This window comes from Gymnogyps californianus, chromosome 16 (genome assembly GCF_018139145.2).
Source record: "Gymnogyps californianus isolate 813 chromosome 16, ASM1813914v2, whole genome shotgun sequence".
NCBI lineage: Eukaryota > Metazoa > Chordata > Aves > Accipitriformes > Cathartidae > Gymnogyps > Gymnogyps californianus.
The window spans coordinates 4544875-4813307 of NC_059486.1; the positions used below are offsets into that span (position 1 = coordinate 4544875).

The 268433-nt window shown below is 44.5% G+C and overlaps 12 protein-coding genes across 22 annotated transcripts; 8 read left to right on the forward strand and 4 right to left on the reverse strand.

The window, feature by feature from the left end:
* Positions 1 to 743: 743 nt before the first annotated feature.
* CABP1 (calcium binding protein 1) lies at positions 744 to 27807 on the forward strand. 3 transcript variants are annotated; one of them, XM_050906743.1, is made up of 7 exons: positions 14071 to 14115; positions 18860 to 19036; positions 22701 to 22731; positions 23397 to 23540; positions 24821 to 24930; positions 25340 to 25487; positions 27285 to 27807. In XM_050906743.1, the coding sequence occupies exons 1-7, from the start codon at positions 14071 to 14073 to the stop codon at positions 27308 to 27310; spliced, it is 681 nt and encodes a 226-aa protein (XP_050762700.1). In that variant the 3' UTR covers positions 27311 to 27807. The 3 variants fall into 3 exon arrangements, with proteins under 3 accessions (XP_050762699.1, XP_050762700.1, XP_050762701.1); XM_050906742.1 differs by lacking the exons at positions 14071 to 14115; positions 18860 to 19036 and adding an exon at positions 744 to 1346; XM_050906744.1 differs by lacking the exon at positions 18860 to 19036.
* A 5891-nt stretch (positions 27808 to 33698) lies between these two features.
* Positions 33699 to 40793, forward strand: MLEC (malectin). The gene is made up of 5 exons (XM_050906672.1): positions 33699 to 33900; positions 37341 to 37519; positions 38897 to 39073; positions 39233 to 39290; positions 40493 to 40793. Exons 1-5 carry the CDS (start codon positions 33699 to 33701, stop codon positions 40720 to 40722), a joined length of 846 nt encoding a protein of 281 aa, XP_050762629.1. The 3' UTR covers positions 40723 to 40793.
* A 7548-nt stretch (positions 40794 to 48341) lies between these two features.
* UNC119B (unc-119 lipid binding chaperone B) lies at positions 48342 to 55587 on the forward strand. The gene is made up of 5 exons (XM_050906729.1): positions 48342 to 48549; positions 49192 to 49305; positions 49822 to 49933; positions 50172 to 50344; positions 51240 to 55587. Exons 1-5 carry the CDS (start codon positions 48342 to 48344, stop codon positions 51350 to 51352), a joined length of 720 nt encoding a protein of 239 aa, XP_050762686.1. The 3' UTR covers positions 51353 to 55587.
* Positions 55588 to 55739: 152 nt separating this feature from the next.
* ACADS (acyl-CoA dehydrogenase short chain) lies at positions 55740 to 64165 on the forward strand. Its single transcript, XM_050906784.1, has 10 exons — positions 55740 to 55785; positions 56160 to 56323; positions 58015 to 58164; positions 58365 to 58476; positions 58877 to 59028; positions 59297 to 59467; positions 60755 to 60892; positions 61172 to 61267; positions 61612 to 61668; positions 62314 to 64165. Exons 1-10 carry the CDS (start codon positions 55740 to 55742, stop codon positions 62464 to 62466), a joined length of 1239 nt encoding a protein of 412 aa, XP_050762741.1. The 3' UTR covers positions 62467 to 64165.
* Positions 64166 to 69369: 5204 nt separating this feature from the next.
* SPPL3 (signal peptide peptidase like 3) lies at positions 69370 to 129926 on the reverse strand. The gene is made up of 11 exons (XM_050906920.1): positions 129716 to 129926; positions 93626 to 93703; positions 87346 to 87434; positions 84230 to 84349; positions 80770 to 80848; positions 79878 to 79990; positions 74569 to 74675; positions 73803 to 73966; positions 72305 to 72504; positions 71129 to 71238; positions 69370 to 70399 (listed from the first exon to the last, which is right to left on the reverse strand). The coding sequence occupies exons 1-11, from the start codon at positions 129736 to 129738 to the stop codon at positions 70328 to 70330; spliced, it is 1155 nt and encodes a 384-aa protein (XP_050762877.1). The 5' UTR covers positions 129739 to 129926; the 3' UTR covers positions 69370 to 70327.
* Positions 129927 to 139356: 9430 nt separating this feature from the next.
* HNF1A (HNF1 homeobox A) lies at positions 139357 to 154574 on the forward strand. Of its 3 annotated transcripts, XM_050906686.1 has the most exons (10): positions 139357 to 139691; positions 146721 to 146920; positions 147818 to 148004; positions 148324 to 148562; positions 149378 to 149535; positions 151346 to 151547; positions 152825 to 153016; positions 153295 to 153416; positions 153714 to 153855; positions 154447 to 154574. In XM_050906686.1, exons 1-10 carry the CDS (start codon positions 139357 to 139359, stop codon positions 154572 to 154574), a joined length of 1905 nt encoding a protein of 634 aa, XP_050762643.1. The 3 variants fall into 3 exon arrangements, with proteins under 3 accessions (XP_050762643.1, XP_050762644.1, XP_050762645.1); XM_050906687.1 differs by lacking the exon at positions 152825 to 153016; XM_050906688.1 differs by lacking the exons at positions 153295 to 153416; positions 153714 to 153855 and having other exon boundaries at positions 147764 to 148004; positions 151346 to 151487.
* A 1919-nt stretch (positions 154575 to 156493) lies between these two features.
* C16H12orf43 (chromosome 16 C12orf43 homolog) lies at positions 156494 to 161076 on the reverse strand. Its single transcript, XM_050906689.1, has 7 exons — positions 160941 to 161076; positions 160390 to 160435; positions 159451 to 159549; positions 158698 to 158771; positions 158282 to 158372; positions 157520 to 157888; positions 156494 to 156793 (listed from the first exon to the last, which is right to left on the reverse strand). Exons 1-6 carry the CDS (start codon positions 161074 to 161076, stop codon positions 157543 to 157545), a joined length of 792 nt encoding a protein of 263 aa, XP_050762646.1. The 3' UTR covers positions 156494 to 156793; positions 157520 to 157542.
* Positions 161077 to 165179: 4103 nt separating this feature from the next.
* Positions 165180 to 180288, forward strand: RNF185 (ring finger protein 185). Of its 2 annotated transcripts, none has more exons than XM_050906939.1 (7): positions 165180 to 165229; positions 170820 to 171051; positions 172660 to 172678; positions 173336 to 173448; positions 173991 to 174045; positions 176046 to 176163; positions 177721 to 180288. In XM_050906939.1, exons 2-7 carry the CDS (start codon positions 170870 to 170872, stop codon positions 177816 to 177818), a joined length of 585 nt encoding a protein of 194 aa, XP_050762896.1. In that variant the 5' UTR covers positions 165180 to 165229; positions 170820 to 170869; the 3' UTR covers positions 177819 to 180288. The 2 variants fall into 2 exon arrangements, with proteins under 2 accessions (XP_050762896.1, XP_050762897.1); XM_050906940.1 differs by lacking the exon at positions 165180 to 165229 and adding an exon at positions 165623 to 165699.
* A 636-nt stretch (positions 180289 to 180924) lies between these two features.
* On the forward strand, positions 180925 to 213796 carry LIMK2 (LIM domain kinase 2). 2 transcript variants are annotated; one of them, XM_050906824.1, is made up of 16 exons: positions 180925 to 180940; positions 183624 to 183723; positions 197654 to 197789; positions 199074 to 199183; positions 199433 to 199621; positions 200081 to 200186; positions 201564 to 201760; positions 202478 to 202664; positions 205128 to 205214; positions 205944 to 206075; positions 206347 to 206403; positions 206580 to 206645; positions 207491 to 207665; positions 209073 to 209128; positions 211056 to 211213; positions 211797 to 213796. In XM_050906824.1, exons 1-16 carry the CDS (start codon positions 180925 to 180927, stop codon positions 211951 to 211953), a joined length of 1929 nt encoding a protein of 642 aa, XP_050762781.1. In that variant the 3' UTR covers positions 211954 to 213796. The 2 variants fall into 2 exon arrangements, with proteins under 2 accessions (XP_050762781.1, XP_050762782.1); XM_050906825.1 differs by lacking the exons at positions 180925 to 180940; positions 183624 to 183723 and adding an exon at positions 192507 to 192559.
* Positions 213797 to 214637: 841 nt separating this feature from the next.
* Positions 214638 to 221414, reverse strand: PIK3IP1 (phosphoinositide-3-kinase interacting protein 1). 3 transcript variants are annotated; one of them, XM_050906544.1, is made up of 6 exons: positions 221271 to 221414; positions 221007 to 221123; positions 220760 to 220876; positions 218545 to 218730; positions 218332 to 218410; positions 214638 to 216264 (listed from the first exon to the last, which is right to left on the reverse strand). In XM_050906544.1, exons 1-6 carry the CDS (start codon positions 221356 to 221358, stop codon positions 216057 to 216059), a joined length of 795 nt encoding a protein of 264 aa, XP_050762501.1. In that variant the 5' UTR covers positions 221359 to 221414; the 3' UTR covers positions 214638 to 216056. The 3 variants fall into 3 exon arrangements, with proteins under 3 accessions (XP_050762501.1, XP_050762499.1, XP_050762502.1); XM_050906542.1 differs by having other exon boundaries at positions 220760 to 220879; XM_050906545.1 differs by lacking the exon at positions 221007 to 221123 and having other exon boundaries at positions 220760 to 220879.
* A 13088-nt stretch (positions 221415 to 234502) lies between these two features.
* On the reverse strand, positions 234503 to 252599 carry PATZ1 (POZ/BTB and AT hook containing zinc finger 1). Of its 3 annotated transcripts, XM_050906616.1 has the most exons (6): positions 251308 to 252599; positions 248837 to 248900; positions 245547 to 245618; positions 242990 to 243161; positions 237079 to 237216; positions 234503 to 235166 (listed from the first exon to the last, which is right to left on the reverse strand). In XM_050906616.1, the coding sequence occupies exons 1-6, from the start codon at positions 252597 to 252599 to the stop codon at positions 234748 to 234750; spliced, it is 2157 nt and encodes a 718-aa protein (XP_050762573.1). In that variant the 3' UTR covers positions 234503 to 234747. The 3 variants fall into 3 exon arrangements, with proteins under 3 accessions (XP_050762573.1, XP_050762574.1, XP_050762575.1); XM_050906617.1 differs by lacking the exon at positions 245547 to 245618; XM_050906618.1 differs by lacking the exons at positions 237079 to 237216; positions 245547 to 245618.
* Positions 252600 to 262464: 9865 nt separating this feature from the next.
* Positions 262465 to 267949, forward strand: DRG1 (developmentally regulated GTP binding protein 1). The gene is made up of 9 exons (XM_050906551.1): positions 262465 to 262546; positions 262779 to 262902; positions 263560 to 263735; positions 264153 to 264222; positions 264792 to 264961; positions 265722 to 265852; positions 266059 to 266226; positions 267230 to 267352; positions 267837 to 267949. The coding sequence occupies exons 1-9, from the start codon at positions 262505 to 262507 to the stop codon at positions 267934 to 267936; spliced, it is 1104 nt and encodes a 367-aa protein (XP_050762508.1). The 5' UTR covers positions 262465 to 262504; the 3' UTR covers positions 267937 to 267949.
* Positions 267950 to 268433: the final 484 nt, after the last annotated feature.

Below are 268433 nucleotides of genomic sequence, written 5' to 3' on the forward strand. Positions count from 1 at the left end.
CAGTATCCACCGTGGTCCCGTTTCGGTAGGCTGAGCACCCAGGTAGAGTGCTCAGGTGGGCCCCGGCCCCCCCCAGCGTGCTGGCTCCCGGTGCCGGAGCAGAGGCACCTTCCGAGGGGCACGCGTGGAGGCAGGTGGGTCACCCCGCGGGGCAGGGGTGCTCGCCTTCCCGGCTCTGCCCTCGGAGGCACTAAGCTCCTTCCCTGGGAGATGCAGGAGCCTCGGGGGTCAGGCCTTCCCCCTCCCGCCGCCCCCCGGGACGCCGCCCCCGCCCTCCCCGTCCCCGTCCGCGCCGCCGCCGGGGGCGATGCTCCCGCGGCTCCGGCCCGCCGCCGCGCCGGGGGGCTGCGGCCCTGCGGTCCCCCTCCCCGCCGGGCCCGGGGCCGCCGGGCCCTGCCTGCCCGCCCGCCGCGCTGCGGGAGCGCCGCCCGCCGCCGCCCGCACCCCCTCGGCGGCGCCGCTTCGCCTGCCGGCGCGCCCCGGCCTGAGCCGGCCCCCGGCGGGGGGAGGCCCCGGCTCACCTGGAGAGGAGGCGGCGGCGCGGGGGGGAGCCCCGGCGGGGGACGGTGCCCGCCAGCCCCCGCCGGAGCGCCCCTTCCGCGGCCTTTGTCTGCGCTGTCACATGGGCCGCGGTGCGGGATTTAAGCGGGTCTCCGCAGGACATGCCGTGAGCGGCGCGCCGCAGCCCTGCCCGCAGCGGCAGCGCTCCGCCTGGCCGGGGATGCGGCTCTAGCGGCCCCGCGATGAGCGGCTCCTCCATGGCGAAGAGCGAGTCCCGCACTTCGCTGCTGAAGGCGGCGGGGAGCCGGAGGGCGGCGGGCGCCCAGTCCCAGCCCCGCGGCAGCCGCGCCCGGGACGGCAGAGGACAAGGCGGGCAGGCGGGGAGGGAGCAGAGCCAGGAGCCGCTCCCCGGGGAGCCCAGTGCCCGCAGGCCGCTCTGCCACCCGGGCGCCCGGGAGGACGGAGCGAGGGGCGCGGGGAAGCTGTCACATGGACGGGGGGAGAGCCAGCCGGAGCCGGCGGAAGGTGGTCCAAGGAGAGGCAGCGGCAAGGAACCGGTGCGGACATTCAGGCACCACCACCACCTCCCGCCGCACGCCAGCCACGGTCACCCCCAGGACCAGCATCAGCTCTCAGACAGGGATGGGGAGGAGGCAGAGGAGGACTTTTTCTTCAGTCACAGGCAGAGGTCCAGCAGAGAGTCCCTAAAGCTCTCGGAAGGCGCTTCACCTCTGTCCAAATCCAGCAGCAAGTACTCCACCAAGTCCAGCGGCAGCGATCGGTCGGTGGAAGCGGACCCCCTCTTCCACCAGCTGCACCCCATGCTCAGCTCGGTCTTTGGCCAGGTAAGGGGCAAAGCGCCTCTCGCCCCCTCCCTCCCTCCCTGCCTGCCCTCCGCGCCCCCTCCTCCTGCCCGCTCACGGACCTTCGGCTCCTCGTTCCGGAGCCCCCCGCGCCTCCGGGCGCAGCCCGCAGCTGTAAATGCACTGCTTCCTGGCCGCCCCTGCCGAACTTCTCCCGGCGATGCGGCACCGCCGGGGCGCTGCGGGGCCGGCACCGAGGAGGGCTCCGCGCCGGGGAGGGGGCGCGGGTCGGAGCCGCCCGCAGACCCCGGCCGCCCGCCCGCCGCGCCGGGCGCTGCGGAGGGCGCTCTCGGTTGTGCTGGCGGGGGAAGTGCCGGTGCTTTCCCTGTCGCCGGGGGAAGTTGTGGCTCTGCCTGCTGAGGGTGAGAGTCAGAGAAGCGGATTTTTAAAATGTATTTACTTATTAGATTCCATCTCTCTGGCTCCCCGCCTTGCTTTGCTGTATTTGTTTACATCTCCTTATGGTACATTTCTGTACAATCAGCATATGAATCATTTCTGATGGCAGAAGCTGTCAGGAGAAGGTAGTGGGGAGGAAGACAAAAAAAATCCTGACCCAATTCCGAAGCCTTCCCAGTCACTATGTTAGGATGGAACAGATGCTTTCGGTGTTTGCAAGCTCTTTTGGTACAAAGCTGTCGCTTTTAGCTGCTTCTGGTAGTGAAATTACCCAACAGGGCTACCCTCTAAAAATGAAAAGGCAGAGGGAGACTGGCTCGAAATTGTCTTTTAGAGCCATTTAGGGATGTTACTGGGAGATGTAATCTCCAGGAAGATTAATGTAACTGCAATCTCCCAGAAGCACAATTATAGGTATAAGCCAGTAGCCTGGGCAGCTAAGTTCCAGCCCTGGAAGTGATCGATTAAACCAGAATTATGATTTGTGGGGTTTGTTATCGTTGGGTCTTTTTTTTTTTTTTTAAAGCAGGTTTGGGAGGCTTTGCAGGGTGCCCATTCAAATTAAGATTATGGAGAGAATGAGAAGAATTTTTGTAATTGGGCGGAAGGAGGTGATGTACCCGTAGCTGTTTAATCTGGAGTCAGGAAGTGTTGTCTACTTCTGTTCATCTTGACTTCTCCAGAGAAAAATCAAAGCACATCTGTTCTCAACAATTTTGCATCCTCACTGACAGTCTGCTATTTATGAATGTTACGGTTGTGTTTAACTCAGAATGAGTATTACCCTCCCTGTGCCAATGGTGTACCAGAAGTCTAGATTAAAATTTCGTAGTAGCAATAAGGAAGGGCCTGGTGAGTGGCTTGGTGCTCGACCAGGTTACAAAAAGCAATACTTCAGCATGAGGCTTTGAAATCCATGGTCTCAGCTCTGACTTGTGCTGTACCTGTAGTTCTGAGGAAAGTGAAGACGTATCTGAGAACAGATTTTAAGTCTATGGAGCTATATGTCCCCAAAGTGTCAGAAATACAAACAGATCCATGCCAGGGCATGGACTCACAGAAACCTCTCTGGTTTTGAACTCAGTCCTTACCTGAACAGCATCTTTATTTTACCTGCTCTGCTACTTGCATTCCAGTGTCATAAGACACTTCTGAAAGCCATAAACTTAGCAAAATTTAATTGCGGTGTTGAACAATGCCCCTTACAGAAAAGAGACAGGTACAATTCTAGTTTTCATCTTTTCACTGGATATGTTGCACCAGTGCTTATAAACAAACACCAACATCTTTCTTTTAGAGCATAATATTATTTATTCCCATTTATCTCTGTATTCATGCCTCACTTGCTTTGTTTAAATTAACTATGAGAGAACGACCATCTAGTGGAGATTTTAGGATGGGCTTTTAGGAGTGGGCTGTAGTAGGGCTGTACAGGGGATTTGCGGATACAAGAAGGGGAACTATAATGTAGGATACACAAAGAGCTGATTACAGGAAGAGATATGTGAAGATTTTTTGCAGTGATATCAAAATCCTGGGATGAATAAAGGCCCAAGGATAAGAACTGTGGAAATTCTGTCATGGGACGGAATGATGGAAATTTTGTTTCTGTGAGTGAAGAAACAAATGCTAAGCATTGTGTAAAAATGTGAGTGATGTTTTGAGAGAGGCAAGGACTTAAACCAGCAGAAGCCCAGGTTGCAGCCTGGGCTGAGGCAGGGTCATAGGTGCGGAAGTGTCCAGGATTGCAGTATAAGGCTGCAGATGCTGTAACACCGGTCTGCTCCACATTGTAATTAGAAAAGATCAACAGCTCAGCAGACAATTTATTTAATACAAGAACTTCTCTCCAGCCCACACAGCCCACTGTGAAACAGTTAAAACAGTAATTTTGCAGTACATAGAAGGAGAGGAGCACAGTGATGCGTATCTGCAGCAGCAGAGCACTGTGGTCCAGCAGCACCAGTATATATTGTCCCAGCTCTACAGATGTGGAACATCATCACCCTGTTGTTCCATGGTGGTGCAGTGATGTGGTCGCAGATGCAGACACTACAGTGGTACAATCAGATACGCAGAAAAGATTGCAGGGATGACTTCACGGAGGATGTCATTATTGCAGTAACAGCAAAAAGGAGCAGCCCAGGACTACAGGGTTGTGTCTGAGGGAGACAGATTTGTAGCTGTGCAGAAAAAAAGACGGAGTGAAGGCAGAAGTGCTGTGTTTATATAACCAGCACAGCAATATAGTGCACTGTGGGTGTATACTCCAGGAGAATGCTAAGATACTGCCAGGATACAGGATGCAGTGATATTTTATTAATTAGGCTTATGCTATATTGGTGCAGTGATGTTCTAATATAATAAAGCAATAATACTCTTTTAGAGCATCTTACCATTTTGTAATTGAGTGGCACATGAATTAACAAATGTAGGGTAGTGTAATGATGTATTAGTATAAGCCAGGATGTCATCTTAGTCTAATGACATGTTTGCACACTGGATTGGCGAGGCAGCTGCAGAAGAGCACTCTGCTGTGGAGTTTATACCGGGTTTGCATGCAGTGCCACAGAGCACCGAGTGCCTGGAGAACACAGCACTGACAACGTGGTGGTGTGGTAATGCAATCCTGTGGCAGAACAGAGATGTGATACTGGTGCCATGCGGTAGGAGTTTGGCAGTGCATGGGTGTGATAATTGTGTAGTGTTGTAGCCTGACAGAAGAGTTTAGCAGTCTAATGATGTAGTAATACAATATTCCAGATGGGAGCTATTCTATACAGCAGTGATTACTTCTGGTGAGATATTAGCAAAGGGCTGTGCTGATCTGACAGCACCATCCCATTGTACCAGAAGGCAGCGAGTGAGGTGTTACCACCATGCCAGAGTTTTGGAAGCACAGCTGTGAGTTAGCACGAGGGCAACGCCACAGACTTACCTGGTGACAGAAGTGCAGTGTGAATATGGACTGGTTATACGATGCATGTGATAGTGGGACAGCAGTGTTTTAAAGTGGCCCTGCAGCGGCGGTAGCTCAGTGCAGTGTGAGAGCAGTGCAGTGACTCATGGGTGTAGTTGGCAAGGGATACATGTGCGATAATGCAGAACAGTGGGAAAGTGGTGAGAAAAGGGAGTGTGGGGAGGTTGTTTCATATAATTTTGGCCTGGTAGCAGGATAATGTTGGAGTAGCCAAGTGGTAAAGGAGTGTCATGGAGCAAAAAGGAGCATGCTGTCACCCCTGCAGAGCAGAATAGCATGACGGTCCTATAGTGCCTATAGCATGGCTACAGGACACAGTTTAGCAACAGTGCGGTATCGAGCAGTTGCACATCCATAATGGCAGAGGAGCAGTGATCCCTCGGCAGCAGGGATGGTGGTGAGGTGGCAGCCTGGCAGCAAGACACAGTTTATTAATGTGACAACAGTAGCAACAGCAGCACAGAGACTGGGACAGCAGTGCGGTAGCAGCAGGGACCGCGATGGAACAGTTTTGTGGCAGCAGGATTCCCGGGGCAGCAGTGATGCGGCAACAGCACCTATGGTGCAGCGGCAGCTTGGCACCGGGCTCAAGGCACAGCGCTGTATGGGTACTGCGGCACAGAAACCCACCGGTTCTTGTCGCTTCATTCCTCCTCTACCACAGCGTTGGCCTAGCTGGCACCTTTAAGAACAGCTTTTTCCGGGCCTTTGCTATGCAATATTAACTTGCAAGCGATCCTGCCGTGTGAGACCTGACCGTTTTCAGAGCCGTTTAGCTTTCACACCCTGCCTGACTGTTAAATTTTTCAGTGAAGTGATTCCCCAACAGTTTTCTGTCAATTGCCTCGGGTAGCATGGGGATCAGAGGGGTCAAACAATGCTGTAGGGAATCATTAAATATTTACAGGCTTCTGCTGTTAGCACTGTGGCCAAAGGGGCTTTTGTATTTCTATTTGTACAGGGAGTTAAAAGCCTCTCCTATCTGCACTGTCTCCCATTCCTGCTTTAATGTCAGCGTCCACGTTACCATTAAAATAGGGAAGGAATCTTTCTGCATTTCCTGTATCATTTTCCTTTTCTTGTCCTGCTCCATCTTCCTTTACTCATGGGCTTTAGTTCTTCTTAACAGGTCTCAATGGACCTTACAGCAAACTGGGATGACAGAAGTGGCCCTGTTTTGGGGCAGGATTTGTCCCCAGGCTGCCTGCGTGGGAAGCAGGTGTCAAGAACATTCTCCTCTAAACCAGCTGGGAGCGGGTAGGGAAAAAGTGCCTTGTCCAGCCTCTCACCTTTCTGGTCTGCTTATCTGCAGGATGACCTTGTTCCCTCCAATGGCTTCAGCTTCAGCTCATTCTAACGGGAGTTTTGCCCAAAAGCAGTCGCTGCATCAGGACCATGCTTGGAGCTCCGCCAGCGGAGAGCCGGGGAGCCCCGGCCAGCCCAGCCGAGGGAGAGTGGTTAATGGCTCAGTAATGGAAGTTTTCCTCTGGCCCCGTGTATTAGCGAGGGAGGCTGCAGCGCGTTGGGCCGCACTGGAGCGGTGACGCCAGCGATAGAAACTTTCGCGTGTCACGCTGTGGGATGGCAAAGGTGAAGGTGCAAGGTCTGGGGTTGCAGGTGCTTGTGTGCTGTGTTGTACCGTGCTGTAAGGGAGGTGAAGCAGTGGCATGTCAGGGCTCGTGGCAAACTGAGGACAGTCTCTGACAGCTACTCATTTACAATGGTAAATCAGCACAGTAATTTGGGGTGAACAGACTTCTTCTGGCTCAAAATGACCAACCACCGTAGTGTTGCTGATCCCATTGCGCAGTCTTAGCTCGCTGGTACGCAGCCTGGGTGCACAGGGTAGGAGGCAAAAACAACCCACAAGAAACACCGTATCCTCCCCCGACTTTTCCTCCTCTTTTTACGGCACCTCTGAAGGCTTGTTCCGGCCCCAGAAGGGTCCTCGAAGGGCGCGGGGAGGGAAGGGTGTCTCCGGGGCCGCAGGGGACGCTCCTGCAGCCGGCGGTACGCCCCGAGCTGCTGCCGTGCCCGGCCGGGTGCTGGGGCGGCCGGCCCCGCCGGGGCTCCCCGGGAACACGGCTGCGGGCGGCCGTCCACACGCCTTCTGTCCGCCGCGGGGCGCGGGGGACCCTCCCGCGGGGCTCCCCGGGACAGCGGGGCAGCAGCGGCTCCGCCTGGAGCCCCGGCCCCGGGCCCGGTTCGCCGCGCTCGGCGGCCCCAGGGCGCCCCCTGCTGCGGGCGGCGCTGCGCGGCCCGGCCGGCTCCTGCCCCGGGTCCCCTTCCGCGGCCGGCGGGCCCGCCTCGGCACAGACCCGGCGCGCCCTGGGCCCGCTCGTGCCGCCGAGACTTGGCCTCTGGCCGGTCCCCGGGCCGCCTGGTGAGTGTGTCAGACCCCGGGAGAGCCCCGTGGTTCCCGTGATGTAGGCGAGAGCCGGTTCAGGCGTCCCGCTGATCGCCAGGCTCGTATTCACAGGGGTCTGTGTATCTGTGTGGAGCTCATACGGCCTCTGTCCTTCCATCCCTGCATGTGTTGCCACAGCCCATGTCCATGCATGTGGCCTGGACATAAAGAGCCTTCGTATACATGTCTGTATACACGCAGCCTGTACACGTGCAGCCTCTGCTAAATCTTCTGTGTGGCTATGCAACCACCTCTGTACATGCATATGCATTCCTGTGCTTAGAACGATTGGTGTATGCGTACATCCCTGCCTGCTGACACCCGCCATACCTTCCAAGGTACGTCTCGTGTTTTCTATATGTAACGGACACAGACACAGAAGAACATTGTTCCACTTGAGCACATCCACTCAGCTCCCCCCTTGCTCAGCTTGGAGAAAAATTTATCATGTTTGTTGCTTGTAAAGAGCTTGAGGGATGTGAGCCAGACGTACAGAATCACTGAGGGGCAATGGATAAGCTTCCTGCCTGCAGTGGGTCTGCCAGCAAACATTAATCTTTGTCAGTGGTTTACTTTTTAAACAAATCTGTTTTAAAAGGGTATAGAAAGACATCAAAATAAAACCAAGCTAAAAGAACATTCATTAAATATTCCGTTCATGAAATATACAGCAGCATGATCTAATGCACTGAAATACACAAACCTTCTGGTTAGATTCAGCTTATCTTTTGAGAGAATAAAATCTTTCAATAATAAATTAATCGTCATAAATAAATTAGTCCACTGTGCATTCCATCAACCTATACCACCTTGATTTTTGTTTCATGCAATGCTGGGTTTGAACAAAGTGTCAGGGAAAAGTTTAGCTTTAGATGTAGTGGCTGGGCTGCAGGTTTGTCAGCTGAATTAGCTGTGGTTCTTGTAGCATCACAGCTTCAGTAACTGTTTTTCCCTGATGAGTCCATGAGTGGTATTGATTTCCAATAACAAGCAGCTATATGGTGTGCATCCAGTAAAAGATGCCTAGCTAACTTTGGGCTCCCTTTCAATAATCCTCTGACATTCCTGTGACCTTAGAGAGCAACAGCAGTGCCCATGAACTTGAGTAATCCTCCAATTTCAATCAAGTGCCCCACTTAGAAATAAAGACAAACAGCTGTCGTAGCTTGTATGGTCATATTTAGGTTTTTAGTAGCTTTCTGCACCAGCATAAGACCATGAACTCAATACTATCTATGAATGAAGTCACTAGCAATGTTCTAATATTTCTTCCACCCATTCCTCCCCTAGAGTACTTTGCACCTTGCAACCATCTTTGGAAAGAATATACAGCATTGCTTCATCCCACACAGATGAAATACATTCTCTGCTCTTGGAAGGAAACAGGCAACTGTGTAACATTGTGAGGCATCATGTCACAACAGTTGAAGGCAGGAAGTAAAAAACTGCTAGCAACCCCACTGTGTTCTGCTGAAATAACACAAAAAGGGTTTAGGTAGTTTGTGACCAGCTGGGTTGAGATATAGCCAGAGATCTCATACTGGGATATGCAGTTTGATTCTTCTAAAGGTGCTGTCAGATCCTTACTCAAAAGAGAAGTGAGGCAGACCTTGGTTTTATGGTGGCGTATCTCATGTAATGCTGCAGGGTTGGTTTGGAGTATTTGGTTAGTATTGGTTCCCAGGCCTCTGCTCATCTAATAATCAGCAATGCTTTCTGTAGTACCTCAGTGTGCCAGCCAAATACTGACCCCCTGTCCCTTTTAGTTTGAAAGAGGTGAGGGAGCCAAGGCAGAATTAGCTGCTTTTGCAGTAGTCCCCGATGGACAGAGAGTGATTCACAATTCTCATACTCCAGAGCAAAGAAAAGGGACCATGTAAGGTTTGTTTTAAATAATCTTTGTATTGCGTATACACAGCAAATTGTCACAGCAGCTTCTGAGCTGTCAAGCTTGTACTTGTCTTTTTGTAGCCCATTGATGATCTCGAAAGCAGAAAATATCCACAACATATTGTGCTCTGGCCAACACAACTCCTGCGCAGGGACTTGGAAGTTGGGCTAGTGCAAAACACATGGACCAGATCTGCATGGAAGGTGTCAGAAGATGGCACGTTCCCATGTCTTTTCATCTAACGCAGAATAAAGCTAGCTAATTACAGTCAAAGCTGTTCTAAACAGAAGTTGACAGTCCAGGCTTTGCTACCTTGAGAGGGATGGAAAATATCCTTGGTCTTTTTAATAACCTTTCTGTTGTTTGTGATTGAATATGATCCAATTGCTCTAATGGAGGAGAATATTATGCACAGCATGAGTCAGCAACACTTTCTTCCTGGAACAGCTGACAGCAAAGTAAGTTCCCAAACTCTCTGCAGAAATATTCCTCCCCCTAGATGAGGATCTGGACTGCATCCACCAATACCTGCTGGTGCCTCCCCTTGAGATGGACCTGTACTTGTCTGACTGGAATGTGGAACCATCCAAAGTTCATTCGAGGTTAGAAGACACAACTCAATGTACAGCAAAAGCACGTGGGAGCCTGACGCAGAAGAAGAGAGGGAAGCCAGTCGCAGAAGTTCGGAGTGCCTGTGCATGTTCCAGCCATCGGGAGCTTTGAAATGAGGCCCTCAACAGCACTGGCAATGGGAGGATGTTAACAATTCCAAATGCTTAGGCTCATCTGAGGTCATCCAGTAAACAAGACTGGGTTGTTTCTTGTAAAATACAGTTCTCCAGCCACCAGCTAAAGGGTGGTTGGGAGCAGATTTGAAAGCTACTAATCAATATGTGCACTCTCCGCTCTGTGATAGGAAAAAATAAGACCAAAAAATCTTGCCCCATTAGGATGAATTAAATAAAGTGGCATATTTTGAAATACTAAATCTTTGAAGCATGCAATGGGCTCTTGAAAAGATGCTACGAATGAGTTTTCCCTGCTTTACTATATACTCCCTTCAGAGACTAAGCCCCCTGCCTGCTGACATTGCCCTGTTGCAATGTTCGTGTTGTGTTGAGAACAACCATCTGATACAATGTTCCAGCAAGTGCAAGACCGTGCACTGAAACGGGCCTGGTATCTGAACAGTCTCCCCATACAAATCCATGCTTCCACTGGAAATTTTTGCCAAGCAAAGCTACAGTCTGATAAGCAATCCCAAGTTTTGGATTGACTTTTGTTCCTTCTGTTGTGGCTGTTGGATATTTGCTGCCACTAGATAAAGTTTCTGGCAGCTACCAAATGATTAGCTATGGTGGGATCCAACATTTTCCTATGAAATGAGCATTTCTGCTAAAGGTGCCAGCCCGAAGCACGGCACTGCTGCTTTTTAAAGAATCCAGACATATTAAACCACCTAAATCACTCCCTGTCCAATGCCAAGTCACCCAGCCTCCTCCCTGCTCTGTGCTTAGGTCAGTCAATGTGCCAAATACTTCTTTCCTGTGAGCTGAGACCTCGCTCTGTGCCAAACCACATCCGCTGAGGTCTCTGCTCTCCACCTTGGACCTCAGGGGAGAGGAAGGGATGCAGGCGCATAGGCAAGACTCACATTTCACAAAGTTCCTACCAATTTTTAGAAAGTTTACAACAGAGCCCCAGACCTTAAAAGAACAGTGTGATTGCCACAAAGAACAGTGTGGGAAAACCAGTATACATGCATGTGCAGCCCTCCCACACGCATACTGACTACCCCAGATATAGGCATACCCACAGATCAGCACCTACACACAAATGTTTTTGACACACTTATTCTCAGCATCCTGTTCTCTTACAGCAGCCTCAGTTGGAGGAAGGGAGAAAATATATTCCTTCTAACCTAATCTTCTAATGACCTTTCTGCCAACTCCACTTTCCTGCCTGTCTCTAAGGCAAGAACAAGATCCCGATGTAGAGAGGGATTTTCCTCCTCAGAGGTCAGCAGGGTCTGTCTGCTAGATTGCGATGTGCTGCCCAATTGTTCTTAAGAGATTCAGGTAAATAACGAGATAAGAAAATTGTTTATGATCACGGCTCTTGGGCCCCTTGCAGCTCTGCCAGAGTTCTTGCAGAGTCGAAGGACTGTGACTGTGCTGCAAACCTGGTGCAAGTGGGCTCCCATCGCCTCTTCCCTTCCTGGATTGTGAACTCCCTGCCAAGCCTGGCAGCAGGTCTCAGCCCTCTCACTCTGCCCTGCACGTTTCCTACAGCTGCCTGCAACTGCAGGGAAGAAAAGCAGGAGAGCAGGCAAAAGCGGCAACGTGCCATGATGGGTGGCTCCGAATGAGCTGGTACAAGCTAATATTTAGAGGGTGACCATCTCAACTTTTGTTGAGAGGCTTTTAGAGCTCGCTAAGACATGCTCAATGGCTGTCTTCCAAAGCTGTCCCGTGGCAGTCTGGGGGCTGTGATGGATTCTCCTGGCAGGAGACGCCTGACTCCCTTGCTCCGTTCCCTCTCTCCGGGAGGATGCGGGAGACGGGCACTTCTCAATTGCAGGGCGTTCCTGGCTGCCATGCTGCCTGTCAGGGGGAGATTCATTAGCAGCAGGGAGGCGATTCTCTCTCCTCTCTGCTCTGGAATTGAAGTCGTTTGTCTCAGGAAGGAGCCCAGGCACCTCGATCACTGTGTGGCAGCTTCTGCTCAAGGGAGACAAGCACTTCGTCAATAAACAAGGAGCCTGGGGAATGGCTCCAGCTGACAGAGGACATTATTAACAACCAGCACTTTGGCTGAGGGTAGATCAGCCTCCCATTAGCTGCTTTAAGAGGGGAAAGAGAAATAGAGCTGAAGATGGTGGCCTTGAGAGGAGCTGGGAGTTTCGGCATCCCCCTGCAAAGTCCCCCGCTGCAAGGCCCAGGGTTAGCACAGCCCCCAAGGAGTGACTGTATATTTCCCCAGCGTCAGGGGTCTTCAAACTGTGGTAGCAGGAGACAGGCCCAGCTCAGGAACAGTTTCACTTCCCAGCGCACCATGGGTGAGCTCTGCTATGGAGGTCTTCCAGACCAGAGTTTCCCCATCCCCTCTGTCCCTCTCTCAGTCTACCCTGGGTACAAGAGGTGACTTCCAGTATCTGCTGCTGCAGCTTCTTGCTTTGGAGGGCCTGTGGACCTTTGTGCAGCTCCTTCCCAAGCCATGCAGTGAAGAAGGCATTGAGGGGATCTGAGAGGAGGCTGTTCCACTGCCTTCACTCTTGGGAAGTATTTAGTACAAGGAAGAGTAAGAAACGCCATCGTGCATGGCTGTGCACTTCTAGCTGCAACTGGAACTGGAGAAGCTGTTGACTCTTGTCACGGTTGGACTCCTAAACTCATCTCCTCAGGTGGAAGAAGCCTCTAAGCTCTAAAGCAACTGTTGATTCACCTTATAATCATACTTAATTTGCCACAGCACCATCAGGATGGAAGCAGAGAAATCCCTGCTTTGTTGTGACATTGATAGTTCATCCTTCTCGGTCCTACAGCCCTAGAGCTACCAGGAGAGTGAGTCCTTGGCTCCTGCACAAAAAAGCTTGTGGTGCAAGTACTCAGCCCATGGGTTAGGTCTTTGTAGAGCCTTTTGTTTGGAACCATACTTGCAAAGAAAGTTGTGAAATCTTTCAGCTGAATACCTGAGTGTCCAGCCAGCCTGCTGCATAGACAGGGTGTAGGATCAGTGTCATCTTGGTCTTCACAGTTCTTGAAGGAGGTAGCTCTCCATGCCATGGCTTCTTATCACTGTGGAGCTGCAGCTGTGGTGGCTTCATAGCTAAGGGTGCATTCACTATCCTGTTCAGATCCTGTTGCCTGGGTGTGATGGTGAATTTTTTATGCAGTTTAGATCTCTTTTCAGACTGAATGCTCTTATGCTCAGCTTGAGATCAGAGGAAAATGTAGTGGGGACTCATCCCTTTTCTTTCAGAGATGATTCTGTTACCACAACAGACCTAAAGTCCAGAGCTCAGAGCTGGCTCTAGGTTTAGGACCCTCCTATTATTCCAGGACTCGGGTGCTTGAAAATGGAATGGATGGATCTAATGTCCAAATTCTTTGCTTCACATTATCTAGCCTGGGGCTGTTCAAATTTAGATTCAGGTGTGAGGCCATCTTTGGCAGTCTTGTGCAGGTAAACCGCTAGTTGATTTCTACTTGCAGAAAGCTGGAAAAACTTTGCTGCAAGACTGGCTCAAGGTCTCTCCCTTGTGGTTAAAAATTACTATCCTGGGTCTGAGAGTGTTGTAGGGTCCCTGGACTGCTGTCTCCAGGCTTGCTTCCACTGTGGCAGGAAAAGAATGAGGGACTTCTAGGTCTGCTGGTATTTATAAACTGAAACAGGTCCCACCCAGATAAATGGTCCATTTTTGCCCCGAAACGAGCTCTGGACTCTGCTGCAAGCCCCTAAGTGGATTGCCTTCTGGCCAGCCTAGCTCTCTGGTGATTGAAAAGCCAAGAGCAGTCAGAAGGGGGGTGGGTAGGGATGCGATGTTCAGAGACTGTGTGGACCCAAACTAGCTGGATTCACTGAACTCATCACTGAAATCACTTCTTGCGGTGCCTCTCTGTTTTAATTCTCCCTGAATCAGCCCTCTCCCATGAGTGAAACAATCTTGCCTGCAGATTGAGGGGGGTGGGAGGGATTTGAACATTAATCTGATGTAGATTATACATCCGCCTCCCTCTCTCCCCCCTTCTCACTCTCTCTCTCTCTCCCTCTCTTTCTGTCTGTTTCTCTCCCCTCCCTCTCCTTCCTGCTTCATCTCTTCAAGAAAGTGAACATAAAGTAAAAACACGGAGAGAGAGAGGCAGAGAGAGAAAAAGCTCCCTGAAGAGGGAAGCCTCAGCAGCCAGTAGCTGTTTGGATTTGCCTGGCGCTGCCTTTCTTGCTTTGCTCCCAAGGAATACCTTTAATGGGATCAGTTGCTTCAGTTCCTTTATAACCAAGTCCACCGGAAAGGCAGACTCAACATATTATGGGCAACTGTGTGAAGTCTCCACTGAGAAACCTCTCAAAAAAGGTATGTTCCCTGAATCAAAGTGTGTTGTGCGTTTCCAGCCCTGCTTCTTGGGATGGGTGACGTCGTGGGCAGATGGGAATGGGAGGTGGGAGAAACACAGAGATGCGTATGAAGGGTTCAGCTCTCTTCACCAGACTTTTTTTTGTAAGAGCTGCTCATGCAAGTGCAGCCGTTAGAGCCCGGGATGCTGAGAGCCATAACGTGTGTAAATAAATGTGTGCATATGCATGCACATGAGTAGGCTTGTGTCCTGCTCCGTGTGTGTGTGTATAGCTGTCCTCTGGGTATGTGCAAGCTTGTGCTTGTCCATGTGCACAGTATGCTGGCACACATCTTCTGTATGGGCATCTTAATGTATGTGTATATGTGTGAGTTTGTGTGTGTGTGTGCACGTGCTTCAGTTGAGAGGTATCTGCATGATTCTAGTCATGTGTGTCGTTTCTGTAGGGACATACATTGATGTACATGTGAATGGGTGTGTGTCTGTATGTATTCCTGTTGGTATGTAAGAATATGCACACCTAATGAGCCCATCTCAAGTATGTGTGTGTCTGTAGCTCTTTATGTCTCTATGCACACTTCCTGAGGTGCGTGAGCAGGCGTGCAGTGTTTGTTGTGAGTGTATGGGGGGGAATTTTTGTGCGTCACACACGTATCCCTGCTTGCATGGCGCTCTGTGTGTGTGTATACCTGCTAGTGGATATCCTCACAGAAGTCTGTATGTAGACATGCGTGTGTTTCTATGTATATCCATCCTTGCATATACACAGATCTAGTTTTGTTGGTATGTGTTTGGGTACAGTAGACTGTTTTTCTCTGTGATCTGTTTGTCCATGCTTCTGTTTGTGAGTGGATACACTGGGCCCTGGCTGTGTGTTTGTGCATCATGTCGCACGTCAGCACGGCCCATGTGTCTACATGCTTGGGCCCAGCTGGACTTCATCTGCGAGCTGCCATGTGTATCTGTTAGGCTTCAACCCGCGGTCTGCTCTGTGCTGAGGTTTTACAGTGATCCCAGGGCGAATTAGATTCAGGAACGACTCTGCTGTTAGGGACTAGATTGAAATGGGAATGAAGTGCCCCAGAAATATTTCTTGTTTGACTGAGGAAGGTCTTGCAGCACTGTGTACCTGTCAGCCGCACGGTTCTCGCTTAGCATTGCTGCAAATCTAATAACTCAGCAAAAAGCTATGCAATTCATTCCTTGTAAATTAAAAAGTTACACTAAGCATCTGAAGTTTTGCAATGAGGGGCTAGCTCTGTGGAGACCTTGCTGACAGTGAAATGCCACTGCCATCAGCGTGCTCCACCCAGGAGACCTTGCCACCCAGAAAAGCTCCTCTGGGAGGGAGCTGTTGGGGAGAGGACCTCCCTAGCAGGGAGTTTCTTCTGGCCGGAGATCTGCCTCTTCTGTGTAGAAACACAGTTTGCTTGTTATCTCGGCTGCTGTAAACAAAGCCAGTAATGGCGCAGTGCTGCGGCGGGCGAGCTGGGATACACAAGGAGGGAATTCATCACCAGGCAGTTAGGCAGTGCTGAGACCAGTCCCTAGGTCAGGGTGACCTTCAGGGAGAGGCAGAAGTAGTTGAAGTTCACCCAGATGTTGTACATACGAAAAACGAACTTGGTTGCTTGTAGGTCGCCTCCAACTTGCAATGAAAGGAGTTGGCTGCAGCTGTGCTCAACATGATCAAGGCAATTGCAATTAAAGTCTGACGTGTGGCCAGGCTGCTTGAATCAAAATGGATTCAAGAACTTATAAGCTCTCTGTCATCAATCTTCTAGGTAATTTATGCTTTCATTCCTAAAGGCTGCTTCAAATAATGCACTTTGTGCCTCGTTAGAAGGCCTGGGATGGCAGGACTAAAGAGAAAAAAGTTGCAAAGCTGAATTAGAGAATTTCTCAGACATCGCTCCAGCTAGCCATGAATTAAGGCCTAGAGCACTCATCCTGACAGGTCCTGGGGCTCTGCCGTTCTTTTGATCATGACACACATGACTATAGTGGAGACTTTGCAGATCAGTCCTAACATTGCACAGCTTCACTTGGATGTTTTATGATCCCAGTCTTTTTTCTCAGATTTTACCTTGGGCAAACTCATTTTGCTGAAATGGTAAAGAGGAGGGACTGTAGACAACGTGTGTGAAAGCTGCTCTTGGGTGACAGACTGGTCTCTTGAATACATGATTTCAGCCCGAAATTTGGGAGTCACTCCCAGGCACCGGCTGGCTTGGTCTGGGACTGGCTGACACGGGGGTACCTTGCCTGTTCAGGTGGCAATGCTCAGGGTTTGTTTCCACAATGTCTGCTGTTGGCAGCTTCACTTTCCCACTGTCGCAGTGTCCCCCCAGTGATCCCAGCAGCCAGCCGGGCTGCCTTTCCCTCTGAGAGGCACTGCAGTCGGGATGAAGAGGCCCTTCCGGGCTTGCTGCTCTGCAAAGTCCTTCTGACATGCAGGCAGGAAGATGAAGTGAATCCTGTTGCCCTTCTGCTGTGCAGAAAGGAAAAGCTTTGGCATCCAGGTCCCTCACTCTGCCACCCTTCACCATCACTACGGCCATCTCTAAATCAGCCTGGTCTCTTCCCTCTCCACAATCTGCTGGTCTGACACAGCCAAGGGCTGGACTCAGCCAGGAAGGGTAGTGGTCCTTTGCTTGGGGAAGGGACAGGGAAAGCCTGAGCTCCCCAGTCCTGTCCTTGCATTTTCCTTGTCGTGCATGCTGCTGTTTCCCCTGATGTTGCTTTGCCCCATACCCATATCACAGCTCCCTTCCCGGCTCTGCTGGGATGTAGGAGGAACATGGTGGAGGGAACTTTTGGGGATACTTGTGGGAGAAACCTGGGGGGCTGCTGGCAGAGGGAACATCGAATGCCATAAATCCTGCCTGCAGTGGCAGAGCGGGGCAGGGAGCCCCTGTTGGGGTCTCGCTAAGCCGTGCACCTTGTTGTCCTGGCACTGCAGTGGGTTGTCTGGTCAGGATCCTTGGTGGCTCTTGGCAACTGTTTCGTCAAACTGGCAATCTCTATCCGCACAGGAAAATAATGGGATGACCATTCTGTGGTACTGCTCTGTGGCTTGGTAATAAACTCTATTGACTGGAAGGGTCAGCAAACAAGGATTAGGGGCTGTGGGGCCTTCGATCTTTCACGTGGCTTCACTGGAATTAAACACAGAACTGATGTGGGCTATTTTAAGTGATTCAAATTATTTAGTATATTAAACTGAAAAATGTGCCAGGGAATAAAGCTGATAATTTTGAAAATACATTGCACTGATATCATGAAGCTGTGCAGTTCAACGCAGATGCCTTGACATTTCGCTGAGCTAGTAATACGCCGTTTGTGGACGGATGCTCATCTTTCAGGTGTTTAAGGACAAGTGTCTTTCAGGTTTTTAAGGACAAGTGTCCTATGTGTCAGATTTAATCAGAGACAGATTCCTTCCTCATCCATGACTGCAATGAAAATGCTTTTTTGCTTCATCATTTTTTTTTCTCCATGGCTTGCTTTTTGAGTTGTTTTTATTTTGATGCTTGATATTCACATGACATTATACATGAGCAGATTGGTGTAAGGCTGCGTACAGAAAGGCGAACTACAAACCATGTGTGCAATATAATAGCACATGGCAGACACAGCAAGTAGATACAATAGACTCGGACAAGTGTGAATGGGGCGTGTGTGCGTATTTGGTCTTTTAGCCTGAAAAAGCACCTCAGGCTTTAAGGAAAGGGTTAATAGAGACAATGACAATTGACAGAGCTTCTCTGATCACCCCTGGGAACACTGGCTGTAAAAGTAGAATCATTCCTGAAGAGGAATCTGATGTATGATTAATGTTTATTCTATAAAACCAAGGGTCCTGTGGGTTGTGCTGGCTTTTTATAGCTGCATGGGAATATCAGGATAAGAGTTTTCTTGCAGAGCCAGGGAAATGCATTTCTATAAAAGGAAAGCAGTGCCTCCTTATAAAATCCAGTGCTGGATTCTGTTCTGGAGCCCTAGCTTAGCAGGACCTGTGCACTTAGGAAAGTGTGCAAATGCAAACAGATAAAAATGTGCCCATGCCTGATCTCTACTTTGGGACTGTCAGTGATTAGAAGAGGCCAGTGCAGCAACTGCCTGAGACCCTGAGGATGTAACTAATTAGAAGTGGCACGGGAAGTGTGAGCCTGCAGTTGGCAGAGCCACCTGATGCTCTAAACGGCCTTCTAATAATATTATAAAGTGTGTGATGCTGTGTTGCTGAAGTGTAACATGGAGCCTAGCACAGTGCCTTTGTGCAGGCTCTGCCTGGTGTCCTGGGGATGCCCTGGCTGACAGGGCTCTGCCAGCAGCTTCGCCCTGGGCACAGGCTGGCACACGTACTGTTAGGTTCGGGCGTGCTTGTGCTTTGCAGCTCATTCAAGGGATCGTTAACTCTGGAGCTGATAGTGGGAGCGTGGCCCTTTGGGCTGTGTCTGGGTAGATGTGAGCAGTGCTGAGAGTTTGATGTCGTTTCAAAGCAAAATTCTCCTGGTTGGTTGTACTTCTATCAGCTTTTGAAAGTGAACTCCTGGACTTACTGCTTCTGTACAAATCCTACTAGATCAGCGGGGGGGATGCAGTGTGGACCAGGTGAAGGAAATTTAGCAATAATGTCTCTGTGAGGCGGTTCAGTAAAACTTCAGAGCAACGGCTGGGCGAGACGGGGAGGTAACATCCTCTGTTGTGTTGTTTGCTTGCTGCTGGTTGGCTGGGAAGATCCGCCATGAGGAGAAGACGTGCTATAAGGCTGTCCAGACGAGCGAAGAGGGGCCGTCGGCTTGCGAGTACCAGGGTCCACTCATGGTGCTGGCCCAGAACTGCGCCGTCATGCACAACCTGCTGGGGCCAGCATGCATCTTCCTGAGGAAGGGCTTCGCAGAAAACAGGCAGCCTGTACGTAAGTTACACCCAGCCGGGCGAGACATGCACAAAGCCACGTGGATGCGAGCCGGGGATGTGGAGCTGCCTGCATGCTCCGTCTGCGTGGAGCTCTCTAACCCCCAGCCCTGGGTCTTGAGCATCCCGGCTCCAGCTCCAAGTGCAAATACAATCACAGGCAAATGTCTAAGCTGAAGGATGTGCAGAGATATCCCCATGCCTAAACACCAAGAAAGGAGGATTCTAAAAATGCAGCTGTGGAAGATAGATCCAAGCCTACACTCAAGTAGGCATAATCATATGGACTCAGGAGAAGGACTTAGGACTTCAGGACTTACATAATCATATGGACTCAGGAGGAGTCCAGAGTTCAAAGCTGTTATTCCAGCAAGACATCCACATCTCATTCCCAGAGGCTCAGATTAGCATTTAAGGCCTAAAAAGCCACTTAATCGGGACATCCGTATTGGGGACAAGCTGTCCCACAGAGATGCCCGTATTTGATACTGTTCCTATCAGCTCACAGTGAGCACACTAGTACCAGCAGAAATAAGCATGCATCTGCCTCCTCACAGATACCCAAACACAATCTCTTACACATCATCATACCCAGCCTGACACTGCAGCAATCCCAGCCAAATAAAGCAAAGAACATCAGTCTGTCCTTATATTTGCAAATAGTGCCAGACTACCAAATGCTATTACCCGTACACACACAGAGATAAATAGCAAAAACACATCTATCCATTCAGTCACAGCTATTTGTAACTATGTGTTCATATGCATCTAATGTATGCATTTATATACAAATAATAAAAATACGTGTTTGTATGTAAATTCAAATGTATACACCTGGACATGTTAAATATACATAAATATGCACCCCAGTAGTGTATCTTTACACGTAGTAAAACATATTTTTGCGCGTAAACATTCAGTTCCTACAATAACATGAATTTAAAGACATACACAAACATATGATTAACATGCTTTTTATGGATATGTGTGAGTGAATATGTGCATTGTCAGATATTCACCCAGTGCATTCCATATTCTTGTGGTGATACAAAGCTCACCCCAATTACCTGAGAGTCAGAGCTTTCTTGCCTCTGTAAGAAATCTCTTACTCGTGCGTTGATATGGTTATCTACAGCTGTAGGAGACACCTAGATCTTTATTTCTGAAACCTCTTCTTCAACCAACAACCCAAAAATTTGTCATTATTGATGAAAGGGCTTTTGTTCTTCCTAACCTTCAGCCACTAAGTGATCACATATTCCTTGTGCCAGTTCACTAAAACACAAAACAATAATTCTCACACAAGCACACTTGCTGGCATGCACAGAGCTACCTGTCATAGGAGATAGGTCCAGCTCCCTAGTGGAAGGCTCACAGCTGGACAAGTATCCATCCTGCTTAGGCCGTGGAAACTCACAGTACCCTAAGAAGTCTCCAAAATAGGATTAGTGATGTCTCTAACTACCCTAATGTAGAATAAATGCATCTGATAAACAGCTTTACTTTTACTGACTCTCTAGACCAACAGGATTTATTGTGCATAGAACAGAAATAAATGAGGGTAAGACCATTACGTATAATGGACTCTCTGAGGGTCCCTCTGCTCCTATCTAGGATCTAAACTCTGAAGAGTTTTATTCCTCTTTCCGTATGTTCTCCAAAAGCTTTAGAGTGATTCAGCCCATTTCTTCCCAAGCAATTTTCCTCCTTTATCATTTTAGGGGATCTTCTTTCAAATTTAAAACAGAAAACCTCTTCATGACGTTAGTTATCACTTGAGTCAGATTTTTGGAGGGACGTAAACCCTCCCCCTCCTTTTGCATTCGCAGTCTGTGGCTCTCTGATGGTAGAATCTGCATGTGCAAAGATATGCTCAGAGCCCTGCAAACGCAAATGCCTTGGTGTGCAAAATTAGAGCCGGTGCTGAAGCCCCCATTTTTGACATGTGTCAGTCATGTTGGTTGCAATGTGGTCTTCAGTGAGCGAGGTGGAGGATGGTCTTGTGACGACTGCACTAGAGGAAGGCCTGGGTCCTACCCCAGCCACTCTCACAAGACAGCACTTACTGCGGGTGAGCCACAGCACCCTTTGCCCCGCGGCAGTGGTAATCATACCCCCGCATCTGCTGCCGTGCTGAGCCGGCTGTCGGCACACAGCAGTATCTCCGGGGGTTAATGTTTGCGAACTCTGGAATGAGGTGCACAAGGTGTTGGTACTGATCACGGGTGGTTTTCATCTGCTATTTTATCTAAGGCAGGAGGGCAATAACGCCTCCTGCATCTGGTCTAAGGAGTTTGAATTGTTTTATTACTTGGTGTTGAAAGCAGAACAAATGGGATGACATGTTTGAAAATACCAGGTCTGTGAAGGATGAAACGGCAGAGCCAGCACACTCTGACAGTTCCATCCAGCACAGAGATGCCTCTGGGAAGGTTATGAGTGGCAAGCTGGTCATTTCTCTGGCACAGCCCACTTTTGCACAGACGTAAACCAGTGTGTGTCCTAGTTTGCTATGCACTCTGAGCAGCTGCCATTAGAGTTTCCAGAGGAGCCTGTGGTTAAATAGCAAAGGATCATCCTTCTCAAACTGATCAAGGGCACCATCTCCAGGGACACGTGGTGAGGCTGGAGGACACCTGGAAGGCAAGGAGAAACTCCCCATGGTTGGGGGGAAAAGCCAAGAGTGAGACGACAGAGGAGATCGCATTTCTGTGTTTCCATATTCTCAGATGTTTTGGATTTGCCTGGGAGCCATGAGAGGAATTAGAAAGGGCATTTAAACCAGAAAGCAGTGCATTTCCATGCTCATCTCTTCTTCCTGGTGCAGTGTTGGAATTTTCCTATACTCTTTTATATCCTCTCCCTTCTTCCAAGAAATTCAAATTGGATGTTTGAAGTTGCAGTGTTTCCTGAACATGGTGAATCCTTGTCCTGTTTTGTTTGTAGATGACCTTGATGATGTATATGTTGTGTGTCTGCCTCATGCCTGGTTTCGAAATGCTTGTATATGGAGTTGAGGCTGGGGGAAAGGGGGAAGTTCCTACCTTTTTGTGGGGACTGACTGTAGGAGGTGGTACTGGGACGTTGGCTGTAAGAGAGCTCATGGCTGTCGCTGTCCTGCCAGAAGGACAGGCATCAAGCAGTGATCCAAGCAGATGATGGTATAGACCTGCTGGTTACAGTGACTGCTTCCAGCTGTTTTGATCTGGCTGTGTCAGCGGGAGCTGCGGTAGGAGATACAATCAGAGCTCTAGAGGAGATCATAACTGCTGCAGGGACAGTCTCTGCTCCAGGACTTGGTGCTGGGGAATGATGTAGGAGCTTCATGAAGGTGCTCATAGTACCATCAGGTGGGGAAGCCACACATATTGCTGTGCTGGCCCAGGTCTCTTCTATTTTGGTGGAACACCCGTCATCCCCCTGTCCAGCAGATGAGAGGGAGAGGGGCTTCCACAGAAAAGTGTGCAGGCTAACACCCCTCCCGTTGGGGAGGAGAGCTGGGAAGGCTTGCTAGGTAGATGGTATTAAACATGTCATCACCTTCTTGTTTCTTCTCTCACTTTCTGGCTTGTCCCAGAACTGTTTGCACCAACAAGTGCTATTCTGAAACTATGTTTGTGGCAAGCAAATGTCTTTAACATAGTATGTTCTCTTTTTGCAGGATAGAGAACTGCGTCCAGAAGAAATTGAAGGTAAAATTTGTCGTTCCTTCTGTGTCACCTTTCTCCCTGCCCAGTGAAAACCTACTGGCTGGCCCTTCCAGGTTGGCCCCCGTGGGGTAAAATAATTTGGGGCAAATCAAGAGAGATGGTTACTGGAATAATTCCTGGAAACCCCAGCAAAAGAAATAATATGTAAAACTGCAAGAGTGCTGACTATGAAGGAATTTGCATCCATTCCAGCTTCTTCAGGGTGGGAGGATAAGTAAGGGGATATTGGCTGTCCACCCCAGCTCCCACAGAAAGTGTTGTAGAGCATGGTACAATAGTATGGCTCCAGGGAAGCTGGTTTACCTGCTAATCCCCACAGTGAGGGCTATATAATACAGTGCAGGGGTAAAAGTTGGGAAAACTTATTAGTTTCAGTTTCTTTAGGGAGTGCAGTTTAGCAATGATCAGTTTGTGACACCTGTAGTCCAAGCAAGCTTTCCTGTAAGGAATGAGTCAGCAGTGCTGCTGATAGAAGAGCTTAACATTGCTCCAGTCATTGCCTCTTTGCAGGGAGATCTGCTGGGAAAATACGGAGTATATTAGGGAGTCTGGCCTCATAAAGTGCTGCTGATTCTGGGGAGGTTTCTTGGAAAAGGTATTTCAAGCTCTCACTGACAATATTGTTCTTTTTGGATCCACTCCTACAGAATTAAGAGAAGCCTTTAAGGAGTTTGATAAAGACAAGGATGGGTTTATTAACTGCAGGGACCTGGGGAACTGCATGCGAACCATGGGCTACATGCCTACTGAGATGGAGCTAATAGAGCTCTCCCAGCAGATCAACATGAACCGTGAGTAATATCCACCTAGCTGTACCTCCCTGTTGCTGCTGTGCCCTGCATCATTGCCTCGGGCTCTCTCAGTCTCCTGCTGTCTCTTTTCCTTTGGATTTCCCCCCCTCTTCTTTTGGTTCTCATTTTCACTCCCTATCATCTCTCCTGTTTGTTTGTGGTCCCTAGAAGTTGATGCCTTTGTTTCTTGCTTATCAAAGGGACTGCGTGGACTGTGCTGTATGGGAACAGTGAGTGGAAGGGTTGTCCTTCATGCTTATTCTGTCAGGCATAAAACTGCCCTTGATGTGGGCAGTTAGACATTGGTGCACAGGTTGTGGGTGTTGTCATATTGAAGCTGTTGTCAGATGGTGTCAGACTAAAGAAAGAGCCTGGGAAGATGGAGATGCTTTGGTCGGATGGGTGATGGATAGGCTGTTCACTCTGTGGTGGTTGTTTGTGGATCTGCTGTGTGCCTGGGGATGGGCTGTGAGCGAGCTGTGCTGGCAGTGTCAGATGGGGGCATCTGCTGGAGTCATGGAAAAATGTGACAAACACGTCCAGTTCACTGTAACTGTGTTTGTGCCCCTTGTCTTTCACCATCATTTTTTGTCACCTCTTGTCTGTGGCAGTGCAGGGTATTACCCTCAGCCAGGTGGGAAAAAGGATATATAGTGCACGTTATTTCTGACACATGATGATGTAAGAAGGACAAGTTACTCGGTCAAGGGAAGGAAAACAGTTGTGACATACGCAACCAGTCACACAGAAAAGCAGCTGATAACCCTGGCACACAAGTGCTTAGGAATTTGAGAGTGTTACTGCCAGCTTTCAGATAGGGGACAAACAAGAAAAAGGACTAATACGATGAATAAACAGTTGGACATACATTAGCCACTGCTAATGGAGCAAGACTCCACCACTGCTGCAGGATACTGCCCAGGCCATGCAGGAACATCATGCTGTGCCCTTGCCGTACCCTTTGGCACAGGCGCAGCAGAGGGGTGCTGTAAGCACTAGAATGATCAAGCTTTTAATACCTAGTACGTGATGCCATAAGTATGTGACAGTCTGTGGTAGCCTAGGATGGAATAGCTTGGGCTCATTCCTCCTAGCCCACAATCCAGAAAACACAAAGACAGTGTAAAACTACCTCTGCTTTTCCTTCCACTGTCCTGCACCTTCTGTGCTTTGCTTCCTGGAGAACCAAGCCCTCTCTGGGGCACACAGAAGTGCAAAGTGAGTGCTGGGCTTGGCTAACGTATGGAGTTCTTACACACGATCTTTCGTCTTGTCCCAAGTGGGTGGCCATGTGGATTTTGAAGATTTTGTTGAGCTGATGGGACCAAAGCTGCTAGCAGAAACTGCAGACATGATTGGTGTAAAAGAGCTCCGCGATGCCTTCAGAGAGGTGAGTGCTCCCTACTGCATGCCCCCCAGAGAGGTGAGCAGCAGGAGACAGGAAAGAGAGAAGACGCACTGGGGAAGAGAAGAGGAGGAGGAGAGAGCAGCACAGTGGAAGACAGAGAAAGAGCCAAGCCAGGCATGAAACAAGGGAGGAGCAGAGAAAGTCACTAAGATAAGGGAGCCCTTGAGGCAAGGAAGAGGAAAGCTGGTGCAGACACAGCAGTTACGAGGGGTTTCTGAGGAGAAAAGACAGACTGGATCGAAAAGGCACCCAAAGGAGTAAAAGGAGGGACACAAAAGGAATACAGGAAAAACAGGGCACTCAGGAGCAGGACAATACAAAATCCAACCCAGAGCAAGATCCATTTCCATTAACTGTATTTCCCCTGCTGGTATTTTTCATGTACTTGCAGTTTGACACCAATGGTGATGGGGAGATCAGCACCAGTGAGCTGCGAGAAGCCATGAAGAAGCTTCTAGGGCAGCAGGTGGGCCATCGGGATATTGAAGAGATCATCCGGGACGTGGATCTGAATGGAGATGGGCGTGTTGATTTTGAAGGTGAGAAGGGATCAACGCTCCCTGTCCGTCTGCTCTGATGTGAGTCAGAGTTTCAGCTCAGAGGCAGAAGTGGAAGGAAAGATTCACATGCTCAGGGCCCAGGTATCTGAAGTATGGAGAAAAAATCAAACAATGTTTTTTTTTCCTAGTCAGCTGAGGAAAATGGAGGATATTGGCCCACACAGGAAATTCCTCAGCTGAAGTGTTCATTTGTGTATCATCTCTTGCTGCATCTCAGTTTCAATTGGGTCTCCATAATTCTAGCATGGTAAGAGATATGCCCTGTCACAGAGAAGCAGATTCTGGTGCACACATGCTGTGCCAGCCTTCTTTTTATGGGGCATTTTCCTTTCTGTTAAATCTATTGCAAGAGCTGTGAGGAGGCTGGATTGGTTTGGAGAATGCATTGCACCTTCCATTTCCTCTGGCTCACCTTGTTCTCTGGGTTTATAGAGAATTTGTTTCTGTGCCTTTATTGCAGAAGATGGTCACATGCCAGATGTGCTCACTAGGACTGCAGATATCTGATCTAGAGGTGTCATGTTAAATCCTAGAGATAATTCATTTCTTCTCCCACTTTTCGTGCCAGAAGGACTTGGAAAAATAAGAGTGGTTAGGCTACTATCCTAGCCATTAGCCATGGCAGGAGCAATATTAACAGATCTCAGGGTTTCTGGCAAGGGAAGCAGTTGATATCGGACAGCTAAGCAGATATAAGAGCTGGAAGGTGTGAGAGCATGGCAGGCTGCTTGTTTTCCTAGTGCATATCCAGACGTCCCTTTGCAGTAAGGGTGAAGCACAGGAACTACAGAATTAAAATAAAATTGACGTCATTTTTTTTGGCTGAGAGGCATTCCTGGATCTCCTACATGACAAGGAGTCTCAGTCCTCAGGATTACTGAAGCTTCTGAGGGCTTTGAAAATGCTAAAAAACTAGAAGTGTCTCCCTAGAAAGTATCTGGTAGCTGCAGTTGTTCTAATGCACTGGCTGATTACATGACAGTAGCTCTCCTTGTTTCCCACAGCTAAATTATGTTAGACAGCTAAAATACATGAAATGCTATCCCAGTATCATTTTCTCTGTGAGTTACTGCTTTAGTTGTCAAAGGACAGCTCCATCAATGGAAAAGGAGAAGTCAAGGGGGTAATTTCCACTGCCCTCCTCATTGCAGAGTTATTAGTTCCTCGGCAATTCAAGTGCAGAATGAAGACACATTTATATTTGATGTCATTTACACTCAATTTGAACAATTGTAATTGACTTCACAAGCTGCAGGGTGGTGAAGAAATAGATCCAGGGTATCCTTACAGTTAACCTGTATCTTTAAAAACAAGAAGTCCATCAAAGTAAACCTTTCTCTACAAAAATGCTGGTACCTACCAAAACACTAGTGCTTTCCCACACTGGTGTCTCTGTGAAGTGGCAAGCTTACTAAGAAATCATACTGTGTTCCCAAGACTATAAATCAAGGTTCCCTGAAGTTACAGTAAAGGGAGACAACACTTGCTGTAGTGTCTCACAAGGAGTTGCTTGTGCAAACAAGACTGTACACTGGCTGGGAAGGAGTCCGAGGCAATGAATTGACCTGCTAGTGGGATCATATCACCGTATTTAATGCAAGGATTAAAGCCCATTTTGTGTGAGCTCTCCAGGGCCAGTCATGGAGCGGCAAAGACCTGCTGGCAGTTTGTGGGCTTGGTTTCACCCTGTCTGCATGCTGTCTCCAGGGAATGAGAGCTGGGTTGGGGACCATGGATGCCTTCTGCTTCAGGGCTGTCTTTTCTTGTTGGTTGCAGAGTTTGTTCGCATGATGTCCCGTTGAAGATTATTCTCAGCTAAAGAAGAATCAGCACCTTAGAGAGGGCAGAAGAGGACCTAGATGGAGCATCTAGCCCCGATGTTCCCACATGAAGGTTTATCGGCTGGCTGCAATTGGGACATTGCAAGATGACCTGCTGCTCCTCCCTCATGGTGGTCCCCATGCCCCTCCACCCTTTCACACTGTGAAAGACTTGCAACTTCCTACAACTGGAACCATTCTTTGGAGATGATTGCAGGAAACTGCAGAGCCAGGACTTGCCATGATGCTTTCATGGGATATTTGCAACTTTAGACTCCTCCTCCCCAGCTTTATTCTCCCACCAGCGGCTGCAAAGCAAGAGCAGGAGAAATCCTCCTGGCTTGGTGGATGAGAGCAAAGCCATTGGGACTGGTGGCAGCCTCAGGGCGTGCTCTGCACTTCTTGGTTTTCCTTGGTGAACCGTGTCTGTGTTTGCTGTCTGTGTGTGTGTGTCTATCTGTGTGGAGTTATTTATGCTTCCCCGGCACATATTCGCATCTCCTGTGGTTATGTTTACCAAGAGTAAATTCAAATACATGTCTTGCAGGGGAAAGTGATAAATATGCACGCTGAAATGATGTGGAGCCTGGATGTCCCTGTGAGAGGTGGTGGCTGGGCTGGGGGAGAAGGGCTTCGGCAGATGCACACCCCGGCGTCTGCACTGGGGTCCGGAGGCGAGTCCTTGCCGCAGGAAGGGGAGTCACTGCTGGCCACTAAGCCTGTGGCAGGGCTCTGCCCTCCCTCCTGCTGTCCCCATGCCCAAGGGGCCTGGAGGTGCCTCGCAGTGAGGGCAGTGTGCAGGGTCCTCACCCCTGCATCTCCCCCGCTTGTAAGGGGGCAGGTGAGAGCGCCTGCGGCGTTGCAGCAAGGAGCAATGGGAGAAAGGGCACAGAGGGGAGCTGGGTGGGAGGGGGATAGGCAGCAATAGCCAACCCGCCATTTTCAGACCATTTCAAACACAACTGCGAGCGTATGCACAGTGGGGGCTGTGCTGCGGGAGCTGGGCTGTAACACCGTTGATGCCGGGGATTGGCCGGGAGCTTCCTTGTGTGGCAGTGCCCTGCTCTCCAGCTTGTTCATACTCAAAAATGCTGCACATGTCTGCAGCGGTGACCACAACAGCAACCTCCAGGCCCTACCAGCTGCTTCCAGACACATCAGATGCTTATCCTCCTTCCCCTTTCCCCAAGATGCTCCCAATCTCCCACTCCCTTCTCCTACCCTGCCAGACCTACAGTTGTCCTCTTTCTCTATGCAGAGGGTCAGTCACAAGTTGCCAGGACTAATTTCTGCTTGGCTTCAAAGGGCATCATCATTGCTGTGTGTTTCTCAGTGTGACTGGGAGCTGTTTTCCCCTCAGTTGCCCCCTTACTCCAACTGGGAGGCTAAGGGTCAATATCCTCCTGCTTTCTCCATCTCAAACCTTTCACTTCTGAGGTTCCCTTTCAAATTCTCGGGGTCCACAAATCTGTGTCCCAGAGGAGGATTTTCTCTTCTGCTTTCCTGTTGCTGTGCCAACTAGCATAGCTGTAGCGATGGCTGATATCCCAGCAATGGAAAAGCTATGTTTCTCCTTATATTTGTGTGTGTGTGTGTGTGTGTACTCGTGTTTGCACAGGCGTGTGCACTGGGGAAGGTTTGTGTGTGCGCACATAAAAGCAAGGAGTGCAGATAGGTACCTGGGAGTGCAGCAGCAGCAGCAGAGTTTGTTTGCAAGTGGGTATATACAAAATATGTGGGTGTATCTATGGAGCTGGTCCAGTCTTAGAAATGTGGGTATGAGCCAAGAAATTGGAAAATGGGTATTTACAGATCTCCATATTTACTGGTACAGCAGCTGTATTGTGCTTAGGAGATGAGGGTGATAAACTGAACAGAGTCCAGAGTCCTGGTAAGGTACTTAGGATAATATTGGGGAGGGAGAGACCTGTGCAGGCTTGCGTCTGCCGTAAGGAGTGTTGATACACAAGTGTGCTTCACTTACAGTCGAGCCCATTGAGGAAGAAGCATGCTTGTATATGCAGAGCAAGAGGACAGCTGTGCTGCTTGCCTGTGTGCAGCAGAGTGACTGTGCCTGCCTGTGGGGACTGGTGACGACTCAGGGCACGTGCCTTGTGCCATAGCCAGCACGCATAAGCCCGACGGACAGTCAGTGGCAACAAGTGTGGTGGCTGCCTCTGCCTGCTCCTTCCTGGGTCCTGCACCGAGCAGATGCATCTTTTGCCCGCAGCAGCAGATGGCAGGACACGTTCTTAATTTATTTAAAACTGTAAACCCATTTCTGGAGGCTGCACTGATCCACAGCGCAGCATCACATTGGCTGGGGATGTTCTCTGCAAACTACTGCCGTTTTCACTTAGGCAGGTCCCTGTGTTTGTACCATGGCAGAGCTGTATTTGTCTTCCCAAAAAATGCAGGGACACTGGTGCTAGGGGAAGGGTGGCTGCAGGACACATTTGTGTCATTGCAGAGGCAGTCTTGGAGCCACAGGTACTTCCGAGGAAAGCTGGATCTCTGCCAAATCATCTGTAGCTCTTTTCTGCCAGGTCTCACCATGATACAGTCAACAGGTCAGACAGGGCAGGTCTCCAAAGCATTCATTTTTCTTCCTTCCAGCAGAAGCTCTTGCTGCAAGCCTGGTTTTACTTGCACAACAAACCTCAAATAATCTCAGGGAGTTTTACTATTTTCTTGTACAGACAGGGTCAGAGATTAAAGCTCCAATCTAAATAATCTAATTCCAGAGATAATCCTTTTGCTCTCATCTCCAATCCAGTACCAGGGAGGCTTCCAAGTAGTTCCACATGGCAGGGCAGAGCCGGTCCCCTCTGGGCACCTGAGCCCTGTGGCCCCGTGTGGTTCGGGAGCTGGCTCAGGCAGTGGGGCTGGCTCACGTTGACTTCTTAGATGTCTTGTTAGCCATGAGGTCTGCTTCTGACCCACACGTCTCCATTGCTCTTTTTGGACATCCCAAATCTCGATCCCTTTTTCCTGCAGGAAATGGCTAATAGCCAAAACACATGCCCCACACCGCTTGTGAATGATCAGGGCTGTAAGTAGACCAGGCAGGACCGATTCAAGACTGAGAGTCATTTTGGCACAGCTGCCAGGGGACAGGGAGAGATCAAGGGATTGAGAAGACAGCCCTGAGCCTTTCACTTGTAGGTTACTGGTGTAAATCCAGCCTGCATCAAGGGACTGATGGCTCAGTGGATTAGTAACAGGATACAGAGTCTTTGACATCTGGGGCACAAGCTGGCATCAAGTTGCTGGTGACCGCAAGTAATGATTCAGGGGTGGCAGTGTAGGACATCGCGGACGCAGGCTGTCACAGCACATCCACCATCCTCTGCCAGCAGCCGTGGCCAGACAGTGAGCCAGGGCGAGTGCTCCTCCTGCACCCAGAGGAGCACAGCCACTATCCCTCCTCACTCGCTACTGCTCAGTTAATCCCTCTTGCTTCATGATGGGCTGCTGATTCTTGGGAAATAATAGTCCAGGCAAGTTATTAGAAGATGCTCTGACTGGGGAGGCAGAGGAGGTATTGCAATGCTCAGTGCCTTGCCCTCTAAAAAGGCTGAGCCCTCGGACGGAGGGGAAGGAGAGGGGTTTTCCCCTCTGTTCAAGGAGGGAAACTCTTCCTTTTCAAGGAAACTCTTCTCTTTTCAAGGAAGAGTTGCTGATATTTCGCTGTGAGGTGTGCAGGAGCCCCGGGAGCCCTCGACAGGGACCCCAGGCTTGGCACAGCCACGAAAGCCTCTAGTGACACTCCCAAGGTGGGGGATGAGCTGGATTAGCTCCCAGCTGCCCTTGTACATGTCTGGAGCCAAAGAGGCCCCTTCAGCTGAGGGACCTGTCTTGGTCACACCTAAATGTCAGCTAGTAAATACCTTCATGTCTGAATTCCTGCTCATGGGCACATTTGGTCTGGGCTGAGCAGTTTGATGCTGGGTTTGTAATGAAGCCCCAGTGCACGGCCCCCGTGCCCACCGAGGCAGCAAAGGTCCTGCCATGAGCCTTATGCTCCCCAGCTCACCAAGAGGCACAACAGTGTTTCAGCCAGGCTCTGCCCAGCCAACACTTGGGCCCCCACTGCCATTTTGTGTGTGTGTGTGTGTGTGTGTGTGAGAGAGAGACACGCAAGGGGCTGTGTGTGGCCCCTCGGCGGGACCCTTGCTGCCCTGGTGGGTCTCAGGACTGGAAATATGAGGATTCGCACCCATGGACGTTGCTGTTTGTAACCTCAGCCCTGGCCATCTCCTCAGCCTGCTGATGATTCACACCATCCCTCTTCCCACTTTGCTTTTGCAGTGCACTTTTCCCACTGCACATGGCAGTAACCTGGCAACACACAGTGTTTACGTGCTTTGAAGTTGTGCTCCTGACCCAAGCGCATCGCAATTTAAGCTGAAAAATCTTGAGAGATTAGGGAGGATCGTCTGTAATCAGTACAAATGAGCTCTAACGAGGCCTCCCTCAGCCTTGCCAACTGGACAGCATTGTTCTGGCCACGGCTGCTTGCAGTCTTTGCTAACTGAACTTGGGGGACACCCAACAGGTCACAAACACAGCAGGGATACAGGAGATTAGTCTGGATTTGATCAGATGCTGCCAGGGCTGGGGTCTGTAACGCTGAGATGATTTGCCAGGAACCAGTGTGAGGTGGCTTAATCTGGAGAGGTGCTAAGTGTATGCGTTTTACAGTACTTTTCCGGATGCAGTTTCCTAAGCCACCTTGCAGTTTCAGGAACTCCTTCTTGGCAGCAGTGCTGGCGTGGGAGCACAGCAGTGCCATCTCTGCCCCAGCCCAGTTATACCACGAGCCCAAAAGCCGATGTGACAGCAGAGGAACATGCTCTGGGGCCCACTCCGACCTGGGCAGAGCAGGTTAGGGAGCAGAGGGTGGGTGGTTACCCCCCCCACCAAACTGAGTTCACTTCTCCAAGGCTGTGTCCTGTTAAGAGGCCTCATAAGTGCATTACAAACGCAACAAACCCGTTTAATTCTCAATCTGCAGTGCTAAGTATTTCTAAAAGCAAGCACTTTGTGGAAGATCAAATTAATAAAACGTCTTTGGGACTTAGGAGCAGCCGCTGCTAATGCAGTTGGCAACTGGAGCGCAGACGTGAGGCCTGGCTGGTGTCGGAAGCTTTGAGGAACACGAAGATCAGACAGAAGGGCAAACGTGGAGGCAAACATTAAGTTATTTGCTCCCCCACTGTGTAGTGAGTGAGTTTCATCCAATCTCCATCTGTGATGTCTCACTCCAGCCCTCCCAAGACCTCGCCAAGGTCCTCCAGAAAAAAACAGGATCTTACATTCTCCTGTAAAATGCAACACAGGGAGAAAAATTACTGGCAATGTAACAGTTAGCTTCGCCACCTTCCTCTTTTATTGGCCGTTTTACTTTTCAAGCAGATTATTGTGGTCCAAAGTGGTTGCACGCCACCCAGCTGTCTCACTCCTTACCAGGCGGGCCGATAGCTGCCTTTTCCCGTACTCTATGGCAGGGGCGAACGGGGGAACCAGCGTGTTTTGCTGAGGCAGAGAATCGGTATTGGGAGTTGCTGTTCAGAGGACAGCGGACACCAAACTACTGGGATGTAACGAGGAGCCGCCCCCGACGGCAGCGGAGCTCCCACTCCCCCAACTCCGCTCCCAGCCGCTCCCCCGAGCGCCGCGGCCGTGCCCGGGCCGGCTCGCACCGCCCCCCTCCCGCCCGCTGCCCGCGGGGCCCGGGCCGGTCCCGGGGCCGCTCCGGTCCGTCCTGCCGCAGCGCCGTCCGTTGCCTCGGCAACCCATCGGCCTCCCCGCTTCCCGCCGCCGTCCCACAGTGCTTTGCGTTCCGGCCGCGCTGGAGCTCCCTGATTGGAGGGGCGGAGGGGGCGGGGCTCTTCCCTCAGGCGTCCGGCGCTGAGGGGAGCTCGCCGGGCTGCGTCCCTGCTCCGGAGACGCCGGTGGGAACCCTCCTCTCTCCCCGCCGCTCGTTCCTGCGGGAGCCGGTTGTACCCTCGCTCCCCTCCCCGAGCGGGCGGTACCGCTCCTGGGCGCTCCCGGCTCGCAGGGACCGACTCCCCGCTCCGGGCCGGCCCGCTCCACTCCCGCCGGACACGCCTCCCGCCGCAGCGCGCCGCCGTCCCCTCGCCTCTCAACCAAGCCTGCTTGACCGCTCCCGCCGCCTATTGGCCCGGCGCTTTATGAATATGCAGATACAGGCCCGCGGCCGCCTAATGGCAGGCGGGCAGAGAATTAATATTCGCGTTGCGGCGCGTGGATTGGCCGGCGCGCGCTCCGCCCTGGCAGCGGGGTAGGCTGCCCCCTGGCGGCGGCAGGAAGGGGCGGGTGGCGGGCGCGGCGCCGGGAGCCCGAGATGGTGGGCGCCGGGGCGCGCGGGGCGCCGCCGGTGCTGCCGCCGCCCTTGCTGCTGCTGCCGCTGCTGCTGCTGCTGCGGGGCGCGGCGGGCGGCCTCGCCGACAGCGTCGTCTGGGCCGTCAATGCGGGCGGCGATGCCCATGTGGACGTGAACGGCATCCACTTCCGCAAGGACCCGCTCGAGGGCCGCGTGGGCCGAGGTGAGGGCGGGGGGGGACGCCGGTGCTGCGCGGGCGGCCTGCCGGGGGGGTGTCGGTGGGGCTGCCTTCAGGGCCCGCTCAGCTCCGCTCCGCCGGGGGCGGCGAGGCCCGCCGGGGGCGGCGGGGGTCCGGGACTCGCGTCCCCCCGGCGCCGTCCCGCCAGCCCCGCCGCGGAGGGTCGGTGGGTCTCCCCGTAGGGCTGCGGTGGCCCGGGCAGGCCCGCAGGCGGGGTCTCCTCTCCCTCAGCCGCCCGGGCCCGGCGTCGCGGAAGGGGGCGGCCGGGAGACAGCGAGGGCCCGCGGGGAGCGCCGGCCCAGCCCCCCGCACGGCACTTGTCACCCGCCGGCACCGCGGCCACCCCCGTCCTCCCGCTGGGCCCTGCTGGGGGCTGCACCCCCCTGTCCCCGCGGCGGAGCGGGCCCTGGACCCCGGTGGCGGCGGGATGAGCCCTGCGGTCTTCGGGCTGGTTTTCCCGGCCTCGGGCTGCGGGGTTGTGTAATGCCGGAGGGGAAGTCGCTCCTCGCGGGCTGGAGTGGAATTTCGGCTGGAAAGGCGACGGGAGCGGTCAGGCTGCCAAACCGGCCGCATGCAGCCGCCTGGCTCCTTTTTTTCCATTTTCCACTGAAAGACCCCAGTTTCCACAGCAAGATCTGCCAGTTTGAAGCCCAGCCTGCAGCGCTCTCGGTAAAGTGAGAACATGCTTTGCCTGCTCTGCGCAGCTGAATTGCTCGCGGTGCGGGGTGATGCCTGCCACCAGCAGCCTGGTCCCAGTTGGGAGGCATGCAGGCTGCTCGCTGGAGCCGCGGTGCTTGGGCCGGGCAGGAGGAAGGTGCAGCTGGCTGGTCTGCTCCACTGCTCCAGTCCTGGCAGGGTGTTCAAGAGCAGGGCAGGGACAGAAACAGAAGTAGAGGCAGATGGGATATGATCAGCTGCTCTAACTACTGAATCAGTAAAATCTTCTATCTACCATTAAGGACAGGATGGAGAACTAATATTGCACTTGGGTTACCTTTTCCTACTTCCCCTGAAACTGCTTTGGTTGTATGAATTTTGCGTGTTTCTGATAATTGGGGCACCAAAACTTAGTTGATTGACAAATGTATTGAAAAGTTAGCTGTGCTGAGCTGCTCCTGTTGTCAGTTACAGGTGAGTGGTGGAGTGCAGAGAAGATGAGCTATCTGTTGTCTTTTAAGTCTAACCTTTGCTGTTTCCATGTAGGATGGTAAGGATTGTCCTGTGCTATACAGCTAGGACTGCCATTGCTTACCCTGCATGAGTGCCATCCCAAATGGAGAGCCGTTTGGGCACAATGGATACAGAGGAGGTCACATTTAAATACTAATACGGTTTGTTAGGAGTTTTTCACCCCCGTGGAAGCTGCCACCCCAGACGCACAAGGTTCCCTGATTGCTGTAGGTCAGTTTCCCTTCACAGACCTCTCACATGTGTGACTTGAAGGAGAATGTCCTTGTGGACTTGAACAATTTATTTTTGAGTTGAGGAGAAAAGAGTCTTTTTCAAGCACACTGTGACATGCTCTTCCTCTGGGGAAAGCCTGTGGTGTCTCCTCTGAACAGCAGGCTCTTACAATAATCCTGCTTCAGCCAGCGGTGCCAGGCACAGCGGAGGAGACTTTACCCCTTTGAGCTCTCAGCTGCTTTTCCCTCAATGGCTTTTTATTGCACCATTGTTTCAGTTTACTCTGGGCTCCTCTCTGTTGATAGGCATGTAATGGCTACAGCAGAAATATGTGGCTGACTGGGAGGAAACGACCTAGGGATAGTGTTTCTGGGCTGTACTGCCTCTGGGCAAATTAAAACCTCTTTTTTTCAAGCCTCAGTTCAGATGCTGTGCCCTAAAGGACAAAATGTGCTGATGGCAATTACAGAATAGCTAGGTGCCAAACATAGTTGAGTTGCAGCTTAATGCGTACTGCCCGTCTCTCAGTGAGCTACCTCTCAGAGCACTCAGCGTGCTGTAAAATCAAGCTCGCTTCCACAGCTATGTCAACAGACCTCTGATATGCAGGTGACAGGTCTTCCTCTCCAGTTACCTTCTTGGATATTAAAGGACTTGCTTCCTATGCAGGCTTTCCTCTAATAGGAGCTGACTTCTTTGGAGTCATTGGTTTGCTATTACTGTAATGTGTAGCTGGCCAGAAGTGTATGTGTGGGAGGACAGGTTAAACTTTTCACCCTCTGTATTTCTGGTGATTAGAGTCTTCAGCCTTTTGTGCCTGGGTTCAAGTGGTAAAGAGAAGCAGAAGATTGCCTGAGTAGCTCTGTGTGAAACAGGAGACTAAGAACTGGCATTAATTTCCTCTTGCTCGTTTGCATTGGCTCCATCTTTGGCAACGTGTGCCGGGTTAGTAGTTCTTGCTTTGTCTTGGCCAATGTAGTGTCTGTTCCCATGGAAATGGGGGTGGAAGTGGCAAGTGTCAGCAGAGAACTTCGTCTGGACCAACTTCTGCCTGAAGTGCCAGTGGGCAGATGGTGTCCACAGTCTTCCCTCCTGCCCCTGCTTCGCTGGGGAATTACTTGATTCTGAGCTCTTGAGGCACGCATCAGTTTGTGTTTGTACAGTAACCCTGACACAATAAAATGTCGAGTTGGGTTAAGATATTTTGAGGGCTGCTCTAGAGGTGGTGAAATAATGACTGAGAAGAGGCAATTTTTAAGATTTCTGTTATTTTCTCAGGTGTTGACCTATTTGGGAATGTTGTTTGGGCCCTTCTCAGGGGGCTGTTCAGATGCCTGCAGACAGCACCCATTTCAGCTGGGTGGCTGTGAGAACAGCAGCTGATGAAGCTGCTGGTGCTCTTGAGACCCATGTGTATCTTTCTTGCTTCCTTCTTCCTGTCTTCAAGCTAGCAGGTATTGTGTGGCTGTGGCGAGAACAAAGGGTTTTGTAAGATGTCTAATGCTTTTCACCCTTCTGCCATTCCCCAGGTTTTCATTTGAGGAGGGTGAGTCTCTATAACCTGATGCCATCGACTGCTAAGTTCAAATCTGTTGAATGAACGTGTCGAGTCAGTCCTAGGCTGACTGTTTTGTTTTTGTACTCAGAGTTTGTAATTTGAAAATGTTGTAAAGATATTCTAGGTGTTTTTCCTCTTTGAAGCAGGAGTCAATGGCCAAGTCCTTTGGCTCTGTGCCCTGTTTGTGAAACAGACTCTTTCTGAAACTGAGTGAGTGAGTTTACTGTGTCTTAGGCTGCAGCAGGTCCAGCCCTGTTTTTCTGTGGGACCCGGCTTCTGGGGCTGTGGCTACCTCTGCTTCTGCTCCAGTAGTGCCTCCTGCTGGTCAGAGCAAGGAGGGGAGACAGGTCTGACGAGGGTGTAGCTGCTAATGCCACTTAGGGAGTAAAGCACTTCAAGAGTGTCTCTTCCATATGCCTCAGAAATTAACCCTGCCTCTCACTGTTTTGTGCTTGAAACCTAGCTTCTGACTACGGTATGAAGCTGCCCATCTTGCGGTCCAACACAGAAGATCAGATTCTGTACCAGACCGAGCGTTACAATGAGGAAACCTTTGGCTATGAAGTTCCCATCAAAGAGGAGGGTGACTATGTGCTGGTGTTGAAGTTTGCAGAGGTGTATTTTGCACAGTCTCAACAGAAGGTAACAACGGCTCCTTGCTTGTCTCTTTGATGTGAGTTCCTGGCTAAGACTGTGCGTGTCCAGGTTGCTTCTGCTGCTTTTCATGCTGGAGAAAGGAGTGAAGTAAGGCACTAATGGTTAACTTAGTTCCTAGAGCTCTCATGGTCTCTGAAACTTCGAGCTCTCTTCCACATTCCAGATACACAGTTGGCCTGGAAAATTGCATTACAAAGTATTCAAACAAACATGTGCAACTAAACATAACTAGCACTAGAGTTTTATGATCTGTTTAGGCTGTGCTGGCTTTGAGAAAAAGTTTTTTTGCCTTTTTCCTGAACACTTGTTCCTGACCTGATGGCATACTTGTGCTGAAGGAAGTATTGCACAGATTGAATCAGGGAGGTGATCTGGGTTAAATAACCTACTGAAAACAATTTTTACGATTGTAATAAGACTTGATGCTGATTCAAACTGATCCCAAAAGCACAGAGTTAAATTCAACCCTCTTTATTGCTCTTTAGAGAATAATCCTTGCCCACTTTTGAAATCCCTTGTGTACAGACATGGAAGCAGAAGCACAAAGAACTCAAAAACCTGTGATAAATTGGGAGAGAAGTGGTGTGTGTTTTAGTCTGGCTTTCCCCTGACTCCATCAGCTTCTTTAGAGCCTTGCTCCTTAAGCACTGTGCTGCCTTCCTGCCAGAGAAGTATTTCAGGGAACAGAACTGGTGGGGCTGGCTTACAGAATGGATGCAAAAAGCAGCCTCAGATTAAACTGAAGGGCTGAGGCATCTTTGGTTCCTCTTCCTTCATGTGGTTCTGCTGGGATTCCCCAGGTGCTGAGTGAAGCTTGAGTCATTACAGCCCTCAGGAGGACTTTCACTATGAATTCACAGATGTGGTTAGCAGTTCAACATTTTACCTCCTTCAAACCCTGTGTCCTTCACCAGCTTGTTTCCTCTTCTCTGCTCTGCTGCAGGCTGTTCGTTAGAAATGGTTTAACTCCCTAGGGTGTGGTGTGCCACAGCCACCCTGGGGTGGTAGGAGCAGGTCCTCAGCCAGTAGGTGGAAAGAAAGTTGTGAAAGAAAAGTATGAATAAACCAGAATAAAATTGTGCTGTCCTCAGTTCTGAACGGCAGACATAGGGGTTATTTTAAAAGGAGGAGGCAGATTTCAGGGTATTTGAAAGCAATGTTAATGCTTCAGTGTCTTTACCTGGCTGCTTTTGGGCTCTGAATCCGTCCCAAGGGAGGTGAGCATGTGTGGTGGGACAGTGCATGCTGCAATGCTTTCTGGTCCTGGGTGCATAACAAGCAGAGACCTTTCCTGTTCTGTTCCCCTTTCAACCATCATGTGCCTGAATCTGTTCTGACACTGTCATTTCTTCCACCCTGAAGGTATTTGATGTTCGCTTGAATGGCCATGTGGTGGTGAAGGACTTGGACATTTTTGACAGAGTTGGACACAGCACAGCTCACGATGAGATCATTCCCATGAGTATCAAAAAGGGGAAGCTGAGTGTCCAGGGGGAGGTTTCCACGTTCACGGGGAAACTCCACATTGAGTTTGTAAAGGTAATAAGCTTTTCTGGGCAGAGCCCTGATCTTCCTTTTCCCCTTCTTCCCCAGCCATGTGATGCAGCTGTGTGCTGGAGGAGGAGAGGTGATAGTAGGTGGCGAGAATATTTCTTGCCTCGAAGCTGCAGCACTGACTTCCTTCTTTACTTTCTCTAGGGCTACTATGACAATCCGAAAATCTGTGCCCTATACATCCTGCAAGGAACAGTGGAAGGTAAGCACAGTTTTTGAGCCAGAAGGCTCTTCCCCCTTGGAGAGCAGCCTGTTGCTTCTCAGACCATGAGATCATAGCTCTTGCAGACCTACCTCTGCCAAAACTGTTTCTCTCTCAGCAAGTTCCCACAGAGTGCAGTTGCAGAGTGAAATAGGTGTGTAGTGTCCTCCTACTCCTCCATGTGCACAAAGCTGTGTCATTTTTGAATAAGAAAAATCAGTTTGGTTCAGGAATTCCTGCACATGGGGTAGAGGAGAAGGGAAACACGTCTGGTCAGTCTTAGCTTATAGCTACAGATAAATTCCCTCTGGCCTTGGATGTCAGCAGCAGCCCTGCAGACAAGTAATTTACGGAGATCTTTTAGCTAGTAGTTAACTGTTTCTTACCTGGAGCTTTGTTTTGCCTTCTCAGCTCGAGGACAAGGCAGTGTTTTTTCCCAGATATCGGTTCCTCTGGATAGCAGTGGAGAGTGCTAGTAAAGTCCTTGCTCTTTGGTCACCCTCTTTGTAAGTCTGTGCTGGAGTTGGAGCCCCTCTAGCTCCTGAACAGGGGAGGTTTAGGACCCCTCTCTGACCAAAGCATCAGTTTTTTGGCAATTGGGGATTGCCAAGTGCTCCTGAAGGTCTGGTGCGTAACCTTGTGGCCAGGTGGCACCTTGCTGTGTGCAGGTCCAGACCTCAATTTCAGGCTCCAGACTCAGAGGACTGAATTTGAGTGGGGTTGGGCCATGCTGCTCTGATAGGTCTGGGGTTGGGGGGTGCAGTGATGTGAGGTAGGACCATTTGTGGAAAGGGTTGTTCCCCTTCCTGTTTGCACCTGTACCTTCTGGTCCCGCAGGCAGCAGGTGCTTGTTCTTGACTAGATCTCACTGAGCAGCTGCGGTGTCTGACTGTGTATGCTGTAAGTGTGCCTTTGTGCTGTAACTTCTCCTGCGTGACACGTAGATGGGGTGCAGGGAGGTAATTTTCTTTGCAGACTGGGTCTTTAGGTGCTATTGCATCACGGAGGAAAGAAATAGTGGTGTGAGCCTCTGTGAGGGAGGATGCTCCTGTTTCCTGGGGTGCTCTGGCCGTGGTGGTGATGTGGTGTCAGGTACCCTGTTGCCTGTGTTCATGCTGGATCGGGGAGAGGGGAAGGGAGGGACTCGGGTGACTTCCCAGGTTACATCCTGCCTCCTTGCAACCTTTTGTCTTGTCCAACAGATGTTCCAAAGCTGCAGCCACACCCAGGTCTGGAGAAAAAAGAGGAAGATGATGATGAAGATGAATATGATGATGGTTCCAGTGTTAAAAAACAGGCAAATAAGAACCGGGTTCAGTCAGGCCCACGCACACCAAACCCCTATGCCTCGGACAACAGCAGCCTCATGTTTCCTATATTGGTGGCCTTTGGTGTCTTCATTCCTACCCTCTTCTGCCTCTGCCGATTGTGAGAGCAAGCCCCACAGAGCATCAGCCAAGGGGCTGGGAGGGAAGGAGTTGGACCAAACACAGTTGCTTTCAATTTCTCCATATTGTTCATAATTTAAGGGAAAAAAAAAAAAATTATTCATTTGGAATGAATAGCAGGTCCAGGTAAGAGGGAGCTTACCTTCCCCCTGCCAGCAAGCAGCGAGGCCCTCGCCTTCCCCTTCGCACCATGTGCAGCCTCTGATCCTCCCTGGGGCATCCAAGAGTAAACTGAATCCTGGCTGTCTGTGTATTGGGCTGTTGAAAGCTGATGCTACCAGTCTTGGGCCACATCCCACACTGAGAAAGCCATGTGCTGCAAGATCTCTGCCTTTGCTGGGTGGAATACGGTTCCTTAAGCAGGGAAGCAGCTCTTAAAACCAGGCCTGGGTACATGTTTTGTCTGGGAGCATGGAAGTATTGTGGTGCCGTTGGGTGACCAACAACTATGGAGGACGGAGCTTGGCTCAGCATCTCCCTGAATGTGTGCAACACGATGTATGGTACTCGCCTGCGTAAAGATACTAAGACTCCAGCTAGCTGCTCAGCCTCTGTGGAGACGTTCCCCTCCTAGGACTGCAAGCTGCGCCAGGAGCAGAGGGATTTATCTGGCCTGATTTGCTGCACCAATTGGGAGAGACTTTCCTAGTTTGGCAATTGTAATGTTAGATCCATCGCAGAGGGATTCTGCTGTAGCCTGCGAGAGGCTGATGTTATTAGCGTCTGATCAGATGCACTTGTTTTCTGCATTGATTATGGCTTTTGTTTCCTTTAATATCCTTTTCTTTTCAAAGGTTTTGTTTTAAGCCCAGTTCCTTGTTTTGCCCTTTCTAGCAAGTGACCTCTCCTTTGGAAGAAGCTGAGAATCAGATGACCTAGAGAGGAGGTTCTGGACTTGTTCCTTGACCTTCCTAATGGTTAGCTCCCTGCCCCATAACTGTGAACAACCTGTGCCGTAGGACAGAGCGGAGCAACCTCGCAGATGCTCCCTGTGAGCTCTCGGTCCGTGTCATAGGGACCAGGCCTACCTGCAGCAGTGAGAAGTGCACTGGAGTTGGTTAGTGTCTTCAGTTAGCCCGGCCTTTTGCGTATCAAGGCACTGTAGTGAAGGGGCAGATGTCCAACATTTCAGTACTGTAGAGCAAGGTGGTTTGTTGCCCTCCAGAGCTCTGGAAGTGAGCAGAACACTGGAGACAAGGTCACCTGCTTCCCCCAGGAATATTTCTGCAAGAGGCTTCTGTTTCCACATGCAGAGCCTGTGCCTGCCTGACAGAGGCTGAGCAGAGCAAAAGCCCTCGCTGCGTCTGCTGATCCAGAGCTGCAGGCCCTGAGGAGCTGTCTCTGACATGTTGAGCGCTTCTGGCTGGCAGGAGGGAGATGTTTTGTGTGCCAGAGCAGGATCTGTCCCAGGCAGGGCTGGGTCCTTGTGGGTCAACTTCAATGCTGGTGAGCTCTGGGCTCACAGAACACTTTACCTCATGCTGTCTCTGTTGTTCTCAGAAGTGCTCTCTCTTTACCCGGAGCAGTGGTACTGAGTGACGTCCTCCTTGCTGCTGCTCCTCCCTGGGCCTGACTTTTCCTAGCGGTTGTTCTTGGGTTTGATCCCCTCCAGTGGCTCAGCCACTGAGCTGAGAAGGGTCAGCAGAATTCCCTAGTTTCCGGAAAGGAAACTGGAGGAGCAGCCTTTCTGCTCTGCTGGGCCCAAGCAGCTGAAGCCTTTTGCTTCCTCCTAACCCTCAAGCTGTGATATGAGCTGCCAGCTCACTAGCTCCAGAATGGGAGCTGGGGGAGGTGTCAAAGCACTGCTTTCTGCAGCAGTGCCGCTGAACCTTGCCTTTCTGATTGCATACATCACTGCTATAGGCCTGACCCTAATTCTCTGTCTGTGAGCTAAAAAGCAAACAGTAGGACCTTAATTACCTTCTCTCCAGTTGTACAAGTGGTAACAGCCAGTTTGGGAGAAGCAAGAGGGTCCCTGCCGCAGTTGAAGGAGAAGACAGGCTTTAGAGAGAGCAGATCTTAAGAACAAACCTTAGGATGAAAAGGCGGTAAGCTTGAAGTTGTCTGCTTCATCTTCTAGCTGCTGTTAAAATCCTAGTACTTATAAAACTCTTATAAAATATAAGCTCTGTTTTGTTTGGTGACAGTGCCTGCAGAGATTCTCCAGTGTTTTGGGGATTGCTCTAACTGGAGCACAGAGACATTTAGATCTCTATCAGTTTTGAGAAGCATGAACTGCACTGATTTGTTAAGCAAAGAACCTGGGCTTGAAAGCAAGCTTCTCTGTAAGGAGCTGTTCTCCTCCAGGCCTTTTAGGTTGAATTTTATTTGAGCATCCTTGAAGCAAGGAATCACTCAGCTTCTTGTGGCTCACCCAGTAGTCTCTGCACCTTGCCTAGCATGAGAAAAGAGGTGTGCATTTAGGTGCGCAAAAGTTGGAGACAGGTCTAGGACAGCTTATCCCTGCATCTCCTGGCAGCCAGGGGACCCATTTGGTGCCATCAGCCACCCTAAGGCAAAGCTGTGCAGAGTGTGATCTGTTGTGTTCCAGTTGCTCAGTTCAAATGAATTTGTCTTATTTGAATAAGAATAGGGAGGAGGAATAGGTCATCCTTCATGGCTTCAATTTAGTTGTTTTGGCTCTGTTTTTATGCGTCTTTGTCACTACAAAGCTGGTGTCTGGGTGGTTGCGGGGTTCCTGACCCTGTTATGGTGCTATAAGCAGTTTTCCTTGTTGGTCCATCCCCTCCTGACATGTTTGCGTCGGAAAGAGCCTTCAAACAAAGTGTGTGGGAACACGGGAGGATGGTAGGGGATAACCAGTCAGCACCTTGCTGGGAATGGCATACTCAGGCTGGCTCTCCTTGCCATCTCTGTCTGGCACCTGCAAGCCACACAGATGGGTATAATGAGGTACCTGGTCCTGACCAGGGAAAGAAAAAGTTTGGATTGGCTGTAGCTTTCCAGCACGGATGTTTGAGGGAATATCCAAGACGTTGTTTAACTGAGACCAGTTAGAGACAAGCCTGTTTGTGCTTTGTTGCCTCCAGCTAGCAGCAGGCAGATGAAGCGCGTGTCTCTGTGCAGCAGTGCAGGGAGCTAGGTCGTGGAGCTTGATTCGCGGAGCAGTTGTGTAGAGAGGGGCAGATAAGGCAATTTTAATAAAACTTCCACTTAATAAAGGGGAGACGACACCATCAATCATGTTTTGGGCCTGGATCCAGCCTCAGGGTAGTGGTTCCAAAGCCTATTTTAATTACCCCCTCGTCAGCCCCTCCTTTCGTACCTTTAAGCCAGCCCATTTTTCTCTTCTGTGTGTGTGACTAAAACAACAGCTCTGACCCTTTTGAGTATCCCAGGTGGCAGTGAGCAGAAAGCCAAATGAATTCCCTTCTCTTTTTGGTGCCTTTGTCTCAGGCTTTGAATAAAAGTCTATTTGAAGAAGCTTCTTTTTTTTTTTTAAAGGAGTTTCTGAGTGTTTTCTCTTTTTTTCCCCAAGGGACAGGCATTCCCTGCCCTTGTGATCAGCTGGGGACTGTCTCACTGTCCCTGGATGCCAGCTCTGGAGGTCACAGCCGAAGCAGAGAACTGTGAGCGAGTATCTTTGGTTCCAGCCCTTGAGATCAATGGAAGAAAAGCCTAGCAGGGGATAGAAGAACTGGAAGAGCTCCTTCAGGTCTGGTCTCCCCCAGAAATCTCCCAAAGGCAGGATGGAGAACTTCCAGACAGTCTGGTGCCTGCGTGTCTGTGCAGTTCAGAGCTGAGTCATGGCTAGGTCCTGGTAGTCGTATGGTGCTTACAGCTTCTGGGTGCAGAGTGTGTCTTGGAGGGTGCAGAGTGTGTCTTGGAGGGTCCTGCCCCCCAACTCACACACTGAGGGCTTGCCCCACACTGTTTGGGTCTGAACAGGGAGCAGAGACCCATGCTTTGTCCCTTGGCCTTCCGTTAAGTTGAAATGGGATTGCAACAGGCAGGGAAATGTCTTGATATGGGAAGTCTGGGCTGAACAGGCCTGTCTGATGGAAAACAGCAGGAGAAGGGAGAGGACCAGCAGAGCAGCTTCAGCCCTTGATCTGAGACAGATTCTGAGCAGCTGCAAAGTACCAAGTGTTTCAGGCTCTGTTTGGTGCTCAAATGTGGAAGAGATCTGTCTGCTTCTTGCACTTATGTGGCAGGGAGGGAAATATCCTTGCTGAGAATCCAAGGGAAATGGGAGCTGAGCCAGCACTGAGCTAATTTACCTACTGGCGCTTCTGCATCTCCACAACAAATGCCAAAGTCTAATACAATTCAAGGATGCTTTTTTTTTTAACGTCAGCCTGGTTCCACCAGTCTGTCTTCACCGGCTAGTCCCAAATAGGCTCAGACAAGTATTCTCAACGGCACAAACAACACCATGCTGGAGCTGTGAAGGCTCAGAAACGCGATTACACAAATAGGCCTCCTGTGGTGCACCCCTGCTTCGCGCGCTGCCCAGTGGGGTTGGGGCATGTGTTTCACCTTGGATCCGAATGGATTTGCCCCGGAAGTATAGTAGCAACCGCATTGAAATGGTGCTGGGCTGGATGGGAGAGGTGAAAGCAGGTCCATGTCTTCCGGGACTCTGGCTTGCTCAGAGTTTATTGCTGTATATTAAATACTATTTTTGGAGATTGGGGGGAAGATGTGGGAGGGGGAGGGATGTGGCAGCACTGTCCCCACTCTGATCAGTGGGACGCTACTGCAGGTTGTTGATAGGTTTTGATTTTTTTTCCCCAGAAAGTGCTTTATTTAAAAAAAAAAAAAAAAAAAGAAAAAAAATCAACAAAACAGAAGTTCTTTCCTCCCTCCTAGAAACAGTGCTGGCTGATTAGAAAATGTGAATAATCTTTTGCAAACATCAGAGGTCTCTGCTAAAGAGTTTGTGTGATGGAGATTTCGAAGCGAGGGGCAAAGTACAGCTTGAACCGGTTTAACTGGGGAGAGTGTGAATCTAGGAAACGCAGGATCTCTGCCCTGGAGTTGTTCCCAGTCACGTGTAGTGGGGATGTGCTTGCCTATGCTACCACGGCTGTTCTGTCACACTATAACAGTTCCTGAGCTAGGGTACTGGAGTTAAGCAGTGTCTGGAAACTTGCTGGCAAGTAGGGGCTTGAATTTTTCGTGGTTTCTACGGGGGCTTCGTGTGTTCAGGGCTTTCCCACTGGAGAAGGAGCCAGGTTGGTAAAGCAGCCCCAGAGGCTGTGAGAGCAGAGGCAGGATTTGTGCTTCGTGCCAGGAGGCAGTAGCCAGGACTGTGAGATGCTGGGCAGGTGACAGTGATGTTTGGGTCCCATCATTGCAGCAGCTTTTAGCGTTGGCAGGTGGTCCCACCGCTCCATAGTGCCTGGCTGTGTAGGCTGGGACATGTGGAAGTGACCCGTGCCATTGGCATTAAGGACACATCACAAACTACTTGAAGCTGCAGGTCTATAGTTGTCTGTAAAGGCTAAAGCAGTGTGGGGAGAGATCTCCATCTGTACTTGTCACCAGTACAAAGAGTTTTTAAGGAGGATTTTTTATTTTACTGTCCATTGCTTTGTGTTATAACAACTTGCAGTGACATTTTTTTAGTTTGTTTTGCAGCAAGCTTGGGCCCTGGGTGAAAAGCACAGATGTCTATTTCTGATTGCATTGGCTTTGCAGGGACTAGTTTGGGGGAAAAGACGGGTGTGGGGGTGGGTTATTTTATTTTTGGTACATGGTAGCGGTTTTATTTTTTAATTTCCCCAGGATGTTTGGTTGAGGGAATGTTCTAAAATCTACTGTCTGGCAGTTTTAACCAGCAGTGTGTTAAAGGAAAATAAACAAGATTATATTGTCACTTGGATGAGGTGGTCCCTCTTTTCTAGTGGTGGGGGCGGAGGAGCCCCCCTCTGCTTTATGGCTCATGGTGCGGGAGGCCGCGACGGACTGCACTGCGGAGGGGACTGCAGGCTGCTGCCGAGATGCAGTTTAACATCCCACCACTGCTGCAGCCCAGAACCTCTCCCTCCCACTGCCTGCCGCCCGTACAGCTTCAGTATTTTCTTGCCAGTTGTTTTGGGCGATTAAGTGCGAGTTGAATGGGACAACATCCTCTTAAAAGTGCTGATGTGGACCTTGTTGCTTCCTGCTCAGATCAGGAACACCAGAGATGTAATCTACCTTCTGGGGTTTTGCAAGCTGCCCCGATTTCAGCTTGAAACTGCGTCAGAGGCGGTCAGAAGGGGCTGTAGCTGGAGGAGAGAGAAAGCGGCACCTTCCTCCCCTAGGTGCCTGCCCCCGGGGGACAAGGGACCCTGGCCCCATGCAGAGCAGCCGCTCTTCCAGACAGCCTGAGTCTTTGGTCTGTCCTAGGGCGCAGGATAGAGGGACCAAACCCAATGCAGTGAGGATGCATTGTTTGAAATAGCTTTCGGTTGGCAGTAGCAGGCGTGTGCTGCTTACAAGCAGCAGCAAATGTCACTAACCACTGCTCTAAATCTGTTTCCGGTCATCTTGAGTGTGTTGAGTGTTGGCTGGAGTTTGAAAAGAGGACGCAGATGTTTCTTGTTCTTGCCCCAGTTCCCTGAAGGGCTGGAGGTGACGCTTAGTAGCTCTTAAGTGCCTACTGCAGGCTGGTGGGCAGCCCCTTTTTTGGGAAGAAACGCATCCTTTCCTCGCTGTGATGCTCCTGTGAGTCACTCTAGACGGGACTTCCCCAGTCCCTCCCGCCAGGCTCAGGACACTCATCTGAGGTCTGGTCTGCCACTGTCCCTCTGGTGTGTGCTCACAGGGGGCCCGGGGTGGGCACGACAGTGGCACGGCGGGGAGGCTGGCTGACCCAGGGAGAGCCTGGCAGGGCACAGGCGCTCCCTGGGCAACCCTCCTCGGGGCACACGGTCCTGTCAGTGTCCCTGCCCGGGCCTGGGTCCCAGCTCCCCGGGGGACAGCAGCTGGGGTGTCCCCAGGCCAGGGCAGCAGTGGGGTGTGTGCTCCATGGCATCCCCGTGCTGGCACCAGCGGCTGCTTCCTGAAAAGTGCTTGCCACCGTTCCCTAAAAAGAGCAGGGCTCTCTGGGGGACACCCACTCTCTGTAATTACCCGCTGCGCTGGGGGGTTCAGGCAGTGATTTAATTAACGGGAGACCCAGGTGCCCCCGCTGTGCGGCGAGGAGGTGATCTCCCGGCTTCCTGGGTGGCGCAGCAGGAGCGGGGCGCGGGCTGGCGGCTCACAGCGCTGCCGGCTCGGGGGGCGGCGGGAGGGGTGCTGCTGGGGTCGGGGCGTGGGGTCTGGTTTTGTTTGGGTTTTGTGTTTCTTTTCCTCAGGTAACTCCCAGCTTTTCCACCCGGCCTGTCCCGCTGCCATCCGCCCGCCGTGCACAGCCCCCGGAGGGAGGTGCTGCCGCCCCGGGCCGAGGGCGCCCGCGGGGTGGGTGCTCGGTGCCGGGGCTCTGCGGCCGCCGGGTCCCCCCCTGCGGGCACGCACGCGGCGGGCCCTGCTTAGCTTCGGGGGGCCCCTCCCGTTGCTAGGCAGCGCCCGCGCCCTCTGACCCGCCGCGGCTCCGCCCCTCGCTCCCATAGCTACCGAGGGAGGCGGCGGCCATCTTGGCGGCGGCGGGGCGATGAGCGGCTCGAAGGCGAGGGCGGCGGCGGCGGCGGCGGGGCCGGAGAAGAAGCCGCCGCCGGGCACCGGGGGGCCGCTCAGCCGCCTGCGGGGGCGGCGCGGCTCGGCCGACGCGGCGCCGCGGCCGCCGTGGACCGAGTCCGAGTTGCTGGCGTTGGAGACCGTCCGGCCCGAGCACGTCCTGGGGCTGTGCCGGGTGACGGAGAGTGAGTGCGGGCCGGGGGGCGCGGGCGCCGGGCCCGGGGAGGGGGCGCCTCGGGCCGGCAGCGCTCGGCCGGGGTCCGGCTGGCCCCGCGGGCCCGGGGGGACGCTCCCCCCCGCGCTGCTCCGTTAATTCCCCTTCGGCCGCGGCTGGGGGGGGGCTGTGCAGCCGGGGTCGCGGAGCCGGGCTGGTCCGTGCCGCTGGGGCGGAGGAGAGGGCGGCAGGAGCGTCGGAGCCGGATTGGTGCTGCCGGCCGGTGCGCCGGGCTTGGCAGCGGCTGAGGAGTGTGCGCGTTGGCCGGCGCTGGCTGCAGCAGCGCCGTGTGCTCCTGCCTTCAGCTTTGTTACAACTTCCAGAAAGTTTGGGGTTTGGGGGCGGTTTTGTTTTTTTTGTTTTGTTTTGTTTTTTCCTCTGGGTTGCTGATCTCTGCTTTCTGTCCCGATCCCTTCCCTTTCTTGCTGTGCTACCTGGCACCTAGTGTGCCTTTGTTTCTTCTAGCTTCAGTTTTGTCCTGCTTGCCTGAAGCTTCTGCAGAACAGCTTGCAGTGTGTATCTGAATGGGCTGGGGCTAGCAAAAAAAGAAATTCCTTTGGTAGTTGCTCAGAGATCTTTTGAAATGCTACTATATGTTTTCTTTCTCTTCTAGATTATTTATGCAAACCTGAGGACAACATTTACAACATTGACTTCACCAGGTTTAAGATCCGAGACCTTGAAACTGGAACAGTGCTGTTTGAAATTGCAAAGCCATCTGCTTCAGGTATGTCATGCTAACACTGCAGAGAGGCTAGAGAGGCTCGCCAAGCTGAGAAGTTGCAATGCAGGACCCATGCAAACCAAGCAGAAAGGTCCTTCGATATGTCCTGGTGACTAAATTCCTCTCCTTTAAGTATAGGACTGAGTTTACCTCTGCTAAGAAACTTGTCATAAAAATGTGAAGTGATTATCGTGAGATAGGGGAGTACTATCAACTGCAAATCTTCCCTTGTTGGCTGGTTATGGTACAGAGTTTCTTTCATGTGCTTTGGCAATTGCGAGGGGGGATATCCTGTGAGATTGAGGGTGGTTTGAGCTCCGGAGCCACCAAGGCTGCACCAACTGTCATAGCAGATCTTTTCTTTATTACTTGGTGCCAGTGTGAGTCTCAGACCACTTATTAAACACCTTTATGTTCAGTGCCTAAGTAAGAGCCAGCTTGTCCTGATACACCCGCTAGCCAGTATTACCTTATGTGTACGCTATTAGCAGAATAACTCTGAGCTGGTGTGTTTTGTAGAGCAAGATGAAGAGGATGAAGATGACAACAGTGAACTGGACGCTAGTGCAGGCCGCTTTGTTCGTTACCAGTTCACCCCAGCATTTCTCCGTCTTCGGACTGTTGGTGCAACGTGAGTATGAGTTCATAGAAAGAAGGGAGAATCAGATGTTTACAAAGTGTCACTTGACAGTTCATAACAAAACTGAGTCAAAGACTAGAGAGAACCTGTCTTACACTAGAAATATCAGTCTCTCTTTCTGGAATGATCTGTTGGATTCTTGTGTAGCCTTGGGTCCAAGGCTCTGTTCTTCCCAATAGGAAGAGAAGTATGTCGTCTTAGCTGTTTTTTTCCTACTTTTTGCATATAGAGTGGAATTCACAGTGGGAGAAAAGCCAGTGTCAAACTTTCGAATGATTGAGAGACATTACTTCCGAGATCGCTTGCTGAAGAACTTTGACTTTGATTTTGGCTTCTGCATCCCCAGTAGCAGGAATACATGTGAACACATTTATGAATTCCCTCAGCTCTCAGAAGACCTTAGTAAGTATCTCCTTTCCCACACTGAGTTGTGTTTTGTTTGTGTGCGTGCATATGCTCATTTTCTCCCTCTCTCTACTTGCGAAAGAAGTTGTGACTGGGATGGGGGGGACAGGAATAAATAGATAACAGGTTCCTGGTTTAAGCTGTGTGTAATCTTGACTGAATTACAGATTTGTGCTGCAAATTCTCCTCCCTTGAAAGCTGAAGACAACCTGTGTTATCAAGTCACAGGTTGCAAGAACTGATCAGAGTCACAGGGCTGACATGCCTGATACCTAACAGTGTAGCCCAGAAGATAACAAAACCCTGAAAAAGGGTTCTCTTGGTAGCCACGCATCTGTTTTCAGCATTTGCTTGTTAGGGCTTGAGCCTCCTGCTTTGGAACAGAATTGGCTCTTCTCTGAGAGGTGTGTTTTTGAGCCTACCAAGATCTCTGCAAGTATACGTTGCGCAGGGTATGTTTGACCTCGGGGTGGATAGAGCAGGAGCACGTGGGCCCTTCTGTGGCTGCCTAGGTGCAGGAGTTTGTACCCCGCCTGTGTACATGTGGGGAGTGCCACCGCTTTTTCGTTTGTGCATTGCTACCTCTCTGCTTACAGACGTGATTGCTGCTTTGCTCTAGTGGTGGCTCTGACAGTTTCTAAGGTCGTCTTGTGTGAGATTACTCGATTACCCCTTTGTTCGCTTTTGACAGCGCTTGTCCTGTGAATAGGAAGAATAGGAGGGGGTAGGCCAGAGCTTTTGAAGCGTGCTCAGCAGAGCAGTTTGCTTCTCTTACTTGGGTAGGGCAGAGCATCAGCCTGGTAAATCCAGCAGAGTCCTTTTTACTCTGACTTTGTGCTGTCCAGTGAAGTGTGGCAGGCTTTTGAATGTAATTGAGCTTTCTCTTTCACAGTCCGTCTGATGGTTGAAAATCCATACGAGACCCGCTCAGACAGCTTTTACTTTGTGGACAACAAGTTGATTATGCACAACAAGGCCGACTATGCGTACAATGGAGGACAGTAATCATTCTATGTCCACTGGATGCTGTGATGCTGTTAACCATTCCAGATGTCCAGGAGTGGACTGGAGTTGCTGTCTCGTGCAACAAGGCTTCTTGCCAAACCTTTTCTCCTTGCGTGAGGCTGAACACATGAAGCAAAGACGACAGCTCATGAAAGTAAAGGAAATCTCCCTGCAACACTTCTCTGTTCGACACTCAACGTATCCTGCCTCTCATTCTCTATTTCTGGTTACCTGCCGGTACCTTGGTTAGGTCATGGATCAGAGGCACTGTGAGAACATTCTTGCTGTTACAGTCTTTATATTAGGTTGCACCTTTAGTGCTTCTGATGTTTCACCTATTGGGTGACTACCCTCTTTCAAGAGGTCAGATTGTTTGGGTAAGCTATTTCTTAGCAGGAAAATTTTACCCCTTCAAGTAGCCAGTGATGCCTGAAGGGCAGATCTCTTCTTCAGTTGGATAGATCATCTCTTCAGTGCACAGTGGTTTAGTTTGTAACATGGCTGACATTGCTTTCTAGGGTGCATCCCAATATTCTCCAGTGGGAAAGATAAAATAAGGGACTAATTCAGCTTCTAAGCAGTGCAGGAATCTTCCTTCTGCCTCCAGGGGCCTGAGCTGCCCTTGAGAACGGTTTAATCTGTGTCTTGCCAGGGATTTCACTAGAGATATGAGATAGGGGGGAAAAAAGGGGCTTTATCCAGGTTGGTCATCGAGTCAGTCTGACAGCATTGCTATTTGAGCTCTTGTGAGCAAATTGTTGCATTTTGGAGCTCAGGGGTCAACCTTAGAGCTGAAGTTGATCTCACTATATTTACCATTTCTCCTGCTTGCCTTTGTGTAGGAATTTTGGCTCTTGCTACAGAATGTATTGCTTTTTAGATCGACAGCACACTGTCAGTCTAGCTGGGGTGGAGGGGAGGTGTCAGTCTAGTGGGGCTTAGAGGAAAAAGGGAGAATGTGGAAAATCACTTGAAAAATGTGTAGGAAGCAGAGCTTCCTAGGCTTCAAACTCTTTACACTTTTAAACCTGAATGATCTCAGAGGTGCGGGAAGGAGAGATGGTGGTGTTACCAGCTCATTTGCTTTGTTTCAGTTGAGGTATTAGTAGCTAAAAGCATCCTGGGTCAGATCACTCAGTGTTACAGAGTGGGATTCTTACAAAGTGAGAATTTACATGATTCTCTTTTTAATTGTTTGAGTTCCCATCACTGCTTTGCCTACTTAGCTGCTTATTTATGGTTTAGGAAGTTCTTCTGCCAAGGTAGTTACTGGCAGACCAGAGGGTGTATTTCACAGGTGCGTTTGGGACCTGGCGATAGGAAATAGCATCATGCAGTGGGAAGAGGAGACCCATGTCTTCCCAGCAGCCGTGCTGAGGCCCAACTCCTGACCATGCAACATCTCAGCTAACAAAACCCTTTTCTGCCTGTTTTACTGGCTCTCAAGACTGGCATTTTTCCTGTCCCCTCGCTGGGCTGGTCAGTTTTGTCTCTTGTACATGGGAGTTAGGTTGTGTCTAGACTAGAGACGTTAGCTAGTATTAGTTCCATTTGTTCCTTCAGACAGTTGAAACCTAACTCCTTGGTGGATACAGTTGGTTACCTGTTGTGTTAAGTAAGATTCAGCATAGTTTATGTTTTAGCAGGATTACATGGGGTGGGCATCACAGCCTGGAGCCTGTTAATGTGTAGACAGCAATAGGAAACCACTGCCTTTACCTTGCAGATTAATGATATTAACTTTGGTGTAGAAGATCAGCTGGCATTGAGGTAAGCAGTGAAAGTATGTGGGGTGGCAGCCATGAAAGAATCTCCAGCTCTTGGGAAGATACTTAATTATGATTAACCACAACAAATGACCTGTTCTGGGTGGAGCATTAATCATGAGCAACCACAACAAATGTCTTGGGAATGTGGAGGGGCAAGGTCTGCATAGTTGAAAGATGAAGAACAGTTCTGCTACCATCAGTCCCCTCCAGCATCTCCAAAGGCACTTAGGCAATCTTGTTTAGTTATTTCAGAGTTAGTTAAAGCTGCTTGTAAGGTGGAGCTTGAGATGCCTCTTGCAGTGATTGTCTTCAGAAGGCCTTGTGCCATGCTGGTGAGGTGGGAAACATTTGTTTTGCTGGAAGTTACTTGTGACAAGGCAGAACTGCCTGGAAGTGTGTTTTTCATCCTGAAGTGTTCTGAGATGCTCAGGATAGTGTCTGAAGAGCCTGCTAGTTATTCCCTGGGAAATTTTAGCATATTGAGCTGAATTTGTATGTAGTAGAAATCCAGGTGCTTTTAAATGTTACTTTTATCACATTTTCTGTATCACATTTTCACTCTTGCTTTTCTTATGAGTGTGATGATTCCCATCTGTTTTCTATGTCACTGCGTAAAGGTTCTTAAAAGGAAGATGAACTGTTGCCAGAGCGAGCAGCAGAAATTACTGTACGGGCAAATACCAACTTGCGTGAGCTGTTTGTACTAGTCACCGTGCAGCTTTGCATGGTCGGGGTATTTGTAGGGGTGTGGGTGCCATCTAGCCGCTGCTTTGCAGAATGCGACTGACAGTAGGAGAGCACTCTGCCAAATGTAAATGAGGCATTTGATGTTTATAGGAAAGTGGATTCCTGTCTTTAGTCATTACCTCTGCCGGTAGTGATGAGAAAAAAGCATTGAAGCAGTTGCTTTCCCATTGGTGAATGTATCAGCTGTTCAGCAATAAGAAAAGGAAAACTGGATGAAAATCGGAGGACTTGCAGGCAGCAGTAGCACCCCTCAGTTTCTAGCTGAATTTGTTTGCTTTGCCAGATTAGAAGGTCTTTGCCCAAAAAGCATGCTGCAGAAAAAAAGTCCCTACAAGAGGGCAACCCAGCACTGAAAAAAGTTGATTGTAATCCAAAAAGTCAGGGATTTCCAAACTCCTGTCCCCAGTTTGGCTGCTTCCCTAAGGTTCCTTGTCTCTTAGATGCTTTCTATGAAGTGTCTTCTCTTTGTGGCAGGGATGATGTTTTTGGTAAACATGGTTTAACAGAGCATCTTCCTTCTGGATTGTGTGCTCTGATGCTTTAATGATGGGTGAAAGCTACTCATGACAGTGAGCTAGGAAGAAACTCCAGTGGGATCTCATCCTTGTCAGGTGGATGCTCTGTCCTAGCCAGGTGCTTAAGACAAGGGAGATGCTTTCAGTGTTGGCTGAAGTTTGAGCAAGGGAAAAGGTATCTGTGCAGACAGCTTCTCTCAGGTCATGTGCTGAGTTGGAAAGAGAAAAGAGTTGGGATCATACTGTGTTCTGCTCCAACAAAAAAAAGGGACCAAACCCACAAACTCATGCTAAATCTTTCCAGTATTTGCCCTCTTAGCACCAGGACCTCTTTTTCACATTTTTGAGGTGAGTGCTTTGGATCCATGCAAGCAAGCTGTTTTCATGACTGACTGAGGAATACATACTGCACCTTGCGAAGGAAGGTTGTCTCCTCTCGTATGGACTGGGTACTGCTGTCCTTGTCCTCCATTTTTGGTAGGAAGTGTCTTCCTTTGTGTGTTTTCCTTAGGCTTTTCAATGTCTCTTGCTGCAGAGAAGCAGCAGCCTCCTCTCTGGTGCTTGAGGATGTTTATTCCACTTATCCAAGGGTTCAGGAAGAATGAAACAAGCCTTTAGAAGTCAGAAATGAATGAGGAAGGTGGTGGTGGTGAAGCAGTAAGGTCCAAACGTGGTAACTCTACTTCTCAGCTCTGTGTTTCATTACATCCTCTTCCGCTGTTTCCCAGTGTTTGTCTTCTGCCCTGCTGTCCTGTCACATCGAGCTACCGAGCCTTATGCTACCCCCGAGCGTGGCCCGGTATCACATGTAAACCTCAGACTCGAACACCACCATCTCCCTGTAGCTTTATGATGAGGACAAGGCTAAGGGACGGCTGCCTGGCGGAGTCACCACCTCTTCTTCTGCAGCAAAGGAAAAAACAAAACACCAGCAAACACCATCTCTGTCTGCCTGGATCTCAGTGCTGTTACAGGACATCTATTTGTATCTCTCACAGCGTGGCCTTTGGGCTGCTGGCACGACCTCCTCCGTGCTGTCCCCTTCGGGCACTCCTCCCGCAGCCCTTCCTGGGATGAGGCTGCGGTGTCGAGGCCGTGGCAGCCGTGCTGGCCGTGCCCCTTCAGTCCTGGGGTGCCCGGGTGATGATGTATTTGTATAAACGTTATTTTGTCACCAGCAATAGTAATAAAGAAACCTCCCATTTTCGCACAGGTGGTGCCCAGCCTTGGGGGCGGGGCCGGAGCGGAGGGGGGCGGGGCCGGAGGGGCTGCGCCGCGAGGGGGCGCTGCCCTCGCGGCTCGCGCGTGCGCTGTTTCCCCGCTCCTCGCGCTCCCCTGAGGCGACGGGAGGCGGGCATGGCGGCGTTGGCGTTCCTGGCCCGAGGTGGCGGGGCGCCCAGGGGTGAGGGCGCCGGGCTCGGCCTCGCTCCGCCGCGGCTGCTCGGGGGGCTGCGGGGCACGCCAGGGGCGTTGGAAGGGGACGCGGCCTGCGCGGAAGGCGGCCCCCCGGTGCCCTTCAGGGCCTGAGGAGGGTTCCCTCAGCTGCGGCGGGGCGGTGCCGTCCTTCAGCTGAGCCCCCGGCCCGCTGTGCCCCGGCTGCGGTCCCGGACCTCGCGGCCCCGGTGCCGGGGGAAAAGTGTCCCTGCGGGGAGGCCGCCAGCCGCGTTGCATGAGTCCTGCCTGGTGCCGGGCCCTCCTGGGTCGGTTTCAACCCCCTCCCCCGGGCGTGAAGGTAAACAGCGGCGCTTAATTCCTTTCCTTCCTCCTTCCTTTCAGCACTGGCCTTTGGGTGCCTCCGCCGACTGCACACGGTGTACCAGACAGCGGAGCTGCCAGAAACCCACCAGATGCTGCGTCAGACGTGCCGGGACTTCGCAGAAAAGGAGCTGATGCCTCTCGCAGCTCAGCTGGATAAGGAGCACCGCTTCCCGGCCGAGCAGGTGCGTGCTGCTCCCGCGGGGAGGTGGGCAGGAGGGACGCGGAGTGGCTTCCCTCTGCTGCTGGGGCAGGACCACCTGGGCCTGAAGCAAAATGTACATTAAGCTCTGGCTTAGTAGAAAATTGAAGTTTAGACCAACTTGTGGGAGAGTTCTTTGAGTGTGGAGGTTGTAATGCCCACAGGACATTTTGAGCTCTTGTGTTTTTCTGTGTCTGGCTTTAGTACCATTGAATTTTCAGTTCTCTTACTGACTTACCTGTGGGCTGTAATACAACTGACTTAGAAAATTAATGAAATACTTTTATAGACTGCACATAACCATAAAAATGGTTTATAGTGAGGAAGCGTAGATGACTTGAGTGCATTTCAGATGGTGAAAAGAAGTGATCAGGAGATACGAGATGCATGTTGGTCATCCTCTGGGCTGTGAAGAAATTGAGATTCCAGTCAAACCTGTGATTTCTATTGTGGAAAGCAGTACAGACATAGCAGTGCATTCTGTGCCGTGTTGAGCAGACTAACTCACCTGTTTCATTGCAATGAAATACTAAGCTCCAGAAAAATGTATACTGTTATGTTAGCCAAAAGGCTCCAAGCAAGCACAGTCAGAGGCATGCGAGTTTTGTCATATGCCCCTCTTTCTATTAAGGAGTAAGGAATATAGCCAGGAAAGTCATACTCACTCTAAGGAGGAAAATATTTTCCTCTTTACTTCACTGTTCTTATCTGAGAATTTTACATTTGATTTTTGAGTCTTTTCACTTGAATGTGTAGGGGAAAATTCAAAATGTAAACAGTGTTTATTAAGATAAAGCAACATAGAACTAGTTACTGTCTTTTGTTCATCCTCTGGATTTGATGTGAAGGACTAGTGTTTTGGATGCCCATACAGGAGGGAAAATATTTGTTTAAAAATTCCTCTTGGTTCCTCTTAAAGCAAGCAGAGGCTGGTAACATGCTTATTTCTGCAACACCGACATCTTAAATATAAAAACAGAGAAAAGGTTGTTTTTTCTCTTGTATGTTGCCAAATGTTAACAAGAGACCTAGAGTGAGACAGTTGGTGCTCTGAAGAGCTTACGGTTAAGAAGGCAGAGGTCCAGCTGAGGAACTTGGGGTGCAATAATTTGGAACGTAACCAGCAATTAAATTATTTGGGAAGCAAGACTTGGCTTTAATGGGAATGAAAAATCATCTGCTTGCAAACTGTTCTGTGGGTCATTCATTCTGTAAAATTCTTTCCTTGTGCAGTCCTAGGCTGAAGCTCAGCAGACTCAAAGGTAAAGTTCTAATGATTTTTATCAGCTAGATTTCCCATTGAGAGCTTCCTACTGACAGGGGACGTGCAAGGGGAAAAGGTCTGGTGGGAGGCCGAGGAAATGCTGGTGGGGTTGTATCTCCCTGTTTCACCTTCAAAAGGCTCCCTCCTTCCCGGTACTGAAGAGAGCTCTTTAAATAAGCAAGAGCCTCGTCTTAGGCAGCAGTGACTGTGTACAGCTCTTGTCGAAGTCATCGGGACCTGGGGACACCTAGCAGTTTGTACAGCCAGACTCCCATTTCACCAGGAGCTGTGCACATCTTTTCGTCTGTGTGTAGCCCTGCTATGACCTGTCTTTATCTCCATGTGTCTGCGTGTATTTGCTGGGACACTGGTGGTGCAGAGGATCTTACTTCTCCGTTCCCTACATGCAGGTGAAGAAGATGGGTGGCTTAGGGCTGCTGGCTATGGATGTGCCAGAGGAGTACAAAGGAGCAGGCCTCGACTACCTGGCCTATTCCATTGCCGTGGAGGAGATCAGCAGGGGCTGCGCGTCCACGGGTGTCATTATCAGCGTCAATAACGTAAGTGTCTCAGGTTGTGTGCGAGGGGCAGGTGTGGAACCGAGGCTGGCATTGGGGGGGTTATTGGTGAGGGGTGTATGGGAGAAACGGCATCTGTTCCTGTGGTGGGCTCTGGTGTGTTGGAGAGCACTTAGACATTAGGGAGTTACTGGATTGCTTGTACCTTCAGGAGGCACTAACTCAACTCTCAATTCTTAAAGTCTCTGTATTTAGGGCCAATACTCAAGTTTGGCTCTGAAGAACAGAAGCACAAGTGGATTGCTCCCTTCACCGGTGGAGAGAAAATCGGATGTTTTGCCCTTAGTGAACCAGGTGATGTGACTGTTACCGTTCCTGTTGCAAAGAATGGAGGGTAGCTTCTTTCCTTATTCAGGTTTAGGATGGACTTTAGGTCTGTGAAATTGTAGCAGTTTGTAGAAAGGTGGTTTATAGCAATTCTGTGTAAATGAAGTCTCAGTGTCCAAGGTATTAACTGCCATCCCCATGGTCCATGCTGAAAATTTTCATCCCCTCTGTGTGAGCAGAGCTCTGGAGAGGGACACGTCTTAGGCACATAGGCCTTTCCCCTTCCTGTTTGGGCCCTGTGGGAGGGACAGTGGTGACACGACTGCAGTTACAAGAGGTGCCATGAGAGGGGGTGCGGGCGGGGGGTGGGTTTGCGCCCTAGGCTGCCACTGATTGCCCGAGTTTTGTTTGCTGGTGCCTTGCTCAGGAAATGGCAGTGACGCGGGTGCGGCATCCACGGTGGCACGCCTGGATGGTGATGAGTGGGTTCTGAATGGCACCAAGGCCTGGATCACCAACGCCTGGGATGCCTCCGCCACCGTGGTGTTTGCTACTACGGATAAATCCCTGAAGCACAAGGTGCGTTCATTTGAGTCAGTCAGGAAAAAGGGGCGGGAGTAAAGGAGTTGTGCAGGAGAAGCACTTTGAAAAGGCTCCCGGGACTCTATTTAGAGCCATGCAGGCATTGAGCAGAGGGGCTGATGTGTGCTGGCTTTGTTCTGTCTCAGCTCTCCCCTCCCTTCTTCTGGTTACCTAGACATCTGGCTTCTATGAAAAATGTTTGGAGGAAGCCTGTTGACAGCCAGGTAAGTTGGCACCATTCCTAAGAGTTTGGGTCTTGTTGCAGGGCATTAGCGCGTTCCTGGTTCCCATGCCAACTGCTGGGCTGTCACTGGGGAAGAAAGAAGACAAGCTGGGAATCCGAGCCTCTTCCACTGCCAACCTGATATTTGAGGACTGTCGGATACCCAAGGCCAACCTACTGGGGCAGCTGGGAATGGGCTTCAAAATCGCCATGGTAAGAGATGGATCGGGGTGCAGCTGTGGTTGTGTAAAGCCGTAGTTTCCAAGCTTACCATTTTCAAAACCATTTCCAGACTTACGATCACTTTGGTGAGAACCGCTAGCATAAGCTGTTCTGTGTGACATTAAGCAGTTGACCCCTCTGGCCAATGTGGGAGAAATCATTCATAGAGCTTGATGAATCATTAATTTACCATAGATCCTTGACAGCACTTTTATTGTAGACTCAATGTGGTGGTTCTCAGATGAAGGAATGCTGATGCTGCTGAGGTGGTGTGTCAGCAGGGGTGGTGTATTTTAATTTTTCTCCTTTCCCAACTCTCTATTCCTCCAGTTTGTACCCATAGATAAAGGGAAAACATGGCATTTTCCCTAAATATGGTGGTGGAGGAAAGCTGTCCTGGAGGCCCAGGACAACTTCTGGATAGTCTCTAAAGGTGGATGAAATCTGAGTTATGGCATGTGTGTGACTTTTGAGGAGCCAGGCAGCTCCAGAACAGTGCATTCCCTGCAGTGACACACTACCCCTTGGAAGTGTTCATTGTTCTCTCTGTAGGGGCAAAACACCATTTGTTGGCCTGGCTTTTTGAAAAAGGCTGAGCTCCCTGGAGAACTGCCCATTCCATTATGTCCAAAACTAAAAGAACCTGCCAGTCACCAAACATTTTTTTTTTAAGACACTCAGCCCAGGGCTGAGAAGATGAAGCCTTTTCTCACTGTGCTGTAAATTCTTCCTGTGCATAGTGAGGCAGGGAAGCAGTTAAAAGCCTAATGGGCAGGTGTTTGAGGTAAGCCAGGTTATTGACTCAATTCACTAGTCATTTTGAAAAATGCTTGCTTCAGTGTGTGTACTAATGATGAGGGGAAAGAGGAAAACTGACCAGATTTCTTTTTTTTTTTTTTTTTTTCAGTTGAAGTAAAATGAGCTGCAGTGTGAGCCAGGGGTCTAGCTGAAGGGTTCTTTTCAGCCCCTTCCAGAGCAGATGATCCTCATTGTGCTGTTTCCCTTATTTTGCACCCCCCACCCTTTTTTTTTTCCCCCAGTAATAAGAAGCAATACCTCTCCTTTCTGCTTTCCTCCTTGTACCCCTGGCTTCTCTCTGCAGTGCCCATTACATTTTATAGCTCTCTATTCCTGCATAACTGGGAATATTCTGAATCAAGGAGGTCTCTGACAAGAGGATACTAAGGCTACAGCAGCTTCCCAGCAAGATCAGAAATGTGAGCGTACTATTTTTGATCAAGTATGACTTAACAAACATACATTTTGTGTCTTTCTCAGCAAACTCTGGATGCAGGAAGGATTGGTATTGCCTCACAGGCTCTTGGAATAGCACAGGCAGCTCTGGACTGTGCTGTGGATTATGCTGAAAAGAGAATGGCCTTTGGGTCACCCATCACAAAGCTACAGGCAGTGCAGGTACGAGCTAGGCGTATGGGGCAGTTCCAAACATTGCTGGTGCTGGTGGAAAGTTCATGTGGGCTCTCAGGCGTGGCTTCAGGCACGCAGTGCACTTTGCACTGTCTGGGCTAAACGGTAATAATTTCTGTTTTCAAACACCATTAAAAACAGTTGATTGTTGGGATGGAAGCGCTCCTTTTCTAGCAATACTGGCCGCAGGGGTGGGAGACTTCTGCTGTATGTTCTTGTGCGGGCAGAGGCCGCCACCTGGAACAAAGGCAGTGTTTGTCGTTGCAGTTTAAGCTAGCAGATATGGCTGTGGCGTTGGAGGGTGCGCGCTTGCTGACCTGGAGAGCCGCTATGCTGAAAGACAATGGGAAGCCCTTCACAAAGGTATTTCCAACCTTGCATTTTCTAGCAGTGACAGTGCGGGGCACAGGCTCAAGGCAAGAAAACTGCAGTACGTACAGCACTGCTGCATTCAGTGCTTGCCCAGCCAGCGCTGTTGGTGTTTAACCCACCAGCAGATATGTCAATCTCTGCTGTCAATCCTCAGGCAGCTGCTGAGCTGAGTCCTGGTTTTAGCCAAGGGGAGAAGGGTGGCTGCTGTCAGCTGGCATCAGTAATCAGGCCCGCCTCGCTGCACAGCTGGTCTGTGAGCGTTCCAGCTCCCTATGCAAGTGAGGTGTTCCTTTTTGTGATAGCTGCACCCTCAGTGATGTTTTCCTTCCCCAAAGGAAGCGGCGATGGCCAAACTGGCTGCATCAGAAGCTGCAACAGCCATTGCTCATCAGGTAACTACTTCAATTGATGTCTCTGATATACAGCATGCTGAAAGGGAGTTTGTGTTGTTGCACAAGTGCTTGGGGAAGGTGGGGTGGAATTTACTAGATGTTTGGGTTTTTTTAAACAAACCAACCCAGATGGCTGAAGCTGGTTAGCACAGCCATCTTCCTGGTTTGTGAGGGCTGCACAGGGATTCATGCTGGCCTGTGGCAGCTGTATTATTGAAGTCTTCTTGTGCCTACTGCTGTCCAGGGCAGTGTCAAAGTTTTGAGCAGGATCAGCGATGCGGGAGAGAGCATGGGTGCACCAGTCAGGACTACTAGTAAGTTTGCAACATAGTGAGCAAATGGAGCAGGACTTTTGGTGTCTGCATTTATTTTCCCCTGTCCTTAATAAAAGTGTCTGAGCTGAACATGGATCACTAACAAATACCTCTGAAGTGATTTGTTCTCTCTCTGGGACATCAGTATTGCTCGTACCCAGCTCAAATCCTGTTTACTCCTCTGATTGCAAATAGGCTGCAGTCATCCCCATGTGTTCCCCCCCCAGTTATGCTTGCAGTGGGTTTAGCTTCTTTTAAGCTAAGGGTTGTGTTCTGTAGAAAACAAATTCCTTGACCCTGCTTCCTTTCTAACCTGCTACCTTTGTTTCAGGCCATCCAGATCTTGGGCGGGATGGGCTACGTGACGGAGATGCCAGCAGAACGCCATTACCGTGACGCTCGTATCACTGAGATCTATGAGGGGACCAGTGAGATCCAAAGACTGGTGATAGCAGGTCAATTGCTGAAGGCCTACCGTAGCTGAAGCAGCCGACTAGAGCAAGACACTGCCCCAAAGTGCCTTGTAACGGTGCACAACAGTGATCGAGTCTTGGCCCTCTTGAACGAGGCTAATGATGGAAGTTTTCCTCACCAATGAGTAACTGACCCTCTTGTTAAAATGTGCTGATTCTTCTTTGGACAAAGTATGGTGCATGGAAGGCCGCATCGAGATCTGTAAGTGATGGCTGTGCGTGCAGGAGGGAGGAGGCAACCTGTCCTTGTAGGGGAGCATAGGTCTTTTCCTAAACTGGAGCGTTGTTTTGGTTTGGTAGCAGCAAAATGACTGCTGTTCAGTAAAGTCAGCAGCTCTCCTTGTGCGCTTCCCAGCCGCTGCCTGTTCTGCAAAAACTTGTCACTATGTGGTACTGGATAACCAGCGCCAAAGTTAGAGGCACTGAGAGACGTGACCCCTGTGCCAGGCTGCAGGTTACACTGCCTCTTCTGCTCAGACTGGAATGAATTCCAGGTGTGGGATGCAGCTATGTGTGAGCTCCTAACTGGATACAGGCTGTGCTGAGGTAGTCGTTGCAGCAGTGCACTTTTCCCCAGTTTCAGCAGGAGAGGAGCCAGACGGGAGGACACAGGTACTATATACACACCAAGGGCTCTTCGTACAGGCTGTGGTTGCTGTCTGTGTAGATATAAAAACACAGATCAGAAACCCCGCCTCGATCTTGGCCAGCAGCGCCCAGCAGCCTGCTCACTCAGCCACTTACAGATGTAGGTGTAAAAGCAAAGGACAGAAAAGCTGCAATCCCCGAGACTGATTTAAAAAAAAAAAACAAAACAAAACCACAAAAAAACTCTGCTCCCCAAGCTGCTTTTACTATACCAACAACTGCCCAACAGGAAAGAAAGTGCATGAAGTGGCAGTAGCAGCCTTTAATCTCTACATGTTTTGGGCAACAAGGAGGAAATGAACAGATGACACAGAAAACCTTACCAGGAAGCTTTAGCAGTAGCACATATCCTCAATGAGTTATCTTTGGCAAGAAATTAACTTTTAGAAGTTTCAACAGCCAAAAGAAAAGCTCTAAACTCAGGAAAAGATGGAGAGTATTAAGACTACAGCCTGTATGGTCCGCCTCCTTGTCCAAACGACGAGTACACTAGAGGTAAATGGTTATTTTCCTGTGGTGCCATTTATTTAGATTTGTGTGGAGACAAAACCAGCAGGATTCTATTACACCTGAGAGAGCAGAGAAGACCAATAAAACCTGATTTTAAAGGACCACCAGTCCCCACTTTTTTTTTATGCAAATGTGAATTCATTTAGAATATTTTCTTCCAGTCACAAGACACAGGAGCATAAACCACTAGGGCCTGCACTCACCAGTTAGCTAACACTCTGAGGTGCAGTGGGTGTTCGCTAGTGCAGACGTCCCAGCAATATAAATAATCCCTCTGCATGTCGCTAGAGAGCAACTGCACGTTGGGGCAAACTCTTCAAGTCTTGAACTTCTTGCTCTCACAAACCTAAGGATTAACAGAAACAGAGCCAGGCAGTGCATTCAACAGGGGTATTCCTACTGGAAGACCATTCTAATGACTCTGAATGTGTTGTAAATTATGGAGAGCTAGGCATGAGAGACACTTTCTAGCTTGATTTCAGCCCGTATCACGGCTTTGATGATTGCTGAAGGTTCATTTCTGTGATTGTGTGGGAGGAAGAAGTGATACTATTTTACACTTATTTCTCCTTGCAGCCACTCAGAACAGGAGCTGTAGGGCTGCTTGCTGCAAGGAGGTGCGGAGTTGAGGAGTTCAGGAATGCAGAGTTACTGTTCAGTGCTCATCTTCACTGACCTCGTGTGCTGAGGGCCAGCTGAATCCCTAGTGACCCAGAGCAGTCAGTCACACTTAGGCCATGCCTGCTGCACTGTTTGCCCTCTCTTCATCTAGCTGCTTTTCTTAGATCTGCTTTACCATACCGTCAGCACTTTCCGACTGCTCCTCTTCAACATCACGCCTCCTTCATTTACCAACTCTAAACGACTGCAGCTTCTCTTCTCCAGAGCAGAGAGAAATTGCCCCTGTACAAGCACCATGGCTGACCTAAGGGGGAGAATAGCAATGAACACCTCAGCTGACAGAGAACACACCTGAAGAACCTACAAACGAGATGTACCAAAGCCCTTGTGGACCTTCTGCAGAGAATATGGGGGGCAGCATCAAGTAATTGACTGCTCTTGGGGGAGCCCAGCTGCTGTGCCTGTGACCCAGAGCCTGCTTTTGGGAACGCCTGGATCATGCACCGCGTGCCTCCTTAACAAGCTTCTTGCTAGCTCTGACATCAGTACAACAGCTGACCTGGCTAACAACTGCATACTTGATGCTAACTTGCTGAGTGCTGCACCTCTGCCATACTCTGTATCAAGTTACACTGCACATAATCAAATTACAAAAAGGGTGGAGCTGGTCAAAATCACTGGTCTAGGTACTACAAAATGCCAGTCAGGTTCCTGAGCCTAGGAACATCTTAAGGTACTCTGTTAGAGTTCCCTTTTGTTATACCTAAAAACGTGCTTTAAGGGTGCAAAGGTTCTCAAACAAAAGCTTTCCAATACCGTCTCTGCTGCACAGGTCTTGAGAGGGATTTTCAACCTGTCACACAGCACTGTTCACAGCAGTGTTTTCAGGTAAACAGCACGGTTGTGCACAAAGCCTGCCCCAGAGCAAAGAGCTGGCTTTTCTCAGAGCAAGATACTAAGAAAGAGCTCACTCCTCACTGCTGCTAGCTGAGAGAATTCTGGCTGTAATGCATGTGCATCTGCTCCTCAGGGCTGTTACAGAAGAGAGCTGCTGAAAGTGCAAAACACAAACAAGTTTTGCAGCATTAAATAGGGAGCTCTTACCGAGCGCCACCCCCAGACAGCACTAACCTGGCTAGGCATGGGAAGGGCCAGGCTTTCCTTTGAGAAAAGGGTCTAGTTACAGGTGAAGCCAGAAGTTTTAATCAATTTACAAACTCCGCCAACATTGCAGAGTTAGGGCACTGAGATGGGAAAATCAGGTCGTACACAAATTAGAAAGAGGTGGGGAAGGAGGTAAGCCACAGCTACACTTTTCAAGGATATTGTGGTTTTTGCCCCACAGTGCTCTCAGCATACATGAAACTGATTACGAGGCAGACTACTGGTAATGAAGCAGGGGGAGCCCTAACTAGAATCCTTTCTTAGGAAACACAGTTACAGTAATGAGGAGTTACCCCCACCCCGTGTTAGATTTGATATATTTTATATCATATGTAAAGCTCACAGTCCCTTCATGTGAGTTCCCAACAGACTAAAGGACGGGACGAGCTCTTCTGGGCTGTCACAATTAAGTACACACAGGTGAGAAATGCTTAACTCTTCCTGGAGCACAGAGACCTGAGCCACATCCTTCTTGGCCCATCCCCCACCAAGAATGAGGAGCTGCCTGGCCTCTGGATCCCCTTCGGAAGCACCTACCTTCCTCGGAGCACAGCACATTCCTCACCTCTCAATTTCACAGAATTTAAAAAAAAAAAAAACAACCCCGAAGCGCCATTTCAGCCTTCCAAGTATAAGCAGTGTATAAAATGTTTTACAGGACTTAGCTGAAATTGCTGTAGTATTGCTTTCACATCAGAATAGTCTCCTCTACTAGTCTTTTCTGACAGTGTTATCTATAAGAAAAAATAGGACAAATTATTTTGATTTTAAATTAAAATTTTGCTTTGACTAAGTTGAGAGCCCTCACTATACACACAGAGCTGGCAACAGCAACACATTCAGGTTACGTTGGGGATCTTGGAAAGCACGAAAAATACCAAATTTGAAAGACATCCTGAAGTAAAAAAGCAAAGTACCTATAAGAATAACAGGAAGAAAAAATGGAATAGAGATAAGAAAACATGACAGTGTTGTAACTTCAATGAAAAATGCAGTTTACTACTGTTTAGCTAAAAATTAATTTAAAATTCCACTCACTGCTTGTATAAAAAGCAAAATACTTGGGAGCCTTCCCTCCACTTCCCCCTCCAAGGAGGTCAATGCTAAGCTGGGGAAGCCGCCCAGCCGTCAGTATGTATTTCCTAATTGCCTCAATGACTTCTTCTCCTTCTCCCACAGAACATACCATACTTCCACGCTCAAGGCAGGAAACATTCATCTCAGCAAAAGGCTTCTGAATGTCACACGATTGAAACTGCGGCGCTGGCCACCCTGGTGTGCTCCTGAGCCTCTGCAGGCAGCGCAGTACGGCCTTGCAGCCGGGCTGGGCACAGACTTGACAACTTCCCGGGTTGCTCCCAACAGGCCAATACAGACATAGAATGACCAGCTTGCATTTCTAGTACACTTTACCCATACTGGCTGGCCAGACAACCCCAGGTCATTTCTGAACTCATCACATTTGCAAGATTAAGCGTCACCTTAGGGAAGTTTCAAAATACAAACAGTAAAATTTCTAAGCTGACTATTCCCAAAGACACGGACAACTGACTCCCAGAACTGTTAACAGGTTTGTACATTACAATTCTGGTCCCAGTCCTGACAACTTTGCTATAAACACGCTCTAGTCTATCACTTTTTTGCCAGTATCCTTTTACCTTCCTACAAGGTGTCTTATGTTGGTCAAACAATTATTAAAATATTTTTTTCTGACAGCTTTTCAGAAAAAAGGGCAGGTGGTTTGGCAACCTCACTGCAGGACTTTGTGTCAAGTAGCTTATTAAGGAGTTCAACAAAACGTTAAACCAAGAAGGCATGAACAGCCGTACCAGACCCAACAGGGACAGGGAACCCTAGGCCATACGTGGCCTCCGGAAAGCCAAAGGACCCAAAGCAGCTTGTACAGTTTTATCCTCAAGCTGAGGAGACGCGTAGTCAGCCAGGCTGAAGAAACAAAGCCAAAAGGTGCATCTGCGCAGAGAGGGCCCAGCAGCTGAGTAGCAAGGTAGGAATCTGTTTCTAATCCCCCCGAATGCTGAGGTGGTTTTAGATGGGAGAGCTGTGGGACAAAGTTTTACAGCTTTAAATTACTCGAAAAACCCAGGAGAATGCTTTCGCCTCTGCAAGTGTAATAGCTTTGTATTTACAACAGTTATGCTTCAGTTAACCTCTGCAAAGCACTAAAATCCTTTTCCCACAGGTGGCAGCTGCTGTTCCACACTTTTCAGTCCAGTTTTTGCTCACCTGGCAGGTGCGAGCTTCCGCTGGGGAAGCCGGGCGGTCAGCTCAGTGCAGCAGGCGCTACCTGTGGGTTCAGAAACAAAGTGTTGCAGTTACAGCTCAGTCTCTTACCTTGGTGCAAGTCAGAAGGTCGCAGTGTGCAGGAGGGCAATACAGCTTAAAAAGGAAGGGCAAGATTTTTCTGGAAAGCTAAATTAATTCTCATTAAGCATTTGTCAATTAGCACTTCTAGAACTTTTTCCAGACTGCTTTTTAAATGTAGAAGATCATTCATAGGCCCGCTTTCCTGGCAGGGACTAAAACATGCCACTTGCAAAACAGAAAAAGACCTTTTATTTTAATTCCAAAGGCGGGAGGGAACTCCCGTGAAGCTGAAAGCACCCAAGATCTGCATTGCTATCAGGTGGGTGGAAGGGCTGGGAAGATCAAGCACTAGCAAACTGGATCTAAAGATGTTATTCCACTGCTTCGAACCTCTGGGGGAAAAAACACCAAAACAAGTGTCTTTTTTCTTTCTCTGAATATCCTCATCAGTATTTTATTCACCTTAAGTTTGAGGTGTGTAGCTGAAAACTGATGCCTTTCTTTTGTCCCAAGCTGACTGCAAGTCTGGGACGTAACACCTGCTCTGAACAGGAAAAGCAGACTTTTAATTAAAAACTATTTACTTCATTAAAAAGTGACAGTTACCTGACGATGAGCATTGCAGGCACATGCTAGAGGAAATGCTATCAACTAAGTGAAAGAGATGAACTAGGGGAAAAAAAAATTAATAAAATAGATACAGTCACAACATCCCCCGCCACACCCGCCCACCCACACTTGCTAAATCTGAGAGCCCCCCGCCCCCCCAAAGGGCTGTGCCGCTTCTTACTGTTTCTTCAGATGTTTCACCTGTCTCAGCGATCTCTTACAGCCAGCGCAGAGGCCATCGGCCCCTCTGCCTGCGAGCAGCAGCAGACTCGCCTGAGAACAGAGGAAGACATTAATTAATGACAGTACACACAGGTGGCTGGACAAAATTTTCTACAATATGCTCTTCTTGTAACATCTGACAGAGCAGAAAGGATCGGACTTTTCACCGAAGCTTCCTTACCTGTTGTAACGAAACTGTACCCCAAAGTAATGTCACTGTTCAGTCAGGTTCATTCTTAAACATTCCTGTTTTCCTTCCAGTCAACTAACAGTTATCAGCATCTATCAAACTAACAAGAGCTATGAGCTTTTGGGAGAGTTCCCCAAACCCAATTTGGCAAAGTATTTTAAAGGAAAAAAGTTCTAGTTACCTCAGAGAAGCCTTTCAGTCAATAAAATAACAGAACCGGAACTGCTGGTTTAAAAAAAAAAAAATAAAAAAATTCCACATTTTAACAGGCTACAGGTACAAAGCAGTGAACACACAAACTCCAACCAGTCACAACAGTAAAGGACAGTTTTCTTTTTCTTTTTTCCTTTTTTTTTTTTTTTTCTTTAAGGGGCAGGGGCATGGAAAAAATACAGCACACTAATGAAACAAAATGCAAAAAATACAAAAAAATAGAAAATAGAAAAAATGTATTTACAAGTGATACATTACTATGATCAGAAAGCACAAAGACAATTGCTGCTATAATACATGCACTGGGTCAAGAAGGAACTACTAAAAACCTGCAAGGGAGCTGTTTGTAAAAAAAAGAAAATGAAAAAAAAAAGAAAAAAAAGAAAAAGAAAAAAAGACACCCCCACCCCCTCCCCCCTCAAACGAACAGGGCTGGGTTTGAACTTTTTTCTTCCCTAGTTTGCTACATTGATCAAAATCAAATATCCCCTAAAGTCCATGAGTACAATCAGTACAAATACTACACTTGTTTTTTAAACTGCAGGTTCAGTTGTAGGAGGGGGGAAAAAAAACAGCAGCTCATTGTAGATCCATATACAAGAAAGCCATAGTAAACTGCTCTACATGCTAAAAATTACAGCAAGCCCCTGTCTGCTACATAGCATGATCTTAGCAGGTTTTCCTTTTTGTTTATTCATATATATATCTATATGTGTGTATATATATATGTATAAAAATCGTGCCCTTTTTCACTGCAACATGACATCTGGGTGGAAATATAACTTGTTACAACAAATTTTTATATGTATACTGCAAGAAGTCACTCAATGTCTGTGGATTTAATAAGTAACCTCACACCACAGGAAATATTTAATAAATCAAAAAAACCCAATATTGTGACAGAAGACCTTCTGTCTCAGTTCTTTTCAAAACCGAAGTCCAGCAGGAAACTGGTCCCAATGTCCACGAGGGGTTCTCTGAAGAAGCTTCAGTTTGCTTAACTTTTTTTCTTTTAGTGTTCACAAGTTTTTGAACGACTTCAAGCCGTTTTCAGTTTCAAGTCTGTCTCCTCCTCTCTCACAAAGGTAATAGTCTGGTGCTAATCCATCCGAGTGAGGAAAAGAGGAAGGTGGCTGCAGTTGCACAAAGGGTCCCCAATTCCACATCTGCAGGGAGATACGGAGTCACACGGAGCTCCAGGATCTTAGATTTTTTTCCTTTTCCTCCTTTTAATACAAAGTCCTTTCATCCAAGTCCCATAATTGGTACCTTCCCAAGTACCAGCCAGTCCAGCTTCAGGAGATGACAAAGCCACAAGTTAAAGTGAAAAGGACCAAGGCAGAAGTTCAGGTCACTTTCTATGTGTTCCATCATACTTCCAGGAAACGGGAGCTGCTGGACTTGGAGTGGAAAGGCTCAGACCACATGCGACGTAGATCGCCCTAGGCAGGAAAACAGCAGAAGGACCATGCCCTCAGAAACTTTAAAGTCCACTTAGAATTCAGATTTTAAAATGCATATATAATTGCAAGCATGTCTTAAAGCAAATCTATTCTTCACCTGTTTTGCAAATTACAATAAAGACAGTAAAAAATAAATCCTTTCCCTGTCAGGCCAGAACGTCTTATTTTGGTGGCAGATCTACCCAAAATGGGTTTCTGATGGGAAGGAAATACTAATGCAGGTGGAAAATTCTGCCCTTTCTTAGGCTCTGCTCTGCAGAGTGCTAGATACATGTTTCAGCAACAGCCCTGTAACAGGAAAGGCTACATTTTAAAATTTCAGTTCAGAACAGGTGACTGGAAAGAGGTAAACAAGGATCTGCCTCTCCAATCTCTGTTCAACCTTTGTGCATGCATTCCTTCATGACCAGCTGGGCGAGGACAAACTTATTTAATTAAAACAGCATTTAATACTTCAGAATTTAGTTAGTTTATAATTACTGGTACTTTATGTACATAAATTATCTTCTATTTCATGAACTCATCTCTCAGTTACTCAGTCCTGCAAAACGAAGATTCACTCCGACAGCAGTGGTACCTTAGTTCTGGGCCAGGGCTGTTAAGGACACGCGTCATCCTCATGGGAACTGCTGCCCAGGGCAAGAACACTGAACCCGCTTCCAGCTGACCCCCAGAGCTTCCTGCTGCAAATATATAATCCTGTCTTACCTTTAAATAGGCCATGGTGAGGAGCGGCAATAAAGTAAATGGTACCAAATAGAGTAGGGCAGGCTGGGCTGCCCGGTGAATACGAGAAGCTACTGTTGCAGTTAATAGACCTGTAAAAGAAAAAAGCGACTGTAAATATCTTTAGGTTGCATATGGATGTTCTCATCATTTCATCCACACGTGGCTCCCTTCCCCACCATTTTAAGAGACAGGCTGTGGAAACGTTACTTATCTGTGCTTCGCTTTCCCTGAATACAAATGAAACAGACAAAACCGTGAAAAATTATTCTATTTTAATATTAGGCTGTGTTGAGCCACTTGCTCCAGTTCTGAATCTCAAAGACTAAGCTAAGAATAACTCAAACAAAACGCAACAAAAGGCGAAGGGGAGGAAGTTGAATGCACCACACTGAAGTACCTCTTGAGACTGTCAGTCTGAGGCCCCTAGCCTGAGAAACGGGGAGCTGAGAGGAAGGATTGTACACACCAGGAGTGATTTTCCTGGATACTTGCCGAAAGGGAATGTAGGGGGAAAGACGAGGTGGGGGGAGGAGGAAGGCTACTGGTAGGAAATGAGCTTTCTTTTCATCCTCAGAAGGACTGCAGGAGGTCAGGATATGCACACACATGTCCTGACCTTAGGGAAAAATCTATTTTATGTTAGGGAGGAGAGGGATGGCTACATCAAATTACAAACAGCATTCCAGTTGTGACTATTTACGATTTTCTGTATGTACTAAAATGGCACAGGATCATAAGCATTAACAGTAGAATACAAAAATGCAGGAATTATCTAGATGAATTACCTAGATGTACTCTTGCACAGCACAGTCCATCTAGAAACTCCCATATTTTTCCCATGACCCAGGTATGAGCTATGACACCTTCTATGCTAGTAAAGCGAAGTATAAAAAGTTGCTAACAAAAATAGACTGATAATCTCTTTCATCCTCTAAATAAAATACCCCCCCCCCCAAAATCTTAAAAAGAAGACTGTAGAAGGGTTTTTCTCCTTAGACCATGCCAATGAAACCCAAAGAGAGGAGGATTAAAAAAGAACATAACCCAGCGTTCTCTCAAAGCCTCTTTCCACTTGCTTTCATCATCTTTTAAACCTAGTACCATAATCCCACTTCTGCTCACTAAGCAGCTATCCATATTAAACTAATTACTCACCTACAAAATATCCAATAAGTGTGCAGTGAAAGTAAGAGACCTTCTGCATACGTCCAGAGATGTTCCCTGGTCCTGGGGCACCACAGGAATCACTGTTGGCTTGCTTTTTGTAGTTATCGTAACGCAGGACAAAGCAGAGCAGAAGGCCCGGCATCACAATATCTCCGATCCCCAGCATAGAGAAGTGGCTGCCTGTGGAACTAGAAAGCAACTGAAATTGGGGTCATGCCCAAAACACAAGGTGACAAGCTCTAGACTCCTCCACTTGGGTTTTGAGCTTCATTTTGCACATCCCTTCTTTCTACCGGCAAACTTCTATGTAGTAGAAGCTACATGCTGGCTACTGAAGATTTTTTCCTCAGTGGTTTCACCACCACCTCAGCTCAGTTTTAAACATACCCATTTTGACAGTAATGACATGTTTGTTGCTCCAAACCAGCTTATTTCTACCAGTAGTGTTTAAGCTGCTTTTGCTCTTAACTCACTCAGTGAAACAGATCCATCAACTCAGTATTTCAATCATCTCTCTCCTAAGCGTTGATGGGAGGTACCAGCTGACCATTTTATCAAACTGTGTGATTAACATCGATAGACACTGCACCTTCATTCCTGTGCACATAGATCCCTTCTAATACAAGGCAGTAAGTCAATTTATGGACTTCTCAGATCTTTGGACTCACACAGACAAAACACATAGAAAACGATAGTCTCACCAGATTCCCAGAAAAGAGCCAATTGTTAAGTAGATTAAGAACTAAAATTGTCCATTATCTTAAATCCAAGGTATTTTTCATGAAAACAAAGCCAAAATTAAGTTATCACAAAGTTGACAAAATGAACAATTTCAGTTTTATCACTGCAGACAATCAAGTCCTAATCTCTGTAATTTCAGCATCCCAACATCTAAAGAAACAAGAATAGAGTAGATACGCCAACATAACCTGCATAACTGCTGACGCATTGGCATTGGCATTGGCGCTTACTGCCCAATCAGGCCTACGCATATCTGGTTAAAAATCTGAGACGTCAAGGAACCCCTGCAGTAGAGAGATGTGGAATAATCTTCCAACACAGCACTTACCCAGTAAGCTGTCCTTGCTTAGATCAGTTTCTAACTCCCTTCCCAATACAGTTGCAATTATGCAGTAATCAAGACTATTCTGATGATACAAAAGACCTCAGGTCTTTTGCTGTTAAGCATTAGGTCGTAAGTCCGACAATAGCAGTCATTAAACTGTAGAACTCACGCATATGTCGAAAAGCGTATCCTGTTCTGAAGAGGCCGCCTTTTAACCTAATTAGGATCATTTCTGCATGCTTTGAGTCAGCAAATGCAAAGTGTCCAATCCTCACTACTCATTATATACCTTCTGATCATGAAGAGGGAGTGACTCAACGGGGACTAAGTTGATACTTTCTAATAGAATTAGTGCTACTAAAAAGTACAGGGAGGGAAAATTTTTCTTATATAATACAGTAAAAGAACTGCTGATTTTACCTTGGAAATACAAGTTTACCAGGCAGTGACAGACGGGGAACATCTCTACCCACATTTGGTCCCAGGTGAAGTTTCCGGGATAAAACATCAAGGGGATTATCAGCTGGTTGTGTGGCCACTTTCACCATAACATTGCTGTTAAAGATGTAGGCAGAAAAAAAGACCTACAGAGCAAGGAAATCATCAGAAATTACAAACTGCAATTATATAGCAACTCAAAGCTGTGTGTATTTTTGCTTTGGCGCTTCCCTGGATCAGCGTTCGGTGTTATGCAAAGGTAAAACAAAATCCTTTCAGTATTACAAAATATATTGTCAGGTTTCTTGTAAAAGTGCGGTAAGATTTTATGCCAACCTTACTGGCTATAAATCAGTTTGCATTCCTGTTTTGCGGATTTCACTGCTAATCAGAAGTTGGCATGCATGTACTGTGCAAGTGTGGATAAGGCTTAGTGTTTACTTGGAAATGCTTGTTCTGAGCTTCAGCCAGGCTTTCAAAATTTGAGGTCCAATTTCTTTTTTTAAATAATATGCCAAAGTTGAAATATTCTAATCATGTTTCTGCTTTTGTCAACTAATTAGCGAGGAAATCATTCTGTATCCTGCTGCAGACTTTAACGTCTCAGAATGGAGCAGTGAAGCTGATCTTCTGGCTTTGCCAGATTTCATCAACTTCATACTAGTACAATTCACGTTAAAATGGCCCAAGGCCAATTACAAATCCAAAGGATAAAAACAGTTTTAGCAAAACCAAACAAAACACTTACCCAAAAGACATCATAAATTAGTAACCCAGAGAGTAGTAAGCAGGAAACCTTCAGGCTCGGCAGCCGAACAAAGGCTATCATTGCAACACACAGGCCCATAGCCAGAGCTACAAAATGCAAGCACATAATTAGTTCATTAAAAATAGCAAAACAAAACAAAAACCCCCAAACCCTCCCCCCAAACAACACCCCAAAGAAGCCTCTGTTTGCACCTGTGCAGCACTGCATGCACTAGATGACTGTCCACTATTTCCAGACAGTGAAATTCTTCTTACCAGAGTTAAGAAAAGTCAAAATACATTCAGTAGCCACCTGCGAACATGCTCCCATGGAAGCAGAAATGTCTCTGCAGGCACAACTGCCCATTCCACTCAACTTCCACTACCCACCACAAAGAAATGTTTTCACGTCTTGTGTCCTACAGACTCTCTCTCCCTGTAAAATACTGACTACCCAGTTAAAAACAGAAGCAATAAAACAACTTTGAACTCTTTGTGCCCCAAACATAAATCTCTACTTTTACACTATTAGGAAGTTTTCTAGTAAATATGTAAAATAAAGAAAATCCTTGACTCTTAATTCAGAAATAGTGTGGTTACGTGACATGTTAGAACACGATATGACAAAAACCCACTCAAACCAATCTTCTGCTTGGGCAAGATTGTGTAAGACTGCCCGAACACTAACTATGAAATATTATCGTTTAGATATACAGGGATTTCCCAATAACAAAAATCTATGTGAAAGCCTACCTACCAATGGGGAAAAAAACATGGGCAAGTCTTTTCCTAACCCCTCTCCCAAGGGTGAGTTTTCAGCCAGATCAACAAGCTGAACGACATGCTGCAGCTCAGATGTTCGTTCTGTTCCAAGGGGAATTTTGTCAGGATAGAAAACTAAGATGTTATGCTAAAAAACCCAAAAAACCCCAGTCTTCACATTTGTGTGGTTTCCTGCTTCTTTAAGCCTAGCCTTAGCTACCAAAGATACTCAACTGACAAATTGAATACATTTCAACTGGTTACAAGCAAATCCCTACAGAGGTACTTAAAAGAAAAAAAAACAACCTTAAAAAGTAAATCAACTTTCACCTATGATATTCGTATATTTACAAGGAATAATGGAGCCCTGTTGGGACCAGATTTCACTTAAGTGTGCAGACATTTGTAAACAAAATGTATTTGTCTAACATGACACACAATTTGTAAAAAGTTACAGTCCCATTTTGACCAACTGAAACCACAGGGAAAATTGATTCATTATGTATATGCCCACCAGCGCAACAACTTGACTAGGCCAAAATTTGCAAGTTAACCTTCAGATTCTCACACTGTAATTATGCAACTGTGAAACTACCTTACGCTTGCATTTCACCTGAGTGATGTGGAGTTCCTCCATCAAAACACTAAGGAAACATTTCCATACAGATTTAAGGGAAAAAAGTGCCACCAAACGCCTGCCAGCGTGGCTGCTTGCAGTGCCCAGGGGTTGCATCCCAGCAACGACTTTGCCAAACCCACCTTATCTTTTGAGAACTGAGACAAGCTTAGCACAACACTGTCACAGCTGCCAGTTTTAATGAAGTAATGGGATTACTCAGGTAAAAATGGACCCTAAATCATGCTGCATAACTGTAACTAGCTATAAAGTGTAAGCAAATTATTGAGGTTTAAAGAATTTGACACAGCAAAGCAGCGAGAAAAAGAACTGCATTCAGTAATTCAATATAGCGTGCAGTTATAGACTTCCTCTGGCAGAAGAGCAAATACAAGGGAACAGTCTGTCTTAAGTCAAAGAGGTTTCTCTAAAGCCAATGTTAATAATAGCTCAAGCAAGCCTATATTTAGGAGAGGATTTCCAGGTTATAATTAACCAGAAGTGGAAATATTTTAACCAGCGTGAAGTTTTATCTATTGTTCACACACTCTATTTCTCTATCACTGAAACGAACGCAGGCACACGCGCAAGACACTTTCAAACTAAGCAAATACCGGGTAGAAAAGGAGATGGAAAGAAGTCCTTTAGATGACAGTGAAACACACATGCTAATAATTATGCAGTTTTGCAACTGATTTAAGAAATATTGGTAAATTTAAAAAACAGAAGGGAAGCAAGAATGCCCGAGAGCAAGTACGAGTAATATAGGCCAAAGTGCAGTCAAACCACCAACAGGCTTCTCTAAATAGAAGCCAGCTCCTTTTCCAATGAAAAAGACCAGAAATCATACAAGAAACAAAGTCATCCATATCCAAGCTCATGGATGGTGTTGACAAACTATACAAGGCAGATCTCCATTGAAATATACTCCAAATAATATATGGGTGGGTGGGTGAGCGTGTATGTATGTGTGTGTGTAAAATAGCCACACAAACGGTAGCTCTGGGTAACACGTTAACGAAGCTGAATAAGAAAGAACTAACTGAAAGAGTTAACCTTCAATTAACTGAACAAATTAACTTCAAAGCCCCTGCAAGCACGCTCCTTACAGAATAAGGATATTCTGAGGATTAAGAATATTCTTGCATATGTGATTAGACTCTCCAGATACAGCGTATTTTTCAGCGCTACTGCACTGCTGCACCCAGAACAGATGAAACCACCGAGATGCTGGTGGTCTGGTGTCTGGTTTACAAAGTATTACACAAGCTGGCAAGGCTTAAACTTCCCCCACAGGCCACCAGTTGACCTTTGAAAGAAACAGGTACTGAACTTCTGATCTAATCCCGTTCCTATAAAACTCTCAAAGTGTATTTTGAAGAGTGGGAATAAGAACACGTGTCATGAAATAGCCTCTGCCCGACTGCCGCAGCAGTTAAGGTCTGCGGCAGTTCCCAGGGTATCCGTGACCATTCAGTTCATTCTGTAGCTATAGATAGACACTGCATACATCTACAGCATTCCCACTGTACATCTCCAGCTATGTCCACTATTTAGGAAAGCTTTTAAGCAGGCTTTACCAGGGGACAGTGACCATCCTTGACGATTCTGTCATCAAACAATCCGCTCCAAGAAATAAGCATTTCAAGACCTATAAGTGTACATCATCACATGCCAGAACAACACCCTGGAGACAGTATCTGCTCATTCCATCCTGTAAAATGTCCCTGGCTTTAGAAACAGTTCAACCAACTACTGTGCAGACGGGGGAACTGCAGTATTTGAGCAATGAAGACTGTTCTGGCAGGAACTGCCGTACCTCGATTTTGTAAGGACTGGAAATTACCGTGAAGTATTTTCCCTCCTTTTTACTCTGCTCTAAAGTAGAAATACTCTCTCCTAAAGAGAGGATCAACTGCACAACAACAAAGCATACACACAAAAATCAAGATGTACTGTTAAGAAGAAACGCCTGCCCCACTTCTCCCTCCAGCCACCGGCCCAGGCGACGTGAAGCATGTTCACAACATCTGTTTCATTTTCTGCCGACAGCGAAACAGAAGATCATCCCGGTGCAAGCGGGGAGGAGGAGTTAGATCACAGCACACCCAGCAGCTGGCAGGCGCTGGCTTAAAGACGAGCAAGTGCTCCACTTGCATATATTACTGAGCAGTACTTATTGCCCACATTTCCCTCCAAACAAGATTAATTGGGGTCTCAAGCATTCAGTTACAGAGAAGCAAAGGGATGAGATGATGTGATCCCACTTGCAGCGTACAGTATGAGGAATAAAACTGCAGAGTCTGTTTCCCTGACGAAGGCCAATAAATGCTGTTCCCTGTTCAACGTCACTGAGAAACATTGATTTAACTGGATTTGAACAAACGACAGGAGGCTTACCTATACAGTACAAGCTCCCTTAATATAAACTACATAAAATACTCCAAAGCTAGACAGTATCAACACAACTCAGTAAATCATAAACAACCACCAAGAGAAATAAAACCCAGAAACCACTCTGCACCAGCAGTTCAGTACTCTGCAGATTAATTACCTCAAAGGCCACTATTTCAGACTGAAGCACTCACAAAACCAGCTATTTTTAAGTAAACGCTTCTGTCGATAGCTCAGTGTAGACAAGTCTTTTCAGATTTTGCCAAAATCACACTTGACACTTCATTCAGCTTTGTAGCTACTGCAGATCAAAAATCACCCTTGATTTCATGGTGGGCTACTCTGCTTAACACAAAACAAACATCATTGCATTTTTTCATTTAGTATCTGGGTACTTTAAAAGGTATTCCCTAACATACAACAGGTGGAACTTTTAAAGCAGCAAAAAGCATGAATGAAACATAACGCCTATACACAAAAGAAATAAGGTGCCATGAGAGGTTTCAGCGCTAAAGACTTTCTGCTGCTGCCATCTCATTTAGGAGGAGCTGGAAAGCTGATGGGATATATGTTTTCTATTGCAACAAACAATTTCAAGGGCAGGTAATGTTGTCCCAGCTGTTTTTCCTCAAGCAATCACAACCTCCGGGTGCCATTTCACGAGATGTCCTAAGCCAATTTAGCTGCCTGACACTACTGAGAAGCGGAGGTCCTGCTCCTGGCTACCCCTTCATCTCTTTGCTATCATACCCACTCCATCCTCTCAGATCCCATAATGCTGCCACTTACCTTTTGCCAAATTTAGCACATACCTGACTGCACAATAATCCAATTCATCTCACTGCAGCAGCAGAAAAACAGCCTGGCAAAAAAAGAGTACGCTGCCATTCTAGTGAGCTGAATCAGTTTACCATGTGATTAAATGAGTGCCAGAGCTAGCACAAGAGATTTGGAAGGCAGGAGAGGAGGAGGAAAGCTCCTTTTCGGAACAGTAAGCTGTGAATTCAGTTCAACCAGCATGAAAAAAACCAAACCAAAACAAAACAAAAAAATCACACCTTCAAGCCAGCTGGATGCCTGCCAGCTTCACCCATCTCACCATCCATGGCAAGCATCAAAGAGATCAAAGACAACCAGCTTCTGTGAACTGTCTCACAACAAATTATTTGATCAGCTGAACCAATAAACAAGATGCACAGCAAAAATTAACCAGATTGTTAAGATCAAGTTATGATTCATAAACAACCACTGTCTCCACACGTTTAAAACTGGCGATTCACCCTACACCACACAGGTGCAGAAGATCTTTCATGAGTGTTCTGGCACTTCCTTGGAAGCTTTTACAAACCAGAAAAACAGGTGTCCCAAACACTACCCTGGCATGTTCCCGACAGCGGTTGTTTTCAGGGAGTCTACCACACGATATTACAACTCAGCAAGCCATTAATATTAGCAAATTCAACCAATCATCACCAGGTGACTGGATGTGTCAGAACAGGCACAAACCAGTAGTAAAACCCCTTAGTTCACATACTCACCATCCATAAGGAGCCAGTGGCCAGTTAGGACCCAGATAAGGACAAGCATCACAGACAGAGAAAATGAGAGCAACTCAGCAGCAGTGAAACGCCCGCAGCAGCCAAAGGAAATCCTAGGAACAACATATAAACATTAGCTAGAAGACTTCATGTTTCCATTTAAAGAACAGAAAATAGACGCTGCTGGAACAAGGCTCAACTGCTGATGAAAGATGCCAAGAACAACTGAAGGGAAGTTCCTTTGCCACAAATAGGTACCAAAACAGCAACAAAATAAAAGCTTTCCTCACATTCAAATAATGTGTGTAAAGCCTGAACTACAGAGATGGAAAAAACCCTGTAAATCCTGGCACCTCTCTTGAAATTGTTACCATGACTGCTATTTCCTAGTACCATTTAAGACAGTGCTTTTTGCAACATGAACTCCAGTCACAAGGTAAAAAAAAACAAAAAACCAAACAAACACAAACAAAAATTAGTTTCAAAACATGACATTAACAACTGGAATTTTCACCAGTGTAACTACAGTCTCTGAAAGAGCCAGCATTCAAATCCATAGTCCAACGTTAACAAACATTAAAATCCAATACTAAATCCCAAACTCTGAAACCTCAGCCAAAATAAGCCAAACTTCTTAAAAACCACTGTTGGGAAATCTAGTCCCCTGCAATGGTACCGCATTTCCCAGGCTGGCAAGCATGCATGACTTGCAGAAATTGTGCTTCCTAGTTTCAAAATGGAAACATGGTGTTGGCACAAAAAATACGCACAAACATCAGCCCTGAAGCCCTGAGGTTAATGCTTGTAACCAAAGACTCCGTTAAAGAATTCTCATTAGAAGAAACAAATACAACATACAAGAAGAGGAGCAAAAGATTTCTCAAGTCCTTACTTGTTTTGAGGTGAACAAGGCCGTGTTAAGTACTGGCACATCGGGAGCAGAAGAAAAGCGAAAGCTATTGTTGCAAGGACTAGAAAAAGAAGAAAAGGTAATATTAGTACATTCAGACCTTATTTCTACAGTACACAAACAAGCTTCTCCAATTTGAAAAAGCTCTTGCAACAATGTCCTATTATCATATGCTGCAGTATTATTAAAGCAAGAGCAGCTAAAGACTCCAAGGTTTTCTGCAGAACTTCTATTGTTAGTATGCTTTCAAAATTCAATCAAAATAAAAGCTCTCAAAGGAATGCAACACCCCATCCCCAAACCTTAAAAAAAAAAAAAAGTCTTAAAGCTATTCATGATCATGTCAGCAAGAAAAAGTCTTCAAATATTCTGAGTCAAAAAAATGAAAGCACGACAAAGTGGTTGAGATTCTTTTAAAATTCTTCAACATATGACACAGACTAAGCATAATAAAGGGTTTTTTTCCACTTTTTAACTAAGATAGTCACTTCTTTCCCCCATCTCACTCAAAACGCTTTATTCATTACCGAAACACAGTACAACTTAAAATAAGCTATATCCAGTAGCTGGCAACTTAAATTTTTTAAAATACGAAGTGCTTTAACGTTTTGAAAACAGGACAATAAAAGTACATAAATATCCAAATAGACTATTTCCATAAACATTTTCTTTTTTAAGAAGCATACTTATCCCGTCCATGCATTTGTAAAAACATTTAGTAACTGCTGGTATTTATAATCATTTTTCCTTCCATTTTTTTTTTTAAATAATAGCACTGAATTTGTACTAAGGACTATTTAAAAGGCTGAAGAGTGAGGGTGTGGAGACACAGACATGTCAGCAGCACGCATCCAAAACTGCTGTAGCAAGAACAGACTGAAATGAAAATGGACGAGTCGCTCGACATGTTCTGCATGCTGCAAATCAAATCTCTGTGCTGTCCTCTCCTCATTCCTTAAAAAAACTGGGGAGGTTGTTGTTGGTTTTTAAAAGGGATTTTTTTTTTTTCTCTTCTCAAATGAAGATGATGGGAAGGAATCAAACATTCTCTTTAGTACACAGTTTAAGCCAAGTGGAGAAAAGAAATTGGTTTGGTCAAACCACAACTTTCCACCCCTCAATTCTGCCCCTTCTGGTGGGAGGAAGATTTAAAAAAAAAAAAACAACAACAATTAATTAAAAAAAAAAATTTAAGAAGTGTCTGTATGCAAACAGCACCATGGAAACTCACAGTTCTATCAATATTTCAGAGAGGAGAAAAAAAAGCAGAATGGGTAGGGAAAGAATGAAGAGTGTGGCAACTCTGCACATGTTGAACTAGGAGCCTTTTCAGAGGTGCATGGCAAAGAACGCTGCACAGCAAAACCTGTGCCCCTGTCGCCCCAAGTCCTCCAGGCCTCGCTGCCTGCCTGCCCTGCTCCCTCCTCCACCTCCACCACAGCGGGACTGACCCTTCCTCCCCCCAAACCGACCCTCTTTGCCCTTGGAATCTCTCCTTCCCCTTCCTCCCCTCCAGCGCTTCTCAGCAGGGAACCCTGCGCCTCCTGTCCTGGTATCCCCAACTGCTGCCACCCCAAAGCTGGGCTCATTCAGAGAGCACAAGAATTAAAATGTAATCCCGCTAATACACAGTGCCCACGAGTACCCACTCTCAGTCTCGTTCCTGGCTGTCCGGGCTTCCAGTCCTAAGTTTTCTATTCCCTCTAGTCTCAATACCTACTATTCAATCGGCTTAACTCCTCTCTGCAGGCAACCCACCAACTCTTCAGCTCTGCCCTCTGCTTAGCAGCTGGTCCTGGCCTTGCGCTGCCTGCTGTACCTACCCTTGCTCCTGTCTCTTCCCGGAAAGGCAAATCTTTGCAGGAGGAAGATTTAAGAGGAGTTTAAGAAACCAGACATCAGCTATAATTTAGAAGTCCCCCCACATCAGCCTCTAAAATCTACAAAAGGAGGATGTAAAATAGCACTACTTGAGCTGCGGGGGACAGAGGGACCAAGTCCCACAGCTCCCAAGTTCCCAACTCCAGCAGGGTCCGCATCCTGCTGTACAGCCTCTAACGAAGCTTTGCATTTTAGAGGTTCTGGGGCCAAAGTTCCCTGTGCTTAATGACACCCTCTGATGCAAGACCAAGGAAAAGCACAGAAGTATCATAAAACCAGGTGCAAGAATAAAGATATCCAAGTGCACTGATCCAAACAGACTCAATCCTCTTAAACCGGCAACAAGCCCCAACTGACACAACACTGTCTAATTACACACCACAAATGTTACAAATAAAGTTACAAATGTCAAGGTCATTCTGGAAATAAACGGACCAATAAGCTTGACAAATTAAAATTTGTCTTTTGTCATAAATCTTCCCTTGTAATATCTTTTATATATATGTGTGTATATATTCCCCTAATATCTAGCATATAGTAGAATTTATCTGAAGTAACTTATTTTTAATAGGAAAGAACATATGTGTCATAGGTCAAAGTTATAAAAGCCGTATTCAACAGACCTCTACAGGACTGTGCCTCCAGAATTAGAGATAGGAGTCTCAACACTCGTGTCAAGAGCAGAGATTTAGATTTCACCCATCAACACCAGCCTTGTTTAAGAGGCTGGAGAGGATACATAGCTCAGGCGCTAAATCATGAGGGAAAAGCCTGCATTGCATATACATGAAGTAGGAGAGGATGAGAGGTATCTAGGGGTTTAAAAATCTTCACAGACTCAGTATGTGGACTGGGGAGTACAATTTTTAAAAGCTGATGCATATTTGGAGCAGTAGGAAGAATCTTACTACCCTGAACAGCAGCTGGTCTCTTGAAGAACTGCAAGAAGATCAAAAGGCCAACATTTTCCAAAAATCAAAGCCCTAGTATTTACTTAAATGACAAAATGTAAATAATAATAAACAGGATCCGAGGACTTGCAATTTATTTGCGGACGGCAGTTTCATTTTTGTTCTAAATTCAAGCAGTGCGAAAGAATAATACTCAAAATGCTAGTGAGACCAGAAGTACCCTTGAAACAAAGAAAAACTGCATAAAAGCAAAACCCAAAATTAAACTAGGAAAAGAAGTCTCTGGGTAGGATCTCCAGACTTATGCTATGATCCTATAAAGTACCTGAATTATGAAATACCATGTACAGTTCTGAGCACTGATTTATAAACAAGTGAACTTTATGTAAAATAATACATCCAGCATCTTTCAAAACTCTGGCAATTCATAGTTCAGTAGGTTTAGCAAATCTCTAAGTGGAAAATACTTCTCAAATAATACTTGTCACTTTATTAATAGCTACAGAGACATGAAAATACAACTGTGAAACCTGATGAGTTTTTTTTTAAATGTACTGTGACATGTATTATAATTCTTACCAACAATATTTAATTATGTTAATGCTTTCTGTTCTATTCCAATTCTTATAAAGAGAAGAAAACTTAGTCACCTGCTGTGCATATTGTAAAGACAACTTGAACTGAATCAAAGAAGAAGAACATAACTAGGAGAGACACAGACGCTCCGATCGGCAGGAACAATGCCTGGGTAGAATCAATGGTTTGAATACCTGCAGAAGAAAGAAAGTGACATTTAACTTGGGCTGTTTCTTACCACACACATATTGACAGCCTGTCCTCACCAACACAATTGAGGACTCTGACAATATATTCCATTTCAATGCTGGTGCAATAGACACGTACCCCGAGATCCTCGTGCACTATCATAACCAAGCACAGCAGTCTGTGCAAAAACACTCCAGCTAAACTGCACGATCGCAGTGGCTGGGTGTGTACAGCTTTGCAGAATCCAAGAACTGAAAGCTGAAAGAAAATGTATGAATTTTTTCTTGTGCCATAGAATGAATAACAAGTTACAAAAATTAACATTATTTAGGCATTAGGAATCATATAGCCATTATATATTCGCTTCATTTTACACTGAGCAACATAAATGTGTTGAACAGAGCGTATGAAAGTTTTATTTAACCTCTCAGCATGAGGTAAAGAGCCTGACCAACAGCAGAGCTGCAGTGTTAGGCTGACGGACCTCATGCAAAGGGTGCCACAGCTTCAAATTCCACTTGGGTGAAGGCCACCATGCACTTATATTGCGTCACTGATTGCAATCGCCAGATAACTTCAAGCCTAACAATATAGGGCCGTTTTCATTTACCTGTCTGTGAAACTACCAGCTCAGTTCAGCATGCACTATAATCACCTTTTATGCTAAACACCAACAAAAATTGATGCTCACATTTTATAGCTGGAAGCAATTTTAAACAGTGCAGAGATACTGAAGTATTTTATTCTGATTATTTCCCCCACCTCAACCATGCACTGTGACTACTAGGGATATTAATAATATCCCTAGGACAGGACATTTTTACTATATTTTATCCTGAGTTTTTAGAACTACTAACAAAATTGAGAAGATTAGGCTTTGAAAAGCCCACCTATCCCCGCAAATTCTAATACTTAACCAGTCTCTCTAGCTGTATTTACATTTGATCATGGGGGGGAAGAAGCCATAAGTAGTAACCCATTTGAAAATACAAGACATACGTATACTTTTAGAGCATTAAAATAATAGGTAACATCTGAAGTAGTCACTTGATAAGAAGTATCCGAAATGTCTCTAATGAAAAACGAATACAAGTCTAGGACCTAGATGAGATCTCAAACCAGCTTAACATCACTGTGTTGTCCCAAAATAATTAGCCACTGCTGTATGAAGCAGGGTTTTACCAGTCCCAGGATTTTAAGGATAAGCTTTTAGGTTATCAAGCAGAATATCTGTGCATATGTATGTATGCACGTATACAGAGTCATACACATACACGTAAATATACACACACATTGTTTGTGTGTGTGTGTGTGTGTGAGAATGTGTCTATTTTATTTTTTTTGCGGAAGAGTGGCAAGTTGTCTAAATAACGTGTTCCCTACACAACTCATAGTTACCAATGTATCTGAGTGTGTTGAAAACCCTCAAACACACATGAAATACACTCACTACGACTTAGTATCTGTCATAAGTATTTAACCATTTTCATAAAAGAAAACCTAAACAATGAGCATGGAAGCCATGATGCACTGTATGGTCATGTATTAGTTCAGGTCACAGATCTATTATTCTTAAACATAAGTAGCACAATAAATTTTAAAAACAAAAAGCAGAAGAACTCAGTCACTTGGGATTTCTACGTTACTGAGTTCTGGTACAAAAGGGTAAAGTACAATATAGATAGTCCAGTGATGACAGTGCAAAGACACAGAAATTCCTGTGTTCTAATCTGTGCCTTAGATCTCGTGCCTCCTGCTTTGAGAAGGAACATTTATTCACATGCCCTTTGACTTCCCAAGCGAAAAAAAAACCCCAAAACAAAACCCCAGAAATGACATACTACAAACCACCTTGGCATACGGGAATTAGTGCCTGCAGTGTTAAATCTCGAAGTTCTTCATTTCATTTCTGATCATTTTGACAGCTAATCCCCTTAATGTGCTTATCCCCCAGCCCCAGACTGTCTTCTCTTACTTCCCAGATGCCAAAAGCCTCAACTGTTCATTGCTGAATCACCAAGCACAGCAACCTCTTTGCTCTGTGTTGTCAACAGAAGCAGTGCTCTGACAACTATGTAAATTCCAAGAGTCTATATTAAAAAAAGGCAAAAAAAGCAAGAGACATATACAACATATGTTATTTATTTTATAATTTTTAAGCTATATTTCTTACTTTAAACGAAGCAACCTTAGCATTCAGCGTTTTGTGCACAGGGCTGCTCACATACCTCACTCCTGTCTTCTAAACTTGCAGAAACTATTCATTCTAGAGTCTATTCTCAGAATATGGCCATATAAATTGCTGTAAGTTAAACTCAGGTGGGAACTTACAGCACATTGTGTACAATGCACTCCACTCCAACCGTTCACGTACATATTTTTACCTGCAAAACAGTGCATCTCAAATGGCCAAGCTGCCTGGAATCTATTTTTAGATTACAGAGGGGACAATCACCACGCAGGAGCTGATATGTTAATCCCCACTCTGAATAAGTGGTGTGTAGACACATATTTTGTTATCCATTATAAATGAGTCGCCCAAAGCCATGTGAACTCTATACTTCAATTTCTGTATTGATAAAGCTGAATCATCCTTATGGACTTGTTAGCATACCATGAGATCTCTCATTGCTTATGGACTGGCTAATATGTCATAGTGATAAACTCCAGATGAAAAGAAATTACATTCACTTCTCATAACTGTGTGGTGGGGTTTTTTTTTAAGTAAAGCCGTTTCCAGTAAAACGTGACAAATTGTGCAGCATGCAACTTTTATGCATTATGGAAATGTTACATTGATGTTTTAAATTTAGCTTCCATGGGCATGAACTACATAGCAGTATTAGTGCATAGCAAGATGGTAAGTGCCTAGACAAAACAGTTCCATTATATCAGGTGAATCTACAACACACGTAGCTGAAACACACGGATGGATGAAGCAAAAGAAGATGCAGCACACTGAAGTGACGTAAGAAAGATAAGGAGTAAAGCTAACCCTTACTGTTATTGGTGCTGTTGCCATTAAAAGACCCAGCTGCGCTGCTATTGTCTTTCTCTTTGTCTTGATTCTCAAAGTCCATGTTAAGAGACCTGCAGGAAACAAAGCAAACTTAACAGACAAGTTCCAAACTCCTATTTAGGCTCATCAGCTACGGTCTCATTACCATTCTACCACAGCACCCTCTCCCTGAAAAAGCCCTCTGATGCTGGTTATTAGAAAAAACACCATACATACCAGAAAATTAAAAAAAAGTTAAAATAATAAAAAAAAAAAAGCAAGCTTACAGTTACAGATGAGGCACCAAATCACACAGGTTCTAATAGTGAGACTAGTCACCATAGTGTCTGAACTGGTAAGTGTTAACAACAAACTGCAACAAAGATATTTAGCTCCACTACTGGGAAGTGTAGAACATGCTGGAAATGCAATAAATGTTTCAATTCTCTGATGAATTTGAACTCTTTCCAAGTTCTCATTTTGATCCTTTTCATTCAAATTTAACTATTGGGTTTCATTTTTAAAACAATATTATCTCCTTCCTCTAAATCTTGTTATGAATGATGACCAAAACTAGCTTATAAATAATTGTCTGCTGAATGTAAAGTCTTACTTCATCGAAAAAGTTTCAGCAAACCCTACAAAGTAACCAGATACGTATTTTACATACATGCAGAACAGATGACTAGAGGAAGCTTTGAATAAATAGTACAAATTAATACAATTTAATTAACCCATAGGAGCTGACAACATTCCCCTATGTACCCAGCTCAGCTGTAACTGAGTCATCTTTTCATTTTGATATACGCACTTTTAAAAAGTTCCATAACACCACAGTATTGTACCCCTTTTGCCACACTCCTTCACTTTGATGCAGCTTCTCAATTACATTCTAACAAATTTTGGCATAACTGTCTGAAACGGGGGAATTTCACTTAAGGTCTGTTTTGGCCAGCAATCATTTCTATGGTTAAATTCTACGTTGTTTTTAATAAAAATACTAGCAATCAAGTTTACCATGATATCTCATTCTCATACATGCATGTTATCCATGATTTAGCTGCATATTTATTTATTCAAATAAGCGATAGAGAACCACCAGAAGCACTGTACAGCTCCCACTGTACAGCTCCTCTCAAGTCTGCAGCAGCATCCAAGTATTTCTATAAAAATTCCAGGTCAACAGGCATTAAACTCATTTTCAAGTTTAGCTGTGAGTAATTGTGCTATGCAAAGTAAACAAATTTATTAATTTATCAGACAAGTAAAAAATACACCACAATCTTCTGTACAATTCTATAGGTACCAAAGTTATTTCATTTTAGTGTATAGGGTACCTACTGCAATGCACAGGTGAGCAATTTTGTGCTGCAGTCATACAACCTGAAGTCAAGCACATATAGGTCTACAGTATCAAGATAGGTGTGGTGTATTAAAGAAAGAGGTGTTGAGCAGTTTCACTGTGTAAAACAAAACCAAGAAAAAGGCTCTTCCAGTATCAAACTGGTTTGTTTCTTCTACTTCTATTATGCAAACGCTCCCAAACCGTGGTATGAAATTAAACAGCTTTTGGGCTCAGGCAAAATATGAGGAAGCTTCAACCTCAGACATACAGTACTTCTACACAGATTATGGATCATCAATTAAAAAGTTATCAAAAATACAAAGAGGCAATGGAGAACACTAAAATTCTAATAAATTGATCTGTTGTTCTTAGCTTGTTCTTCTAACGATCTCTCTGCTCTGCATCTTATTTGTGGTGCCTTTATCCTTCATTCACACTTCCTTTTTCCCCATTAATGCACTGTAGGCTCATAATTTTCCTCTGAAGCTATAAAAATCCGGGAGGAGGCTGACAACCCTCCAGGACTTGGTCCAAGATTCAGCCAAACAAGGTAATTCTTTTCTCAGCGCAGCGTTTCATTCCTCTCTGAATTAGCGCAGTTTAGCGAGAACTTCACACCATCATTCTCCCAGTGGCATCTGGCAACTCATAATTTAAGAGATTGCTATCAGCAAAGAAAACTGGAAATAAACTATTAGATCTACTGCTCATAAACAACTTCAGCCCCTCTCCTTTCATTGCAATAGCGTCAGCAATTATTACATTATTACCTATAAACATCCCTACCTCAAAAGTAAGCATAAATTAGGAAATTACTTTCACTTAGCAACACAGCTGCTGATCCAAGACAACTTCTGAATAATCTCCAACCATTTTATGATTTGGCTCTTCCCTCTGCTACAAATTATCACTAACATCATAAAAAAATTGAGAAGTGATCACTAAAACATCCTCCAAGAAAGTTAAAAATTATATTGTAAAACAAGATATACTAAAAACTACTGGACTGTAAAGAAATCACAAGCTGAGAAACATTTGCTTTTTTGTTCAAGTTTCTGCTGGGCTTCCAAAGGCAGCATTCAGCCAGCACCTCCCATCGGGCAATAAACTACACAGTTGTTTCTCCTGTGGGTCCTCACAGTTCAAGTTGGTAGGATTTCTAGCACAATGTTTCAAAGCAAGCATGGCTCAGCCTCCCACAGGGAGCCTCTCAGGAGGGTTACACTAAGGCCAAAGGAATGAGTAAGCTGCTGGCACATTACTATCCTGAAAGTTCAGATTCAACTATGGATCACTTCCACTGCAGTAATGCTTCGGGGAAACCCTGCAGGACAATATTCTTATGAAACAATGGAGGAAATATGAAAGCAAGTATGCATCTATAGAGTTGCTTGCAGATGCAATACATTGAGAAGTTCCTTTTTGCTCTACTTAGTGAGGAGAGTCGCCCATCTTAACAGCTGTGGGGCTATGAGAATTGTGGGTTGCCACAGAATTGCAGATTTCACTTGCTCTAAATAAAAAATTACAATAAGAATCAGTCATTGACCTGAGACAGTTTAATTCAATCAAATCTCAATGCATATTATAGAGAGAGAGTCTAAAATATGTTGTGTGCTCTAACATTGCTACAGTCGCTTATAGAACATTGCTGTGAGATTAAAGGACAAGTTCCAATGCAAGTTCTCGAGTAGGAATAAGAATAGGGGAAACAATAGCAGAAAGTGCACGTAAAAACGTTTTCATTGCCTATATGGAGTAAGAATGCCTGAGTCCCACGTCTCTGGTAAGAATATCTGACCTTCAGCAGGTATTTTATGTGCACCCACTTGTGCGTGCACACGTGCAGACAACCTTTGTAGCATTCGGTGAGGTCTGCCCAAATCCCCGATTCCACCCTGCCGGCGCTGCGGCTGTAGATGCTTATGAACTCCACAGCCTTTCTCTTTAAGTTTTATTGTGAAATATGTATCCTGATTTCTGTAAATGTCAAGTTGTAAAGCCAACCATAAGGACACCGATTGAACTATTTTCTATTTAAACACAGATTTAGGGACCCAAAGCCTAGAGATAGAAGACACCAGTTTCATCCCATGCTTCTTGCTTTGTTTTAAAAGCAGATACTTGAACAGGTAGATTCTGGGTTAAATCTGGCTTTACATAAGCCGAGAGACCATGTCTGGGTATGTGACAGGATAGAAAAAGATTTAGCTGTTACCTGCCTGCAAAGTAACCCCAACATTTAAATCACAGAGAAGCGCTTGGACAAGAATAGGCAGCTGTCTTGCAAGAACCCATGGGAAACAATCTGTTTCAAGCTAAGCTCACCTCTTAAAAAAAACCATAACTAACACATATACTTGCATGCCCCAGTTTGCAGCCTGTAACAGTTTAAAAGATTACACTTGCCCCTTTGGCAGTCAATAATAAAGTATATCAAGTTCAAGGACTGAGAGACAGTCAGAATGTATATGGGAGAGATGTTCAGAAGGGCTTGAAGCTAAAACTCCTGACCCAGCACAAATGTAGGAAGGAAATGCTCATTCATCCACAGTAAGAGAAGTGGGAACTCAACTCTATAAACTGTACTTCATTCTGGATGCGGACTTTCCCCATGATCTAGTAGACATTCTTCTGAGTATCTTGAGGGTTTGGGGTTTTTTGGTTTGTTTTGGGTTTGGACAAATGCTGCTTGTATGAATGAGGACAGTGGACCGAGGCTTTCCTTTGTTCCCCTGAAACCTCTTGCATTAGATTAGATCCACCACGCACGTGGATTTTATCCTAATGACTCACCCACCCAATTCTTTCTGATCCTATTACTGCACTTCTGTTTAAGTAAGTCACTTGCCAGCAATACCACAATAACTCTATCTGCTTCTTTTCAGACTGAAAATCAGAAACAAAACCCACTTTCTGCAACATGAAGGTTAACTAAGGAGTGCTATTTGCTTTTTGTCTTATGACAGCTCCATTTGAGATGAAGCACTCAAATCTGGATGAAGACATCATTGTTGTCATTTGAGAATGAGCACCCCAAGCTGTAAGTTTCGTATTTCTGGCAAGTCACTTTTCTAAGAAAATCCACCTACTTTGCCAGAAGTTTTTATTTTACTACTTTAGGAATTTCCAGATGAATATAATTTTGCAACTTACTACCACACCTGAATTTCTTAAATAACTTAACTGTATCTTAGACCCCTTTGTTAACACCACTGTACAATTTTCTGTAAAAAACTGCTTTTGACCTCGCTTGCTGACCAAACAGAATGAGAATTTGTCCAAGTCACCATCATAACTGTGGGTTTCGGCTCAGACATCTGCTAAAGACACTACATATAGGAAATTAATTAGGAAACTAATTTTAAAACCACGGGACCCTATCTTGGTCTGTAACAGCTTGCATCTTGGGGTCTTCAGGATACATGCGAAGGAAGTGGACTAGAACAGGGCATTTCCTCAATTGATTTGTATCCATCACCATTCCACTACTTCATCCAGTAAGTTAAGATTGTTCTGAAGTTTGCAGTCCTTGTTACGTGAGCAGTTTTAAATGTAAGTCATAGGACAAGATGGTAAAAGAGCATGTCTATATAGCAATAGGACGGCAAACAGCAGGGAAAAATTTTTAAGAGGAAGGAGCTCTGAGAAAGGCAGGCAATTTAAGTTCAAGCACTCCTGCTGTTTTACACTGCATTATGTTTTCACAATTGAATTTTAATAAATGTTATGGCTTCTTGCAGCCAGATGCATAGTTTCTTTTTACACAGCTGCATAAATTCAAATAGTTAAAAATTTAATTAGTCCCTCAACTGTATGCTAGACTGACTCAAAACTTGAAGAAAAAGCTAAACATTTCTCAATTGCTACTCAAATACAACCTTTTATTTCTTTTGTATTTTCATCATCTCTAGATTTTGTCTTCCTAAAGCCTTCTATTTTAATTCCATCAGCAGTGCTGTTATCTAATACTCACTAGCAACAACAGACAGCTCTTATCAAAAATCGGCTCTTTCATTATATGATTTTATTAACTTATGACAGCGATTTAAAACCTCTTATCCTAACAGCTGCAACTTACATCATATGTATGACCATGGCTATCATCTATCTCAGGAATACTCACAGCAGTTCAGAGACTTCATAGTGAATGTATGGCCTTTTATCATAGACTTGTTAAATGAAGCAATGTTCTTCAAGAAACAGGAAGAAAAACATACTGTACTTAAGTTTGAAAAAAATCATACTTTCATGCTGCGATTATTTTTTTTAATATGTCAGTATGAATCTCATTCCTTAGGTGCCACTACATTAAAACAAAGTGTATGATACAAGATGTAAGTCTAAATGGACAACAATGTTTTCTCTAAACTACACTCAAGTCTCCTAAAGCGGGGCAAATTTGATTTTTGAAGATTCAAACTTATTCTGCAGCAGTTCTCAGACACTTTGCTGGAATTCAACACTGATGGTGTTTCCCACTTCTCTATCAAGCTGTTACTCACACTAAAGTAAATAGCACCGGGACTCAGGAATCTCTGTTTTACAAGACTTGTTTGCAATCACAACAACGACATGCTGAATCGACCAACACTGAAACATTATGTATAAAATTCTACTGTCGATAACATTACATTCCAATCTGTCTCGACATTCCTGCTACACCCTCCAAAACACAATTTTACAGAGCTGCCTTCAAGGACTAACTTCTAAGTTATCTTATATGTGCTTGTAATGTGACATACAATTATGTCTTTCAGAAACCCCAGCTAGCTACTTTTTCTTCCTTTTCCATTTCCTTTTCAAAAGCAAGAAATAGTTCATTTACGTTAGCCATCAGTCTGACAAAGATACAATGAAACAAAAGGCATAAACTGTACTGTCACTTGCCATAGTTTTGTTTGAAAAATTCTGCAGAACCTCAAAGAAAAATCTTACCTGAAACTGCCGTAGACTATGAGAAGAATAGAAATCAGGAAGGTGGACACTTGACTGGAATCCACAAGGGAATATGCCCTGGAATTGGGAAAAAGAAGGCAGGTGTGTCATCATGAGTGTCCATTTCTCCAGTGCCATTTGCTAATTCTTTTTGTTATTATAATACAAATAGAGAATTGGATGACAAATCTTTATGGCAGCTCTTTAAAGTTCTTGTATCACCTAGGAATATAAAACCTGTAGCTTGTAAATTAACTTGTTATATTCAAGATCGCAGCATGCAAAACCTGTACGATAACCAAAGGACATTCAAAAGTGTTACGGTAACTTGTTCTGAACTCACCGCATTCAGATTTTTTTTCCTCAAACATATTAAAATTGCTTCAATTGCAACTGATGCAACCTTGCCTGTAACACTAACCTGTTTCCTGTAAGACTTCTTATGTCTTAACTGATAATAGTTAAGTTGCAATATGGCAGTCAAGGTTCACTTAGTCCAGGAAAAAAAAACCCAAACCAAAAAACCCAAACCTCACAACAAGCTGTAATATGCATTTATTAAACCACACACAATTACTTCCCTATTACATCTTGCACACCACTTGATACAGAATTCCCGATAGAAATTTCAGCAGGAGGCTTAAAAACCAGCTTTATTTAGATCGATTTCCTGATACAACATACCTTTGTGTTTAAAGCACAAAAATATAAATACTAATATTCGCCAATTTTTTTTCCTATCCTCGACAGACCAAACCCTACTCTGTAGCTTACAGTGAAACTTCTTTTCATCCGGACATGGGGGCAGAAGGCAGCCTCAGCAAGTTCCCAGCTGACAGCCAGCTGGGCAGAGTGGGGCTGACATACTAGAGGACAGAAAAACCTTTAAGAAGGACCTTGAGGAATGGACCAACAAGAAGACTACAGCTCGCAAGTCAAGAGAAACGATCACTCCCTCTACTTAGCACTTGTGAAGCTGTATCTTGAGTATTGCTTACAGTTTTGGGGGCCCCAAAAGAGAAAACCACTGGCACACTGGAGTAAGCCAAGCAGAGGGCCACCACGCTGGTGGGGGGGGTACAACATACGAGGAGAGGCTCTGGGAGTCACACTGCAACTCCCAACGGTTTTTCAACAACTTGTGCTAAAGTAATGGAAAAGGAAAAGAATAATGCCCAATGTTAATTGCATTAGTCTTATCCTACAAAAAAAGATAACCTTTCTGAAAACCAACCGAAAAGCCTGATTTCAGCAAGACTATGGATATGGAACAAAGATAATTGAATACATGATAGTTCCAAATTAAATATCACTAAGCAAATAAAAACTAAAGCTACAAGATAGTTAAAGAATCACTCATCCCATTCCCAATTTAAAAGCAATTTAGAGAAAATTACCAAACCACTAGACACACACTTTAAAGTACTTTTTTAATATATAAACACAAATGTGAACCTTCTACTATAGAAATTCAATATTAAACATCACTGAAAAACAGACTGCCTCTTCTAGATGAAATCATATACTTGTTGAATAAGCTTTTAAAAAATGAGAAACTACTTTTGTTAATTACCATAAATAACTTCAACATTACCCCACACTAAAAGTGAAAAACAGATGTCTTATTTGCTCATAAAGTTGGCCAACACAAAGATGATCCTAAGCTTTATGTATTTTTTTTAATTTTGGTCATGTTTGACCTCTAGCTTCCACGCTGTGGAACAGAGGTCTTAAAAGCATCCATGAAGATCAGTATACTGAATTGCAAATACATGCTATATGTAACCAAGCACTTCCAATCAGTGTATAAATAAATGCTGTTCAGGTTATATACAATATAGTTCATAGCATATTATTTTTAGCCAATGATTACAGCTAAGCAGACACTGAGAAGAAACGGCTTAAGGATGAGCACACTAGTTTTATGTTCTGTTACTAGCTTCAATTTCAGGGAGAAGCACTCCCTCACCCAACCTTGAGTGAAGGGAAAGGGAAACTTCGCATCCTGTTTGGATTTGAGAATAAATAGTGGAATTCAGCTATTAAAAGAACCTTCAGGAACTCCAAATTTATAAGAAAAGCAAAATGATTGAATGAAATTTCAACTGGAATTAACACGTCCAGGGTTATGCACTAAAACTTTATTAACTGATGTTCATAAAATTGTATCTTCATAAATTAGCAAATACTTTTGAGATGAACAATGTTTTCTATATAATTCATCATTCAGTGGCAACTTTGGAAGCTATGATAATTAAAATGCCATTTCATAATTACTAAACATTAGTCAAAACAAGGCTGTAAATGTTAGAAAGATTTATAAAACAGGTAAAATAAGGATGATACACGGATCATGGATCAGCCCTGTGCATAATCCATTAAGTTTTGTATTAAAAACTGAGGGCGCTTTGATACAATGAAAAAAATTGAACACATGCGAACCCATTCTAAACAATGATCTAATGTACCATAACCCTACCGATAGGCCGCAGTGATGATGAGGACAGCTATCTGCTGATTCTATGCCAGGAAGAAAGGAGAATTAAGGTCCTTCCATCCTGCACAAGAAGAGTGCAATAGTGTAATTATAAACTCATCGCAGACCAGTGATGTTTCCTGACTTCTCCACACAGAGATCTTAGAGCAGGACATCCTAAAAACTCAATGTTACTATCGCGATTATGGTCTGGGAAAACTCGTGTTCACTGATATCCCAGCAAACAGGGCCAGGGAGATATATTCACACTTTCCTTCTTCCTGAGGCAGCTGGAAGAAGAGCAACACAAAACACACACAGTATGACAAGCCTAAGACTAACCGCACAGCAGGAATCAAGTGAGCTGCTCAGGCATGTCCAGATTCCATCCAAAGTTTCCAACATAAGTAGCCCACAAGCAAACTTCAAGAATGATTTTATAATGCTGAAGTGAATCTCACTGTAATAAAACCCTGCATTTTTTTATTATCTAATTTCCCTACATTATATAAGGTATTGCACAAAACCTGAAAACAGAACTGCTTCCTAAAATCCTAACCACTGGACAGTTCATGAACAGACTAAAACCCTTGATCCCAAATAACACTTTCTAATGCATTAATCTAGACTAGACATAATAAGCAAATGACAGCATCACATGAAAGAATCAAGAAGTAAGATTACTTCAAAGTTTTGAATATTATTCAAAACGCCAGACAGTGATCTGCAAACCCATTTGTATTTTTAACTGAAATTTAAAAGACCTTCTACAAGTCCAACAGAGTCCATATGCATATAACTGGATTCTCCTATAAGCAAATTTCCAATAAGCATATTTCAAGTATGCAAGTTCGCATACTCCCACAGCCAAACATGGCATCAGTGCTACGTTCTTCTCAAATGGGGTCAGCCAAAACAAAACCCCCCACTTATGAAATTTTTCAGAAGTTGGAGTAGACTTTGTGCAGTCACATTTAACCAGCCTTCCACTGAACATATAAAAATGAAACCATCTTCCTTCCACAAGGTACTTTTGTAAAATTAAGTATTTAATCTCAGAACAAGTAGTGGAAACTTATGCACAGACAATGCCTGTAACAAGCACGTGCATAGTTGTCCTTTGACTTAAATACTGATTTTAGAAGCAATTCTTAGTACTTACTACATGACAATCCACGAAAAAAATAGTTATTCTTCATTCTTATTCTGAAAATTAATACTAGATAAGGCCATGCTAAAGACTGCTGTCTTTTCAAGGACTTACTTTAGTGCAGTTCATCTGCATGCCACATTACAAGAACTACCAACCCATTTCTAAACTCTAGTATATATGCAGAACACTGCTCAAAATACAAAGACACCATTGGTTTTCCCAGGAAAGTACATTTTTTAGGATTCTTACACTACCACACCTGAAATTCAACATCTATGTAAGGAAGTTGTTTTAGAAGCAAGTTATTTATTCAGGCTATCAGACAGATTCTTGCTAACTCAGTCAAGTAACTATTTATAGTTATTAGACTATAATATTAGACCTATATATTAGACCCAACTACTTTTTAAACCACACACGCTGATGGCTTACTTTCCTATGTAAGCTCCTTTTCTCAGCCAGCTAGTGAGAGGTAACTTCCCAAACGCCTTCTCTACAACTCAAGAGCTCACTCGGAACCTGCATCTTTACATGGCTGAGATCAATTGTAGCAAATTCTCTGCCATTAGGCATCTATTTCTGGCAGCTTCATGGCCAAGTGCTTACAACACAGAGCCTGCTAAGGCATGCCAAGACAGAGACACAGCAAGCACTGTTCTATAACATATTCTGTGTGTCAGCCCTACAGCTATACAGTGAAAGTATTGTCCAGACAACAATCCAAGCAGCGAGCTCTCCAGCCTGGCACAGACTGCTCCATAGACCTTTACCTACAGAACAATTCCAGGGATGCCCAGCAATTGCAACACACCACCACTTCCACGCGTCCCAAACAGTAACCATGCAGAATACGCCACACCAGTTACAGCTGGCGTTCCAAGCAGCACTCTCCCTTCCTCTGGGAAAAAAATGAATAACTTCTGTATTCCCAAGGGAACAGAGACCCGCTTCATTCCCAGCTAGAGAAGATGGTAACCAGCTAATAAAAGCTGCAACAACAACAGTAATAGCATTACATTAGAGACACTTGCAAGCTCTCTTTCCTCTGTATCAGTAGCTGCAGGTCGAGCTCTCTTTTCCCCTGTGGCCACAGGTCCAAGCTCACCTGTCTTTGACTGTGAACCTTCACCCCACAGGGTCTATGCCATCTGACTGCTTAGGAATTTCTAATAAAACCCCCTCTTTTAGCCCTACTGTTCTCCTATTACATACGTACTTCTTAAGTCCTCTGTTTTTGTTGTTTCTTTTGCACTTCCAACTCAAGAAAATCATCCAGTCAATGCAAGCACTGGTTTTCATGCTTCAGCTCTTCCTTATCACCAAAAGATAAGCAGTTTCTTGATAAGAGTCTCAACAGTCCTTCCAAACCACCAGAAGGAGTCCCCTAGGCAAAGCCTGGTACTTCTTTTTGCCCTCCATGTTGAGCAGTACGTATCTGCAACTCCCTTTGTTCACTGAGAAAGACAGAACTAGGAACCAAATGTGTCTCCTGATGACAGCACAGAGCATTACCCTCGACATAACTTACTCGTCATGGGCCAGTCTGACGTGACCACAAGCCAACACTGCCATTACAAAAGCAACTTTTTCTCACCTTTTACCAGTCACCTATTCTCTTTCTTCATCCCGTGCCAGCACAATCATTTACAAAACCACACGGAAAACCAGATCAGGGAACTTGGCTGCTTGAATAATAATGGAGAATGAATGGGAAGGTTTCTCAAGTGATTCAGATTCCTGATCTGGCATGTTTCTGGACATAAAATCAAAGAGGAAAGACTTTTCAGTGGCAACGTTGGCTTAAGTACCCCAAAGCTATCGCCTCAGAGATCCGGGAAGTTTTATGTAATTGAAATAAAAACCTCCTTCTGTTTGGACAAGAAGCCTACTAAATGGATGATCAAAGAAATTCAGCCTCTCAGTGTTTCAGTAGCAAATATCACTCCCCTGATTTCCAGGTACAAGAGAAATTACTGTGAAAAATTCTGCCGAAGGGGGAATGAGAAGCCTGTGCACTGAAGTTTCCATAGCAATGCACGCTAAAGGCCTTGGACATGAATCATTCTCATACAAAAGCTGTTATAATAGCAGCAAGATAAACTTTCCCTGCATTTACTGTACATACACAAGAATGCAAACAATAGAGCAACAAATAAATCGTATCAACTTGAAAACTGCAGTAGATGAACTAACTTCACTGAAGTTTGCATGAAGAGAGAAGATTGCATTTCATCAGGTATTTTTCTTTATCAGTGATCATAATATCCAAGCACTTTCAAGATTAAGGAAAATAAAACTATAAAAGGAAGGTAAGCATACTAGATAGGCTAGAGTAAGGATGGATTAAAATAGAAGACAGAGGTCTTTTACTTTGTTTAATGGGACCAAATCTACAACTTGCAGATATCTAACACAGAATCACAGAAATTCACACTGACAGGACTGTCAGGAGATCAGCTAATTCCTTGAGTTATAGTTTGATCTTACTTTGGGGAAAGACAATCAGTCAGTCATGACAAATGTTTACCTCACCTGTTGTTTAAAACACTCATTGGTGAAATGAGAAGACTTTTCTTGACATCTAATGTAAGTCTTTCTGACTACAATTCTAGTCCATGCTTTTTCTCCCATACAAAAAGTCCTTCAAAACTCGTGGGGAGCTTCTCACACAGACACAACTGGGGTAAAGTGGATCCATATGTGAATTCACCTGCATATTTCAGTTTCTGAAAGATGTGGCTGCTTGAGAAGTGACCACACAAAACTTCAAATACTCTTCAGCCCACATTAAAAGCCATGACTATTTATTCAATCAATATGGCACTCTTCAGCTACACTTAAAATATCAGTTTTATTATCAAATGTCCACTCTCCTCACCAGGTAAGTGACAATAATCCATGCCCACCAAAACATGTATCCTACTTTCCCAATTTCCATTCTGTTCGAAAGAAAATTCCTTGTATGTAGGTACCAGCATTGCAAAGGTGACAATGAAGCATCACCTTCCCTGCCCTATTACTCATCATTCATTTTCAGAACTTGCTGAATGCATGCATTCAGTTTGAGGGTCCCATCTCAGCAGATGGTCAATTCTTTCAAAGGGAACCCCCAAAAAAGAAGGAAAAAACCCCAAACCCCACAACCAACTTCTGCCGGAAATCTGGTGTTAAATGACAAAATGAAGGATGGAGAAAGTTCCCACCTCCCCCTCCTCCAGGGGTTTTATATATTTCAAAAGCTATTTAATGTGTTTATTACATCAGTGATTGCTATAGCAATAGAAAAACAGAAAGTCAAGAAATACCAGTTGGCAAATTCAAGACAAGTTGAAGAATATTTTGCAACTCACTTCCCCTGCCCCATCCCTAGTTTTTAGAGCTATCAGTTGTAGGCAGAAATCAACGTTCACCTTCACACTGCTGCAATGACCCTGTGCATCTATTTTCTTTTGATCATGCAAGAGTATACCACTCACGAGGAAAATGTTTTCTTGAATCTACTTGTCCCTGCTATTTTCCAAACGTTCTACTAACTATTTTATTCCTTAAAAGAAGTATGAGCGAATACAGTGATGAGGACAATTTATTGCTAAGAGCAATTAATTTTTGATGCTACAGTGCAAGGCATTTGTGAGCTATCGCTGTAGCACCATTTATTAAGACGAGCAAATCAAACTCAAGGACTCCAGAGCACAACCTTAGGGCACATGAAAGAACAGCACCACCATGTACACAAAGATCAATTACAGTTAATTGCGCAAATATTCATTTTGGTTGGGGGGTGGACTCACTCCGTAGGTAAAACCGATACTACTTTTTTCCTTTACTGGATTCCAGGTCAAGGGTATAACTAAAAAGCCTCTTTCAACTGCCTCACATGTGCAAGATATATACATATTTAAGAGCCTCCATTAGGCTTGCTGCCAAACCAAAGTTAAATCTGAGTGTAACAGTTAAAGGTATAATTTTAAGCGTGAAGTCATGGCACCCACAGCTGTAAACATATCTCAACACTATTCCATTCTTTAGTGTGATTCATAGGAAAAACAAGCAAATTGCTATGGCTTCACTTACGTTAAAGAAATACCTTGTTTTCTAAAGCAAGTTTGTAATTTCATCTCATTGTCATGTCCAGATAAGGTCTGCTAAGTCTGAGTAATTTATGGAAACATGGATCATATCAGAAAAAAAAGTAAGTCTGAAGTGAAAAAAAGAGTAATTTGAGATGTGCCACTAAAAACAGATTTTCCTACACAGACTTGGTTAGGGCTCAGGCAGACATTTCAAAGTCGTAACCAGAAAATAATTCTGCTGTTTATCAGACACAGGGCTCAGAACAACATTTTCACACTATTAGATACCAAATACATATTTATTTTCTTACACATCCACCTAAAAAACCCAATTCCCTCTTCTACCCTTTCCAGAAAGCTGCTTTCCTAAAACTCTCACCCTAAAACCAAACGCCAAGCTCCCAACTAAATTGCTAAGAGAAAACACTCCTCTGAGCTCACTTTGAGAGGAAACTGAAGTATACAGCCAGTAAGGCATCAGGAGAGACAATCTTGCACAAAAAAATTTTCTGTTAAAAACATTATCTGAGCTACCCTTTTCGTTCACCGACTGTTTGCCAACAGAACAAAGAATTACATGTTTCACAGTGTTTAAGAATTACAGTAACTGGAAGATTTCCAGATTTCACATTCAGCTTGGAGCACTCACTTCCTCGCAGGAATGGAAGCGCAACTTCCAGTCCCTGCATGGAAGCATAAGAATACCTTACTCATTCAAAGGAGCATTATTTCCAACCAACACAGAACAGCATCCCTGTACCTCAAAAGCATTCTCGGCTCCTGACCTCCCCACTGCTCTGGTGGAACCACACCAAACAGGATACGTGGGAGCAAAATTTGCAATCAGCGGTTAACGGAGAAAAATTACATCATCACATAAGTTGTACTGGACACATATATCTGTTTGAGTATTAAGTAGCCAGAACCAAAATAAATATCCAAAACCATATTGAATGTCTTTGACATTGCTGCAACAGAAAATACAGGCTTTTTTATTTCATACTATCCATCTGTAGACTGAATGGGAGCCTGGATACATAATCTTCACCTCTTACCTATACACAAAAATAAATTTACTTTCTTGAGGTTCATTGTTTTATTGAGGAGGGTTGGTTGGTTGATTTGGTTTGGGTTTTTGCTCTAAAATAGACAAGCAAAAAAAGACCTGGGAACCTCCTCTTCTTTCTTTCTTTCTCAAAGAACAAGATGTCATGAAAAACAGGGTATGCTTTTACTGCCAAATATATGTCACCACCAGCCAAGGAATCCTCTCCAGCAGTAGATTTTGAAACTGTATCACAAGTATACACAACTGCAAACATTTTTTGAAAATGTGAACAAAACATCCATACAATAATGTCTGCAATAATGGATCCCCATGGAAGAAGTTAGTAGGTATCATTTCAATGAGTTAAACTGAAGAAGAATATATGGAAAAACACATTTGATATCAAAACACAAAGCCTGTTAGTAGTGAATGTTTTACTCAATTTTGTATTTTAATTGTGTCATGTTTATTTTAATTGAGCTGCTTCAGATCAGCTAACTTGTTCCAGAACACTGGCATCCTACTACAGACCAGCCCCAGCAAACTGCTGAGCCAAGTCACAGCTCTGGTTTTACTTTTTAAAATTATTATCCCTTCTTGACAATTAAATCTAAAGGACTCCAGCTTAAGATAGGACTTGCCCATGTTGGTCTGAAAATCAAAAGTCTGAGGCAAGAAAAACTAACAGGCCAGCCCTACACTGTGAATTTTAGCTACCTTAAGTTCATAGAATGGTTTGGGTTGGAAGGGACCTTAAAGAACACCTAGTTCCAACCCCCCCGCCATGGGCAGGGACACCTTCTACTAGACCGGGTTGCTCAAAGCCCCTTCCAACCTGGCCTTGAACACTTCCAGGGAGGGGGCATCCACAGCCTCTCTGAGCAACCTGTTCCGGTACCTCACCACCCTCACAGTAAAGAGCTTCTTCATTGCATCTCATCTAAATCTACCCTCTTTCAGTTCAAAGCCATTAGCCCTTGTCCTATCACTACATGCCCTTGGAAAAAGTCCCTCTCCAGCTTTCCTGTAGGCCCCCTTTAGGTACTGGAAGGCTGCTAGAAGGTCTCCCCGGAGCCTCCTCTTCTCCAGCCTGAACAACCCCAACTCTCTCAGCCTGTCTTCAGAGGAGAGGTGCTCCAGCCCCCTGATCATCTTCGTGGCCCTCCTCTGGACTCGCTCCAACAGGTCCATGTCCTTCTGATGTTGGGGGCCCCAGAGCTGAACGCAGTACTCCAGGTGGGGTCTCACGAGAGCGGAGTAGAGGGGGAGAATCCCCTCCCTCGACCTGCTGGTCACGCGTCTTTTGATGCAGCCCAGAATGCAACTGGCTTTCTGGGCTGCAAACGCACATTGCTGGGTCACGTTGACCTTCTCGTCAACCAACACCCCCAAGTCCTTCTCCTCAGGGCTGCTCTCAATCCGTTCTCCGCCCAGCTTGTATTTGTGCCTGGGATTGCCCCGACCCACATGCAGGACCTTGCACTTGGCCTTGTTGAACTTCATGAGGCTCGCACGGGCCCACCTCTCAAGCCTGTCAAGGTCCCTCTGGACGGCATCCCTTCCCTCCAGCGTGTCAACCGCACCACTCACCTCTGACTTCAGCAGCATTAATAGAGCTCTGCCAACAAAACCTCCTTTTTCAAACATTTGCCATTACAATTAGCTTGGGTTTTGCTAGTAAAACGTATTTTATTCATGGGCAGGAAAAGAAGAAAGAGGTGGAAAAATTACCCCAGCAAACCAGCAAGCTGACCTGGCAAATTATCATTTTTGTGAAGTGAGTTTTCATTCAGGTCAGCAGTTGCACAATTACTAGATATGACGCAAAGACGAAAGGAGTCAACATGTGGCCAGGGACAAGGTGGGGCTAAAACCCTTTCAGGAGCAGCTTACAGTTAGGTCTGATTAAGTACATTGTAATATACACACCTGTAATGCAAGCTTTATTGGAGCTAATGTAAATTAAACAAAACTAACTTTCCTATTTCCCTCTAACTAACCTTCTACGCAGAAGTTAGCACTGGTTTAATTAAGTTAGTTTTCAAAACAGACCACAGGTACTGTAGTTGCTGCCATCTATGACAACATTTTATAACATTTTGTGCTACTTCAGTCCTCCCAGATTTTTTTCACTAGTAAACTCTACGGTTGCAGCATGCAGTAGTATCCATCTCCTGAAAACTGTAATCAAGTTATCTGTCCCCACAAGCCCTTTGAGCACCCGTACACTTTTATAACCCCCAGCTGTCCAGATACCTTTGCTACAGCTGCATGGTCCTACCACAGTATAACATCTTGAGGCACTGGCCATCCATTAACGAGACCGTCAAGTACACCCCAGCATCATTAACATGTAAGGCTATTCAGTGAGGTAGAAGAAGCAGCCATACTGCATTGGCAAGGGCCAAACTATTAGTATGTTAAAAAACACGTTTCATGAGAATGAGAAAAAGAGATAAGACTCATTTGCTGAACTAAGTAAAGCAATTGTCTTGTCTGTAATTGTCTTCATAGTTCATCAGTTTACAGAAGACTTCAGTGTACTGCAGAGGATAGATTCAAGTTTTGCTGTAGTACCATATAAATTGCCGAACAAAAACATGAATATAATGCCTTTGTGGAAGAATTAAGATCAGCAAATATTAGAACAAGATGTAAATATATAACTATGAAAATATACATAAATATATGTATGAGACATCTGACAAAGCAAGAACGTTGCGGCTTAGCCACAAGAACAAACTGACCACATAGGAAGACTTTCCTCATCTGGAAAACTGTTTCCACCTTCCACAAATAATCAGAAGGAGGATTGGAAGGAGGAGGAAGAGAGGAGGTCAAATCAAGATCTGTTACGCACAATCCTTTCTTGCCAGAGCCACAAGCATATTTCTTTATGTAAATTTTCAGATTCCAACAGACCAGTGAAGCCTGCTAAAGGTCAGTCCAATATTTAGCCTACCCCAAAGCTTTGCTGAAACAGCTTTTTTATCTAAATTACCACTTTCAACTGTATGAATTTTCCAAAAATAGCCCTTTTTACATCAGGAAAAAAGGCAAATCAAGGGTGTGGTTACTGTAATTTAAGTCTACAGAGCACCACTGGGCAAGCTGTCTACAGTTTTAAGCTAGACAGCCTCATCATGATCCAAACAACATTATGCTTTCAGGAAAGGCCATTTGGAAATGTCAGTGGTTACCCCTGGTGCAGGAAAGTTTTCTGCAATTTTGACAGCTAAGACCTTTTTGGGTTATAAAGGTATCAATTTATATCCCAGTCATATATGCAACCCAGAGTTTTCAATCACTTGGTAGTACAGTTCTGCGTTAGACAGAATACTGCTTAGTGCTAGGTTTCATTTTATGGCACTTATTCCAGTCACAGGAAGAAGATAAAAACTTCCCCAAAGTCTTCACCTTAGACTCCCATCTATGTTTTGATCTCTGTAAGCCTTTTTCTACTTAACAGAAAAGCTCATTAACAATTACTATAATCACCTAAAACACGAGGATGCTCTCTACTTCCAGTTTACAAAAAACCACATTTACTGCTTGAAGAACGAGTACAAGCCTCTTCTGCGCAAGGATCCCCTGTTCAATAACAAAGCAGTACAGTCAGAACAGACTCGACGTGGGCTCAATGTGGGTATTTTGCTCTTACAGGAGCAGGAAGACCTGTTCCGAGCACGGTTAGAAGCCACTGCAGTGAAAATGCTGACAAGCAATTTATATCATGATTCAACACTGTTAACACAGCTACTACAGCACAAGTTATTACTTTCAGCCAACAGCATCTCAGAGGACCCTAAGCTGTAACTAAAAGTTGTCCAAGCTGATAAAACATGGGAGTTTTCATTATATGGAATTAAATATTTGTCCTAATCTTCACTGCTGCTCCATCTGGACCAGGAAGACAGTGGTGAGCAAGTATCTCATCTCTGTCTCACAATTAAGAGATTCATATTGACTTTGCAAGCTATTGCCAAACAATTAATGTACAACCTCTGACAATAATATGTCCTGTAAAAGTATCTTACACACACATAAATTATGTTTTCACTAAAAGAAAAAAAAAAAAAAAACAAACCCAAAAAAACCCCAAACCCCCCAAACCCAGCCTTCTCTCCCACATATTTCCAGAGCACCAAAATAAGCTCATATAACTGGTCATACTGGACTAGCCTTACTTTCGAGTACTTTAAAACTGTGCCACTCAGACTTTAAGTTTTTCTAAATTTAGAAAAGTAGGGGATATAAGACTTCAGCTCTACACTTGTTCATCTCAAGAACAACAAAAAGCTTCTCGGGTCTGTAGTACACTGAAAGCTCTACAATAGTACCATATTACTTTGGCAGACACACACACAAAAGTCAAACACTTAAGATGAATCAATCTATTCTCCAAACATACAAACATGATCAAAAGGCATACTGATATAAGCAGAAAGTATCATTGTTATTCCTTATAATACAAGAAAAAAGTGCTACCGGGGTAAAAATGAGCTTCAAGTGGGTCAAGGAACTACCAGCAGTTGAACCCAGAAAATTTAAGATATGTTTCATTTCTTCATTGAAGCAAAAGCACTGACTGAAAATAACACCCCTTCTACTTTCCAATGTAAGTGAAAAGCAAGGAGTTTAAAACATAAAAAAACAAAAAAACAAACCTTACATATAGTTAGAATGAAAAGCTTTAAGTAAAATCTCACACCAGGTTTTCTGTAACATTGTAATGATAATATTTCATGGTTCCAGTACTTCATTTGTAAAGGAATAATGCACTGCTGTTCACAAAACCAGAAATATAATTCTAAAAAAATCAAACAGCAACATATTTTGCTTTTTGAAAAGCAAATGCAAGGCAACTTCTTTACAAAGAATGAACTCCTTTAAACAGGCAAAAAAATTCAAGCATCATTAGGATCTACATTACCAGTATGTCAAACAGCAGCTTTTTGCTGCTGAATGGATCCCACCCAGAGAGAATGCACAACACTGTATTTGAACACACAATGATTCCCATGATTATTTCAGTTACAACTGAGGCGGTGGAGGGGGGAAATTAAGCTTAAAACTGGGATTTTACTCCTGTTCTGATGCAAGTCATTGACTCCCTATTAACTCGAGTTAAAATTCTCACACCCACAAGCACAAGACACACTCCACAAAGTCTCTTAATCAAAGGGAAAGAATGGCTATTTTACTTAGGACAGAAAGAAAACAGAACCAAATTAATCAGAGAGCTACATATATTTATTACAGGAAGAAAATTTCTGAGTATAAAGCACCAAAACAACACACTACAAAGAAACAGAGACAATCAATGCAGCATGTTTCCAAGGTACCTGTGCCAAAGGCTCGGTGACTCAGGGTAGCATGAAGCTAGGAAAGAGAACTTCAGCTTAAATTGTTAGTATGGCACTAAATGCGTATAAACAGACTAATGCAATTAACTTGTTAAAACTGCGTATGATTTAGTACAGAAGTCAATTAAGGTTTTACATTATGAGCATTACAATTTTCCCATGCTACTGAGCCTACTAATACTAATATTTTGGACAGACACTTCCGTAGTCACATTTTTCCTGAGGTGTTCTCTCCTCTTCATTTCTCTTCTTTTTAATCCTATTTTGTAAGAGCATACCATAAATACAGCACAGGAAGGAGAGAGGACTATTAAGGGGGAAGGCAGGCACTGATATTTAAGTGTGAATTTAGCTTTAGTGTGAGCAGAATGACCAGCCTATCACTGGAACGAGTGCAGAAAAGAGTTTCTAAGATGACTAGGAGAGATAAGAACTGAGTTTATTTAGCCTAGAAAAATACACAGTAAGGGGAGAAGCCATCACACAGGCAAAAGAAAACACCAAATGGGGGAACTATGAGATTAAAATGACCTAAAATTGTGTTACTAGCAATAGGGGAATTCACATTCTTTCCCAACACCAAACAGTAAACTGATCCAGTTAAACAATTTCTTTCCCCCTCAAATCCAAGTTCATTTTCAGATTAACATCTCCATAGTCACATGAACACTAGTGACAATAGAAGAGAGAGCAGTTCTTCCACTTTCATGCATTCTGCTTTCGGGGCGGGGGGGACACACCAAAACCCAAACAACCCAAAAAACAAATGGACCCATTCCAAACGTATTACCCAGTATGCTCTTTTCAGTCCTGAGAAACAAGAAAAAGGAGAACGTGTCCTACTGCTCTTTTGTACTCGCTTATTCTAAACAGTAGAGGTTTAATGAAATGATAATGTTCAGACAGATTATTAGAGGCATCTCACACACTGAGCCTCTGCACGTTGCCATGCTTATTAACAGCAAACTTTCATAACAGCTGCGGTCACGTCTTCAATATTGCACCATGTAAACCTTTTGGACAAATTGAAGTATATGAGGCTTCACGTACAGGACCAAGTGAAATTTATATTTGACCAGTATCAAATTATGCCCACTTGAAAATTTAACTAGTTTTATCAGAGAGATATTGTCATTTCATTATGTACCACTCCTCTTCAACAAACACAGAATTGAAACGTACACACCAAATCCAGTGTCAGACAACACAGAAGGTGAGTCTGTAATATTTCTGCAAACCCAGGGGTAACTAGGTTCAAAAGCTACTAGAAATCCCAAACGAAACCAAAAAGATTATTTTTACTGGACAAAATGTTTGCCTTTTAAAAAGCAAACGTCTATGTGAAGGCATCAAGATAACATCACACAGGAAAATAAGTTCTCTCCTACTCACAGGTCACCCATTAATTTGCAATGGTCATCCTAAATATACAACTGACACTTGGTAGCAAAAGGACCCAAGATGATAACTTCTGTTCACATCTCCCTCTTAGTGTAACATTCATTTTATTTCATTAATTCAAGTTGTACTCATTTAATGGGTGTTGTACGCTAGACAAACTGGAACACATCAGAGCAGTGATCCACTTCCAAAAAAATGTTTTTACTTAGGTATTCATTAAATATTACAGCAAAGTCAGATTAAATGTTCAACAACAGAACTCTAACCCAGACAGAAGTCCAATCCAGCACTGCCAGGAGCAGCCACATCAGATTTTTCAGGTGTTACAAAAAATCATGACACTTCCAACCACATGGATAGAAAGGAAAACTCACAAATACAAGTTAGGTTAACTTCTATTTTTCCCATCTTTAACAGAATTGCTTTGAAAAGTGCAAACTGACACTTTTGTATGAATCCTGAAGCCCACTGAAACAAGAGTCTCTAATTTTGACATTAACTTAAAATAATTTCCCTAAGGATCAGAGAATTAATAGCTCAATACTTTTCGGAAAAATACAGAACCACTGGGCTTGATAGGGATGTCCATGCACCAGCAGGCTCAGAATGACTTAATATATGCCTGGCATCTAGGAGCTACTATAAAACAAACACTATGTGGTTTTGAAGACATACTGCTGATGCTATAGTAGAGGACTCAGCCTTCCAGGAAATTTTACATGCTGGAAGCCTAAATGCTGATTCTTCAGCATCTATTTTGATTCACATATTCATGTAATGTATCTAGTAAATAACAAAATACAAATTAAAGTGAGTGACCAGATTTAAGCATTTCAAATAAACAAAATAGTCTTTTCAACTCAGCAACAGTCTCATGCTATCATAATGCATACAAGTAAAATCAAACAGTATTTGTGGAGAGGAGCAATCTCTTATTAGATCAGCTAATATACAACTGGAGAGACATAAGCTTTTCAATACATAAACACAAGAGGTTTTGAAATCCTCAAGGGGTACATAAAACACCTACATATCAGTTAGTTTAAAAAACTGCCTCTCACCACAAATATATTTGCCATCATATCACAATATTAGAAAATTGGTATAGTAACTAACTCAAATTTGAAAAACCTAGGTTTTCCTGCCTGAGAAAAAAAAAGGTGTAGAGCTAAGATATTCAAAATGTATTAAGAAAATGAAAAGGGAATGTCACAGTTCTGTAAGCAGCACCTGGAAACTGATAAGGGGGGGAAAAATACTCCTCAGCTGCAAATGCAATTTTTTAGCTATCAATATTGCTGAAATTTGGAATTTCAAAACACATTAGCATATTTGCATAAGACTTGTTCTAGCCTTTCAAGTTTCAAGCTAGGCAGCCAGGGTACATTTTTAAAGCACTATTCTGTATAATCAAGGGTGTAAGACAGCTCTCATAATACAGAAGTCTAGCTCTCTACAGTTATTTCAGTTAAACACATTTAATTCATTTAACTTTCACAACTTTCTTAAGTTTTTTTCCCATGCACATACAATGGACAAGGGAATGTCTTAAAACCATTACGTACAACCTAAGTTTTCTTCCCCAAATCCTATATTGTACCTGTAACATTTTTTCTGAATCCAGAAAACTGTTTAACACTGATAGAGAACAATTTTCTACTAATCAATCTATCTCAATCAAAAACCAACTTTTTTCCAGCCAGAATGCAATCACTCTGAGTCTTGGAAACATTACAAATGTATTTCTTATGTTCCCCATAACCATTCCTTCCTCTCTAATTTGGTACCTCTGCTCAGTTTCACCCGTTTCGGATTCTCACGTTTCAAAGCCACCAACAGAAATACTACAGAGGTAAATTCTCCCAATATCCTTCTGTAATCCTCAGAGTTACTTTAAGCAACAGACCAGTCTGAAAATACCAGAGTCCCCCAGGAAGCCAGAGATTACATGCTGTTGTGCTGCATTTATATTTCTGCTGGTATTTCTTGCTCAGGAACAAAATGCTTTCCTGGAAAAGGCTTTGTAGTGAACATCCAGATGTTTAACCTTCCTAAAAATAACCGAGTTCACCCTTGGAACGCTCTTTTAATCCCAGAGCACCCTACAGGCAAAAGCACTCGCATCAGAACTAGAAGAAGAGAAACTCAACTCCAACAAACTCAGAAAAACATAGTAGCAAGATGAAAAAGCTGACTCAGAAATACTAGCATTTTTTGTTGATTGTTAGTTTAAGTATTACACACAAGCCACCTACTAAATTTAGACGCAATTCACATTCGGTTTGTCACTCTGATTCCTGTAACTAAAAACTATATGCTATTTTGAGTCCATAATAATATTAAAATGCTATTTCATTTTTACAGCATTATTCAGATTTGATTGTACAGTGATGAACAAAGTAAAACCAGTAATTTAAAAATATTGCTTAATCATCCTTAATATTTTATTTGAAAACTACTTTTGCATAAGAAGTAAAGCACAGTGAGGATGTAGCTACCATAAATTTTAAGCTGTTTTTAAAACACTATTTCAATTACTGCTTGGTGTTTGGGGGACTTTTTAAGTTAAGATTTTATGCATAAGCAACTGCATCTTGTGGTTTTGAAATACAAAAAGAGAAAATTATCTTAATCAATGTGTAAGTGATTAACTTTCATCAGCCATGCATAAAGTTGCAAATCAAATACTACAATCAGAGACAGAAAAGTAAATTACATACATTTCATTCACAGACATCAATTCCAAAAGTTTACAGAAACAAAGACACAGAATGCAGAAGAAGAAATGTGCTGCTGCTTCTGGATGTTCAAAAAGTAATTTTAATATTTGAAGTTTATAAGTAACAACTAGTTGGAAGAAACTCATGCTCTGTGTGTTAAATTATTAAGAGAAAAAAAAAAAATCAGCTCTGCTCAAATTCATCCCAAGCTAGAGGAAAAAAACCAATCCACAACACTCTGGAAAATGTTATTTCAGTTTACATACAAGTACTAATACCTACTATAGAGCAATTTAACTGTCACTTTTGCATAGCTGCTAGTGTGTGAAAATATCAAAAGCCTCTGGATGAGAAACAGGAACGAGCTTTGGAATTTATCTCTATTAAATATTATTCTTTCCCAGATTCCAACAGTGAAGAGCTAAGTGACTGCTTGAGACTTACATCAGAGATCCCAGATCATCCAGACCAGATTTTTGTCAAGCCCAGCAAATGAAGGCTAGAACGAAGCCATTCCAGGGATGGACTAAAGCGTGGCTAGAGGAGCTTCCCCAAGTGCAGGCACAAGCCACAGCTAAAGTCCCATGTCACTATATCTGGAAAGAAGCATACACACACACACACAAGACCTTCCATTTAGGCTTCTCTGTCTATCACTCTGGAAATGCACAGAGGCTGATGACAAGGCATAAGCTGCTCTAACACTTCACAGGAAGCAAAGTGCAGGATTAAGCAGTTTAAAATCAAAACAGCACAAAGTTTAAGACATTCTTCCTGCCTGTTTCGTTTCCTGTATTTTAATTTTAAGAGAGTTCTAAATCAAGGTATCTGAAATGCAAGAAAAAGCAAATAATTATGTAAAAGGAACAAAGTTGGGCAACATTTTAATGTGAGAAAGTGACAAAAGAGAGACAAAAAAGTGACAGATGTGATTTCTGGATGAAAAACTGAAGAGAACTTTTCTTTATTCAGGACTTAACACTGGTTCGTCTGAATGTTTTCCTCTGATCTCTCCAGAAATTACTGTAACAGTACAACTCTTGGAAAGAACATTTTCAATCCCTAACTAGTTCTAAAAATACTAAACACATACAGAGCCACACTTACGGCACACATGTTATGGCAAGGGCTCACATTTATTTGTGATATGGCAGGAGATGCTTAGGAGATTGCATTTGTGCAACTCGGAGCGAAGTTTTCAGACAGCAGCTAGTACTTGCTGACACCTCAGTAGATGAATGGGAACATTTTCCTTTTTTCCAACTGTCGTGCTCTCTACAAATTTGTTTGAGATGTTCAGTCAAATGGTGTTGTAGCAAATGGATACAGAGGTTATTCGAGTCCTCCTACCTAGGGCATCTGAAGCACTGAATTTACAAGACCATGCTCCCTACGCAGTCAGTGGAGAGAGGCACGCTTCTACCGAGGGTCTGCAACTATCCTCTAGTCTCTCCATTCAGTTCAGGTATTTATGCAGTCCTAAATTTGGAGTTTAAAATTAAGATGATGTGAATAATCACCCCATAATTTCTGAAGCATATATGAGTAAGAATTCAATTAATCTACATAAATTTTGTTTAATACTTGGTATTTTCTTTCTCCGATGAATAAATTACTGTGAATGTAAGAAACATGGATTGACACTAGTATGATTTTGGAAAACTACATACAAGACATGTATGCAATTCAAAATAGTTTTCACTCAATTTAGCTCATGATGAAGGCAGTCTTCATTCTTTTCTCTTTCAAGAGCTCTCACTTATTATGTTCACCTAAGTAACCCTGTGGAAAACCACAGATATTACTAAATATTAGGAACTCTGTGGAAAGCAAATGCTGGATTTGACCAGGAATGTGATGACAAAGTTTGTTCTAGGCTTCTTTCATGTTTTAGAAAGCCAATTTGCTTATCAATTCCTTTTAGGAGGAGAATGACATAGATTCCAGAGACGTAATCATCTATACGAAATCTTCTTTCACAAAACAGAAAGTATGAACCACAATGCCCACTCTCCTGGGAATGAAGGAGGATAAATATCTGATCACACAGGTCCTTGACAAAGGAAAACAGTATCTTTTATTAAGAAGAAAGACTAGAAAAGCACTTTCTCTTTTAACATTAGGCATCTCATTTTCTCCTGCAGTAGGTGTGCAATGGCAGCACTGCCCAGTTACAGACACAGTGCAGTATGAACTACCACAATGGAGACATCTTTCACTCTCATGTCATCAGCAATGTCGATGCTTTTCATCTTTTTGTATTAAACAAGAATTACTAATAACTTTTTCTGAAGACAGGAAAGAGTATCCAAATTATCCACCACAATTCAGACATGACGGAATTGAATTCATATTACTTATAAGAGGAGGAAAAGAAAAGAGGCAGAAGTAGCATATCTGGCTTGCGATACGCAGTCGCAATGTACTACAGAATTATCATTAGTTTTGGTGTCTCCACTATTAGATGGGGGCAACGAAGACACTACCATCAGTTTTCTTCAGTGTTGATATTTCCCAGGTGTTATACCTTAATTAGGCCTCCTATTTCTCTTTGAACTCCAACCAACACTAAATAGCCTTCTGGATTTATTAACTACTTCCCAGACTCTGCAATGGCTTCCCATTCATTTCACAATTACAAAGATGTCTCCTTTTGGTTTCTGAGACCTGCATAAGAAACTCTGCTAAGCATGAAACTGCCAGTCATCAGTTACTTAGGGAACTCATGGCCTTCCCAGCTTCAGGCCCTCAGTACTAAACAGAGGGGTCTCTCTGAATGTGTTTCTAGTGGAACACAAATCTAGTTTGGGGCACAAAGGTTCTCCTAACCACATCCCTCCATATGCACCAGACAAAACGAGGCACTTCAAAGTAAGTGGCTCTTCCCTTCTACCTTCAGTAGATAGATACCATGAATCAGAAGGTTACATATTTTCATTTGTAAACTGTGAGCTACCTTAGCAATAACTGTTCTATAAATTTATAAGACAGATGAATTGTGAGCATAAGTAGGCTGTGTTCCTTCCCTGTCCGTCTTTCTGTGCAATTCAAACAGTGTCTTAATTAGCAACATGAATTATTTGCCATGGTAATAGGGAAATAACCAAAGCACAGAATGATGATTTCCCTGGAAGTTCAAATGGAAGACATTGGCTAGAGATACACCACCTGAGACATTATTAGCAGAAGACAAACAAAAATATAAGCATCTCTACCATGTCCAAGCCCAGACTACTGCACAAGTGAAAAATTCCTTTACAAAACATAATACAGCTATATGAATGCTATGATGCTCCTCATGGTGAGCTATGAGAAATGTAAGCAACTGAGCCTGGAAATGTCCTAGCACATCCGTGACAGTTACCTAACTTCACATTCAGACAATTGTCACAGGCAAGTTGTAGCAAAACAGCAGTGTCTGTAGCATTTGATTACAGACTCCTGATGCCATAGCATAAGCCATTCAAAAGAAATTATTTTCTTTCAAGAAGTTAAACAATTATGAATTCCTAAAACAAACAAAAAAAACCAGTCCAAGTGAATGCCCCGAAGTATAGAAGCTCTTCCTAAGGTTTGTGTATACAGGTTATTTAATTTAAAATAAACTTAAGTTTAGTGCTTCCAGAGTCAATCATTCTTTCTCCAGAACAGTTTGGAATAGTTGAATGACACTACAAGACAGCTCAAGTTTCTGGCATCTTAAAACAGAGGATGTTCTAGAACAGCAGAAGTATTTCTCTTTATAATTAGCAAATAAACCAAACAATCTGAAGTGTCAGAACAAATAAGCCAGAAAAAGCATCACAGAATTGCCCAGAGCTAACTGTCCATACAGACAAGTTTAATTACATGGAATTTCTTTTTAAGGAGAGTCCTTTAACAGTTAATATTGTAATTTTTTTGCTAATACTAATGATCTGTAACACTGCCTGGATTTTCTAAGAGACAAGCACTTTACAGTAATGAGTCCAAGAAGTGATATAACAGAAATATTTTCAACTCCAGTATATGCAATGCAAAGCTGCTATTTAGACAAAATGCCGGACAAATGGCTACACCCCAAATTGAACAGAAGACCTAGATTCAGGAGTACACATCGGCTCATAACTCCCATTTCGACCACAGAGATGGAATGCATCTTAGTGTGAAAATTACACTTGGTACAGAACACAATGGCTTGTTAATAAGCAAAGCAGGTAACTGATTACCTTGCCATTAAACTCTGCTGAGATCATGGACTTCCAATTCTCTCTTAATGTCATGAAAACAGCAACACGGATCTCAAATCCGACCAACAGTTACATAAAGGGTTTCTCAGCCGCTCTCTTCACATTTTCTGCTTAAGAGAGTTTTTGTAACTTTCCAGCAGGGAAAGCATAGCTTGGCTAGGCAGCAAGGAGGTTTTGTAGCTGATCTAACACAGAGCAACACCTTAAGACGAATTAGAAACCATACCGCTAATCACACGGCAGCAGAAATACAACACATTCCTTAAATCTTACCCAGCACACCTTCAGATTCATGTGATCTTTCCTCGTGGGAAGAGAGGAACCCAACACAGGTTAGTCACTTCCCTAATTGCAAAATCAAAAGCAAGTTCTGGTACATCTCTGGTACATTTATACCATAATAAAAAGACTTGAAAAAATGACTTTTGTGATGAAAATTGCAAATGGTATTACAGAGTTGTGCAGGATTTTTGTTACCATTTGGCCTTATGTTCCCCAATTGCCTTGTATCAGAAATGGGGGGCATGGCGTATCTTTAAGTTTAGTAACACAAGATTCAAAAGGAAAAAAAAAAGCCTAGTTACAAACATGCTAAAAATTTAACTGAGGAGCCCCCCCATCATCAAGAAAACATCCACTCAGCATTGATTTCTAAAAAAATATCTCAACATATTATATACCCAAGACACTTCTAGTTACAAAACATCTACTACTCAAAGCAACCTTTGTTTCCAAAATAAGAGCATTATGAATTTCTATTAGTTGGGCATTTTGCAGAGTCACTGTCCTCAGGTGTCCACAACCTTAAGAAAATCTAAATATTTGCTTGATTTTACAGTGTTGAATAGCTTGCATGGAAAAAAGATGGGACATCACTCCCCTGATAAGGCACCATACTTTGTAAGAATCATAAATTCACATCATTCCTACAACTATTTTCAAATTATTTCCTTTGTTCCTCTCTCTTGCACAAATTGCCAGCACAAGAATTAATAAGCCAGAGAAATGGAGGATAAGTTAGATCTCTTCAGATGACTGAGGGCATTATTCAGTGTCCGGAGGGGTCAGAAGATTCTGTTATCTCACTTCAACAAACAGGTCTAAATTTTGAAAGACTATGGCACTGCAGCCTTTCCAAATTAGTCATATAGATCCTATTAATAAATTGCCATGGAGTTCTGGAATCCTGTTCATCCAAAGCTATCCATTTCCTGTGCAGTAACAAGATACAGGATATTCAACAGCAAGTTTCCTAATAGCATGGAAAAATTCCATTACAAAAAACTTCCAACAGTTGAACTATAAACAGTAAACTCAAGGCTACTATTAGTAACAAGGGATAACAAATTTTCACACTTTACCATAATGAAAGGAAACTATATTACTGTTTTCCAGAACTGAAGCAGTAAGTTATTTGAACAAAGTTCGAGACAATTGAGTCTTTAACATAAGAAAACACAGCCTGTCTTCCAGTAATGCAATTCAGCCTCATCCCAGACACTGTCAGTCATCCAAGTCCAGAAATCGCATTTTTCTGAATAAGGTTGTTCAAGATAAATACTCTGTACAACTAATAGCTCAACTTCACCTTCCTCCTCTTGCTCCTCTTACAGCCATACTACCCAAATATCAGACATCTGCTGAAGATCCAGGGCTAAGTTCATCTAACACGCAACTGAGCCAAGGCGCATCATCCCGGCCATATTTATCAACATTCAATCATATGCAGAATATTATGGTTGTCATGGTGCCAGCAAGCAGTTAAAAAAGGGCAATGACAAAAGAAAACAGATTAATTATGTGGCAGAAAGAGAAGACTCTCAGGATATGCAGGGAAATTCCTGTACATCTGTTAGCCTGCAATATTCTGCAAGAGAAACCCCAGCGCGAAGGGCAGAGCCCCACAGCAACACTGCTGTGCTCAGACTGTCCTTCAGCCCGTTCAGGCAAGTGCAGATTTTGCAGGGCCACAGTGGTCAGACGCCTGCCAAGGTGTCTTAATTGTGTGAACTGAAGTGACTGCTCAGTTTGCTACACCAAGAGCTAACCAGGCAGCCCTCAGCTGAAGAGCACAAATCATCCAGCACTAGAGACAGGACAAGCTGTATTGCCTCTGAGGACCTGAGAAACAACTTCACCTTGAAAATCTTACTGTAAAGCACTGTAAAACAAATATGTAATCATTTTGGCAGCTTTGCTTGGACAGGAAACAACACACTGAGCAAAAAGAATACTTAAATATTTAAGACAATAAATCTTAACGGATCTGTAATCTGACTTCTTACGGGATGCAGAGAGGCAGGTAACAGACTAAACCAAAAAAGTTCAGACCAAAGTAAGTATCTCCATCTGAAGCAGAACGTGCTGCAAATCCCACCTCTTTGGTAAGTCACTGCCTCCTCATAAAGGAAATGCAACAATTGAAGCTCCACAGTGGTTCAGAGACCAAGAAAGTGCAAGAATACTTGTACTAGAACCATACAGCTGGTTTATCTGAGAGATACAGGCGTTACGGCAATGAGTGCTAAAGAAAAGCTTAACATGTACATATGCAGGCACTACTGGGAAGAATTAATTAAGTTAAATCCTAGAATAGGTCTCAGGAAGATACCCTAGTGGAGACCCCAGGGTCTCTATCTTTTCCAACAACTAGGTATCATCACTTTGTAGTTTACATGGATTCAAAAATGCAGCTGGCCAAACTGATGGAAGAACACTCACCTAAGACTTAATGTACAAAGACTCTATACAAAGACACTATGAAGTCCTCTCAGGTATGGAGGATATTGATCTGAATGCTTTAGTGCTTCCTAGACAAAACGCGTCTTTCCATCCCAGTATAAAAAACATTTTTTTCTTATTTCGAGGTTTAACTTCCACAGCAATTCCCACACTTAAGTTACAAATATGCAGAATACCTTGATTCTCTCTAATATTTTTTTAAAGATATCAAAACGTAGTAGGTTCTCTAATCAGAAAAAAGGTTGTTTGTTTTTATCACTACAGTCAGAAAAAAGGATGTTATCTCATCTATATTGACTCTACTGTTGACTTAAAAAACCAAAACAAAACCACACTCCATACCTCTGACACTCAGGCCAGCATTCTATTGATTATGTGCTTGGAAATCAGATCAAAAAATAAAACTAATGACTAATAGTTTAATCAAAGCGTTTAACAATCAGGCCTTACAATCAACAAGCCAAAACCAAAGTCAAATTTATCAATATGACTTTGTCATACAGCAAGAGCAGCTGAGTGCTATTAATGAGTTGACTTACCTGCACAGTACCAGATTATGATATATACTTTATCATGACATGCCTGGGTAGAATTAAACACTATTTTCACAAAAATTCCATAAAAGAATGAGTTAACACCATCAGCACCAAACTATGAATCTTCATTGACAATGTTGAAAGTACATTTCTGTATGAGTCAAAGCTATAGAGTAGCCAGTCTGTCTAGCCAGATTTAAGCAGCTTTCATCGTGCCGTGTCTGTATCAAGACAAATTAATGTTGTCAGATGATGGCTGGTGAGATTCTGAAGTGAACGTGACTATTCACAACTGCACAACGTGAAGAAAGGGGATTCAGCTGGCATGAAAATACAAAATACAGCCCATCAAAACAGGCACCCTGTTTTTGCTACCTCCAATTAAGAGAGAGGCAAACTCAAAAAAATGGTCTTGATAGTAACAAATGTGGCCACTTTACAGAGAAACACACCGCATACATGACTGAAGTTGTCCTGTGATAGACTGGACAGGGCTTGATCTCTGCCTTACAACCTGTATGCAAGAGAAGCACGGTACATTAATAAACTTGCGTGTCAGGCTTAAGGTAGCAGTTTCAGTTCTAGGTGCAAAAAACAGGCAGCAGAAGAACAGACGGAGACTGTTTTCAACAAATTCTAGCCCAAATATCTAAAAACCTTTGTTTGTGACAACAACAAAAAGTAGGAACATTCTTTAGAGAGGCTGCTTTGGGAATCTTATGAAACTTCTTCCAGTAAAGCACCCTGCAGAGAAGTATTTCTGGTTTATGGCAGACTTTTTTCATCTTTTGATTTAGCTTTAAGGTAGCTCTTTTTTATGTTCCATCTGCAAAAACATAAAAAAATAAAAAGATGACTAGCTGGAAAACTAACATTGGGGTTCTTGTAAGGCACTTAAGTATGATAAAGAGGTTCTTTCTGTTCTGTACCATCTGTAACTGCTTACAGCTGCATCTGCTTTAGAAGTAGTCAAGTTAGCAGAAAATTAAAAAAAAAAAGTCCAGCTCTTCACTATTTAGCTTTAAAGTTTCCTTTTTCAAGAGAAAAAAAAAAACCTCTTTAAACTACTTTCAACATAAAGCTTAATTAGATTCTACTCTTCATCTTCAAACTGTGCACAGATCATAATATTCCCCAAGAGAGCTTTTAGCCCTTTGTGATAACTTCTCAGAGCAGCTATTCAAGTGAAGGTATAGGATCAGCCACCTCAAGAAAAGAGTTCACAGAGCAGATAATCCTTCCTTCAGCAAACAGACCATCAATCTGAACTTCTAAAAAGGACCAGAATGACCTTGCGCCATCAAACCTAGAAAGCAAGACACAGACATACCTTACCTCACCTCACCAGTCTGCAATACTGGCTACAAAAATGCATATAATCCAGCTGTTTGCCTCCTGCTATTTCACCAACCTCACCTTTAGCTAACAGTCACCTGGAAAATGGACTTCCCATTGACTAAGTCAGTCAAAGTCACGCTACACCTGTTTTATCTTGCCAAATGGGTCTGACACAGATGATGGTGAGATAAATCACAACTGTAGCCTTGAAACTGGTAAATTTACACTAGTAAAAACAGTCCTTTGTATAACAACATACCACTGTGCTTTGGTCTCGTACATCCAACATACCTGTACCAACAGCTGGTTGGTCCTAATGACAATGATTATTCATTGTTGAATTTCTACCCACTACAAAAGTTTCCAAACAAATTTAAATCAAGTTTTAAATTGGAGCTAGCTATCCAACAGAAGAAGGGATGGCAGATTGCTAAGTGCCACAGACACCACAACTAACACTGCAGCAGAGAGCCGTAACTCAGCTGCTGTGTTCACCTCTGTCCTGCTCATCGCACTACCACAGAGCTCAAACATTTTGTAATGCTAGTTTTTGCCCAAGCTAAGCTATCTCAGGTGGAGTAAGCTGAATTTATTAATCCAAGTAACTACTGAAATTAAAATAAATCTTGAGGCTATACACCTGCTACTAGCTCAACCTGTGTGGAGAAACCCCCTGCAAAACTATCTGTGCATCACTGCTGTAGAGACAGGTGCACTAAATTTACATGCCGAGACCACTTGATTTTTTGTACCACCTGAAACTAGCCTGCACCAGGAATCCATCTGTACAGTGCTTTTGCTATTCTAGCATGAAGTTGCAATTTGCACTACTACTGACACGAGAAAATGATGTAAGCAAAGAGTTCCCAAACTTCTGTGATTCAGTGGAACACTATCAATTCTCAACATTTCTATTGATCTCTGTAAACTTCTGACAAACGTTTAAAGTTATTTAAAATTATGTATCATTGCAAATTTACTAGAAGTTATCTTCTGGCTAGTTATCAGATGAACAAAAGGACTTTTTAAAGATACCTCTGTCCAAAACCAGCAGAGTCCATAGGAATGAAGAAGTAAATTCAGGCTTTCGAGACAGAAAGTGGCAAGCAGAAAAGCATTGACTGGGTAGAACTAATCGGTAACACCAGAAGACTGGATGGTGCTCAGCTTTAAAAGCCAGTAGTTCACACTGCACAGCACATATTTTTTCTTTTAGCAGCTGGACTGAAGAATAATACAGATTCAAGCCTATTCCTGCAGGTAAGCTTGCCAACTCATGCCTAAAGTTAAAGTTTGTGTGTGTCAACAGAGGGTGGAAGCCCCTGGGTCTCCTCCTGCTTCCCCCACACTACCTCTGCTGCAGAGATGCCTGCAGAAATGCGGCTAAGGCATAAAAATGGAAGAGAATCATTTCACAGTCTTCAGCTCATACCCGTGCTGCATGGGAAAATACTTTCTTGGGTCAAAAGCCTATGAACTAGCTGCAGGAAGTAAAGGATGAACATCCAAACCTGACAGACAGAGAAGAAAATACTGTTTTCAGAGGGAAGGAGAGAAGAAATGAGAGGCAAACACCACCATTTTCCTTTCAGATTCCACTGGTTAGGGAAAATGCTACCATATATAAACTGTAAGATATGATTATATCTCTCCAACTTCTACGTGGGCAACTTCAGTAATAAGGTAGGCATCTTAAGCACAAGACTGTGCAATAGAGAATTAATTTCTTAGTGCATTCTCCTCTACTTCAGGACACCAGCTGTGATGATTTTAAAGAACCTCTGTTCTGACATCCTGGAAGAAAAAGTGACTCCATCCTTAAGCCCTGTCCCAACACAAGCTAAGTATAAGGATAATCTCATTTAATGTGTTTATTATTTTGAATCCTTGCTGTCGTAGGATATTAAAAATGTTCTGGTTTAATTGATTAGTTATCACTTACAGAATATCTTTCCAAAAAGTCAGCGGAACATTCTGACTTTCTGACACTCCTGTCTATACCATGCCACTTAATGTGACATACAGATATGGAAGCTATCCAACGGAATTTGGGACCTGAGGCTTAGACCTGGCCCTAAAAAGAAATACTCAACGGAATCTAATAATTCAGATGACAGCACAACAGCTACACAATTAATCAGTTTCAGGATAATGTCATCACGGTGGTTCTGGTGGACAGAGAGGCACTTAATGTATCATGAGAGCTGAGCTTCTGTAGGGATGGCACATGAGAGGAGAACCCTGGTCTGGCAGATCAGAGTATTTCAAGCACAGACACCACTTGTAAAAGATGTAGGAGAAAAGACCATCAACACTAGCATCCTTGGAAGAACTAAAGAGGGACAAAGGGCATCAGGAAGTGTTGCGATGACACATATGCTCCATTAATCTTATTAAATCATCACCTTTCAAAGTCAGTCTGATCACCTGGATCCAGTTCAGCTAGCACACTAGCTTGTGTTTCACTCCACTTCGCTCAACCCACATAATTGGCTGAATCGTTTCAAATTTTAATCTTAATCAGTTACACTAAAGCAATGTAGCACCAAAAAGAAAATGTGCACAATGATTTTTTTTTTTCCTACCAATTTCAGCCTTGGTTCTTCCTGGAAACTTTACTCAGATGTCACCAGAATTAAATTAAGACTGTTTGACTAAAGGGCTTGTGTCAATTATTTGCTTTTAGAGTACAGTATAATGCTTAGAGTCATCATAAAATGTCAAAGGGCAATAAAGATGGTGGCATTTATGCCAGAGATGTTGATACATCACATTACCGAAATAATGAAATAAAATAGCTGAGATACTAAAAAAAGACCAGAATCCGTTCTGTTCTTCTTCCAAATTTTAGGAAATCGGAATCACTGCATTTTAAAAAGCGTGACACATATTTCAAAGTACTTCTTGTAGGAAGGTTTCATAAGTACACATTTTTTGGCATTGTGTTTCAGTGACAACTGATTGACAGATTTCAGCAACTGAATCTAGTATTTAAAACTGTGGTATTCACCAAAACACAATTAATCTCAGAAGAACTTAATATCCTCAATTCATTTGGCCTGTCTGGTGGTCCACACACAACTCCTCAAATTCCAGCAGCACCAGGTTGCTTAACTCATACCAAAATCCCAAAGTGCACAAAACAAGCAATTACTTTATTGGATCACACCCTTCAACAGAAGAAAGGGATGCTCTCAGGTTCATCAAAACTGACACAAACCACAAGAAAAGGTAGTGATAATGGTAGATCCACACACCTAATACTTACCTACGACACAGGAAATCATATTCAGATTGTCTTCTGTTTGTGGGAATTCAAACTTTCATCTCTAGAAAAGCAGCCTGAACTACCCCCACAGACTACAGCCCCTTCAGTCTTCCAAACTACATTTTTATCAGGGCAGAAAGTGGAACCCAGGTCCTCACCAATCCCAAATTAGTATTTTGATCGTTAAGGCAGAAAAGCATGCCTCCTTCCCGGCCCAGCAAATATTTACAGTATTCTATATGGAGTGAAATAGATTTAAATGGACACACAAAGTTCAGTCTCTGAACAACAAATAGTTTGGTGATGAGAGCACTCCCCTGGAAGGTGAGAGATGCAAGGTCAGAAACCCTGGGAGATGGAACTGATCTCCTATATACAGGCCAAGTTCTCTAATCACTGGGTAAAAAGCAAGGAACCATTAACTTCTGCTGCCACAATATCCTGAAAAGGCTAAAGGCAGAACTGACAGAAATCTTAATTAAAATAGGTACTGCACACCAGCACCAAGAAAACCTTCATTTATGTTCTTCACCTTAAATTTTTTCTTAAAGAATTATTAATATATTAGTAAATACAGCCTTTGCATTGAAGTGGGAAAATTTTTTCCCCTTTGCTAATCAGAGTCATTATATATATGTACATTCAAGTAACTACTGTAAACTTCAACTAATCCCATGCTCTTTACCTCACTCGCCTTTCAGTCCAGTGCTGTAGACAGAGTAGACTGCATGACATACAGTCTGAGACAGCAAAAACTATAGGGAGGATAACAAACAAGTGAAGTGAGACTGGTACTGAAAGACAAACATATTAACTATAAACGTGATATTCTCAAATTTACTGAGGTTTAAGTCACTTTTCTGATGCCAGATACTCACACACATTCATACAATGACATCCTTGTCCTCAGGAGGCTTCTAACAATCATTAAAATGGAATGTGGCTGGTAATTTCAGTTCCTGAAAAATGTAAGATTAAAGGCCAAACTCCATGTTTGTATGCCAAGCTTTCATGACAAATTTTAGACAGTATGCACAACAGAATTTCATCTATATGCTTTGCAATCTGTCACCTAAAAAGTGCAGTACTTTAAAAATTCAGGTGAATGACTTGTTTTGTTTCTGTTGTAAACTGCCTCCCATCCTCAAAACACTTTAATTAGTCAGTTAAGGTCTCTCAACCTAAACTGAGCAAAGCAAGTAAAAAATCCTGAATGCAAAAAATTATTTTACTAGTACTTGACAAGTTCTGTCAACAAGCTGTAGCTCCTCTTACTCCCTGCCCTCCCACATACACATCTAACCCAGCCAACTGAGACTTAAAAGCACCACCTCAGTCTTCTGGAAGAGACTGTATTTTAATTCATGGCAGTAGCATGTTAAATGCTTAAATGCAATGAAAGCAAATTCTCAGACCTCTGAACCTAGAAAGATTTTTAACACCAACTGATTTGAATTCTCCCAGGAGCAAAGATGACATTGTACATTTACACTTATTCCAAAACCCAGTAGCTTTATTGATTACTCTGACACATCATTAGACTTAATTTCCACGCCCTTTGCATTACGTAGAGAAGTTTCTAAATATATCACCATTTCACTCATCAAACATTTGATGGCTAATACAAGAACCATTCCACTGATTAAAACATTTAAGAGGGAGTTCAGTTGTTTTTAAGATTAGTGACTCAATACAGCGGATTCTTTTTTTGTTCCTAGCTTACCCTCCCAGTCTGTCTCCTAATCGTCACCCTGACAGGACACGCACACATTGCAATCCATATTACTCTTGTACAATGCTCTGGGAAAGGAAAAATTAAAAAACATTTGGTTTTGGTGTAGAAATCTCCCTCTCCTCCTCTCTTCACATATGAAGGAAGCTGTGAAAATCTTTTGTGCATTCAAAGGGCAAAAAAAGAACAAAGCAATCTCTATTGCCAGACTGGGCAACAGTAAAAAGGGAGGGGGTGTTACAACAGGCCTTGAAAAACACTGAACACCTACTAACTGAAGATAAACAAGATATGCATGCTGCTGTGCCCTCTAAATAGGATCCAGCGCAAAAATCTCACCACAAGTTGCTAGAAATTAAGGAAAGACCAAGTATTTCACAAAGTAATGATCTAGGTCCTGCTGCTTCCATATTCATCCATTGTAATACTTCCAACAGCTTGGTGCCTGAAGATAAAATCCTTGGCATTTACTAATCTCTTACTCACACACGTACACATTGGTAATGGGCACACAGCTCTTCCCATATTTATTCTCTCCTCTGTTGTAGCAGGAACTTTTGTCACTACCCAGTCCCATTTCCTTGCTGGAATACAGACAGGAAGCAGAGGGAAAAGGGGTATTCCACAACCTCTTTCCTCTCCCAATCCATTCCACTCGCAGGAAATTAATTTCAGCTCTCATTTAATCTACAAAATCACGAGCAACCTTGCGATGCAGCAGTCGCGTTCCTCTGTGGCCCGCAGATTTGAGTTACAGCAGTATCATACATAGGTCTCATAACTTCCTTCTATTATTGCAGGTACTTGACAAAGTTCCTCTGCTCACTACTGACAAGCGAACACCTTTTTTTTTTTTAAAAAGTGCATATCCTTTGAAAGAGCATTTCTATCTAGCACTTATCCCACATTTCACACTAAAATTAGTTTTTCCAGGATGACAGTATTCAGTTTCACCAGCAAAATTCTCAGTAGAACCTCCTTTCAGGGATAACACACCTATATCTGAAATACTCGGTCAGCAAGATTATTTAAGACATTAAAAAAGAGCTAAATAAAAGTACAGATGGTTATAGATGTGGGCATTATTAAAGAAAAAAAGGAGAAGAGGTTGTTGCAAGAAATAACTCACAAGAATAGTGACAAAAGACAACTTATGCATTTAAAATTACAAAAGGGATGGGAAAAAAGCGTTAAGTACCTCCTTCTTATAATATCTTAATAAAAGAAAGTAATTGCAATCAACTTCATTTGGTAATTAAAAGAAAAATATAAACCCACCTTAAAATCTCAGATTTATATTTACAAAACAAATACAGCAAAATGAGAATTAGTTCTCATCTCTTCAAAATAACACCATTAACAGAGACGACAATCACTGAAAAAAGCCCCATTTTGCATGTTTGACAATGCTAATGTCCAGTAATCATAGCTTGCAAGGTACTTCTAACACATCTGAGACAACTTAAAAAAAAAAAAAAAAATCAAACCCAAAATAAACCTTTATCATATCTTATGAAGCTACAGTGATTCTACAATACATGTTGATAGTTATGCACAAAAAGAGGCGTAATCAAGCCTTACACTCCTGGACAAAAGGGAAGCCCTCCTGCGGCCAGGAACCAATTTATATCTATACGAAGATAGGTGCATGAAAGGATTTTTCTTAATGTCAAATTATGTATTTTCAGATGTGAAATAAGGTATCTGCACAGCAGCTAGACACTACACCGAGGAACACGGAAAGCACTCGTTCTGAGAAAGCAGCCTTTGTGGCACAGAAAAAGGATTGGGTCCGGCAAACGGACAGGATGCGATCTGCCAACTTCAAAACTGTGCAACTGCACTAATTACTGGACACAATCCTGTACAACTCTTCTGTACAGAAGTACCAGTTTCCTCAGCTGATAACATGCACCTTTTTCCTAAAAGCACTAAAGCACTAGCCAATTTTATGCCAAGCTGCATTACCGTAATTAAAAATAAACAAACGCAAGATTGTTGCTAGAAGTGTAAGTAATTAAACATGCATCCACAGAGCAGAGTGCACAAGTTATAGAACAGGACTCCTTAGTCTGAAGCTGGATTTTTGCTCTTTCCATAGCTCCCAGACAATGCTGATCACAGGTCAAAATGCAAAGTGACAGAAACCCCAAAAGCATGAGGACTTGTTAGTGAACATAGACACAAAATTACAGTGCTTTGAGACGTAAGCCTCACATCCTTGTTCTGTTACAACCTCAATACTCTAAGAAAGAACTACCATTCTTGTGATCCACCTAGCAAGCACTGAAGAACAACTTAAATCCCAACTTCATTCCCCTAAAATATGCAACCTAAAGAAGAGTTAATCCTCCTCCCAGCCTCTGTTAAAAACCTTCCCTTTAGAATACTACTATGGCAAAGACACTCATTCAAAAAAGCAAGGGAGTTAAAGATCAAAATAATGTACAATTGACATTTTGTTTCATTTAGTTTTTTTAAAGAAAGCCGACAAATCCTGGAGTAGTTTATGAATTTATAATTTCATTCTGCAATTAAAACACACTAAGACAACAGTTCACTAGACACATCTAATTGAACTACATTAAACTGCCTAAATCTGTACCAACACTCATTTACTGTAACAATACGTCCTTTATGTCAAAGACGTTGTGGTTTTGCTGTTGTTTTAAAGCAGAGCAGACCACTGCCTGAACTGAGCTCGTGAAACAAAATAAGAACGTCTAAAAAGCAAAAGAGCAATATGTATATTGATTCTTGACAGAGAAGTGACAAAAGATGGGAGAAGGGGCTGCCAAAGCCTCAACATGTGGCAGAACTGAAATTCCCATTGGGTTCCAAGTTTTGAAAAAGTAATGGGAAAGATTTCCAGAACCATTCAGAATAGGAATATTCCTTGCATACTCAATCCCTTCCCCACATTCAGCACACACCAAGGTCAAAAGCTGAGATTAACTCCTTTTTTAATAAGGATATCATAACTTTTTCCAAAAAATGTAAGAAACAACTCTGGTTGATATCACTGGAATGGATTTAAAATGCAGCAAGAGTGTCACAATTAAATTGCTGCAGTGGTCAGGTCAATAGAGCTGATGCACAGGTAAATTATTTGAGATATTTTGGCTGTGATCTGTGACAACACAAAAAACCCCCAGAATTATATGAAGAAACCGAACCCTGTCTCTTTGATCCACCGCCAGCTAGGCCCGAGACAGTGTCAGGACACAGAAAAAAATGCCCTCTCATTTGCTATACTTCATGTCTTCCCACAGGAACTGGTCTCTTCCTCCTCATTCTATTTCCTGTATACAGAACAAGCCTATTGTCACTAGGTGAAAACACACACACATGCCACTGACTTACCAGCCAGCCCATACCGACATAAATCTCCCTTTAGGCAGAGAGATCACCTGCAGCCTCACCAACCTGAGAGCAGGTCCTGTCCCTACTCCAGGCCCAGAGGATCGCTGTGTACCAGCTCTAGCCATGCAGAGATCCAGCTCACCTAAGGAGACCTCCGGGACAGAGAAGGATGACAGCCACACTAATGCTCACAGCGATCCTCTCCCACTCCCCGGCTGTCAGCGGGGGGGAACCCTCACCGCCCAACCACCCCATCCCCTCGCTCGCACGACGTCCCTCCTCCCTTCCCCCTAATCCCTCCTACTCAGCCGCGCTTAAACCTCAGGCCACAGCCCCTCCGCCGGCAGCTCCCTTTATGCCCCAGCCCCCACCGCAGCCCGCAACCGGCAGTCCCGCGGCGAGAGGCGAGGCGCGGCGCCGGGTCCCCGCACACCCCCCCCCCACAGACACACACCTGCGCCCCCCGCCCCGCTCGGGACCCCATCCCCGCGGCGGGGACCCGCTCGTCCCCGGGCCCGCCGGCCGGCCGGAAGGAGGCCGGGTCGGAACACCCCCTGCGGCCGGCCCGGCCCGGCCCTCGCCGGGGCCGCTCCCCCTACCCCGCGGCCCGCAGCGCCGGCGCTCGGCCTCAGCCCCGCGGCTCACCAGGAGTAGGTCTGCTCCGCCATGGCTGCGGCTGGGCGGCCGGCCGGCTGGGCTGTGCGGGGCGGCCAGGCTCCGGGCTCCTCCTCCGCCTCCTCCTCCGCCTCCTCCTCCGCCTCGCAGGCTCCGGGGCTCAGTGGCGGCCCCGCTGCGGCTCCCGGCCCAACATGGCGGCGGCTGTGAGGAGGGAGGGGAGCGAAGGGGGGGTCCCCGCCCGGGCGGGGAGGGGATGGCGGAGAGGGCGATGGTGGTGGCGGGGAGAGCGGAGGCTCAGCAGCCCCGACGCAGGGCCGCGCTGGGGCGCCGGCGGCGGCTGGGCCTCATGGCCGGCGAGGCGGCGGCGGCGAGGGGCGGGGCAGGGGCGGGGAGGCGGCGGGCACCGGGCGGCCAGGGCAGGCCGCGCCGCGTCCCCGCGCTCGCGCACGGCGGGGGCGGGGCCAGGGCGGGGGCGGGCAGCGCGGGATCACGTGCCCACAACAGCCTCACGTGCCGCCGCCGCCGGCCGCGCGCAGGCGCCGTGGGCGAGGGAGGCGGCGGCGGCGGCGGGGTCCTGGTTGTGGGGCCCGCCCGCGCCTCGCGCCGCCGCTCAGGCTCAGCCCCAGCCCCAGCCCCAGCCCCGCGGGCTGGGCGGGCGGGCTCGCTCCCCGCGGCCGCCCCGCTGCTCCCCGCGGCCGCCCCGCTGCTCCCCGCGGCGCGGTGTGCCCGGCGTCGGGAGGAGGGAGCGGGCGGGAGAGCCGGAGGTCTCTCCGCCAGAAAAGCCGAGGGCGAGCTGCGGGTGGGTTTTGAGGCTGGGGGCTTCTCCGAGCTGCGGGGCGGGGAAGCGTGACTCCCGAACCGGCGTTTCCTTTCCCGCAGCGAGCAGCCGGAGAGGCAGCGCCCCCGCAGCCCACCCGCGCCGGGGCAGCGCCGAGGTCCCCGGGGCCGCCGCTGGGAGCGGCGGGGCGGGCACGGCCGCGGCTTCGCCCGCTGCTGCCCGCGGGGCCGGGGGTCAGGGGACGCGTTTTTGTTTAACCCGCACGCGTGAAGCGTCCGCTTCTGCGGGCAGGTCCCGAGCTGGAAGAGCCACGCAGGGGCAGAGCGCTGCGAGCACAGGCTTCCCCGGGCCGGCGGGGTGCCGAGCGAGGGCGAGCGGGGCTTGCCCGGCTGCGGCCTAAATGACCGGGAGGGTCGCTGCTGTTTGGGTGCAGGCCGCGCTCCGGGGTACCTGGGCTAAGGCCGGGAACCCGGGTGCTCTCCCCCTGTGGTGGCACGTCCGGTGACTTCCTGCCGCCTGGCAGGGGTACGCGACTTCCCAGGAATGACTGGGAACTGCTGTTGTGGTGGGTTTTGCTTCTGAAGGAGGGTTAGGTGGGAAATGCAAAGTTCAGGTAAGATAATTCATAAATTCGAGTGTTTAATTTAAAGTCACAGTGTGTTTCTGGAGATTGCTATGTCTTTGAATTTGTTATCTTTTAAACAAAGCAAGTAAAATAAATAGGATCAGATGCTTGAAATATTTTTTTAAGGAAGAAAAATAACATTCAAGATACTTTGACCAAATAAAAATCATATGCTTCCTGCTATCAATCACCAGCCCTACATTAAAACCATGCAAATCCCAGGGAGAGGAACTGGGTCTCGTCTCTCTCCTCCCTGGTTTCTCGGGTCCTGCTGCCAAATCTTCAGTCCCTGGTTATGTTTCTGCCAAATGCAGAACTAGTGTCGTAGGTTTGCTCACTTGACTAATCCTTACCTCCTGTTACTTCACTTGCAGCAATTTGTGCAAGTGGGGCTTTGTGGAGTTCAGAGCAATTGTTCCAGTCCAGCTGTGCAGTCTCATTCATTGTTCCTTTTAGTGTGGGAGGGAGAAGAGCCAGTTTTAACTTACAGTTGGAGGTGATGTAACTGCATTAAATATAAATAGAAGAACAATGCATGGGTCTGGTAAAACCAGGTATTTGTTAACAAAAAAAAAAAAGCCTGGAGAAATTCTATGCCTTAATATAGTTTTGCTAAAATCTTCAAAAAATTTAATGCGACATTGGGACATTCTCATTGCATCTACAGAGATGCCAGATGCCTCTGGAATGGCATTTGGAGCCCACTCTAGTTTATTTGTATTAGTGGATTGAATAAATTATTTCCATTTTGTCCATCTCGTTTATTCTCTTAAATGGAAAAAACTTAGGCTGGTGTGTAGTCGTGACACAGGATTAAAAGTAAGGAACTGCTCGTTTCTTCTCAGTTCTGTTACTAGTTGTTTGTGTAATCTTGGGCGGCTCACTTAATCTCTGCTAGCTCAGTTCCTTCATCAATAAAGAGGAAACTGCAACATGTTCCAGCCACCTGAAGTTTTGGGGCACTGCAGAAGGAAGATGCTGCACATGCAACGCAGACTTGGTCTCGGTGGAGGGAATGCCTGGGATTCTTGTGCTTCAGTTAAACAGTGCTTTTAGTAAGCTGGTGCTGGACTGACTTTGAAGGCTTCTCCCCCCTGTATGCCTTTATGCATTGAAAACAAGTGATTTGGGTTGTCACACCTCAGCATCCAAATCCTGTGTGCTTTTCACAGCCCTTCGGCCTTGTGGACAGGAATGACCTTAGCACTCCTGACATAATCAGCACTCTACCCACTTACTAAAATCTGCTTGAGAATCGGATTTATCAACTGTGAGGTGGAAATACTCAAAGTACCGTGACTGAGTAGCTTACTGGGATCCCTGCTGGGGTCAGTCATGGCAGCTAGGTGTACTGGAAGGATTAGATGGTGAGTAATGCTAACATTTCCTCTCATCCAGCTCAGGCTGGGCTACCTTGAAAAACTTTCCCCCCTATTTGACCATATAGCTCTTTGCCCTCCAACTTACACCCCATACAAAGTACTTGTGCCCATCTCAGTAGGTATAGAAAGCTTTGGTGGATATGATGCAAGGAGAGAGGAGTGAGTCATGCTCAAAATCTTGAGCTGTGGGGTACATGGCCTAGTCGATCAGTTTTGGTGGAAATCCTGGTGTTCCCACATACACACATCCCCTGTTAAAAAAATACTCAGGCTCTGGGTAGGACTTGCACAATGGAGAAGTTCCCTGCCTTTATTCTCCTTCAGCACAGCAGAAAAATCTACAGTAACAATTAGAAAATGGACAAATAATTTGGAATCCTCACTCCACTGTAGCGCACCCCAGTGTCTCTGGGATGCCTGTTTATGCTACCCTTTTCACTGATTATGACTGAGTAAATGCAAGAGGGAAAAAGAATCTCTCCATCCTTTTGAATCAATGCAGGGAAAGATGAATCAGTGCTTCAGCCTTGTCTTGGTACTAAAGAGCCTTTCTTAATTTTTTTTTCCCTGATAATAGGATGTAAAACTGATATTGGTATCTATGAAACAATATCCCTGCTTTGTGTCCGTATTGAAATAGCTCCCAGTTTCTCAGTCTTGCAAAATTTCCAGCACATTAATTTGGCACAAATGATTTATAGCTGATGATCAATTAAAGTATAATTTTTTTCAGCATCTCAGACTTTGTGACTAGACTACTAAATGATTTTGCAAGCTTGCTCTATCATTATGGGATAGCGATGGGATGAATTCACAGAAGTTTATTCCTCCTTGCAGACCCAGCATCTGCTCTTACTGCAAATTAGAGCACTGCTTGCATTCCCCAGATAATTTTCTCAGCATATCTTTTGTACAGTCTTTTTTTGGACCTACAGGAGAGCTTTACTCTGAATTTCAGTGACCGTTTACTCTGACATTACAAAGTCCTTCCAAAATACCTGTTCTGTCTGGAACCTTTGATGTAGACTGATGCATTACTTAGACCTGCCAAGGTATTTCAAAACTAGCAGCAAACAAAAATAAGGTGGGTTTTTTTTTTTTCTTTTTATGTTTGGAAGGGTAGCTCCCAGAGGCAAGTGTGGTGGAGAAAAATCAGATTAAAGTACTGGCTACAAAGACTCCTCACCTCCAAATTGCTTAAATGTCATTAGATGACATTTAGCTAACCATGTCTTGATTCTGCTATAATGGAGGTGGAAAGAGAACCAGAGTAGCTTCATGTAGACACTTTACCTTTCAGGAAAGGACATGACAGGTATAGTTGTCAACCCTGCTTGGTTTTGGGAGGAACAAATAGCATGGAAATGAGCAGAAAGGGAAGGGGGAAAAAAAAAAAAACTCAAGAGATCCAGTTTTGACACTATAGCTCAGAGCTACGCTAGGCTATTCTGCTTGTAAGATCCTTGTGGGATTCCCCTCGATAAAAATAATTAAAATGTGCACTGACCAGTACATATGACAGGATTCTCTTCGCTACCACCTAGTGGGAAACTCTTCATTAACTGAACTCCAGAGCTGCTCCTGCTCTGCAATCTCATCCTCACCCTGATGGTAGAAACAGTGAGTAAGTGAAGGGGGAACAGATGGATGACTGGGAAGAAGGACGCAGTCCTGTTTCCCCATACGGTGGGGGGGGGGGGGGAGCACACGCACCTATAATTTAAACCCATTATGCCCTATAGCATTATCACACCATGCGTTCTAGCTCTGCATTCAGGCCAGTTCTTAATGGTTGTTACACCTTAGCCTCAATTTAACTGAGACTCCCAAAGCTTAACAAATGTTGTCTTTGGAGATAAAGAGTAAAACACTTGTTCTTCTGAATGCACCTGAATCCTGCAAACAGCGGTAAGGAGAAACTTGGGAAGTTACTCCAGTGTCTCAGTCGAAAGGTAGCCTTGCCCCCTTCTTGGCTCTGAAAGTTTAGGTTGTTCTGCTTCTGATTGTACTACTGAAAGTACAGAAGGAGGCACCAATGAAAAAAACCCAGCTGCTTTCTCTGTAAAATCACATTTTCAATTATAATCACATATTTACAACAAAGACTACTAAATTAAAATGTAAATGGGTATATATTTGGAACATTAAAACCGTGTATTCAAGTGAGTCCTTTCCCACTGAGATACTCGGGGTTTGCACAAATAGCTGAAATCCAACCCTATGAAAACAACATATAAATGACAATTATCTCAGGTTTTGCACACTCCTGTGTGCCATTTGGGACTAAGCTCCCAATGCACAAATAATAATCAGTTTTGGTACTTGCATAACTTTCTTTTCCCCAACTATAGAAATAAGGGTGAACATTATAATAATAGCTCTCACATTTCAAGGAGGGGATGATGTTAATGTCATTCAGGCCAATAAAGCACTTAGCAGTCTCAGCAGGAGGAACAGTAAAATGGTAAAGAATTACTAAAAGAACCATTTCTCTGTGTTTCTTTTGCCAATGACAATTTTACCACTGTATTCAGGGAACTATACAGGCTCCCTCTGCTAGCGCTTTTATCATAAATATATTTAGGTTTTTCTTCCTTCTCTGTATGCTCCTTGAAGCCACGTTAGATTGGCTTTATCCCAGCAAATCACTATATTTGTCATCATGTACACTTAATAATGGATATAATTCATTAAATGAAAACATCAAAGGTAAAAGTGGTGTTGATACAAGAAGTCAGGCTTTGGGAGTCTATTCTGCCTTCCATTCTGTTGACAGGAACCTGCTGTCCATTACTTTGCTTTTGCCCTAATGTAATAAGCAGAATACAGACCAATAAGTCTAAAATAAGAATAATATTCCTATTGTATACCCATTTATACTTCCATGCAGTCATTCTCAGTGTTAAGTAATCCACTTAATTAGTAATCCAACTACTTTATTACACATGGGGAGAAGGGATTACATTGGAACAGTTAATCAAGACAGACTATTATTTACCAATAAAATAGAATTCCATTAGAGGAACCCAAGACATCCTTGCCTGGAAGGATATTGGAGAATGACAGGAACCCAGTTTTATGAGATAGCTGTCACACAGTGTTATCAGACTGACTGCTACTTCAGGAGAAAAGAAGAAAATCATAAAAAAATGCATAGAAGTTGTATTTAAGTGTATATAGGACAACGCAAAGTAGTTGAACGTTTAAATAATCTTTATTAAATTTGCCATTCAAATAAAATAGAAATCAGACTTCTTGTGATTACTAATTGATATATTTCTTGAATCTGCATCCAAACTTATTTGTTAACGTAACATTGTTCCTGAGCCTGCTATTAAGCTGACCAGTTTAATGTTGTAAAGCTGCTTAAGTCTTGTCAATGAAACACTGAATTTGAGAAGTCTCAACCACCATATTAGTTACGCCTAAGGAAAAACAAGCAATTCTGCAGGAAAAAAAATACAAAACCAGATACTGCAAACATGAGAAAAACAAGCAGTTGCCACTCAGTGTCTTCAAACTTCAAAAGTTTCCCCTATCACAATTGCCAAGATCACATTAGTCAGGGTGACTTGAGAATCAAGTCATGGCCCAGCAAATTGTTGCAGTTAAGGAAATCAACATATACTAAGCACTGGTAATAGATGAGAATGGGTATAGCAAAACCAAGACCTTTTCTTTTAAATATTCACGCTCAAGGCAAAATCCCCGAGTACAATTCAGTTACAGGAGAATGTTGTCTGGATTATGGCGCTCTACAATTTACCTCTTGCTCTACTACTAGAGCTACAGTCTAGCTGGTTAATCTTTGCAGCTTCCACTCGTGACCTCTGCTATTCTTACTACCTCACAACTGCATATTGTGGCATTTCTAGTAATCTGAGAAATATGACATTGCAAACCTTAGTGCCAGGGTATAAAATAGGGGTGCTGGCTAATTCGCAGCAGGAGTCTCCTTCCTGCTTCCCAAATGTTCAGTCTGACCGCTAGCAATTTATAACATTTAAGAAACACTGAAAAGCTTGCTGGTTTTCCTGCACTGAAGAATCTGAAATACCCAATGGAGTGCTCAACCATTCACTAGCACAGCCTGGCAGGTTACAGTGAATGTAAAGTTGACAGCGTAGAAGTTCACTTCTTGTTTTGTTAATTGTCCAGGCTCCTACAGTTTAAAATGGACAATTCTAATAGACCAAGGGAAAAAACGCTTCAGGATAAAGCGATAGAGATTATTTACCTCCTCCTCAGTATTTGAAAGGTTTCCATGATCAGCTAAGGATTCTCCACATGGCATCCAGTTGTAGCATTCAGTGAGGTCCTAACATACAAACAGATGTTCATTTCTGTTTTTATAGACTTCAAAGTTCACTGGTTTCAAGACAGACTGTTGTAAAAGCCTCTGCAGCTGAAGGTCTTCAAGGCAAGCAGAAGCAACAGCAACAGGACTTCTGGGTGCATAAGGAATCCTTGAAACCACACAATATAGACAGATAATTTGTTGCTATGTTTTCTTCTCTTTACAGTGTCCCTTGACAAATATTGCTGTTCTTTGTCTAAACTTAATGGTCTGTGTCCCCATCCCCCCTCAAGCATTCAACAGGTATATTACTTACAGGACAGACTGGACAATCTTTTAAACAAGAACAATGGTAATATTTTCCATCTTAGTTTAGGTAAAAGAAATCACAATGCCACAGACAGACAGAAATAAGTAACAGTGTGACAGAATCTTCTCTGTCACATATTGCAGGAGGCCCACAATCTGTTGTCTCTTTGCAAAGTCCTTGAATTATAAGGATGTATCATGCAGAAACTATATGTCATGGTTGGATACTGTAATTACAGTTGACAATTACTGTTACCAGCCAGTATTGTTAGCATGTCGGGGGGGGGGGATTAGGAAAACTGTAATAAAAAAAATAAATTGCATGGAAATTGTATCAAAACATTGATAGAACAATGCCAGCAAAAAAGCTCACCATTCTTTAAATACTCCTTATTAAGAGTATGGGAAAAAAATCTTTAGATACTAAAGATGTCTTTTTACATTAATGTTCACATAAAAATTTCTTACATTAAATGTTTTTACATGGACTCCAAATTGTTACTTCTTTTTAGCCACACAAAGCGAGTCTTCTCTATCCATCTGAGCTTTAACTCACTGCAGTGAGGGGAGCTGGTACTCTGGGTGCAGACGCCATCTGAAACAAAAGCTAACAGTTAACAACAGTCCTGGTTGAAAGGGTCAGCCCAGCAGCCCCACCGCAGCTTGCTGTGCCTGGAGGGAGGAGGGGATCCAATCTGCAAAGGAGCTCTGTCCTTCAGCTGCTGACTTAGCAGGTTGTCACAGGAGCCTGGAGAGCATGGCTAACAGTGCCCACAAAGGGAAAACAGGGGCCAAGGTCACTCTGCAGCATTGTCTTGGGACATTACTCAGTTTGGGGACAGTCCTACTAGGCTCCTCTTAGCTTAGGCTTGATGGGAGTGTATAGAGACAAGTAGCTGCCCCTAGGAAACCTCCATTGAGACAATAGTTTTAAATTCTTCTCCTGTTGATCACACAAGGAATCATTTCCACGAGATGCTCGTGCATCAAGTCCACATGTGCACATCAAGTTATTCCCTAATTTAGCCAAAGTAGATAGATTCATTCATATATTTTCAGACCAGAAAAGATAATTTAGTCATAGGGACTCCCTGAGAACTGCACTAAGTGACTCCAGCCAAGCTAGCAAGCATGTTTTATGAATTCACCCAACAGGTGGGAGCGGAACCTTAGAGAAGGGCTGGTATCGAGAGGGCCTGGAGGTAGATGATAAATGGTAACCACAAGCCTGTCCAGAGCACTTCTCAGAAGCAGCAGGGCAACTGATGACAGGGCAGGGACTTTCAGCATGAACCAACACTCAGGGCTATTCTTTGTCATGTGCTTGACTCACAAGCCGAGTGGGGCAAGCCCTGTAATCCCCCGAATTATGTCGGTACACTGCCCCTGCTCATCGATGAAGCAATAAACATAGCAAGTTATAATGGAGGTACTAGTATTTACATATCAAGATACCCAGCAAGCCAAAGCCAGAAGTTAAAAAGTCATTTAACACTTGATGCTCTGCCACAGAAGTCAGCTGGAGCTCCAGAACATCCTGTGAGTCTTGGGAACATTCATATAAACCCAGTGGTCACATTTCTCTGCTGGGGGGTTGCACAAAGGCTAGTGAAGCTGCCAGTGTGGCTTTCTCTCAGCCCAAAGCCTTTGGCAGGGGCTGAGACTGGCTGAACCTCACCACAGCCAGAGGTCTGAGCGGGCTCTGCAGCCTTCCAACGGCAGCACCGTCTCCCGAACCGCGCACAGCCAAACGCACCTCTTCCTTTTGGGTACTCCACCTCCTTCCTTCACTAAAACTAATGGGGCCAGAAATAAGCCACATTTCTCCATCCTCATTTTCCTAGTTTTCTTTCCATAGCTTACTTTTCCATGCCGCAGACCTTCTATCCCTCCATTTTACTCTCCTCTCTTCTGCTTCCCTCCCTTTCCCCCTCCCCCTGCTTTCTCTCCCTCTGCACTTTGTGAACTGCTGCTGCAGTGCTGAAGTCCAAAGTTCAGTAACTTGCTAAGCACACAGATAAATATGAACCTTGGAGAATTTACATTGCTCCAATGTAAACAGATAGCCAAGGGTCCCTTTATCAGCACTGGCTCAGGACAGTCGTGGGGGGTCTGAAGTGGCTCAATTTTGTATTTTGTTTTTTTGGGGGGGGCGTAAAGGCGGGAGGCTGTGCTGTGCCCACTCTCCTGACAGTCGGGCGTGTTACCTCAGGAACATGGTGTAGGGGAGCTGGAAGCAGGATAACCCGAAATTCAAGAGACACCAGCCTGAAGACCATGGTCTCGAAGCTGAGTCATCTTCAAGTGGAGCTACTGGGAGCGCTGCTGGAGTCAGGGCTAACCAAGGAGACCCTGATCAAGGCGCTGAGCGAGGTGGAACCCTACGTGCTCCAGAGTGAAAGTCAGCGCGCTATCAATGCCCTCCAGACAGAGAAAGGGGAACCCTGTCCCGACATCCCCAACCTCCCCAACGGAATGGCGGAGTCCAGGTTATCGGAAGATGAAACCTCTGATGACGGGGAGGAATTTACCCCTCCAATAATGAAGGAGCTGGAAAACTTGAGCCCTGAGGAGGCTGCTCACCAGAAGGCTGTGGTGGAAAGACTATTACAGTAAGGACAGATTTGCTGCTCCTCTTTGCTGCTTTCTTGCACTTTCCCTCTAAATCTCTTTTCCTTTCCCCTTCTGCTCAGTGTCCCTGGTATTCACAGTTGATCTAGCTGCACAGAGACAGTCTTCATCCATGCCAGTACTAGCAGCCCCAAAACACCCCCAAATTCTTTATAAATGCTCAAACTTTCCTTTCATATCACTTAAAAATGCATGAAGGGAGCCATGGAGCCTGATTACATATTTGACATGCTTGTATCATCAGGCTTCAGAATAGTCCAAGGCCTGTATAATTTGCATCCCTCTGACTGAATGTTAGGTTTTAGGATTTAAATTTTTAATAGGATTCACAATTTCAGTCATCAGGAAAGAAAAAAAAAAAAAGGAAAAAATGTGGTCGCTCTTAACTGGTGCTATATTTGCCTGAGGATGTACAAGTAAAGTGAAGTTGTAATGTTTCCCTGCAATATTTAAGGAGATTAATATTGTTAATTTCACTGGGTTTTTGCTATAGATTATTGGCCAAAGAGAAACCACGAGAACTTGTTCTTGTCATTCTTGTGAGTGCAAAGTTCTCCTGACTTCAGTGGGGATTTTTCTTGTAGAAAGAGCACACACCAAATACATGCAGACGTTAAAACCTGGGCAGAACACCGTACTTCTACCATCCACTGCCTGTCACAACTACAAAGTATATATGCATCAACAATTACAGGTTTTACTGCCACACAAATTTGCTTTGCATACAAGCATTTTTGAGATCAAAAGACAGGAAAAGTTCCCTCACGATAGACTTGGAGAAACATTCACCAGGATTCCTGTTTGGGATTCTTGCTGAGATACAATTCCCATGGGGGAGCTAAGAGGTCTGTCCAAGCAAGGATCAGGTCCATCCAACCTATCTATCACAACAGAACCAGATTCTTGCCTGTCTGTTTGGGGGTATTTTGAACTGACAAGCTGATAGAAGACAAAAAGATGTAGCAACATCCTGCACTTAAAATCTTCACTAAAACTAAAATCCATCTAGAGAATTTCTCAGGCTTTCTGATCACTCCCTTTCATGTGCAAAGGAAATTAACATAAAATGTAACAACGGGAAGCAAACATCAAATCCCACCATAAAAGGCCAGAGCTAGAAAAACAGCATGACAAGAGTTAGCATTCACTGTAAATACTTAGGAGAAGAAAGCTCCCTGGCAGATTGGGAATTGATGACGCTGCAGTACCCAACAGAGGAAAATTCACTGGATCAGCTCTTACCTGGGTGGGGAAAGCATTCCCAATAATTCAGTCTTCTTTCTGGCCCAGTATGTCTCTCATTTCTTCCCCACTTCCAGTTCTGTCACATCTTTTATTCTCCTCTGTTCCCTTTACCTCTTTCCCATTCTTCTTACGTATTTCCCGTCTCTCCTCACTTTTGTCTCTGCTGCTATTCCTCCCATTTTGCTGTCTTCTTGGCTAATTCTCTCTCTCCCTTCTACTCGTTTTCTTCCCCTCATCCTTGTCTCCTTCTCATCTTCCTGAGTCTGCGTACAGGTCTTGGGGTAGTTTGAGCCCAGTGGCACCGGGCGGGCCCTGACTAGTTACTAATTATCCAATGGCTTTATTATTTCTCTTTTGTCTTATAAATTTATAGATGAAAAGACCCTGATAAGCTTTTTGATCATTAACTTCTGATGGTTTATCAGGTGTATCTCCACAAAGGAAGCCATGGAAGTTGAAGAAGAGCACCTGGCTTTGTCCCATTTTCTGTAATGAATGGGTGAAGCGGGACTGAAGTGCCATCCACTGTGATCTAAGAACAGACACACGGATGGAGGCAATTCCTTCCTGCCACCCTCACTTCAGCATGAATTCTGGTTTCTGATTCTCCCTGCCTAAGAGCTTGCTGCCAGTCTTTCCTGTGCTTACTACCAGCCCCAGCACAAGTGTCTTACATCTCTTGCAAACCTGTGATATTAATGCTTTCCGATGAAGTCTCACATCTCCCTCTAGACAGTCAGTTGAGCAGCATTCCCATTTTACAAATGGGAACTGAGGTACAGAGAGTTTCTATGACCTACCTAAAACCCTAAGATAGCGCAGAGAGGACTGGGCAAGAACAAGGATCTCCTAAGCCTCATACTAGGTCTTAACTGCAAAGCTTTATTGTGAAACATCAGAGTTTTCTTTCATCAGTCCCCTGTATCACAGGACAGAGCAATTCACTTCTGCTGTTGAGGACAGTATGAGGGGACCAGAAGCCTCAGTTTCAGCAAAAAATTACGATTATACTTATGGAGGAATATAACAGATCAAAATTAGTCAAGGTAAAATGAAAATAGTAGGAAGTCTGTATTGACATGTTTCACTGTTCTGGTCAAATATTAAAAAAAGCAACTGTATGTCTGAGAATCTATTCAAAGCATCTGAACCAGTATCAGGGTTTGATAATATGTAAGCAGTTGTTACCTACTAATAAACTTTTTAAGAACAAACCTTTCCATTAATAGATGCCTAAAGGTCATGTCCTTAAAATAGTATTGTAACTATTGTAAGATGGGGCAGAACAGTCTATAATAGAAATAAATAACTCCCAGAAATAGATGAAAGGAAGGCAGGCAAGAATCTCCATGCCCAGGGATTCCCAGTAGAACTTCAATGCTTGAAAAGCTATTTCAGCATCTACATAAGGATTTCAAATCCAGAAACCAGATGGAGGCACTTCTGCCTTTAGGCAGAAGCCTCTTTGGGCATTATTAACAATTCCTGGTCTAATACTGTAGACCACATTTTAACAGAGAGATTGACTTGTGGCCAGCTATTAGTGATACAAGAAAGTCTTTGTGGTAACTGCAGCCATTGCTTATAAAGTAGAATCAGGAAAGTGTCTGTTGCTAGGCTTTCCAGGAGCTGGAAAGGAAAAAAATGACAGCACCAAGAGACCAAGTATGTCCTCACAGGATCACTAAAGTTGAAACCACAGTTTGCAAAGCACTAGTCAAAGCTGAGTAAAACAGGATGTAGAGAAGATACACCCACACGACTGGGTGCACCTGTGGGCATTGATTAGATTTTGTCCCTACAGAAAAAAAAATGCTAAAGGCAGTTCAGACAAAGGTTTCTCTAGTGAGGAATTAACATCATTTCATTTTGTCCCTTAATCTGTCTCACTGATCTTCCATAGATTTACAGTTTGAATAATAACATTCTTTCCAGATCACTCCACACAGAAAACAAATTGCATCTATGATAAAGAATAAATAACTCAGTAGGGAAATGCAGCTGTGTGGAGTAATTCCCAGATATTCCCCAGAGTAGAAAGCAAGAGAGAGGCTACCTTGGGGGAAGGGACAGATCATACTATCGCAGGTACAGCAAATGGAGAGAGGTATAGCAACAATTCACCTGTAGGGCAAGGGGTGAAATTCCATTAGGAAAGAGAGAAATTGAGATAAGCAACAGATTTCCCCAGGAGGCAGGGATAAAATAAAGTTTTCCATGAGGAAAAAAGAAAACAAAGATATAATGATAAAGGTTCAGTCTTTTCCCCATGTAAGCAGTGTCTTAGAATGGCTCTAGCTAGGGAATCTGGAGATGAAGCTGCCACACCCCTTTCATTTCCACATATAAACCAAGATGAGGCAAACCAGGCCAAGTTCAATAGAAAGGAACCCTGCCGGGATGGTCTTACCTTCCCTGCTCTCTGCCTAGCCCGGCTCCAGGCTGTGCACTGACATCAGTGAGGGTTGTCTAGCAGGCTCCAGAGGAAAGGGCCAGAGGATGGTCCCAAGTACTTCACAGCTCTGAACCTCTGTTTAAGCAGGGTCTGGTCCAAAGCAGCAATTCAGAACCCACCTCAAGGAAATGAAGGCTTCTCTTGCCTGAGAACAAGAAAGAAGAAAAGGAGAGACAGAGAGAATGAGGAAGAGAAAGAAAGGAACAAAGGAAAAAGAAAGAGAAGAGTCAGGAAGAGTGAAGGAGGGAGAAGGTCCCCTGAATGTTACATCTCCAGCTCTCTGGAATGGGTTTTCTTTAATGCTAACAACTTGATATTTACTTTCCATTTAAATTTGAGATGTTGCTATAAATTATCAACCAGCCTCTTGTTCCCTTTGAGTTTATAACTAACTACCTGGGTTACTTATTGTTCAGGTAACAAAAGGGAGGTGAAAACGCCCTTAAAAAGTGACCTCAGAATGAAGAAAATGGGAAGCTGGCATGGAGAGAGGACCCAGGCCCCTGTGGTTGAGATGAGTCAGGGAGAGGGGCTATGCTCAGATGGCAAGAAGCAACTGACAGCAGGAGAGCAAGACTTAGGAAGAAGGAAGTAAAACTAACTGTGTGAGAAGCATTTGGAGACAGAGACTAGACCTTGGAGAACAAGAGAGGAATGGGGAGACAGCTTGCATCTGGGGAGAAAGGGGAGCTAAAAAGCAGAAAACAGGCTTGGAGATAGAGAAGGAGAGCTTGAGCAAGGCAGACCCATTTCTGCAGTTCTGACTCACTGAAGCAATTGAGATTTTAGTGCAACTACAACCAGGACAACTAGATTTAGGATGAAATCCTACCCTCTGCCAGTCAATGACAGTCTTACTGCCAGTGAAAGAGTGAAGGTTTCAACTTATGATGTCTTGGTCAATGGTGAAGGCTCTGCAGGTGGAATTATGTATTTGGGCAACGGTTCATGCGAGGGTTCAGCTGACCAACTGCCATCACTTGTTCTGTGATGTAGCCTTGGGCCAAAAGGAATCGCTGCATTGATATTACAGCTTGTGCTTTGACAATGTACAGAGTAGCTAGGATTTCATACAACTGTCCTATGAAATTGTACTGTACTAAGATTCCCCTGCACTGTTTTGCCTCACAAAGCTCCCTGCTTTGTCTCAAAAGACAACAGAAAAACCACAGGGCTTTAACTACTGAGAGAAGAGACTCACAGATACTTCCTGCTTTATTCCTACCACAAAGAAGTGAGGATCTCAACAGGGGAGACAAAAGTGACTCATGACTGGGATGCAGGAAGGAAATCGACATGTAACAGAGATTTCCATCAGTGATAACATAGTGCTTCCTCTTTCCACCTGAGCCAGAACTCAAATCTAAGAGACCAGAGGCTCCAAGTCTCAGCCTTTTCTCCTTTGTATAGGGACTTGTGTAACGAATTCAGGGTACAGGTGCTAGATAGACTATCACAAATACAAAGGGAGGAGACTGGTCCTTGGTTTGGACAGCAGCAGAAGAAAAAAGAAAAACAACACAGAGGAAAAAAGCTTTTGTAAGTTCAGCCCAATTTGAGGCTTTTGAAAGACAAAGATGGTTAAGGGAAGATGCTAGAAAATCGAAGCTTCTATAGCAAGCATCTCATCGTAACAGAGAAACAAATATTCCTATTTTAAGAAAGCAGGTTCTTTAGAAAGCTGTAACTGACACTGTTTCTGTCACACTTTAACTGCAGCAGAGCTTGCTCCTTGGACTATCCAGCCACTGGGAGAGAGGCTGCAGGGCAACAGAGATAAGGGTGTTTGTACTGAGAGAACAGGTGTGGACTTTGTCCTCCTTATCACTTTGCAGCCTCTGGTAACCTCCTGAGTCAACAAAGCAATGAACAGTACAGTTGTTGCCTGTTGCTCAGACCTGTGTGTTCTTGTGACAGTTTCTGCACAATCCTAGGTACCTTTCCCCCCCCCCCATTGCTCCTTTGATACTGGTGTTGGATGTGACACCAGTGTATTTCTGCACCGTGCAAACCATTTCCACCAGACATTTCACACAGAAAGCACAGAAGGATGCTCTTTGTTAACAGTAAACCAGAGGCTTTTCTGTAGAGGCTCCTGCACTGTTTGTATCTAGACTGCCTGGTTTCACATCTTTATTTTTACTTTGATTTTCAGCTCTGGTGAAATCAATACACACAACGAAGTCATTGTCATGTTTTCTCTATCTTCCTTAGGAACCTTCATGGATATTCTAATCGGAGATCCTAAAAACCAGACATTCACATTCATTATGAAATCCCAAATCAGATTAGCTTCTCAAGTTTTGTGAGTAGGTCTCCAATAGGTCTACTCCCTCAGCTGTTACCCCAAAGGAGGGTGGCAATAGCAGGAATTAGTGGTGTGCCTGTTGTTCTTTATTGCATTTAGAAGCTTTGAGTGGATCTAGATGTGATTCAGTGTGTTTGAATAACACGTAGCAGATGTGCAAGAACATAATCCTGGATGGCTTGGTGTATACATATGCATACATAGCTGTCATGTCGCAGTATAATGAAAGCAGGCTTTCATTTCCTGAATCATTGCAAGGCAACCCCACCTGGACTAGAATCAGAGCATGAGCTAGGTTCAGCCTAATATCACAATGAATCTGTCTTGGAAAATTAAATACACCTACCGAAAGCACCTATGCCTTAAAGAAAGGGGGATACAGAAGAAGAGTTATGTAGGGAAGAGAGAGGTCAAGTCTGAAAGATATCTGTAGTCATAAAACATCCAACTGAATACTGAAATGGAACATCACTTCCCTCCTTATACCATTTCTCACTAGCAGCAAAAATGTTTTCCATTCACATTACTTCCCAGCAGAAAGGTCCATTCCTTGCTCACATCACTGGTCAGCACTTTCTATCATTTACAGATGACAACGGCCTAACAGTCCAAAACCTTGTATACAAATGAGCACAGACAGCAGAGACTATAGCCATGTATTGGGAAATTCCCTTGATAACCAAAGAGTCCCCTTCTAAGGGGAGATCAAAGTGCCTACAGAGAACAGTTTAAAGGAAGCCAGTGCTACGTCTTTTGCACTTCATTTCTAATACCATGCCATTTTTACCCTGAATGCAGAGTCAAAACTGAACAAGGTACCACACTGAGGCACAGCTTTCCCTTATGCAGCTAGTTAACGCTCTGGCCTCACCAAACGCAATGGTGATGACTGACATGCAAGGTGCACCTCAGGAGGTACTAGTGCACTTCCTTGGAATCCAGGTCTGCTGAGTGCAGCTGTTAGATCTCTCTCTCCTGAGACGTGTCTTCTGCTCCTTCCAGAGAGGATCCCTGGCGAGTAGCAAAGATGGTGAAATCCTACCTCCAGCAGCACAACATCCCTCAGCGTGAGGTGGTGGACACTACTGGCCTAAACCAATCTCACCTCTCACAACACCTCAACAAGGGCACTCCCATGAAGACCCAAAAAAGGGCAGCCCTCTACACCTGGTATGTCCGCAAGCAGCGAGAGGTCGCCCAGCGTAAGTATGGCAACAGTTGCTCTCCTGTCTCAATTTCATAAAGGCCTCTGCGCTCCTTTGCTAATCCTTATTCCCCATTTTTATCAAGGAAAAATGGAAGGAAAAGCCACTTTTAGCACAAAGCTTAGAGAAGTCTAGGTCAGTGTTCAGTGGTGAGGTGAACCAAACAGTACATGGAAAAACACTCCTTCATGAAGCAGCCTGTAGTCACCCACCCCACCCTCCATTTGGCTAAAGAGAAGCAAACTAATACTCTCCATTTGCAATTAGAATTCTATACCCATCCTTAGACTAAAGCAGTGTAGTAGACAGATGACAGAGACAGAATTTCTGCCCAAGAACTATGCTTTTGCAATTTCAGCTAAAGCAACAGTTCCTCTAGCTGCAAAAAGCAGCAGGCTGCTGTACTCACTGCAAAAAACCACTGTGGGCTATCACCTCATGCCCTCTAAGCCCCTGGGCTTAGAGGCACCCACTGGGAACCCATCCCTGCAGCATGTACTTCTACATTCATGAGCCTGTCTGGAATCTGGTTTACTTAATTTTGTATTGGCGGGTTGCAAGTAAAATGAGATATTCGGCCTTATGGTTTTGGAAAGCAGGACTCCAGTCATGCTTACTCTAAACTCAGCTGCATTTGCTTTCACTACTCCAAGGTGGGAGCAGAGATGCAATGCATACAAGAGAAAAGACAGGTAAACATGGTCCTGCTAGGAACTTCTTACCAGTTTTAGCAGATTATGGAACTTTATTTCCACTCCATTTAGATTCAACTCTCCATCTTGTATGAGATATTCTCCAAGGGTAAGGTGCATTGGGCCTGCTCAGCACCCAAATAGACAGAACTATTGGAAATGCTTCCAGAAAGCAAATTCCCTTGCCCCTTTGTGCCTGCAGAATTCACACATGCTGGCCAGGGTATCCTGACAGAGGAGCCCATGGGAGATGACCTGCCCACCAAGAAGGGAAGAAGAAACCGCTTTAAGTGGGGTCCTGCCTCACAACAGATCCTGTTCCAAGCCTATGAGAGACAGAAAAACCCCAGCAAAGAAGAGAGAGAGGCACTAGTGGAAGAGTGCAACAGGTAAAGATGGGTGTCTGGCTTTGAGGAAGAGGGGCACAGCAGGGCCCCACTGTGATCTTGGTGTTTGCTAGCGCCTGTGAGAGGCAGGCTAACAGTACAGCAGTGGATGTCACCACTGACACCAGTCACATTTGAATGAAATGCCACAACTGAGCATTCACTGCCCACAAAGGATCAGTAATGCCCCGTGTCTTGCTATACCTGGCAGGATCCTTCCACACAGTGTGCCAGACCACAGCCACTTTGGGGCTGCGCACTTACTCTGTCTCTCTGACTAAGCCTGGCTCAGCAAGGCTGTTCTTGTGCTTTCCCCCAACAGAGCAGAGTGTATTCAGAGAGGTGTTTCCCCATCTCAGGCCCAGGGACTGGGCTCGAACCTGGTGACAGAGGTCAGAGTTTACAACTGGTTTGCCAATCGCAGGAAGGAGGAGGCTTTCCGGCACAAGCTGGCCATGGACACCTTCAGCGGACCACAGCCCACCTCTGCTCCCCCTCTAACTCCTCACAACTCTTCCTCCCTCCAGCCACCATCTGCTCTCTCACCCAGCAAAGTTCACGGTAAGAAACAACCAGAGGGAGATCTGGAAGAGGCATGGGTGAACGTACCCAAACTCAGTCACCAAAACTATCTCCCAAGTCCACCCTTTTAGGAGGTGAATCTACAGATAGAAAAAGCAGACTTGCTACAAGGGAAGAGCACCGGTGACAAAGAGACCACATCTCTGAGCGAGAAGAGTGGCTAGAATAGCAAGGGTGACAAAGTTCAGTAACAAAACTTTCAGCCAAATCTCCTCACTTACTCTTTGACATCTTGCACTCCCTCATGGCTGGCAGGCAGTAATCCCCTGTCAAGCAGTCATCCACTGGCTGCCATCACAAGTCAGTTTGGTATCCTTTCACTTACATATGTGCCTCCTACTCTTTCCAATACATATCAGCACCATCAGACTCCGTGACTGAGTTTTCAGGCATCAGGAAAGGTCATTCTCCATCTAAAAAGAGCAGAGCTTTTTCAGCCTCATAGGCCAGAGCTGGTAATTGCTCTCACTCTGGGAAGAGACAATCTCGCTGAGACTCTCTCCTCTCTACACCCACATCCAGAAGGGTGGTTTCTAGTGAACCTTGCTTGCTCCCTGCAGCACACACAGCCATACCTTAAGTCAGTACTTGAGGAAGCAGTTACGCCAAGTTACAGAGGAAAGCCAGGGCAGGGTAGCAAGAATGCCTGTTCTCCTGGTTCCCCTACTTACCCACCTTGTCTCTGCCTCAAACATCTAAAGGCAAGCACCTGCAAAGGAAACTGAATTTAGTGCTTGCCAAAGCTTCTCAGTTTCTCATTTTTGACAACCAGTTTCCCTCCTGTTGTGATGCAGGAGTGAGGTACAACCAGCAGCCAGCCAGTGAGGCAGAGTCCTCCAGCAGCAACCACCATGGGAACAGCTCCATGGTGACCACCCAAACCATCCTGCATCAGGTTTCTCCCCCTGGACTGGAACCCAGCCAGAATCTACTAAGCACAGACACTAAACTGGTAAGTGATGTATACTTAAGTTCTGGTGACTGGAGGACCTCAGGGCCTCTGCCTGTGGTCACAATATGGACTATTCAGAAGTAGTTTTTTCTAGAATACTCTTAAAACCACCTTCTTATAGAGATATTACATAGCCACTTTGCACTGACCATGTAACATGAGCAGTCCTGAGATACATGTGCCCTGTAGACTGCTGGTGAGGGCGGGTATTAGAGCATGAAAGCAAGAAGTATAGCCATTTCCTTACAATCAAAACAGGCTATTCTGAAAAAACAGAGCTCAAGGTATGACATGATTTCCTTCTTCCCTGGAAGAAGGAACAGGAAACCCTGTTCTCTCCTCCTTTCCCCAGTGAGATTCTCATCTCATCTCCAACTCTCATTTGAACTCTACGCATCTCAAGATAGTTGATCAGACACCAATGGGATTAACAGAACAGAGACCCATACTTACATCACAGAGACCCATACTTACATCTATCTTACCTGTAAAAATTAAGTCCAACAGCCTGTATGCAGCACATACCATTGAGACATGTACTGGATATCTAGATTGTAGCAATCTGCCTTCTCAAAGCAAATTTCCTTTTGAGATTTGACTACATCTTCTCCCACATAATTAACAATGAAGCACTAGAACTACATGACTGATCATTTTCAGTTTGCACATGTTCCCTTGCTTACAGGGAAACAGTTGGCAAAAGTTTGCATTAGTGCATACTGGCCTGAGGCAAAGTTAAGTTCACTATAAATGAGTATGATTTAAATCTCATCAGTCACTCACTCTGCTGGCTTTCTGGTCTCTTCCTGAAGAAAAAAAGTCTTTCATGAGGTGCTGAAAATCTTCTGCAACTGTCTTCTAAAATTGATATCAAGGTGATTTGTCCCACTGTTTCATCTGTTGCTGCTTACTCTTGCTAAAGATTCCTTACAGCTTTTTGTCTGAGGGGAGGAAAAAAAAAGTATAATATAAAGCATTGAACTTTCTCTATCAGCCAAATTATTAAAATGCTTTTTTGCTGTTCCACAGTACTTCAACTACATGTCTCTAATGGGCCTTGCAAACAGCATAGACACAGGTTACGTGGTTCATTTTAGAGGCTGAGAAAACAGTCAAGTTCTTAAATTTCTCAATGACTCAAGGACAGACTGAATCAGCAAGACACACAAGCACAGAACAGTCCTGTTCTATCTAACAGGTACTTTTCCTCTCTAACAGCAGGGAACTGCCAGGTAATGTGGCCTGAAGAACATACTGTATGAGAAAAAAAGTCTAAGGAAATTTTTCAGCAACTCCTTTAAAATCTCAATCCAAAAACTCACTGGCCACTAAAAGACACGTGCTGGGAGAAACGGAAATTACAGGCATTTCTCAGAGGAAAAGGTGAACAAGAAGAGAGGAACTCCTGGATTCTGTGCTGAACTCTGCAGCTAAAATTACTATGTAAAATTACCTGAGCCTCTTAATTTCTCTGAGCATCATCTTCTACCCTCAGTTGTAAAACAGAAGATAAACTTTCCCTATAGAGAATGCAGTGGGACTAATCTCATTCTTGTTTGTAAAACCCTTTTGATTTCTTAAATGTGAAAGAACTAAACCAGCAAGGATTTACTCTTAGTATTTCAACAGCTGACCTTTGCTAGTTAATTGATGAGCACAGGGAAACTGCAGACAAGCAAATGGGAAGTCTTTCTAGTTAGCAAGGGGTCAGAGCAGGCAGGAAGAGGGGGAAGGCCATTTATCACAGCTTTGGGACTCGCCATACTCAACCTGCTGCAGATGGCATTTTCACAGTCCTCCTTTCACACAGGTCTCAGCTCCTGGAGGAACTCTCCCTCCTGTCAGCACCCTGACTGCCTTGCACAGCCTAGAGCAAAATCCACATGCACTGAGCCAGCAAACTCAGAACCTTATCATGGCATCACTGCCAGGTGTTATGGCAATTGGAGCTGGTGAGACCTCATCCCTAGCACCAGCATTCACCAACACAGGTGCCTCCACCCTGGTGATAGGTGAGTAGTGTTCTGTAATGACTCTGCTTATCAGGATTCAGATAAAGAGCTACTTGTAATTGTTAGAATTACCTGCCTCGTTTTCAGAGACAAAAGCACTAAGTTGGCAGTGATACGCACCTGGGGAAATTGTCACAAACCCTAAGGATCTTCAGCAGCACTACTTGCAAGTACCAATGGAATTACGGGACAGATGTTCCTTATTCATGTTAGAACTAAGTTACACACAAACCCACATCTTAAGAGCAAGAGACTTTTGCAATCTATTCCTATGCCAATGTTTTGTTTTGCTGCTCTGCATCTTCCCAAATATAAATGTAATACTTCCTTAAAACTATGAAAATTGAAGCATGTTCATAGCACATGAAAGACAAAACATCCTGTTCTACTTCCTGCAAAGAGCAGCATATGCTTTTGGAATCCACAGCAGTAATTACTATTTTTTTATATTTTTCACTTTGACAGCTTTTCTGGACTTGTATGAGATTTCTTTTCATTCCAAGACTAGTCTACTGCCAAAGTGCATCTCATTAGATAAAGGAAAATAAAATGTATACTCTCCTCTTATACTTTCTTCCCAGGAAGAAAGAGGCCTTATTTTGTTCCATGGTGACAGCTGTGAACTAATTTCCATTTTCTCATTTATACCCAAGATTATGATATGGATTCTAATTCTGTGCAAACAAAAAAAAATTGGAGAGACTTGCTGATTTACAGCAACAGGGTCTGGACAGTTGTGGAAAATGGATACTAATGTGTGAAAGCTTCTACCTCCTTCTCACTGGTCCAAATTCCATAATTTGGCAGCACAAGCAAAATGAGCTTAAACTCCATTCCATGTGGTTGGACAGCTACAGCATAGTTCTCTCTGTTGCCAACAGCTGCATAAAAAAAATTTAAAAAAATGAACTGGACACTGAGATGATGCTCTGAGTTTACTTCTGAGCAAGGCCTCCCCAGTGAAACTCTGCATCAGGTTATCACTAAAGTGGAAACTGTTCTATACTGGTACACAAGGACGTACACAGGAACAAACACTGGGAATCAGAGGTGGTTTTATGGTACCTGTCTGCATTGTACATTTTGCACACTCCCACTTCGTTTTCACAGGCATGAAATCTATTCTTAATCACAGATAACAAATGGAACACCTGAAAAGCAGGATCTGAAATCACCCTGTGACAACAGGCCTGCCATAATGACTATTTCAGATGCCCCTATTGCAGAGCAGCCATGCTGCTCCCATAGTGTGTGACACTACTGTCCTTGTTTTTCAGGCCTGGCCTCAACCCAGCCCCAGAGTGTACCTGTAATAAACAGCATGGGGAGCAGCCTCACTACCCTGCAGCCCGTCCAGTTCTCCCAGCAACTGCACCCATCCTACCAGCAGCCCCTCATGCAGCAAGTCCAGAGCCACATCAACCAGAGCCCCTTCATGGCTACCATGGCACAGATACAGAACCCTCACGGTAAGAACACGAACTCATTTGCTCAAGCAAATAAAAAAAATAAAGACTCTGTTCTGGAGCATTTGCTGGGTCCTTGGGCTTGCAGCACTATTTCCCTCTTCTATTATTGTTGCTCTAATTATGAAATTATTTTTCTATTGCATTCATGTCCCTGTCCCTCCACTCCCACCGTTTCGGAAACAGACAGCAGGTCCACACACGTGAGGAGAACAACTCAGCCAAACTAGTCTCCTGCAAAGCTCCAGCATCCACATGATGTTGTTTTCTTTCATGCACAGCTCTCTACGGCCCCAAGTCTGAAGTGGCCCAATACACACATACAGGCCTCTTACCACAAACCATGGTGATAACAGATACAGCCAATCTCAGCGCCCTGACTAACCTGACACCAACTAAACAGGTAACAGCCTTTAGCACATGCCTTTGTTCCCCCACCTTAGAACTGCACCAGTCTGCAGGTAGCTCCTTGCTTGTCAAAGAGTTTTTGGGTGTGTGGGCTATGCCACCCTAGCAGGATGATCTTTCTTATCTCCTCACCTTGCTGGTACCAGCTGCAATACTGGAGGCATTAGAGCAAGCTCTTCACTGCATCATCAAGGAGGATTTAATCTCCTTGGAAACAGCACCTGCTCACTCTTCTCTCGTGCCTGTTAGAAGGGATGTAGAAAGCAGGCACTGTTAACTTTCTTTTCTCTAGGCATTCACATCTGACTCAGAGACTCACACAGAGTCTGGGATGCATACACCAGTGTCACAGGCGTCAACGATACATTTACAGAACCAAGACACAACTATCCAGCACCTTCAGCCAGGCCCTCGCCTCACCTCAAGCCCCGCTGGTAAGAGCAGCAGCCACTATTATCTTAAACCACGTATTGCCTAGTTTCTCTTGCCAACACTGTAAAATCCAGTTAGAAAATGGTAATTGGGGCTCACGATTCTTTAACGGTACAGTGTCTTGGGGGGCTTGAAAAGCTGGTGCAAGGAAAAGATTCAGAGCACAGTCTGTATAAGGCCAGACTGTGGAAATGGGACCCTTCTTCAGAATCTAGAGAGGAAAATAACTTTTAAAATGTTGACAAAAATCAGTGTCCATGAGTATCCAGTCCTGTGGGCAGTTTTCAGGGCTGAAAAGCCCAAGACTCCCTCATGAAGAGACTCCAGTTGGATCTTCCCAGTTCTAAGAACAGAACTAGGACATTAACAATCAACTAGAATCCTCAAAACTGATTCTCTGAAGGTTGTCACCCTCAATGTTTTCCAGCTAGCTGTGGACTTAAGCTAGGTATATAATGGCACACAAAATAGAAAAAGGAGTTATGCCCCTATGCCAGGAGAGTTCAGTCATGCTGGAAATATGAATGTGTGCACACAAGATAACGGGACTGCAGTGAGAATTTGCACTTAACTTCTGCCTGTGCCTTTGACAGTGTCCTCCAGCAGCCTGGTGCTGTACCAAAGCTCTGACTCCGCCAACAGCCACAGTCAGCTGCTGCCATCCACTCACAATGTCATCGAGACCTTCATCTCCACACAGATGGCATCCTCCACTCAGTAATCAAGACAACTAGCTCAAGGGTGACTGCCATGACCAACCTGTCAGGTGCAACTCCAACTGTGTTTGCCATCACTGTCACCACTGCCTTCCACGGGAAGGAAAGGCTGCTGTGCTCAGCCAACCTCCAGCCCCTACTGCCTCATACAAATCCCTTACTCAGCTGCCTCCATGAAAGAAGATGTCTCAGGCTCAAGACAGAAGCCATGGAAAGACGATGCTGGCACTGCTAAAATCCACTGCCCCCCCAAAAACAAGCAAACCCAAACCCCACGAGCCAGCCTTGAATGACCAGACGTCCTTTTGTGGCTGCCCAAGAAGGAATCCCATCAAGATAGGGATCTGAATGCAATATGGCAAAAATGCCAGGGCATGGATGGGACTTTCATTCTGCTCAGCCTTCATCAAGCTGGGCCTGTACAAACCTGCCAACACCAGACTAAGCCATGCACGAAAGAGCAAAGCTGAGCTGCCAAAGAAGGGACACCTTCTTTAAAAAACTCACCTCCTTTGCTGTAAGGAAGCACCAATGGGAACTATGAGAAATAATAGTATCTTGGAGGCAAGAGTGAGAGAACCTGGTTCCTGACTTTGCAATGAAAATCACGAAGAAACAGATTCAGGAATGGCTTGGCACAAACCTGTCAGTATGGGATCGCTGACTACAAGCTACAAATCCTTTAATTAACTACAAAAATACCAAACATTCTCAGTTAAAAATGACCTGCTCTAAAATCATGCTATCCTAGTGGAAATGGCTTGGTTATTTTTGATATAGCTCTGCTTTGTTTTAAATGCAGAAATTAAAGTTTAACAGCAGCAAGGAGATTCCAGTTCTCTGCATTAACCATGTGGATTCTCATCTCGTGTGTCTTGCTGAATGAGCCGGGGGATGGCGTTCTCCACCAGTCCCTGACACTGCACAACACCTGGGAGGTTCCCATGCTTCACAAAGAGCAGCAGTTCCTTCAGTTATTCTCTATAAAGATGTCAGCTTGGATTCATTTTACAGAACACGGCTCATTCTTAGCTTCCCTGTAGGCTAGGTTCTGTAGTTCTTGATATGCAAATAATTACCCTGGGGTCTAAGAGTCTTACTTGCACTAAGTGAAGGTTTTTAGCCCTAAGGATCTACTTATATAATTCCTCTTTAATTATTCCTCTCTTCTCTATTTACTCTCAACGTTCACATCACTGATATGTCACTAGCCAGACATAAAAAAAGCCCCAATTAACATGTTTTTGTCTTTGTGACCAAAACAGAGTTATTCTTTCAACTGTGAAATGGATGAAAATCCTTGAGACTAGAACGTGCTCAAGACTCTTAAAAGGTTAAGATACAAGGGAGAATTAAAAAAGAAAAAGCCCAACAGTAAACTCTTCAGTTATCATATCTGGAAATTTCAAAATTGCAGATGTCCATTACAGTTTTTATTGGTAAGAGCTTCCTCTAGACACCATCAACCATCAGAGACTAATTTCAGTAACTAGATTATCTGAGGAATTTTATCCTAGAATTGTTTCCTAATCTCCCATGTGCATCAGTTGCTAGTACATATAACTTCCAGTTAGCATAAAAATAATCATCATAAAACAAGTCAAAAAGTAATGTTTAGACCACTATGCATTTGAAACCCCAGGTGCTAGCTTCAGTATACTGAAGTTTTAACTGCCCATAAGACAAGTAACTTCTGCTGGCACATTCAGTTAGATTACAAGCCAATATTCTACTTAGCTTTTCCATTTTTGGATGCCAACTGTGTTTTCTTGATTAAAAAACAGCAAGGATCATACAGTAGGAGAGAAAACATCTTCGGTTTTCCCACGCTCAAAGAGCAACAGTTCACTATTTCGGTTTCTCTAATCTGGCTTTCTGGTCTCCTGAATAGGGTCAATAAGTTAGAGCTACTGAAACCCAACAATCTTAGAAACAGAAGAGTATTTATTCAATAACAGGTCATTTCCTGAAATACTGGAACTGAAGTATAAATGGACTAAGAGCCATACTGAAAACTACCAAAACCCACTGTATTTCAGAGAGACAAAAGTCATAATCAACCAAAGTAAGGACTGAAACACAGCGACTTTTAAGTTAGTCTTAAGTCCTTCCTGTAGCAATTTCATAGCATTGATCACCAAGCAACTAAAGAGCCATCTTCAGCCATCTTCATCTGCTGGGGGAGCCATCTGAATACAGTAAGAAAGCCACTGTTGTAAACAACCTGCCAAATTAAATAAGTCTAATAGTGTAGTAGAATTTAATAACAACAAATACCATGAAAAAACTATACATGAAAAGACATTTCAACGGACACAACTTGAACAGAACTACCTATTTATAACAACCCTGAAATAAGTTCACTGTATACTCTGTTTATATGCAGGGGCCCTGGAGAGGTGCAGATTACAGAGGGATTAGTAACATGGCAGGTTTCAACAACAGACTGTTATGTTGATCACAGGAAAAAAAAAAGGGGGGGGCTGATATCTGACAGGATGCTTTTGATAAATGAGTCTCCCACAGGCTGGAGCTATTCTCAGCAGGCATCTGGGAGGAGGCAAAGAGAAAAAGGAGTTGATCACCTGTTGCCATGTAAACCAAATTCAATTCATCACATACTTTCTCCAGGACACAAGATTTGGTTTCATGATGTGAAGGAACAGACCAGGAGGGATGCAGCTATGATTATATCCCTGTGTCACACAAGTCTGTGCACAGTATTTAATCCTTTTACACTAGGTCTGCATAAGCAGCAGCATAGATAACTGCTGTGCTAGGAGAACAATATTCCCTTCCCCAACGGATGCCAGCAACACAGGAAGTCACTTAATTAGACTCTCAGGCCACCGAGCTTTTAGAACAGAAGCTTTGCCAATTAATTTTCCCTCATCTGCAGCAACTCTTGTTGTTAGGGTTTTTTTCAGCATCCTTCATCCATCATAATCACCTGCCATTTGCAGAGCAAAATCTTCATTCTCTTTTTTTCTTCTTTTTCTTCTTCACACCTCCTGGGAACACCGAGTTCTCTGTATGATTGCTGTCCTGTCCCTCACGCTGTCCATTTGCAGACACCAACCATGGCAAATCTTTGCTGATCTTGTCACACTCTGCTGGGTCTATTATTTTCTCTTGAAGATTGTTCTCTCCCCTAATTTTCTTTTTCTTCTTTTTTTTCTGGCTGTGCTCTACATAACCCTGACTCTGATCCTGGCTGGAATCCTGGGACAGTGCAGGAAAAGCACTTTGCTTCAGAATGTCTGCAGCTGACACAGCAGCCTCCTGGTACCTTTGCCACTCTTGGTCACTGTCCATGTCACTGGAAAGGTAACAAAAGGAAAGGAAGTGATGTTACACTTTTGCCTTGAATTCACCGAAAGGACAGACAGCAGAGTAATCTAAGATGAGAACACCCGATGAACACCCAGTGGCTCTGGGACTCCAATACCTACAGTTAGCATTTAACCAGTTTGAAGGCCGAGGTGTTCTTTACACATACTAGGAGGGGAAAGAACATCTCTCACAAACATTTCTAGTTCCCCAGCACTAAAAAAAGAAACAAACAACAAAATCTGCTCTAGTCAAACACAGGAGTCAAAAATACACACTTCTCAAGCTCTTCAGCTTCCTATTCCCTTGCGAGAGCCCCAACTGCCTCTGAAATGTGGGATGCAACAGTACTTCAGGAGCAAAGCAGCTGACAACACCTCACCTGGAGCTAGATGGCTGTCTCCTCCTTGCTGCAGGCCATGGCTCCAATTTCCCACAGTCTCCTGGGACAGAGGAAGAGAAGAGGCGAAAACCTAAAATAGATAAAGGGGAATTTTAGCCACGATATAGAACAGAGGTGAAAGCAATTAAGAGCAATCTCCCTAGGAAGCCTCACTGCTGTTATTGTATTGCTATAGTGCTTGTCAGCAATTATTTGGGACTATCTGGGAGGACTTAGGGCACAGAGATCACAGCTTCAAAGTAACAGCCTTCACGGACACTAACAGAAATTCTTCTATTGCAAATACTTATTAGTCAGCGGAGTGTACAACTGGCAACGGACAGGATCCATCCCACTTGTCATCATTTAACTAACAACGTCACAAAACAGCCACAATAGTTGTGACTTGAACTCACCGTCATCTGCAGAGTCAGACTGTTGCACAGAAGTTTGTGAAGGTCCTGATGAGTCCTTCAAGACAGTGATGAAACTAAACAGAAAACTCCAGTCAGATCTCAAACAGGTTTGTGCAAACTGAGCTAAAGTTGGGTATTTCTAGGAAACAAGACTATAGGGAGATGTTACATAGCTTCTTACTTTTTTCTTAGTGAAGCTGTCTCACCTCCCTGCTTTCAGAGCAGACCATGCCTTCTCTCCTTAGCAATGCATGCCACAAGAATGACTTAAAAGCAGCGTTTCTAAAGCCAGCTCTAAACACCAGGAATTCTAGTTCTCCAGGGCCATACTTACACAATAAATAAAGACAGTGGCAGCCCAGTCAGAGGCATACTGCCACCACAAGCCTGAATCAGGTATTGGTTTAGGTTGTAAGAATAAATGAAAGATTCCCACGCCAGCCTTTAAATGATGAAAGTGCTAAGGCACCCAAATTCTACTTTTGCCTCCCCACAACCCATTCACCACAGAGGCAAATGGAGACAGACAGTGCTGCACAGGCACTCTTTACCAAAGGGGCACAGCATATGGGCCAGGTTAGTTCGCAGAATATTGGAAGTTTGCATTAAATACAAGAATGAAGGACACAAGAAGAGAAACAACTTCTCCATATCCAGGTTGCACTCAGATCTTGAATTTCCTGGTTTTAGCACACAAAAGCATCAGTGTACTTGACCCATAGAACAAACTTTTTTAGTATTGCTTGCCAATACCCATCTAGCATGGCTCCCAGTTTCTTTGCAACATGTGCTCTGAACTCCGGTGTTGTCTGTAGCTCATTTCCATCCTCATCATGACCATTCACCTCACGCCTGTTTAAAATAAGAATAATGATTATCTCTTTCCAGGCCAGTAACATCTGGTGCTCTTGCCCAAATAGGAGATAAGGGACTGTAAAATCTCCTACCCTCTAGTGATCAATTCATACTTGACAGGGAAGACTGCTAAGAAAGATGGAAAATAGCTCAGTAGTAACAGTTCAGTTCCCAAGAGAGAGCTAAACATTATTTAGCCATCTCCATCATAGTTAGTAATTGGATGATTTTTCTCATTGAAATAGCCTAAAAAGCAAATAAATTATGTCAGGACATCCATTCCCTTGCATGTAGTTCCTCTGTATGTTGCCACAATTCATGCAAAACCTGTCCCAGGAGAGAGGATTTTATTAAGTTGCCTGGCTGACAACCTTTGAAACTGAGCCTACAGAAATGCTGCAAACTTAGATAGGACAGCATCACCTCCATTGCAAGGCTCCTAATTCAGGTGTTGCTTTCCAGTTGATGAGCGCTTGCCTTTGCCATTGCAACCTTTTCTGAAGAAAAAGAAATTTTTTTCTATGTAACTGTACTAATTCCTTCATGGGACACTTGAAGAGTTGGGAGATTTCTGACAGTTGGAACTAATGCTGTAACTGACAGCAGTAGTAAGTGTTCAACTTCTATATTATAGAGGGATGAGAAATGTACTTAAAAAACCTATTAGCTTTTTCAGGTTTAAGCATCATTTCAGATTATGGTTGGACTAATTCCTAAAACAGAATAGGCCCTTCCAGTAGGAAGCATCACAAGGCATTAACTATAAGTAGCACAAATACAACATACATTAATTTTTTCTTCAGTGAAACATAAGTCTGAAACCAGAAGCAAAAATACCTTAGGCTAGGCTGAGCAGGCTGTAACCAATCCTTTCTAAAGCCACCTGACAAAGGAAGAAGTAAATGCAAGTTTAAAAGACCTGTGGTCAGGACCTCTTTAATCCCCCTTCTAGCACATGTGATTTTACAGCGTAAAGAATCATGCCTAAAAGACAATCCACGCCCACCTTCGGGGGAAAACAGTTATGAGGGGAAAGGGAAACTTCCCACCGGCCAGGCTGTAGCAGACAACCTGGCCGGCAAGGGGCTCTGGCCCCGGCAGGAGGCCGCGCATCGCCGCAGCGCAGCCGGCCGCCGGCAGGGCCGGACCGAGCCCCCCTCCCGGAGTCCCGCCTCGGCTCCCCTGGGCGCCGGCGGCTCCCGAAGTGGCCCGGCTCTGACACCGGCACCGCGGAAGAGAGATGCCCCCGCCTGACCACCTCTCCCCTGAAACAGCCCCGGGGCAGGAGGGGCTGCGGAGGGGCCCGGCCCAGGTCGTCGGGGAGGGGAGGGCAGGACACGCCGCCGCTGCGGCGGGAGAACAGAGCCTAGCTGGCCGCCGACCCTCACCGCGGCGCGGCTCCGCCCGCGCCGACACCGACGCCTGTGCAGCGCAGTCCCAGACGGCCTCCCGGAACCGCGCCGCCGCCTCGCCGCTGCTGTCCGAGTCCGTGTCCAGGCCCGAGCCACCCCTGGGCGCCGCCATCTTGAAGGCGCGCAGCCGGAGGGCACGCTGGGCGCTGTAGTCCAGCCGGCCGGCCGCGGAGCATGCTGGGGGCTGTAGTCCACCAGGGCAGCCTCCGACAAGATGTCCGCGGCAGGGCGGCTCCCGGGAGAGCGGCAACCCCCGAGGGCCGCCATGGGCACCTCCAGGTCCTTCCGAATACGGTTCCTTCACTTTCCGTGAAACAGGCCGCCTGAAGGCTGCGCTCACGGGAAAAGCGGGGGGTGCGGGCAGCGGTGTGCTGTGGGCTGCAGGCCAGGTCTTCCCAAAAACCAAGAAATCCTGGGAATGAGCGTATAAACGGAAGGAACTGCAAGGAACTGGGTGTCATACGCAGAATTGTGTGATACCGTGAAAAAGGAATAGTTACAATGAATATTTGTACCAGCCTCCAGAGGAGAGCAGAGCAGATGGTGCTGCCGGGGCCGGGGCCAGTGCCACCCGTGCTGAGAAACCCCAGAAGGGCAGCGAGGGGACGCGGGTGGCCCAACCGCTGTTTCCCACTGCCCGTTCTTTGGGTTCATGCTACTGGGAAGGGCAGTGCCCACGGATGGAAAATTGCTGAAAGTAAACACGGCTTGTTTTCGCGTCCATCTGTTGTTCAACGGCCTCCTTTCACATGTGCCATACAGGAAAGTATCTTAACATTTCTCAAATGTAACAGCTCACACAAAGTAAGAGCGAAAAACATACCAATGATACCAGAAAGCCCGTATTGCTTTTGTGTTTGTAGAGAAAGAGAGAATACTTGGCATTAAAGAATAAGGATGTGGAATAAAATTCTCAGCACTTTATCACATTTTGTGAGATGGTAATTTCACTGCTTCAGACATACTGACTGACAGCACTCGAAGTTTTTGGTAGTCAGACATTCTTATGTTGTAGCCAGCACAAAAATCTTCTGCCATGAAAGCATGAGATAGGATGGGATCCATCTGCTGTAGGAAGTTATCTTTCAAAAGCAGGTGAGAAAAGATACTAGACACACAAGATTCATTAAGATATGTAAAATGTATCAGACAAAAAGCATCCAATTCCTCCACCTCTGGCAGGGGAAAGGAAACATGGATCTCCTCTGCCTGTGCCTTTTGCAACTGCTTTGTCCATAAACATGGAATGACAAGTGCCAAGGATAACAAATTGACCTCCAAAAAGGCATTAAATCTTTAACTCAAAAAACCTGAAGATTGCATGGGAGATGTTCTATTTAGCGCTCTTACCCAGCTTGCCTTGGTGGATCTTTCATCTTGGCTTAACGATACTCTTCTGGCCATTTCCTTCCAACTGGCTGTTAGAGGTATGGGGATTTCTGTAACAGATTGTGACCGTGTTTCAGCTCGATTATTTGCCTTCACAGATGTCAAGCGCCAGATGCTTCAAAGCATGTTTTACTGAAGCAGATCAGGCAAAGTTCAGTGTGCTTATGGGCCTGCTCTTTGAAATATGGCAGTTTCCAAGAGATACGATCCAGAAAAAACCAGATGAATGCATGTCACGTACCAGAAATAGCTGTATGGTCTCCCACCTTTCTGGTGTGGTATTGAAAACAGGAAAGTGAAATGAGCAGAAGCTCTTGGAAATGGCTCTTGCTGAAGAAAGGCAAAAGGCCACAGACAGATAGGAACTCTTTCACATGGAAATTTCAAGGAAGGAAGAGTATTCCCAAATGTGATTTAATACTGAATTAAGATAACATTGGGTTGAAAATACAAGTAAACCCAGGAGAACTGGTGAGAAAAATACTGATAAGAGGTTCAAGGACTTGGATTCCTGATATATGTATGATTTTTGTAATGAAGAATTTTAGGAGGGGGTTTGTGCGTACCATAAATACCAACATTATGTTTGACAATTTTGTGACTTAGATCATGAAAAAGTGAATAAATTGAAGCGGTTTATTCTCATGCACACCACAAGAATGAACTGGCAGCCACGGCACAAGATTTTTCTAACTCTAAGCAATTACTGGCTATTCTATTCCCATTATGCACATGATATATAGCTCTTTGAAAGCTGATTTCTTAGCTTCGGTAAGGAAAGTACTCCCTTGCATCACTTATTATTGCCATTCAATGTAATTATTCTTTGCCAATGGGAGTAAATCTGAATGTCGCATGTATATTCTCCAGCTGACCTACTGTTTTAAGTAAGTCTGTTCCCCTCCTATTAACCTTAGCTGTAAGCAAGATTAACATTTTCATTCTCTTCTTGTATACCACCCTTTCCATTCATCCAGTCTTATTCATTGCCTGTCTCTGGATCTTTTCCATTTTAAAAAGAAACACTTGCTATAAGTGGAACAGGGGTACTGTAAATATTATGGAAATGCATAGTAATATCATTCCATTCTTCTGAGACTTAAAACATAAATAAAATGTTAAAATTATCACTGGACAGTGAAAATATTCCCTGGCTATGTTGTCTATGGCAGTAACTGTATTTCTTTTCAGATTGCTTTAGCTATCGTATGACACCCAAACAATAAAGACTGTTCTGAGCATTACTTATTCCCATGATTATAATACCAAAAATCAACCTTTACTTTTTATACTGAAATTCTTTTGACTCTAGACATACATGGTGACTAGTCCAAGCTGGTCCAAATTTCACAAGTTCATCCTTGTTTTAATCAACTTCTGGAGGATACCATTTATACCTTTGAGGCCTTGTTAACTTCTTATTAATGGGATACTACACTGAGATGCCAAATTTTTGCTTGAATGTTGAAGCTGTGCCAAACCGTGCTGCTTTACTGTCTTGTTGAAAATGAGATAGTCTGCTTTGTTAGAGAAACTTTCAGAGACAGCAAATACACTGCTAGTGTGGGTAGGACAGCTTTATAATGTGTGTCCTAATGCCATAAGCACTGTAATTTTCAGATACTATCTTCATCTTCACCTCAACTACAAATTTTCCAGTGTGATACATCACTGCTGGACAACCACTTTGACATGGGTTTTGCCAAGCCTATGTGCTACTGAAAGCAGTATGAAGGCTCAGTACAGCTGTTTTTATATTGCTGAACACTTCCCGGCTTGCACGTTCCAACCTTCACACTAGAGCTGTGTAGTCTCAGGCCACCTGTCAGTAGACAGGCCTCAGACAATATCCTTGGTCTCTTTCTGATAGGCTCCCTTGGCACTAACCTCCCTCCACTTCTTACCTTAACTATTCCCTCATAAGGCTCGCCTTCAGTGGGAGACCTTGGTTTAGCATTCACTCGTTCTCCACTGCATAAAACAACAAGCAATTTTGCACTGTTTTCTGCCTTGGTGTCCTCAGGACTGGTGGGGTGCCCTCAGAGCAGGGACAAAACCCTTCAGAGGTGCCTTCTTGGTCACCTCTCTCAGCTCTGACCCACTCCTTCAAACACCAGGTCCCCTCCTCTCCCTCCCTTTTGTTTCTGTCTCTGTGGTTTCTCACAGCTGTGTAAATACCTTTATAAAGCTCTCTGTTCCCATCCTGGAGATGCTCCTCTGCTCCGATCCTAGCGCTCTGCACACAGATTTGAACAATTTGTTTCTCTCAAAGCTGCCGCCTTCCTTCCTTCCCTACTTGGGCTGAGCATTTGCTGCCGCTGAGGATATGAAGTTTTTGCTCTTTTCAGAGGCAGGCGTTTGGACACGGCCCCCGCAACACCTCACGATGAGCAAGCAGCAAAACTGCAATAGAAACAGAGCTAAAAATCACACGGAGCGTGCAGGCAGGGGTTACGGTGCTGGTGACTGAGCACGGGCTGAATGCACCGCCGGCCCGAGCGGTTCGCACCGAATCGGTTCCCTCGCTGAGGTAACAACCGGCCGGGGGGGTCTGGTTCGGGGCCTTGGGGGAAGGAAGGGCAGCCCGGCAGCGCTAACCGTCCCCTGCCCGGGGAGCCCCGCCGCCCCCCTCGGGGCACCCCGCGCCCGGCCCGAGGCGCCGCCGCACCGTTTCCAAGGAGCCGCCCCGCGGGGCAGCCCGGGGTCGCGGGGGAGCCCGGGGCAGGCGGAACGCGGCCCCGCGGCCCGGCGCGGCGGCGGGGAGGCCGGTCCCTTCCGTCAGGGCCGGGCTTCCGGGCGATCAGGTGACGGCGGGCGCTGGCAGGGGAGCGGCTCCGCGGCTCGGGGCTGCTGCGGGGGAGCAGCGAGACCTGCTGGTGAGCCGAGCCGAGCGGATCCCGGCTAGTGGCGGAGGGTGGGGGGAGCCGAGGCCGGGCGGCGGCTTTGAGGCGCGAAGGGAGCGGGCCGGGGCCAAACCGTGCCCGGGGGCCCCTGGAAGGCCGGAGCCGCCTGCGCCCGTTTGAAACGAGCGAGGCGGGGGCGGTCGGAGCGGGGCGGGGGCGCCGCGGGAGCCTCGGCCAGCCCGGCTCCGGTCTTGGTCGCGCAGCCCCGGTCCCCCCCTAGCGCCCCGGCAGGCCCCTTGTGTGCCGCCCTCGCTGCCGGAGCTCTGGCCCGGGGTTCGCCGCCGCCGCGGCGCGCAGGGCCCGGCGCCGCCTGCGAGGGTTTTCCTCCGAAATCCCCGTTTTTAGCGGCCTGCTCGTGCCTGGCCCCCCTCGCTCTGCGGCAGAGCTGAAACCCTCTGTGAGGAGAAGCGCCTGTTTCGCGTTAGATAAATGTCTGGCTCTAGGTATGGTCGCAAAGCGTTAGCTTCTGGTACATGCCATTTTTTTTTTCCTGTTGGGAATTGCTTATTACTTCTTAAACCACATCATAACTCTTTTATTTTATTTTATTTTTACATTTTGCTGCTAACCTGGTTAGCCTGCTTAAAGGGCATTTAACGTTTTACGTAACACCCCAAACCAGGAAAATGCTCAGGCAGTATTACCCAACTGGTTATATCAATTTTCTTTTTCTTTTTCTTTTTTTTTTTTAACTTTATGAGGTAAGAGGATAAAATCTTTGTCTAAAGATTTGTGCAACATTTTCTTGGAGTCTATATTATAGTTTTATGGAACGGTTAAAAAGAAGAATTACTTTCATCGCTTGGGTCTTTTTAATAGTTTGTACCAATGTCTTGCATTTGTGAGGTATATTGAATCCTTAGAGTTGCCAAAACAGCCTTTCAGCAGGGCTCTTATCCTGGAAGCAGCAACTGTAACACAGACGTACGTTGCAGAATGCCAATTAATGAAATGAGGCCAAGCAAGGGCACGTTGGTCTGTAAGGCAAATGGCTGATTTTGCAAGACCAAGTGGTCACACAAACTTGTATGTTGGGACCACTTTATGGTAATACTAAAAAGCAGGTACGTGATGCTGTGCAGGTTACAGGAAGTGAAAAGATGAACTCAGAAAATGTTTCTGAGGTGGTAAAATGTAACATGTTTGAGGGACAGATTAGAGTAAAAACGTAGTGAGAGAGAAATGTGTATTTAATGATTAACAGTAGGACTTCAGTCACGTATTTGCTAAGAACGTCTAAAAATGACTGTCAGGAAGTAAATGTACTTTCTGCTACGCACTGTCAACAATTATCTACTCAAGTTACCTGTTAGTTTTACTTGAAGTCCAGGCAATTGTAATAGGTTAAGAAACAGATTTTTGTTAAACTTATTAGTGGGCGTATTTATATAAACTCTGAGTAATATTTTTAGATTTAGGTAGAATTTCTAATGTTTATAAAATTTGTCATATGTTTCTGAAAATGACATTGTCACTGTAGTGATAAGAAAAATAACCTGACAAGTTTTCCTTTTGATTTAAACAGCAAAAAGTTCAGAAACTAAATCAGAACTTGTTTCAGAAACAAACTAGATTTGGATTATTTCAGTTTCAGTAATCCTAGATAAAATAAGATTCATTAGGAAAGATATATGGAAAAGTGTCTTTCTAGTGGAATTTTACATCCAACAATGCTCTTCTTTTTATTTCATTGTTATGTATTAGATATCGCAAAGTGTAATAAACTTTGGGTTTTACTAATAAACTAGCCAGAGTCCTATGTCCTCACCAGAAATTTTTCTCATTGGTCATGAAAGAAGATTAAAAAGTAAATACTTCAAACATCCTAGTGTTGTAGTGCTGTGAACATGTATTCCACAGCTGTTTCATACAGATGACATTAGCTTCTAAATTATATTCCCTCTCTGTCTTTCTCAGGTTGAATTACTGTTCACCTGCTGTGTTTCCAATGGATTTTTTTGGTATGCTTTAACTTATGGTGGAAACTCTCCCAGTCTGTCTTGAAGTGTTTCTCTTGTATTTTTAGAGTCAGGTCAGTGTACTTTGGCAAATGCAGTAATTTTTCATTTGCTGAGTTCAGAAATGTGATCTTTTACGGTAGCCATTGGGCTTGCATTTTCCTGGTGTGCAGTTTCTCCCACTAGATTTACAGATTTAGTTTTTAAAGTATTTGAGTAAAATTTCTTTCTTATTGCCTGTTAGCGAGATTTATACACAGTATTTATACACAGTAGATAGACCTTACCAGTTTCCTGCACTTCTTTCACGGACCTCCTGTGCTCTTAGTTGTCATGAAACTTCCAGGTCCCCGTGTGCAATCTGCTTCTCGGAGGTCCAGTTTCACCAGCTCCTTCAGCCATGCTTATTCTTTACGCAACTCAGTGGGATTTGTGCTGGATCCCTAAACATTTATCTTCACTTCCATGTCTTCTTCACGCTCCACCAGACTTTTTTTATTTAGGAAGACTTCTTGAAAATGGGTTCTTTGTTTCTTCACCGTTCATCTGTTGGCAGTCTTGATTCTTGGATGTAGTAACTGTCAGTGATTCAGTCATTTTCACAACAGCCTGTTAGGATATCATAGGGGTCATGATTTAAAGGAAATAAACAGCTAATATAGATGGCTTTTAAGTAACAAAGATACTGTTTTCCTGTAAATATCTAGAAAGCAAAGAAGAAAGAAAGAAAAAAGAGAAGATCTTTGAATGCTTGCAGTTAGATCACAGCTGATTTTTATATCCTTTCACTTGTTTTGTTTGCTACTCATCATGCATCTAGGGTTGATTTGGAGACCTGATCTAAAGGACAAGGGTTTAGCAAACCTGGACTGGCATCTCCAAATTCTGCTTACTTAACCCCAAAAGTCATGTTATATACCAGTGTACTCACAGTCTTCCTTCTGAACTCTAAATCAATGAGAGTGGGGTTGGTTTGGCCTGTTGTGTTGGTTGTTGGTTTCTTTTAGTTTGTGGTTTGCTTGTGGTTTGGGGTTTTTTTTCCCCTAAACAGTTTTGTCTTGGAGTTTAAGTAGTTCAAGTGACATTCCAACAATTTTGAGCTTGTTCTACACTCAGAACAAGTTGAATTTGCAGTTGAACTTCTACTTTGAGCGCAGACTATGCTCACAAGTGACACAATATATGATTATCAAATATAATTTTAGTCATCGGATGCTGTTTCATGCTTGCTTCTTTGTATATGTGCAGTGTGATTTGCAGATGAACAGACCCCAGCAGCACTTGTTATAGACCTAGTTATGTTAAAGAGTATTCCACGGACAAGAGCAAATGTTTGAGAAGGCTTTTCAGAATAAGATTGATTATTTTTATTGTTGTGGTTTGATATATTTTCGATATTTTAAATTGGGTATATCCTAATAGGTCATCAGGCCCAATCAGCCTATGGAGAAGTAATTAGGAGAGCATCCCAGTACAGACTAAGGAAAGACCTTCTTCTAGGAGAGCAGATTCAGTGCCTCTTATGTTATATCATTTTGATCTTTTTTTCTGTCTCGGATATCTTTATTCCATTACATTACTGATATTCCCATGGATTTCTCTATCATCCTTCTTCATAACTTAATGATTTATTTATTTTTCATAGTTACTAAAAGCTAAGGATTTTTTAACTAGGTGTTTGTGAAGATACAGATTTTATCTTTTTGGTGAGTCTCCAGATTTCTGGTTTTAAATATATGGAATTAAATTTGGAAAAAAGGACCTTTTTTTCCGCATTGGTTTTAGGGACACAGAAGTTCATTTGTTTGCCTCTTCTACATGCTTTCCTTGTGTTATATGTCAAGATATGAGCCAGACATTTCTTGTGCCCATTCCATAAAATGATGCTAGTGTTTTTTACAATGTGTTGAACTCCTTAGTTTTAAGGAGGTTTTCTTGATGTTGATATTAATTCCCAGCAAATATATATAGGTCCAAGTTGGTAAGTTTTCAAGCATTAAACTGCTGAGCAAGATAGGCTGAAGATTCTGGTAGTAAGGATGTGTGAAAAATCCAAGCGTCTTTAGTGTATAGTTTGTGGGCTGGCAGCATTTCCATCTGCCTTGAACTAACATGAATTTTAATTTTGTACAATGAACTGCGTTGCTGCTGAGTGTAAATGAAGTCATGGTGTGAAATGCTAAGAGTCAGCAGTGCTGAAAGCAATGTATGTTAAAGTACAGGATCTGTGAATACAAAGCTGCCCTTCTGGGACACTGTGCAAAATGATGTAACTGAGTGAAAAAGCTCTGCAAAAATATATTTCACTTGTTGTAATTGAGTGTCTTCACTGCACTACCTTCATGAGGCTTGAGTATGATGCTTTCTTGACCATGCAGTGGGATTGTATTGTATGAAAAAAGCTGTTGACAATAACAGCTAGAGATACTGAGGTTTTATTTTGCTGCCCTGCACCTGTGCTTCAGCACTGCTACAAAGAGGGAACACTAAGGAAAGCCTTTAATGCTTGTGGGGTAAGTTTGCAAATAAATTAGCTTCTGAAAAATTCAGGTGGCCCTTTTAAAATGCTTAACTGTTTGTATACTTGCAAAAAGTTCAGATAATCACCTGTTTCTTTCTCACAACCTTATCTAAGTATTAATATCCCTGCAGCAGCAACATGATGTCAGAGTTTCATGAAAAGCACAGTGGAATATTTTAAACATTTTTGTTTTGGTGAATTAATTTCTGTAGGTGCTGAAACTCTCTTAGTTCTTGGCTTAAAAATGTTGTACTGGTAAAAGTGTTTGTTTCTGGAAATGTAAATGCCTTGTGCTGAGTCTCAAAGTTTTAGGTACTGTGGAATTTGCATATCAAGGAATTAGACTGTAGAGGTTGTTGCTACTGAAATAAAATAAATGGTGTTCTTTGATAGATATGATGATGTTAATGAGAAGTGAAAGCATGTAATTAAAACTAAAGCACATTAAAGTAAAATTTTTAGTACTTCTGCATTACTACTACATTAGAAATGTTTGATAGTTTGAAAGTACTAGAAATGTTTGATAGTCATATCAACACACTGCTGTGATAGCAGCAATATACTGCTGATGAGACAAATCAAGTACTAAGCCACCTTTGCTTGCCATTATTATCATTAATATTCTAAACTAATGAACATTGAACTTAAAACTATGCATTAAGTCAGTCTGTCCAAACTGTGAATTGCTTCATGGTTAAATCCTATTTCAGACTGCACTCACAGTTGTAAGTTGCATTGAATTTTTGGAAGAGCGTGTATGGCTAGGTGAGCTCATTCTTCTCATAGCAAATGGCATTTATGAGAAGATATGATGGTTTTGTTTTGGCTATGGATCTCAGTTGCTTATCAGTAACTTTAAAATACAGGTCACATATCAGCCAGGTCATACTACAGGACTTCAAAGTAGCTTAGTTTCTAAAAAAAGATCCCTCTTGGCTATGTTAAACTAAAACCATCAACAATAGGATTCAAGTGCTTCTTAGATAAATCACTACCAGTTTGGAACAGGACAGGAATGCAATGTTATAATGCCAAGAAGTTGTTTATTGGTTTTTTGGGGTTTTTTTCCCTTTCTCACTGCTAGGATTCCAACAGGAAAATTTTCTTGACCTTGTGTCTGGATAGTTGTTGAGGATGGCAAGCAAAGGACCCACGACTTCTACATCAACAAAGAACTCCAGTACTGGAGGGACCAGTGGCAGCAGTAGCAGTAATGGTGCTGGGGACAATGCTAATCAGGACAACACTTTTGAATGTAACATCTGTTTAGACACTGCCAAGGATGCAGTTATCAGCTTGTGTGGACATCTCTTCTGGTACGTACTCAAGCCCCCACAGATAAACCAGAACACCGTGTATATCTCTGATCACATAAAAGCCTATGATTTTATAATTCTAGATGTCAAATAAAATGTCTTGTATAAAATGAGTAAGGACCATGGTTTTGGTTTAGGAGCAGTTTGGTTTTGCTCCTCAACTGTTTTTCTTTGCTCATGTTCCAGGGAGTGGGTTTCTTGTGTCTTAAACTTCCTATGCTTCTGCCCCACATCGACAGTTCAGTGTTCATTGATACTGATTGGTTGTGTGTGTTATTTTATTTGTGCTGTCTGGTCTAGCATAGATATCTTGTTAAGACCTAAATTCCTTTCTAACCTGTGCATATCTAAACCTGCATCTGAAACTAGGTTGTGGAGCCCAAACTGTAGTTTTCATACTTCCTACAAGCTTGCTTTTTTTTCCTTTGAAACCATAAAAAAAAAAAAGATATAACAAGCTTTTATATGTGGGCTATTTCTCTTTTCCTGTGGTATTGCAGTTGTAATATTAACTTTTCAGTTTTTTGATCTGACTTGGGAATGTATCGCACAAATATAATAAGTGTGCAGCATTTCTTATTTGGGTAACTTGGTCTAGAATATATTCTTTCTTGAATGTTAAGAACTTACTAAGGATTGACATGGCCAAATGTGGGCTTTTTTTGGTTTATTTTACACAGTAGCCTAACTTATGCCCTTTAATAAAAAGGGGCCTAAAAGCATTTCTTTTCTGTGTAAATGTATGTAACATCTGAAAATCCAGGTTTTTATTTTAGGAGGAGATGGAAAATCACTTGCTGATGGCATGTTAAGATAAAATTAGATAAAATTATTGCACAAAAGGATTTGGAAGAATGGAACCTTAAAAATAGCGTGTATCTTGCCTGAGTAGTGTTGTCAAGACCACTTTGAAAGCAGATGGCTGCTTAGCAGTTCTATCTCGTAGCTTGCTTGTTCATCTTTGACCTTTTCTAAGTTGCCATATTAATTTAATCTTACGAGTAGTTCTGTATAATGGGAATTTCTCTGCCTTGAGCAACCAGGTCTGATCTCAATAGCTGACCCTGCTCTGAGTGTCAGGTTGGACTAGAGGTCACCTGAGGTACTGTCCAGCCTGAATTATTCCATGATTCTGTGAATGCGGCCGACGTTTTAGCTAAATGTCCCTTGCGTGACTTCTGTTAAGATCCTGAAGTCTCATTACTGACATCTTCCTCATTTGCATCTTAGCTCAGGGATATCTTTTCATGGTATCAGAAGAGCAAATCTGTACAGTAAACACTAAGATTAATTAAGCCTCTGTATGGGCCTTTGGTATGGATGAGGACCCAGGAATCAAAGGTGATATGCAGAGAATCACGTTAGCAACTTAGTTAGATTGCATAACCTGAAAAGACCAGTGGAGATCGGGCTTGGGCTGTGCTTTCAAAAATTATTTTAATGGGAGGTAATGGAACTGGCCCAGCTGGATTCCAGGATTCTGTTGTCTCCAAGCTGTGCTATCCGTGGTACACTTTATACATTTGTCGGATCGAGTTGTCAGTAACTAATTCTATTTTCCCCTTTTTTTTCTGCTCTGCGAACTAATTGTCCTGGGAATGCTCACAGTTGGCCTTGTTTACACCAGGTAAGACGGGTTTCCTTTTACTTTGTCTTTCATCAGCTCCTGTTACTCAATAAAGCCCTTGGTTCTCTGGAGTATCCCCCCCTTTTCAAATGCGCTTCTTTCTCTCCAGGGCAACCGCAGTGTGCTAATGCAACTTCATGTGCAACACCTTGCAATCTGATCTTTCAGCAAAAAGAAAACTTAGATTCTGTTCCACTTGCCTCCCACTTTTGAGTTTCTTAAACACTAAGTATTCCCAGTTTCAGTAGGAGAATTACTGTAGGCAGTTCACAGGGGTTTAGTTTGCAGGCTTAAGTGCTGAGTGTACTTCTCTTTGCATATGTAGTGTTTTACATTGTGGTACCATTGTAGAAAACATAGATGAAAGGAGGGTATCTACACTAGCCCTTGGCCTATGCAGGACTGTTGGTACTGTTTATTTCTTCGTATTTTACTCCAGGGCAGTACTGAATGTGTATACATCAGCAAGTGGATCATACCAGAACAACAGCCAAAATGCCAACTCCACTTTGGAGAGTACTTAGCACTTGTTAAAATGTTTTTCTCCATGGCTTTCTGAGAAATTGCCAAGGTCTCTCTGCCTGGCTGCAAATGAGGTTTGCATGTTGTTGTTTTCATGGTCTTTTAGTAGTTTTCTTATAATTTCCTTTCTTTTAGTGGCTAGAGACCAGGCCAAACAGACAAGTGTGTCCTGTATGCAAAGCAGGAATCAGTCGAGATAAAGTTATTCCTCTGTATGGAAGAGGTAGCACTGGGCAACAGGACCCCAGGTAAGAAACCTAAATACAACTATTTTTGTGTGAAAACTAAAGATGAAACTTTAGTTTAAGGTCTTAAGATGAAACTGTCAAAGTGCTGGATTCACAATTTGAAATACTTCGTCAAAAGACAGATAGAACTGACACTTCTGCCAAATATTTCTGGCTTTTTCAGGGCCTGGGTTTGCACGCCTTATTTCTTGTGCAACTGGCGATTTATGTTAATTTGAATTGGGTGTTAATTATCAGTTACAAGTGGCAGGTTGCAATGACTGTTATCTGACTGGAGAAGCTTATATAACATGTTCATGTGCTCAGCTTCTAGCCTTTGCAATGGGACTTTGTTATTCAAAAGTGCAGTATCTTAATTCAGCGATGTGATGCTGAAGGTTCATAAGCTGGGTGGTCTGCTCGCTCACACACTACCTCTAGCTCTGCTGCAGCATGGCCCTGTGAGAGCATCCTCTGTGGTTGTTCTGTCTTATTAGCCTGGCTATTGCAGATAGTATTGTCATGTATCCTTGCACTTGAGATAATTTCACAACTTCCTGCAGAGAGAAAACTCCACCGCGACCCCAAGGACAGAGACCTGAACCAGAGAACAGAGGGGTAAGTGAAAAAACAAGCTCAAGCAGATAAGTTGTTTTTATTGATGGTGGTATTTATTCATCCTGGAGGACATAATGTGTGCATGAGATCCTGTGTGAGGATCTTATAGCTTATATTTCTTGCTCATCCCCAGTAGGTTGTTCATCAATAATTGATAGCTGCAGTGTGGTAGAAAACTTCATTCCTGTAGTACTCTTTAGCATCCCAAAGAATGGGCTAACTTGAATTGTGCTTCATGAAAACAGCCCTGTGTGACATCACTGGAAATGCTCTTCATACTTGATCATTCTCCATATGTAAATACAAGGAACACTTTGCTTTGAAAATTCTTTGTGGAAGTATATTTCCGTCAAACCATACCTGTCATGGAAATATATAATCCATGTGTGAACTTACTTTTTTGGCACTGACACCTGCTTCTAGCATTTCTATGGGATGTTACTGTACCATAGCATTACAAGCAAAAGAATGTAGATACCTGTTGGATATATGTTAATTTGAAGAGGGACCTGTGGTTTTGTTGATGAGATTACATAGAGTGAACGTAAACAGCAGCTGGCATAGGTTGAACAGATGTGGGAGTAGCCAGTAGGACAGACCACAGTGTTCTTTAGCACGGCGGCCGTGAGTATGACCTGATGAAACAGTTGCATATTTCCGTGTAACTCAGCCTAGGGTCCTTGGAGAGCATTTGTATACCTCATGCTTCAAGCAGACAACTCTGCTGGGTGTGATTAAGGAACATTTCTGTATTGAATGTATTGGGAGCTCAGTTGTTCTCTCTCGCTAGGGAGTTGCCTTCTTATTAAATCAGCTGCTATACCTTGTTTGAACCTTTTAGCTGATGCTGCCATAAGTCAGAGGAATCTGGTATGAAGACATAGCAGTAGTGATGCTGCCCTCCTGTTTCCTACAGGTGCAGGACCTGCCATGCAGAGTGCTTTGCTGTCCCTGATAGTTAATGGCAAAATGCTTGAGAAGAGTCATAGTCAAAAGACTAACTCCTCAAATCAAGGATCAAACCAGAAACGTCTGGCTTTTATTATATGAGTGAAATCATCTTTGTCCTCCCACTGTTTGGAGGTGATAGACCAGAGGGTTTTTCAGAACTGATATCACTGTTTTAATTCCGAGATGAGAGTACAGTTTGCTGGATTACAGAACATGGCGACTGTGAGCTCTCCACAATTTTTAAACATGATACAACTACTTAGATTCATATACAGTTGGGTCTCAAATAGTACACTGCTTTTATACAGTAGGATTCATCTTGATTCAGAAGACTTCTCTTTTGACTTGATATGGTATTTTAGTGTGGATCCCATAGGGGTCATTGTTGTTGCATTGTAACTCTTCCTTTTTTCCTCCTTTCCTTATGTCTTGCATTCCTGCCCCAGATGACTTTATCTGCCACCTTAATTAGAGTTCCCCTGGTAAATTTTTTTTTTTTTGTGTGTGGTACTGTTCTTCTCTATAATGCTCTATGCATCCCACTGGCAATTTATCGCATTACTGCATGTTTAAATGATGCACATGTATCATGAAAATCAATGCAGATTATTTTTTTACAGTGCCTTTCTTATATGGCTAACAGCTATTAATACAGAATTATTAATACATTGTTAAGACATTCTAAATAGAATCGGTAATGTTGATTTTGATATATTGTCAGATATATACTATTTTAAGTTGAGAAACGTTACAGAAACGCTTTTGTTAATTTGTGGCCTTCAAGCAAGAACTGCAGTTCCTAGTTTTCATTTTCTTAAACTTTTGGGCTGCTCTGGCAAGTTTGCTACTGTGTGAAACATTTTAAAACCAGGAGAACTAAGGAGGTATTTAACAATAGTGTGGCAGACTGAAAGGTGCCAGACAGCATGGTACTCCTTCAGGTGTAGGAAAGCCAGTGAGAGGGAATGTCTGCACTTTTACAAAATCGTCTGAAATAGGCTTTAAATGATTGGTACCTTTTTTCTCTTCTGTTGCTTTGTTCTCTGCAGGGATTCCAGGGCTTTGGGTTTGGGGATGGTGGCTTCCAAATGTCATTCGGAATTGGGGCGTTTCCCTTTGGTATATTTGCAACAGCATTCAACATAAACGACGGGCGACCTCCTCCAGGTACCATGCATCCTATCTTCTCCGAGAGTCCTGTCACAAACAGATGTTTTATAAACTCCCTTGTAACTTTTAAACAAATAGCCTGCTAAATGACAAAACTTTCTGAACAGTAAAGTAAATCAGTGTTGTAAATAGAAACACAAAATGAGGGAAAACACCCAGTAGAGAACATAGTCTATGGCTTACACGTTTTGTACAAGTGCTTATGTAAGACGCCAGTTTGTCACTTCCATATGATTTGCTGAAGGCCCTCCTGAGAGGACAGTAGAACTGGAGAGGGACAGTGGCACTGGAGACTTCTCCCCTTTAATTAAAATGTCTCCTCTGGTAGTCCAGTGGACTCCCTTTGAAAAATGAGACAAATTGGACTAGAGTTTCTAGTAATAATAAAAAGGAGTCCGTAGGGGTGTATGAAGGAGACCCATATTTTGAAAACAGTAGGAAAGGACCATTTCCTGAAAGATGAGAAGGAAAAATTTAAACTGGTGCACTGTACCACAAAATAACAACAGCAAAGATTGTTCCTTTTTCAGAAATTTATCTCTGAGACAGTTATCTGTATTCCACAAGAATTAACTTTCCGGTGAAATGATTTCACTGTCTTTAATTAAGAAAAAACAGTTGGGTTACTCCAAGTAGTGGCCTTGCTCTGTAAAAATTAAATAATCCCCAGAAAATCTCCTCCCCATCTGCACTGTAGATAAACTGAGTCTACCTGTTTTAAACAAGAAAACCCACTGCCCAGGACTTTCTGGACTTCCTCTGTGAAAGGTTGTGCCTGGCAAATCTTCTTCACCGTGTCATATGGCATAGAAATTATGAGAAACAGAAATGCGTTCTTCATGTCACACCTGTGTTGCCAAGGACCTGTGCTGTCCTTGGGTCAAATTAACTTGCCTATTAACTATACTTCAGTGTCCACTGAAAATTTTTGTGGAGGTGTGACTGAGCTAAGGGGTATGTAAATATATGCTGTTGTAACAGCCATAATTTAACCAACTCCTTTATCTGCTTTTTCATCTGTGGATTCAATACAGCAGTTCCAGAACGGCATGGCTTGAGCTTTAGAGCTCGTGTGCTTTTCATTAGTTCTCTTGGTCAAGGCTACACACGCAGCTTTGACTGTTTTACCATTTCCTTATTCAGAGATGCTTCACCTTGATGGGCAGGAGCGCTCAGGTAGAGGTGGTAAAGTTCCTTAGGATGGAAAGTGAACTTAGTTCAACAGTCAACAGTGAACTAAGCAGTGAACTTGGCTCAGCACTGTCCCCAGAAGTACTCCGGGCAGACCTGCGTGTACTCCGGCACTTGGAGCTGCCTGCTGCTATTAGTCATGAGCAGGTTTACCACGAGTCCTGCTTTAGGGAGCTGATGCTTGTCTTCCTTCTGATCTTCCAGTATGGCTGTCTGAGGGTAGGAAATAGCAACAGTTTCTCACCAAGTAGATTCCTTGCATATCTTTCAATTTATGAATGTACTATGTTCAGAATAGACATGATTCTGGAGAAGAGGAAGGAGCTGAACTGTTGTTTTTTTTTTTTACTTCCTGTTTTCCAGCTGTTCCAGGGACTCCTCAATATGTGGATGAGCAGTTCCTATCCCGCCTCTTCCTGTTTGTGGCTCTGGTGATAATGTTCTGGCTGTTGATTGCATAAATCTTTTCCATTATTCTGTATATTCATGGCCAACAAGGCCACTGAAACAGTTACAAACTGCATCCCCATCCCATTTTAAACCTCTTGGTGTCTGGTTCCGTAGCTAACTATGGGCTTCAGGAATTGGTGGTACCACAGCACAATGAGGAATCTCGCATTTTGCACCACAGTTGGAAATTAAACATTGGTTAAAAAGTGTATTTCAGCTCAGCTATCTTGTACAAGAGGTTCCTGCCACAAACCACGGGCCTAGCTTTGAGCTCCACTCCTAAAAGGAGTGCTGCTTTGAAATCCTGTGCCAATCAGTGACACCAGGTTTATGTGAAAGACAGTTGCCCCAAGGTAGACTGGGCAGGTAAGGAAACTTCTGCAGAGTGATCAGTATCTCGTGTTTGGCAACCACAATGGATCTGCCAGAGCTGCAGATGTTATTTAATGTCTTCACGTCCGCATCCAGCCTTCTTCAGGAAATCATCTGCAGCACCGCTGAGACTCTTCGGGCACAGCGCATGATGCAAATGGAACCAGGTTTGGAGACTGGTTTCTTTTCTTGCTGTTATTTCCCAGCGTGATGGAAAACCCCTCCTGAAACGGTTCTAATGGCTGTTAGAAGAAGGGATACAAATTTATGCTGCAATTTTTTAAAGCCTGAATTTGCTGGAGCCAGACACTGGAAGATTCGTTGTGGAGCCGGGTGGGGTTGCCGAACAGTATGACGCACCTGTCTGCCTCACCCAGCCCCGTTCCGCACTGACAAAACAGTGTTGTCTTCCTTGGTTCTGCGCAGCAGCCTGTGGCTGCACTCATGGATAATCCCCTCACAACCCTGTCACTGTAGCTACATTTATTCTTCCCAAGGCTTTGAGACTTTCTACGCAAGGTCGTGTACTCCAAATAAAATCCTATTACAGATCTGAGATCAGCTTGTTTGGGGAGAGGAACAAAAGGCATCTTTACTTGAGTTTTGAGGTTAAACTTATACTGTAAAATTATACAGGAGGAAAAATGAGATCCCGCCTTTGCTAGCACGTGCCACGGTAGGGAACATTTGGAAGAGCTTCTCTCTACAGGTGCATACAGCTACTCCATGCCACAGCAGAACGGCTATAGTGCAAGAGTCTCTGCAGTATCTACCAAAGATATTAATTTGAAGTGCTGGTGGAGACCACAACCATTTATGTGCTGAGGGGAAAATATTTCAGAAGGTGAGCACTCTGTAGCTGTTTTGGAATCCTGTTGGGTATACAGCTTTAAAGAGTACTCCTGATGCATTTGTGTAGATTCCTTCAGAACAGCAGATACGAGAGATTCCCTAGCAAGATGAACAGTTTTCATATTTCTCTGACTAGGCAATTCTGGTTTTTTTTCTCTTATTGTTTTTGGATTATTTTGATTCAGATCTCTGATAGTCATAATGATTTCCTGCAAGATGAATATTGTTACTTCCCTGGCAATAGACAGACAACTGACAAAACAAATCAACTCATAGAAACTTTGTTTCAATAGCTAGGGTTTTTGTAGTGTATGGATGAGGTTCCTGGGCAGGACACCTTAATTGATTGTTGTAGAAGCTTATTTATGTAATTATAAACTGTTCACTTTTAGTATCAAGACAGAGGATGACTGAAGTTTAACTTGCCTACCTCCAAAATTCCATCCGGCAAGTAGAATGTTGCAAAGCTTCTGCCGTGTTTTGCCACATCTAGTCATTTATACCTGACTCAATGATAATCTGGCAGAATATAGTGCTCAACCATAAATAGTTGAAGTGGTGCTTCAACTTCTGTTGTGTGGCACTTTTGAGAAGCTTAACTTCTTCTGCATATGGTTCTTCTCAAGTGCATAACTTGGTAACTAGGACCCTTTCTAGGAGAAAGGCTATTTATTGCATTCTTAAGGCAACTGGCTGTAGTACAATGTCGCAGCTTTGACTTCCTTTCATGAGCAGGCAGCACCACCTGCTGATGAAAAGGGAAAGTTCATGTGATAGTAAAAGGGATGGTTTTCCTTCTCCTTTTTGTATTGAGAAACTCGATGCTAAGAGCAGAGGTTATCCAGGGAGGAGCAGGGTATCCCTTTAAAGCCTTTTTCTGATAAAGAGGACAGAAAAGTGACTGTAATAGGTTCAAGAGGTATTGAAACTGATTTAACTAACACTTACGTTTTAAAATACAGAATTTTAATGACGGGTTTTTTTCCATCTATTGGTGAAAGACATAATGGATTTAGACGGAGGTGGCTGCAGAAACATGACTGAGTCCTTATTTTCTGGCAATCCAAGAATGAAATAGTCTAAAAGTGTTAACGCTTTTGTTCCTACCTTTTTCTTGGTGTGCTTTTTGTATCGTACCACTTCCCCCCCTTGTACTCAGACTGCACACAGCCCATAACGGCTTGTTTAGTGCATTACCATTACTGTTCACTAATTTTCACTGTTGTGAAAGTGATTTAGAATTAAAAAATGGTTTTACATTGACCAGAGCGCGCCGCCATTCCTTTGTGCTTCGTGGATGGACTGAGGTGAGGTGCTTGCCCAAGCCCTACCTCGAGGACGAGGAGCGGAGGAGCCCATTGCTGGTCCGTGCCTCAGGAAGCGGGAGGGACGGGGGCTCACTTCTCCCTTACCGGGGCATCGGGAGCGTTCCGCGAGCGGTAACGGTACCGGGGAGGCCGTGAGCAGCGGCCGATGGGGCCGGGCCGGGCCTGGCGCAGACGTAGGCCCCGCGGGGCTGCCCAGCGACTGGAGCTGCCGCGCCCGCCCGTCCGCCGCCCGCCACGGCACGTGGTGGGAGGGACCGGGGGCGTGGCCGCACTATCATTGGTCCTCGCCGCGGAAGGGGCGGGACGGTCACCGCGGAGTAGCGCGGGGATTGGCCTGTGGCCGTGAGGGGGGCGGAGTGCCGATTGGCCTGCGGCGAGGAAAAGGGCGGGGCGATAAGCGGCCCTCGGGGCGGGGCACAGCGCGGAGATAGCAGCGAGGGGAAGAGGGGCGGGGGGCGCGCGCGCGCGCGCTCCCGGACCAGGTGCGGTGTGACCTACCGCGCGCTCCGTAGAGGCTGAGGTCAGGCGCGGGCGAGCCCCGGGGCGGCGGCGAGGCCGGCGCGGGATGGAGGGGCTGCCAGGTGAGGCTGCCGGGCCGGGCCGGGCCGCGCCTCCGCGGGCGCCGGGGGCTGGTGCCGCCCTCCGTGACAGCGGGGCGGGTGCGCGTACGCGACGCCGCGGCTCCGCTCCGGCCGGGCGGCCGTTATGCGGGCGGCAGTCCATCGGCGGTGTCGCGGGGCGGCAGGTGCGGGGCTCGGGGAGGGCCTCGCCCGCGGGGCCGCCGCGCCGCTGGCTCCTGAACCTGCTCCCTGGCTAAACATTAGCCCGTGTCCCAGGGAACGGTCTGGGAGCCGGCCAGCGGGTCCGGCGGGCGGGCGGCCTCCGCCGGTTCGCGGCCACACGCGCGGCTCGGGGGCTGGTGCCCGGGCTCCGGTGCGGCGAGCTCCGCGGGAAGGTGCGGAGACGGGGGTGGCTTCCTAGGGCTGCGCCGCGCCTTCCCGCCCCGCGGGCGGCGGGCTGCCGGGTACGGGATCCTTTAACGCAGTTGCCTGCTGGGGCCGGCTGGTCGCACTCGCCCTGTGCCCGTTGTCCCGCTCTGCGCGAGGTCCTGCCTTCCCCGCCGAGGCTCCGTCGCCCTCCCGGCCGCGGGGGCTGGCTGGTGGCCGCCGGGGCTGCTGCTGCTGGGGGAGCTGCGGCTTTTCCTCGCTGGCCGCCTCTGTAACATTCCTCCTGTCCTGGGGGACTTGACAGACCTGTTACATTGATTACGTCCGTTTGCTTTTCCTTCGCACTATTTCCTGCCCTGTTTTTTTCGTTTCCGCCACTTCTCCTGGATACTTAAGCAATTTCAGTTGAATATAGGACTGTTCATTTGCGTTTGTGAGCTAATCAGCCTTTCTGGGTACAGTCAAACAGATGTAGCACTGCAGCTGAAAGTAAGGTGACTACTACCTGGAGTTCGGAAGCTAATGGGTAAAGCTCTGTATGATCGTTGTGGAGGAACATCTGTTGCTTTTAGTCAGCTGTGGTGTAGTCATTAGTCTTTAAATTCCTTTAAATAGGATCCCCTGTCTGTATTCACATTTGCATCTTGTGCTCCTGGCACTAAACAGGAGGAGATGGAGCTGCAGGATGTCTGGTTTGCAGGCTTTTTTGGCCTGTAGAGTGGCAGCAATTCCAGAAGTTCAGCTGACTTCTAGGGCTTGCGCTGCTTGGAGAGGAGAGCATCAGCTGCCCGTGCATTGAGGCACAGGCACACGTGGCTTTGCTTTTTATTTCCAAGCCTGTTTGGTGTGCTGAAAAGCAGTTTGCTTTATAGAAGAACATGGGTAATGCAAGCTTTTTTCCAAGTTTCTCCTAACCCTTACTGTGTTGTGCAGACGTGAGGTCAGGTGCAGTTCTCTGTGTCCCAGATAGCAGGAGGGCGCGGACGCGCTCCCAGGTGTGGAGCTGATGCTTAGCTGGGAACTGAAGTAGCAACTTACACCAAATGTCACATTTAAATGACTCCTATCTAGCACTACAGTCTGCATGGAGACCTTTATGGGTACTGCCAGTCTGCTGGTGAGGGTGATGCTTGCTTGTCGTTGAGCAACAAGTTTTTTCTCTGAAATAGCTATTTGTGTAAAACATACAAGAGGATCTTCACCTTGGTTATTTTTAAATGTTGTCATTGACCTACACAGTGGGGTAAAAGTGAATAGAAGGCTGATAGCTTCTGTTTTGTGGAACTTCAAGAAACTTGACCTTGGTATCAGCCTGCCTGAGCAACTACTGAGTTTTAATGTTCTTCGGAAAATGGAAGTCCGTGGTTAGTGGTTTTCCTTCTCTAAGTGCACTTCTTTCCTTATGCAACCTTACTGCTAGTAAACTTTTGGTAGCAGGAAGAAACAGGTTTGAGATCTGCCCAGCTATGTGACATGTTCCTTGCGCCATCCTGCGCTCATCCAGATCCTTGACTCTTGCTTTAATATGCCCGCACAGCTGTTTGGATTTTGGATAGCATTTATCTGTGTGTCAAATGCTCTTTGTGCACAAGTTTTCATACCGTTTTTCCTAGCTTGCATGCATCTAAACTAGCTCTCTCTGGGGCTTTATGGCAGTTCTAGCAGAAACTATTATAACTATATTATAACTATTACAAGTATTTTCTGAAAGGGCAATAGGCCAGTAGCATCAACGCCTCTTCCTAAGTCTGACGGTAGTGTGGTCTTGGCTGTACAGTCTCTACAGTTCAAGTGTGTAATTCCTTCCTGGTAGTCAAGTTGTTCTCTACTGAATAAAGTTTGCCTTTCCTTTCTTTCAGTTCTGGGAAATCCAGTTAATTATACAAATGAGTGCAAACGTTATGTGCTGAGTCAGTGGCATGGGGGAATAGTAGCGTGGCTTCCTGGCCTAGCATGGTTCTCTGTGGGAATTGTTACACTAGACCAATCTGCTTTCCTGAAATCTCCGCTCTGAAGACTAGCATAGCTGTAACTGAGCTGTTTTCTGTGAAAAGTCATATTGGTTTCTTCTGCAGAATGTGAAGGAGCAGATGGTGATGTTATGTCTGGAGAAAAAAAATATATATATAAGATGTCAGAATTCGATGTGGGAACTCCAGTCTCGAGGGTTACAGACTGCCTGGTATTGGCTTAACTTTCTATGTATGAAGGCTTTCCTGTCAGTTATATAATTTAAGGCTGTTCTTTATCAGAGATGCAGCAATCCTTGTTTTCTCTGTAAAATGGTTGCTGTATGTCACTTTATTCCTGCATACAGGTGAAGAAGTCTGGAGATGTCTCGGATGCGGGGACAGCATTGCTGCTGGTCAGTGCCTCTACAAGACTGTTAATGAAGCTTGGCATATTTCCTGTTTCCGGTAGGTAAAACTTCAGCCCATTAAACTCTCCTTGTGGTGTTCAGCCAGCTCGGGACCTGGTGCTGGTGCATGAGGTTAACCCACATTAACCAGGAGTTCTTGCTGTCATCTCTGTGCCTGACCTGTTCCGAGCCTCTTGCAGAGCGATTGCGTGCTCTTGTTTGCAGCCGTACTTCAGTGCTTGCAGTAGCACCCTGGAGCCGACTTTCAGTCCCAATAGCAGTCTGACTCAGCCTGGCAAAGCGTTGCCATGCTGACGCAAACACATATGGGAATACAGATAAAGTACAAATGAAAGCTCTGATTTACCGGTGGTGGCAGAAGCCACAGGTTGCATATTTGTCTTCAGCTGCATTCCAAAGTAGTGCCCAGGCAATTTGCATAGCCTGTTGCTTTTTCCATATGTGGTAGGTACAAGGGAGATATCAGGGTGTTGGGGAAAACTGCTGATATGGGGGAGGAAGATCTTGCCTTTTGCTTTCTCTCCTTTTCTGACTATTAAGACATACAGACTTATGAAATCTGTCAGATAATGTTGCTATCGGCAAGGACTAAAAGGAATCTCTGATAGGCTTTCCTTCCTGGCAGTAGGAGTAATGCCTCTCGGTGGTGTTTCATGAATACTCGGTCCAGTTTTCATGCTCCAGAATCACATTTCTGAAGGGGCCTATATTTTTGAGAGGGGTTGAGTACCTGCAACTTCTACTGGCTTCTGTGTTGGCTTGAATCTGGAGAGGCTAATGTTTTGGATACTGTCAAAGCAAATGGGGGAAAAGGAAGCCAAAGTGTGGCTTTGGAGGAATGTTTGCTGTGGCAAGATAGGCATCTACTGTCCTGGTTTAAAGAACCAAAAAACCCCAACAAAATACCCCAACTTTGTTGAAGTGAGGATTATGGTTATTGGTGTATTTAAAAAAAAAAAAATCATATGCTGCCAAAGCAGTGCTAGCTCTGTTGATTTGGAAAATGCTGTTAGTTACAATGACATATTGATAATCACAGTCACAGCTTTATATCACTACAAATCCCAGTCTTTGGGTTTCTGTTGGTTTGAGTATTCATGTTTAGCTATATTGAGTCAGCTTGTCTTAATCCTGGTTTTCTCTTCTCCCTAAAGAACTAGTATCCTGTTGTTGAGCTTCCCTAGATTCTGCCAGTAGCCAAACACAAAACTGTGCGTGCTAGTAAGTCTTTCTTTCTTGCCTTTGAATGTATTTCTGTTGTGGGTCTTGATTTGCAAATGTCTTGGTGCTTCTTGCTATTGGGGCTGTTGAGGTGGATAACAGCTGAGCTGGAGGCAAATCCTGCCCTTATGACACATTACAGAGAATTTGATATCATAGTTTATATTGTATCATGGAAGTTTGGTGGGGGTTTTTTGTTTTGTTTTATACAAGTGAAGATGCCAGCTTTTCTCCTGAGATACGTAATAACTTTTTGCATTTGCTGATGCGCTTCTCTTATACTCTGTGCTTTTGGCTAGCTCTAGCACCCAGCTAAGGTGCCATGCTGAATGAACAGTTGAACCTGCAGTAAAGGAAGCTGCCTTTCCCTTTTTCCTAGTTCCAGGGTAGGACCGTACATGAAAACAAATTTCCAGTTTGCACTCTGTTCTCCCTTTTCTTCTGTTACCCCTAAGCCATGCTGAGCAGCAGTCTTGTGCTTGATATCCCAAAGCCAAACTTTAAAAAGCCTCTAAGGGTAGGAGCCTTTGGCAGCTGGTAGCTGTGAGTTCCTGTAGCTCTTGTGGAGTGTTTTTTACAGTCTTCCTGTGGATTAGCTGACTCCCTGGCCTGGCACATAATTTCTCTAATGCTGATTGGCACTGCTCCAGGCTCGTTAGCTCTGTTTATTCTTGGTCAGGCTAGGCTGCTGATCATGCTTGGCACTGGCAGTAGCTGACGTACGTGCATGTCTCTGAGGATTTAAGTTTTTTGTCACTTCCCTCCTTCCTCAAACTGCATGTACAGGAGCTTTGTCTCTGAAACCTGTATTTTCTCTGCTGTGGCTGGAAGGACAAGCAAATCCCTATTCATGTATCTTGGATATTTTAAAGTGTTCTTCGGCCAGCTGGTCCTTAGGCTTGAATCCGATGGGTTGGATCTGGCTGAGGAAGTTTCTTAGATGTTTCTGTCACAATGTCTGTTGTGAATTAACTCTGAATGTACTTTTGTGCCTCTGAATTCTGTTGAGATAGCATACACTTTCAAAGGTCGTTGCTTTTCACTGATACAGCGTTCCACTGGATTTGGAACTTATGTTGCACAGAACTTCGAACACTGCACCAAGAAAGGGAAAGAGAGAAGTGGCAAGGTATCTTTTTCCTAGGTCTGGATCACTTTTACCTAAGGGGGTTATTGGAAGAGCTTTTTTTGACCTAGAGCATGCTGTTCTTATTGCTTTCAGTCCAACTTTTTTCCATATTACCAAACAGAAGATACTGCCTTGAATTATACCTTTGAATAAAGTATTGATACCTGGTATTTTGATGTCCATTGTTGGTGTTTTGTGTTGGGTTTTTTTCCCACAGATAAAGACAAATGAAATTAAAGACAATTCCCTCTTTCTGTAGGGATATTGCATATTTGGAGTAGGATGGGATGAGGAGACCCAGATGTAGCTGCATGGTTTAATCTTAAGAACACAATATTTTTAAAAACCAGTTTTGATTATTTGAAAACCATGAATTCAGATCAAGCCTGTTGAATACATCCAGGTGGAAAATGCTTTTGGATCCATATGAAGAATATTATTGGAAACGGTGGTAAGAATTCCTTCTGTAGTGGGATGCTTAAGAACTTTTTAGGAAGGAAGACAGCTGAGGTTCAGTTCCTTCCTAACCATGAAATAACAGAGGATGTATATTACTATGGCCTATAAAATAAATCTAATTTAAGTAGCCAAGCAACACAGGCTTGCTGCAGAAATCTCAAACAAAAGCCAAATCCACCACATCAGAGAAAAACTGTTCGCAGTATATCTTCAACAAAAGTTACTGAAGGTGATGGATTACTGATGATTTTACAGTTACAGATTTAAAAATATACTATGTAGTTTATACCAAACCCAGTTAATTAAAAGCTGAAAAATCATCAGGAGTTTGAAGAGCAAAAAAGCTCATCTTCCTTTTTCCAGGAGAGGAAAGGAAAGCAGAGAAATTTTGTATGAATCCAAAATTTTTCATTAGTAGTTCTAAAGCACTAGAGATGATGGTGACCAGAAACTATTAATTCAGTTTGGACAAATATTTCCTTTTTGCTTAATACACCAGATTTTTATGCATATACAATGCAGCTTGACCTCAGGAAAAATTCTCATGGCTTTCTGTATATTTTTTTAAATTATATTATGAAATAGTTTGATGCTAACTTAATAATATAAACAACTGTATGACTAAAAAGTGTAAGCTTTTGATATCTGACTAAATATATATTAAATCTTTTTATACTGATCAGGGATTACATTATTATATTTAAATAATTGTGAGCAGTAAGTTGACCTTCCAGTAGAAGATACTGGCTAAAATTAAATAGTCTTGAAATAGTTAAGAAACTGTTTGCACTTGTAGAAAAATCTAAAGTAATAAAACGAAATTTGATTAAATCACAATAAAAATTGCCTTATTACCTAGAGTTAAATCACTTCATCTGACAGATTGTTTAGGGTTCAGGTGCTTGCACTCTTTTTGAATGTGTTACTCCATTTCAATTTCTGTTAACCTTTACTGGAGCTAGAAACTAAAACACAAGGAGTGTTGTAACCACCAGAAGGCTGTTTTCTCTAAATGAATACTTTGAAAAAATGGAACAGTTTTGGCAGAGTGCAGAAGAACTCCTGGCTCTCTCCTACTGGTATTCTGAAGTAAATTTGAAACAAATTCTCCTTCTGACTGTTTCTCAGTAGTGGAACAAGGTTAAAAGTAGATTCTTCCCAGAATCGCTTGTCGCCCGCCCGTTGTGCACTCTCTGCAGCGTGACAATTGTCCGTGGTTGAAAAACAGAACTGGATTAGCTATCCGTGCATCGAGGGGATGCCCTAAGCTCCAGGCTACTGAGCAGAAAGAGAACCGCTATTAATTTGCCAACTCTAGTGATTTGATTGTCTTACAAAGACGTGATTTTTCTATACTGAATGGCATATTTTGTGTTCTGTAGAAATACTTTTTGCTCAGCAAAATGTAGTGAATCACTTTGATTCTTTTTACATTTGGGGGCAGGGGAAGGCAAGCCAGGCAAACTTGTATTAAGACTGTATATAGTTAAACCTGTTTTGGGGGTTGCAGGATAAACTAGATGACTTCTGAGGGTATTTTCTAAATCTGTTTTCTGTGGTTCTTAGGATGTCTACTAAACTTCAACTTACGTTTGAAGCAAGTAATTTCTATGGCTTAGGAATGATCAAGAAACCGGTCACCTAACAATCTCCCATCACTGTAGGTTTTCGGTCTCCCAGACTATGTCTACTAGCACTTAATTGTCCTTAATGTTAGAAGCTTCTGTCTACTATCTTCAGAAATCCCCCTTCTTGCAATGTAAATCAATTTCTTCTAATCACGTTCACAATGGATGTGAAAAACAAGCTTTTTCCCCCTTCTGTTATTCAAGTAACCTTTTTCTGTTTGAAAGCAGCAATCGTGTGTCCGATCAGTCTCTCCTAGACTGAAGAAGCCCTGGACCTAGCTTTTTCTCATAAACTGTATTTTATAGACTTTGGATCACTTCTGTTGGTTCAAACTGTTCGGCACAGGCCTTCATTTTCCAAAAGCTGTTTCCTCCCCACAGACTAACAGGACAAATAGATCTACAGTGACAGGATATGAAGCTCAAATGTACAAATGTTGACAAATAAAGATGTAAGCAAAGGTGTGTATTAAGATGAATTTGAAATGTGGGGATATTTGATGCTTTGAATCTTCCTTTAGCTTTTCAGCTGTGAACACGGTCAGGTTTGTACACACAGCAGCTGAATTTGAGAGCAGGGGAGAGATCAGTAGTAACAAAAGGCAGCTGAATTATGGTAGAAGCAGGAAGACAAGAATCTCCTCTTCCCTGTCTTCTCCAGTTTCTGGCAGTTACAGAAAGCTCATGATAGGGCCTCAGAGGTGGGAGCTCTTCTCCACTAATCCTGCAGACTCCTGGGAATGTCCCTTTGATGGTGTCTCCATCAGCATAGAAATTCACCAGCTCACTATCAGATTTAGGGAGAAATAGTTGCTAAGTGCCTCTTTGTACACAGATCACCATGACTGTTCAAGAGTTTAAAAATCCAAGGGAACAATGAAGCACTTTGCAGGTGGAAGCGGCCACATTCCTTAGGGGAATCTATCAGCTACAGGACATTGATGATGACCCTTTGTATTTAAGGAGTTGGACATTCCAGTCCGAACATTTTTTAGTTGACTTGCAGAGCATTATTATGTCAAGGTAATTAGAATTACTCACACAGCCCAGTATGTGGTAGGCTTTCCACATGAATGAGACAGGATCCTTCCCTGAGGAGTTTAGTGGTCTGCACAGACAAAAGCAGCAAGTTAGGAAGCCAGTGAAGATGCAGTGGTGTAAGTGCCGGTCTTACTGCCATATGTGCTGCATTTACAGATCAGAAGTCACTGCTTCCAAAACCATATATAATCTATGAAGTTTCAATAGGTTGAATTTCTTTGGTTTGCTTCTCAGCCTACACATATTCAGGACATCTGCAGCCATTAGGCAAGTATGGTGGAGATAAAAATTCTATCTCCATCCTAAAGTTGTGCTTAGTGATGTTAGGTACCAAGAAGGCATCACCATGTTGGTCTGAAGTTCTGCTGCTGCTTAGAAGTAAGGTGCAGTGATGGAGATGAGCTTCGCTTCACTGTTCGTTTTGGTTTACTCAAGAGCTTTCACTCAGAGGTATGTGCATATCAAAACGGTATTAGTTTCAGTAGCTGGTGTCAGGAGCTGACTGTCTTTCAACAGCAGCAAAGCATGTGTTATGTGTAAGTGTCTTGGAAATCCAATGAGGTGTTGGGATTGTACTGAAGTATGTGGAATGCCTCCAAACGGCGCCCATGCTGAAACAAAGACTTGCTGCAGACTCTTCAGGCATCAAGCAGATGCCTCTTCCCCAGCTTATACCAGTCCCACACATACCGAAGTGCCTGTCTGCGCCAGGATAAATTTGTGTATCTCAGGGCTGGTAGATATGCTGAGCAATACATCTGTCTGTAGACATGCTATTGGACAGCATGAACTATGTGGTAGAGAGGGTGTCTAGATGTGCAGCCTAACCCCAGCTGTTTTAAGATCTTAATCACTTGAATATCACAATAGCTATGGGATGCATTTCTGTGGGGATAAAAGTATAACAGCTGCCACTCAGTTTGCAATAAATTTCATGTTAAGTCATTGTTGAGGTTTTTCATTTGTTCCTTTTTATTTGCTAGTTATATTTTTTCAGGCTTCTTTCTGGCAAAAATTACTGTACAATTCTAAACCATAGTAAGGAAAGCAACCCCTTATAATGGCTACATGTTTGTAGTGGAAATGCTGTCAGCATTTGCAAAAGAGAAGATGCTGATATCTGACTTCAGTTGGTGAAAAAGAAATTTGCTTCGGTGTATTTTGGCCCTCAGAGATGGTATCAGTAAAATTACATAGAAAAGGTCGTGTCCCCCCCACCTGTTTATCAGCATTTTTGAAGTACAGTCATTTTGGCAGGAATTCAGATCTAGAATGTATGAACACATTAACACCTTTTCCAGAGCCCTTTTATTAGAGCTATTGCGTTCTCAAATAGGCCATAGAGACAATAAAAAAGGCAAGAAGTAACAGGAGAATTCTGTGTAGGAAAAAGTAACTTACTGGCTGCTGCTGGGGCTTGCTGCAAAAGTAAAATCATTTTGATAAGATGCTTCCTGTTTAAATAGACATTTGACTATGTGTCCCTTGGCTTTAAGGAAGTCTCAAACAAAATCCCTTCCCAGTTGCTTAGCTGTCTGGGTGGTTTTTATTACTTTGAAGTTAGGCTTTATCTGCTGGCTTCATTCACAGACTAGCTGGCTGCTTATCACATCTGTGGATCAAATCTTCAAAGGTTTTGTCTGAAGAGTTGGGATTTATGAGGTCACGTGGAATCCCCCTTGGAGGGAGTTCAGCCCATGGCAGCAGAATTGTGGGGAAAAGCTTTTGTTTGTAGGTGATACTGGGCAGGGGAGGGGCTCAGCGATGCACTGGAGGTATGTCTGTGTTGTGGGGTGGTGCTGATAGCCAGGGAAGCATTGGATTGTAAGCGCTGGCCCATTTTCAGCACGCAACATATAGAGAATGTGGGAGACCAGAGTGCATTCCTAGACAGAGACTCACCGTGTTGCTGCTTCCAGTAGAGCTGTGTGAAATGTCAGAAGGAATTAGACCCGTGCTGGAATTGACAACCACATCGGGCTTTGCAGCACTAGGCTTCACTGCACTTTTACAGTCAGGCTTAGAAACTGCACTGAATGGGTGAAAATGATGATTTTTTTTAAATTTTTTTTTTCTTTCAGAAAGGTGGCTGCTTATTAAAAGTAAAAAAATAAAAAACAAGAAAAAACAACCCAAAAGGCTGCCTGGCTTTCTGCTTACTTCAACAGCGAGCAGCAGCTGTCAAATATGCAGCCAAGACTGTGTTGTCCCAGCCTGAAGCATCCCTTGAACAATATGCCAGCTGAGGCGAGCATCTCCAGTAAAAGCACATTTGAGTACTCTTGCCTCTGGAACATAGCATGATTTTCGGGCTGTGTTCAGGCATGCCAGGCTTTGCTGACTGTACAAAAATGGGAGGGCTCAGTGCAGCAGCATGTGTTTGTTGCATTTCTGAGTGTCTTGCAAATAGCTTTAGCTGATTAGGCCACTAGAGATCACGCTTGGCTTCAGAGCAAGCAAAATGATATGACTGTGTGCTGCAAGCAGGAGAGTACTCATCTGTGCTGATTTATACCTCTCAGCTTCCATTCAGGAGATGAAGATTAGGTTAAACAATTGCAATGATCTCTGTTAAAATAGTGTTGGAAAGAAAGTTATTTTTCCTTGGATGAAGCACACTGTGAGTTACCTCCTGCAAAAGGAAGAACAGATTGTAGGTACTGTGAAGGTAGTGTAACCCCACTCACTGTGAGGGATTTAGGAAGGTATGTAGTAAACATTAATTTGATGTGTTTGGAGATGTGGCTAGCTGTCTTCGTCAGACTCTGCCTTCCTTGACTTCTCCATCAGAATGTGCCACTGCTGCAAACCGTAGTTTCACGTTTATGCACTTGGCTCTTACTTTGGCAAAAGCTGCTATCTTTCAGCACTTATTAACGCAGCCCCTCTTTGGATCAAAGCTCCACCCCTTGTGAAGAAGTAGAGCTTATTCAGCCTCTGTAGCCACAGGCTGTCCTCCTGCAATGGCTCCTCCTCCCCTCCCACCCTTGGGTGGAACCAGAGAAGGGAAAACTTGACAATAGTTAGCAGGCAGCAGAGCTCGCAAGAACTATTGCAGAAGCATGTCCAACTAGCCCAGTTAGCAGTTATTCTATCCTTCCCAAGGGTGCCGCTGCTGCTGAGTGCAGGAGAAGATGGTTATAGCCATGGGAGCCAGGAAAAATCTGAAAAGGAATGAGCAGCCGAGAGACCTGGCATTCCTTGGGCAGCTTCAAAGAGAGGTGAAGTATCTGAATCAGCGCAAGATTAAATGAGCGCTCGCTGCTGCCATGTTGGCAGAACAGAGCTGTTCAGAGGCAGTTGGACAAGTTTGTGGCTGAGCCGGTTTATCCAGTGTTGAAGATGGGAAGTTACTTGTCTGCCCCAGCTTACTTCGCTCCCAAGGATCCTTTTCGGTAAGTCTTGCGCAGAATTAGCAGTGGACCTTCAAAGTGTCGTTTTCCCCCCTGTAATGCTATCCTAAGCAGTTAGCATGTGAGGCGTGAAGAATGAGGTCCAGTGCTTATGTGCAGGGAACAGCCGGCCTCAAACTGGGATCCTGTCTTGCTTTGAGGAGGCGATGGGGAAGATTCTTATTCTCAGCCCCTCCGCAGCTCTCTGGTATGAGGGAACGGCACCTGTGTTGTGAGGCAGTGTCTGCGTAGCCCAGGCAAGCAGGCTCCCTTTCAGAGCAACACTACATGTGCCGCTTTACCCCATGCCCTTGTGCTTTGCTCCACTGCCAGAGGAATGAGATTACTATGGCTGCTGCTGCTTATGTCTCTTCCAAAGCTACTTGTGCTTGGGCATAGCGCAGGGTGAGGTGAGGTGCTGCTGTTGCGAGTTCAAGAAGGTGATGTAATCTGCAGTGAGGCAGTGCGTAATCTTGTTCGAGAAAGGAAATCCAGTACTTTGCAGGTAACTAGGCATGAGCAGCACACTTCTCTTACGTGGAAAGGATTCTTCTCCTGTGATATTTTGATTTATATTAACAACCATTCTTGGTCCAATTGAACAAATGAGGCTTGAGAAGGGCAATAGCTACAGGATAAGTCTTTGATTGCATTACATCTCCATAGTGAAAACTGTTAGTGGGGCTGAACACAGGCAGGATGGTGACTGGCGCTGATGTGCTGATAAGGTGAATGGATGGGGAAAGGCACAGCTTGCAGTTTCATTGTCTCCCTCCTGTCCCCTCCACTCGGACTTGCTCATTATTGATCCTGTTCCTGCAAACACTTTTGTACTGATTTTGGAGTAAGGAGCCTTTTGTTAAAACAGTCTAGGACAGGAGTAAATACTGCTGCACAATTGCTAAGCTTCTTTAGGCAACTTTCTGAAACAGCATCTGCTTTCAGAAGAAGGAAAGTGAGCAGACATTCATTATTTGTAATATGTGTAGGGCATCATGCTAAGCCATAGATACACCTTTTCCTAAGCGTGTGGAAATGGTTTTGCATAGTCAGAGCTTAAACACTCTGTCTTCTAGTACTTAGTCTGCTTTCTAGCATCTGTTCTTCCTTGTCTAGTGTCTCCTATGTAGCCAGTGCACACACTTCTGCTAAGTCCGGGTGAGAAGCCTTTGGGTTAGCTACGGGCTGGGGTTGTGTTTTATTCTGCAGCTTTCTGTCTGCGTGACTGTCCTCTCCCCCGCTCTGCCTGCAGCGTTGGAACCACAGCTCTTTCGAGCCTGTCTAGCGTTAACTGATCTAGCCTGACAGTGTGTGTGAGGGGTGCATTTTATTAATGAGCCCTTCTCAAAGGGATCTGTCTCTTCAGTGCCAGGCAAGTCTTTGCTTCCATGAGGGTATTGGCTTTCCTTTAGATGTAAAAGAGATGCCACATCAATTGAATCTCCCATCTCGCTGAAAACCAGGCTGGTTACCTGTTGTGACCTGATCCTCCTACCACCCCTCACAAAACCAAGTAGCCATCAAGCAGCGATTTGTGAACTTTTTCTGCACCTGCTGTGCTACAGAGCATCAGGGCTGAACACTGCCTGCAGATGCTGCCTGGGGTTCCCGGAGGATGGCTATGGGGGGCAGATTAATTTATTCTTTATAGCCAAGGCTGGGAAGCGAAGAATCATAATGTATGGGACTGTATAATCAGAGCAGGGCTCTGCAGCTCTGAAAATGGTGGCTGGGCAGCAAGAGGAAACACGTCAAGTATGGCTGTTACCAGTCCTCCAAGAAACTTGATTACCATGCTTTGTTACTCTGGAATAAGAACAGCAAATCATCTAGGAGAAGATTAGTGGTTTCTAATCTATAAAAGACAGAGGAGCAAGAAATCTTCCTTTCTTTTGGTTGTGGTGACTGGCAAAGATTAGCTTGCTTAATACCTGTAGAAGTAATTGTATTCCTGTCTCGACTGATGTGAGCCCTGGCAATGGCAGTGATGCAATGCCACGCACTCTAATGAGGAGGGAGAAGAAGGAGTGGTAATTCTTGTATCTTCTGTGATAAAATTCTGACATCTCTCTTCAATGAGAGTCATGTGGAACAATCATGTGATGCCTTTATCATTTGGGCGAAGGTACTGAAACAGTTGAAGCAGGTCTTGAAACTATACCTGTGTGCTGTCAGCCAGTTCTCCACACCTGACAAATCTAAAGCCTTTTCTACATTACAGGATGCATGGTAAATAACAGAAGGCGCTGCTTGGCAATGTGGGCCATAGCCATGTCCTCTTGCTAGCAGTGAAAGTAGCCAGTTAGACCCATTACCAGCATCTAGCCTCTCTGGGGCTGGTTGCTTTGTTCCTGTTGCCTCATTGTGCTGGGTGGGGTTCTGAGCCTTAAGCTGCAAACTTGTCCTGCCCAGATTTGTTTAATTGCATAGCAAAGAACTGACTGCTTGCTGGCTCCACCCCCTCACCTTCATTTTGCTATGGGTGTGTTGCAAATTAGATACCAGTGCTTACTTCCGGATGGAAGCGAACTAATCAAAGTGCTGTAAGGTTGGAATCAAACCATGAAGAAGTAGGGGAAAGGTAAAGGGAAGACAAGCATACATGGTTCTCTGGAGCCTATCTAAACAGAATTGCAGTTGTGTTGCTTTTGCAGAAATTTTAGATTTTCTTAGGGAGAAACAGGAGTGGTTGAAGGTGAAATTGTGAGGGGTGAGGAAGGGAAGATGTTGCGCTTAAAAACAAATAAACAAATAACCCACCTTCTTGGAGAGAACTTAGACAGAAAGCCAGGTCTTGAAGTCCTGGTGGAGCAGTCTCCAGTATTACTGTCTGCATCCCAAGTGCAGGTCTGGTCACAGCTCCCTGTTTGAAGATGTAATCACTCTTGGAGCACGCACTGGTACAGGCATGCACGCAGAAGTCGGATAAGTCTGAGGGATCCGATTTGCCCGTGCTGAGCCAGATGTTCCTGCCACAAGGTGATAGAAATCTTTGCTGTTAGTCTCCACTTGCTCTTTTCTCCCTCCCACTCACCTACTTGATCATTCAGCGTGGGGTATTTACTGCAAATGAAAGCCAAAGGCTAGTGGTTGAAGGCAAAATGCATTGCAATGCCCTCTAGGTCTCTTGCATACCATGAGCAGGGTGTAACCATGACAGTGCCCCAAGGCTGAGGCTGTAATGATGCATGTACCATGTATAGCAATGTTAAGTTACTGCTCCCCCTGCCTCAGACAAAATTGGCAGGGCCTGTTGCACATGCTGGAGTTCTTTCCCATCACTGAGGAAGGGGGGTGTGTGTGTGTGTGCAGGATTGGGAGCTCCTCAGCTGGGAGAACAAACACTATAAAAGCCAAATACATTAGAAGGAGCAGTTTTCCTGAGGGTAGGGTACAGCTCGGCACTAAATACCTCATGAGGTGTGTTTTCCCCTGACACCATAGGCTGCTTACAAGCAGCTTCACCTTGTTGCTTTGCAGTCTCTTGAGATGGAGCAAAAAACTCTCTCCATGTTGGAGCACGACCAGCTTCGCGTATCACCACGCTCATTACAAGCTGGTGGAGTTTACAAGGAATGTCTTTGGCATAAATAAGCTTTCAGGAAGCTTGTGAAAGGTGAATTCAACAGCAGCTCTCATCTTAGACCTGGGAGCATGTAAAAAGTGCACCTCCACTGCCACTAGCTGACTTCAGTGCATTTGGTGCTATAGAGAGGCCTGCTGTCCAGGAGGGCACACGCCCACCTAAACCCTCACCCTGGTGCAATGGGTTCCCCTCCAGTGTAGTAACTGAGACAACTGTTGGGTTAAGGGGCAGAAGAAACTCTTCCTTCCACCTTTGGGAAAGTATCATACTGATGATGACATTGATCCTTGAGGTCTTTCTTTGAACCAGTTATTGGTGACTAACCCGCCTTGGATTCTGCACTCAGAAATGGCCAACAGTAGACTAATTTTCCTTTTAAAGTCTGAGAACATGCTGCCCAGGGCTAATGGAATAATCTTTAGTGATGCAACTGCTGTCTGTGCCTTATCTCTCCATTAAGTCACACCTCCATGCTGCAGAAATTAAACTCCCTTGCCCAGTGCATCCTGCTGAGGCAGGATTATTTTGTGTTCAGGAAGCCTGAAGATCTGGGTTCTGCTTGTGATTTGCTAAAATGATATCTGCAATAGAATTGCTGCATCTTTTTCCTTGTTTTTTGGAGGGGGAGTTTGTTTCTTGGGGGGGGTGTAGATAGAGGATTAATAATGGTTGCTTGTTGAAATGGGAGCTGACACTGATATGTGAAGGACTTTGAGACTCCCTTCATGAAATTAGAGAAATAGTTTTGTTTGGGGTTTTTTTGGTTAGTTCGTTGTGGTTTTTTTTTTCTCATGTGCTGTCATCAGCAGAAGGAAAGGGAGAGCAATTGATGGGGAGAGGTGGAGGACTTTCATCACAGTTAATTGGTGGATGCAGTAAGTATGTGGAGCTCAAAGGATGAACTGCTTTGAAAACTCTCACTCAAATGGATAGTGCTGCTGTTGACCTTTTGGGAGAGGTCTACTTACAGAAGCATAGAAAGTCTTTCCACAAAGGCTGCTGCAAAACTGGCTTTGCATTGCATAGGGAAGTGGATCCTGCCTCTCTGTCCCCCTTCCTAAACTGGCTGAGGAGACGTGCTCTGGCACAAGATGGTGTGATGCTATAGAAACACTAAGTAGAAACATAGCAGAGCTATCTGTGTGCTGGGCAACTCTGCAACTGGAAGCTTGCATCCAGGAAGAGGGAAAAAGCAGAGGAGCAAAATATATAAGGCAGAATTTATAAACCCACTGATCTGTTTTAATAAATGGATGGGATTTGTTTTAAACTTTGGAAGCTTTTCTTTTCCTTTGTATTGGTTGACACCACCTCTCCTTACAAACCTTGGGTATGGTGCTGATTTTCAGTTGAAAAAGCATTGGGAAATGGAGGGGTTTAGTACATCCGTAACTAGAAGAGCTGGTGGTGAGCTGCTGCTGAATGACTGTTTTCTCCATCCAGGAGAGGACCTTTTTCATTGATTTGTGACTTGTTCCCAACTGGAACTTTGTTCCTTTGTTTCCTTCAAGGTGCTCTGAATGTCAGGATCCCCTCACTAACTGGTACTATGAGAAAGATGGGAAGCTGTATTGTCACAAAGACTACTGGGGGAAGTTTGGGGAATCTTGCCATGGCTGCTCTCTGCTGATGACAGGACCTGTGATGGTAAGGACTCTGAAGGACTCCTGCCTGGAGGCAGGACATGCCTGGCTCCAGCTCCTCGAACTTGGTTGGGAGTTGCCCTAGCTATTCAGATAACCAAATAAACTGAAGGTAATAGTCTCCTTGCTACTCTAATCAGAGATTAGAAATGAGGCTTGTGTGTGCATCTTCTGGATAAAGATTAATTTTGAACAGGGGTAGCTCTTAAAGGAGGGAGTTGTGAGGATCTGAAGCATATTAACAAAGAAAGTAAGGTGCTGAAATGCACAGGCATGAGAAGTAGAAAGGTGATTAAGGGGACATCTGTTCAGTTTCTGTAGCACAGTGCCTCAGTGTCTCCATGGGGTGATTTTCCACTGCACTGTGGAGTCGAACCGCTCAGGTCAGGATAAGCAGCAGGTTCTGGCTTTGGGGAAGGTTACCATCCAAGTCCCACCTGGACTGTGGCCAGAGTGGTTTTCTGGCTGATGGTGTCTTGAAGTAGTGTTAGCCTCAACTGCTTTGAAGCATTGAACTCTGCCTGCACAATACGGGGCTCACCTAAATGTTCACCTCCTTGCCACAACCTTGCAAATATTTAACCTTCAAAACTGCCAAGAATGAAACATAACCATTATTTTTCTAGGGCCTAAATAAAAGCAGCATGGTACTCAGTAATATGATTGCTACCTCAAAGGGAAGTACTGAGAAAAGTGCAGACAACTTCTCACTGCCTGCAGAAGTCTTTGCAAAATACTGTCAATAAGGGAAGTTCTTATAAGGAAAATAGAACAACAGATCAATGAATAAAGATATTCTTTAAAGGTATTTTGTTGTCTCAGTCTTAGCTCGCCTTTTTTTTTTCTGTCAGCTGGCTGGTAAAGTATCTGAATTTGTGCATTGCCTGTCTGCCAAAAAAAAAAAAAAAGCCCTTTCAGCTTTATTAATTCAGGCGTAACGTTAGTTATCTTGCCAAGAGCAACTGAACAGGAAGGTTTAATATCTTGTTTACTAGTCTGCAGCAGACTATCAACTATTTTTGATAGTTGAGCAGCTGCCAAATATAGCAGAGGTTCCTGGGACACAAACTTTGCTTTGCATGTTGACATGCTTGTTTCAGAGAAGTTTTGCAAACAAGGTGCCAAGGAGGGGGTTCAGGAAAGGTAGAATGGGCTAATATAACTCTCCAGTAAAAAACTGCCACTTGACTTTGAGATCGGAATGAACACATTAATTAGAGAGGAAAGCAGTAGCTGCATCTGCTGATGGATTTTGGCCCTACTAAGCTACTCCCTTTTCTGTCTGTAGGTGGCTGGCGAATACAAGTATCACCCCGAGTGCTTTGCTTGTATGAGCTGCAAAGTGATCATTGAAGATGGGGACACTTACGCACTCGTGCAACATTCCACTCTCTACTGGTAAGACGGAGCTGCATGCTTTGCCACTGAGTTGCTCCCTGCTGTATGTGTAAGCCATGTTTAACTGGCTCAGTATGGCTCAGCCGAATGCTACACTAAGGAATGCCAGGAAGCTGCCTTTTGAGGGAGGGAGGAAGTAATGGTGTAAGCACTAAAAACTATAGCTTACAGTCATGAGAGAACTTAGAAGTGTGAGTTTGGCAGGGAGGGATAGGACACTGCCATAATGACTTTCTTCACTTCTTTTAGTGGAAAATGCCATAACCAGATTGTGCTGACACCGATGATAGAAAAACACTCCACTGAGTCTCTGCGTGAGCAGCTGCCTTATACGCTGACCCTCATCTCCATGCCAGCAGCTACTGATGGCAAGAGGGGGTTCTCTGTGTCTGTTGAAGGTGGCTGCTCCAGCTATGCCACTGGTGTCCAGGTGAAAGAGTGAGTATGACAAGGTTGTGTGCAAGGTACATGTCTGTGCAGAGGGAGCTGGTAAAAATTCTGCAGCGCTGCTGTCCTGCCAGCTGCTTTAACTGCTGAGGGGATCTGTCTCGGCACAACAGGGACATATGCTGGCTAATAGCCATTTGTGTTTGGTCTCCATTTCGCTCTTGTGATGACCTTAATTGATAACTTTATTTCTCAGTGCTGTCTCCTTCACTGAACACAAAACATTTGGCGAATTGTAATGGACTAACAATTTTTGCCATTGGGCAAATGAAGAGCTCTCCCCAAACCAGCTCAGACCTAAGCACTTTGTCTAATGGTAGCTCCCTGTGTTGGTAGATTAGCATTGTTTTATTTCAGAATACCAATATGAAGGGAAGCATCAGAGATCAAATATTTTTTATAATTTTGGCTAAACTGACTTCCCACACATACTATGATTCCCATGTTTAGAGTTAACAGGATGCACATCAGCCCAGACGTCCGAAACGCCATCCACCCTGCAGATCGTATCCTGGAGATTAATGGAGCTCCTATTCGTACATTACAGGTGGAGGAGGTGGGTAGAGTTCTGTTCCGAAGCCTCCTTCTCATCTGCCTTCCTACAGCTTTTCTGTTTCTCGGCACTGTTCTCCCACCCTACACACAGTGTGTGTACACCCATAATACTCATGCTGACAGTAGGAATAAACATGAAGACAAGCTTTGCTACCCCTTCCAGCTGAAGAGGAAAATGTAACAGTTGGAAATGCAATTAGGATGCAGTTCTGATTTTGTGGCATTCAAACATGAAGGGAGGTAATAAGAAAAGCGTAGGGCTGTGACATCTCAGAGGACAGAGAGCCTCTGAAGACTCCTCATGTATTGCTAGCGAAGTCCACTGTTCTGATCCTTTTAGAGGCAACTGCTAATAGACAAAGGCTCAGCTGATCCTAGGGATGAGTTTCCCATTGCAAACAAAGTATTTGATGTCTGTATTTACAAGTAAATGCTTTATACAGGTATCAGGAGATGCTGCAAGAGTGTAGTGAGACCACCATTACCTTCACTACACAAGGGTTTTATTTACTGTTGGTGCTGAAGAGAACATCAGGAGCACAATAGACATCTCTCAGATAAATCTCCATGTAGCTTTTGCAAAGCTGTTTTTTGCAGCACTGTTCAGGATGGAAGCTTGTGTAGTTTTTGAACGCTTCTCAGAAAAAGGAAAAAAAAGTGTTTCATAGAATCATAGAATACCAGGTTGGAAGGGACCTCAAGGATTATCTGGTCCAACCTTTCGTGGCAAAAGCACGGGCTAGACAAGATGGCCCAGCACCCTGTCCAGCCAAATCTTAAAAGTGTCCGATGTTGGGGAATCCACCACTTCCCTGGGGAGATTATTCCAATGGCTGATTGTTCTCATTGTGAAAAATTGTCCTCTCGTGTCCAATCAGAATCTCCCCAGGAGTAACTTGTACCCATTACCCCTCATCTTTTCCATGGGACTCCTTGTAAAAAGGGAGTCTCCATCTTCTTTGTAGCCACCCTTTAAATACTGGAACATGGTGATAAGGTCTCCCCTAAGCCTTCTTTTCTTAAGGCTGAACAAACCCAGTTCTCTCAGCCCTTCCTCATCTGGCAGGCCTCCCAGTCCTTTGATCATCTTGGTAGCCCTTCTCTGGACCCTCTCCCGCCTGTCCACATCTTTTTTTTCTGTAGGTCACTTGTAGCTGACCAGAACGAAGAGGATTTGGATAGCATAAGGAACTTCTGTCTTGCTAGCTTGATATGTCTGGTAGACAGCTGTGGTGCGCACAACTAAACCACAACTATGGAGTGATCTCACTGAACTCTCTACTCTGATTCCTGAGGGGCATTCTGCTCTGTCTCCTCTATCTCCTGTCATTTGTGTTCCTCCTGTCTGCTATCATCCTGTCCTTTGGTTTGATTTCAGGTGGAGGAATTGATTCGCAAGACAAGCCAGACGCTTCAGCTGCTGATAGAGCATGACCCTGTCTCGCAGCGCTTAGACAGGCTTCGTTTGGACTCCCGTCTTCCTACCCACATAAAGCCACCCATTTCCCCACGCTCCCTCTCTCCACTGGACATCAAGGAGAATCTGGAAGGAACTCTCCGACGGCGCTCCCTCAGGTAAAGACTTGGAAGCGCTGCCTCTGACCTAGCTTGCCTTTGCCCTCTGCTACCTGGCTGGGCTGCTCTGTGCCTAGGCCTTGCGATTGCAAATGACTGCAGAGACAAGACTCATCTCTGACAGGTATGAACCATTGGCGAAGCAGTGGAGAGCTTTAGATCCTGCTATTGACATGTACTTTCTCCACTCCCTTTCAGGATGGCAAACTTTCCTTAATAAAAATAAGAAGCTCTACTTTTAACATAGAAAAGCTACTAAGTTTTACAGTTAGCAAATGGAAAGGTCAGATTTTTACTGGCCTTAAATGGCTGTGGAAGAATCTGTCCTTAAAGGGAATATGGCTGAGACCTGGGACTTGGGAAAAATCTTGTCTTCCTAGACTGGGGCGCTCAGTTGCTCATTTAGTCATTTACCCCTATTTTAGTCTGTGTTTAGAGATAGCAAGTGCTGCGTCTTCACAGCTTCCTCCTCCTGTTCACCGAGCTCCACCTCTGACTGACAGTGCAGGAGGTGTGGTGTTGTTAGGCAGCTCTGACTTGGAAGCTGCTCTTGGTTTGTAAAGAGCTTCCACGGTGCTGGGAGAGCATCTGGCTTTTGAGATATGAAGAGCACTGAAGCACACCTAGAAACTGGTCCCTTAGGAGCTAATGATGGGATATGTTGGACCAAAAGTTTTCTAGCAGCTTCCCTGATCTTCCTGTCTTGTTGTTTTCTAGGCGAAGTAACAGCATTTCTAAGTCTCCTGGCCCCAGTTCTCCAAAGGAGCCGCTCCTTCTGAGCCGTGACATCAGTCGTTCTGAATCCCTGCGTTCCTCTTCTAGCTGCTCCCAGCAAATCTTCCGGCCTTGTGACCTGATTCATGGTGAAGTACTAGGAAAAGGATTTTTTGGACAAGCAATCAAGGTGAGGGGGGTCCCCAAACATTCATCATTTACTTTGATTACAGCAATGTCTGCCTGTCTCGGGATCCTTCACCACTGTCTCAGCGGCCTTTGCCTTGCCGATAGTGATCGGTCTTGGAACTCACCTGGTTTGCTCAGTGAGATCCATTTCTCTGTTTCGTTCCCTGACCATGAGTGTCTCTGGCTGCAGGTGGTCTTGACTTTGTCCCCTTTGAATGTCAACCTTGGCCATACATACTCATCTCCTGAGTCAGATTTAGAGCTCCAGAGTGCCTGTGTCACAGCAACCACCTGGGTGAGGTGGGGAGAATGGGGAACAAGCTACACTTTCTCTTATGAGCATCTTTCTTATGAAGAGGTGCATTCAACTCCCCAGTACAGCATTTCTCACCCACCCTTAGTATGGCACGCTTGGGGGTTTGCCAGGCTGATGTAGTGACCATCTCTGAACCCCCAGCAGAGCCTAAATGGCTTGTCAGTGTGGTGGTAGTGGTCAGGTCTTGCATGACTCTTACAATTAAAAATCTCCATTAATAGCTGTTCTCTTGTATTTAAGCTCTCTGGTCTTGACTGGGGGTGCTTCAGCAGCTCCTGTCCTGGCATCCCTGACAGCATCAGGGGGGCAGCTTCCTCTGCCTTACTAAGGTGCTGTGAGCTCCTCAGTACTCAGATTGCTATTCACCATGTTATGGGACTTCTCTCCTTACACCTGTATAAACTTCAGGTGTCCAGCCACCATATTCATCTCATGCTTCCATGGGAGGTGGTGAGCCAGTACTAGAAACCCAATGCTTTTGATCCATACTAATGAGCATATTTCTCTTCTCCTCTGCTCATAGAGAAATAACAGGTCCAGGTAAGCGGAACCTTTCCTCTGTTGCATGCTTTTGTCATCTGCGTCCCTACAGTTAATGGCACAAAGGTGTTTCGTTTCTGCTCAAATTACCCGATAGCCATCCTGTTCTGGTGCATGCTCTGGGAGTTAAAATTGCCCTCTTGGAGTTTCATGATGACACTCGTTTCAGTTTTGCTGGTATGTCAGCTTAAGAATTCCACTTAGCCTTGTCTTGTCTTTGTCTCTTCACTTCCCTTTATCTTTGGGTATTAGATGTCCCTGGCTTTCATGTCCCTGGCTGAAATGTGTAGTGTTCCCTGGCTCGTTACTTGTATATGGATGCTTGATTTCAGACGGGAGCAGAAGAATATTGTACTCTTGCTTCTGTTGTGTTTATTCCATGCATTTGTATTCCACCTATATCAGCCTTGCTATGTCCCATGGTTCCAAACAGAACTAGTGTGCCACAGTGTTTGCAAGAGCTCATAAGCTTCCTAAATACTATAACTGGGTCTTGTGTTCTGGATTGCAGTTCTGGAGGTTTTCTGGGTATGAGGCAAAAAAGTGACACCTTTCTTGAGCTTCAGATTGACTGTTTTTGATGCAACAAGTACTGTATCTGGTCAGAATCGTTCCCTTCTGTTCCTAGAGAGAAGGTGGTTGTTCAGTTACCTGGAGATCTTAGGGAGACTGAGCTGTCCAAGTTAAGCAACTGAAGAGGAGAGGATTTCCAGGAAAAGCTGCTCATCAGAATTTGGACCCTTTCTACTCACTCATGCACCCCATGCAAGCAAGGCAGAGCTGGTTAAAAGAAACCTCTAGAACACAGCAAAATGCCAGGAACTAGTTGGATACAGGCAAACAGCTCTTGAGGAACTGGAAATGCTTTTCATGTCAAGAGCCAGGAAATTTATTACCTGATGTTTATGGTGGATTTCTGTGTGTTTGCCACTATTCTGGGACATTCCTTGCAGGTAGCAATACATGGCTCCCAAGGAGCATGGTGAAATAACTGCTTCCTGCCTTAACTGAACAGCCTGTACATCCCAGTTCCACTTGCGCATGAGTAAGTTTGATAAGCTCATCAGAAAGCATGAGGCTTCAGAGTCCCCATAAAACCAAAGCATGTAGTAATGTAGTTTTGGGTTGTTTGGTTTGGTTTCTGATGCAAGTGAACGTTGATTCCTTTGCTGATACAGAATGTAGTTGTTAGGGTCTGTGTACAAAATGTGAGCATCATGCTGGGCGAGTACTTTCTGTAAGGGAACTTGAGACATGCACAAGTACGGAACTGATGCCTTCAGAGGCTTTGACAGCCTGTATGCAGGCTCAGCCCTATGCTACCTAAAATGGAGACTTCAGCTCTGGTTCTTGGGATGCTGTTGATCTCTTGGTATGATCCTCTGTCAGCTTTAGGTAGTTTCTGTTTCACGTATAGAATCTTTGCTGAATTCTGAAATGAGAAATTTTGTGCAGTTTACTGCAGATCCCTGGGCTCTGAATTTTCTCCCATCTATATTCCTCTCTGGATGGAGGGGAATGTTACCCTCTCTTTCAGAAGAGTTGCAAGAGCATTGGAGCTATGTATTCTTGAACCTTGCCTGTAGTTTTGGTTTCTGTTTCCACCAGGTGACCCACAAAGCAACAGGAAAGGTGATGGTGATGAAGGAGCTGATTCGCTGTGATGAGGAAACACAGAAGACTTTCTTGACAGAGGTAGGAGCAAGATTTCAAAAAGCCTCTGAGCCAGTAGTGTGGTGGAACTCTCTTCCGTCTTCTCCAGAGAGTGATCATGCCAGCAACCTGGCAGGAATCAAGGCACTGAGGGGGGAGACATCACACAGGGAAAAGCTGACATGAGCTGAATGTTTGCTGCAGTGAAGTGTGACTCACGCTGAGCAATAGACATGGCTTCAGCTCCCAGTTCATTAATTTTTCATGATAAAAAGCAGCCTGAGTCTGAGGCAAATTGAGCTGTGCAGTACATAAAGGATTTATCCCTTGAGCCTTGTGCATAAATACAAATGATGAGGGCCAATATCTGTAAGATATTTAAGACTCCTGCTGTATTTAAGCTGTTTTCTTGGTGGCTGCCTACCATGTTTTTCAAAGTCAGATTTAGCTTAAAGGCAGCTCCCTAACACTTGATGCTGCTATTCCGACCCTGACACATGCAGTACAGACCAGATAGCTGCCCTGGAGAGCTCCTGTCTCTTAAAAGTTAGCCAAACTCAAGGGTGCTCTCCTTAAAGACTAAGATCAGGTTAATTGCACAGCGTGAAAATGAAGAGGCAACAGTTAATTGACTGCCTTAAGGTTGAGGTTTGAGTGTACTCTGTGGTCCCTGGAGGGGACCTCCAGCATTGGAGTGCTTGTCACCACAGAGCAGATCTGTCAGGACTTGTTCCATTCTCTTCTTTGGGGTGGGATGTCTCCGCTTCCCAGGTGAAAGTGATGCGCAGCCTGGATCACCCCAATGTGCTGAAGTTCATCGGTGTACTGTACAAGGACAAGAAGCTGAATCTCCTCACTGAGTACATTGAGGGGGGCACCCTGAAGGACTTCCTCCGCAATGCGGTGAGTATGGAAGCCTGGTAGACCTCTACTCAATGAGGCTGACAGTGCGTTGTTGGTTGTACCAGCCTTATGGTGCTTGTTGTTAGTCTTCTCCTTTGGAGCTGTGTGGAAAAGCTGCTTCTTAGCTGTGGGTGGCCTGAGGCAGGAAGCGCCTTCTTCCTGGGGCTGTATCATCTTTCTCTGACTGCTGTAAGAGTCCCTGTTGCAGAGGAATTGCTGTCACCAGCTGGCTGGTAAGATGGTCCCTGACCATTGAGGACTTGTCTTTCAGGACCCGTTTCCCTGGCAGCAGAAGGTCAGCTTTGCCAAAGGAATTGCCTCTGGCATGGTGAGTCGGACTGTCCCTTCGTGACAAAGCAAAACTCCAGGGTCAGGGTTAGCTGCTTGAGCAGGGTGGTGTATGAGGGGTCGTGGATGCTGCCTGACTACTAGCATGTGGTTGTTGTGGTCTGTGAATGTGAAGGGATGTAGTCACCCTAATACCGTTTTCTCCCTCTGTTCTAGGCTTACTTGCACTCCATGTGCATCATTCACAGAGACCTGAATTCACACAATTGCCTAATCAAGTTGGTGAGCTACACCTCTATTCCCCATAGCATGCTGCTCCCCTCCTTGTCATCTTCCTCCCTTGCTTTTCTCCACATGACGTTCCCTCTTTTTGCCAGGGTGGAACTGATTTCAAAGAGGCTTTTAGTGCCCTAAACAAAGGAGCTTCATCTTCACATAGGATTTTCCAGACTGATCTAGCTTTCACCGTTTCTTCATTCTGTTCTCTTACCCCCTTTCTGGTGGTAGCATCTCCTATTAACAGTCACGTTACGAGAGTTAGTACAGGTCTGTTCCTTATCTCAACTATAAAATGTTCTCTACAGCTGTTTCTGTTCTTTTAACCACTTGATGACTTTTTTTATCGGCACTCAGGGTTCAGACAAGTGTGCGGGTGTGTGCACATGTGTGTGCTCTCTCTTTTTGAAACGCTAGGTCACAAGATTTTTGTGTAACTTCATTCCCTCAAGCCTTGCCCTTGTTCACTTGGCTGGAATATGAGATTAGTATGTGGCTTCAAATGATCCAGGATGAAAGTCTAAGTTAATTCCTGGCCAGGTAGAATAGGAAGGCCTGAAAGGAAAGGTCCAGGTTTGCCCTGGCAAGTGTAGCCAAATTGATGGGATTAGTGTTAGCGACCAGATGGGAAACAAGACAATGAAGACAGGAAGTGATGAGTTGGGATGGTGAACTGGGTGTCTTACACCTGTCTAGACAGCTTGCTACGCTCATCTGGCTGCAGGAAACTGTGATAGTTGCCCTTGATAGTTGCCCTTACAGTGTAGTTGATAGTGAACAGGAGTTGTAGCCTCTTTGCTCCTGAAAGGAGCTGAGAGGAATCAGTGGTTTGTACTAAATTTCTTGTGTAGGATAAGACAGTGGTGGTGGCTGACTTCGGTCTGTCTCGGCTGATTGTGGAGGAAAGAAAAAAGCCCACTTTGGAGAAGCCATCTGCCAAGAAACGAACCCTACGCAAGAGTGACAGGAAGAAGCGCTACACGGTGGTTGGCAACCCATACTGGATGGCCCCAGAGATGCTAAATGGTAAGATACTGATACGAGGGTGCAGGTGAGGAGATAGCCTGTGACAAGGTATAGGGATGATAGGATTACTGAAAGCTTCTGGGCCCTAGTAACAATCAAACCTATTAGAGCCTATGGTTATAGACCTGCTAATATGCAAGCTTATTTATACACACAGGCACCCTAGCTGCACTTCTCTTGCAGTACCTGACCTGATAAGCCTTTGTACCAGCTGAGGTAATGTTTCTGGCTTGACAGCAGGATTCTTTAGGAGGGCAACAGACCTAAACTTGCTATGTTCCAGATAACAGGAAAGACAAAAGAGGCCTGAGATAAGACTGAACCTGAGATCAGTTTCTGTTATAGCCTCACGCTTTGGAACTGCCCCTTGAGACAGGGAATCATTAAACTCCAGGGTGAGCCTTACGTGTGCTGTTGCATAGATCCAGGGAGAAGCCATCTGCTGCCAGGTCTGCTGAAGCCTGAGGATTGGGGTAGGAGTTGTCCAAGTGCAGGGAAATCTGGTTTTTGGCATGCAGCCCTTAGTTGCATTAAGGATGAACTATGTCCCTTAGGGGAAAAACTGCCCCTGCAGGAGTTGAGGTAAGGGCGAAATACAACGGATACAAGTTCCTCCTAATGAGCAGGTCTGTCTGACCAGGTTGGGTAGTTTGGCTGGCTATGATATCAGTATTGTCCAACACAGTCCACCAGGAAAGGAAGGACTGGGCTCCTCTCCCCCAACTCAACTCTTCTCCATGTTGTTTTCTTGTGTGCTATTCTGTTTTCCTTCTCTCAAGGCCTACAGGCCCTACCAGAGTCTGAGGCTGCTTCTCAGAGCCTATCTCAGACCTGGCATTTGTCAAGAGAACAGCAAAAGCGTAGTCTGACATCACCTCTGAAAGCAAGGCTGTTTACCAGATACTGGCTTGGGAGGGGAGTGTCTGTAAGCAGAGAATGGCCGCTGGAGCCAGTCTGCTTTCCCAGATTCAAAGTGCTGCTAGTGTGTAATTTATTATCTCTGCAGTCACTGCAGCAGGGACTGGGCACTCGCTGGCTGCTGGGGAAGCTGAACACCGACTCGGTGCTCTGTGGAGACGCACTAGAACAGCAATCAATGGGAATGGGCAGAATCCTTCCATAGTTATCCTTAGCATTTGCTCAGACCTCTGATACACAAGGCTTCCCTGTGTTGTCCCCAGTAGAAGAAAGAAGCGGGGTTAAAATATGTGATGGCGGTGTATAGGAAGATGCAGTTGGTGTACGTATCTTGGGGCAACTGACCCTGCTCAGATTTAAGCCTTGCTTTGTCTCCTGTTTTAGAGCCCTCCAGGGAATAGGCTTAGTTAAGCTTTGGACTGGCAGCTCCTGGAAGAGCTGGATGGGGAACTGTCTCTCACAGAGCTGAATGTCTTATGTTTCCTGCAGGACAGAGCTACGATGAGACAGTGGACATCTTTTCATTTGGGATTGTTCTCTGTGAGGTAAGACCAGGATGTTACATGGCATCTTTAATGGACTTCTTCCCCATTGCCATCTCCTTGCACACATTGTATCAGTCAGTTCTCTGTGTCCGAGTGTGCAGTCTGTGACCTAACAGCACAGTGAGTTGGGCTGGGAGTACAAGCTTACCCTGCCTCTGTTCCCTCAAGGAAGATAACTGTCTTGTAACTCTTTGGTCCCAGAGAGAGTTTCTTCGTGGACTGAAAGAAATACAGAGGTTCTTCCCGGACTGTAAAAAAGCTGTAAAAAAGTCCATCAAGTTCTCATTGAGCCCTGGTATCCATTTGAAAGTAGACATATTCCCTAAAACTGTGATACTTTTTTCTTTTTCTACTGCCTCATTAAAAGAACAATCAGCTGTATAGTCTCAGCAAATTCAGGGCCTCCACTGGGGATGGCATTTCACTTCAAAGAAGGGGAAACTGAAACCTCTTTGCAGGTCGATTAATGAAGCTTGCACACTGAAGTCTGTTGGCTTAGTTTATCTCTGAGCCAATGCATAGTCTTACTGTTATATCAGGCTCTTCTGTCTGCAGAGCAAAGAGCACCACTCAAAAGCTGCAAGGTATTTTCAGTTTAAAAGGTGTGTAAGACAGTGGAAGTACAGATGAAAGGCGGGGTGTTACGTGTACAGATAACACAGCAGTTACAGGAACACTAGGGGAGACCAGCACAGTTTCGTTTTCAGTGCTTGGATGAAGGGCACAAAGAAAATATCTGTGCATAAATCTTTGTGGCCTCATCTGGAGCTCTGTTTACACTGGGCCCTCCTCTCAGAGAATGTTGTGGTTGTGAGTGATAGATTTAGGAACTTGAAAAATCTGTATGCGGGATTAAAACAGTTGTTTCATCTCGAAAAAAGACAAATAAAGGGGTAGTAGCATATGAACATTTTCCTTGTCACCAAAATAAAGATGCTAAAAAAATAAGTTACACATTCAAACAGATAAGGAAATAACCCTGCCAAAATACATAATGGGCGTTGCACTGTCTGGTTACAGGATGTGGTTGTCCTGCTGAGTTATTGGCATAGAAAAGCCTGGGTGGTTATAAATAACACCCTTTTTGTGATACCCGATGAGGCTTTAAACCTAATACTCTTCCCCATGTGAGTTTGTATTGACGTTGACGTTGTTTGAGACCAGATCACCCCGCAGCTCTCCGCTGTGGGTTCCTTCCCTCTTATTACACTTTGAGTCCCCTAGTGCTGGAGGTGGTGAGTGCACCTCAGCGGGGTAGGTGGTGAGCACTGGGACTTCTGAGTGCTAGGGCAGGGCTTCTCTCTGTTCCACCCAGCTCTTTCCTCCACCGGCTCTCGCCTGCAACCTCCTGGGCGTTGGTTATGGTTGTTCTCTCCGCCCCTACCCTCTGGCTGTGGGTGGGGTTGAATCTACCAGTAATAGGGCGACTCAGAATTTGTGGTGCTGTTGACTTCACAGCATTGTTTAGGACAGGCTCTGTAGACAGAGGAGCTTTGCTGGTGGTGCGGTAAGATTGTGTGAGAGGGGAGAGATGGGATGGTGATGCAGGTTGTGTTGATTACCTGCGATCAGGAGGGGCTGCATCACCCCCAGTAGCGAGACACTGTCAAGCTCTCTGGAAGGTGCACATCATCCTGCATCTTCTAGCAGAGAGACCCTGGGGAGAAAGAGAAGGCGTCTGGGCCTTCCTTCACAACAGCGGCCATGTTGCCAGGTCTTGAAAAAGTGTCATGTGAAGTTTGTCTGTATGCAGTGCCTTGCTCATTCCCTTGTGCAACTAGCCCCATTGGCAAGGAGGAACAGTGTTTCTGCTTTTTCCCTTTCACCCTAATACTTTGAAGGAGCCCCTGCCTGATGCTGAAGTTCCCTGTTTGTTAACACTCTGGAACTGTTTGTGTACTTAAGCGCTCCTCTCATTTTTCCCTAGATCATAGGCCAGGTTTATGCTGACCCGGACTGTCTGCCACGCACGCTGGATTTTGGCCTTAACGTCAAGCTGTTCTGGGAGAAGTTTGTTCCTGCTGACTGTCCTCCAGCCTTTTTCCCTTTGGCTGCTATTTGCTGTAGACTGGAACCAGAGAGCAGGTAGGTTTGGGGTGTGGAGGACTCCTCTTTGTAAGCCTGGAGGATGTGTCTGTATCTGCTTAGTGGAAGGATTGCTCTGCACAGAGGGTGGAAGAGGGCTGTATTCCAACCTTCTGTGGGAATGCTCAAAGGCTTCCACGCGAGGAGACTCTAAAGACTCATCAGCTTGGGAGAGAGACCGCTGTGTACGGTGGAGGTCTCTGAAACAATTTCTGAGACAGAGAGGGTAAAGGAGTAGCGATTATTCAGGGTTTCTCATGTACAAAAAGTAGGGGCAGACCTTGGCAGCAGCTTTTAAAGGTGAATACTTCATTTGATTTCAGTTGTGGAACTTGTAGCTTCAGAACAGTGTTGATGCCAAGTGGGTTCAAAAAGAGCCGGACCTCCCTGGTCATCGGCTGTAAAAAGGGGTAGCCCAGACAGATGGGGTCTTTGCAATCTCGGAAGCTGAATGGGCAGGGATCGTGTCCCTGCTCACACCTCTGTGCCTGGGACAGTGGCCTGGATGGATAACTGGCTTAGCCTTTCCAGATGCTGTTCTGCTTCCTCTTTCCCACTCACATTTCCTCACTACTGCTTCTAGGCCCCCTTTTTCCAAGCTGGAAGATTCCTTTGAAGCTCTCTCTCTCTACCTGGGAGAACTTGCCATCCCCCTTCCATCTGAGCTGGAGGAGCTGGACCACAACGTGAGCGTGCAGTATGGACTGAACCGTGACAAGCTACCTGAAAACACAACCTAGTCAGCTCATCCTGCTGCCTGCACCACTTCCATTGGAGTTGAGATGAGTGACAGGGAGCGAGATGCACTTCAGCCACTTCCAGGGCATTAATGGGGCACTACGCTGTGCGTTTGCTGCATTGCCTCTCTCTCCCCACCCAACACCCCTCCTCTTGGACATCCTGATTCACTGTGGATTTCTGGCATGTTTCAGAAGCAAAAAGGGCTGTTTCCTGCCAACTGCACCTAGGAAAGCTGCTCAACACTATTTTTCTGGCTTGAGAAATGTTTCTCTGGCCTTTTCAGGCTTCTTTACTGTGGTGCCTTAGAACTTGGCTGCAAGCTGTGAAGCCACCCTGGCCTGTCTGCCAGGGAGGGAATTGCAATAGGAGACTCTCCTGGGCAAGGACCAGCACTTCTGGAACTGCTTCTCCCATTAACTACCCTGCTCAGAAAGCTGGGGAAATTGGACATCCAGCAAAAGGCCCCACCAGGACAGCGTGTGCGTGTATGTTTGTGCATGTGTTTTCCAGAACAACCCACTGAGATTTTGGCCTCCAATGTGCATCAGGAGAGGGAGTGAAAAGCCCCAGGAACTGGGCAGCTCCCCTGAAACACCTTGTCTGTGGGGAAGTGTGTATGAATTTTTGTTTTGGTTTGGTTTTGTGGGTTTCCTCCTCCTCCGTCTCTGAATACCTCCAAAAGCCTGCCTAGAAACACTAAGACTGAGCTCTGCTTGGCCCTCCAGATGGTGAACAAGGCGGGCAGCAAATGAGCCACTTGAGCATCTTCAGACCCTGAGCCTGCACAGTGAGTTTGCCTGCCCAAGAACCTTAACCTAGGTGAAAGTATTTGAACCTGAATGTGTAGAACTGCACTAGGCACTGGCTGTGGACATCCCTGGAGTGCTGAAGCTGCTTGAGCTCTTGGCCTGTGGACGTGGGGGGGCAGAATGTGCTCTTCAGAAACCCGAAGGTCTGAAGTGGCTCAGACTTTGTGCATGGACAATGGCAAAGGGCGACATGCCCAAGGTTACTTAAAGGATGGACTTTGTCATGAACAGAAAAGTGCTGGAGAATGTCCCAGCCTCCCAGGAGTGGCAGCTGGAGAACTAATAATTCAGTTGCCATTACCTCATCCTTTCCTGCAGGCTGTGCAAGTTGCTCCCTTTGAAGGTCCTTCTTGCAGCTGCTGCTGCAGCACCTGAGGTGATTCTCCAAGCAGGAACTTTCCTCAGGGTCATTCCCTGCTTTTGGGGAGAAAAGAGGGCTTGGAGTCATTGGGAGGTGGGTGGAGGTGTTTTCTTCCAGCGCTTCTCTTCTTCCCTCGGTGGGAGAAGGAAGAAAGCTACTGCTGTAGTAGCTCATGTGGTCAGCAGAACTGAACAACAAGCTGGCTCAAGTCCAGCTCTTAAGTTTCACAAACATCTTGGTTTAACTGGATTTTTAGTGTGCTCCTTTCTCCCCCCCTCCCTTCAGTACTGAGTGGTAGGGAATGGGTGTTAGTCTTTGCTGTTACTTTGATTTCTTCCCCCTACCCATAAGTTTAAAGTATTATGTAAAATAACACGGGACCAGCCATCACCTGACAGAAGGTGTGCGGGGGGGAATGTTTTTAGTCTGTGTAGTGGTGTTTTAGAAACACTGGGGACTCCCTGTGCTGTGAGTCAGCGGAGGAGCCTCTAAACTGGGTCCAGTGGATTCAGGATCGTTAATAGGATTTGCCCTTTCTTTCCCCCTCCCAGCCTGGTTTGTGAGGGGACCCCTGAAGGGGAGAGTCCTGGGTGATGTGTGGGTGGGGTTTATGAACTGTGATTTGCACAGCTCCATGTTCTAACTAAATTAAAAAGCAGTAAATGTATGCTATGAAAACAAGACTTTGTTGTCTCTGTGTTACATAAAGCAGGAAGCTGAAACTTTCTCGGGTTTCTATTGTTGTCACAAAATGGCAACATCAAAACTGCACAGATCAAGTTACCATCTAGAACTCCCTTTCCTGAGCCAAAGAGCTCTGCCACATTTACAGAACTACAGAGACGCAGTGCAAGTGCTCTATAGAACTATTTACCTGGAGTGATGGAAATAGAAGTAGTTGTCAAGTTTTGTTGGTTGGTGGTTGTTGGGTTTTTTTAAGGGTGGGCAGGAGTCAGCAGAACACGGAGCCTCTCCATTTTCCTTTTCTGATCCAGGGATAAAAATACAGCCTGTTCTTGGAAACCTCTTATTCTGAAATATGTAGTTCAAGGGGCATTTGTTAAGGCAACAACTGAACGAAAATGTTAGCTATGTCAGTGCCTCCTGTAACCTGCTGTGCTCTGTCTCTATCATGCTTTCCAATGCAAGGCCCTGAGGGACAGAGCTGCTGCTGAGTGGCACCAAAGCAGAACTGACCTGTGTCAGTGCAGGAAGGGGCTGTAACTGAGAGCATCTTCCCACGGGCCACCCTGCTTAGTCAGCACAGCTCACACACCCACAGCTGCTTTTCAGGAACAGTTTCCCAGTCCAAGACTAGCTGCTGGCAGCAAGGAGACAAGCTCCATGCCCCTTGTCAGTGCTGGTGAGTGGAGGCACTGCTTGTAGGGATTTACCTTTGGGCCTGGCAAACTGAAGTGGCATCTTCCCTTCTCCTCAATTCAAGTCTGCAACAAGCAAAAGGATGCTGCTCTGGCAGGAGGAATGTACAGATGAGCCACAGTCCACACAAGTCTACAGAGCATTTTTCTTTTAAGCTTTAATACAAGGTAGCACAATCTGCACCTTCTCATAATGAGGTATTTAAAACATTTTACAAAGAAATGGTATTCAAAGGCATTTAAAAATAAAATGTTTCCCTTTTCTGAATCAAACGTTAACACTAAAACCCCTGCTGCCAAGTGCTGCTCCCTGTTAGGCCCACAGCTATAAAGCAGATGGCTAGAAAACTTACTTGAATGGCTTGAATCCCCTGAGGTGGGGATGGATGTTCCCCTGAACTGGCCTTGCCTTGGTGCCATTTGGGAGACACTGCAGCAACCATCCCTTCCAAACCCCCTGAAATGCTAATAAAAGTTGTTACAAAACCACTCTAATAGGGCCAGGCTCTGTAAGCACGTAGTCTTGCTGCACAAGCTAAGTGTGTGTGAAGGAGGCTGGGCCAGGAGCCATATCGTAACTTCGGGATCTTGCAAGAGCAGCTGCCCTGTCCTGCCCTTAGAGCAAGGGCTGCTGCATCATGGTCAGGGTGAACTCCACAGCTGGCTTGGCCGCTCTGTCCAGAGCTGGCTCTGTAGAAAGCCAAGGGAACTCGGAAGAGGATGTTATCTATCCTCAGTGCTCAACCTGCTGTAGGTAACTGAAGGGCAGTTTGTTTTCTTCACAACTATCTACTGCTGGCCTTTGGTCTCCTGATCTGGGTAAGTGAGCAGGAGGCACAGACTACCTGGACACCTACAACTGTGGCTGTGCATGTAGTGCCACAGGGGAATGGAGATGTGGCCTCAGCCTTGGAAGACCTGGATTTGTCAAGAGCTTGAGAAGAGCTTTTCCAAATTGACACTGGGGCTAAACATACTGCTCCTGGCCAAAGCCATCCCTCAAATAAACTCTTCCTTGGGAAAAAAACTGATCCAGTAGTAGGATTCTGAACAGTGTCTCCAGCTCTCTGCCACTAAAGCGAAAAGGCAGGAACTATAATCAGAGTGTAATTATCTAGCTAAGTCTGATGCGAAGCTCCCCTCAGTCCCTGCAGTACTGCTCCCTCCTGGGGTTCCAGGCTGAAACTTAAGTAACAGTGCACACCGTTAAATAGGAAAGGAACAGAAAAAGAGGAAGCCAAGACCACACTGGGCTATGGGATCTGTGGCCAGTTGTGAGCCTGGCCCATCATCCCCCCCAGCTCCTTGGCACGCCATGGAGATAGGTGGGAGGAAGCAGCAGGGTCCACCACACCAGTCCCCAGCTGGTCATGCACTGAATGGTGCCCCTCAAACAGATCATGATGAATAGCCCATTGTTCTGTCCCTCTGCATCACCTTCATCTGGCTTTCATCAAAAAGAAAACAAAATAGAAATGAACACACACAACCCCCGCACTCACAGTGGGAAGCTGGAGGCTTTGCTCAGCCTGTATTGTTCCTGCCCAAGCTGCTCAGGCTCCAGGAGTACCCGCCTGCCCCATGAGCGGGCCGCTACCATCGTGCGTGTCCTCCACAGGCGTCTGGTTGGTGTGCACCACGATCGTGTTCTCATCTACAAGCTCGCAGGCAGGATTGGTGAACGCTGAGAGTGGCAGTGTGATGCGCTGCATCTCACGCTCATAAACTTTCTGTTCATGCTTTTCCTTCAGGTCTTTCCCCCTAGATTAAAAAAAAACCAAAACATATATGTGCATGGGGTGAGTGCCACTGCTTGGAGGCAGAGTCTCAGTAAAGGTGATACAGTAGAAAAGAAGGGACTCTGCTCTTTAAGAAACAGATGTTTCAGCTACATACAAAGGGCCAGAAACATTCCCTACTGTAAGCAGAGGACCCCATCTGAGCATCTTTAAAAAACAAGCAGCCAGGTGAAGTCTGTCCCTCCCTCATAAACTGGCTTATTCACTGACATTGCTACTGCTAAATGATGACTGTAAAGCCAGGCTTCTCCTTCAAACCATGGAGCTGACAAATGTTTCCTTATACCTTATTGTCCCACAGCACTGCCTGGTGCAGGCCCAGGGGAGCAGTGAGAGAGTGCAGAGCCTACTGCTGTGTAAAAGAGCTTCCGTAACCTGCTTCATCTGAAAGAAACGAATACCAGAGGTGGTGACAGATTCTGCCTTTTGTTGCAGCAAAAAAACCTGTGTAGCAAATTAAGCCGTTCCTGAAAGTATTAAAGCTTACTTAGAGCTGGCCCTGCCTTCTGCCGCTGCAGCTAACAGCTTAATACCACAACCAGATCCTCAAACCTACCTCGGGCTTCAGCCTGTTGCTAAGGGAGGCGACACCTCTGTAATTTGTACTGAGGAAGAACTGCCTTGCTTTAAAAATGGATGGCATTAATAGCATGTTGTCTCCAGAAAAGCTATGTATACCAAAAGCTACTAAACCCATTAAAGGTTTCTCACCACACCTACCCAAACCTGGCAGCTTGCACATGCAATTTTCAGAGCAAGGCAAGGAGAGAGAGACAGTAAACCTGCACTGCAGCCGTGCTGTGAGCTCTCTGGGATTGAAGAAGCAAAGCTGCATTTGGACAAAGCTCACCATTGGTCTATTGCTTCTTCCCACCAAAGACAGGAGCGAGGTGGAACAGGCACCACTCACTCCTCCTGGGGCTTGTGATCCCAACCAGGCAGAGCTGCTGGGGTTTCCTGTCAGCACATAAGCATTTTGGCTGCTTTTCAAAGCTGCCTACAAGCGTGCAGCAGTGGCTGCCGTTCCTGCCAGCACACGAGACAGCATTCTCTGAAGTGACACCTCAAATCAGATTCCTCGACAAGCAGCGCTCTGTGTTTTGCCCCTTACATAACACTCCTCCCTCTGTTTTTTTTCTGTCGGCATTTATTATAAACACTTACATAAGGACATGTCCCAGCTTGGGAAAGGGCTCCTTCTGCTTGGGTGTGTCAGACTGCTGTCAAACAGCCAAACTACACAACAAACCCTCCCAGAGGAGCGAGCCTGGGCCTTCACTTGCTGCAGCGACATTCACTGCTATTTGTTAATCCTGCCATGTCTCTTACAACTAAGCTGCTTGTTATTATCACTAACCTCAAACACTAAGCTACAGAAACATTTCTGTCCAACACAGTGAAGTGGCTGAACAAATCATAACTTAAGTGTGAATCAAAACTGACCTTAAAGTATACAGGAGCTTTTGTAAAATGAACTTTATTTGACCAAAAAAAAGTGCTATATTCAGCTTCATAGGATACAATGCACGAGTGGCAAAGAATTTGCCAATTGTTTTTCTTCTAAAGCTAGCTAGACTAGAGAAACCAGGGGAACAGCTGGCCTGCTAGAGGGATTGTTCTTTTTCTGATCACAAAAGAAACTTCCTGTGAGGGCACCTGGGATCTGCTCTCCCCAGCTCTTACGTAAAATTCAGCTCCCCTAGATGCATCTGAGAAAGCCACATCAAGGCATGCGTGCACACACACACACACACAAACAAAAAATAAAGAGGGCAGTTTGAAACTTTAAATGGGACAGAATACCACATCATTGATGGGTGAAATGGAGAAGAATGGAATTAACTCTTAAATAGTTCTCTCCTCAGTGCGACAAGTGAAACCCTTGCACAATGTGCCATCTCAAAACATATGCTTCTATCTGCCTTTTCATTGGGATCTGGTTGGGTCTGCAGGTGCTCAGACATTCCTGCTCTATATACGTTGCTTCACACCTACACCAGCTTTTGGACAAAGAAGAATAGCCACTGACCTCTTATAGATGTATCCCAGGACAATGCCGGCTCCGATGGCAATGATTATCACCATCATGATCAGCCCCAGCACATACCCTGTGAAGAGAGAAAGGAAAGAGGCAAAATTAGAGGCAGTAGATCCAGCTATAGCATTGCTTTCAGAGCCTCAAAACAAATCCATCCTCCCAGAATTACAGGAATGGATCCATCACATGATCCTGGGTTTGTACCTAGTGTCCCCAAGTCCTTCTTTTCTTTGGAGTTCATCTGCACTCTCTGACTGATCCCAATGACAGGCTGCACGGCAGCTGCCTCGCTCCGGGAGGGCAAGGTATCAGCCGGTTCAAACACCTGGTTGACCTCCTGAGAAGTGCCAACTTCTGCTGTAGGGACTGGGGCTGTGGCAGCTGTAGCATCTGTTGAGAGGAAAGAGAGACATACAAAATACCAAGCATTGATGAGTACTTCAAAACAACACGTGCCTTGTGGGTGGGACAGATCTAGACAGGTATCACTGAACCACCTTCGAAGTACACTGACAAACACTTGTTGCCTCTCAAGCTGTTGCCAGAAATCCTACCAAGGCGGACAAGAAATGTACTCCTCCCCCCACCTTCCTTTGACATGAACCTATTTAACTAAGAGTGCAAGGCACCACCACAGATGAGACAGAAGTCAGACAACAGCACAAAACCCAGGTTCAGGGCACAAGTCCAGGGGATGCACGATAACTTCATTTAGTGTATAGATCGATATACAGGCTGCAGCTTCAATCATGCTGAACAGACGTGAACAAGATTATGAGAATCTCCATCCTAAGTCTCCCAGGAGCCTATTTATCTCTCTTCTGCCTCAATCTTCCTGACACAGGAAGGTGTGACAGAAGGAGACTCCAGCCGGTGTGAAAGCAAGCTGGGGACATTCTTCTTACCCAGCCCCTCTTTGCAACCGTGTAGCAAACTCCTTTAGCATGATGGACAAGCTCAGTCAGAGCAACACTTCAGGCAGCACAGCCACTGACTAGTGTACAGCAAGTTCCTCCTCAGAGCCCAAACAAAGGTACATAAGGGTGGACGCTCATAGCACAGACTCCTTCCCAGCCCTGCGGATTTTTTATAAACAGCACTGAAAGATTTTCAAGGTACCTCCTTCTTTCATGACACAGTTAAAATGGAAGCTGTAGCACAGTAAAAGCTATGACAGTGGAAAGTAGGTATCTATTACCTGTCCTAAACAAAAAAACCCTACCCTTTGGAAATGCTATGCACAGTATGCATCCACACCCGAAAACCCTCTCCACCTGGATCTCACCCCACAACTGGCAATAACTCCATGTGGATTTTCTATCTATCTGCAGCCATTTTGAGTCCTCAGTGGAATGTGAAATGGAAGTACAGAAGGGGAGTTAGAGACAGGAAATTGGGGTCTCCTGCTCTGCACAGTGACTTTACGTACGGCTAGCCAGAGAAGCTGAACTAAGGGGAGCTGCAGGACATGACTACAATAACAAGGTGCCCACTCTGAGACACAAAAACAGCCAAACCTCTTAAACATGCAAATGGTGTATTGGCTGAAAGGTCAGGTAACTCTCCTGATCCCAAAGCTGCAGGACTGTTTTGAGTAAGGCTCTTGGGAGCAGAACATTTGTTTTGCTTCATCTTAGAGAAAAGCAGGCAAAAAACGAGCAAAGTAAAGAAAAGGGGAGGGTGTATGTGTGGGGGAAAGTGTTTACATGCAAGGATAGCAATCCTGAGGGACAGTGGAGTGCGTAAATCTTGACGGGCTCAGAAATAAGTAAACAGTTCAAAAAAACCAAGGGGTTACTTTGGCCTCAGTCAATACTGACATCTCCTTTCCCTGAAACAGGCTTCAGCTACAGTTCTTCTCTTGGCAAACTGTTTCCCACCCTGACTATCCAGGACGAATCTATTGTTTGGGGTTTTCCGTTTCTTACTGTTCTCCCTTCAACTCCAATTTTCTCCAAGTTCCTTCCCCCTACCTGTACCCAAATTCACCCTGGCACTCATTTAGCAGCAGGACACTTGTTTAGACAGCAGTAACATGCCCCACACTAATGGTCTACCAACACCTCTGCAGTTCCTAGATGCCGGGACCTCAGCCTTTTGCAACACAGCTAAAGACCCATATAGTGACTAGTGAAATGGGGGGGGCGCAAGGCTTTGCACAGGCCTTTTCCGGCACTAATGGAAAAGCTCTAGGGGCGGAACAAGGCACAGCTGGGAGGCAGATGTGCACACACAGGCGAGGGCTGGAGGGGAGCCCCGGGTACACTCCGTTCCTGCGGGAGGGCGGTGGGTGCTACCACAGTTCGGGGTTGTTTGTGCGCAGGGGGGACCCCACCCTGGTGACAAACCCCGCCCCCAGCGGCAGGAGGCAGGCCGGGGAGCGCAATGCCCCGGGGAGGGCAGGAGGGGCCGCTCCTACCTGAGCACTGGGCGATGTCGCAGGGTCTCCGCTCGGGGACCCCGGCAGCGCCTCGGATGTAGCACCAGGGCGCAGCGTCGCCGTCCGGGTTTCTGCAGCTGTTGTGGTCCTCGGCGACTGCTGGAGGGCAGCGGGCCGTCAGCGCGGGGATCGCCGCGGCCCCGGCGCCCCCAGCACCCCGCTGCCCCGATATCCCCCACCGCCGGCTCCCCCAGCCCCCCGCTCCCGCCCCGACCCTCGGACCCACCTGCCGGGAGCGCGGCGCCGGGGCCGCTCCGCACCGCCAGCCAGTTGAGGCACGGGGCGCCGCCGGAGGCCACTCGCCGGCTTCCGCGGTAGGACGCGCCGTTGCCGCGGAGGCACTCTGCGGAGAGACGAGGCCAAGCCGTGCGGGCGGGCCGGGCAGCCCCGCCGCCCCGGGCCGCTCCCCAGCACGCCCCCCGCCCTCCCCAAGGGGTCTCCCCCCGAGACCGGCCTTTGTCCCCCACAACAAAGCCGGGCCGGCACTCACCCTCGGCGCCCCGGGCGGCCGCCAGCAGCAGCGAGCCCAGCAGCACGGCGCCCAGCGCCGCCGCCCGCCGCGGGCCCCCATGCAGCATCCTCGGCGCGGAGGGCGAGGAGCCGCCGCCAGCCCGGCCGCGCAGCTCGGCTCCGCTCGGCGCCGCGGCGAGACCTGCCCCGGCTCTCCCCTCCCCGGTAAACAACCGCCGGGCTGCGCTCCGCGCTCCCCCCCACTCCCCCCCCGCCCTGCAGCCGCCGCCGGGTCCTAACGCTGCCGCCGCCCGCCCCCGGGCGGCTCCCGGCCCCGTCGGGGAGCCCCGGGAGGAGAAGGGGCGGCCGCCGCGGGGCAGGGCGCGGGGCAGCCGGGAACCTGCCGCTGCTCTGCTGCGTCCGCAGAGGGTCCCCCGCCCCGGCGCCCCGGGACCGGGCGCAGCGATGGGTGCTCGGTACCGCGGAGGCCGTTTGGCTCGGGAGGAACACGGGGAAACGTTCCCGAGGGGCAGCTCCGCGTCCCGGGGCCTGTCCCCTACAGCCGCAGGAAATTCTTGGGCCAGAAGAGGAGACTCCCGAAACGGAACGACGCTTGAACCGCTGACTGTGGCAGGGAAAGTGTTTGTCTTCGGGGACCTAAAATTGCTGTCTCCCCTAGAGAACGACCACGAAGGACTAAATTCTCCTGCCCCGATTCTCCCGTTGGGTTCCCTGAGCTCTAGAGAGAGAGACCATGCGTGGGGGGTACACACTACCACGGAAGCTGTGCACCTCCCCATTAAAGGTTTACATTCTCACCTCTGCTAATCGATTGCTTTCCTTTGACTCCACATACTCTAAGAGCTGTGCCTGCTTATAGAAAAACAAGGTAAAGAGCCTGAAAATGCTTTAGAGTAATTATATTGCAGGCATCCAGCCACCGTGATAAAGCCTCTCTGCAGACATTTCAAATGGGCTACAATAGACACTTCTGTTTCTGAATAGGCAGAGGTATTCAGATACTACAATGCCAGTGACTGTACACAAGCATCTGGATTCATCAGCAATGCTTCTGTTTTACACCAGTGAAAAACAAGCAGCTGAATATTTGGTCCTGTTCGACAGCTGAGCTCTCAAAGGTGGCCTGGGCCAACTGATGGGTTTGTAGCCAAGGCACAGGCCTGCAGCACAAGGTACTATTTCTGGCTTTCCCACAGAGTTCCTTCTGACCTTGGCCAGTCTGCCTGCTTCACCTCTTTGCGCTTTCCCTTCCTTTTTGTTACATGAGGTACAATCAAACCTTCCTTCTCCGAAGAGGACAGGGAACTTCCCTTCTTTTAAAGTGCTTTGAAATCACATGGAAACCACTGAACACATAAAAAGTATTTCTATGCCAGGAAGCTGGATGTTGTATTCAGTGTTTGATGAATCACTTTTTGGGGCAGTACTGGCTGGAGCAGCAGTCCTTCCCTTCTACTCCCAGATGTTTCCATCCTGGCAGTGCTCTCTGTCAGGCTGCTACAGGTACTTGTGTGACAAGCAAGCTCAAGGTGCTGATCCAACCCAACTTTTCCCCTTTTCTTACCAGGTCACACGCACTTTAACCCTTTACAGCCAGGTCACCTGCTGCATCCAGTCCACAATGGAGCCACAAAAAACCCAGATATACCAGCATGGCAGAGGGGTAATGAGGAAAACAGGTCAATTAAGCAACACTACCACTGAAGATGAAACCATAAGCGTTAGCACTTGTGTGTGATTCACACTTTAACAATATGATTTACCGCTACATTAAATTTAGTTTAATAATGTCAGATTAAAAAAACTGCAGCCAGGTTGTAAAAAAACAAAACAAAACAAAACAAAACCCCACCAAAACGGTGTGTGTCAGTCCTGACCGACATCACCAGCTAAGATGTCTGCCTTATGGCGTTATGCTCATTGTCTGCACAGACACTCAGTTACTACACTCTTTATGCTCTCCACTTACTCTCTGTGAAGGCAAGGCTAACTGGAGTAAGCAAGAATTTTTAATAAGGGCTATTGAATCAGGCCTTCTGTTTGTAATAGCTCTTCATAAGAGATTTTATGGGACAAATTCCATTCAGTCAGAAACTGCAGGGCCACACATGCATCCAGAGGCACAGTCTGCCCAAAACAGTTTGCAGAGGGCTGCCAACCTGCACAATTAATTTCTTTTAGCTCATTTCATGAGACTAACTAATGCTTCCATGCCATCTTGCACAGAAAGCACCTCCTCCTGTACATAGTGATCCAAGAACTGCAGGCTGGGCAGTAACGTCTGTGGAAACAAATCTCAGACCTTCCCAGCTCTCTCTCCTGTTATGTAACAAGATAAATTTGCACTTCTCATTACACCCAGCCAAGTTCCAGCAAACAATTTGAGTTTCTAGTCCACAGAAGGACAATGGGGAATCTGGGAGAAATGCAAAAACGTTCGTATTCATGGTAAAGATCAAAGTCTTTTCCACGACTGACTTCTAAGCATAATTTTTTTCTCTTTCATCTCTAGCTTTCTCCAGGATGGGGGAGGATTTATGCCTGGCAGTTTCACAGAGTTAAGTTTAATAGGATGCGAGGTGGCAACTGTCAAAGGCAGACTCAATTGCTCTTTCTGCGGTTTGGGAATGAGTTTGCTCTTCTTGCTACACTTTTAGAGATTAAACCTGACATTACTTCCTAGGACTTGATTTTAAAGTAACTACCCAAACTATAAGTAAGCTAATAGCTCTGCAACTACATCCTCACATAGTTTACATGTAAAAGTATGTAGGTATATACACATACATGTACCACAACACATCCACAAACACTTCACAGGAGAATATATATGCTATTTTTAGGAACGAGGGACATTAAGCATCCTCCCTAAACTCAGTGTGAACCAGTTTCAGCTGTGAGCTGGTACCTTTCTGCCATTTACTTTATACAGGTTCCAGAATGAACATCTGCTTTTTCTCTCTCCTGTCAACTGCTCTTTCTTGTTTGTTTGTTCTACTTTTTCACCTGTGGAAAAAATCAAAGTGTATGGAGAGTTTTCGTAAAGAAGAAAAATAAAAAGAAGCTAACATAGAGCACAGCATGCTGTGCAAAGGGAGGCAACCACAGACACATTGCTCTGGAAGGACTCTGCAAGAAGCCATCAAACCCACCCTCCTTCTCTGGCCACAGCCAAGAATGTTCAGATCTTCCCGGGCAAAAGTTCATCTAACCTTCTGTGAAAGAACTAACATGCTTTATTACTTAATCTTACTAAATAAGATACTGGGGGGAGTAAGCAAAATCAATTTTCTAATCTAAGTATTCTTTCCTAGCCAAATTAACACGGATTGCTTAAAATGGAAAAAGTTGACCATTGCCCTCCTTGTAACAGGGCATATGTCATGTTCCCCTAACTTCCCCTTTCTTCTTTCTAGGCAAACCAAAATATTTCTTCCAATTTTTCCTCAAAACTAGTTTTTCTAAATCATTTTATGCTTCCTTCATAAATTGTGATGCCCAAGAATGAAGATAGTACACTCTGAGGCCTCATCCACCATGGACAGAATATTAGAGCAATCGGTGCTTAAAGCTTAAATAACTGTAAGCATCAAATGTTACTAAACACTATTAAATACTTGCAACTCCAACAAAAGCAGGTTTTTTTAGTCCTTTGTTGCCTCTGTCTGGATCACGAAAATAACTGTGGGTCTCACCTGTAAAAAGCCTTCTGTAAGCAATGATGTAGGAGTCAGAAACAAATACATTTTACTTCTAACCTAGAAACAATCTGAATAGAAGAAGAAAACATCAGGGCTGCAACAAAGGGATCAGATGTTAAGTTTATGAAACTGAGCAGAGTATAACCAAAAATCAAGACAGTCAGTCACTACAGAGGCGTCAGTGTGGACCGATAGAGAGGAATATCTGACTGCACTGTTGCATCCCCCTGCTGACATGTTCAAGGCGAGGCTTCCCCTCCCCCTTCAATCTGACAGCATGAGCTATTGCTAAGTAAATGCCAGCCACAGCCTCCAAGGACTAACAAGGAAGTCTGCAGAAGCAAAACAACCATATGTGATATTTGAACTGGTTCAGACTGGTTCAGAGAGTTTGCTCTACTAACTCAAAGTGCCTTCTCAGATGAGCTTTCTGTGTGGGCTGCAATAAAAGGATAGAGGCCTCAGGAGGGCAATCTGGGTCCTATTGTTTACTGGAGGAGAAGCACTGCAGCTACAACTTTTCTAGCATTAAGAGATTAGCACTAAATACTCTTGGCAATCACTGACTTAAGAAATTTCACACACTGAGTCCTCTCTAACAGCAACACTTCTTTGTCCTTTTTGTCACAAACTGCCCAGTGCCTTTCCACAATTCCCTCAGTGGTTTTGATGGGCCCAACTGCCCATAGACATTTGCGTTCACACTGGCCCATTGTGGCTGTTGCAAAGGACTCAGCTTGGATCATGGCCCTTAGCTCTTTACCCTGCTGCAGCATTCTGAAATCAGTATCTGGATTACAGACACTGCTTTTACCTGCTATCCAATGGGTGTGTCTCCTAGCAAGACACCATAAAACTGTAGCAATATTGTTAGGAATAAGGTACAGCTGTCTAAAGATGGTTCAGCCCCCACTTGCTCTGTTTTTTTTTTTTTCCTACAGATGCAGGCTGCTATTGACAAAAAACAGAGCGTGCGTTTTTAAGGGTGGAGGAAGGGAAGCTATTTTGAAAGGTAACTGTGGTCTACTCAGAGAACACATAGGTCTGAGTCAACAACAGGAGCCTTACTCTAAATTCTTTTACTGATTCGTTATTTGACCTTAGGCAAGCTTCTGCCTCAGTTTCCCATGTTAATACTACTTATGTCACAGAGGCAAAAAGGATTAAATGTCTGCAAAGTGCTTTGAAAGCTTCAGACATGCAATACATACCTTATGAAATGGTATTCAAGGGGAAGGAATCATGAAGAGGGATATGCATGGAAGGTCTTAAGATGTTCTCAAGTTCTACATGTGTAGCGCTGACTTACATGAAAAGTACAAATAAGCATTAATGCAGGAAAAAAAATAGGAGAATGTGTTGTGTTGCTTGGTTTTTTAAGGTATAAAAGTACCTTTGTAGCTTTCTTGTTTCTTAATTCACTGTTGTGCACAGCAGTAACTAGCAAAGCTAAGCAGTCTGATAAACCAACATTCATTCTTGTTAGAAAATGCCGATCTAAAAATAATGGTTTATCTGCATATGAGAAACATGAGAAAGGCAGCACCAAAACACCTGGAGATTTGAGTCAAAGGGAATAAAGATTTCTGTTCTGATATCTGTTCAAATTAACTTCCAGTGAATTGGCCGGGATTATTAAATATCCTTCTACCAGTCTTTCACTCACCATGGAAGCTGATTTCACAGTCAAACAGAAGTGATAGCCCAAAACTCTGGTGTTTAAACTTCAATAATCATGGAATACTATCAAAGTAACAGTTAGATTCCATTGCAGAAAGCATGAGCTTACAGAGTTGCACTTAAATATGCAAAACTTGCAGTTCCTGTGGAAAATACACCACGTCTAAATAGCACACTCACTCATTATAAGCAAGTGACCCATATCCCATGCCAAAAGAAAGGCAGTGTGTTTAATAATCTTGTACACATAAAAAAAAACCCAACCATATATTTTCTTACCTATCTAGGATTTTGGGACTAGGATTGGAGTCATCAACGTAAGAGCAGAGCAGAGACCCACTTTGTAATGGGTCTCTTTGTAATTCAGCATGTGAGCAGAGAAGCAGAGACCAAACCTTTCAGTAGAGCTACTAGTGTTTCCTCATAAAAGCGCAGGATTCACGGACATTTACAATGCAGAGCTCTCACCTCTGGATTTTATTTTCTTAGCTGACCTGAAAGCAGATAAAACCATTGGCACATAGGTACTGTGAAAGACCCCTCTCTCCACAGGTGTTTGCCTGAAGGCTGTGGGAGGAGTTGTTTATTTCGGGAAGTTGCCCTTTCTTTCCTGTGTAGAAAGGCAAACCTCTTTATTTTCTCTTTGGGTTGCACACATGCCATAGGCATGCAGCGATAGCCTTTTTCATGACTCTCATATATGCACGTGGACTTTTTTACATCTATTTACAAAAGCAAAGACTCTGTTCCTTAAGTATGTTTACAGAATAGGGCAAACCTCTGTTGTTATTTTGGTCTTGAGTTTGCCATTCTTTTAGAAAGTTAGGGCTCAAACTGGTAACACCACAAGGAGGCAAAAAGACCAGGAAGGAGCAAAGGCTTAGTAAAGTTTCACCTCATACTTCACTCATTTCTTTAGAATATAATGGTGTTGAGTTAGAACACAGTGCATTTGACTAATGACCTAGCACCTGAGGTAGGCAGGCCAGAAGCACTGCAAAACTATATTTCTATAGCCTGTCTCATTTTTATTTTCACTGCCTTCCAGGTATTCAATGAGGACAATACCGAATTTCACGTAGATACTTGTTACTCCATCCACTTATGCTAAAAGAATGTAAGAAATCTCATCTCACAGCAGCAGAGAAAGGATTTTCTACTCAAAATAAGGCCATCCTGATACACAATGTTGCAACCTGCCCACGACACTATGGGTTTTCATATAGAGCTGTGGAGATGGGTAAAGGCAGGAACTGTCTCTGAAAGAGGAAGATTTCGAGATACGAGAAATACAGGCTCGCTCTCTGTGCACTCATGGTCTCTACTCTCCGTCTCCAGGAAATGAATGCATGCAGCCTGCAGAGTTTAATTCTCTTTTGGTTTATTACTATTTAAAAATCAGTTTTTGTATCCCCTTCTACAGAGGCTTCACCTTCCAACAGAACATACAAAAAATACACACAATAGAAAAAAAAAAAGATAGGTAGGTAAGTTGCTTTATACAAACAGGTCCCTAAGAACCCAAAAAGGCTAAAACAGGCTCGGTTTCAATAGAAGCAGGCCCATAAATAGGCAAGAGACTTCATTCAAGTAGGGAAAGAGTCATCCATCCTCACCTAAGATCCTTTCTTGCTCACACTGAAGACAATGGGAGGATTCCCAACAACTTCAGTAGAAGCAGGATTGGGATTCATCAGAGCCAATGGCAAACTTTTCTGCTCCTTCCCTTCCAAGGCACTGTCTCTTCCATACGGCGTGCAGCCAGGGAAAAATGCCAGTTTTCCTGGCTCATCCCACACTCATGTTTCAGTTGTTCACTCTACAGGACATCTGAGAACAGCCTTTTATTTTCTCTCTTACACTGTGTATTTGCACTAATTGCAGCAAACTTTCAGATTACAACAGTACTGAAGAGAAATTCTGAGCCCAAGAGCAAGGCTTGGTTGATTCTTTAAGAGCCAGCAGTCAGTCTGACAACTTTGCAGAGGGCATGTAAAAATTGCCTGGAGAAGGCACCAGTTTGTAGACACAGCAGCCAAAAAGCTATCAGCAAGCATGAGACTGATTTATTATAAAAGCACTTACCCAAGCTCACTATGTGACTGCAGGAAGCTCAAGAGCATTTATGGCTGCCAGTGGCTGTATGAAGTGACCCCATGGTCCACAGGGAACCCAGGAGCTGGGAGGGAGTCACTGGAAGATCAGTGAGACACCAGTTACCTCCTTCCTTCAGTACATCTCAGCTCAGAGCACTTCCAGGTCTCCAAAACTGCAGTATAAGTAGAGAGGCCACCCAGGAAAAGCTTCATTCACAATAAAACCTGAGAGCAGATCAATAGTGCCAGGCAGTCTTTAAATTAATTCAAATATTTCACCTTTCAGGAAAAATGTGGCCAAATGTTTGTTTAACTTTACATTACACCTGAAGTCAGTGAGGCCAAACGTTTGTAGCAGAGTTCAGCAGCACAATAGCACGGCACAATTTGGCACATCAATCAAATCCTGAAACGTTCTTACCCAAGGGTTAACATCATCTCATTTTATAGATGGGAACAAAACACAGCAAGAGGCTAGAGATGGCACAAAGTGTTAATTCTTTACAAACAGGCAGTCATTATCCGCTACCACAGAGCAAACAACTGTGGCTTTTCACTAACATGCTTTAACCATTCCAGCCATCACCACAACTCCTTACAGCCAGGGTTCCTGCTCCTGTTCTGCACCACTTTGCAGTTATGTCACATAGCTATTTTTAAGTTGGTTTTTTTTTTATTTTTTAGCCAAATAGCTCTCTAGTTTGTTTTATAGCTCACACAGTTATTTGCAGAGCTGTACACATCTGAGTAGGTACCACACTGGCATAGGAATGTGTGGAGGGTGAAGGTGTCAAGGGAGCAGGCAGGAAGACATTATGCCAATGCTCCTGCGCTGCTGACTCTGCAACAGTAAATGTGGCCTCAGGCTGCAGCCCAGGAGCACTGCCTCCCTCCGGGTCCCAGGCTCAGTGCTCCAGAACACACTGCCTTCTTATAGGGACAGGGAGCAGCAGATTGGGCTGAAAGCCAAATCTGTTCCCAAAGGCTCATTCACAACAGCTGAAGGATCTTGTTTTGAAAAGGATGTTCACGATAAAAAATGGGACTCTCTCAGGAGACATGGGAATCTTCCAGAATCTGTTTTCCCTTTGAAGTTTTCCTATTGTTTTTTTCCCCTCTTTGCTCATTTGTTTTGTCTCTCAGGGTGGAACTGAGAGCGTAAGCTCAGAGATTCACTGTGAGCTAATGTTCTATTCAGTTAAAACTTAGGTACTGTGCCCAGGCAAAAGGTGAATGGTACAAAGCTGGCTTAATTTACATTAAAATATTCATAATGCTGTTAAGGTATATTAATAATGCTGAAAAAGCCAACACATTCCATGGTTTTGTTTGGCACTTGCTCTCAGAGTTTCTGCCACACTGAACAATTGAAAATATCCGATTATTTTTGTGGGTGATAAAGAAAGGCCTTTCCTGTTTCATTACTTAAAATTTTGGTAGCTGTTTTTTACTTTGTCCATTTATCTCTCATGAAACCCAAAGAGAGCTCTTGCTCTCCATTCATTCTTCCAACACTGAAGTCTGGAGTTCCTTTGCAGTTTACTTTGGCATCTACTTCCTCAAGCAAGCACCTTAAAAAAAAATTAAAGCTGAAAGTGGTACCCCACTCCAGACTCAAGACATAAGTTCAGATATTGATTTCTAGGAACAAAGATTTAGTGAAAAACAAGACACTAAAGTTACAACAGAGCCTACAAAATCTAGGTTAGCTTTCATACTATCAATTCAATTAGTTGAGTTAGACAGACATTCAGTTACACAGCTCTTCTATTCAAGTTATTCCTTACTGCTGACAGCAGTTGAGGGAGGAACAATAATTTCAGGGAATATGTGGGAAATAACAAATATTCCCTAAGTCACTGGCACTCAAACAGGTCTAAAATTGTGACTGGGCATTTGCAGTTATTCAAAAGATTGGTAGGAAGACCAACTCCACACCATCTTATAGTTCTAGGCTTTAAAAAACAAACAAAACAATCATCCCCCCCAACATATAATACTTTGCCCTACTATAGTTAAGGCACTGGATTGAGAGAAGGAAAAATCTGTGTTCAATTTCTGGTTCTGCTGTCAATTTCCCACGTCATCATGGGCAAATCACTTAAGATTGACAGCTCACACGCACCACGTTACCATGCATCAGGTGAGCCACACCAGTAAGTCTGTTTGCACACATCTAACACATGACAAATGCAAGGTAATGTCACTTAATTTAACTCAGTATGGAATAAATTCACATTAAATTGCTTTACCTTGCATTTGTTATGGATTAACAGTACATAAAGATAAATTCAGGCAACAAAAGAAGCCTGATGATAAGTCTGTGCCCCTACATTCAACACAACACTTAAGCATGCATGCAAGCGGTTTTTAGTCCTTCATCTTTATTTCACTCATTCACCTATAAGCATCTATTCCTTTCTTGTCTATCTTTAATGTTTAGATTATAAATGGTTGAAGATGTTTTCATCATACCTAATACACAAGGGTCTGAGCCTCTGTTGAGGGGTTTAGGGACCCCTATAATACAAAGAAATACTACAACTCTGACTATCTAAATTTGTATGAATTTGTATGTTCCCTTCTTGCCAGAAAAGTGCACAAACATTGGATTGTAGTCCCACCAAAGAAGATGATAAAGAAAGGAGGACTGGCCCAGAATGAGAACTATCATCTATACACAGATATGTCAATTTAAAATGTAATAGAAACAAGTGACGTTGCAGCTCAGGGCATGTTAAGTACTTCCCTTTGAACTCAGAAGGCTGAGTTTTCTGTTTGGATCTGTCTTCTGTTCTATGAGAAGCAGGCATTTCCCAATGTACAGAATATAAAGAATTTTCATGTAGATTAAATTACTATCCAGAACAGAGCAATATGCTCCCAAAGAAGCAAAAAGCTCTGAAAACCCACCACTGCTAAAGATCTGCCCAACCTACTGCTGGCACTAGTCTGCATCAGTCTCTTGTGTCGGTACAAATCTCTCCCATTTATACTAGGATGATCTAGAACTGTCATTTCAGGATTGTAACTTCCTGCCTAATTGTCTCCCTGTCCACTAGACTGAGAAGTAAGTAGCTTTCATTCAATGTATTCATGACAACTTAGTAAGCATATTCTTTGACAAACAAAACGCACAGTTAGTGTTTTAGAAGGCTTCCTTTTTAGTTCAAGGCTTTTCATTTGTTACATCAGGTCAAATTCTGTAGCGTTCAAAATTAAATCAATACACATGGCCAAAATTCAACCCACTAGTAACACTAAAGTCAGTGGAGCTAAACGCAGGACGAAAATATCCTATATTCTGGACTTGGCTTTTGAAGTTGAATTTTATGACTAGTGCACCTTCTTTGAGTGCATATAGGAACAGTGGGGACACAAACTTCTTATATCTTTCAGAATACAGCCTCAATTCAACAGAAATTTTCCTCGTGGCTTAAATACCAGCTATTAGTAAATCAGAGTGACTGCAGTTGCATTTGCTAATCCCAATGAATTGTTATGCTGACTGGAAAGCCTGCTCTATCTTGACTTGCTTGGCAGCTTACAAGGTTGTCTCAGCATGGTCTAGATTTGTAAGGTATTTTAAAATGTTTTGTTACCTTTCTGAAATGTCCCATTTCTACTTGTCAACTAAGCTTACCAGTACAGCAATAGCAATTCCATGAAGCTTTAGTTTGAAGGTGGGTTGGTTTGGTGGTTGTTTTTTTTTTTTTCCCTTTTAAATGAGACTCATACCTATTCCAGGGATTCTGGGGGAAGATGAATGGAGAAGAACATGTCCTTCAGTCTCCCAACACAGATTAATAGCAAAACATCAAGTCCACTGCAGCATGCTCTCAATTTAGAAAGTGCTGGTGCTATAAAGAGAAAGCCATTGATTATTCATCCTTGGTTTATAATACTCGAGAGCAAGTACAAAAAAGTAGCTTCTTATAAGAGAGAAGCTGGGGCTTCTAAGTCTGTAGAATTTAGAACATCATTCCAAAATCCATATACTTAGAAAAGGCTCTATAATTCTAACATAAAACCAAAACAGGAATGTGTCTTATTTCAGTTATGCATTAGCTGCAGGGTTTGGATTAGGAGCACCTGGACAACGCAAGTTGTGGCACAGCAGTTTGTGGCTACGTTCACATTTAATACAGTCGTATCTCCTGCAGAGGATGTAGGTCCTGGTCTGAGGTGGTCTGTCCTGCTCCAGCACCGTATTAATGATGGAGACAGCTATCGTTTCATAGAATGCAAGTTTGGTGTGGGACTTGGGCTCTTCAGAGTAGCCCTTCTAGAAACATTCAGTACACATAGCAACTTAGTTTACCAAATCACTGCTTAAACCTTTGCTCATTAACCCTCACAACAATTGTAATGTAGAGAGAACTCTTCACAGGTGGGAAATTAAGGAATAAATTCAGGGAGCTGTCCTGTGTGACCTTGAGCATCAACAGCAGAACCATAATTATAACTCAGAGTATTCCTAACTCCTAACCCTGTGTTAAACAACATTTATACCTGGATTTGGTACATAAGACCTTGACAAGTTACATGGGAGGAAAGGGAGGGTCAAGAAAGGACGTTATTTCTGCACAAGTGATATTTTCAGATTAAATGGAACCTCCAACACCCTAGAGCCCAACTTCTTTGCATTTTGCAATCAGTTCTTTTTCAGAGATATGCTGTTTGCAATTCCCGTCTCTTACAGTAGAAACCCTTCTTCTCTGGAAAAGAAAGGAGTAAGACTGGCTTTTGCAAACCTGACCAGAGGCAGATCAGGAGAGCATGCCTGTAGCCAAAAAGCCCAGCTCACTGAGACTACAGTACAGTGTAGAGTGGGATTAATGTCTTATTTACTGGTTCTCATTTGCACACCTTTTGGACAGGTGGCTAAATTGCTCAAAAACCAGACAAAACGAGGGGATGCAAAGTAACATACTAACTTCTTTAATAGAGTCCAATCCAATTAAACCAAAATCACTCTGTGAACCCCTGGGTTTATTCACACTAAACAAGTCAGTGGTACATAGTGTTAACCCGATAGCTGATCGTGTTTATACCCTAGGTCCCCACATGAAAAATGAGCACCAGTCAACCAGACTGCAATGGTATTTTTCCTTCCTTTTTTTTTTTCTTTTTTTTTTTCATAAAACTATTTCTTTCATAGACTTAAAACAATCAACTAGCCAAGTTATTAATTATGGTACATCTAAAAAAAAAAATTAATACTAACCCTAATGTGACTGCTGCTTTAAGAGTGCTCTGTGTATCGCCTTAGACTGGCTTTTCAGTAGCAATTCACTACAACAGGTCCTAAAATAATAATAATAGAGAATTAAAAACCTGACAGCAAGTTTAATGGTTAAAAGTAACAAAAACAACCTGTTCTGAATGGTGATTTTTCTCAGCAGTTCAGTCCTGCTGCAGCACTCACAGCCTCACAAATGGCAGAAGGGGTTCAAATTCTCTCACCTTCTTTAAATTTTTCTGTTTTTAAAAGGAGAACTGCATTGTAACCTGCCAGGTACCATGGGGCATTTTACTTAATGTTATATTCAGTAATGGGTCAATAATGGGTCTGTTTTTAAAACTTACTGTTTTTCTGGGGTAGGTTAGGGAAGGTGGGGAATAGAGAGAGAACAAAAGCATAGCTCCCTGTAGCTGTAGCTCCCCAGGTGCCTCGGTCACTAGGACTGTCTAATTCTCAGATCAGTGCTGGCAACTTTTGTTTATTCTAGAAGATCATGACAAAACACCAGCAGCAGCCTCTAAAGCTCCATTTGGTGTTTTAGGTCATGTCTCCTATTCAAGGTCACCATCTTCTGTAATTTATCAGCTAAGAAGCATTTTCTCCCTCTCCCCAGTGAAGGTTTAAAGGTGGGGTAGGGCATGAGACAAAGAGGGAAGCTAAAATGAATAAAAAATTCTCAGCTATAGAACCAAATTTCATTATTTCCTCTTTCATTCACAGCATCTTATCATTATAACCAGACTGCTGCTTTGCTTTGTTAAGATCAAACTGATCTCATTTCCCCTCTGGCCCCATTGGTTGCTGGTCGACCTCTGGATCCACTAGGGATGATGCAAATGCTGACTGGACGATCTGAAACCCAAATGACTCCAGGAGAGACATGTTCTGTTGGGGTGAAAAGGGGGATCCTAGAGCAGGACCGAGGTCCCCCAATGGGCCACCAAGGGCCCTGACGTGAACTTTCTGTATGTGTTTGTTCAGATAAGACTTTGATCTGAAAAAGCTGCCACATTCAGGGCAAGGGTACTTCTTCTCTCCTTCCGTCTCCATTTTGTTTTTGCTGACTGCCATGTCACACGAGAAGGACCCATTGGTGCTCTGTTTCTCAGGAGTCTTGAGGTCACTGGTGTCAGAGAGGTCTCCGTATGAATCAGAACTCTCAATCGGGTCCGAATGTGAACATTTCTGGCCTTCTATGGGAAAAAGAAAAGAGAGAAGTTTTCAGAATCTTATCTCCCCAAAAAAGTATTTAACATGCATTAAAATAGATTATATTGGTTACCACCTGATTTCATTAATGACTGGCATGACAGAATGATACACACTTAACGTCGCAATCCCTCATATTCTAAAGCCCTTGACCATAGGTCCTCTTTACAAACCACTGGGCTACTATCAGAGCAACATGCAGGTTTTTATTATGGATTTGGCATGATACTGAATGCAACCATAATGGATCTCTGGTTTATATAACACTTTTTTGAATCTCAAAGATGTCTCACAACGTTTACACCTCAGGCACTACAAAAGGATGGACCTAACAATGAGTTTTTAACTGCACAGTTCACTCCCACACTTCTGAAGTATTGTTTATACTGTGGGGGAGAGCCTAGAAACCTAATGAAGTATAACAGGCTGCAGCAAGATGTGAAGAAACCTGGAAATACTCAGCAAAACATCAGTGAGCTACTGCAATTTAAGAAGTGCAATTGCATTTAGTCTTGAGGAACTCTTTTTTACAAGTTAAGTGCAACACTGTTAGAAGTGAACTTCAGAATCTAAAATTGTTCCATCTTCAAATACTGTAGTGTGAAACAGGAGAGGGGTTAGGGACACTATTTTAAGTCATTTGGATACATATCCTGGCAAAGCCATTGGTATGTTTAGAGTGTTCCCCATTATCCTCTGGCAGTATGCCAAGAAAGTTTGTCGACACTTTTTGCTCAGCACGTATGAATGAGCGTGGGAAACCCAGACGTACTCCCTAAACAAGTCTCTGAATACAAATAAGCTGTATCTACTATTAACTCTAAAAGACCAAAGAACCACTTGGCACAACCCAAAAGACAGATTTGCTCTGGACTCGGCATTACAAACCAAACAGGATAAGCATGAAATCAATACACCACTGAGCTGGAGTAAATCTCTTGTTAAGTCAGCACACCACCCAAAACCAAAGGGCTTCTGTAGTAACTCTATCAGGACTTCAACAGAAAAAAATTACACAACTGTAGCTTTCCGCTGGCACAGACTTTGTTTAACCCAGCCTGCTGTGTTCTCCTGGGCAAGAAAAAAATGTAACTTTTTGGGACAACCATGGTTTTGAAGAATTTTCTGATGTTTCAGCTTCACCAGGAATACTGACAGCTCAAACCAAGAAGCAAAAAGCAAGCTATTCTACATAGATTAACACACAGCTTTACATATTCAGAAGTTAAATACTCTTTAGCTATTCTTACAATATCTTCCCCCCTCCCCCCCAAGTTAAATGCAGGTTAAAAAACAAAAAAAAGTAACAGTACTATTATCACCCTCCACCTCTCCTCCCCAACAACAGCATTAAAAAGTGTAAGTTTAGCTACAGACAGTTGCATGGCTCCTCATCAACCTGAGGATGAACATTGCTTTCACCGCTCAAGAATCTTTATGAACTGCATTCTGTGGCTCCCCCTTCCTTCACCGGAAATCAGAAACATGGTTTGACTGACATGAGATTCAAGTACAGTGGGATTAAGGAACCGTCAAGGATCTGCACCCCTCAGGCAAAATTCAAATACTGACTGCTCCTCGGAAGATGGTCAAGATGAAGTAACATGGCTTTTTCAATCTCTAAGAAAGATTGAAAAAGATTTCTCTCTTCAAAGAAGCTGCCAAAAATTCACGTACCCTTACATGTCCACCTCCTTCCCCCAGACCTGTTAAATTGGCTATCCAAGGACACATATTACATACTATGTGATGCTATGTAATTTCTCTGCATCTCCCTAAGCTTCTCTCCAGTATCTTCCCTGTCCTTCCTCCCTCCCCTTTCTCATGCCCAGCCCAACATCCCACAACACAAAGTTCTGCACAGAGCAGCACGGTGCAGAGCAGCAAGTCGCTTGCCTTTGATGCCATAGGTCCTGACGCAGTGGAACGCTGCTCCCCCATTCGGGATGGACTCCTGGTGCCTGGAGACCTGGGGAAGGGGAACACCGTGGTGGGTTTTAACATGGACCTTTAAGTAGGAGGCAGAGGAGAAACCTAAACAAGATAAAAGGAGATGAGATCCTGCCACCAGCAAAGACACACATCTGCCTTCCCTGTTCTTTTCATCTTTCTCTTGCTCCTACTCCCTATTACAAGTTGCCATTATACTAGCTTGATTTCTGGTTACCTACAACATGTTCAAGTAGGATTCCTAGACATAATCAGGCAATGAATACAATGCATACCTTTCATTAGACTTCATTTGCTTTTTGGAAGTCATGATGAAAGAACAGCCTCCTTGAGAAACAAATCCTATGTAAGCAAACCTAGCAGATGACATGAAACTTTCTGGAAAAAAAGGCAGAAGAGACATGATACAAAAAGGCACCCATGTCTCTTCACCATTTTTGTACTGCTTTATTTATTTTAATTAAAAATGCCTTCATCATCTGATAATACTTTGGAACATAGTTCAAATTAGTTTATTTTATGCTGTTAAGATTTGAAGGAATGCCATTTAGTAACACCCCTCTTTGGTATTTAGTGTGCTTTCTCCTTAGGTTTCTAGCATTTATAGTGACTTCTAGAAGGCAGAAAGCTAAAACTACTGAGTTTCTAAGGTATACAATTTTGTTCTATAGTAATTTTTGAAAAACATTTCCTCCATTCAGCTCATCCTGAGTTTTAAAAAACATACATATTTTGTCTGCAGTTAACAAAAAAAAAATTAAAATGAAATTGCAATATTTCTATTAGTTCTGATCTGTAAGCCCAAACCACTGAAATTAAAAACATATATTACAAACAACTGATTTTTGAACAAAACAGTTTTTTACATTTGTGCATGTGCTTTTAAAAATTGTTTTTGAAGTCTCACAAATATGGCCTTTTCCTTTAATGCAATAAATTATCTCACATATACTTTGGAATGTTTTTAAATTCAATTTTAATAAGATATGCAATTAGTACTAGTACTTTTGGACCATATACAAGGCACAAGGAGGACAGAGTTTTAAAGACTTCCTACACAGGTAAGCCTATCAACAACCATCTTAATTTTCTATTATATTTTGAACAGAATATTATGGCACTTCCATGTTAGAAACATTTTCCTTTAACAACTGAGAACACAACACAAGTTTCACTGTCACAGACACAGAGTTCCAAGTTCCTTTCTGGATAGAGAAAACCCAAGACCTAGATTTTTTTTAAACCAATACAGCATTTACAGCACAAGCCCTTGCAAGAGAACTTTCATACCAATGCTTCAGTTTAAATATGAATAGATATACTACTGTAAAGCCATTTTTATAGTGATATAACTGCATTTACATTTGATGATATATAATAATGTATTAGGAAGGCTGCAAAACCAATACTGGCAGACCTCTCTGGGGTGGATTTTCTGACAGCAGCTGTTAGTTTCAGGTGCTGAATTTCATAATGAATGCGGCTTTACACTAAAATTTCCTGTGCCTACCCAACAGAATACCCCTCTACCCAGACTTTTCTTAGAAGCCAGGATCAAAGAGTATTCAGGGATTATTAAGAATTATATATACAGGACCTGCAGAGCAAGACAGAACTCCACAGCAACCTGCTGAAGGGGAAAAAGGGCAGGTTACTGAGAATGAACAAGAGAGAGTTACTGTAGACCCCGGAGTTGAAGATAAAAGTACAGAAAGTAGATACATCACAACTGAAGAAACCAAGAACGTATGACTCTCAAAATACAATGGAGCAGAATCACCTAGGCCAAGACATCCAGGGAATTAATGTAAGGATATTATCCTCCGAAACAATGCAAGACCTACCCTCAGACACAAAATGCTGTACTGAATATCTCACTGGGCCACAAGAGAATATATTTTTCCAAATACCAAAAATTCAATGTAGACATGGAAAGAACCAGTGTTTGCCTGGTAAAGGACACAATGTACAGATACAATGGTGATACTTCCAACTACAAGGTACTTCCCTTATTTCATACATGTCTCTAATAACCACATGCATGCTGAGATGAGCCTCTTTATGCAGCAATGCATTAAAATCTCACTGCTAACCATTAAAAAAGGACTACATACAGGTATTCAGTGTTTTTCTATACTACAATTGACACAGGAAAATCTGAAGTTGTAATCTCTGCTATACAATATTTTTTCTGAGCTCTGCGATTCCATTTCTAGAGTACATTGTTTTATATAATGAAAACTGCCTGCAAATGTGTTAGCTCCCCTTTATGCACTTGGCAGATGAATGTGTGAGTCATCAACTTCCACCAAAGCAGTAAGAATGCCAACTGCTTCATAGGAGACTGTTTAAAGTGAGATGATTTTTTTGTTGGTTTTATCCTAATTTGTTTCTGAAGCACTTAGCACTGGCCTTTTTTTTTTTTCCACCAGACCTTAATTATGAATGCCTGTCCTAGGAAGATGGGGGATTCATAGACAATAATCCTTTACTTTTAAAAATCTCTTTAAAAACAAAGTCAGGCTAATGCAGAGGATAAAGTGGAAGTCTTTTACAAAGAAGGAATGTATTTATTGCTCTACCCATATACATTTCTCAGCTTTGCAGAGCAGATTATTTCTTCATACTAGAGGAACCAACATTTAAAATATGCATAGAGAGGAAATGATCTGCTTTATATAAATGGGACCTATCCCTTGATCTCTTAGATAACATCTATAAGGAGACAGACTATAGAAATAATCGCAGGATGTTCCTTTTTCAAAAATTCTAATTTGGATTTAGCTGGAACATCTGGAGAATGTGTCTTGCTTTAATCAACTCTGTATCCACCATGAAATATACAAGAATTCATCTTATGGTAAAAAAAATTCCTTCTCCTAATTCATTTGATTTCTGTGAAACAAACAATGCATATGTGTCTGAAGCAGAAAATGAATCTTCTGAGTTGTGCATGTTATTACAAGGTACCAATTCTAGACTTGTCAAAGTCATTAATCTCTTATGTTCTTTGAAAAAGTCCACACGAGCAAATAAAGTTCCTAAGGATGCTAACAGAAGATTATATAACAACAAAGCAGGAGCAGGTCTCTTTTATTTAAACTGATCAAAGAGAATTTGTCTTAAAATGTGAGGATTGAGGATTAGTTTTCATAAGCACATTTTAGATGAATTCTTAAAAAAAAAAACCCAAACAGAAAATTCCAGGAAAAAAAAAAATTGCACAGCTTCCCTGGTTTAACAAGATTTAATTGCTTCCATAATTATTCTAAGCATAAAGACCCTAAGTAAGAAAATAACCTGGAAAAAACATCAAATCACAGATGGTAATTTTTGGACATTATACTGCCACTTTGTAAAATAAACAAACAAACAAACAAATAAATAAATAAAATCAGCAAATGGGTACATGCATGACATGGCAAACCAGTGGCTACTGCTTTCAGTCAGGTACTGAGTTCCCCATCTCCTAAATCCATTAAACTTTTAAACGAACATAAATTTGATTAAGTTCCACAGAAAAGCCCTCAGTCTGATGGGATCAATTGAGTGATTCTAAGCTCTGTCTTTAACACTAGGATATGTTCAGCTGTGTAAGAGTCACCTTTTCATCCACTTTTTTTTTGTTTTTGGTGGGCCAACATCCAAAATTCTCTCTACAAGCAGCCTGAGCATTCTTGCTTGACAATTACTATATCCAGAGCTTGACAATTACTATACCCAGAACTAGCTAAGTTCCAATTAAAATATACACCAGCACGTTAGCTGAGGGAAGAATAAAACAAACTCCCATTGCACAAGCACCATAGCCACGGCACAATCGCAGCTGGGGGAACGGTGCGTAGCTTCTGACTGCACCAATGTCTATCAAATAGATGTTCTAATCCAGAAATTTTCCACTAGACTTCATCTTGCCAGGCTCTACAATTTAAAAGATATCTATTTAAAACACTGAACATTATAATTTGATTCTAGAACACTTTGGATTAAAAATTCTGCTGTCATGGATCATAAATCTATAATCAAAATTCACGGCATATAACAATGAGTTCATAACACAGTTGTTTGACAAATCCAGTCTGTAACTTCCCTTTCCTATGAATTTTGACACTGGGTAGATATTTAACAATAATTCACCAGTTTAATTACGTTTTCTAAGTGCTGATGTAAACTGAAATTCACAGCAGACTAAATTCTGACAATACATATGAAATACACAAACTGTAAGAAGAAAGTAGTTGCTTAAAGTTTGCTGTACAACATGTTCCCTATCCTTCTACAGAGAAGTGTATATTTTATTTAAATTTCCACTGTACATTTAAACCTGTAAAACGTGAATAAACCATTTAGTCATTTCATTGTTTGAATGCCAGATCTGTCTTTGTCATGCTGGCTGAATTTCGAAAGAGCTGCAGTGACATCCAGTGGTAGTTAAGTTGAAACTCAAGCTTACAAATCTTGGAAACAAGACAATTCCTCCCAACCCATATGAGTTTCTGTTTGGCACCATGTTCAACTGAAGGAAAACAGGGTAGCACCTGAATCTTTGATAGCGTCTTCCATGTTGTTACCACAAAGAAAATGGGGATAAGCTTAAGCAGTTTTTCAGAAGATAGTCCTTCAGCTGAAAAGGAGGCCAAGCTTCATTTCGTACCATCTACCTGGAGCTTCCGAATCTGAAGATCTTCAACCCGCATGCCTTTTCCACTCAAACTGTGAACATCACTTTCAGGACCTAACAGACCGTTCAACTACTGGAAATACCTCCCTTGCAATTTAATGTCTCTCATTATGCATCAACTCCTAGTCATCCAAAAGCTCCCTGTACAGTCCTCACATTACATACAGAACAGCTTTATTCTCTCAAAAGATTTCACCTCTTAAATTAGAAAAGGGAACACACATCATAAAAAAATGACTCATCAGAAAAAACAAGATCCCAAAACACAGCAGCAACCTCTTCCTACACTTACTAGGTATGTACGCCTGCATGAGCCAACAATATATTTTGAAGGTGTGTATTAATCATTCAAAAAAAAAAGACACCAGTAAGTGAAAATTATTTTTCCAGCTTGCCTTACATCCCACAAAGCCTGAATTTACAAAACTCTCCAATTGAAGAGTACCACAAACAGATGGAAAAGCTTCAAAAGCTCTTAGTCATATGGTTTAGTTTTAGGTAGTCCTGCGAGGAGCAGGGAGTTGGACTCGATGCTCTTTATGGGTCCCTTCCAACTCCAGATATTCTATGATTCTATGAAAAGCTGTATTTGTAAAAATAAAGGTAAAGCACATTTCTAGTGCTCTTTACAAAATTTGTTTTAGAAATGTACGTTAATACAAAGCGATTTCTTGGGTTAAGAGGGAGAAGCAGCTTGACTCTACTGCTGCACCAGGAGGTTAAGCAAGACTGATAACATAATGTAGATTTTTTTATGTACAGTGTATAATTTTCAACTTGGTGTGTATTTCAAAGATTCTTCTTCCAAACTGATTGCAAGGACTCAAGTCTAACTAGGTATAGGAAAAAAAAAAAGGGTATGGTGAATAGCGGTAAGGCAACATATCATGGTTATTTTATAGGGATCTGGCTATTTAGCAAATAAAATTCTTAAAACTGTCTAGAAACAATTTGCTTCAGATTTAAACCAAGTTTCTTCAGGAACTATCAGCCATGTAAAAAGGCCAGACCTATAGCTCCATCAGTTTCAAGGTTAAGTATTCAATAAGAAAAACCAAGAATATGTATACATGTATGGTATAACCTCCTCCTGTTGCAGACAGAGTCATGTAGCCTTACAGCTTCCCTCTAGTGTTGTCCCATCCCACTGAAATAAAAAAACAGTTTCTTCATTACCTCGGTTACAGATAGTGCAGAAATTGCTTGGTCCTTCACTATGTTTCTTCAAATGATCTGCCATATATGCTGCTCGCAAGTACTTCCCACACACCTGGCATGGAACTTTGTCTTCATGACATGCTAGGTGTGAGCGCAGTCGGTCACGAGTGGCAAAGGAAGCATTACAAGTCTGCAGGTATAATGAGAACCATATGACTCATCAACTCTGCTAAAAGCACTGATATTGTCGAATATATTTAGTATTCTTTAGAGTAAATACCTTAGATCCTGTGCAAACACACAAATGACATGATGCACAAGCCATTTTCGCACAAATAAAAAATTCAGATCACCAACACACTGTACAAGATGTGATGTTACTACTCAAAAGAATTAAGAAAGCAAGAAAACAGCTCTAACATACTACAGACAGTAAAACTTAAATCAAGATAGAGTTGTAAGGCCTTAGCTCCTCTCTGAGGATGAAGACATTAAAACTTTAAGTAATATTTAACAAAAGAAATAGCACAAACCACTTCATTCCATTTACAGTAAGTTCTGCCATTTCACTGAGCCATTACAATCACTTTAGACCACTCATATGTCCTGTCTGTCATCTTCCTAAATTTTACTCTTTGATCTGATCAATCTAACTTCAGTACACAGAATCCCTTTGGACTATGAAGACATACAAACAAAGCATCAGAGAACTGGCTGGGATGAGAATGTGATGAAAGACAGTAAAAGAGCCATCCTGGTATCCACAGTAGCAGTGCAGACAAATTGTAGAAGTGAAGCCTCAGAACTGAGCAGGTATCAAAATAACTGATGACACTGTAATCTGTTTATAACTTACCCCTGATCAAGGTATCATATTCCACTTACTACCATGAAACAAGCTTGATTTGGCATAAGATAATATTGATCCTACTTGCCCACTTCCCAGATGTAATCCATATGATGAGCGAAGGCTCCCTCCCATTTTTATAATCACAGCAATTGGCAGGCATGCAGACTATGTATACAGCCTATTACAACAGTTTGCCAGTTCTGAAAGGCTTGCTCTATCTCTAACATGTGAAGGAAAATAAATCACCAGCAATACACTGTACAAGTTGTTATAGTCTGAAACCATTGCTCACAAGTGCGAGAGGAAAAACAAAAGCAAACATACGTTAGAATGACCAGACCAAGTGGGCAGCAGTGACATTCAAGAGTGTACAGTGTTTCGTTTGTACCACCTTTATATAAAATAACGCAGTTTTAAGATGTATAACCAGAACCCCCTAAGAGATAATATGAGGCTATTAAGTGACTTGGGAACTGGATATATCCTGTCTTTTCAAATATCAGTGTGTAATTAAACAACTGTTTCAATAGAGATAGACTTGTTGAAGTAACAATCCCAGTAAAATTACAAAATTATAACTTCAAATAAGTAAAATTGATAATACAGAAGAGGATAACCCATATCATTTTATATAATTTAGTTAATCAAGAGCTTAATGCAAAAAACATTGAAGGCAGCTGAAAAGTACCTATCAATTTCAACAGGCTTTACACTCATTCGATCCTATGAGATGTTTAAGTATGGTAAACTCCCACAGAGCTGAGGCTACTCTGCAGCAAGCACAAGACTTAGCACCTCAGAGGATCAGGACTTAATGAACTTAAAAAGACAACAGTAAAATTATCTGGATTTCTGCAATACACACAGTTTAACTAAGCTCACCAGCCAAAGATTCATAAATTACAACTAGTGAAGATTAAGAGGCAAATTCTTGAACATGAAAGATTTCTCTTCATTTGAAATCTCAGTACACAGCGCTGAGCAAAACAGGTGCAGCTTTCACTTACTAAAATGTTCTTAGAGGTAAACACTCATTTAAGGCAGGATTCCAGCACTGATACTAATCAATCTGTTGGATAGCAACTAAAGATATATAACTAGACAATCAAGGATGACAGCCAAGAGATCCATCATCAATAAGTCTGAAAATGTTGAGCCACAGTAAGCGTCCATACAAAAGCATTGGGAGTGCATTAGTTGATGAAGCAGACCAGAGACAAATCACATAAATACAGGGATGCCAGAAGTAAAACCGTATCTGTCCCATATCGAACTTATCAAGTTGAAAGCTTAGGGAAAGGCAATATAATCATTTCTGTGTTTGATTTCTCACTCTTGCTGCTGAGTTGTGCAAAGTTCACCTTTGGATAAGCTATATAGTAAATATATCTGCGAAGAAGCTTAAAAAAAAAAAAAAATTAAGTCCAGTGGAGAAAGCAAGAACCAGTTTAGCTGAATCATAACAATGGGAGACAGGACTAGGTTTAAAGAAAACCCCAAAGTTAATATTCAAATAGTTAATATTTATAAAAGGTACAGAGCAAAAAAAAAAAAAAGTTTTATTTTACAAAAGATGTGAAGTGCTAAATGAGTGCTAAGTATTTATCATTAATTGTTAATCATAGAAGAAAACTCTCCAGTGCTTTCCTATCAAACATTGCACAGGTATATAAATAGATCAAAAAGAATATATATAAAGTTTAAAAAACATTGTTTAAGAAATACCTCTTGAAGTTTCAACTTTTCTATGGATGTGGATGTCTCTGAGCTTATTCCATGGTGGCTGCCATTTTCCTGCTAATAGGCAGGAAGTAAGAGAAATTAGGACAGGAAGAAACTCATTCTGCATTGAAATCAATGGGAAAAGCACTGGACTTGGGATGCCAATTTTAGGTTTACTTAAATAAATAGATCTTTTTCTTTGTCAAAAGTTGTGCTTTAATTTAACCTGCATTTTTCTCTTTTTTATTTAAATTGCCAGAAGAACAACCTGTCTCTTGTCTCTGAGAAGAAGCAAACTTCTGTTTTCTCCCCTTGTTCTTTTGTGTCCACAAATTTTCAGATCACCATTTCCTCCCAAACTGCAGCCTAACTTTCATACCATTCACACTCAAAAGCCAACAACCCAGCTTCACCCCTTCCCATGACGAGTCAGCAAACTGAGCTATCCCATTATGGCCAGAAAACTGACTTACCCCTTCTCCTACATCCAGAACTCAACTGTCAGATTAAAAAAAAACAAAAACAAAAACAAACACACACACCCCCACCCCCCCACCCCCCCCCAGAAAACCCCAAACCAAATCACCAGTGCAACAATCCAGGGGAAAAGATCCAGAGTGCCATTTGGCGTCTTGTCTGGACACCAAAGCAACTTCTTGGATCAGATTTCTCAGCGGCCTTGGCTCCGTGGAGGCCTTCCCTATTCTGAGTCTATTTTAACAGTAATGAAAAAGCTGGAATCAGGTCTTTGTCTCACATCAGGTGCTACAGGTGCTGGAATTTAGGACAGTTTTTCAAATATCTGTGAAGCACAGCCATCATTTTAGGGGGATGAGTGCAGGATTACATGCTGAGCACTGAAAACTATAGCTGTTGCAGTGATGTTCAGCTTACAATTGTCCTGCTTCTCATAGTTTCATTTTATTTATTCTGAAGTTGGGCTGACACCTTCACGCTTTTGTTTTGGTAGTCCAAAATGTAACATGATGCCACATCAACAAACCATTAGATATCTACCAGTTTGCAAAGATACATGAGGGCTCAGGTAAATGGCCAGTGGATTTTGTTTAAATCATAACAGAGCACAACTTCCAAGAATGCCATTACCACACAGGATTCTGGAAAGCTTTTCTGTTTACTGACAGTACTTCTCTTTTGCAGTAAACATAAACAAAGCATGACAATAACAGGAATTTTCAACAGGAACTCAACAGATTCACAAAGGATGCTCAATGCTGTTCAGGCTACTCTCATGGGACGCTAATTTGCCAAACAAAATCAATGGAAAAAGAGAATGGAAAATGGGGAAACAACATGCCAATATTAAGCTTTTTTCTTTCTTTGTGGCCAGATTCTGTGTTTAGATACACATCATGGAACAGAAGTGTTGCTTGTTATGAGATAATCACAAGGAGAACTTTATACATCAGCTTTCAGATTTGAAGCAAATTTTCAGCATGATAGCATCCCCTCCGTGGTTTGTACCACATATATCAGATCTGTGCATATTTACAAACCAAGGCTGAAGGACAACCTCAGCTCTGTCCTGATGCTTGTAACCTATAGCCTACACCTTTTAACTGAAATGAACAGTGCATACAGTATTATGGCACTTTAGACAACACAATCAGAAAGACTGTTCTTAGAAATTGCTATCACAAAATACATGTGTGCAAGGAGATGGAGTTGAGCTTGGCTGTACAACCTTAGCTTCCATATTTCTTTACTTTCTAGCTCTTAGTGTATTCTCTGATTCACACTTATAGAGTTTATATTTAATATTCTTAAATCAATCAGAAAACTATAAAAAAATTATCAGGCATCAGCTGGCAAAGGACAATTCGTGTCTATCAATGTTATTCATAAACTGTGTTCATTCAGTAACCTTGATATCAACTGGCAAAAGACTGACAGGTTTCTGTTTATGTGGGACCTAAACATTCATTTTCATACTTGCACACAAATACATGCTTATGCAAAAAATTTGTAGTCATCTTCAGTTCATCCACCCAGATCCCTTGTTATCCCCAAATTGTGAAGTCTTTTTATGAGTGGAATTTTCCAATTTATATAAATCTCTAACCCTAAATCACCTTAAGAAGCTTAAACCAATCTAAGGCTTTATATAGGATAGACAGTTAAATCAATGTGAAGGCTCTATGGCCTGATTTTCAAAGGTGCTGGGCTTCCACAGATCACACGGAGGTCAACGGAAACCTTTAGATGGCTCTATATGTCTGAAAAACTGTTCACTGGATTATTAAAGTTGGAAAATGTTTCAAAACTCTCACAGTTTGGAGGAAACATAGGATAGGTGTGTCAAGAGATGGGAAAAAAACGCAGATCAGAAGGCAGCAGTCATGTAGGATTGACTAGGTTCATAAAATGTGGTTAAAAATTTTAGAAGACAAAAATCCTCTAACCTTCACTATCTTCAAAGAAAATGAAAATTATCTTGCTCCAATTTTCTTTAAATAAATAAATCTTTCTTCAGAGACCAAGCATGAAGATTGTTAGCCCAACCAATGTTTTAAAAGTTTGCCCAACAACTATGTGAAGGCAGTGGGTGATAGTGGAAGCTGATTCTCAGCTTTGGTTTTAATTAATACTTCCAGGCACCTTTTAAATCTCTCTACAAATGAATTACAAAATATCTTTCTTGATTTAATCTTTCAAACCCTAATGAATAATTTATTAACTGTAAAAAACTATATACAACATTATGACATTGTATTACAAAGGATACTGTGATGCTGTTATTTATATTCTTCCTGAGATAAAAAAAAGCTTCCAATTTTGCTCAGTGCAATGTTCTGAAGGCTATGTGACAAAAAAAAGAGCATCTTGGCAAGTTATGATAATTAACCAATTTTATTTGAAATTATTCTAAAAAAAAAAAAAAAAAAAAGAAGTCAGCATTGGAGCCTCCTGTTGGCAACAACTACAATAAAAAAAAGGGGGGTGGGGGGGTGGTGTGGAGAGAATCATCGGTGACATTGACTCTAAGCCCAGAGACAAGGTGGCTGGGTAAGAGATCCAGGGTGAGACTGGGATAGAGCAGTAAGGAAGAACATTTGGTAGAAGGGGAGGGAGGCAGGAGGACCAAAGCTCTAGATGACACAAGGGGCTGGGGGATGGGAGGGATGTAAAGCAGCTGTCACTGTTGAACACTGTTATTTACAAACATTTATCCCAATTCACACATACATGGTATTTTTACTGATACTTCATAATTGTCTGCACACACAAATGCAATGCCAAAGATTATCAGTCTAAACCCTTCCAGCTCCTACCTGACATTTGTGAGGTCTCTCTGAGGTATGCACCTGTTTGATGTGCCCATTCAAGTGGTCTGGCCTTAAAAGAAAATACACATAAGCACACTTAAAACAAATACTAAAAATAAACTTACAATTTTAACCAAAAAAAAAAAACAAACCAAAAACCAACATCCCAGTGGTGGATTATTACAAATTACAAATGTAGTGATATTTAACTTTCCAAGAACCAGATCACCAACAACTGGGACTCTACCTTGACAAGCACCCTCTCCAACTTGCTAAAAAGGCAGCATTTTCTCAGGAAGAAATTATGACTGAATGATCAGAGAAAACAGGAAATACAAGCTACAATTTTCAAGCCTGCATGTCCCCTTCCAAAATCCTATTTAGATCTTGACAATCAGGGCACTTTGATTTACAGTTGCTGAATATTTGAAAATCAGACCCTTTTGGTTTATGTCCCAAACACAGATGTAAGAAGCCAACTTTAAGCACCTCTGTGCAAAAAGAATGACTCTAAACTCTGTTGCTGTGACACATTTTCCACCAGCAAGATGAAAAAATACTGTCCTAACTCACAACTTGGTGGGGAGACTGCATTAATACAAATAAAGTGCTCTGAAGGTCCCAACTAGAAGGTGCAATGGAAGAGCAAATTATTACTGAAAAAAAGTTAGACCATTCTTCACAATCAGTAAAGCCTACTTTGAAGAAGAGAGGACTGAATAGCTGCAGATTTTCCTGGTGGGAGTTTCTCCTAGTTGGAAGAAAGCTTTTCATTGTATGAGGCCAAAACTGCTTGGAAACAAGTTCTCCACCCTCTCCTCCCCCAACTTTCCAGCTGCACCAATGAGAAAGCGCAGGATGGAATTCACACACTGCAGACAGAAAATAGACTGAACTTTGCAGTCAGGCTGTTAAACCTGATGCTCCAGCAAGTGGGCTGGAGCGGTGTAACCAGAAAGACTGGTTGGGGGTCCTTCTAGGTACCTCAAGCCTAGCAACCTCACGTGCTGCGCTACTGAATGAAGGAAAGGATACTAAAATTAGACATCACGCTTCCAACTTCCTTTGGCTGTTCCTACGACTGAATACTGAAACTTAAAAGAAGGAGTCTCTACTTTGCATTCATACTTTGATTTTACAAAGATGTGTAGACATTTTTATTGTTTACTTTTATAACAGCATTCGTGCCTGTTCACATTAACTTACTGGGAAAAATGAGAACTCAACATGTATCTTTCACTTTCCCTTGTTGACAAAAACCTTTCATACAGCAACAGCAGAAATCTTTAAGTGTGAATAAAAATAATAAAAATTGGCAGATGATCCCAGGTAGCACTATAATAAGAAAAATACTTTCACTTCTAGCCACAGATGAAATTTTCATTTTATGACTTTCCATCACTAAATCTGCAGTCCTTATGAAGATGCATCCCTAATTATTGCTGATTTAAAAAAAAAAAAAAAGTCTACATTTTCTTAATTTATTTCAGTAACAAAAAGTCCCTCTATCAAAAAGAGAGCTAGCAGGGGCACAATTCCTACATTTATATAGGCTAGTAGCCTTTTGATTTGTTTTCATATCTCGATTCCTTCCCTCCTGTTAGAGCAAATCAACTGCTGTAAAAAACCGACTGCTGCTACAAAAGTAACACAGAGTGCACGCATCCCCCTCCCCCCACTACTTCTAGTCTCAAAGAGAGCATCAAACTTCCAAAAAAGTTTCAAATTCATTAACTCAGGCTATAAGATACCACTAAAACGACTACGTGTATCAAACTACTTATTAAATTAACTCCCACAAACAGCGACAACAAAAAATCAGCAACATTAAATGCACAGATCTTACGTATGTTGCAGGGCAGAAACAGGATCCCCTTCAGAAGGATGTAAACCCAAAGGACACAAAGATCATGTATTAAAAGATACTTGATGCTGCAGCCTTTGAAATCTCACCTCTTCCTTCACATTTGGGTGATAAAAAACATTACGAACTAAGAGAAATGAAGGGAAGTTAAGAAAAAGAAAATTTAAAATGGATACGAGAAAAATAATAATCTTGAGATGTATTAATATTTTGCACTTCAACAGCACCTTCAAACTACCTACAAATCAGTAGTCTCAAGACACTTATGTGAGGTAGGTAATTATTTCAATACCCATTTCACAGAAGAGTCATTTGAGGGAGAGACTAACTGATTTGCCCAAGGACACGCATACACCAAGCCTGGGACAAAGCTGGGAATGTTACCCAGAAGCCAGCTGACTCCCAGTTCTATGTCTTAATTACTTTTAAACCCTTTCAAGAGACTCTAGAATAGCATCCCAGCAGAAATGATGGAAGTCTCATTTCTCGAGACATTTTAAAGTGGAACAGTCAAACTATCCTAAGTACAAATTGTTCTTGTTTCCCAAGGGACAGGAAAGACAACTTCCTAGGTCTCCGTTTGTGTCTATGGCCCTTATAAGTACTCTCTTACCTGGAAAAGCCTTTTCCACAGCTCTGGCAGATGTAGGGCTTTCCCACAGAGCCATCGTGAGATCGAACATGATAGGACATCCTGTCTTTCCGCTTGAACCGTAAGCCACACACTGGACAAGAGTAAGGCTTCTCACCAGAGTGTGACAGCTTGTGCCGATTCAGGTGGTACACGTCCCGAAAAATCTTGCCACAGATCTCACAGGCCACCTGTTTCCTCGTCCTGCTTCTTTTTCGGGGCGCATCGGGGTCATCCTGACCAGGGACACCATTTTCACCCAGTCTTGGGGGTGGGATGTCTATGTAGCCCAGCTGTAAGCTTGTCACCCCATGTTGAGCCTCATGCTGACGAAGACGATTAGCATCCGTAAATACTTTCCCACAGAGGCCACAAGGCAGGATACCAGCCTCTCGCAGGCCCCCTGGGGTACCAAACATCATGGAGTCCAAGAGATTGGCTTTACGGGGACGCCCTCTGCCCCTCTTGGTGCTTAAAGTGGGGGCACTAGCAGCAACATTCTGGAAGGGTGAGGCCAGCAGTGGTGGGGACAGAGGTCCCGCCACCATGGGCAGGCGGTCCACACCCTGCAGAACAGGTAGGGAGGACTGCGCAGCAGTGAGTGCAGCCCGCGTGGCCTCGTCTTCAGGCATACCAGCAATGCCATTGCCATTGGGTGCCAAAGTGGCACCGTTGGTCATGTCAAGAGGGAAGCCGAGGTCAGCAGCCCCCGGACGGAAGAGCATAATGTCGGGGCGTGCGGGTGGCACGAGGATCTGCACATTGGACTGCTTGATGACCTCCTGGCAGATGTCAATCACAGAGCGCATCAGCAGGAACTTGGCAGCTGTCATGAGCTCCGGGAAGCTCTCCAGCCGCACCACGATGCGCGACGTGTAGGCGAAGTCCAGGATGTCTCCGAACACCTTGGAGCTGATGGTGTGCATCTCCAGCTCCCGCCCGCCCCCGGGGGCCCCGCCGGCCGCCGCCGCAGCCCCGCCGGCCGCCGCCGCCTCCGTTGCGCCCCCCTCCGCGCCGCCGCCGCCGCCGCCACCTGCCCCGTCGCCCAGCTGCGCGCTGAACACCGACTCGAAGTACTCGCTGCAAGCGGCCAGCACCGCCCGGTGCGCCGGGAAGCTCTCGTCGCCCACGCGCAGGAGCACGTCGCAGAAGCGGCCGCCGTTCTTGCGCTGCTGGTTGAGGCTGTGCAGCATGTCGGCGCTGTGCCGGCTCACCTGGTACGTGTAGCAGCCCGACGAGGGGCCGCAGGCGGCGGCCTCACTCACCCGCTCCATAGGGCTGCGCCGCCCCGCTGGCGCCCGCAGGGGGCGCGCGCTCTCAGGCCGCCCGGCGGCGCGCGCCGCCTCCTCCTCCCCGCCCCTGTCCGGGCCGACGGCGGCGGCGCGCGCTGCGCTCCCTGCACAGCGCGAGGGGACTGCGGGGGGGGCGAGACAAAAGGCTCGGGCGGCGGAGGGGCGCGCGCCGCGCGGGGCCGCCGCGGCCGCCGGCGCGCGAGCTCCGCCCGGGCCCGGCCGCCACGAGGCGCTGCGGCCGCGGAGGCCGCCGCGGGAAGGGGCGTGCGCGGCGCGGCTGCAGCGAGCCGGGAGGGAGGGGGCTCCGGCGGCTGCGGCTCCGGGCTGCCGGCTCCGTCCGTCCCTGTGTGTTTGGAGCGGAGGAAAGATGGCAGCGGCTGCACTTCCTCTTGCACTTTCACCCCTGGGGGGAGGAGAAGGAGGGGGCGATACCACCCCCCCTACAAAAATCCAGCGGGGGCCCCCGGCTGCTGCTCCCCGACCAAGCGCCGCCGCCGCCGGCTCCGGTCCGGGCCCGGCCCGCTTCGCTGCACCCGCACCACCGGCGCCGCAAACTTTCCTCTCTTCTTTGGCCGAGAAGACCCCCACCCTATTCATAGAGACCCCCCCTCCAGCCACTCGGGCTCCCCCCTGCCCCCCCGCTTCCTGCCCCCCTCCCTCCCCGCATCCGCCAATGCAAGAGCAGCCAGAGCCAGCAGGCCGGCCCCCACCCCGCCCGCCCGCGGGGGCTGGGGGCTGCAGTCTCCCCCTTCCCCAGCACCGATCCTCCAATGCCGAGCCGGCAGCGAGGCCCCCGCCCGCGGCACACGGGGGCGGGGGGGCTGTGCTCGCCCCCTCCCCCAAATATCCGGGCTGCAGCTCGCCCCCAGCCCCCCCTCCCGCTGGAGAGAGGAGGAGGGGCCGGCGGGGGGGGGGGGGGGGCTGCAGGCAACCTCCCCCCCTCCCCAGGCACAAATCGTCCAATGCAAAGCCTCCCGGAGCTGCAGAGGCGCAGAGCGGCCCCCACCTCCTCGCCTCGCCCGAGGAGAGCCCATCCCAGAGGGGCCAGGGGCTGCAGAGCAGAGCGGCCTCCCCCCGGTCTTTCATTGCATTTCTCACCCCCACCCCCCAGTACTAGGATCAACTCTCAGCCTGACTAAAAGAGCGAGGCGCCGGCATTGTGGGGGAGGGAAGGAGTACAGCGGGAATTCTTCCAGTGCAAAAATGCCCTCCCCTCGGGGAGCAGCTGGGAGAAACGGTACCCGCGGGCCGGGGGCTGCAGGAGGCACGGGCAATTGCACAACCCCGAGTGCCTGCCTCCATGTTGGGGAAACTCTGCCGCCCCGCTGAGCCTCGTGCTGCCCGGGGTTTCCCACGGCACCCAGCGCACCCCACGCTCCAGCGCTGCAAGGCTCCCGCTCCCCTGAAGTTAGCCTTCCCCAGGCCCTAGGTTAAACAGTCCTAAAGGCACTGCTGTAATTCACGGGCGGGGGTTGCTTGGACTGTCCTAGTGCTGAATCTTCCCTGTGTGCTCAAGGTCTCTCTATGAAGAGCTTCTATTTCAACATCATCATCATTACTCATTTTCAGCTGAAACTTGCTTTCTGTCTCAGGGAAGAATATTTCTCTACTTTTGAAGAAATATCCCCCCCTCCCCCCCAACACACACACTCACTCTCAAAACAGAGTTCTTTGTTTTGTTAAAGACACTTTTTAAAGTGTTCAAGGGCACTTTTTCGCATTTGTAACATCAAGCCTAATTAAGAATCCTTGGATGACCTATTCACGATCCAATATCGTCACTTAAACTATTCTGTGGAAAATACTGAACTTAGTGCATGCGAGGGCATCACAAACTACAGAGCCTTCCAAGAGCTCGAACCAAGCACTTGAATTAAATAGCGGTGGAACTGAAAAAGCATTCTGAGTACTGATGTGCAAATGAGCGCACCAAGCTTCCAACTTCCAAAATGCAATATTACATTAACACTTAAGGCCACACAGTGCCCTCAGCCTGTACACTGGATTTCTCCTGCTTTTGATAGAAACTTTTTACACTGCAGGCAGAATATTACCAGTAGCTTTTTATTACTGTATTATGTATGCACACACCCTGATACGAACATATATTTTTAGAAATTTGAGGTTGAGTGGTAGCAACGCTGACAAACTCAGCTCAAATACACCGTATTATATAGATAATACAGTGCTCACATTCTGTAAGTCTGTTTGTGTGCCACAGACACAAGAGTTGTACTTGCTACAGTGAGGAAAAAGATTATATTTAAAAATACTAGCCAGGCTGCATGCACACACAGAGAGAGCAGTTAAAGAACCTGGAATTTGCTTATCTTTCCTAGTGGCTTTGGTCAGTTGTGCGCCTTTCCCCCCAGTGGTTTATTAATTTGCTTTCTTTTAGTCCCCAGCCTCCTGACATGGTTCCTGCTTCCTATTTCAGTTCCCTCCTTGCCTGTTCTTTGTCTCTCCTCTAGGCAGGGGGAGGGGGGTCCTGCCGCTCTCACTGCACTTTCCTCAGAACTTTCTCCAGTTGCCATGGAATGTTCTGGTTTCAGCTTCCAACCCTCCCGTTTAAAAGGCACCATCCAACACACCCTGCCTGCTTCTTTAGGTAAAAGCTAAGTATTCACCCCAAAGCATGGCTGTTTCTTGGCAAGTGACCCGTTCACACTTGCCATGAGGACGCCAGATCAGCACGCTGGGAGCTCATATTCTGCATAGTTGCCGGATGCTCGTTAAAGATGACCACCAGCACCTTGCACTCCCAAGGAAATCACAAGGAGACCAACATAACCGTTCGCCTTAGCTCCTCAGCGCTCTGACATGGTAACAGCTGGATCTCTCCTTTTAGTATTTCCACTCTTACTATACTGGCCTCCCCCACCTTATGGCTTCACCAACACACTTAAAGGACCACTTCTTACAACTTTTTCTGGTCCCAAACTTACCCTGGCTCAGAATAGAAGACTATCAAAGGAGTCATTCAACTAGCATTTGTTACAATGTAGCCAAATTTCTTCTATTTGCAAATAAGCAGTTTGTGCCATACTGAGACAAAATTTGGCTCATCAGTGTAAACAGACTTGGAAGATGAAGTTCCCTAAATTTAATGTGATGACTAAATGTCGTTTCCCCATACTTCACTATGTAAGCGTACAGGTATGATTACCTTTGAACTCATTTATCATCACAACTAGCTAGTCACTGTCTTGAAGACAAAGTCCCAGATGATGTGAAAGAGAGTTTTAAATTTGAATTTAAAAAATTTACATTTTCAGCATACAGAATTTCCTCCCCTTTTCAGATGATTCCTAATCTATTTACTCTGACATCTTCTGCACTGGGATCTGCTGAACTTCTTTTGAATTAATCTCTCTTTTAAATAAAAGCATTTTCCTCAGCTACTTTATTCAGCTTCTCACTATTTCCTGTCTCACTTCTGCTCATGGGAATTCCTGAGCTGTCCCTAAATGTTTTGCAGCTGTCTGGTGTCTGCTGAAGCACTTTGATTGGTATTTCAATAGTATTAAAAATCCTCTTTTGCTCTGAACATGTGTGTACCATTTGGGACTGTACACTGTACATTGCTCACTTTACTGCAGATCAATTGCTACTGGCCTTACTCGGAAGTGCAGACCTTAAATTGGTCTGCAAATATAGGAGGTAACAAAAGACTGTGTTACAGTCGAGTCTATTCAAACATATTTGGGTATATGTTAATTAGACTTGAGTCATACCTATTTGTTGAACATTCTCAAGTCATGAATCTGTGTAGGTCTTGAAGCTACTGAAATTTTTCAGAATAGTCTCCATTATTATACTCTTTAAGAAGGTTAGTTAGTCACTATTTCACATGGATTATAATACTAGCAGAGACATTTCTGCATAGCACTTGTGCCAGCTAACTCAGTCATATGAACAGTTTCCTTTTTATGTGTGTTCCACAGAAATATATAACATTGCGCATTTCATGGCACACTTGCAATTTCAGTGAGGAGCTGTCAGTTTTTCTGAGCTTTCACTGGAATTTTAATTAACTGCGACTGATCTAACAAGCAATTAATTCAGCATTCATTACTTGTTAGGTTGATTATTACTTAAATTTAGTTTTTAAAGCTTGCTCAATTTTTTATTGGGAATCATCCCATGAGAATGCTAACCCTAGCAGCAAAGATTCTCAGACTTGGAGATAGCACAGTTTCCTCTGTAACCCACACGTGGGTTAGTGATTTGTCAGCTTTCTCCTCTAGAAGCAGACGAACAACTCTCTTGCTTAAAAATACCTAGAGTTCTCACAAAAACAGCAGTAACTGCTAATAGGGAGGTATATGATGCTATGAAAAGTATGCAGAAAGAGTTATTTTAAAAAGGGAAAACTGCACTGTTTGCTTTTCTTCTTTTTGATCACTCTCCTCACTGCACTCCGTGCTGTGTAGTCCATCTGTTGCATGGCAGTCCATGACAAAGTCTGGGGAGCTGATGCTAAACTACAGAACTTTTTGTTGTTAAACTAACTTAACACAGTCTTGGAAGCCAACCTTTGATACTTAATCTCCCTTTTGTTCCCCTCATTTCTTCACTCTGCCCAGTTTAACTTATTCTAGACTGCCTGGAACCAAAGCAACCTAAGCCATTCAAAACAAGATTGCCACATTAAGGATCTGGTCAAAATGGGAATACAACCTAGGATCCATCTAATTGACTCCCCATGAATTAGGCATCCATGCCTAGCTAAGCAAACCTGACAGACAACTTTCTCATGTAAAACATACATTACAATACAATCCTAAATATGCAATGCAAGTAGCGAATGTTTGGTATTTACAGATTAATAGCTAAACTACTGTGCTGTCCTGAGAAGGACAACTTCTCCATAAATACCAAGTAAACTGGCATAAAAAAAGTTAATTCAGGAAGACAACTAAGAATGGATACATCTGTATTTCTTACAACATTCAAGAGAGACACAACTTTCTGTCTATTGCCTCAAGAGTCAATTAAGATGTGAATTGCGTCAACTTCCAGAGTCGCTTCACCTCAGGCAATCAGTATTATGGTTCCACTGAAGACTCAGTACTACGGATCTCAAAAATCTTACCTTTTGATAGTGGGTTCTCAAAATGTCTTTCCTTCAAACGAGTATGAGGCTGGCCCTTAGTCAGCTCATTATAACCACCTTAAAAAGGTTTGTCTCCTCTTCAGCATGAGCAGTTCTTCCCTGAAGTACAATAATAGGGTTAATTAGCAGGCAGTTTTCAAATCAAAGTACAATTCGGGGGGGGGGGGGGGGAAGGAAATTTGCAAAATTGTAAAAATTGCAAAAGAAAAAAGAAAAACAACAGAAAAATCACCTTCAAATGAACAGGTTCTCTATATGCCTTAACTTGCAGTTACCCTTTTTTCATGAGGGAACTCTGGCAGGTTGGTTACAGTCCCATACCCATAATTCTTAAAATCATAAGTACTCAGGTTGAGGTTATCATTTGATACAATTATTTTTCACTGGACTGGTGATAATTTCTGAGAGGATATGAAATTTCAAGAGCCTTGTTTCACCTGCAATCATGATTTAATTTCCTCTGTCACCTCCCTCCCACTTTTTAAAATCCTGCAGAAATCCCCACCACTAAGCTAGAAATGTAGTCCCTACCAAGTCCACAAACACACATGTTGCATTAGTGCAGCTGTTTGCCAGTATATTCTACAGCTTCTGTCATAAGGTGAATTACCAAAACCACAAGTGCTGTACTACCAGAGTGGCTCTTAAGCTAAAACGACCTTCTCAGTGCACTGTGAATAGACTTGATATCGACAAGTATTGGAGCTATTTATTAGAATAAAAAGGAGGAAAATAAAAAAATAATAAAAAAATACCTAAGCGAGCATGCACTGCTTAAGAAGGGTCTTTATGTGATTTTAATGAAGCATACACTACACAAGTTATCACGATTAATTTCATACTCACAGTTTTTACCATGTTATTTTACAATGCTAAATTTTACATGGTTATCCAAAAGACTTGCAAGCCTCTTCTCAACATACTTAATTTGCATCTCATGTAAGTAAAACTCTTACTCAAGCTAAAATAATAGCTGTTTCAGAAAGAATTTCAGAATTTGGCCCATAATGAAGCAACTTATTCAAAATTGGTAGTTGGACAGAAAACACTAAATGCATTAACTATTCAGCTCTCCTGTTGAAGTGATCTACAGTTATCACACTCGCAGGGCAGTGCTATGGAAACATGAAAGTTTCAATCATTCTGTGGCAACTGCACATTCCTGTTGTGCAAAAATAAAACTGAGGCACAAGTAAAGGAAATGACTTGCTCAAAATCAATGAGTCAGCAGGACTGGAGTGTGTAGAATATGAATTTCTGAAACCCATTTTTGCAACAGCCCTCCATCACTTAGATCTTGCTAACGAGGTATGTGCCATTTCAGTCACATTCCTGTCATTGTAGCTTGATGAAACAAACACTCCTGTTTTTTCCCAATCACTGATTCCATACTGTGTCATGTTTCTTAATTGTTTGATGAGACAGCCTTTATTTCAGATGCAGTCTTCCTGCATTTTCTAAACAACCTGTAGTATATTGCTTTCCTTACCTTATTAAAAATATTATTAGAAAAGTGCTTGTGTTATATACTTTCAATTTATCAGTTAGCAATTCATATGACTACTTGATCATTTGGGTTTTTTTACTCCACATCTGAATCTTTATTCTGTGTTGTCTGTCATATAGCAGGCAGTTCGCCATCTGAGAGACTGGCTGTACAACTGTTGTGCAATTTACAACCTTTGGAAATATACCCCATCTTGCACTTCATCTACATTTCCTAAATGGAATTCTCTCAATTTAAAAAACATACAGATACATTTTAATAAAAAAAAAAGCAATTCACATACTCCATCTTCCGTCAGCACCCACTATAAAGCTCAATTAACCTTTCGAGTAGATCTCAGTCTCTTGCATCTCCTTTCATTTTCTTACAGGTTCCATTGCGGGCTTTTTCCTCTTCTGACATTATATCCAATTTTCGATGAATATTTTCCTTGATTTTTCCCTTCTCTGACTGACTTTTTTAAATAAACTTTTATCATTTGCAGTCCATTTTCTAGGTTTGACTGTTGTCCTCAGAGGACATAATTTATCCATTCTCAATTACCCACCTTCCAGTCACTTTCCCAGTTGTCACACCTAACTTCCTATGGTCATAACCACCCTGTTCTCCAAGTACCACATCACATAAAGCACCTTTATATTAAAAATTTCACAACAGTCATCACAGTAAATAATTATGTTCTATTCACAACCTGGAACCAATCTCTATTGAACAAGCCTTTCTGAAGCTTAGAAGAGGGTGCTGTTATAAACTAATATGAACTACTTTAAATATTCTAACCAATTAGAAAGTGTTAATTTGGCTAGGAAAAAAGAATCAGAGAAATTATTTTTATTAATTAAACTCTTACTCCCTTCAGGTAATTAAGGACAATACTCAACACTGAAATAAGTTTTTAGGTGCCTAAATTCCTTATAGGATCTTTGCTTGAGTAACTTTCTGGAAAAAAAAGGATTTAAGAGCATATACTGAGCAGTTGTATGTTAAGAACACTATGAATACCTAAACCAGGAAAACAAAAACCACCCAGTAACTAAATTTTCAAACCATATGTTTTATTGACATCTTTGTTCATTCAGCCCAAACTTGGAAAAATAGTTTTTAGTTAGGCTCAATATATGGGATTTGGAGTGAGTTTGTAAGAACATCTATTACTGTTGCTAGCAACAAGTTCTGAAGTTAGCCATCATCTACTGCAAAAATAGAGGTGGTCTTAAACCCTGATTGACCATTCAGAATTTGCATTTTTCTCAGTGTTTCTCCTGTTACTAAAAGGGACCGCAAACGTGGACTGATTGTATGGCTGAATTCAGCTGAGGCATAAACAAGTCCAAGTCCATCTGAAGTAAGTAGGAAAAAATTTATACCAGGACCAAATCTGCTATGTCCTACGTTGAAAACAGATATTGTTCACAAGGAATAACTAGAAAACCATGAACAAATAGACAGTGGTAGATGCATTTACATTTCGCCTAGCTTAGCTGAGCTAACATTACCAGGAATAGTAATCCCATTTTATTTGAGATTCTATTTTAGTAAGCTCTGTATAAGCTTATATTAATGACAGTTCCTACTATAAACAGTTTATGACATTAAAGGCTGCTTTTTTGATCAAGATGAGATAAGCAGGGGATATGCAGAGGCAGAAAGAGATAGCAAATAGCAGCGTGGTTTCCATTGCACTAGTGCTCTCTTTTTTTTTCTTTTTACTGTAAGTTAAAGAGACTTAATGACCTATAACAATTTTATTACCAAAATTGTTATAAGGTTAGTTAAATTTTGTCAATTGTACAATACTCAGAATCCTGTCTGAAGACGTGGCAGGTGATTCTGCAAGTGTCATTATAAACATTTTTACAGTATGGGACCAGGAGAGTATGGTTTTGTTTAAAAAACATGTTAAGTTGTACATTTAGATACATCATATAAAAACAGACTTTGTAATAAATTGAGACAGAAGAGCCCTCCTAGAAAGGCTACTGAATATGGAGAAAAAGGTTTCTATAAATGATTCCAATTCAGACAAAATATGACAGGGAAACAAACTCGGAGACTCTAAAATCCTGAAAACTTATAAAAATGTATTTCTTTATGTCATAAAAATACTTTTTATTCCAAATCCAACTGTCTGGCTTCTTGTGATACTGTCAAAAGCTGGAGATACTCAGCTCTTTAAAGTTTGAAGGGACCATTAAAAAAAATCCTTGATCTATTTAATTAGCCTGCATTCAATGGACAGCTACAGATGTCCCTGGGGCAAAGTGGTATGGCCTGGGCTCAGCTGAAAGAAGCCGTGAGAAAGCCTCAGTATGGAAGTACTGGTTTTATAAAGCGTCAGCTAAAGGCGGCTCTCCTACGAGAAGCGTTAGCAGCTCTACCCGATTCAGCAGGGCTGTGGAATACATATGCACATCTACACACCTGGTGATGAGCAGTACTGCAAGTGGACTACAAGGAAGACCACGGCAGAGGCAGATCTCCGCGCACGTCGAAGCGCCAGGTCCAGTTTAACCACAGGGAAAGGCACACGCCACCTCCCCTCACGGGCAGCGAGTACCCCCGGCTCCATACGCAGGCCTGCTCACACACCTGCGAGCCACCCTGCCTCACCACACAGCCGTTTTCCCTCCCATCGCCACTCTTGCCACACCTCGCGCACGTTTTCTCTCACAGACGAGCACCCAGAGCCTCAGCCTCACGCCGGCTGCCGCACTCGCTCCCAGCACCACAGCCCTACTGCCTCTCTCACAGAGGAGTACCTCAGCCTCACAACGACCGTTTTTCTCCCCCCACTCCCGAGCCTCCCCTCAGTTCTCTCGCACACCCGGCTCATGCCGATTCCTACACCCCTACAGCTGCCTCAGCGTCGCTCTCTCATACACACACACACACACACACACACACACACACACACACGTGTCACACACTTTCTCTCTCTCGCCCGCTCTCTCTTCCCGGCGCCGCACTCCGCCTCACACCGCTGCCCGCTGCTGTGAGGCGGCGCGAGGGCTGCGGCGGCCGCGCAGGGGGCGCTGCGGCGCCTCCGGCCAGGTCAGCACGCGGGCTGCAAGCGCGCGAGCCGGGCGGCGCGCGCCGCGGGCTCTTTCCCGCCTGCCGCTGAGGCGCGCTCCCGCTGCTTCTCGCGAGCGCTGGCCTCGCTCCCGCGAGAGGCCGCTGTGCGCCTGCGCGCTGCCGGGCCGGGCCGGGCCTGAGGAGGGGTGCTGCTGTGGTGGCTGCCGGCCGGGGCCGAGACCTGCCGCCAAGATGAGCGGCACGCTGGCGAAGATCGCGGAGATCGAGGCTGAGGTAACGCGCCGGCCTTCTCCCCAAGGCCGGTCGGGGCTGGGCCAGGCACGAAGCGCTAGACGGGGCGGCCGCGGGGCTCCGGGGGGGCGGCGGCCGCGGTGCCGCTCCGTGAGCGGGTGACAGGGCCCTGCCGGCGCCGTTGGGGTCGTGAGGCGCCGCGCGGGAGCCGAGGGGCGGCGCGGCCCGGCAGAGCCTCTCCCGGTGGTGAGTCCTTGGTTCCGTGCTCTTGCAGATGGCCCGGACGCAGAAGAACAAGGCCACGGCTCACCACCTGGGGCTGCTGAAGGCCCGCTTGGCTAAGCTACGCCGGGAGCTCATCACCCCCAAGGGAGGCGGCGGCGGCGGCCCTGGGGAAGGTGCGTTGTTCTGCGGGAAGGCTCCGGCTGCCTCGGCGGCCTCTGCAGAAGTGGCCGCTCCTCACTGCCGAAGTGCGGGGTGTGTGACGGAAGTCGATCTAATGGGGGTGGCTCTTGTCCGCTTAAATCGTGTTAGGCTGTCTGCTGAATAAATCGGAGCAACCTTCTCTCCCTCTTGTCCTTCCCCGTACAGGACCTTAGCCGTGGTTTGTGGGCCTTTCTAGGGCTTTGGGGTGGAGCCCTTGTTGAAGCATAAATGAAAGGGCTTCTGCATTTTGGCTGATATAGTCGTGTATTTGCAGAAGTCTTAGGGGTTTTACATGAAGCAGCATCTTGCAGCAGCCATCTGTTTTTATATATAAAGGCGTGAATTGTCTAAGCTGCAGTGCTTAAAGGGAATGCTCCACCTACGCTCAAGTCAAGTGTAGCCCACTGGGAAGCCTTGCAGCCTGCACTTTATTGACAGGTACATGCCATGGAGTGTTATACAGACAAAGTGGTGCAAGGCAATATAGATTGTGAACTCTCTGTTTCATACTCTCATCCTCCTTGTAGGGAGGCTTATCTGGCTTTCACTCAGGCAATATTAAAAGTAATAGCGGGACTGCTGTCCAGAACCTTAGAAGATAAACGAGTATTTTTACTCCTTATTTGCAGGTTTTGATGTTGCAAAGACAGGTGATGCCCGAATTGGGTTTGTGGGTTTCCCATCAGTGGGGAAGTCTACTCTTCTAAGTAATCTTGCTGGTGTATACTCTGAAGTGGCAGCATATGAATTCACTACGCTAACTACCGTGCCCGGAGTCATTAGATACAAAGGAGCAAAGATACAGGTGAGATCTTTTTGTGTTTGTGAGGATAAGATGGTATATATGTATGCAGTGGTGTTATGGCTGAACGGTCTGGCCTGACATTAGCAGGTTAGAAGTGACATGTAGAAGTGCTTGAGAATACATTGGAAATGTTTCCATGAGGTACTAATTTTACCCTGCTTTCCACTTTGTTCTGGGGAGAAGTTCCTGTGGTAGTTCTTGTTTTCTCGATGAGATGATCTGTTCCATTGTACCGGTAGGGCACATGAGATAATATAATATAATATATAAGAATCAAGGGGGAAACAATTTTGCCATATTCTATTCACATTTGCAGTAGAGTCAGCTGGTTTAGGAGAAAGGTAAAAGTAGGAGTTATTTTCTCCGTGAAGAAAAATATTTTTCTCATGAGTTACTTTCCTTCCTCTGAACAAATAGCTACTTGATCTCCCAGGAATTATTGAAGGTGCCAAGGATGGTAAAGGCAGAGGACGGCAAGTCATTGCAGGCGAGTATATGAAAGCTGGAGGCAGCATCCTATCACTGGTTCAGTTACTACAGCTTATGAGAATGAAGGGTTGAATCACCGTTTCTGATGTCCTTAAAAAGCTGAATTGTATGCTGGAATTGAGCTGCCTGCTGTGAAGCAGTAGCCATTTTCATTTCGGTCTGTTTTCAGTTCTGGCTTTATGCATTTGCCGAGTTCATGCTCTGCATTGACACTGCAGTGAAAGTATATTAATAATTTGGAAGGCAGATGTGATCCCATATTAAACAAGGCTGCTGTCTTCATTTCTTTACCTAGCTTATTGTCATCAATCTGGGGTCTGAACGTAGACAGGAAGGAAGATTTTTGCAGCCTCTGTGATTCTTATAACATGTAAGGATCTTTCTATCAGTGATGCTTGGCCAGCACTACAAACTTCAGTCTTATACTGGAATTTAAAAATAAGCAACGTAGTGGCCTTCAGGGGTTTAATATTATTATCAGTCCACTGAGCCATAGTTTATGTTGTTTTGTCTCAGATTGTGTGAGTGCACTTTTTTGAGAGATTACTTTCTTTTTCTGATTCTTAGTCGCTCGAACCTGTAATCTCATTCTGATTGTTCTGGATGTGCTGAAACCCCTTGGTCACAAGAAAATCATTGAGAATGAACTGGAGGGATTTGGAATTCGTCTGAATAGTAAGCCTCCCAATATCGGCTTTAAAAAAAAGGATAAAGGAGGCATTAACCTTACAGCCACAGTAAGTTGGAAGTTTTCTTTAACCCAAATAAAAGAAAAAATTACTTGAAGAAAGAGGCATTTGCAGTTAATGGTATGCCTGGGACCATTCCCGTGCTATGGCTTCTTTAGAAGCTGAACTGCTGTACTGTGCTGTAGTCAGTTACTTTTCTTGGAGGCCATCCATACCTGTCCTGGGAGCCTGACCAGCTCCTCACTCTCAAATCAGAGGCTTGGTCGCTTTCCAACAATTACAAGTTCCAAGGCCCAAAGGAGAGTGTGCAAAAACTGCCTCTCGCTTGGTGGCTACAGCACTCTTCTGGAGAAGATTGCTCAGAGTTCCAGGCCTTGCAACCTGGACTACTCCTCATTTCCCATTTACTACTGAATCTTTAAAAGTGTAGAAATAGCCAGAGATACGAAAAATCAGAACTCTGCTCTGGGATCTAAGTACCTAACATGTAGTTGTCTGGGCACTGAACTAGTAGATAGGTGGATTTGTATTGCAACTGGTCCCAGATTGACAGGAAACACTACTTCTGAAATGTCTGATTGCAGCTATCAGTGGGGCATTAATGTAAACAAAGCTGTTGCAATTTAAATTTTTTTTTCCCTCTCCTGAGGCTGACTATGGTAAAATCATAGTCAAGTCCAGTAACTTACAATGCAGCTATTATTTCTAGTAATCTATATGCAGCGATTGCTAGGTGATAGCATTATTAATTGTAATACTTCATTTGACTGTAAACTCTTTCATTCCTTAATACTGTGTTTACGTTCAGTGTCCTCAGAGTGAGCTGGATACTGAAACAGTGAAGAGCATCTTAGCAGAGTATAAAATTCACAATGCTGATGTCACACTGCGCAGCGATGCCACTGCTGATGACCTAATTGACGTTGTTGAAGGAAACAGGTACTGTTGGGACCCTGGCTTTGGCATACCTGCAGTTTATATTACAAAGAAAAGAATTGTGTCTCAGGTTTGCTTCCCACAGAAGCTAAGCTAGCAATGTGGTATCAACATAGGGATATCCTTTTAAAAAATGAATTTTTCTTTCCAATGAAGGTAGCAGTGTACTGCTGCTAGGCTGCTGTAACGGTATTTCCTTCTCTTTGCAGGGTTTACATCCCATGCATTTACGTCCTAAATAAAATTGACCAAATTTCCATTGAGGAACTAGATATTATTTACAAAGTACCCCACTGTGTACCAATATCTGCTCATCATCGCTGGAACTTTGATGATCTGCTGGAGAAGATTTGGGACTACTTGAAGCTAGTACGAATGTGAGTCTCAATTGCTGCCTTCTGTTGAGTTAACTGTAAGGCTGAGACTGAAGAATGTCTCAAGAATGGATGAATGATGATTATTTTACACTGGTTTTCTGTTAGCTTAGAACTCTAGCTTTCAAATTATGATGTCTTTTGTCACTGAAGTATGTTTACTCTGTAAATTGGAAATTGTGCTCCTCTTGTCTGTTGTGTGATGGACAGAGTTTCTTAACAGTCACAAGTGCTATGTTTAGAACTTGTAGGGGAATTAAATGAGGACCTTGTGAAACCAAGTCCAAAGTACATCTTAAAAAAATTCCTGAAAACATGGAATTCTAGTCAAACTTAGGGCAAAGTTGTGAATTTAAGAGGTAGTCCTCTTTTCTGTCTGTCATGCATTCAGCTCTCTTAACAAAACTGAATTTAGTTCTTCGTCTAGCATTTCAGGTATTTTTACTATAAGTTATTCCAGGTTTACCTCATACTTAAGAAATACTAATGCATTTCTTTGGATGAATTTATGAATGAATCTATTAATGCTCATAATACAGTAATTGTAGTCTTTTAAACTTGTATCTGTCTTCTTGCGACAACATAAAATCTATTGTAAAAAGGGATTTAGTGTGTCTAGGTATCTGGGCTATAAACTTTGTCAGTTTTTTTCCTAACATATCTTGAGTTTCCCACAGGAAAAAAAAATCACAAGTCAGAACCATAATACTGTAGATGTTCTTTTCCATCAACTATTTTTCATCTTCTTTTAAGCAACTACAGAAAGCTCACTAGTGGTAAACCTTTACAGTTACAAGGGAGAACCTGCTGCAGCCATTGGCTACCTAGATGCGTTTTCAGCTTAAGAACACCAAACAATTTACAGAGTATCTATTGTCACCACTGAAATAGTGGAACTTGGCACAAGCGCCTAGGATGACAGTGTGAATGACCTATGAAATTTCATGATGGGTTGAAAGAGATGAGGAGGTTGTGGTATTGACTGACTGTTCCATCTGCGTTACAGCTACACCAAACCTAAAGGGCAGCTCCCAGACTACACCTCCCCTGTGGTACTACCTTACTGCAAGACCACAGTGGAGGATTTTTGCATGAAGATCCACAAAAATCTCATTAAAGACTTTAAATAGTAAGTATTACTGTAAAAGAATAATTTATAGAGAACAGAAAATAATCTGCCTCCTGGTATATTCTTTTATTCTCTTGTAAACTAGAAGGGAAAACAGGATTTGATTTTTTTTGATGTTGAATAGATCTGCCTATGACAATTAAACTTAATACTTAAATTACTATTATTTGATGTTCCTATGCTCTTTCCTGGATAAATTTCCTCTATGTGGAAAATGTTTTTCTTTATATTTGAAAGTAGCACTAGATGCAGCATTACGGGCCATCGTCCTGTATGCACAAGTATTTTGGATGACTTCATACTTTGTTTTGATCTGCTTGTACTCTGGGTCACACAGACCACTCATCCAGGTACTTGCAGGAGAATAAAAATAGCTCGTAAGCATTGCTTTCTGTATTAGCTTTGTGACAGAAATAGCTGTTGTTCTGCTGTTTGCATATTATACTTCTAAGCCTTTTAAGTTTGATTTTTTTTCTCCTTTCAGTGCACTGGTCTGGGGTTCATCTGTTAAACACAACCCTCAAAAAGTTGGTAAAGACCATACTCTTGAAGATGAGGATGTTATTCAGATTGTGAAGAAATAAAGTTCTCACATGGTTTGCTGCTGTGCCTGAAATTTGTCATTAGTTGTAAGTGGCAAAGAACGGGCCATTTCTATCAAATCTATAACAAATGGGTATTGGTTTTTTTTTTTTGGTAGTACCTTACTGCATGGTAAAACTGATGTTTCTGACCAACTTGTACTGCAGTGTTCCATTCTGGCAGAACTTAACAGATGAGAAACTCATGATTTTGCCCTTGTGAAAGTCACTTACAAGGAAGCTTTGATGCCTGGGATGATTTTCTGCTGCATGTACATGTCTTTCCAAATTGGAAAAAAGTTCACACATCAGGAATTTTGTTCTAAATTAGAACAAAACATGAAAAGCAGAGGCTGGAGAACCATATCTTAGGGAAACAGTGTTAGAGGACAGAGTTCTAGCTCTAGCTGCCTTAAATCTGAAATGTTCTTGTTTGACTACTTCAAGGCTAGCAATAGTCATGCAGTTGTGGAAAAGATGGTAGGTTCTGCTCATGAGCA

Coding starts and splice junctions, on each gene's coding strand:
- CABP1 (XM_050906742.1), top strand. CDS start 744: ATGAGCGGCTCCTCCATGGCGAAGAGCGAGTCCCGCACTTCGCTGCTG. Junction 1,347..22,700: donor TCAGCTCGGTCTTTGGCCAG/GTAAGGGGCAAA, acceptor CTCTTTTTGCAG/GATAGAGAACTGCGTCCAGA. Junction 22,732..23,396: donor GCGTCCAGAAGAAATTGAAG/GTAAAATTTGTC, acceptor CCACTCCTACAG/AATTAAGAGAAGCCTTTAAG.
- MLEC (XM_050906672.1), top strand. CDS start 33,699: ATGGTGGGCGCCGGGGCGCGCGGGGCGCCGCCGGTGCTGCCGCCGCCC. Junction 37,520..38,896: donor TTGCACAGTCTCAACAGAAG/GTAACAACGGCT, acceptor TCCACCCTGAAG/GTATTTGATGTTCGCTTGAA. Junction 39,291..40,492: donor CCTGCAAGGAACAGTGGAAG/GTAAGCACAGTT, acceptor CTTGTCCAACAG/ATGTTCCAAAGCTGCAGCCA.
- UNC119B (XM_050906729.1), top strand. CDS start 48,342: ATGAGCGGCTCGAAGGCGAGGGCGGCGGCGGCGGCGGCGGGGCCGGAG. Junction 48,550..49,191: donor GCTGTGCCGGGTGACGGAGA/GTGAGTGCGGGC, acceptor TTTCTCTTCTAG/ATTATTTATGCAAACCTGAG. Junction 49,934..50,171: donor CTTCGGACTGTTGGTGCAAC/GTGAGTATGAGT, acceptor TTTTGCATATAG/AGTGGAATTCACAGTGGGAG.
- ACADS (XM_050906784.1), top strand. CDS start 55,740: ATGGCGGCGTTGGCGTTCCTGGCCCGAGGTGGCGGGGCGCCCAGGG. Junction 59,468..60,754: donor TGGGCTTCAAAATCGCCATG/GTAAGAGATGGA, acceptor TGTCTTTCTCAG/CAAACTCTGGATGCAGGAAG. Junction 60,893..61,171: donor CAAAGCTACAGGCAGTGCAG/GTACGAGCTAGG, acceptor TTGTCGTTGCAG/TTTAAGCTAGCAGATATGGC.
- SPPL3 (XM_050906920.1), bottom strand. CDS start 129,738: ATGGCGGAGCAGACCTACTCCTG. Junction 73,967..74,568: donor TAATTTATGATGTCTTTTGG/GTAAGTGTTTTG, acceptor CTTGCTCTGTAG/GTCTTTTTTTCTGCCTACAT. Junction 72,505..73,802: donor GGTAAACTTGTATTTCCAAG/GTAAAATCAGCA, acceptor GTTGCTTTCTAG/TTCCACAGGCAGCCACTTCT.
- HNF1A (XM_050906686.1), top strand. CDS start 139,357: ATGGTCTCGAAGCTGAGTCATCTTCAAGTGGAGCTACTGGGAGCGCTG. Junction 139,692..146,720: donor GTGGTGGAAAGACTATTACA/GTAAGGACAGAT, acceptor TGCTCCTTCCAG/AGAGGATCCCTGGCGAGTAG. Junction 153,017..153,294: donor ACAGATACAGAACCCTCACG/GTAAGAACACGA, acceptor TTTCATGCACAG/CTCTCTACGGCCCCAAGTCT.
- C16H12orf43 (XM_050906689.1), bottom strand. CDS start 161,076: ATGGCGGCGCCCAGGGGTGGCTCGGGCCTGGACACGGACTCGGACAGC. Junction 160,436..160,940: donor GCGGGCGGAGCCGCGCCGCG/GTGAGGGTCGGC, acceptor TTCCTTTGTCAG/GTGGCTTTAGAAAGGATTGG. Junction 159,550..160,389: donor CCTGCTCAGCCTAGCCTAAG/GTATTTTTGCTT, acceptor TATTTTAAACAG/GCGTGAGGTGAATGGTCATG.
- RNF185 (XM_050906939.1), top strand. CDS start 170,870: ATGGCAAGCAAAGGACCCACGACTTCTACATCAACAAAGAACTCCAGT. Junction 174,046..176,045: donor CTGAACCAGAGAACAGAGGG/GTAAGTGAAAAA, acceptor TGTTCTCTGCAG/GGATTCCAGGGCTTTGGGTT. Junction 176,164..177,720: donor CGACGGGCGACCTCCTCCAG/GTACCATGCATC, acceptor CCTGTTTTCCAG/CTGTTCCAGGGACTCCTCAA.
- LIMK2 (XM_050906824.1), top strand. Junction 183,724..197,653: donor TGGCATATTTCCTGTTTCCG/GTAGGTAAAACT, acceptor GTTTCCTTCAAG/GTGCTCTGAATGTCAGGATC. Junction 199,184..199,432: donor CAACATTCCACTCTCTACTG/GTAAGACGGAGC, acceptor CACTTCTTTTAG/TGGAAAATGCCATAACCAGA.
- PIK3IP1 (XM_050906542.1), bottom strand. CDS start 221,358: ATGCTGCATGGGGGCCCGCGGCGGGCGGCGGCGCTGGGCGCCGTGCTG. Junction 220,880..221,006: donor CGGCGCCGCGCTCCCGGCAG/GTGGGTCCGAGG, acceptor GCTGCCCTCCAG/CAGTCGCCGAGGACCACAAC. Junction 218,731..220,759: donor CGACATCGCCCAGTGCTCAG/GTAGGAGCGGCC, acceptor TCCTCTCAACAG/ATGCTACAGCTGCCACAGCC.
- PATZ1 (XM_050906616.1), bottom strand. CDS start 252,599: ATGGAGCGGGTGAGTGAGGCCGCCGCCTGCGGCCCCTCGTCGGGCTGC. Junction 245,619..248,836: donor AGAGACCTCACAAATGTCAG/GTAGGAGCTGGA, acceptor CCTGCCTATTAG/CAGGAAAATGGCAGCCACCA. Junction 237,217..242,989: donor CTGCACTATCTGTAACCGAG/GTAATGAAGAAA, acceptor TATCTTGTTTAG/GTTTCTCCTCTGCCTCCTAC.
- DRG1 (XM_050906551.1), top strand. CDS start 262,505: ATGAGCGGCACGCTGGCGAAGATCGCGGAGATCGAGGCTGAG. Junction 262,903..263,559: donor CGGCGGCGGCCCTGGGGAAG/GTGCGTTGTTCT, acceptor CCTTATTTGCAG/GTTTTGATGTTGCAAAGACA. Junction 267,353..267,836: donor CTCATTAAAGACTTTAAATA/GTAAGTATTACT, acceptor TTCTCCTTTCAG/TGCACTGGTCTGGGGTTCAT.